The following is a 240573-nucleotide window of genomic DNA, read 5'->3' as shown; positions in this document are numbered from 1 at the left end:
GTCTTCCTCCCTCATCCCTTCTTTCATCCTCTCTATTCCTCACCCCTTCTCTGTCCCATACTTGTTTATCCATGCTGTCTGCCCCTCTGTCTGTCGGCTTCTTTTTCTTATTTGTTACCTACACTCTTGGATTATCCCCATCAACCTCGTTCTGTCTGTAACCTTTAATAAATTACTTAACTCACACAGTTACAGTGGTCGTTGCTTGTTATATTACCTACACTGATATGTAGTCATAGAAGCACATTTGGGATTAATTATAGGCTTTCAGACATTTAACCTGAGATCTCTACCACAAATCTGATGTAGTGTAGGTATGTGTTTTTGTGCTATATTTGAAAACATTGTGGAAATTAACTACACAGTGATAGAAATAAAGCAAAAACTTAAAGATTCGCTACTTTTCTACATTTGCTCAGACTAAGGCCCAGAAGGAAGAACAGCGAGAATCTGAAACAAAAGGAACCAACATAAAAATCTGATGTCAGAAAAAATCTTAGACACCTCCCAGTCTTCAACAACTCTCAATGACACATGGGAAATCAACACAGAAAATCTAAAAATACAAAGTCTATATTTTCCACACCATTTGTCCAAAATACTCAATTTAGGACTAGGATATACAGTAGTATATAGAACAATTGATTTAGTTGAATATGACTTAGTAGCCATGATCTGTCCCAGTATAAGTTATGAATTATTTCTGACCATAAGATGGTACTGTTTCTAGCTACTACCAACAGTGTGTCACTAGTCTAACTTCATCCACCCCTGCCTACCATGTTCCTGCCAAATCTTGTACTTATCTACATTTCAATAATCCTCTTGTATTCATGTCAGAGTGCTGAGAGGTGGGCTTACCTGGTATCGGTGTGGAGGGACTGGGTGTCACAATGGGCCAAAGAGGATGCACCCTCCAGAGCATCAAGGAAGAAAGGTGGAGTGTGGGCTGGAGTGTTGAGAAGTGATGGAGTGGGGCTGACAGGGTTGTAGGCCGTTGTGAAAAGAGGGAGGCTGACTCGTCGCAGAGGGGGGGGACTGTGCATGGGGCGGGGATGGTACTCTGGCAAGCTGCCCTGAGATGAAAACCGATGTTGCCCCATCTCTCTGCCGCTGGACTGACCTTGAATATAAAACTGATTCAAAACTGAGAAAATAGAAATCATTTCTGGTTTATAAATATTTTCATTTCTAACAAGCAGGCTCAACTTAATCTAATCAAATTGATACATTTATATGATATTAAGAAATGTACTTTTTTCCTAATGCACTTAAACAGTTCATAATGCTACAAACTAAGTTATTCAGTTACAAAGCTGCAGATGTCACCCCCAGTAATTAAAAAAAAAACTATAATGCATTATTTAAAAAAATTAGTTGGATGCAAAATTCAAGCTGGATAATCTGCATCTTTTTTTTTTTTTTTGATCAAATTTGCTGTGCAAACAACAGTCTGACAGAAACTACTTCGAAGACTGTTTTTTCAGCAGACAGCCTTAGGCCTTGTGCACAGTAATGTTGCAAAGCCCTCAGCTGTGTTACAAGTACCGCTGCGGTATGGGATTATGCAGACGTAAAAAAAAATTAGTTTATTTAGTTTGAGTCTATCATTAGTCAGACTCTGCGCAAGTCTTCTAAAAAACAACTTTAAAAATATTAATATAGACCTGGGCTGTTCAGACTTGCAAGCAGATTGTTGTAGGAAGGTGGGGTCTGAGTGGGCAGTGTGGGGAAAGAGGCAGCAGTGGCAATCTGAGGTATGGTGGCACCAAAGTGGCAAGAAAAACCAGCTCCTTTTCTAAAGAGAAACAACAATGCAATTAATTACATAAAGTTTTCTCAAGATTGTTTGGATAGGCTTCCCCACGATCCTTAATTGGACAAAGCGGTTAAGAAAATAAATGACTGACTGACTGAATATTCTCCAATGGAAGTAATAGACTGGACCCATACTGATTTACCTGTTGGACGTAAGTGTAGGCAGGGTGAGATTGATTTTTTGATTAGGACTGCTGCTGCTGTATTCAGCTCTGCTCTGTGTAGGTTCTGCTTTTGCTGTGATGGAGTGTACTTTCCTCCACTTAGCCCTGCGGTTCTGAAACCAGACCTGGAATAAAGAAACATCAAGATGGGGAAAAAATGGAAATCAGAAAAAAAAGAAGACTATAAATGGCAGTGTGAAAGCACTAAGATGCTGTGAACAGGATGAGAAAAAGACAGTTAAAGCTAATAGACAGGGAGGGGGAAAAATAATTAATTCTTCCTTTCAAGAACTGGATGGCAAAAAAAACAAAAACAACTTAATTATAATTTCTCAGAAAGCCAACAGAGGACGACAACCATAATTCTCTGAGGAGTGACGCCAACTGATGCTGCAATGACTTTCCTCTTCTCTGCATCAGGATAATGGTCCTCTTGGAACAAGGCCTCTAAATGCTCCAACTGGTCTGCAACCAAGAACACATGCACATCCGGCTACAAGTCAAATTCTTGGAAAGTAGTCTAAATGTGACTACCACACCAAGGAACAGACACACTGCTCACCTGTAGTGTAAAGGGTTCGTGTTTTCTTTTTTGGTGCAGGCGGTGGCAGGCAGCCGTCCACAGTCTCTAACCCTGGCAGCAGAGGGAAGTTGAGGGCTTGACTTTTACTTTTGGTGCTGTAGCGGATGGAGCGCCGAGTTGAGTAGACTTGAGTTATCTCCATCTGTCATGTACCAAACCAACATTACCCCTGTGCTTATTAACCTACTCAAAATGAATTTATCACCATTTACTTCTCTCTATTGCTCCTTTAAAAGTTGATTTTCCTTCTATCAACTGTCAAACATGTTTTCTGGACAACGAAATGCTCCAACCCACTGAAAGTACAGCAAAATGGATTTCCTAAAAATAGACATGGGTTCAGTACCGTAAGGACCTAGCAATTAATTTCCAGTGTTTTCTGTGTACATCTCTTTTGTGCTACTGACATGTCTATCCTCAAGGGCTGCAGCATGCAGGTAATGATTTTCTCATTTTTGTGTTAATTGGTTGCTTTTTTACAAGAAAATATTCACTGCAATTATCCAGACCCCAAGGTGATCTTTAAACTGCATATTCTGTCTGAAACCTAAAGATATCTAATTGAACTCAAATTACATATAAGAAAAAGCTGCAAATGCTCAGATTTGTAAAAGTTGCCACCTTATGGCATTTCTCTAAAGAATTCAATGATTTGTCAGAATAGCTTGTGTTTAATTCTTTAGTAAACAAACTACAAATTCACAGATTGAGTTCTTCTGCATATTTTTTCATGTCAGCATTGTACATGAACCAAAACCGTGCACTCTTTGACAAAGATGTTGCAAAGCGAGACGTGTTTTCTGATACAACTCTATTTTATTGCAAACTGATGAGGCCTGAGATCAGGGAACTAAAAAAATCCTTGCTGCCTGATAAAACCTCTACTTCATCCGTTTGCTTTCAAGTCTGTAGAATGAAGATAAAAAATATGAGAACTGTGATGTTTAATCGAGTGATGAGTGTCTGTCTTACTAAAAAATAACCAAATGTAATCAATGCTCAACTTTTTACCTTAAATAGCTTTAAATATGTAAGTATTTGATAGATTGCAATGCTTCCATGGAGCTCCATCACCTACTAATTTCCCAAAGCAACTCAATATTCAAATGGCCTTTTCAAAGGTGCATCATTAATAAAACAGGATTGTAGGTGTGTATCATTTCATGGCACATTAGGTTGCAATTATAAATGGAAAATTAATCATTAGAAACCTGTTGATTTTACGAAAGCTAATATGAATAATGCACCGCATATTCAGCAACCAAGCTTAAACCCCACAGAACTTTACTTTTATAATAAAAAACACAAACTTTACTACAAATGGATTAGCAGACAGACATCTTCCACACTGGAAAAGCATCTATGTATTTAGTGTAAATGTAAATTAAATCATATAGTCGTAGGAGTGTGGGGTAATCTCAAGCTTGTTACTAACTCTGCAAGAGTAGGTTTGTGTTCACAGTGATTTCCATGACTTTAAAGCTCAAGTGTTGTATGCAGCTTTGCACTTTCTGACCAGCTCGATCAGCTGTTCATTAAAGCTATCTACTGAACCTTGCATCAGCAAAAATGTGGAAGTAACAACTTTCTACTTCATGCTTTTCTGCGCTAACCACGCTCACCTTATATGTCTAACCAATCACACAACACTTCCCTGAGACGCACAAGAAGGAAGCTCTGTTTAGCTGATTCGTCAAGAACTGCTAGGTGGAAAGAAGAAGAAAAAAAAAGCCTGTAGCACTACATGTCAACACCTGCGTCCAACTGGACTCGCAGCAGTCCACTAGCACCTTCCTATGATGTCCTCTAGTTCACTGTTTCTTAAATGGGTAAGCGTACCCTTGGGGGTACTTCAAGGCATTCTAGGAGGTACCTGAAATGTTTTGAAAACATGTTTCTTTAAAACATCCTTTAAAAAAATAATATAAATATAACACTATATAAATATTTCATACATTTCATCCAATGTAAGTACACATTCATAAACTGAATTTACATATAGATTTGCACCATTTCATTCCTCCCAAAATCCTACATTCAGACGTGATTTGTACCCAATCCGTTACGAGCCAAAGCATATTTGTAAGTCATTGTTGCCTTGACAACGCAAACAATGAAGTCCCGGTTGAAGCGTCGTAGAGATTTCCATTGTTTTGAATGTTTAAAAGTTTATAAAACCAAACACAAATGACAAAGTGCTGTATTTCATGTTTTTTTTTTTTTTTAACCAAAAAAAACTTTGCAGTGGTTAGGGGGTACGTGGCTGAAAAAATTATTTTACAAGGGGTACTGTGTTGCAGAAAGGTTTAGAACCGCTGCTCTAATTGCTTGATTTGGTGCTTGTGTTGTTCTCACTCTCATATGTATGTCGCTTTGGATAAAAACGTCTGCTAAATCAGGGGTCCCCAATCCTGGTCCTCGAGGACCGGTCTCCTGCAGGTTTTCCCAAGTGTCCCTGCTGCAAAGAACCTGATTCAAATCAATGTGTATTTAGCAGACATGTCCAGAGCTTGTCTGAGTCAGGTGTGTTCAAGCAGGAACTCTAGGAAAACCTGTAGGACACCGGTCCTTGAGGACCAGGGTTGGGGATCTGTGTGCTAAATGAAATAGAATAGAATAGAATAGAATAGAATAGAATAGAATAAGGTGCGAGATGTCCCCAACCACATTGGTGAGAACAAAGTGACGTCATTTTGTTCTCGTAGCCTTGAGTACAGGAAAAAAGTCCACGCTTCTCAGGAGGTATGTAAGAGGCTTAATTGTGATTAGATAAGTTAATTGTCTCACCTCAAGAGGCTGTAGGCCCTGCTGGGGAAGACTTGGGGGATGAGGGGAGCTGTGGGGTCGTTTTCTCCCATGTGGTTGAGGAGGTGCAGGTAGGACTGGCATTGAGGGCTGTGAGGAGCATAGCAGGGGAACATGGGCTTGAGGACAATAAAGACCTGCCCCCTCAAATTCCAGGTAGACTGGGTCAGATAAATCACTACTGTTCATTAACCCAACAGAGGGCTCAGACAAAGCCAAGCCTTCCTCTGAACTTATCACTGGCACCTCCTGAATCTGACTGTTCTGTTCCTCGTCTAACCTCTCACCAGTATCCTTTGCTCCTCTTCCGTTTCTGACATACTCACTTTTCTTTTTACCTCGCCTCTTTTTGCCTTTCTTCGGCTCATCTTTCTTTACCAAACTTTTTGTTACGCTAATCACTTGCTTATCAGCAAACATTTCCTTGGTGCTCTCAAGCTCTTTGTTTTCCACATGGACATCATGTGCCTCCTCCACTTCCAGCCTACCCTCAGTGTTCTCCTGCTCCTGTTCTTCTCCCTCTCTCACTTCCTTCTCTGATACAACTATATTTTTTCCTTCCTCCTCCCCCTTATTCTTCTCATCATGCAGCATCTCTTCTCCTGCATCCTCATCCTCCCTCTGACTAAACTCTTTGTCATCTTCTTCAGTCCTGCTTCTGGTTGTCTTCTTTTTGGTATCCCTCGTTTCCAAATCTTCCAGTTCTTCACACAGAAGGCTTGGACAGTCTGAAAGATTGGAACAAGAACAGAATTTAACTTTTACCCATGTTTTTTGACACTCATCTGTACGTCACCCAAGAAAGTAGAATTTAAGTGATTCATTAGCTACATTTGCATTGAGCCAAATACAGATTTTGAAAGTTCTATCGAGATGAAAATTAGCCATGTAAACCCCTTTTCATTCGGTTTCATAGGGGAAGAATATTCCTTTTCCCAAACTGAGTGTGGTATTATGTAAACACTTAATTGGAAAGTTGTCGAGTTGCGATCCTAAAGCACATGCTTTGGCTGGACATATACACAGTACCTGTGGCGTTTCCTCACTTGGGGAGATGGTGGCGAACAAACTAGTTTACTGGACAGCAGCATAAAGTTTGTTTTCAATCCATACTCTCTCGCCACACCTTTTCCTCTTTGTTGTTGACAGTAGGAGTGCATGAGAATCAAGCTGCTGTTTTAAAGTACTGCAAAAACCACAACAGTGATGACCAGTTTGTAGACCGCACCATCTGTGATAAATCCGGTGATGTAAACATCTTTCTGCTCATGTCAGACAGGATTATTCTGCTTAAGTGTTAGTATGTGTACACACCATAACAGAATAAATTAGTTTCCATGTAAACAGCTGCCCTGAAATATTAAATCAGAATTATTTAATAATGAATGAGGTGAATGTCTCCATATAATCAGGGTCATTGATAAACAGGTTTTACTTTTAAAAAATTTTTTTCCCCATTTTGTGGCCGTTAAGACAATCAAATTCATATCACTGTAGCCTACTTGCAGTCTTTCAGACATTTCTCCTGGCTCTTTGCCTTTTCCCATAATTAGGGTTTTTGATTTTTTATTTAAATTTTTCTGTACAAATAATTAAAACTTGTGCAGCAATATAAAGGTTATGACCAAAGTTTTGATTAAATAATTCTCTCTCATACTGTAGATGCCAATAGACCAGAAAGCAAATCAGGAAAAAAGCATTAAATACATCAATTCACGATGCTCTTTGCAATGAGTCTGTGCAACTGAACACACCTTTGTTTGTTGCATTACTGATGTGTGGCGCAACAAGTTCACACATTTTACACCTTTTTTGTTCAGCAGAAAAAAAAAAACAGCACAAAAAAAGAAAATGTGTGTTTGGTTCATTTAACTTCATTTAACTCCTTCAATAGTACCAAATATTGTTGAATTATAAAACATCACTGGAAAGCCCGATTAGTCACCTTTACAACAGGGTATAACTTGTAAAAGATGTGTTTTGTGGAATGAGCAACACAGGTGAATTAAAAGTGCTATATAAATACATTTTGATTTGATCTGATTAAATGTGTGGTTAGTAACCAACATCAAAATCTCATCGACTGTATATAAAGAGATGGACGGAGCCTCTGTAACGTCACCCATTGGTTTCTGAAGAGCTGAATTGAAGCTGGGTGGGCGGTTCTTACCGTCGCCATGTTGGCAGCGTCATTCGCCCGGAAAATACAAAAATGGGCAAAGAGGTGGAGCTGAGATGGGAGCCGTGAGTGTCATGGCAGATGATTGACATCGAGCGAACTCGGAGCTAAGAGCTAACCGAGCTAACCCCGAGAGTGCAGGAGCTAACCAGCTAACAGAGGTAAGCGGGCTAAAGCTAAGTCACGTTGTTAACTGGCTAAAAACCACAGTTTTTCTATGTTCTTCTGACTTGAAGCCGAAGATCGGTACCTGTCAATCAAAAGGACATGCCCCTAAATTTGCCGAACTTCGAGATCGAATTACTTTAAAACGGGCAAGTTACAAAAAAATTCACTCCCCCCCACAGTTGTCATGAAGGTAAACCTGACCTATAAACTGAAAATGGATTTTTGAAACAGGCTGTAAACATTTTTATTTCTGCCGTGAATTGACCTTTTTAACATAGGAGTCTATGGGGATTTGCTCTGTTTTGGAGCCAGCCCCTAGTGGATGAAGGGGGAACTGCAGTTTTATGCACTTCCGCATAGGCTTCACTTTTAACCGCCGGAGGTTGCCGATTGATTATGACATATGAGAATGAAAATGGAAGGCCATGAGATAAAGTCTGTCTGATCTTGCTGGGTGTGAGACAGACACTTTGTTGTGCTGTACATGATGCCGCCCACATAGCTGGATTAGGACTGCCCATGTCAGTAGTGATGTTTACCACATGAATTCCTATGGAAGCAGTTCTCTCAATGACATCCAGGCTGACGTTAGTGGAATTGCCAGTAAAATGGCAATTTTACCCCCCACTTTGTACTTTCTGCCAACATAAAAGTACAAAAATGTGTAGCTGCTCCTGTATGCCCAGGCAATGTCACACTGCCAGAAAGCTTCCCTGTTCCTTAGTGCAGCTCCACACTTTGAGTGATTATCATTTAATCAACTTAGTATACATTCCCTCTCGTTCTCTGTGAGAATGTACAATATATATGCATTGTATAAAAATGTTTCATAATACATTTGGTTGAAAGCTGTATTTTTTGTAGATCTGAAAAAATTGTCATTTAATATGATGTAAACCAGGAGATATTTTTAAAAATTCTTTTAATATTTGACAAGTTTTTTTTAATAGAACAAAGATTTACATTTATTCAGTTAATAAAAGAAGTGAAGTATGTTAAATATCGACTGAAAGAAAGAATAATTCAGGTCATAATTCAGTGCTTATTTTTCCTTCAAGTCATTTAAAACTAATGTAAAATCATTTAGATCAGCTTTGCCACTTAGGTTATTGCCAATCCGACAATCAGAGAGATCAGATTGTCTGCAAATCTTCCAGCTGGAGTGTTTGGAACTATAGGAGTAAATCCTGGACAGACAGTAATATCACAAGCTTTGTTGAAGGGTGCAAATTTGAAGCAGGACACTAACTTTTGGCACACTATGGGGGAGGACAAGGTGCAGGACACCCATCCTATCATGCAGAGAAAAATAATGACAGCTTTAAATCATAGTTTTCCCCGTTATGTATGTCAGCCAGAGGTGACAATTCCTGGTCCAGAAAGTAAAAGTCCTGTCCGGCTGCTGTTCCGACCAGTTACCAAACGAGCTGAATTTAATGAGCTGTTTATTTGCCAGGTAAACGAGCCTGATGGTGAAAACACCTGTTCTAAATGTACAGGTAGATCCCACAGACATACATGGCAGGACTTTTACTTTCTGGACCAGGAATTGCCACCTCTGATGTCAACACTTCACTATGCTCGCTTACATTAGTCAGCGTGTTACATCTCATTCATTCATCCCTAATAATTCATAAATGTATTGTGACATGTTTATTTACAGCCTTCCACCATCTATCAGAAATGTAAATCTGTGATAAATGTCGTCTCTCTGCTGTTTCCAAAAATAAAGCTCTGATAAAAGGATAAAACACAGTGCAGTGCTCACTGCACATAGTAGTTTTATATTGCAGGTAAATGACTGATCCGCCTCCCGCCAGAAGTCGCCTTTAAACCGACAAACAGTGCTGAACCTTTGACTGATACATAAACAGCGCAAGGGCCATTTCAAAATGTCCTAACTCTATTAAATGCCATCAGATAAAACCTGATAACTCGTCCCCTGGAGCTGCAGCCTGCATTGGCTTAATTATGTCCCAGCTGCACTGAGCCTCGTGCCTCCACACCTGCCCGTTAATTAACTCCGCAGCTAGCTGCAGCTAAGCTAACTTGTCCCCTTCTCCAAACATCAGGTCGTGAATGTTAATAACTCCTTTAAATGTTCTCTGTGGGTCTTAACATTACAAACAGGAACTATATAAGATTCAAATGAGAGAAGAAGTGAGAAAGTCTTTTAAAGTTTTCGAGGCCACAGAAGAAGTTGGTGGGGAAATGCAGTCAGGCAGGTGAAAATGCTAAAACAAGCCAATAAAACAATTAAGAGCCCTTACCAAAGTCTTCAGCTACATCAGAATCTCCATCCATAGCGACTTGTGGCACGACAAAACCAATAAACTCGTGATAATAATCAATTAAGCCACAAAGGGTTGTGAGCGAAGTAATTCAAGCGAAGAGGTTGATTGATTGGTTTCCTGACGTCCAAGCAGCAGCTGGAGACGCAGAAAATGATCACGTGGAGGGTCTAAGGGAAACAGCCAATCACTGAATCATGAAAACTTGGCCTAAACCTGTTCATGATGTTGCTTACCTGCTCTGGAAATTTTATTTAGAGTCTATGGATATGACTGCCAAAGAATTATCACATTAATCAAAATGTCCTTATTTTTATTAGTATTATTCCTTAAACAATTTACTGTTTGTAAACTAACACAAAGACGTGAGTACACTAAGAAATAAATCTAAATTAAATAAAATAATTTAAACAAGCCACATTTTTAGCTGCTTCATTATCAAAGAAAGACACAAGAATAATATAAAAAAGATGAGTCAAATAAGTTACAATAATGTAGCCTAATACCTATGTAATAGAATGTGTTTTGCAAGAGTGGGTATAAAAACATTTTATTTGGGTCAGCACAGATGAAAAAAGGGTGGCATGTGTAAATGAGCTCTTAAAAGAATTTATATATAGGGAGAAAAATTTGCTTTGAGCCAAATCTACAGGTTGTTTGTATTTTTTATTTTATTTTATTATATTGTTTTAATTATATTTATTATATTATTATTTATTTATTATTTCTCACAGTTTGTGAGACTGAAAGGTTGTGTGTCTGAGATGGAGGTCAGCAGGACTGGTGCACCACAAGGTGCTGAAGGAAGTTGGTGGAGGATTCTTCACACCCTCTCCACAACACAGTGAAGAAACAACAAAGTGTGTTCCGTGAGAGGCTTCTTCAGGTCCGATGTAAGACTGAAAGATACAGAAGATCATTCCTGCCAGCAGCCATCAGCCTCTGGAACAACACCTCCTCAAATTAATTGTATACTACAATATTGAATTTCCCTTTTGGGATTAATAAAGTATTTCTCATGTCATTCATTTTCATTTCATGTATTTATTTTTTTTACGATTCTCCAGCATTGTTGGCTGTTTAACCTTTTACAGTTGCAACATCTGGTGGTTTTTTTTACTTTTACATCCTTTTTCATGAAAAGCAAAGTTTGTGAGATATGAGTATGTGAAACGATTAATGCTGCATTATAAGAACAATGGTATTGTTTATGTAGACAACAAAAGTGCATTGCATGCTGCATTACTCATTTGCTCCTGGACATCTGAGGCTTACTCAATTTAACACTGGATATATATATATATATATATATATATATATATATATATATATATATATATATATATATATATATATATATATATATATATATATATATATATATATATACATATATATATATATATATATATATATATATATACATATATATATATATACATATATATATATACATATATATATATACATATATATATATATATACATATATATATATATACATATATATATATACATATATATATATACATATATATATATATATACATATATATATATATACATATATATATATATACATATATATATATATATATATATATACATATATATATATATATATATATATACATATATATATATATATATATATATACATATATATATATATATATATATATACATATATATATATATATATATACATATACATATATATATATATATATATACATATACATATATATATATATATATATACATATATATATATATATATATATATATATACATATATATATATATATATATACATATATATATATACATATATATATACATATATATATATACATATATATATATACATATATATATATATATATACACATATATATATATATATATACATATATATATATATACATATATATATATACATATATATATATATATATATATATATATATATACATATATACATATATATATATATATATATATATATATATATATATATATATATATATATATATATATATATATATGTGTGTTAGAAATAGCGTCTTCCTGCCCGTTCTCTGAATAGCACCTGGTGGGCAATCCTTAATCTTTCCTCATCACAATAACATTTTTCCATTGAATATTGACACTATTATAAAACAAGACCTTATAAAAATGTTTGTAGTTTAATATAAACATACTTTTTCAAATTATATGTCTGTAACATTCTTATTGGGAATATATTAATATAAATGCAACTTGGATTACTTTAGTTATATCTACATCAATTTATACAACAGATCTTGAATTAGAGTATCAAATCCAGAAACACTGCATACTGGGAAACTGAAACATTTGGACACTAAACATATATTTTAGCAAATCATCTTCTTCAGCTCATAATCTGATGTCTGAAAAAAAAAAAAAAAAACATTATGAAATGCTTTTTGCTCCAGTGAACAATGCTGTGATCTATGAGCTCTATTCCAGGAGTCCTTATAGTGATTCAGATCTCCAGACTGGGAACCAGTGCTATATGTCAAGGATAAACATTGCTGATCCTTTGATCCTCTTATTACAGACAAGTCCTTAGAAAGAGAGAAAGATTGGGGGTGGGTAGTCAAGCAACACGATTAAACAGTGTTGTGTATCCTTATGCATAAATATGAATAAAGCGTGCTGACTTACATCCTGAATATTTCTGTCAAGCATCACAGGAATGTACAAACAGTAGGAAAATGTTCAAAGGTGCATAATGCAAACACTTCAGTCTATGTTCGATTTACTTTTATGCACAATGAGGGGTGCATGTTGAGTCAGCTAGTGTGAGTTATCTACAGGTATACCTCAACAATAATCTGGAGCTTAATTAGGCACGCATGAAGCCAGTTGCCAGCAGGGACTGGAACTTACCGGTATAGAAAGACAAAAAAAAGTGAGATACGAAAATAGGCATCATTTACTTATTCATGCACTTGAGTTGTGATGTAAATTCTCTGTGAATTTCAGCTCTTTATAGATAAAGCTGAAAATGTCAGGTTTTGTTTCTTCAGGGGTGCAGTTGTTCCTCTCTTACCCACCAGATGGGGCACTAGCAGGACCATCAAAACATCTAGCTATTTCTATCTGTTCAGCTTTCTCTTTTAACCCCCCCTCAAAGAAGCTCACCCCAGCAGCCCACCAGCTAAAGCCAGGACAGTTTGTTGGCTTGTGCAGCTCCAGGGGCAGCCATCTGCAAACCCTTTACTCCTCCACATTGGGTGACCTTGGTTTCATCTGTTGTGATGATGGGAATGTAAACTGAGGACTTAGACTGATTTACTTTCCTGTATGTCGGTAAATCCCCACGGATAGTTTAGGAAATTATTTCAGAGCACAGAACATTTTCATCTGAAGACTTGAAAAAATACATCTCTGGAGACTCTCTATAGAGTTGAGGAAGTATAAAGTGGATGTAAAAGCTGTATTCATACATATTCATGTACAGTACATTAGCTCTTGAGAGATGTAGCAATAAGAGGAACATGGTTGTGTTTAATGTCATTGGGTCAGAAATGGTATGTAGGCTAAGCCAATGCTGGTGTGTGATAACACAGAGGGAGACTCTGTGTCTCCACATGGGTCAGTTCGAATGTATGTTACCAAATATATATCTATCTGCTGTTTCCAGTACTCACATTTCAATCCAGTATGACTGGGGGTGTGCTGCTGAAGCCAAAGGATTTAAAGGAGAAGTTCACCAACAATACAACAAGTGCATTTCCTTAGAGACGTTATGAAGCTTCACAGACTAATGTGAAGGCTTTCCAGTGTATCTCTTCAATTTCCTCTGACAGACGGACAAAACTAAATAAAATTTATTTTGTAATGTTCTCAAAATAGAAAGAAATTACTTTTAAATAATTCAGCAGCATGTGTTGCTAGCTTAAATGTTCTGGTGGATAGTCCACAAAGCACAATAACAATAGTCTACATTGGAACAGGAGTAGTTGTAGTGTTCAATGCTTGTTTATTAGATAAAATCAAGACAGAAATGCTCCGTAAAATCTCAGTGAGCACTACATATTGTGTTTTGTTGAAAGTGAAAATGTCAGCCATGGAAATCCAAAAGCATAGTTGTCTGCATGACTTCATGCACTACAGGCTGGTCATGCTTTTTGTCATTTCAGGACCGTTAACAGAAAAAAGCCTATTAAATATTATTCTTCTAGAACAGTTCTTCTCAATCCTGGTCCTGGGGTAACAAACTACATAACTTTAACTACACTGCCCTGAATGTTTTAGTTTTCCCCAACTCCAGCACATGATTTAAATGAACTGAACTGCTCGCCAAGATCTATGCAAACTTGCTAATGTGCCATTTATTTGAGTCAGCTGTGTTCCAGTATGGAAACCTCTAAAACATGCAGGGCAGTCATCCCCAGGACCAGGATTGAGAAACACTGCCTGTAGAATAAGATTGGGTGTCTAAAAAAAAAAGCGCTTCAAGGTTTTTCTGAGTTCATGCAATTTTTTAGCATCATAACCTTTCCTCCAAACATTTTCTGCATCTTGTCATCTTCAACTCAAGGTTGCAATGACTGCAGGTGACACAAAGTAAGAGGTGGCACGAACACCAGACAGATTGTCATTCCGAACTGCAAGCATGCAGGTTCAACTATTCTCATTCATAATTACACCTGCAGGTAATTAAATGTTGTCAGATGCCTTCATTTAAATATAAAAAGAAGGCAAATATTCTCAAACTCCCTGAAAGAGCCCAGGTGACCCATAGTTGATCTGTGTGTTGCATTTTAAAGCCACTGACAGCAATTCTTCAGTGAGTGAAGCCAGAATTACAAACTGAAGAATATGTGTAGTTTTAGCATATACATAAAGGCAATAATAAGCAGGCCTTGCTTATCTTGAAACGGAGAGGCTTCAAAATCCCAAGGTTAATTACAGAGTAATTAGTTCTGGTATTTTGATTAATGGTGCGTTTGCTAGAAAAGTGACACTACTAAATTACAATATTGCTTGTGTCCAAAATTATTATTTTGTTTTTATAGCATTAGTTAGCAAAGATACACTGAACAAAAAATATAGCTGTGTGTGATTTTTTTGGTCTTTTTTTTTTCTGATCAGGAAGAGCATTTAGTGTCTGGATCTCTGGACAGGCTCCAGTTGGTGGAGCAGTGTGTTCAACATTTTGCAAAATCCAATAAACATTCACATTTAGGATTTAATCCTGCCGTTTATCTGGGGCTATAAAATGTCACTTAGCTTTACAACGCACACTGCATGTTTTGTTTTCACTTTAGTACCCAGAAAACAAGAGCTTTTAAATCTTTTAGTATTGTATTATAGGGCTTTAAAGGCTTAATCCGACTACAATACTGAAGAAATGCCATACATACAAGACACATTAATTTGATCATTTATCCACCATGTGATTGTTTTGTGTCCGTTAAGTCAACGCGTACATAATAATTCGTTCATTCCTTTTTTTAAAACAAAAAAACCCCAAAAATCTTAAGCTTAGAGACTTTCATATAAAGCCTAAACCCTCCAACTGAATAACCTCGTCTCCTTTTGTCATGCAGAGACACTCAGGAGACTCCTTGAAATATAGTGAAATTGAAATACAGTGAGGGACAGGGGGACTCTGGACAAACTGCTCTCTATTATGGACAATCCTGCTCATCCACTCCACTGTACTTCGCTGTGGCCTGCTGGGGCAGCAGTACATCCAAAGGGGACATCTCTCGGATTGACAAACTGATCCGCAAAGCTGGACAGGTGGTTGGCTGTCAACTGGAGACATTTGTGACAGTGAGGGACAGGGGGACTCTGGACAAACTGCTCTCTATTATGGACAATCCTGCTCATCCACTCCACCGGACTGTAGAGGGGCAAAGGAGCTCCTTCTCCAATAGACTTTTACAGCTGCGCTGTCACAGTGAGCGCTACAAGAACACATTCTTACCATTCTCTATACAGATGTACAATAACTCCCCACTTTGTGACAGATAACATACATTTCAAAGCCTCTGTGTAAACTGGCACTGCATTTAGTCACATGTTGTATATATTGTAAATTTCTAAATTTCCATATTCTATATTGCCAATTTTACTTGATAGTTTTATTTATCTTTTATCTTTGTAAAAGTGTACATATTCCAGATTGCTTTATGGATAGTACCTATTCTATTTTATTATTATTTACTTTTTTTTTCTCTTACCTACTATTGCTGTTTCTATTTCTTCCTCTATTGCTGTTCTGAGCTACTGTGACATCAGAATTTCCCTTGTGGATGAATAAAGTCTGTCTAAGTCTAAGTCTACAGTTTTCATGAACTCCAAATCTTAAGTGCAGACTCGAAACGTCAGCCATAACTAAAACTGTGGCCTAAATCTGATCAAAACTACTAATTGAAGCATAAAAACAGCCCCATAAGGATGACTCAGTGGCATTGATGTTGAGTCTGTTCTAAAAAAGTCTCAGCCATAAGTTTGCCAGACAACCAGTGCTACATCAGATCTAGTTATAGCAATACTCGATGTCCCATTTAGTCTAAAAGTGCCATACAGAAACTGTCTTACTAGAAGGGAAGTGCTTACTTGAAAATAAAAAAAAATAATAAAAAAAACGACAAAAGATGAAAGGTTTACCCAATCAGGTTTTTATTTGGAACAGAGTGGCAGATTAGTGACAGGGCGGTGGCGTGGAGGATCCGCCTCCTCTCGCTCACTCGGTCAATGACAGAAACTCAGCCTTAAAAAAATGCAAATGTATAAAAACAGGAATGGGAACAGCAAACACAGAGAGGTGTAGCCTCCACTGGGCTTCACACTCACTCGCGCGCACACACTCACGTGCATACCTAGACTCACACACACACATACAAATTTAACCCTCTTTCTCACACACTTGTCGTATTTGGCTACGCAGGCTTAGATGGGTACAAACGCAAAACTTTGACAGTCACTTTAGAAAAGACAGTACGTGTTAAGATCCTTCCTGCCTGTGAGAAAGTGGCGTCTCGTCTGTCTTTCTGTCCTCAGACAGACAGGTAGACAACCCAGACAGACAGTGAGAAGACACAATCAGTGTGTGTGATAGCCACTGTGAGGGACGAGCTGTCCCACATTCAGCAGTGAACAGACAAAACACACACACAAACACACACACTAAGACAGGCTAGTGTAGTGTACACAAGAATCTGCTGTGAAATACCAAGGTGAAGCACTCATGTACTCACACACACACACACACACACACACACACAGACACATACATACAGGTGGCAAGTTTAGATGAGGTGTCGACGCACACACGTTCTCACACTGGTGAGGTGGGGTGGCCGGTGATTTCACACACAGGAGTGGAGGAGGTGTGTTACCCGTCTGTGGAAGAGCGTGAGAACTGCTGGAGAAGGTAAACACACACTCGACCACAGTACATTCCAACTTCAACGAACCCCTCTTTTCTTTAAAATACACTCGCACACAGACAAAAAAACACAGGCATCCATTCACACACACACACACACATCCAGAAGAGTATAATTTTGACTCCCATGCATTTTGTTCTACAGTACTGAGTATAAGAGAAGCTACTAGCCCAGTCACACTGGTGTGGTTATTGTTACAATCTCTTACATAGAAGCACGTTACTTTCCTGTTACCTCTCTCTCCCCTTCACCTTCACTAAAAATGGTCCCAATGCAAGAGAAAGTTGACCCCACACATCACTTTTCTCTCATCGCTTTTTGACTCAGTTAATGCATGTGGGAGCAACTTCCTGCTGTATGCAAGCTTGTTTTTCGTCTAAAAGCCTCTCGTGCCTCCCAGAGGCCCCTCCCATCTCCAAACAGAGAGCCAATCAATGGTGGCGGGGGAAAAAAAAAAGTGAGGCATGCAAAGGAGTCTGTAAGGGAGGGAGGGTAATATCTAATGAAATGATGACTGAACATGTAGTTGTGCTTTTACACAGAACAGACCAAACTCTAAACCACCAGGCAACTGATTAAAAACTAATCAACGACTTACAGAAACCACCTGATCTTGCTCCAACCACAAGTGATGACTATCACAATGATGATGGGTTTGATATGTGTTCTAATGATATGATTTACAGTGGATTTAAAGTCTGTGTGGTGTGTTTCGATGCACAGCAGGTTTTACGTCTGCAGCTGTGTGCGCGTGCGTGCATGTGACAAGAGCACAGCTCATCTAATGTGATGACGGATGTGATGGATAAAAACTCTTCATGATCATGCAGATGGTTAGTGATGCCAGAAAGGATACGCCAATATTTACAAATAAACATTTTTTTTTTAAAAAACTGCTAAATACACATCCTCCTGTTTAAGTGTTATTGTTATTATTATTATCATCATCATCATTAATATGGTTTTATTATTATTACTCACCACCCAGCCCAAAAACATTGATATATTATTGATTATTATTACTATCCATAACTAGTCTTTGTACAGCTTAAAGGAGCCGAAGGGTCGCCAGCTCGCTGTGAGCAAACCTTGTTGCAACCGGTGAGCGTTTCCACAGTGGCTCCTTAACATTGTGAAACACAGCAAGGGTTGAGCACCATTTTCTGGTTGGCCAAGCAGAGCGAGAGGTCTGAGTCACTTTCCAGCAGATGCAAGTGTGTGAGCGTGTAAGTTTGTGTTTATGTGGCTGTCTGCATGTGTGTTTGTGTGTTTTTGAGCACCAGAGGTACGGAAGGCACAAAAGAGACCTTTCCTCTCACCTTTGACCCTGGGCTCTGTGCAGCCAACCAGATGCTCTGAGTTCTTTTTTGTTTTGCTTTTGTTTGTGGGGGATGATAGACAAAGTCAAGCCCAGCATTTGTCTTATTATCTGTGTGCCTCGGCTTGCTCCGCTGCCTCCTCTCCTCTCTCCTTTAAGCCTTTTTATTTGGTCTGTAAAAACAGAAGAGGAACTTTTTCCGTACGTGTTGTAAAACACAGGTTAAGAAGATTTTGTTTTGTTTTGTTTTTTTACAAAATAATCATATTACATACAGAGCAACATAATTTCTAGAATATTAATAACAACATTTACTTTAAAAACATCTTGTGTGTGTGTGTTATTTTTCTGAATACATTTGGATGTTTGTTTGTCCTCTTTTTTTTTCCATTTTCATTGAAAAGAAAGTCCCCAGAGAGAAAGGCGCTCTCAAGTGTTTTGGAGACGAGAGGAGGGGGAGGGATGATAAAAGGCGAGCAAATAGGGGGGAAGCAATGAAGAAGAAGAGGAGAAGGAGGAGGGGAGGACTTTTAGAGTATCTCTCTCTTTTCTCTCGCTCTTGTTTCTCCCCCGGTTTGTGGCGTGTCTCTCTGCCGTACAAGTGTTATGCATAAAACTCCTCCTGCTTGTCTGGTTTCTGGTAGGTGACGGTGGCCTGTTTGGGTTCCTCCAGCGTATAGCTGCCCTCATCCTTCTTCTTCATCCTGTACACCAGCAGCATCACCAGGAAGGCGGCAAACATGGCACCCACCACACCTCCCACTATTACAGCTGGAGCAAAAAATGGAAACAGATCAGTGATTTCAGACTTGCAGTGGATGACATGGTAAAGGTGCTCATAAGTTACAGAAAGTCCTGCCAATCTCTAAACTCTACACACTAATAAACTTCTACTCTGAAAGCATTGCAAATGTATGACAGCATCAGCATCATTTTCATGCTTAGCAAGAAACCTGAAGCGTCCGATGTGCCAACATGTATTTTGTGGAGCTAAAGGGTTGTTCCTAACTTAAAGTCTGAACCGGTAAGTCATTTAAGGTGGTTCATATGATCAGCAGAATTTTCCCCATTTCTGCTAAAATCCAGAAAGAACTCCTGCTGTGAAGTTAGAAAACTTGTGTGTGGCTGTCCAAATGTTCAAAAACTTCAAATTTGGCAGTAATGACAAAAATCTTGCCAAAGCTGTAAAGAAACTATTGTCATTAAGAGAGCGCATGAGCTTGTGCTGCAATGGAAAGTTGTACTTTTTCCTCAGAATTCACTTTAAAAGGTTTTTCACCACACTTTCCCCCATTCTTTTTTTGTTTTGTTTTGTTTTTTTTTGTTTAAAAAGAAACAATTTCTTTTATTAAATTAGATTCCGGTGTGTCAATGGCATGCGGAGCAGCACATATTTACTATTTCTGTTTTTACTGCTAGAGGCAAAAAAGAAACTACAACCCATAATGTAATATTTTCACTAATGTAAGTTGCTTATCACTGATTTTAGTTATAGTTGTGCAGAAGGTCCAAAAGTTTTAGAAATGGCATGTAAACATTTTGTAAAAACAAAGCACATTGATTTTCAAATTATCTAAATCCTTTATTTAGCTGTTTATAAAGAGTTAAAGGGGAGTGCTGCGACCACAATGTTACCTCTTTTATCAGCACTTAAAGCCAAAGTGTTTTACTAATTTGTACTTTATGTAGGATTTCAGTAGTTTTGGGCTTCCTTGGTCATTTTTCTAATTTCATTATGATCCAAAAGTTTTAATAGTCATGGATTTGGACTTGACAAGTGAGACTTTCTAGTTTTATTGTCTTGCTGAATTAAACAAGACCATCTCTTAGGAAAAATAAAAAAATTCCCCCTAAGACAGCAACATATGTTCCCCAAAAAATGTCATTTCATATCATCAATCTCAGGGTTACCACGAGTTACAGCACTTCCATAACATGGATTCCTCAATTTGTTGAATTGAAAGTTATGCTTGTTTTTGTTCTTGTTAATATGTCTCCAACATGCTGAGTTGCTACGTTTTGTTTTTTTTGTGTGTTGCAAGATGCCACCAGCCATACATTCATTGACACAGTGGCTGGGGATTTTTGCTGTGTTTTTGCAGTGCATAAACCGCAGTGTCAGAAAGGTCAGACAGCCTTTATGTTCACTTAGACCAGACGAAGAAGAGCATGTTTGCAGCTGTTCATGGATCGAGACGCTTCCAAGGTCAAATTAGCATATTTATAGATCCTCATTTACTGAGCAAAGATCTGTGGTCACTTGGGATTTTTTAATATTAAAAATTCTAAATGGACAATTCAGAAGAAATAAATTAATTTTTATTTGATTATTAACTTTTGGGACTGGACTTCAAGATTTTAATTCAGCTGGACACGAGGTGCATCAGTCCACCTTAAATCTATCCCAGGCCCAAATAAAGTGGAGGCATCTCTGAACTTGTTTCATACACTGGTTGAGTTTTAATTAGTATTTTGGAAGCATTGAGAAGAAAAAAAAAAAAGAACAGTATTATTGATTTTTAAGTGTTTCTGTACATATGCACATAGTTGATCCAGATTATCTTAACCTTTTATGATATTATGGATTATCAATATTGAAATCTGAAAATTTGCTGCAGTTTTACACTATTTGCGAGTGTGGAAGTCCTATCTTTTACATGTGTGTTGCACACATTGCAACTTTTATAAAGGATGTTCACACTACAGGCCGAAGTGACCCAAATCCGGTGTTTTTGCCCCCATAAGACCTGTGACTGATCTTTTATTAACAGTCTAGACGACACAGATCGGATATTTTCGAATGCGACCCAGGCGGCTTGGATATGTGGTCAGAAATCTGATGCGTATCTGATCTTTTGCCATGTGACTTCAGTCTGAACAATCAGGTCGCATTCAGTGTGACTCTGACATCATTCTGGAGCTATTAAAGATAGATGGATATACTCAGGCATGAGGAAATTAAATGTAATATGAACAGAGAAACAAAAAAAAAAAAAAATGAATTTGACCAGAAAATCGGAATTGTGCATTAGGACCTGCAGTGTGAGCGTAGCTATGTTGCATTAAATAATAATTACAAAAAAAAACAAAAAAACTCTTGATGTAAAAACATTGAATTGCAATAGTTTACAAATAAACACATTGTACAAAAACTGCAGTTATAATATTTGACATATTTACAATGACTACTAAAATGTATCACAGTAACGTTTGGGAAAGAATCTACATGGAAAACTCTCAATCAGCGTGAAAAGTCAAGGATGCTAAATTCCTGCACATTCTACAACACTACTCTAACAGAAAACTACAAATACAGCAGCCCTTTTCACACAGCAGACACACTATATTGGTGCCTTTGTTCAGGCTTTGTTGTACCTCTTTGGTTGTTCATGTTGACAAAACAAAGGTAAATCATCCTTCATACCTGAGGAACAGGATTCCACTTTGAACAGGCAGTGGGAAAAGGGCTATAGACTATGAACATATGACACAACAAAACACTGACATGTGATGAGTCTACCACACAATCTACCCTAAAAATCTGTTGCCTCCTGCTCTTTACCGATGATCAGGAAATCAGAAAACACCACCGCCAGCAGTCCACCAATCAGAATAGCTGAAGAAAAGACAGAGAGCCAGTCAGGTCAGGCAAGTTGGCTGCTCCCTCATTTTCTACAACAGCTCTTTGGGATGAGAAGAAGGGGCACTTGAAAAGGAATTGGATTTGCCCAAAGGGAAAAGGATGAGAAAAAGCAGGAAAAAAGGAGGGGTTGGACAGCCAAAGAGCAGGATTGCTTGTTCTGAGCAGGTCAAATGGGGCTAAGCAGCACATTCATTTATGGTGATGTATCTGCAGTATGTGAACCTAGGATAATGCTGTCCCCAGAAAGGAAAAGAATACAGGAGGCAACGGAAAGGGGGGGGGGGGGGGGTTGATCTAAGGTGACATGGGGTGTTTGACAGAAAGTCGGAATGACAAGGCCGTTAGCAAACAGCTGAAAGTTGGGACAAAAACCCAAATATAATATCACCTATCAAGACTTCTTTTCTCTCCAGGATGTTCCTCTGCGGGAGTTGGGCGGCAGGGCTACCTCTATCCACTGTGTTGCCGACAAAATCGGGATCCACTGGCATTACACCTTGGCCAAGACCATTCCGGCGATCGTCCCGGATCTCGAAATCTCCACTTGGTCCTGCAGCACCTACCTCATTGTTGCCATCCTGAGAAAGAGACAGAAAAGTAAGACTTAGAGGAAATTTACATTTGATGTAATCCCATCTGTTCCACAAAGTTGCTGCACTGAAACTTATCCAAACCAACATAGTGAACTTTCCATGGCATATTTTGGCTTTTAAACAATGAGCCTCTGTATGATCTAACTAGAGGAAAGTTGCTTATTATCCAGCATATATCTATACACAGACACACACACAGACACACACACACAGACACACACACACACACACACACACACACACACACACACACACACACACACACACACACACACACACACACACACACACACACACACACACACACATCATAACCTCTGGCTGTGTAATTACAATGGAGAAAACCAGACAAATTTAAAAGCATCAAGCTTTAATGCAATGCTGCTGCAAGTAAATAGAAACACATGATGGAAATTACTGCGGTCAGTAAATACTTAGGTTGTCGGTATTAAAGAGGCAATCAAGAGTAAAGCCAAGTATCAAAGCTCTTAAAAAATCCACCCGGTAATCCAGTTAATAAAGGTTTTTGTCTACTGCCATTTATTTACAATTTATTTTTGTTTCTTTTGGACAAATTTCATGGGTGGTAAGTTACAACTTCAATTCCAATTAGGTTGGGACGTTGTGTAATCTATAAATAAAAACACAATCAAATGATTTGCAAATCCTTTAACATTTTTAACCTATATTCAAAGACAAAATGTTTAATGTTCAAACTGATACACTTCATTGTTTTCCTGCAAGTATTCACTTATTTTGAATTTTATGCCTGCAACACATACCAGAAAGCTGCGATGGGGCATGTTTACCACTGTGTTACATAAGCTTACCCTTTAACAACACTCAATAAGCATTTAGGAACTGAGGACACCAATTGTTGAAGCTTTGTAGGTGCACTTCTTTCCCATTCTTGCTTGATGTGTATTTTCAGATGCTCAACAGAGCATGATGTGTCGCACGTATTCAATGAGAGACATGTCTGTACTAAGAGCAGGCCAGCCTAGTACTCTTTTACTGCATGTTGTAGCATGTGCAGAATGTGGTTGGGCATTGTCTCGCTGAAAGAAGCAGGGACATCCCTGAAAAGCACGACAGCATATATTGCTCCAAAACCTGTATGTGATTTTTTTTTTTTTTTAGCAATTATGGTAGGTTAAGTTACCTAAACCGCTGATAAGAATTAAAATAGTCCTTTTCCTCTTTGGGCTGGAGGACAGAATGTCCATGAATTCCAAAAACAATATGAAATGTGGACTCATCAGTCCACAGCACACTTTTCCGCTTTACGTCAGTCCATCTTAGATGAGCTCAGGGACACAGAAGCCAGCAGTGTATTGATATTTGGCTTTCACTTTGCATGGTGAAGTTTTAACTTGCTTTTAATAATGGTTTTCTGAAGTGTTCCCATGTCCAGGTGGTAACATCCTTTACACAATGACATTGGCTTTTAATGCAGATCTGACTGAGGAACCCCACATTCAGTTGGGGTTTGATCGTGTCGCTTAGCTGCAGAGATTTTTTCCAGATTCTCTGAATCTTTTGATGATATGATGAACTGCATATGATAAAATCCATACATTCTTTGCAATTGTAAGTTCAGAAATGTTGTTCTGTAACTGTTGGATGCTTTGCTCATGCTGTTGTTCACAAAGTTTGGAACTTCGTCTCATCCTTGATTGTGAACAACTGAGACTTTTGTGGATTTTCTTTTTATATCCAAGCATGGCACTTGTTTCCAATTAGTCCATAAACCCGTGGATTCAAATCCAAACTGAGTGAATATTTGCTACAAAAAAACAATAAGGTCATCAGTTTGAACAATAAATATCTTGATTTTTTAGTGTATTCAGATTAACATATAGGTTGAAAACGAATTGTAAATCATTGTATTCTGTTTTTTATGTACGCGTTACACATCACAACTGCACTGCAACTGGGGTTGTACATAAAATGTTCAAGTTGGCAATATTCTATTTAATCATTGTAAAAACCAAAAAGTGATCAGTTTTACTGTGTGCCAACGGTGTCATCAATACGATTTATCTTGTGACACATATGAATGACTCACATCCTTATCATGATCATGGACACTGCAGCTTGGTTTTTGCATTCATGAGTAATATTGATGGAGGCAACGGGTCTCAAAAAGTTGAAACACAAACTATTTGGCAAAAGTTCAATCGCACAAATGAAACTGTGTAAAAAAAGGAGCACCCCAAAAGAGGTGGAGTTTCCTAGAAGTAAAGAGGTGCAAATGTTCAGCAAGAAACATATTGTAGAGCCGTTTCATCATTTTTCTCAATATAAAATTGTTAAACACCTTGAATTTTTCACCATCTACAGTTCATAATATCTTTTTTTTTTTAAAAATCTTGAGAATATCTGACAATCTCTGTGCTAGAGAAAAATTGTCATTGGAAAATTTTCAAATGTTTCAAGGACAGTTATTGTTATTGCCTTTGCTCCAGTTTCTTTTCATCCAGACACTGCACAATATATTTGTAGCGTAACACTTCTGAAGCAGAGACTAAATTGTTGATGCAAAACATCCACTGACCTTGGTTTGCTTCTATCTATCACATTGTGTTTTTCCTAGCTATCGAGATACAACACTGCCACCGCTGCAGAGCTCTTAGGGGGGGTTTACCAGATGGATAAAAGAAAATTTATAAAGAAAATTGCTTTATGCATGAGCTTAAACACACATGCACACAAAGTTTGTATGACAGGGCAATGAGAGCTAGCATTATCTCTAAAGACGCATAACAAATCTTAGCTTTGTAGTGAAATACAACATCTGAGAAAACCTCTGTTTAGCCATTTTTATCTAAATTAATTCATACTGGTTACTCGTCTGTAAAAAAGATTCTGCAAATGAGAATGCAAGTGATTACATGCTTTGGCATATAATCAGTCTAAAGTCTCCCCTAAAACAAGTGTCCACACCGTTCTCCTGCTCCCTGCCCGTTTTTTTCTGGTATGTTGTTTTCCCAAATGGAGACTGATCCAGATGTGCACGTGGTCAGCCACAGAGGGATCTGATGGACTCATGCAGGCTGATAAGGATGATGTAATTAGCATCATGCAGGCTTGGTGGCAGAGCAGATGTGCAAACCATTAAAAACCTATGAGGACTTCCTCTTGTGTTAATGTAAATGAAGGTTGAGAAAAGGTTCTGGCTGATAAGTATATTTAATGATATAATTATCCATGCATTCATGTGGTGCATCATCATCATCAGAAGTTTTTGTTCAAAAAGTTCACTTTTGGTTGAAACACGGTGAGCCTTATGAAATGTGTACTGTTTGCAGATTTAATGAGGTATGGGAGCTGAAAAAAATATTATAATTACTGTATTTTCTTCTTTAATTTTAAGATCCATAACCAATTCTCCTTGTTTCCTATCTGTGAACTACTGTATATTCTATATTAACATGAATGAAGAACTGTATATTCTATATGAACATGAATGAAGAACTGTATATTCTACATTAACATGAATGAAGAACTGTATATTCTACATTAACATGAATGCAGAACTGTATATTCTACATTAACATGAATGAAGAACTGTATATTCTACATTAACATGAATGAAGAACTGTATATTCTACATTAACATGAATGAAGAACTGTATATTCTACATTAACATGAATGAAGAACTGTATATTCTATATGAACATGAATGAAGAGCACTGAGTCCCACCTGTGCTGTTGTGGGCTGCTGCGGGCTAGTTGTTCTCTCAGTCTTAACTACCTGTGTGGTCGTCGTCATGGGCATCCTGGGCCTGAAGGGCATCCTGGTTTTGACAGTAGTGGCTGCTGTGGTTGTAGTGGGTGCATCTGTTTTAGGCTCAGGGGTGGTCTCTGCTGTTGTGGAGATGTCTTCTTCTGTGGTGGTTTCAAAGTCAAAGCCGGGGTTATATGAAGTGGGTTCAGGTGACAGGTAGACATCCTCCTCTTCTTCTGTGGCACTGAGGTCATCTGAACCAGCAGAGGGTGCTGCACTTTCCACAAGACCTGTTGTTGGGTTGGTGGTGACCTCGGAGAAAGAAAAGGTTGACCGAGGAGCAGCGGTGGTCTGAGCGGCAGCGGCCCGAATTCGCTCCAGCTCTTTCTCCCTTTCAAGCTCACGCTCTCTTTGCCTCTCCTGCTCTCTTTCTTGTTCTCTTTCCCGCTCTCTTTCTCGTTCTCTCTCCTTCTCCCTCTCCCGCTCCCTCTCCATCTCTCTGACACGCTCTCGTTCTCTCTCTCTTTCTCTCTCCCTTTCCAACTGTCTCTCCTTTTCCCTCTCCATCTCTTTCTCTCGTTCCTTTTCCTTCTCCAATTCCTTCTCCCAGAATGACCCACTCTCTCCATCAGCATCGGTGGGCAAAGGGCTGGTGGACGCATCCTCTGGGCTGGGGCTGGGCTCAGCTGCAGGTGAGGCTGAGGGGGCAGGGCTAGTGGCTTGGGTGGTGGAGAGGAGGAGGGGCTCTTCTGTGGTGAAGGACACGCCCACTGATGTTGGCCTCATGCTGATCTCAGGAACTGAAGGAGGAAAGAAAAAAAACAATTTAAACAACTAACAAAGTCAAAGTAAACAACAACCTAAAAACATCAGACACTACTCTCAAAATGAGAGAATAAAAAAAATGTGTCATGAGCTGGAAGTAGAAACCAATCACATCAACTAAAATGTTAAAAAATGAACCAGTGAAGAATTTAAGCTGCTTAATGTGAGAGAAAACATATCTTAAGTGGAACAACAAGACCTTGGTTTCCTTTTTCCTGCCATTTAATGTTTCCCATCACACGTAAACGCTCCTTAATGTAACGCATAGAGCAAATCCATAATCACTATTTGCAGCTGGATTTTAAAACAGCATTTGCAGCTACATTTATGAACACTAATGTGTTTCAATTAAATATGCTAGAGTTTACAGATTCCACTCAAAGCAGGGGTTATAAATCCTGTTCTTACTGGTCACTGTTTAGAAACGCAGTTAGCTGTTGCACAAAGCATGATGATGTGAAAAACATTCATTTGATAGGGGGGAAAAAAGACAAAACTGCAATCAGTTCTTGCTTTTGTAATACTGGACTGTCTCTTTTACCTATAGTCATTTACGGAAATTCAGAGGTTGAGGGTCAAGCATGTATTGGGACAGATGCTGAAAACAAGGAATTGGAGAGGCTCTTTTATGGCTCCCTGGTTGTGGAAAACCAAACCAGTTCTTAGCTGGAATCAACAGAACAGGTTCAAACTTAATCTCTGAACCGAGACACAGAAACTGGTTTGGTAAAAAGGAAAACATTGTGAGCTCGCATTACATGGATTTGGTACTGACAACCTGTCAGCTTACAACTGATTTAAAAGGCTCTGGTAGTGGTTTTTTAAAACTCTTAATGGCCTTTCTCCTGGCAGCCTATCAAATTGGATTTACCGTCGGAAATCTTCAGGCTTTCTGGAAAAGACCTTTTAATGAGACCTATAGTAGAACAATATTGTAAGACCTTATTTTCTTATTATGTGAAACAACCTTATTGAAAGCCTGAAAGCACCTCAGAGCCTGAGAGCATTTTTTGTAATCAGTTAATTCCCGATATATCATTATACTGATAACTGAGTTTTATATTTTTGGTCTTAGAGTACTTAGAGTAGGATTTTGTACTTTCCAACTTTCTTTTGATCCTCCTGCAGATTTTTTTCCTCATACAAACTCATTTTTACCACCTCTGAGGTTATGTTTTATCCTGGCGCTCACCTGTGTGTCTGTTTGTTAGCACCTTTTTGTGCAAAAACAGATTTTCATTATTTTTTATCTTCATCTAACTTAGATTGCAATGCGTTTTGGGAGTGATCCGGATCACCATCAGGATTCAGGAATTTTTGAAGAATCCTTTATCATTGTGAGATTGGACCATTTTCAATATATAACTCCACATTAAATGGTCAGAGTGCTTGGCCAAAAAACACAGGACAAGTTCCAAACAGGCTTTACAAGATATCTGTCATACATAGATCTGGATCTATATTTTACATTAAACTCTGGATAATATCTATAACTGGAAAAAACAGGAACTTTGGAATTTCCAATTCTGCAAAAGACCATGCAACAAGCACAACAATATAGCGAAGTTGACGCGGGTTCATTACCAACAAATTCATGAATCTAATAGCTTATACATATGAAATGAACGTAGGACTATAGCGTCAGCTGGAAATTACAGTATGGGAGGAAATAAGCTGCTTGGTGGATGTCTGTGCTCTCCGAGTGCTTTTCTTGTTTTAGTCTAAATACAAAATGTATTTCCAGCCCAAGCAGTGCATTGATTAATTGATTGATTGATGGAAGGAACTATACTTTTTAAGAACTAATTTTTATCATATTTATTTACTTGTTTCCATTTACACGTTGTAAAGCACTTTGTTTTTCATTTAATTTGCAGTGAATTGTAGTTCAGGCCTTGTGATGTTCACTGGTATGCCTTTTTAAATCCATGATAATCCATAAAGCTAATTACTGGACATGCTATGAACACAATTTGGAACGTCCTTTTTTTTAAAATTGTGCTTGTATGGTAAGTACCAACTTATTATAAAGCATCGTTAATATATTTTAAAAGTAAAGTGTACACGCATACGTATCTCCATGTATCACATTGGGGAAAAAAAAGCTTGGAAAACATATGGTGTGTTTGGGAACAATGCTCTCTGTTGGAAACAATAAATCTTTGAACTTTGTAACTCTGCAGACCCTTTACATGTACAAGAAAAGTCCAAATAGGGTGAGGGGAAGTTTGTTAAATATTCATATACTATAATATGACTCTAAGAAAATTTTTCATTATATAGCACTGCAGCAGTTTATATCATGGCAAACAATACCAAAGCTGTCAGAAGTGATAAGGCTGCAGCAGAAACTACCTTCTGACTTTTAGTACCCAATAGGGAAGCATATTAGATTTTTTCCAGTATGCTCATATTTTCCAAATTCAATTAGTCTAATTGCAGATAGATATGTGCACACTCTTTCCAGTGATTTTAAAAAGGACATGAGGTCTCCTCTGCAACAGAGCTTAAATTATACCTGCTCTTACTGTGATGGCATGCAGGCAGATGCAGAGATTAATTCTAAAGCTTCTATAATACAGTCATCAGGCAAAACCAGAGAACTGCTTCAGTCCAAGTGTAAAATCTGACATTTTTATTTTCAAATTACATTTTTCAAATAAGACTGTAAATCAAAGCTAAAATGAATAGTTTACTGTAATCATCTGAACTTTTAGATACTAAACAAGTGATCAACTGCTTGAGAAAATGCATGACAAAGTTCACCCGTGGGTTTATATGCAGGATGGTGACAGAAGAGAATGAGATTTGTGTGTCATTATCCTTTGAGAAGTTAAGTGTCTGTTGCCTTCAGCTCTCTGTGATCCCACATTTTAAATGCTAGTGCACTGAATGACACAGCCGCCTCGCAACTGTGCTTGTTTTAGTCAAATTGCTTATAAAGTAGAGACTTAGTGATGACTTTGCACAGCAATCAGACCCACAATTAAATCGCTATTTTTTTCTCATTTAGCTGTCTGAAAACAAAAACTGAAAAACAAGTAAATGAGACTGATTACAGTGAAGTGAAAAATTGGGAGCAGAAGCCATCAGAATGGATGTTTTCCCTCCTTACTGGAAGAGAGAGTGATGAGTTTGGTTTAGCTGCTTTTAATTTTCCCTTAGTTTTATTCTTTCAGCATGGATGGAAATCTTTAAAAAGATGGCCTATGTTACATGTCATTTTCATGCATAAAGTGCCCATTTTCAAAAGAACAAATTGGTTGAGAAGGGCTGAGTGGTCCGTTTCCTTTTAAGTCTTATAATACTATTACAGCACCTTTTATTCTGTTATAGCAGTGAAGCTCCTTGGGTTAAAAGAGAAGCAAATTGAATTTATAGACACAAAGAGAAGGAGGCTGTCAGAGGAGCCGGAGATGATATCGAAATATGGACCTCAACAATGCAGCTTCTGTTTAACACGTAAGATGTCTAAAAACGCCTTGTCAGAGGCAGCAGCATAAAATGCACATCTCTGTGGAAAAAAAGAACCCTTTCTTTGGAATATTTGACTCCATATCGTGGTCTGAGATAAAGCAATTTGCCTGGCTGCTGTTTCAACCGCAGGGGGTGCATCTGCCACACTCTCCTGCTCTGAATTGTAATTTATTTTGTGTTCGCCACTAGCGCAGTGCCTGAACCGAGGGCAGCCCTCAATGAGTCACGCTTGATAAGAACGGCCGTGCACAAGCCTCAAGTGCCAGGTCAGAAAATCAGCCTGAATTACACCGGTGTGATTTAGGTTAAGTAGGTAATTCCTACACACGCAAACAACCAGCACACTCAAAAGAGGGCATACACTCGCAGATAGTTGCACCCAGCTACTTGAGCGCGTGTGACTGTCTAATCTGTGTGGACTGTAATCTGATTAGAGCAAAGCAGATCTTGGGGAATCGAGCCTCAGTTAGCATTTGTTTGCAAGGGTGTGTCTGAGGTGTTTTCAGTAAACGAGTGCACAAACTTGGGCTGTCGAGCCAAATGGCATTTTCATCTGGTGTGCTTGCATGTGTATAGCTTCTGTGTGTGTGTGTGTGTGTGTGTGTGTGTGTGTGTGTGTGTGTGTGTGTGTGTGTGTGTGTGTGTGCTAAATAGGACCACCATAACTGAAAGACAGTGAGCTGGGATTGGAAGGAGGCGTGGGGGCTTTAGGGGTCAGCAGATTGAAACAGAGCAGCTGTCGTGTTTCAAAGAGCCAGGGCATGAGAGCATAACCTTGCACACAATGAAATACACACATACACACTTACAGCCAGAGCCAGAGCCCGAGTAGAGGTCCTCGTCGTCGAAAAATTCACCTCTCGCCGACCCATCATCATCGATAGGCGACCACTTCTGACCCTGGTTGAAAAGACAGGGGGAGGAAGGTGCAGATGACAGAGATTAGAATCATTCGCCATGAATGGCTGAGCCATTTGTCATTTCATTCGAAAGAGAAACCACTCTGGCAGATTACATCCACACACAGACACGCACACAGCTGTCTGAGAGGAGATGCAGGCTGCATTATGCTGGACAGTGCAACATCTGTCAGTCTGTGACACTGTGGAGGAGCATAGTTAATGAGTTGATCTAAAGCTGGGATTCTGGCAGAGGAACATCAAAGCCTTTGGTGGGGAAGAGAGGGGGTTACAGCTAGTCTCTGCTTGTGTGTCAATTGTAAGTGATGCTCAGACTGCAAAGCGCAAGACTTCAATTAACTTCTGAACCTGATTATATTTTTAATTACAGATTAATATGATACTGGTTTTTTTTTAGTTGCAGGGATATCTCTTTTAATAAAAGTGTTTAAAGTACTGATAACAGCCACAAAAATGGGGCATATTTTTAGGATTATGATGTAAATCAGGCCATGAATGATATATGAACAAACTCCTCCAGGAAAACCTTCAGAATTTAGATGAGAATATAATTGGAAAGTGTAGAGTATGTAAACTCTACTGAAAAATATATTTATAGCGCTACTATTTTATGTCTAAATATCCCTCCATCTTTGTCATTTATCAAAGACTGACACGTGGGTGCAACAGTTTGATCATGGATCTTCTGACCATCCTTTCCACAGCGATGAGCGCCAATGCGTTCAAAGAGATACAATCTCTGCAGTACGTCCAGGGTTTGCCTTGAGGGCTCCTCCCAATGGAATACAGCCAAAGTGTCCCCCCCTGGGAGGCACCCAGAAGGCACCCTGACCAATGTCTGAAGCCACCTCAACTAGCTCCTTTTAATGCAGTGGAGCAGCAACTCTGCTCTCCAGGGTTCCTCCTGGATAATCAAGCTCTTTATTATGCAACCCCAGACACCATTTGGGGGAAGTTCTTTTTAGGCACTTGTGACTCTGGGAAAGTCTACCGCTAAATGGCAGATTGGCACAAACACCAGATCATTTGAAATCTCTACTGATGACCCACTGTTATGAACTGGCTTTTAGCACAGGTTGATTGATTAAAAAAATATATGTTTCAATTTGCTTTACTGGTTTTAATTTTTTTCTAATCATTTTAATTGATTTTTTTTTAATTGATTGCCATATATTTTATTTAGCTAGTTGTTATTTTAGACTGTAAAGCACTTTGAGCAGCAGAGGCTAAGGGAAATATGCTGTATGAATAAATTTAACCTTGACCTTATTCTGTGTGTCACTAAGAGGAAATGGCCTTGAACACAGATCAACAGCTTAAGACACAAATGAGAAAATATACATTTTTATTGAATTTACAATAACATAAATATTCAATCGGCAAAATTGCAATAAAATAAATGCCAAAATGTCTTAATTTGACATTTTCTAGTCTGGAAGAAGTAAAACAATTCAAAGTTGACACAAATTGTTTTATCTGAAATGCATTTCCTTAAGACTGAGACGAGCTGGATTATGGGAAAGGAGGATGACAAATAGCTTGCTTCAGAGCTGTTTGTCTTCATATACCAAAGTATTTGAAAATTCGTGCACTGAACAAAGTGTGAGGTAAAAAGTAAACTAAAGCTTGATCGTTAATTCTGATGGTCATCACTCATGAGAACCAACTGGAAAGGCAATGCATTTGAAAGTTGTCGCGATGATTGAGCCTGGACTACAAAGAAAGTGTTGACTGACACGAGCTCCAACAGAACCACATCCAGAGTAGAAAAAAATTTCAGAAAAGCACTGGCCCTGCTCATTTGTATCTAACCCGTTGTTAAAAACCAAAGTTTGGCATCTAATTTTTGGAATTTTCCTATTTTTGAAGCCATAAAAACCAATTGTTTTGTTTGAGAAATAGTTTGAATGACTCTTTAATGACTATCCCAAATTTAAAATCTCTTAATTTTACATCTTGAGCAACACTTTCTGTACATTAGAGCTTAGCAGCTTGCACCATGATGATTCCGTTACTGTCTCTTATGGATCATTTTACTACTGGTCTTTGTTCCTCATCACGCCAATATAATCCAGATCTATATCTTGTTTCCCTGTGAGATGAAAGTGTGAGCTAGGCCAGCTTTCAGGGGGTCAGGCAGGGGGTAATTGTGGATCGTTCGGGGGGGCTGAATCTCTGAAGTGAATGACCTCGGCTTCCCGGTCAGTTTGAGGCTGATCCCAGGCCTCGCTTCATTCATTTCTCTTTTTTCTCATGACCTCAATCCCAGATCTCAGTGATATTTAACCCACCCATCTGCACTCAGAGGCTTTCCTCATTACAAAAGGTCAGTTAATACTGTTACTAAATGCATGTGCTTTATCATACAACATTACAGAGATAAACCCCAAGCATCACATTACAGTTTGAGTCAACACAGGTTTTTAAATTGTGCTGTTCTTCATCAAAGACAAACATATTTCAGGCTTATTGATTTACAGACACAATGCACATTGTGTATCAATTTGTAATGTATGCTTTATGCTCTTGCTTCTGTTATATATACAATGGTTATGGTTAAACTACAGGCTTTGAACAAAATAAATGAAGACTGCCAACTTAAAAATTCTTCTAAGCATGTTGTAGTCATGTTTGCAGTGTATTAAAAAAACATTCCAGTTTCCAAAGTGGGCATGTTGGCATTTGAAATCTGAGAGCAGACGGTTTACGAGTCAAAGCTTCATCCTAACAGGTATAACCTGAGTTTCTCACTGGTTTCATAGAAGCAGAGCACATACCACTCATCTATAACATTCCCTGGCACACCTTCCAAATATCCAGTGCTGGAATATGTCCTGTGGACATTTACCATATGAAATTAACTGTGATGTGCATCTTTTGAAACTGTAGACTTCATAAAACAGATGTGGCTACTGGATTTAACATATGACAGATGTGCTGCAGAGTGGAAAGCAATGCCAGGGCAGAGCTGACTTGAAGTGCAATAAGTTATCACTGATGGTTGTTAGGAGGTGGTATGAAAAACAAAGGCTATGGGGGTAACCAACTAGCTGCCTGGGAAGCCTTATCTAAATAAGGCAAGTAGTGGCTCAATAGAGGAAGGCAAATCCAGAATTTAAAGTTTCAAAGCTTTCTACACAGCAGCTGGTGTCAAGGTGGTTTCCATATTTTACATAGTCTGTGTTTGAAAGGGGCTGTTCACAGTGGGTGCTTTAAATTCTGTCAACTGAGCAGCTGAAAGAATCAGCAGCACATTAACACCATTAATTGTGTTCTGGTCATGATAAGATCCACTGCAAGTTCTTCCAGTGTGGTTTTGGTCAACAACAACAAGGGGACAGAAAACAACTCAATGTGTTTAGCCGAGGCAAGCTCCTAAAAAGCAGTGACAAGACTTTACCAATCACCTAAAACAAAAATATCATGTTCATCAAAAGGGCAGCATGTCCACATGGAAATGAAGCTAATGGGAGCAGTGGGAGTAAAACAGAGTGCTGAGAGGTTTTGTATAGCTTCATAACAGATTTATCTGGTTTTCCTAAAGAAGATTTCAAATTGACTTTTGAGGACATTTACTTGTAATACTGTATCCTATGAGCCCTAATCTGGGCCTAAAAGAAGAAAAAGCAGAGGTTTAGTTTTGCTGCAGGTACTGGAAAAGAGTGGCGCTGTAAATCTGACCAAAGCAAACTTATCTCCTTAGCAATCTTAAGTCCATCCTGGGGCCCTGCAGAGCTGTTTTCTCTAGCCTGTGTGATACTAATTGTACACACACAGAGGAGCCGAATCTCCTCCTCGGCTCCAGACACAGGAAACCTGATGCCTTTAAAAGCCAATAAAAGCATAATGGCATCTAGAAACCCGAGCATCTCAGCCCATCACATCACAGCAGGAGGTGGAGCTGAAACGCTATATGTTCCTCCTGAAAATGAAATTGACTTTAAGTTGTTTAGAGTCTGTACAGACCAAGGATATGGGCTTCATAAAGTCTGAGTGTGTGTTTTGTGCTTCGAGTGCAATGTATGTTTGTGAGACAGAAGAGTGTGTGTGATGTCAAACCCTGAAAGTGCTGAAAAAATACTGAAAAGACGCCTCGGTGTGAGCATGGTGCAAATGTGAGAGTGTGTGCTGTATTCCAAGGTTTTACAATGAAGACCGTTGCTATGGGCAACCTTTGCCTTTCACAGAAATTCCCATCTCCCTGTGAGAAGCTATCTGAGACACACACATATATATAAACACATAAATGCGGGTTGCTCAGCACAGACACTCACATGTACCAAAGAACCAACTATATAAGCAAAGTTGTTATGCCACGTCAACCTTAAAAACAACATCACACAGCCTGCTCCTGCGACTACTCCCCACATCCTCGCCCAGGCCTCCCTCCACCTCCACTCTGGATCCACACACACTGTGCCAGCATACCCCTGTCTTCGCCCCAGTTTCCTTTCATCTCAAACTCTATTTCTTATCTCGAGGCTAGCCCACTGAATTCAGCATGACTTCAAAAAAATACACATGCATACTTAAATAAATACAACCCGCCCCCAAGGAGAATCCAGAGCTCACCCCTAGGGCCCCATTTAAGAGTCTCCAACACACCCCAACCTACAGGGCTCTGAGAGCTACTGTCTGTACTCTGTGTTTAAATGTGCCTCATCTATGTTTATAACAAAATTTAATAGAAATATATAATCAGCCTGTGCCTCAGCATGTTTAATTTATGAGTCAATATTATATGTGTGAAATCACAGTATGGTGGGCAGTAGTGCGTCACTGTATGTAATTACAGTGCGTGTGTGTCTGTGTGAGTGTAATCACAGGTTTTGTTTGTGGTGAGTGTATTTACACGCAGACAAGTGCCCCGCAGATCAATCTGTGAGGGTGTGTTTTACGTGAATTTGGGGGAGTCCACTGGGGCCAGCTCTTCATTTTGACCGTTTCTGGAGCTATAAAGAGCTCCTCTTTCAGCCCGTACCACATAGCTAACTAACCTCAACGAGACTCAACAAGCTCCTCGCCACCACACAGATTACCTAGGGCCAAAATCATCCGTATGTTGCCCTCAATTTTCCTCCACCGCTGCATTTTTGTTCTCATTCGTTATAAAAGGAAACCATAAGATGACAACCGTATTCAGCTGGATCTGCAAAGTAAATGAGATCCTGGTTTTTGGCAACGTATGAAGCAGTGCCACTGTAAGACATGCGGTGCCAGTTGGAGTCAGTTTAAAACAATCTGGGATCTTGAAATATATAATTATATATACTTCTCTAAAAAGAAATGCAGGAAACATAAAATTGAGGAAAAAAGAAATGCAGAAAGGATTAGTTTTTCCTGTGTGTGTGAGTGTGTGTGTGTGTGTGTGTGTGTGTGTGTTGGAGGGCTGGGACGGTATTGTTTTGTTTTCCCCAATATGAACCCAGGTATGTCCTCTGAGGGATGTTGTAACATTTACAGTGACTCAGGTAGAAACTTGATCTGTAGCTGACATCAGGTTGTGCGCTATAAATCTGATCCTATAGCTTTCCTGTGAGAGTGTCAGCTCATGTTACAGATGCAGGGCCTGGATTTTATACCTCAGTTTACAATGCTGTAATTTCACAGATATTGTTCAGTTTCACATTTTAATCTGAGCTGCGGTTGGAAAAAAAAAAAAAGATATATGTTTTGCTGCCTGACTGTAAAAAGCAGGAGCAGAGGGAAAGAAATACCAAGGTGTGTTTGCCTTTTCTACAGAAAGCATGGGCGTGGAAGTCGTAACAATAGAACATCCCGACATTAGTAGACCAGCTGGCAGATCAGCTGGCACATGTGTGTGACCTAAAAAATGATTCCCCACCACCACCACCACTTTTGGTTATTTAACTGGTTTGTCAAGTTCTGTTGAGTTAAGAGAGTCCCTTTAGGCTAACTATGTAGATAGAGAGCTTCAGTGTGATCGACTTCAAATGCATTCCTCAGTAACCCGAGAGTCTGCTGCTACACAACGCCTGGCACACAAATACGCAGACTCCACACACACACACACAAGCATATTAGGCTTTTGACACAACACAATTTTGCCCTGCTTAGGAGAAATAATAATTAATTGTGCTTTTTAATACAAGAGATTCCCTTGGAATAAGCACATGACTGCTGTGGCATCTGAGTTTTTGAACAGTGAGTAATTATTTGAAAACTCCTTCTTTTCAGCACCATCTGTGAGTCCTCACTCTTTCCCGTGTCCCTACATTAACTGCAGCCACAGCACTGAGGAGAAACACAGGGAGAGAAACATAACGAAAGGCACTAATCCATGTTGAATTTTTAACATCACACCATTCTTTCAGTTTATCTTAATCCCCGAAATTAAACATTACATACAATCTCAAGTTTACAGCTAACAGAGCCTAGTTTTACTTGCAAAGCATGGCATACCAATTCTTTTTAAGACCTTGTCCTTACAGAATCATTCACTGGACCACTGTAACGCCTTGATTCTTTACTTTTTCATTAATCTGTACATTCATTCTTTGAGTCATGGTCCTGTTACATGACTTGTTCACAACAAGCCCTTAGAGATGGACTTCAAGGCGTCCAGATCCTGTGGTTGCAAAAGCAGCCCAAATAATCACCCCTCCACCACCGTGCTTGACAGGAGATGCGAGGTGTTTGTGCTTCATCTTTATTAAAACATTGAAGTCTTATGTTCAGATGCAACTTGGCAAACCTAAGGCATCATCACACCTGAATGCTCACAACCAGCTGTCAAAACATCTGCTAAAGATTAGTTAATAAAACATTTGATTAGCAGTACCGGATTTCTAATGACCTTACCTTCTAAAAGCAGAGGTTCCTGGTATATAAAACCTAAAATAAGTCTAGTTTATTTTTTACAAGACTATATGAAGAAAGACCTTCCTTTTTAACAAATCTTTTGGAGACAAGTATCTCCTGAGATGGAGTCTGTATGTACAGAGCCCAACTGTCCAGGTTACACTCGTATAGTTATGGGTAGTCTTGCCATCCATTAGTTATGCAGCCATGGGGACGTACCCTGATGGACTGAGCACCTTGGTGCTTTTCCCTAATGTATAAATATATAACAGCATTACCACCATTTAGATATTTCTCCTTTCTGTGCAGGTCTTCCTGTGTTGTGAAGTGGCGTCATATAAATAAAGCTGAATAAAGCTGAACTGAATTCAACTGAATGGAGCTGAACTGAATTGAATTGAATGTTGCTATCATACTGTATTTAAACATCCTGGTATCATGGTGCCTTGTGTTACTACAAGTTGTTATATACACTGTGGAGCACATCATCTAACCATTCATCTCAACATTATCTTTGACACAATGTGACACAAACATCTGCCTCTACATCTTCTAAGGTGTACAACTGCCTGGATTAAGTAATTTTACCTATGCAGCTTTCTCCTATAGTATATAAGCATTTAGATGTATATTACTCTTAATGGTTCTGTGTGTGTGTGTGTGTGTGTGTGTGTGTCTATGTGAGTGTTTGTGTGTGTGTGTATCTTAATTAATAATTTAGGTTCCACTTACTGAAAGTCTGTGTCGAGCTTGCCCATATTTGTTCCAGAGCCATCACGTGAGCAGTGCCGGTCTCTATTATTACTGCAATGAATGTTTTAAACCTCCTTGTGAGTGTCCTGGCTAAACGCAGGCGCTGGATGTCAAACTTCTTCACTCGTCGTTTTCAGACAGTGTGACAGTTCTAGCTTTATAAAAGACAATTATCATCTGGCAGAAGGTTGAGTTAGATAAGCTTGAGAACTGGGTAAAGTTGCAGCTATGTCATTTTTCATGTTTCCCAGCAGTTTAGTTCCCTAAAGGTGGAGATCACATGCATGTCTTTATAGCTGCTGTTCTCCAGAACAGTCTGACCCACACCAATACGAAGTTTAAACCATATTGTTCCCTGATGTCCATCTTTCTGGGAAGATGGGAAAGGTTGCACTTATTGGTACAAGCCCTCCATTACAAGAAACTTATTTACTGCCTGTTCACTGTTTGTGTTGTTTCACGCCCATCTTTTCTTTCCTGAGTAGATCCCCGACCCCATCAGCAGTGACCTCTAATCTCCCTCCATCTCTTGCTTTTCTGCTTCGTCTCACTCTCCACCCTTCTCTCTTCCTCATCTACCAACTGGGCAGGCAGCCAGGCTGGACGGCAGCACATTTACAGTCAGACAAGATGTGAGAGAGATAAAGGACAAGTAGTGCGTGTGTGTGTGTGTGTGTGTGTAGGTTACCAGGTGATGGCCTGGTTAAGACACCTGCCGCCTTGAGCAGAGATTAGCACAGGAAGCCTATGCACAGTCACTCCACTCACACATTCTGTGACACCTTTTAAACACATGCACAAAGGCAGTCAGATGTCGAGACAGTATCTTGTAGCAATGACGTCAGCTGAGCTCCTCTAAATCCTAAAACATCTGAGACCTGAACATTGCAAACAAAGTGATCAAATAAATCCTGTCTCTTTATTTTAGGATTTTCTAACCATAAACCATGCATATTATTCACATGTACACATGACAAAATAGCACAGATTCACATTTTCATCTACGAGTGCTACATTATTACATTTTTTGGAAATTATGATAAAAACTAACGTAAAGCGTTTACTTAATACGTTCGAATGGCATTGACTATTTCTGATGTGCTAATAAGTAGAGGACCACAATGTTTAAAAGTAAGGAAAATGGCTGTTTGTGTGAGTAAAAGTCACCTGAAGTCTAATTTTAACTTAAGTGTAATTGATTTATAAGTGTATATCAAATATACAATAAAGTGACTATCTGCTAGTCTAAACCATGATACAACCTTCCATTGCAAATGTTTGAAGACAATATGGGAAATGTAGGGGAAGATGCAACAAAACAACACAAAAGATGACTCAGTGTGTGTGCTGTGTCATCAGAGGGAAATGCAGTTATTTAAACTACAGAAAACGCACAATAACGTAATCCAAGAGTGTTATGGAGACTACAAAAAGGAGGACAGGAGGAAGTGGCAGTACCATGAGTAAAACTACTATTCATTGGAAGTGACAACAACCACTCAGACATTGCACTTGACAGCTCCACAAGTATAAGACAGGGATCCACAGGATGGTGCCCCAAAAGAAATGGATCTATACACAGTGGTTGGAGAACTTGTGCAAACTAATTAAAACCAGTAACTAAGAATGGCTTATCTTGTGTGAAGCAATATGAGTTAAAAGTTTTGATAAATATGATGGTATGTATTTAGCTCTTATATTCAATGACAGTATTACCATCATCACTTCAAAAACTTCACGAAAACTGCACCCATAGTTTTTTTTAACATTTGCATGTATTTTCTGCATGACGCTATAAGTAAATAGTCATGATATCAACGTACATGTTGTAGAGTACACAATATAAAAATATACAATCTGAAAATAACTTTTTTTGTCTGAACTCACTGATGTACTCTTGTAGATGACAACATGATTGTTTTTTTCCCTTCAAGCACACAATTCAAATTTAAGCAAATTTGAAAAGGTATGTATTAAAGAATTTAGCAATTTTATCTTCAGATAAGTAGAATTAAATGTTTTTTTTGTTTGTTTATGGATTCAAGCCTATATCTGCAGCTGGCAACTCATTCAGCAGCACTAAAAATACATTTCCAAATATATTGCTTAAATATAAAGTTATTGCACTTATTTACTTTCTCCAGGATTTTTGATCCAGCACTAAAGCAAGTAAAACGGCGTCAAATTAAACAGTTGAGCTATCATTTAATGACAGTAGATGCTTTACAGTAACAGTATCAGCAGGGGGTCTTGAGCAGGCAGTCTTTGTTCCCACAGAGCCGTTTTACACTAATTAGAGGTTTAATGATTATGAAGTAGCTCTGAATGTCTATACAATCAACCTGAATAAGATTTACTACTAAATATCTGTCTGATTAAAAAGAGGTATTATCCATTCTGTTGCTCATCATCAACGTACATCTAAGATTTTTAGGCATTTAATAAAAAATTTTTTTTAAATTTAAAAAAAAAACTGCAACCCACTTATAGATGAGAAGCTGTGAGCAGCAACTGAGTGGGAAGGGAGAAACATTTGCCAAGCACCTTCTGATCTTTTCCTACATGTTTGTCTAACTTTTTCACACTTGACTGCACGCTGTGAGCAGTCAATGTGAACCACCGAGTAAAAACCGTAAACACGTTCATGCACGGTAACCAGGAAATGACTGAAAAAACTCCCCACTCCCACTATTTTTAGTCCTTTCTGGCGATCAGATGCCTGATAGCGCTGCAGTGGCTGATCCAAGTCGCGGACACATTAGCTGTATTCATTCCTCGTAGAAAGCCTGTGGGAGGATGGCATTACATTGGCTCTAGTCTGTTATTCCAGCTTGCAGCTTAGTACGGCACCAAACCACTGTGGAAAAAGCATATTGCATTTTTTTCTAATATTATCTCCCTCTACGGACTTATAGGGACAAAGATGATCTAAGTGATGAATGCCCTCTGGAAAGGCATGCATTTGCTAAATATGGTATATGGTACAGTGAACGGCTTGGTCAAAGAGCTGCAGGGACAGAACAGGTGCATGCTGGAGGAACACAATGAATCTGGATCACTCGATGCAAATCTAAATCCATTTTCATGCACAGACTCAGTATTTATCTCACATTACATGAACTGTTCTCAAAAATATAATAATAGATCCAAATCAGCTTATTGCAGTGGTAAGTGTACTTCAGTGTTCAGTAAAATGTTTTAGTGTTGGTTTGGCAGCTACTCTTCATTAGATGCATCTTTTCTAGAATCTGTTATAGCAATCTTTAAATGATGAAACTGGACTTGACTGTATATTAACCTCTCAAAATTGTTCTAATTTTTGCCCAGAACAGTGTTTTTATAGACAAAAGATGTATTGTGTCCTAATTATTTTAATGGACAGCTTTCATCAAACCATTGTTGATGTAAAAGGATGGTTTTTGTTGCAGTATCACCTGATACTGGAGCTCAGTGTGACTTCATACATAAATTGCATAGACTACTGGTCAGGAATAAGGATCAGAATCTACAGGCATGATTTTAGGCTGGAATTATCTGCATCACTCAAATCTCAAGAACCATAGCTTTCCAGTGGTGTGTAGCATTTCATAAACATTTGTTGTTTCATACCAAGTCAATAATCATAAAAATAAAGAAGAAATAAAACTAATGGAACCTGATTTTTTTTTTTTTAATCCTATCTCATAGCTTTACTTCTTTTCCCCTGTAATTATATTTCTATTGTTAATGGTTGGCTGTTATTACTAAAGAGGATTCAGATTTTCTGTCAGAGCAAGGGGGGGATTCGCATGAAACGAAGCATGAATACAATCCATCATTGCGTAACTTTATCTCTCTGATTTAAGCTTCATGATTTGCTGCTGACTCTGGGTTACTCAGTGGAAACCAATCATGAACAGCTTTCAGCTTACAAAGCTCAGGGTGAATTTTATTTAGGGGGAAAATGTTATTCACAAATATTTATCAGTCTGTCAGCTGGATTACAGATATAAGGAGCTGAATTTAACTTTATGGATTAATAGAGCAGTAATTTCTCATTCTAATGCAAATCTGGATCATTTTCTAGAAAACAGCAAAGGATGATGCTCATATAAAATGTAGAGGTAAGAGTTAACATGACTGTCAATACAATGACAGTCCACAAAAGTAAACAGTGATTTTAAGCATTTTTTCATGCAAACAAATGTATGCATGAAAGATGGACGCAGCTACTGTGTCTGCAACTTGTTTGCCTTGAGGTCTAGAGCAGTGGTGAGGAACCTTGGCTCTCTTCCTCTAAGTATTAAATGTTTCCCCGCTCAAACACACCAGACTCAAGTTAATGAGTCACTGAGCAGAACTTGATAAGCTGTTGTATCCATTCGATTTTAATCAGCTGTGTTAAAGCAGGGAAACAAAGCTTGCAGGACTGCAGCGCTTCAGGACCAGCATTCCCCTCCACTAGTTCACACTGTCGTGTTACCTTTAAAAGGAACCAGACATTACAATAACTTGGACAAGTTTGGGCTGGAAACCAATGTGAAAAAATCCAATGTTTGTTTTTGTCTTCTAAAATCTTTGAAATCATGGGCTACGACTACAAGTGACCTTGAGTGATGCTGCACATTGCCTCTGACTTGGTGACTGTCTTCATTTGTAGACTAAAGGTAGGAAAAGGAGCAAGTTGTTGAAAGCAGAGCTGAAGGATGATCAAACTGCTTCACTATGGGCTGCTGCTGTGTGAAAAACTATTAATTCAATTCTTTATTCTCACAGATTGTGTTAGCTTGGCTGCACTACAAACAGGAAGACCAGTTGCTTCTCTGTTGTAGGTTTTTAAAAAGCAACTCTTGGATATGTATAATATTAAAACAACCATGTCAACCAAGCAGGAATGACATCTCAAGGGGAAAGCAAACGCTTTCATTTTGTTTGTGTCATCTTTGAACACAATCAGCCGACTGGGACTGAAAGAGCAGCGACTGTCCTCTGAGACAGAGTGTGTTTGACCTGTAACGTCTGAGACAAAACGAGCAGCTGACACTGAAGCTCGCCACACGCTCAGTAGGGGTCACATGACTGGATAGTGACACATCGGCCGATCTGAAGCTGTGTAATAGAGTGGAGCTGTGAGTCCGTCACACACACTAATGCACAGAGCCGCTCAGGGAGCGGTGTGACAGGAGGAGGGGTGTTACACTCTAAGACACAGAGCAGCAAGATGTATATCCGAGTGTAGGACCCAGCTGTTACACTAATCTGACAATCCAGGGGGATTAAAGACCACATCTCGAGGCCGACACACACACACACAAAATGAGCACACACAAAACCTCTTTACGTAGAATCCTTCTCCATTATATATGACCTTATGAAACATACATCTCTGTGTTAGAGTGTGTGTGTGTGTGTGTGTGTGTGTGTGTGTGTGTGTGTGTGTGTGTGTGTGTGTGTGTCACTGTCCTGCTGACAAAAATGCCTTGAGATCCTGATGCAGCTCCCACACATCACAATACACTGCAGCTTATTTTCTATGTTTATGATGGTGTGTCTCGAGGTTCTGTCGTTCGAGGAGTGCTGGTGTGTGTTGCGAGTGTATTGACGTTTGACTGGAGAAGCAGCACAGTGAATGTGGCTGGTTAACTGGTGGGTCAATTGCTGTGTTTTTGTGGCTGCTTCTATGAAGTGCTGGAGAGGGAGAGGAGAAGGAGCGAGGATGAATGCGGATTTATGTGTGTGTCTGTGTGTGTGTGTGTGTGTGTGTGTGTGTGTGTGTGTGTGTATGTCTGTGTGTGTGTGAGAGAGTGTGATTATAACCCAACTCAATGGGCCCATTTCTGCTGGGCCAGTGGGAGGGCGTGGCGCCTGTGGCTGGAACTTTTCTCGTGTTTCTAAGGAACTTTTCAAAAGGCCTCAGAAATGTGGCTGTGAGCGAGTGAGAGAGCGCCTCACAGACCATGATGCCTTTGTGAAGCAGTGTGTGTGTGATGGGGCACTTAAAGTACACAGAGAAATGGTAATCAATGGTCTCCTCTTAGTCCAAATCGAAAAGACACGCGCGCACATGGACGATGATGAGAATCACATTTCTTCTGATAAACATTGATGCGAATCACAAGGTAACATCTGTGTGTGCGTTCATGTAATTATAGTTTGTGTAATTAGGCTAATGACTGTCATGCAACTGCACAAACACCAGGAAGGGAATGAGATGGAGAAAAATCGATGCATGAGGGGCAAAGTTTTAGAGAGGTGAGGTAGAACTGGAGAATAGGTTACAGAAAAAAACCAGCAGTGGGGACTGATGGGATAGATGGGCCAAAGGTGCAAAGCTGGATGTGTGTGTTTTGTTTTGTTTTGTTTTGTTTGCTTTGTTTATGCATGTAATGCAGGGGAGAAAAATCCAATCAGCCTGGAAAAATTCAATCTGAAATGGATAGACGCACCTTTACAAAACTGTGTAGAAGACCATACCTATTGTTTTCCTTCAAACACACACACACACACACACACACACACACACACACACACACACACACACACACACACACACACAAACACACACTCACACTCACACTCACACTCAGAGAAGGTAAACAAATCACTGTTGCTCTGAAGGCATCCCAAGCAGCTGACCTTGCTACACTCTTTTGGCCCTTTCTCATTGGTTGACTGATTTTGGCGAGCTGAAAGCCAATCCCCAACCTTGGAGTGATGTCCAGCCTGCGGGCCAAGTGTCTGCCATGAGCCAAGTGATTCGACATGTATCATAAACATCCCTCGATACTGAATACTAATCACGCAGTTTGTAATATCTGGTGACAGAACGAGCTCCAGATAAAGGCGACAGTGGCGTATGCTCTGTGTTTTAATGGGTTGCACAGTCTGAATGCTGTATGCTTGTGATCTAATAAGGCATTTATCGTGAGATGCTGATTTAACTCTGATGAACTAATGTCAGAAGACTTGAGGAACTAGCAAAGGAAATAAGACATTTACTTTTTCCTGAATTTTTTTCCCCCCAATGAATGGTTCTTGTGTTGTCTTACATGTCATTCTATATTTGCATCATGTGTCGTGATTGAATTAAACTCTTCACTGCTTCTCACATGATTATCAACCAGTTGGGCTGAAGAAATGTTAAAAACTTTCAGCAAAAACAGGGATAATTTTCACAGTTATTACTAAAGCAGAGATTTCATAGACAACCATGAGCAACACAGCAAAAGGTTTTCTTCACTTGTCTGTAAATTGAGTAATAAACCCATAATTCAATGTATGACTCACATTTCACAGGTAATGAGTCACCACAGTGTTAATCGTGTCAGTAAATCACAGTGAATTACACTGTTTGGTGCTCATTGTTTCCATAAAATAAAATGAACAGTTGCATCCTGGTTTTTGTTGTCATGAAGTCCCCTTTGAAAATGCCGGAGGTGTCCTTGACTGAACCAACGGAAAACCTACCTCTCACTCAGCGGAGACATTTGTTATAAGTTCAGACGTATTCCTTTAAAAGACTAATGTCGCACAGTTAAATAAACAAACAGATAATGGGGTTTATTGGGTAAAATGTGCATTTTGTTGAATCCAGTGTAAAATGGCAGGCTCTAGGTGAGAGCACTCATTTCTAAAAGGTATTTTAAACCTAAAGATAGCTTCATCCCTCAGTAGGCAACATTACTCACCGACTAATTAATTAAGAAGTATATTGAAGCAACTAATGGTTTGTTGAACACATAGATTAGCTCTACAGTGTTATGTATAACCGCTCTGTAAAGCAAGCTCACTCTTCATTAAAATGTGCTTGTGGTAAAGTGGTCGGGATTTGTACACACCAGCGGTGACTTGGGGACAGTGAAATATGTGGGTTATGATACAATCTTGCTCTTCCAGCCGCCCTCTCTCTTCTGCCTTGGTGTAATCCTGTCCAGGTTGTTCCCTCAATTCAATCCGCCTCAGCTGCTTTAAGCTCTTTACAGGCCCGCGTTGACCACCAGTCTTTCTCTCTCCACTGCTACCAGGACACCAATCCACCCCATTCAGACTGCCTTCAATACCTCGTTTTTCTCACTCATCAGCTTCTCTGCTGATTCACCATTGCACCCCATCTCAAGCTCGTCCCTCACCATTCTCCCTCCATTTCATGATGAGCTCCCTCTGCCTTCTTTCTTTTTTTTTTTTTTTAATCCACCATTTTTACCAATCTGCTTCTCTTTTGCTCCAGCTGCACTTCAGCCAGCACCTCATCCTTTGATATCACTGTTGCCTGTGATTGCCTCCGCCCTCGTTCTTCTTTCATTTTCCTCACATCTCTTGTCCTCCGCCTCCACACAATATCTCATTTCTGTCACTGCACCTTGCTGCTTTGTTCAGGTTTATTTGTTGGGGAATTGTCTAGCTGGAAACAGTTTTTGTGTGTTAGTAGATGTAAAGATACAATTTCTGTTTGGCTGTGACTGGGCCACATGTTTTACAGTATGTCACATTGTGTGTTGGGCATAACGGTACAGCCCATATATAAAAAGCAGACTCCGGTGGTCCTGGGATGCATAACACAATATTTTCTGAAGGAAAATCTAAAAGAAACTTTATATTAAAACAATATATCATGTGTCATTATTTATTTAGGAGAATAAGTGACAAGTTTCTTGAGAGATTAGGCACCGGCGCAATGCACATCAACTTTATAGTGTTGTGAGAATGAGTGCATGATAAAAAGGTGATGCTTTCCTCTGAGAGTCCCTCCTCCTCATCATCCTCCTGCTGTGTATTATGTTTCATTGTCGTGTGACCTGCCAGTCTTTGTGGTGTATCTGTCTCACTCATATCATGTCCTGTCATACCAGACATCGCACTCAGTCCAACAAGGGAAACAATTATCACATCCCACACAGCTAAAAAAATAAATAAATAAATAAAAAAAATACAATACACACGCACATTCTCAGTGTCAGTCAGCCTTTCAGGCCTCAGTCTCTGTGGGTAAGATTAGGGCTAATCCACAACTGTTGGAATGAAAGATTAAGAATGAATCACCTGCTGCTGCAAAAGTGTGTATGTGTGTGTCGGCGTGAAGTGTTTTGAGAAAGGCCCTATGGGAAAGAATCCTGCAGCCGCTCAGCACTATCTCGCGCACACAGCTCATTAGCTTCTTCAAACTGCAAACATGTTTGAAAAAGCACTTAAAAAAAACAGGTTCAAAGGTTTACTTCAGAGGGTCCATACACACTAAAACACACACAGCAGGTTTCTGTGTTTGCATTTAATTGGACTGATACTCTTCCCTCATGGCTTACTGATAACTGAAGGGACATGAGCAACATGAGGGAAGTCTTTTGTTACTAACTTCCTGTTTATTGAGACGGGAAGAGTAAATGCCGAGCTCTGCAGCGATGGAGGATGAGGACTGCTGGTGGGCGGAGGGTGTAAAGATGAATGGTTGAAGAGAGCGAAAACGCTGCAGCAATGAGCTCCTGACCTCATTCACTCCTCTGTCGGGACGCGGGGCTAAATTATTTAAACGCACACACACAGTCACGTGCCTTTCGCACTCAGTATTTCTTGCACAGGCGGCCTTCGTGTGCTCCTTTATCGCCCTCTCTGCCTCCGTTTCACATGTAAGCACACACCTGTATGAAGTACCCCTTTGTGCAGCACTCAGGTAGCTTGAAGTGAAGGCTGGATCCATAAATACTTTTCTGCAAGCAAAGTTAAACGCTCGCTTACAGGTTACACACATCCCACAAGTGGATCCTGTTACAATGAATTTGAATTCAGTCAAGGTTATGTTACTGTAAGAAACTGTGCTCCAACTGGCTGACAGACAACGAAAAAACTCACTGTAATCTAATGTTTGGTTTTATTTGAGGGGTGGAGGGGCATTAAAAATGAATCTTTGAAATATTTCTGTTCATAAAATAACTACATGACAAATTAAGTGATGACAAACTGTATGAATCACAGGAATTTAGGAACAATCTTGGCTGTAATTTTATTTTTCTGATCTGATGACTTGCAATCAAAACAACACCAAGGAGCCAGCTGTGCCAACCAGGTAATGTAATGTGCATTTTGCCAAGCATCACCATTCAATAGACAGAACAGCAAGAATAACCTTCACACAACAGTCCTGATATCCAAGATGAATCATTTCCATACATCGCACATAAAATCAATTAGATTATACTGGAGGCCTTTTCCTTTTGACTTAATCTTTCTCGCTTTCTTTAAAGCTTTAAAAGGCATTCTCCTGGGAGGACCCTGCTCTCCATTTCCAGTGCATCATTGTTTCGTGCACTCTTTACCATCATACAATCAAATGTCCTCATTGTGCTTTGAGTGGCTATTTTCAGAGATGGGCTCCCAAAGGAACAGCTGTGGCATTCCCAGGAAGTGCAAGTCAGAAGACTTGCACTGTGCTTGTCACTACACAGTCTCATGGCAATTTATCAAGAATCCTATTGACTAATCTTTAATTTTCTTTCCATCTAGGGCAAAACTCTCATTTTTCAACCATATGGGTGTGCATTTAGAAAACCTTCAAGGATTAACCAGGTTTTTTTTGTTTTTCCTAAATAATAAAAACACATTTGGAGGCTGGTGTCCAGCTTAATACCTTTTATACAATTAAAAATTGGGTTTTCTTTCGGTTACTGTGAGAATTAAACACCTAAACTTCATAATTTTAGCTAAACTTGGTTGAGTTAAGGTACTAAAAACTAATTGGATTAGGATACCATTACAGCCTGCTTTATTAAAACAGACTGCTTCAAAACATCTGCTGCATGTTTGAAATCTTCCTTTTTTTGAGCTGGTAATTCTGTCCCATCTGCACAAGGCAAAAAATGAGGTTACGCATAATTTTCTTCTGGATTTATTTCACAATTCAGCATGAGACTGGTCTGGTGCTAAACATGCAAAGAAAAAGAAAGCAAATCTTATTTCTTTTGCTTTCTTTCTAACAGGCCTTGCAGTGCAGCTGGATTTTAACAAGATACCAATTACCAGAGATCACATCTGGTCAGACTCCGAGCTATGTGCTGGGGCCAACGCACAGTTGTTTCAAGCAATCCGCGTCCTTTACTGGCAGGTTTTACTTGCCATGATGGTCAACAGTAGCAGCTCCCAAAGTGTTTCATGCCAGTGCTAACAGATGCAGTTACCTTCGAGCTGGATGGTATAGTTTTACTGAACGAAAACCGAAGTATCACACAGAGCGCTGCTTCATGATTTAATGATATTCATAGACGTTTGTGAGCCCATGTAAAGAGAACATCTTCACAACAAGCAATCAATAAGCTGAGGAAATATTGCCCTTATTACACTGCTAAAAGGAAAAGGAAAATAAATAACCACTGACATCTGGTTTTGCAGGGAGACTGTCTTTAACTGGAATTCAGTCTGGTCCCAAATGACTCTGCAGTAGTCTCTGGTATTACCGACTAATAGGGCTGTGACGATACACTTTTGTCCCGATTCGATTCAGATTTTTTGGGTCCTGATTAGATTTAAATTGCGATTCTCACAATTCTTCGATATTGCCGATTTTTGTAGATTAAAAACAAAATAAATGTATAAAACTTATTTTTTTGCTCGTGATATCTCTTGATTTCAATTAGAAAAAAATAACAGTAGCCAGATCATCATTCTGCTGCTTTAACGCCCCAGAAGACAAGTAAAAAGACCAATAAAAACAATAAAAAATTATAACATTTTTGTACTGGATTATTTTTATTTGTTTGGAAAAAAAATAGATTTTTTTGTTTAAAAAAATCTATTTAAAATTGTGAAGCAAAAAAATCCTGATTTTCGATTTTTCAATTCGGTTTTCCCACCTCTACCGACTAAAATCGGAATTGATGGTAAAACAGCCCCTTGATGTTCACACAAATTTTCAATGAAGATGCTGCGCTCAGGACTGTAAGGAATGGGCACAGTCTACTTCTTTTTTCTTTTTCTTTTTTTTTTTTTTTTACAACAACCAGTTATCCACTTTTGCTAAGTGTTAAAAGGTCTTTTTGACATTAAATGTAAAATTTAAAACAAAAAGTGACTATTACTCGAACAGACTGACCGACAGAAGGATGGGTGAAGGGAGTTGTGTTTTTCATGAGAGGTCAGACTAAGGTCAACCTCAAAGGGACCTTACTGAGTCTAGTTGAGAGTGTGAAGGCCGACCTTATCCCAGACTCAGACTGCTCTTATCAGCTGCCTGCCAGGAAATGCACATTCCAGCAGCTCCTATGGGCAGCCCTGCATAACCCTACCCATCTGCCCTTCTGTTAATATAATTACTTTGCAGTTATGGAAACATAAGAGGAAGCAGAGTGATCCTAAACAGATGCAAATTCTTCCACGTATGAGTGGAAAATGAATATCGTGGCATATAGTTACAATTACGCTGGAAGACATTTATGATTCTCACTCAGAGACTTACAAAGGTCTGTTAGTGGGAAGGAGGCGCCCTGTTTCTAGGGGTTTTATTTATAGCGAAGGCTGTAACAGAGATCCCAGAATGCTTTGTGGTTTGGGGAGATGGCCTTGTGTTTATGCTCTCTAATTTAGAGTCCTGCAATCGCACAAACACACACACACAAGCATGTGCACGTTCCAATACACCCGTCCCTGTTAAAGGTGACTGCCATTTCTGCATTTCGATTTTCTCATTCATGGTGGAGGGATAGATGGTAAAAGTAAAAGGCGGGAAGAAGAAGAGGAAAAGCAGTCACATGAAGGAAGGCCAAGAAAAAAAGTAAAAGAAAGGATGGACAGAAGATAGGAGTGAGACAGAAAAAGCTGTGAAGGAAAAGGACAAAGAAAAAACAAGAGAATGAAAGAATAAAAAAAAAAAAAAAGGGAGGGGATGGAGAGAAGGGCAATAAAGCTGTGACAGCGGCAGCCATGGTGGTTGTCATGGCGACGGCCATGGAGAGCAGGTAGAGCATGGTCCCCTGGGAATGAGCAGTGCACGCCTCCCTCCCCCACCCTCTCCACATCCTTCCATCCTGGCTCCATCTCCATCTCTCCATCTCCATCCCCTCGCTGTCATCCCCATCATTCAGGCCTCATTTTCTTTCTCTGACTCTCTGCATGTTCCAGTATCGCCCATCTTCTCTCTTTCTCCCCCATTCACTCGCTCGCCCGCTTCCCTTCCACGCTCTCTTCCCACTCCTGGTCTCTTTACTCCAATCATTTTCTCAGTTTCTTTTTTTTTTTTTCTACATTTCACATCACTCCAGTCTTGATTTGTTTCTCTTTTTCTCTAGGAGACTTGCAAACCCATATTACCATCACCTTAACTCTTTCTTCCTCCTCACACCCATCCATCTTAAACCATCCGCTCCTTCACTATTCCTCATTACCCTATGGTCTGTGCACCTCCCATTTTTCCGTGCCTCCCCCCCTTGTCTCACTTCTTGTCTCTATATTCATCTAACCCCCCACTCCAGAGAATATGTGTGAGCATGTCTGTGCAGTGCTGCCCAATTACTGCAAGGGAGACTCTGTGTGTGCGCGTGTGTGTAAGGGTGCGTGTGCGGTTTTTAGTATCTCCACCAACTGTGTTTCTAGCCTGTTTTGACCTACCTAAAACACCTCCAAGCGTTCTCCGTCTCCCTCTGACTCACTGAATCAACAAAAACTACTGCACACCATCACAGCTCTTCACAGACGCTGCACGTGTGTGTGCACAAGACAATCGGGACTTCAGTGTTAATGTGCATTAGTGCACGTATGTAAGCAAGCATGTTTGTACATGTGTATTAGCCGTCGTAAAAAAGATAGCTTGGATCAGTTTAGGCTGTTTTTTTTTTTTTTAATGACCTGAACATGTTCGACTAGGATTCGTCTTGCAAAATGTGGGACTAAAAGTGGGCTGAGGAGCGAAAACAGAACCTTGTTTAAAATAACACATACCCTTTTTTGGAGTGAACATGCAACACTCAACATAGAGATCAAAATAGAAACAACCAACCAAACAGCATTAGAAACCAGTAAACCAGTATGTGACTTACACACTTTTGCTACATTACTCCACATGTGCAGGTTAACCATCTAGTTACTCCTCCAGGAATCTCATGTACTTTGGGCGAAACTCCTGTTTTCTTTTACTTTATAATACTTAACTCACTTGGTGGAATATCAGGGACCAGATTATTAGATCAGAGTTTTTGTTTGTTTATGTTTCAAACTGACAGCCTAGTGGATACATTTTTCCCAAGTAGGAAGTATGTATGTTAGGCTAAAACTGGTAGGATGCTAGCTGTGTAACAAAACTGCAAAACAAAGGTTTTTACAACCCTTTAATTTTTTTTTTTTAACCTTTAACACATGGCAGGACAGTCTGACTCATTACATGCAGACTGATTAAATAAGCCTACCAATTTGTCATTTATTTTGAGACATTTCTGTTTGTTCCTCGTCTGCCCTCAACATGTTCTACTTCACAGCGGAAGCAACCTCATACTTTGCGCATCCTACAAAATGAAGAAAGGCTACTTTAATTGAAGACTTAAAAACATGTAAAAAGGGAAGGTCTACTAGATTCCTTACAATGACTGGTTTTAAAGAGCCACAAATTACATGTTTACTTCATCTACAAGGAACAATAACACATGCTTGCCTGGAAGTTCAATCAAAAACATGTTCCCCCACAACATATGTTAAATTGTAGCTGCATCATAGGAGATGACTATTTCCTAAACAAAATTACAAAGATTTTTTTTTGCCTAAGAATTGATGAGGGGTGAAGTCAACGCTTTCCCCAGCTCTGAAATTAATCCATCTATTAAGCAGTACTCGAAGGTCCTTTCTGATTTCCTATTCTGATACTCTATATTTTATGAGGTTGAATAACAAAACCTGATGAAATTAGTGTGTAATCTTTTCCTTCAGACAAAATGCTTTTTAATCTTTTCAAATATGCTTATGTGTGAACCGGATGACGTTCCCACAAAAACCAGGATGCTGAGGAGGTGAGTGCAGTTTGACGTTTTTAATAGTAACACGTCCTAAGTTTCATGTCAAGACAGCAAACGCTCAGTCCCTCCTTGTGTTAAATGGAGCTCTGAGAGCAACGCCTGTCAGGTCTTAGAGACATGGTGATTCAGAAAGATGCTGCAGGGTTTCGTTTTGTCTTTGTTAGAAGATGATCAGCAATATTTTGAACCTTCTGCAAAACCAGCCATAATATAGCTGATATACAATTCAATGAGAATTACAATGAATTACAATAATCCTGTTGTGAAGCCTGGATTTATTTCTCAGCACTTTTATCTCAAACAGTCATGATGCAAGCATTTTAGCCCGTTGAGACGGAGATAGAGACTTGTCATCTCTGGATAATCAGCACTGACCGCTTATTACAGATGGCTGATGAACAGAAGAATGAATTCAGATCTGTCAGTACAGCATGACACTTTGGAATACTTTGAAATTTATTTAATTAATGCAGAATCCAAAATACATCTATTTAGTTAAATATGCAATGCAGACATACCATAAGTGTCTTAAATGTTCAAATAACTTCTTTTGAAAATGTTTTGCTTTTTTAGCTGAACACACATAAAAGACATGTGCTCTTCACTGGGGTGGGGGGGCACAAGTGCACAAATTTCTCCAAACGAAGCCAGACAGAACTCAGATGTGACATCTAAATTATTAGTATGCAATTTTGACATCGGAGGTTAAAAAAGGTCTGCTGCGAGGTCTTTTGAGCCCTCTCGGGGCCAATTATGACAACCCCATTTAAACAGAGTTTTGTACACAGAACTTTTAATTAACAATTTAAACTGCAGGCTTGGCTGCAGATTTGCAGCCCCAATTTTTTTCACAGCAGCAGACATTTTGACTTGCCACAGCAGCAGAAGCACAGCTGAACTTAACATTAATGATGACTCAGTTCCCTTTAGCTGCCCTGTAAAACGTCAGGTACAACAGCGGGACCTCTTCCATGTGGCGGGATGCAGCCATCATTACTAGACCTGTGCATTTCTTGCTGTGACTTGTAAAACCAGCTGCTGTGTTGTTCTCTGAACTCGCAGGGGAATACATCAAACTAACAGGTTCTAGGAAGCGGCGTTCTCTACCTACACATCTATTTAATGGTAAATGTGAAATTCCTTTCCCTGCCAGAGTTGAATCCAACATGAAAACTCATCGGCTAGAAAGAAAAATAAATTCCAGCTGAACCTCTGTCCAACCCACATGATAAGAAACTGCTCTCTGGTACGGCTGCACAGTCTGGGTACACATCAAAGACCAGACACAAACAGCCAAAGGGCGGAGACTGGGCGGAGGGAAGGTAGATATGTTTTTCCCACTGCGGCTCACCTCCAGACGTCGCCACTGAATTGAGCTCCGGATATGAACCGTGATCCTTTTCATTTCCTCAACCCGCTGGAAAGTGACCCCCATACCATCGTCTGCGTACACCTGAAATACCTCCTCTACCCAAGGAGCATTTCTACCTGCCAGCATGTGTGTGTGTGTGTGTGTGTGTGTGTGTGTGAGGGGACTTTGTCCTCCAGCAGAGTGAGGAGAACCTACTTCCTGTGTCAAATTGCCGCTCACATTCCACACTCTCCTTCAATCCGCCTCTCTCTGGCTATTTTTTTCCTCCTTCTTGATCCTTCCCTCTTTCTTCATCTCTCTATGGGGGGCTTTGTCTGCTATCAGAGGCACAAAACACTGATTCATTCCACGAGTTAAACATGATCCTCAAGAACAACGCTTTTCCGCCCCGTACTTTTCAAGAAGGGAGAGGGCTGGTGAGAACAAGCGCTTGGCAGTGGATATTCACTAGATTTGAGCCCACACACTCAGACAGATGGACAGTCACGGCTCTCATGAAGGCAAATGGATGCACGCACACTCACACACAATTATACTGGCTATCCACAGGACACAGATGTCTGTGGGAAAATCAGTCTCCCATGTAAAATATAGTCTCCCGGATATGATGTCAGTACTTGGATGACAGGAAATGCCCACAGAGACGTGACACTGGAGATCACTCTGAAGATACAAACATGCACACACACACACACCATGTCAGCTGGTTTACAGTCAAGAGGCATTTGAAGAAAAATCTTGTCAGCAAATGCACATGACAATGGGTTGCGTGTGTGAGGTGTGTGTGTGTGTGTATCACTGTTAAGGGGCCTGTGTTGCTTGTGATGAGTCTTGTAATTATTAGCTTGTTGACATGATGTATATGCGTCACCTATAAGAGCAACACCTGCATCTATCTGTGCACTCCTGACAAAGTTAATATTTCAGTGTGCGCGTATGTGTGTCACACCTGTCTCCATCTGTACACTTAAAGACAGATTAGGTCAGCTGGGGGCCAAGGATCTTTGGCAAAGATTACAGCCAGCTGACCTAGAAGTAATGCGAGTGTTGAAAGTCTCTGCCAGAACTGCCACAGCTTCACAGCAGAAACAGCTAAATGGATCTTCAACACATTTCTGTAACTAATATTTTGTTTAAGTAGAGAAATTAAAGTGTGACTGAAGAGAAGAAAGCACCACATTCAACTACCTAGGGACTCCTAAGCCTTAAAAGGCCCAAAAATACCTTCACGTGCTTGCCAGATGATGTTGGCAGTCTCTGCATTTAAAACTGTTTTCAGAGTTTTCACCACTGATATCCACATAAATTTAATCAGCTCTGAGTACAATTAAATTACTTTAAGTTAAAGAGCTTTGCTGCTTGAAATACAGCATATTTTAGACCTGAGAGTGGATTGACGTTGAGTTGTGTCATAAAAATATCTTTATAGTAAGCCATGAAATCACATAATTACAAAGAAGAGATCAATTCATAGACTTCCAAAGCCGATCTGCATCTTGAATATTTTTAGTTGTCGTTTGCTTTTCTCTCAATGATTCAGCGCGCCAGCAAGTCCCACGTCTTCCTCCTGTTTATAGGATAAATCTGGATTCATCGGTGACGGAAGGAGTGGGAATGCTGGGGAGGGGGGTGAAACTCAGCGTGGATGGCTATGGACAGGAGGTGTATGCAGAGAGGTGGTGGATGGGCTCGCGCAATCCCAATCAGTTCCCTTTCTCACAGTTCCCGATGACATCATTCCATCCCAGCTTGCGTTCGCGCACCGCATCGCAGTTAACTTCCCCCGTTACCCCACCCACTTTTTGCCACAAGTACACGCTAATGCGCGCGCGCGCGCACACCCCCACACACACCCCCACACACACGTATATACCTCCTGATACAAGCGGATGGCCCCGGTTGAGCGCTGGCATTCCGACAATGAGGTTATTTGCGTGCATCTCCCAGGCTGAAGATCGGACATCCAATCTCTATCTCACACGCACGCGCGCGCCCAATCCCACACTCTCCATCCGCGCGGCAATCCGGTGATAAAAGTCGTTAGAGCCGCAGTATGACTGGAGCCCCCCCAAAATTAACGACAGGATGTGAGCTGGTAACACAGACACTCCACAACGAGGCACCGCACCAACACCAGTAATCAGACCCAATTAGAGACAGCCCGCTAATTACTGATACATACACACACACACACACACACACACACACACACATCTCCTAAGTCGAGGGAGCACAGGCCACAATAAACCCCGACACTGAGACACAAAGGCTGGAGGATGTGGGAGAGAGAGTGCGTAAAAGAGGGGGGTGGGGTGCCGTGGAGCTGCTGGCCCCCCCTGACGGGAGTCGCGGACTGCCAATAAGCGCTGATATGTAGGTCGAGTGCAGGATTTCCTACCGATCACCGCTGTCTCATTAATTGTAGCCCAACCACACACACACACACACACATCCACACACTCTCAGACAAAATGCACTTCTGAGAGGACGAGAGCTCTCCTGTTAACAAAGGATCTGATGCTCAGGCTTACCGTGGTGGCGTGCGCAAGCAGCGCCGATAGCGCGAACAGCCAGGGCAGCTTCATGGTAAGGGTGTGCGGACACAGCCTCCCGGTGCCGCCACTGCCTTCGAGGGGTTCGGGGAGGTGGAGGGGGAGGGAGCAAAGACTGCTCCTGCTGCTGCCGCTAGTTCTCGGTGTCTCGGTAGTCTGTCCAACTTCACAGCGTGCCGCCTGTCTGCGCGACCATTTATCTGGGCTCTTTAATCCAGGTCTTCACGCGCTGCTGCTCCCAGTCACTAGCAAAGCAAAGCGGTTTCCACGAGGCCTCCTTTCCTTCTTCTTCTCTGTCTGTTTCTCTGAGTTTTTGTGCACTAAACCTTATAATTTGTAACCGGGAACGTCAGACTCCGTCTCGCTCTTCCTCTCTCAGTACACACTTGTGTACCCTCTCTCCTCCCCCTCTCCGTTGAGGGCAGGATGTTCCGTATGGCGACGCTGCCTGGCCTGGGAGTTTGGCAGGAGGAGGGGGTGAGCCCGTGCTTGTGTGTGTGAGAGAGCATGTGTGTGTTCAAGACTGGGGAAGATTAGGGAATCTCCGCGGGCAAGGACGACGATGCCCCCTGCAGCTGGTTTTGGCACTCGCAGCCTAGGTTTACGTAGAAGAGGCTCAACGCTCATGACGCTGCCAGGTTGTAACACACCTTTAACGATCAGCCGTGGCGATCGTCTTCTTTGATTGGCTGAGTCACAGTGATGTCACACCTATGTCAAATATGAGACAACCGCTCTGTAGCCTATTTGTGTCGCCTAGCAACCGTACTGTTTAGCTAACCGTTGCTGCTAATGTTCTGATAAATGGGTGGACAGTGAATAAGTAGCCTGTTTAAAAGTTTAAATTAAATACAAAAAAAAAAAAAAAAAAAAAAAAAAAAGATCTGAACATTTTATTTAATTAAATTTAACCGAAGTAAAATAAAAGAGACACTGTTCGCTTTAGTTGCTCACATGTTCAGGTTGGTTTACAAGTGATACGGGCCCATTTAAAATTGACATTAAACCTTAGCTTCACTTTAAGTAGACTTTAGATATTTTTTGTTTATCAAAGATAGAGACAAATTGCAAAAGAGATGCAGAACAACTTAAAAACGAAGAAAAAAACAGCAAACACTTAGTTATATAAATCCTACAGATAACTCCAAACAGGCAATTAGCTGCAAACCATAGACTGTATGCAAACTGAAAAAGTAATAACCGAAGCAAATGGGCTCAATATGGCTTAGCAGGACTCATAACTAGAAACAGAATAACAAGATAACGTTAATAGTCAGCTGCAGTCTCATAACAAGCTGGACGAACTAACTCGAGACCTGATATGGAGTGATAAGTAAATGGTCGGTAGCCTACAGACTTTAGAGAAGTCAACCATGGTACAGAATCAAAACAACAAAAAAGTTTAGAATAACACAAACGCGTGAAAAACCAACAAGAAAGGGAGATAGAAATAATAGTTAGACTCAAAATAATGAAAAGAGATGGAAAATATGAGTGAGATTTAGTCTTAAAATAAATACTAATAAAGGCACAATTCTAGTTACAAATTTGCGTTGAGGGACCCGTTAGCAGATAAATGTCACCCATAAACAGTCATCCACATAAGTCTACAGTGATTTTTTTCAATATTTGAATATTTTTTACAGAGCAAAACTAGGTGAACTGCTTTAACCGCAATTTTTTGGAATATTGTGTACAATTTTATTAAGTATGGTATATATGAACATATTTTACTGAGAAATTACAACAAAAAGAAGTTATGACTATTGCAGGTGGTTTGTTTATAACGGTGAAGATAATCCCAGCTTTTTCACTTTTTAAAAAAAATATTTTTAAAAAGCCTTTAAGGCCATTCATATTCTGTTTTAGATTTCTTAACTACGAAGTAACAAAATCTCTAAAGATAAAACGGTGAAGAAAAAGTATAACAATTTTTGTTATGGTGGAGGGGGAAGTATAAAATGCATTACATAAATCTAAAATAACTCAAATTCAATTCGGCTGTAAAATTATAAGAATAAAGCACTTTTTATATTAAACACTGTAGAACATTCTTACTTCTGGTGTCTTTGTTAGTGTCTTAAGAAATCAACAAATCCAAAGCATTAAGGCCACAATTGCAGCTGGATTTATTTTCAAAGCTCAACATGCACAGCGTTTCCGCTCAGAGGCAGCCTGTTCAAAACAAACAGGTACGAACTAGTTTATCTTGATTCAGACAAAAGGGAATGATGCGTTTAGATGAATAGATGCTGAAGTCTGCAGTTTAGTTTAAATCTTCTCTCACGCTCAGATATCTTGTGTTGCTTTTCACCTTTGTACTCCCATTGCTCAACTTCATCAGTCAACTTAAATGTCTTTCAATTGATAGACGAGTTAGATGATTGTTTAGAGCATCACTCATTAATTAATGCTACTGCTTGTCAGTGAGGGTCATTTTCAAGTTTTAAGCCTCAACCAAATACATAGAGAAACTACGGAGAAAGCACTATGTCCCTTCCCTGACTCATGTTGTGTACTTGCACTGCAGACTTTAGATGACAGCATAAGAAACTTTCTTCCATTAAAACAAACAAAAAAAAAAAAACTAAAGAACATCTGTTTGAGCTGAAACTTCTGTATATAAAGCACACAAGACTGTAAAATTTTCAAAGTTTTTTTTTGTTCAGTTTGGTTTCAAAATAAAGATCACACAATTGTTTAGAGACAATCTACAACTGGAGTTACAAAAAATAGTTGCCCAGGCAATAAGCATACACAGGTTCTGTTAACTATACACATATGGTTACAGGTGTGCTCGTAGTAAATATACACAAGGCTGCTCCAAATGTACACCGCGCTGTGGCGGGCCGCCTCTCTCACCCAGAAGGACATTGACAGTATGATACAGCACTTACAGCACTAGAGAAATTCCAAAAAACACAAAGAATCTCCTCTGTACAATCGAAGGGTTTACCCCTGAAAACAGTCATGGGTAATTGAGGGGCCAGGGGGCAGCGTACCCATACACAAATATTTCATGGGGTAAAGCATTCCTATAAAAAGATCTTAAAAAAAGAAAAAAAAAAGAAAAGAAAAACCCAAGGGAGGAAAAAAAACAAAAAAACAAACGAGACACCACCAAGTCTAACAGAACGTGTCCAATTGGGAGTCAGTGGGAAGATGAAGTATTAAGTTAAGCAGTGACAAGATCAAGATAAAACCAAGCGTGGCAAATCTTTGTACAAGGACTACGCTGTATAGAAAGGGCTTCTCAAAACAAAAATTTGATATTACAATTTACAATATACAACAACTCGTATGTCACAACCAAGGAGGTGAGAATATACACTGAAATGCACTTTTTTTTTTTTAAATCCTTTTTTCTTTTGTTGTTTTTTTTTTCCAGAGTGAATTTTTCTTTTTCTCTCATACCAAAAAGGGTGGTAAAGCACTTTTACATTACAAGGGTTTACAAATGTACAATTATACAGTCAGAAGTATGTGGTCACTACTAGGATACATTATAGATACAGATTCAACATCAAAAACCAGAAAAACTACAAAGTTTTATATATATATATTTATATATATATGCAAAGGTCTACACCAAGTATACACGTTATATTTATAGAAGCAAGACCAGAAAACGAATCTCCCATGCTAAATGATCTGTCTGCTGGTTAGCTGATGGCATGTGTATTTGTCTATGATTCTGTGACGTCAGACAAATTAAATAGTCGTTCCATCTCATAGTGGTAAATAGCCGTGGATCAGGGACAAAGAGGAAGGGATGCCAGGATTGTGTGCGCAGCAGTAGCAAAAAGTGAAAGTTCATCACAAATAACAAAAGGAAGAGATGAAAGGGAAACAAATCCAGGGGGGAGTGAAGTGATGGGTGGACCAGGTCTCACCTCTCCCTTTCCTCCCCCCATCCCCTAAACTCCTTCCCCCAGTTCAGCGGGGCTGGGGGGATGGTGGGGGAGGGGTAACGAAAACAAAGACACAAAAAAGAAAACTAAGGCTGCCTGTAGCAACAGGCTCCTTCCAAACGGTTGTCATGGAAACAGTGGCACAGGGGTACTCTGCATCCTCAGTGGATAGAGAATTGGGGGTGGGTCGGGGCATGATATTTTCTCAAAGTTCTGACAAGGTCAGTTGGGTCGGGCCAATCGACAACAGAATGGACAAGGTGACCCTGAAGGGTGGTGGAGAGGCTCTCTTCAGGGGATAGACATGATTTCAGGATGGGCAGGTTGGAGTGGGGTCAGTTTACATGATGCCGTTGGGAGGGCCTAAAAGAGGACCCAGGTCAACGCCGTTCTTCATGTAGTACTTCTCTAGCTTGGCCAAGATGTGTTTTCCATACGTGTACTTCCTCAGTGTGGAAATGTGAGGCCGGATCTGTGTGGACACACAAACACTCACATTAGTTACAGTGTTCTTTGTGGTGCTGTCCATTTATGTGGGCACTTCAGGAACACACCCAGTTATACACAGCTGACCCATGCGGTGCACAATTGCAGTTTCAGCAATGCAGAGCCTTTAAAGCTCACAAGATTCACTGATAACTCTGGACAAGGTTTAAATAATCAAGAGAAGAGGAAGCAAATGAAGCTGTTTTAACTCTGGAAAAGTTTGGTCATTTTAATCTAGTGTGTTGGTACAGGGCAACATCTACAGCCGGCAGGACTGCAACTCATGGAAAAAAAATTTGTATACCCGTTTCAAGCGCTTAATAACTACCTATCAAAGACATTTATCAGTGATAAATAACTGTTTAAGGTTCACAGGTTTTGAAATCTAGAGATAACTAAAATTACCCTTATTTATTTAAGAAAATCACAAAAAATGTTTGTATTAACTAGTTATTTTGCTGGATCAGACATTACTTTATACTGGCTTGCTTTAGAGTCATCGTGTAAATGTAAATTATTTTTGAATGAGTTCACTGAAAAAGTCTCGCCAAAACAATGGTTTCTAGACCATCATTCATGCAGATACCATCAAACCGTCTGCATGTCTGAACTTATCCATGAGATGCTGCATTTCGTCAAGACTAAGGACAACTGTCATACAGTATGGCTGCTACCCACCAGTAATTCCAGTCAAAGCTAAAAGAAAGTTTAGAAATTTGTCCACAATCCCAACATTTTGATTCAATACATTTAGTGACCATCCTTCACCAACCTTATGCATTACGATTTTGCGCTGTGTCGGCTCAGCCACGTCGATCATCTTCTGCACCACATAATTGGCATACTGGTCCTTCATCATTGTGTATAAGGCACTGTGGGGGCCCTCAGTCAGGCTGCAAACTTCATCTATCAGCACTGCACGTTCTGCCCGAGATGCGTGGGTCACACACTTCTCTACCACATTGCTGGAAAAAGAAGCAAAAGAGTCATTTTGGTCATTGAGCTCTGAAAAATGTGTTTACAAAATCTAAGTGAAAGGAGTCAGCAGGGGAAAAAAAAAAAAAAAAAAAAGAAATCTTGCATGCTGTGTGCCACATTGAAAAGGTGTGGCTGCAGTTGCAGAGAAATGAAAGTAAAACCATGCTCAATACTGTGTAAACATGAAACCCGTAAAGATGAACTGATATCTTCCAGTGGAATTTACCTGGCAAACTTGTGTTGGCTGAGTCCCAATACATTGCCTCTGATTTCGGCCACTATTTTACTCTTATCCTCAGCTCGCCCATGCTCCAAAACATGCTGGATGACATAGTTCCCATACTGGTCCTAAATAAAACAAACCACAGAGACACAGTAAATAAAACTTGAAGGGACAGCTGGTGCTTCTGACGTCAAGTAAAAGCATGCCAAACTCCAAAATCTGGAGGCTCAGAGAGGAGATTATTTGAACCAATATGAGTTGTCATCCTGAAAATTTATAAAAAGTGGAAAAAGGCACACAGTGATTATTTGTGTGGTTGATTACCTGCACAAGCTGCTCTGTGTGTTGATGGAGCTCCTCTAATATAGGCAGAGTTTGTTCGGGAAGGCAGTGTTCGAGAATGCGCTGGATGACTCGGCAGCCATATGGGTGAGTGGAGAGGGCAAAGACCTGAGACACAAGGAATTATTCATTGTTAGAAATTCCCCTGAGAAACACACCCAAGGTGAGTGAAGTGAACATGACAATGTACTTTTTTCCTCTCTTAAAACCCATTCACTTAGGTGCAGAGAAAACCTTGACAGAGTAGAAAAATAAGTAGGGACGTGCTTTCAGACCAAACCCTCCGCTTCAGGGAAAGTGAAAACAAATTCCTGATCTGCATCCAGCTACACAAACAAATCTGAGCCACCCAGTAGGAAATATGTAGTTACACAACATGCAAATGAATGACAAGACTGTGCTAACGTGACTGAGATTTACTGTAAAAGCCTCCTGAGTGATGTGCCAGAACTGAAACCTTTCATGTCAGCTTAACAAATGGTACATGCATGAACACACAAAAAAACCATAACACTATGTTAATATAACATTAAGATTTTAGGTCAAATGTGGTTGTCACTGAGGTGAGGTTTCTGTTAATAAGGCAACGTAAACTATCCCTGCAAAGGACTGTATGTGTCTGTGTACTTCAATATGCTTGCCGCCTCATGGCGCTAACAAAGTGTGTGTGTGTTTTTGTGGATGTCAGCCAGGCAATAGCAGGCTTCAGTGATTGAATGAGAAAATAGTTTGTGTGTGAGCACAGAAGGGACCCACCTGTCCCTTAAAGGCTTCAATGATGAAGTGCAATGCGTGAGGCTGGACGCATTCGATACACTTCTGCACAACGTGGTTACCGTTCTGATCCTTCACACACTTCAACACATGACCGTCCAGCTCACGCACCATCTCACTCTGCAGGGACGAGGAGGAGGAAGCAGAAAAACAGCAGAGGGAGAAAGGGATGTGTAATTGTTTGTGAGGAATCAAATATTGCCTGAAGACATTTTGCAAACTCTTTTTCACCGTGGCTCACTGCCCAACAAATAACACTGGACTTTGAACAGATACCCTGTTGGGAAATTGACCGGGGTCCATTACGGAAAGATAGGTAACTTTCTCTTTTACTGTAATATGCCAACTGTTTCTACCACTGAATTTAAGCAAATTATTTCTGTCAATATCCATGTAAATTTGCTGTGCTACCTGCAGTTAAACATTTGCATATAAACTGTGGTATCATTAGCCTCATTCAGTGCTGATGACAGAGAGCACGCAAGCAGCCCGCTGTTACACAAAGCAGCTCCAACATAAACCTCACACTGAAAATGAAAAATGTTCTCAGTGCGAACCTCTTCATCTATGCAGCATTCTGCTGTATAAATAGCAATTTGTGATCTATGAGGAACGTTCTCACCTTTACAACTGAATCGTGAGCGCAGGGATAATAAATATTCTTTGAAATTGGGACACTAAAATACAAGCCTTTTTCCCCCTTTCAGCAAAGAAAAACAAAAACACTAAACTACACCAGGGAAAGACAAGTTTAACTAAGGTCACTTGAATCCAAAGACAGTAGGTTTTATTATTTACAATCTCCCGGTCAAACAAGTATGACTGCACTTACAATGACCTGCTGATCCGAGGGGATGAACTCCAGAGCTTTCTGAATGACCCTGCAGCCGTACATCTGCAGAGCCAACGACAGCACATGACCTCGGATCCTCTCAGCCAGGGCCAGTTTCTGGTCCAAGCTGCCAAACTAAAAACACACACAAAACAATCCTGTTACTTCTTAAATCCTTTTAACTTAATACTATGCATACATCACATCTAGACAGCATAAAATGAGAACAAGAAAAGCCAGGTTAATCCTAAGACATTGCAAATTTTCACATGGTAGCTTCAATTTCTCATACACACCTCAAAGAACTTCTGGATAACATAGTTTCCAAACACATCCACCATGAGCTGGTAGGCCGCCTGCAGGATTTCACTGAAGACAAGCTGGCGCTCTGCTGAACTTGCTCTCTCTAATTTCAACTGGATAAACCTTTAAAAGCCAAAGAGAATAAGTATTCACCACAGGTTTAATTGTTTATTCTTAAAAAAATAATTTTCATTTGCTTTGGCAACAAAAGAAAGCCTTGATAGAAAGTAGTCTGTCCTCCTGAAATCCACTTAGTACCTAAAGCAGATTTATAAAGTCTGGATAACATTGAAGACAAACAAACAAGTACAGCAATAAAGTGAGACAGAAAAAAACATCTTTTTCAACCTGAGGGAAAACTCAGACAAAAGGAGATGAATTTCAGACTGGAGAAAGTACAAAGAAGGAACTGAAGGAGCCGAGCAGTCTGTGAGGTGAAGTGATGGATGCCAGGTGAAGATGAAAAGGAAAGTGAAGGAAGAAAACGTCTGGAATGTGCGGACTAGACATCTTGACTTATAAATAGATCATTTCAGTGTAAAAGTTTGCATCACAGGCATAGCAGGTTCCAACCCAATGGACCCTGAAACCAGTACCCCAGAATGGTCTCCAGGGTCCCCTTCTGCCAAATTAGCACATCTCTGTATTACAGAATAGTGCAGAGATTGTAACAGATCATTTGCACCGACAGTACATCAAAAATACTTAACATGTAAAAAATGTAAAATACCACTACTGCTAAAAAATACGGTCACGTATGAAAGACTACCCATTTATGCTCATAGACTCACCTGTTTAAAGTTAGTAACAGTATAAACTGGGAACAATTCTGAAACTCTCAGAGCTTTGAGTATTTTCTTGTCACTAGTGGATATGTGTAAAACATAATCTTCAATGGTCACCAGCAAACACTAACATAAAAAAAAGCAAAAATCATTTCAGCCCAAAACCAGCATCCTGAACAACGTATTATAACGCTGCCCAAAGCCACCGACACAGAAAGCAATACAATCCATCCAAGGAAGGATTGTATTGAGGTGAACTTTGAGAAAACACACGATAATTTAGAGCTGTGTAACATATTACATTCAGATTTCATCTCCAAATGATCACCAAATTCAGTGTTCAACAAAAAAAAAAAACTATAATTATTTAAGTAATGTTCTGAAAGACATGTATTTATACCGCTTCCAAAAGCACATCTAGGCATATACTGGAAGCAGATCCTTCATCATTCTTGTGAACTCTTTTGCCAATTTAGCAACTTTGTCGCAATATTTAGCGAGTGTCCAGAACCCTCCAGCAAGTCTTTCCAAAAAGCGACTAACAACAAATGTAGAAAGCTGTTCATGTGTTACTGGAGACTGACGTCAAAGCTCAATTATCAGTCTTGTGGCTCAGATGGAAGCTTAAAGTTGACAACATGACAGATCACAAGTCAGAATTAGGAGAAAGTAAACAGGAAAAGAAAAGGGTTTGTAAACAGAAATCATAAATTACTAATTTGGCTTCTAGCTTCAGTTCAGTCCAGAAGATTTGTTGCTCATCTTTTTTGGTTAGTCTGAAAATATTTGTTTCCGTGTATTCAGTGATGTTAATACACTGCATATTACTCAGCAACCTTGTGATATGTTAGGTTTTAGGAATCTTCCGCGGATAAAACCGAATGGGCAAACATGTTATTTAGCTGAGAAAGAGCAGTCATAGGGTACTGGTATTTCATAAGTAACATTTAAGGCAGGAGGGATTTGACCGTGTGTACCTGCTGCCGTGCTGGTCTTGGCTGAACTCCATGATGTGACCAGCAATGTCTCTGAGTTGCAGGTTGGGATAGCGGTTGTTTCTGAAGTCCTCAAGTAGGCGGCTTCGGCCCGAAGGCATCACGTCTGACATGCCATAGCGTAGCCGTGATGACGGGAACAGCTGGCTGCTAGGTGAGAAGAGAGAAGAGCCTGAGCTGGCGGCGCTGCGGTACTTGGCCTCGGCCCCTGGAGCTGCAGAGATAAAACGACCACTGCCATTGGTGAGGCCTCCTGTGGGGTCACAGAGAATAAAGATTTGTCAGGTTTGACTCAAGGAAACTAAAAGGTTTTTAAATCAGAAGAAAATGTAAAAGACTTATTCCAAACATTAAAACATAAAACAAACTCCATTTATATTTCCACTGTGGAAAAATTGGATGAAATGCATTTGCTTTCCAATTAGACAATAATATAAACATTAAAGGATTGCACGGATAAATGTGTTCTTACAAAATAATTTTTGTCTTATGAAAATAAACTGCAGTCGAGATTCTTTGCACTGCTCAATATGGCTTTTTATAATCTGTTATAGGATTATGTTGAAATGCCAAATTATAAAAATGACAAGATTAAAATTAAAAGCCTTTATTAAAGGCCTTTTATTTCTAAACATTGAGTGCCTGGACCAAGAATTTTATTTTTAATCAATATTCTCTTCATGCTATAAAATGACTGTTGAGTCTTGCATCACAAATCCAGATTACTCTATGCCAGTACTCAAAATATATGAAAACATTAACCCATAAGATGCCGTTCTCCTTCACCCATTCATTCAAAACACCCAAAACTGTAATCAAATAGATCATAATGAGCCCTTATATATCTGTTTGAAAAAAGATATTGCTATATATTTGCTATTCTCTCTAGAATAGCAGCGGCAAACATGTTTAAACTGATTGTATCACATGTTTACATAAGTATAGTCATGCATAAACGTTACAGAAGATGTCTTCCAAAAACATGTGATCTTTGTGGGAACTAAATCTGTAGTGTTAGGGTTTGGTTGATGTTAGGTAATAAATCAAAACCTACACATGTACAGAAAATAAATAATCGCAATCTGTACACAGTGTAGTGACCATTTTTTTGTTGTTTTTGTTTAAGATTAGACAAGAACAATTTACTCCCATCACAAGATGGTCTTTATCACTGTTTAAACTTGTACAATATGACACAGACAAACTTAAAGGTCTTTACATATTACATACAAAAGAGAACATATTTGGAAGATTAAAATAAAATGAGCATATACATATAAGATTAGTTAACATTTTTGTTCACCACAAATTAAACCCAGTTTTAAATGAGGTATAATACACCCTAAAGACCTGTAACCAAAAATTGAAGAGACTTGCCTAAATTGAGGTTAGATGAAGAGCTGTGATTAGACAGGGAAGGTGGGGGTGTAAGGGAGTGGGAGGGTCCTTGGTTGGGTAGGGGCATGCCCACAGGGCCAGGAGATGGACTGAAGCCCAAGGTGCCATTATAAAAGCCTCCATGGCCAATGGGGGTGAGGCTGGAAGGTGTGCGCTTGTACAATTCACTGTTTCCTGTTAATGAGTCCCGCCTGGAACCGTTGCCGCCACTTGAGTTGGCCACTAGAGGGAGACAAAGACATGATATATTAACAATGGTATCTGTGGTAAGTAAAATATTAACCCTCCCTCTTCTTCCCCCCCCCCCCCCCATCTACTTTCAGCAGTATTATATTCCTGTCCATTTTTTATTCATTTTGAGAAGTTAAAAAATATGAGAAGAGATTCATTCTTACCTGCAGTGCCAAAACCTCCCAAAGTGGCTCCAAGAGTTGCTCCAAGAGAGGACGAGGAAGGCTGGCTGAAACCCAAAGAGGCAGACCCTGGTCCAGGTTGGGCAGAGCCTTGTGAGAAAAGTGAAGAACTCTGGGAGGAGGAGCTGAGGGAGGAGGATCCATAGAAAGAACTTCCTCCCAGAGCACCGCCAGGGCCACCCTGCTGCTGAGGCTGCTGAGATGTCATGGCACGGAATGGACCATTCGCCCCTCCGCCCAAACCACCGTTGGCACCACCTGCAGAGGCTGCTGCTGCTGCAACTGGGGGAGTAAAACAAATCAGTGACTTCCCAGTTTTTGAAGGATTACATACACTGTTCCAAAACACATTTCTACAGTATTAAAGATCATTTTAATTATGTTTTCATTTTCTAACAACAGTTTTCAATAACATACTGATGGAAACAAACCTATGAGAACTTGTGGTACAATTCTAACCATGGACTTAAAACACAGTCTCATAATCTCCTAATTGCATGTTCAGGTTGGACATTCAGAACACATTATTAAAAGCCACAACGTGTAATCTTGTAGTTTAGTCTTCAAAACAATCTTCAGGGTAATGCAGCCTAAAGTTTGGGATATTTATCATATGCTTAAAGTGAATTACTGTGTTACCTGCTTGTGCTGCGGAGGGAGATATAATGACAGAGGCAGGGGCCATAAGGCGGACAGGGCCACTCCTGGCTCCAGTGTTGACCACCAGGGCCCCCGTCTGATCATAGTAAGCTGCAGGCGCCAACACTGGATACCCTGAGAAAGGAAAATAGAAACCGTACATACACAGTGAACATTTTGTTCTTGTGGATAGGAGTGCATAACCATCCATCCATCCATCCATCCATCCATCTTCTGCCGCTTATCCGGGGTCGGGTCGCGGGGGCAGCAGCCTAAGCAGGGAAGCCCAGACTTCCCTCTCCCCAGCCACAATTGCCAACTCTGCGGGGGGGATCCCGAGGCGTTCCCAGGCCAGCCGAGAGATGTAATCCCTCCAGCGTGTCCTGGGTCTTCCCCGGGGTCTTCTCCCAGAAGGACGTGCCTGGAACACCTCATCAGGGAGGCGTCCAGGAGGCATCCTGACCAGATGCCCGAGCCACCTCAACTGGTTCCTCTCGATGCGAAGGAGCAGTGGCTCTACTCTGAGCCCCTCCCGGATGACCGAGCTCCTCACCCTATCTCTAAGGGAGAGCCCGGCCACCCTGCGGAGGAAACTCATTTCAGCCGCCTGTATACGAGATCTCGTTCTTTCGGTCACGACCCACAGCTCATGACCATAGGTGAGGGTAGGAACGTAGATCGACTGATAAATCGAGAGCGTCGCCTTCTGGCTCAGCTCCTTCTTCACCATGACAGACCGGCACAGAGCCCGCATTACTGCAGATGCCGCACCGATCCGTCTGTCGATCTCACGCTCCATCCTTCCCTCACTCGTGAACAAGACCCCGAGATATTTAAACTCCTCCACTTGAGGCAGGACCTGACTCCCGACCCGGAGAGGGCAATCCACCCTATTCCGGCTGAGGACCATGGTCTCAGATTTTGAGGTGCTGATTCTCATCCCAGCCGCTTCACACTCGGCCGCGAATCGCTCAAGCGAGAGCTGGAGATCACGACCAGACGAAGCCAACAGGACCACGTCATCCGCAAAAAGCAGGGACCCAATCCTGAGGCCACCAAGTCGGATCCCCTCAACCCCTTGGCTGCGCCTAGAAATTCTGTCCATATAAGTTATGAACAGAATCGGTGATAAAGGGCAGCCTTGGCGGAGTCCAACCCTCACCGGAAACGAATCCGACTTACTACTGGCAATGCGGACCAAGCTCTGACACCTGTCGTACAGGGACCGGACAGCTCGTACAAGAGGGTCCGGTACCCCATACTCCCGGAGTACCCCCCACAGGAGCCCCCGGGGGACACGGTCGAATGCCTTCTCCAGGTCCACAAAGCACATGTAGACTGGTTGGGCAAACTCCCATGCCCCCTCCAGGACCCCAGAGAGGGTATAAAGCTGGTCCACTGTTCCGCGACCAGGACGAAAACCACACTGCTCCTCCTCAATCCGGGATTCGACTATCCGGCGGACCCTCCTCTCCAGGACCCCTGAATAGACCTTACCAGGGAGGCTGAGGAGTGTGATTCCCCTGTAATTGGAACACACCCTCCGGTCCCCCTTCTTAAAAAGGGGGACCACCACCCCAGTCTGCCAATCCAGCGGTACTGCCCCTGATGTCCACGCGATGCTGCAGAGGCGTGTCAGCCAGGACAGCCCCATAGCATCCAGAGCCTTAAGGAACTCCGGGCGGATCTCATCCACCCCCGGGGCCTTGCCGCCAAGGAGCTTTTTGACCACCTCAGCGACTTCAGCCCCAGAGATAGGAGAGTCCACCCCTGAGTCTACCAGCTCTGCTCCCTCGTGGGAAGACGTGTTGGTAGGATTGAGGAGGTCTTCGAAGTATTCCCTCCACCGACCCACAACGTCCCGAGTTGAGGTCAGCAGCTCCCCACCTCCACTGTACACAGTATTGATGGAGCACTGCTTCCCCCTCCTGAGCCGCCGGATGGTGGACCAGAATCTCCTCGAAGCCGTCCGGAAGTCTTTCTCCATGGCCTCGCCGAACTCCTCCCATGCCCGAGTTTTTGCCTCGGCAACAGCCGAAGCCGCATGCCGCTTAGCCCGTCGGTACCCATCAGCTGCCTCCAGAGTCCCACAGGCCAAGAAGGCCCGATGGGACTCCTTCTTCAGCTTGACGGCATCCCTCACTGCTGGTGTCCACCAACGAGTCCTGGGATTACCGCCACGACAGGCACCAACGACCTTGCAGCCACAGCTCCGGCTGGCCGCCTCAGCAATAGAGGCACGGAACACAGCCCATTCGGATTCAATGTCCCCCGCCTCACTCGGGACATGTTCGAAGCTCTGCTGAAGGTGGGAGTTGAAGCTCGCTCTGACAGGGGACTCAGCCAGACGTTCCCAGCAGACCCTCACAACACGTTTGGGCCTGCCAGATCTGACCGGCTTCCTCCCCCACCATCTGAGCCAACTCACCACCAGGTGGTGATCAGTTGACAGCTCCGCCCCCCTCTTCACCCGAGTGTCCAAGGCATGTGGCCGCAGGTCCGACGATACGACTACAAAGTCAATCATTGAACTGCGGCCCAGGGAATCCTGATGCCAGGTGTACATATGGACACTCTTATGCTGGAACATGGTGTTCGTTATAGACAATCCATGACGAGCACAGAAGTCCAATAACAAAACACCATTTGGGTTCAGAGGGGGGGGACCATGCCTCCCAATCACTCCCCTCCAGGTCTCACTGTCATTGCCCACGTGAGCATTGAAGTCCCCCAGCAGAACAATGGAGTCCCCAGAAGGAGCACCCTCCAGCACTCCCTCCAAGGACCCCAGAAAGGGTGGGTACTCTGAACTGCTGTTCGGTGCATAAGCACAGACAACAGTCAGGACCCGTCCCCCCACCCGGAGGCGGAGGGAAACTACCCTTTCATCCACCGGGGTAAACCCCAACGTGCAGGCACCAAGCTGGGGGCCGATGAGAATGCCCACACCTGCTCGGCGCCTCTCACCATGAGCAACTCCAGAGTGGAAGAAAGTCCAGCCCCTCTCGAGGGTACTGGTTCCAGAGCCCAAGCCATGCGTCGAGGTGAGTCCAACTATATCTAGTCGGAACCGCTCAACCTCGCGCACAAGCTCAGGCTCCTTCCCCACCAGAGAGGTGACGTTCCACGTCCCCAGAGCCAGCTTCTGCAGCCGGGGATCGGACCGCCAGGGTCCCCGCCCCTTGCTGCCGCCCAGCTCACATTGCACCCGACCCCTACGGCTCCTCCCGCAGATGGTGAGCCCACGGGAGGGAGTGCATAACCCTATCTTAATATTTATAACCAATATATGTGCACCAAACTGCTGTGAAAGCAAATGTAAACTGGACTATTTTCAAAGTAATAAAACATATTTGCAAATTGTGGTACTCACCAGGTACACCTGCTGCCAATCCCTGCCCAAAGGCAAGGGCCGAGTTCACTGCTGCAGCTGCAACCAGCTGGTCATTCTGCTGACCCTGTTGACCCTGGCTGGGGGTCAATGGGCGCTGGCTTCCTCCAGCACGCATCACCTTCACAAAATGGAGGAAAAAATACATTTAAAGTGCCATATTCACCAAGTTACACCATGCCTCAAAAATAGCAAATCTCCTTTTAACCAAAAAAAACTGTACTGCAACATACAGTACTGGAAGGTTCCATTATGTTCCTCTCCTGTAGTTAATGTTTGAAAAACATGAAGATACCCCACAAAGCAGAAGGTCATGTTGCTCATTTAAACATATGGGTGAAACAAATGAAAATTGAGCAGTATATTCACATTTTATCAGACAAACACAAAGAAACAGTGTTCATGAACATTTGAATTGACATACAAGAACTGAAAGAAACATCTGTTTAACCATCTTACCTGCTGTTGGTTCTGCTGACCCTGGCCTGCCGCTTGCTGATTGGCCGAATTGTTGGCTGCAGCAGCCTGCTGCTGGAATAGGTTGGCTGGATAGACCCCCCAGGGAGTCACACCGTAGTACTGGGGAGGCATCACTGCTGGGCCTAGAAGAAAAAAGATAAACATATCAGGTGTTAGGTCACTGTGTTTGTGTTTATCTTTATGAAGGAGATCAAAATTGTCAAGGGTTAGGTAGGTGTCAAACACGTGTCTCACCAAGCGTAGCTGCTGCTGCAAGTCCTGCAGCGTAGGGGTCTGTTCCCGGTGGTGCAGCACTGATGATGTAAGGATTGGGCACAAATGCTGGGGCCAGTCCTGGTAAACACATGAAGCAAAAATGCCAACCAGAGTGACATTGATATTTTCATCAGAGGGATATTCACACCAAATACACAAAACTCTTAGAGTGTAAATACATGTAAAAGATATCCATGTTTGTGGTCGAATCAGCCATGAATCATTTATAAAAATAAACTTAATATCAACAGCACATTTACTGATTATCATCGGATTGTAACAGCATGGAGGGTTTTGGAATGATTTGTCATTACTCTGTGTTCACATCACAAGTTTGTTGGATTTTCCTTTATTCACAGTGGGACAGTTTTAGTTAGCTTATGCAGTTAAGAAATTCTCATTTCTATCCTGTTACATGAATTATCTGAGAAGAGAGGCAGAGAGTTAAAAAAATTTGCAGTGAGGTCAAGGTCTAGACAGATGGCTAATCCAAAAATGATGTTCAATGCTCCCTGAGCCACTCTTTCATAATTTCAAGCTGATGAATCCAGAAAGTGTCATCATAGACTACATTTCATTTTTTTTTTTCTTTTTTTTTTTTTTTTCAAAAGAAAAGACGTAAAGACGTAAAGATGGGCAACATAATGTTGCTATAAGTAAGAACTAGGCAAGATGGGTGCAACACTTTCGCCTCCCATCGCCCTAAAACAGGGTAATCAGACATTAAAAACTTGCACTGAATTAAATTGCCCATGCTTGGTGCCTCTGGTCTGAATGGGTTAAAAGACAATGAAAAAGCTTTGGCAGACAATAGCATCTCCAAGTATTGTGCTAAATTCCTGCAAAAATTGCATTGATAGCATTTACTGAATGCTATTGGATTAAGCTCAGGGACTGCCGTTCTGAAAGTGCACATGGAAAGAGGAATAGAAAATATGGCTGCAATTTAAAACAGGATGGACACCATGACAAAGTATTGTTTAAACCCAGCACAGAGGGCACAAGGAGTTGTGACAGATTAAAAAAGAAAGAACAGATAGAATGATCAAAGTAGTTCAGAGGCTTTCCTCTGACTTAAATACTGATAGTAGATCCAACTTAAATTAAGCTTTACAAAGTAGATATTTTTATTTGCATGAGGTATTAAAGATACATTTACACACATGTGCAGAGACTTACCAATATGAGGCTGCTGTGCAGCTGCCAATGCATACTGCTGCTGCTGGGCTGCTGTTAACTGCTGCACGGCCAGGGCATTGTTTCTCTGAAACAGCTGCAAACGACATGGGGGGGAGGAGAATCACGCTTTAAAATGTCAGCCTGGTCTCAAAAGAGGGCTAATAATAAATGAACACATGCTGCTTTCTCTGCCTCCAGCCCTACCTGCTGCTGGTTAGTGTAATCAAATAAGCCCACAGTGGGCGCAGAGTCCATGGGCATCTGAGAGTTGTAATCAAACTGAAGTGGCTCCATCACCGACTCCATGGGGTCCATAGTAACACCACCTTGCTCCACACCAGAGAAATCCTCAGGAGGTTTCGGACCTCCTCCACCCCCTAGGGGTGTCAAGCCTTCAGCCCCTACTCCCCCAGGACCTCCCAGCAGGTCACCCTCAGGGCCAGGGGCGGGCATGTTGCCTGGGGGACGACTGCAACGATGAGAGAGGGGCAGAGGTTTAATCTAAATCTGAGTATTTGTATAACAGCAATTTCTAACAAGGTGTCTCACTGTGTCCTACCCAAACTCCTTGACGTCGACATCGAGGCCATTCTGTACAGGCAGTCCATTAGGGTTGATGACATCACTGATGACATCAGATTCACCTTCCGTTAACTCTTTTAGCTTCTCGCCCTCAAATACTGTCTTTGGCTTCTCCCTCTTCTCTTCTTCCACCTCTCCATCTCTCTGTCCCTGCATCACAGAGAAACACAAAAATACAATCTGTGGAGCGCCATAAAGGAAGAAGATAGACTGACAAAGATGAGGTTAGACAACGAGGTTCTACACTGGATCTATTCATGTCATTACAGGTCCAAGAGTTACTGATAAATATTACATAAAGCCACAATTTTTAGCAATAGACAACAAAGATTGTAAAGAACAATCAAAGTAAACAAGACATGAAACTGCTGATAATGATAGACAGTAAAAACAATAAAAGAAAAAAACTGAAGACTTACATATGGTCCTTTTCTGAGGCAGGAATCTAGTTTATCTGCCGGTGAAGAGGACAGAACATACTCCACCATGCTGACTCCTAACCCTCCACTTTCAGACCGCGGTGACATCACTGAACCCACGCCCACGTCACCTCCACCATGGAAACCTTGGCCAGGTCGACGGGACACCATGATAGGCTGAGACACCGAGTGATCTGCCGCACAGGAACAGGGAATGTTAGTTACAGCTTGGATTGCAAAAGGAAGGAAATTTTCCATTAAATTTCTTGAAACTTTACATGGGAACTTAAGCTGGAAGATTTATGCAAATATATTCAAAATTGGAAACTTTCCATTGGGAATTCATGGGAAGTAACTAGAATTTGGGGATAATTTCAACAAGCAATCATATAAAAACATAAATAACATTATATTTGATATTTTTTACTGTTTTATATTATTTTTAAAAAAAGTATAAAACATGGAACCTAGAAGAACGGAAACTTGAAATGACTTCTGTTATGACTAATAAGTTAATATGGCTTTCCATTTGGGTCTCATGGGGAAACATTAAATGGTAAATTTTCATATTAAAACTAATAGGTACTATTCAAATGAGCTTAAGCAAATCCCTTTCTTGTGTAGTGAAATTAATTCAGAAAAATAAAAAGAAAGAAAAATTAAATCAGGAATATTTTTGTCACATCTCATGTCTGCAGAAATAGCCATACTTTTTATTTGAAGCATCAAAGAGCATCTGGGAGATCATGAGATTTCACTTTGACACCAACTTTTGATTTAGACCAGAACCTAAATATACATTTTCCCCTTACACTCATCAATGTCAGGGAAATATGTATGTTTTAAAAGTATTACATATACAAAAAAGAAAATACCTGAGGCACCCCATGCACTGTCCCTCCACTGGTCCAGAAATATCCCTTTTGGTCCATCCTTCCCAGAGTCATCTGTCTCCCAAAATTTCTTACCAGTTAAGAGCTGCTGCAAGGGCAAAGGGAAAGAGGAAAAAACAGTGAAAAAGGAAGATGATTACACTAGGGCTAAAGTTGATCCAATCCAGGATTGGTATCAACCAACTTAATTCATGGATCGGAAATTTTCAATCCTGTCTACAATCTACAATGTTGCTGAAATGACTGTGTGTGACTCGTGAGAGGTGTATTGTCTGCGTCCCAATGAGATCCGTTTATGAAATCTGTTCTGCAGTTTGAAGCTATGCAGGTATCAGATTAACATTGACCAGCACTCAGATTAGCAAACGTTTCAACACAACATGTCCACAGTGTGGAAATATTTTATGGTCGAAACCCCCCAAAGCAAGACAGACACATGCTGTGTTTGTAAAGCCATTGTTCCAAGAGTGGAAACGCCACTGCAACGCGATGACTTGGACAGAGTTTCTGTAGTCAGTGCTTCAGGTAAAAAAAAATAAATAAATAAATAAATAAAGTACTGGGATTCAAACAACCGAGCAGCAATCGCAGCCCCCATTACCGAGATGCTAAATCCCTGAGAGATCCAACTGGAACAAGCACATGTCATCTATGGATCAACGCCAGTATTATGAAAGCTGCTATGACCTGGCAGTTCCTAGTCTTGGTTGTTCTCCTCACATGCTGCAGCTTGTTGTACACAAAGGACTAATGTCACAACGAAGTGTTACTGATTCATCAGCCGACAGATTGTCATTTAAAGCGTTTACAATTTGCACTGCCCTGCATGGAAGACCTGCAGTGTGAAATGCTTGGTGCAGGGACAACAACCACCCCAGCTAGTCTTTTTCAAGACGTTCAGACAAGATAGAAAAGCTCCTTCTATATGATCAAGGGCCTTCTGAAAGACAAGCGATTCTTTGTGCTTATGCTGCCACCACAACTTACCAGTAACATCAGTCAATGCCTGAGCTTTATTGGAAAAAACAGTGAACCCTTCAAGGACTTAAGAAAAATCTGCTCAGCAACCTCCTCTGCAGCCGACGTAATCCCAGCAGTCACTACTTTAAAATACCTGCTCAACAAGGAGGATAGTGCAGAAAGCGGCATCAAAACAATGAAAAGCATGCTACTCCAAGCTGTCAGCAGGGGATTCAGCAGCATCAAATGTGAATCCCTTTACACTGTTGCTACTTAACTGGACACTCGATACAAGGACAGTTGAGACATATTTTATATCAATGCCCAATATATTAATGCTGTTTAAATTTTAAACTCAAAAGATAAAACCTGTGTGTCTGTCAAGTTCTTGCAGCAGCAACAACTAACGTTGTACTCTAACCATTTCTCTTTGTTTTTTGTCCGATTCATTACAGATGGAGAAACTATCAGGAGGTTGAAGGCTCTCCTGATACAAGAGCTTGAGAAGCACTGCTTGACAAGCACTGCTTCAGGCATCAGCTCATAAAGAAGGGAGAACAGAGCCAGAGCCAGCAGAAAAGGTTGCTTGCATGGAAGCTTGTTCTTCTTCAAGCACAAGTAAGAGCAGCTTCATCAGTCTGTCTGACAGAATTCTAGGGGAACATGATGAACCTGCACAAAGAGCCTAAGCAGCAGTTATCCAAATGCAAATGTATTTAAAAGAACCACTGATGGGTGAGGAAGACAGCCCTTTGCAGTACTGGGCAAACAACTATGCTGGCGTTCCTCTCTTTGCTGCTGTTGCAGCAAAGCTCCTGAGTGCCTCTTCAACCAGTGAGGAGAGTGAAAGAGGATCCAATATCATGGATGAAAAGAGGAATTGTTTGACAGCAGAGAAAGGAGAAATGCTTATATTTATATATATTTTTAAAAACAAAAAAAAAACAAAAACAAAAAAAAAACAACAACAGCCAGCTAATGTTTAATAGTTGAAAATTATGTCACTCCCTCAGTTACTTACTTTCTACGGTTTTGTTTTTAAGAATAGTTACACAGACTTTGGTCTTGGTCACCTTCAGTACCAAGCCTGATTTGTTAGATGCACACTGTTACTTATAGTGTTTACAGTACACTTATTGGACTTTTTTCTTTTTGACCTTTAAATGCCTGATTTTGTTGCAGCTACATGAGCAAGAATTTATCAATAATGTGAATGTTAACTAATCTTCCCCCCCCCCCCAAATATTCGATATTTAGATACCTTGATTTTTTTTATGTTACATTTTGTGCTGATCAAATGAAGCAGCCATTGTATTTTATTTAGAGAAGGGTAGTCTAGAGGTTGACCATTTAACACTTAAAACCTGTGTTGCTGCATAGTGGTGATTATCTTTTTTTGTTCTTGTAAAGTTTATTAAAGCCTCATATAAAAAGACAACAACAACACTAATGACATTCTGGCGTTGGAATAGTATTGCATTGGAAGATTTCCTAATTCAAGTTCAGATTTGTACTGGGAGTCAAAAATGTTGATTGGTACATCCCTACATTACACATTACAGAAACATTAAAATACACGAAAGTGGTGCATTCCTCAAAGCAAACTGAGGCAAAATGTTGAAAAACCTTCCTAAAGTCATAAAAATTAAAACAAGCACTGTCAGTACTTTGACATGCAATAAACAAGTGTAAATCATGTATAATAAACAACTGCAACAAGAGCTAGACATCTAAAAGTGTGTTTTAAATTAAAATGTCAATCGCGGGATAGATTTCCAGAGTTTGGACTCTGGCATCTTATCAGGAGTTTACTTGTTTATCTCTGTATCTAGTCTCACTTTCTGTTACACTTAGCAGTTTTTCTTCCTTCACTATATACAGACTTTTTTTGTTAAAACTTATGTGAGATGTATCTTCAGGCCACAGACAAAAAAAACACTCTGCTGCATCTGGACTTAAACTGAAACTCTAAACTTCTTTCATTTCTAGGAAAACCAAGTTTTGTAGATGTTACTGTAGCCTGTTAATATTCTTCTTCTTCTTGATATTGCAATTAATAGCAGCAAAGCATATTCAAAAAAAAAAAAAAGCATATTATCAGAACTGATCAGAACAAACAAGCTAAAACTAACTAAAGGCCAGAGCACAACATAACAGAATTTCTTAATATTAATGTAATTATCAATTGAGTGTGGGAGAAAAGACAAAAAGCTGCAGAAAGTTTTCATAATCATGACAGCCGTCTCAGGAAAAAAGACTTGCATGTGACAAACACTCCACTGATCAAGCTCTGTTTAATTTGGAACCAGTTGTCAACCAGCATTCAGAAAAGGAATTGACATTGTTTGCTGGAAGGCAAACCATTCTGATGGATCAGACCATCTGGAAAGGGATCTGATTTACAACAACAGCCAGTCCAACCAGCTCAAATTAAAAAGCAGGTCTGCTCAGTCTCTTTGTTTTCAAAGCTCTTCATTCTTGTAAAACAGTGGAAACTCAACATGACTTTAGGCTCAAGCATATGATCCATTTCCTATTAAAGTTTGACATAAAACTACAAAATACACCACAGTCATTTTAATGTTATATGTTTACAAACAACCAGGTTTATATAAAATACAATTGTAGGCTGTGAAACTATAAACTTATGATCAGTTATTAAAACCACATGCATTATCTACCTAAACTACCAAAACTACCTAAACTTGTGGCTCACCTCTCCCATGGCACGTCCCTCCAAAGCCAAAGCCTGGAAGTCATGGTTCAGTTCATCCATGGACCGCACCTGCACATACACAACCCACTTATTCAGAAAAGATAAACATAAACTAAACTTTAATTCACTTTAGTTCGTTTGTAATTAACATAATAAATTTTTCTCCTAAAACATTACCAAAGCCAAGACTGCTTTAATGAGTCAACAGATTGTTCAAATCAGCAATCTAAACTTACAATGTGCCGACGGCATGAAACTAAATCTATAAAACACATGTTTCTGTTAATTACTAACACTGTGTTAACGAATGTTTGCTAGAGAATTTAGCCATTAAAATGCCCATCACGGCTACATGTTGGTATTTGTGCAACATAAGTACATACCTGACAATCATGTATGTTGTCCCCAGTGGGCCAGCGATGTTTGCCAGGCTGTTCGCCATGCTGCCGCTGGAAGAAGTAGTCTACCATGGCATCATCCTGGGAACGTCCTGCGCCCGCCACACCCTTAAATGAGACACAAGAAAGCATGTGCACATGAAATTATCTCAACAGCAACAGGCAAATCTCTGAGAACATAAGTGGAGGAAAATGCCAACATGAACAGGACTTCAATTATTAACCAGCGTTTTATTGAGCTTATAATTACGTTCATGAATAGACTTAAAAAGCAATAAAAAAGTGAACAAATCTATAAGAGTGATGGTTAAAGCAAATAATATTAAATGCAAATACTGAAAACATAAAATCAGCAATTGTTTTCTTAAAAATCTCCCTGCAACAGTCTTTACCAAAATATTTTTAACACCATTTACTTCAGAGCTGAACATATAAATTAATTATTCAGCAGGTAAAAACCGGTATAGACATGCTAAAACCAAATATTAAGCTTTCCCCCCTCTTAATATCACAAGATTAAGTATCACCAACTAGATAACATTGAACTTGAGTTTTTTTGGGCTTCATGTTTTGAGCTGAAAGCTTAAATATATTCATCAAAAGGTTAGTTTGGTCAAATTGTTCACTTATTAAAATTGTCACAAAATGTGACTTGAAACAAAAAGAGTGAATAGACGTCTCTGATGACTACTTCATCTATCTGTGCCATGCTAGACCATGATGCAACTGGATTGAAGGGTCTGTGGTGGCAGTTTGATGTCAGTCTTTAGTCTCTAATTTGTTTTAACTAACAGAAACACATAAATAATTTAAGCTTGTAAGGTTTTTTTCAGCTATCTCTTTAGCATACACTCATTTATGTATGACTGAGTGAAAGGTGGTGTCAGAGTGGTGGACACACCTGCTGGCTGGGGGGTGTGGCTTGAGGGGTCTGTCCAGTTTGAGGGGCATGTCCTCCGCTACTCAGCACCACAGGCATGCTGGGAGATGTACTTCTATGGTGGGGGCTGAATGAATCCTGCCAGAGCACTGCTTTCCTCTTCAACACACACACACTGCTCATTCCACCACAGCCTGTACAAAGACACACACATACAATAGCATAATGTTAAACACGGTGGACAAACAAAATTTGATGAGCTTTGCCAAGTTTAACATGAAATCTATTCATTAAAATGCGATAATCTAGTTTCTATGACTGGATGCTTTCATTTAGCACCAGCATTTCAGAACAAAACAAATAATTGAAGAATTGGGGGGGGGGGGGGGGGATCAGCATTGACATACAAGATCCTGAACAGCGTGCAGGTCAGATAAAAATCACACTGATGTTATCTCACTTTTTGCGGAACAACATTTAAGCCAAAGCATGCAGTTTGTTCTGCAGAAAGTTGCAAGAGACTTGATGCAATTCAGCTGCCAACCCCATCATCTTGAACTTCGCCCAACAATTTCTCCTTCTGCTATTCATAACCTGGATAGCCACTGTAAGCAGAACCTAAAGCAGCAGGAAATGGGTTCATCCGATATTAAACTAAGTTTACAGCAACTACACAAGAGAACAAGGTCTACTTGTTGTCCAAGACAGTGACAAAAGAATACATCTGCTACACAAGACTTGTTAGACAGTTAGCTAAATACACTAATCATTCATCTGTCAAACTCACTGACCATCTTGATTACAAATGAGAATACAACTTTACTGTCATTGTGCCAGCATCCCAGCACAACAAAATTTCCAGTACAACCCAATCCAAGGTTACACAAATACAGACAGGACCATCTAAATATTTGCAAAGCCTGACTTAAATAGTACTTTATCATTAGGTCATTTAAAGAGGAATTTCCTTCAACCATGTGCATGTGACACATGAACCACCCTCCGCCCACCCCAATCCCATCAACTTTGCCACAAATGGAATCAAACATGTGGAAAACACTCCATCACCACCTGAACAATGCAGACGGCACTCAGCCATCTTTTACAAAAACAGTGAGGGAGGTCATGCCATTAACCAGACAGGCAAACAAAACAACACAGAGAAGCTTGGATTACAGCAAACACAGAGGAAGTGTGATTTCTTTCTCTGCTGAGGACAGTAACTTGAAAAGCATACTTCCAGCTACAAGACCTTTTGCCAAGGAACTTGAAGAATCATTCAGACAGAGATTAGTGTCCAAACTTCTGCCTAACACAGTGGGAAGATTAGTCAAAATCTTCCGAGTTGCACATCAGTCTAAGAAGAGAGAAGCATAATGCATAGGCTGCTACGATGGAAAAAAAGGAGATGCTCCCAGATGCTGTCACAAATCCACAAAATAGCCCTTTGTACGAGGGACAAGCAAAAGTGTGTGTGTGAGGTTTTTTTTTTTTTTAACTAATTTTAAAAAAACATTTTTTTTCTGATCGATTGATTTGAACTCATGGTTGCCAGTCCCTCTCCTCATTCATTCTCAAAATAGCTCAGCTACTGCCAACTCAAGCTGTACGCGCTCTCTCCCTGGCTGATCTAACTGTGTAGGAATGGCTAAATCTGAATGTTGTGTTTGCACCATAACAACTGCACACAGCTTTGAATATTATATTTCAAGCTACGATGGAAATCATTCAGCAATCTCATAGTAAGAAATCAAAATAAGAAACTAACAGGATCCTACTATTAGAAAGTCAGAACAATAAACACAACCCAGGAAAACTCCTGCAGGTAACATGACAATTATACCTGCAAGGAGATGTGCAGAGAGAACACCTACAGCTAATTTATATTTAGTCCTGTTAGAGTTTCTGTGTGGCAGACTTCATTTGAGTAGGAAAGCATGTCAACAAAACATCGGCACCATCACAAACTGCAAGTACATGGTCATCTGCAAAGAGCCTTGTAGACAACTTCTGATTGTGACATTATGCAGAGCTTCGTTAACTTTACATACAAGATTGATTTATGTTCCACAACCTTAACAATAACAAGTTGAGAAAGAGCAGAAGAAAGTCAAGTATTTGTTTTCATCTTCCAAATGGTTTACAATCAACGTTCAAAGTTGGAACTGTAGTGTAAACCTTAATGTACTACTCCAACACAAATTACTTTTGTTCTTTCAGATCATTGGAGACTATGGGGACAGTCACACTAGAATAGTCCAGAGAACGGTCAGATTGAGCTATTATTTCTGGGAAGAAAAAAAAATCATACCTTCCTCTTTGTGTTCAAACTGCACTTAAGTTGAACAAACCGCCTGGACAATATCCCTTAGAAGAAACAACTGCTCGCTACAGGGTTTTACTCCTGCAAAAACACAGGTTTACAGGTAAAAATTTTAGATGAAATATCATGCAGGCAGATATTTCTTCTTTCTTGTTTTTGGGGACATTAATGTTTTACTAATCAGGCCCGGGGATCGCTTTTATTATAAAGCCTTGCAGAGTATTTCCAAACCCTGCGCTTATTGTGAGGAAAGTTCTTACCATCGCTTGTTCAGGACACCCAGTGAGATATTTTTCTGCTGCTGGTTCTGTGATTCAGGATCAAAGAATACAGCATAAACCAGGGATGGTGGATATCTGGTTTATGCAGTATTTTCTCAATCAAGTGAAGCCCCCAAGTAACAAAATAATAAACAGAGAGGTGGTCCAGTCCAACAGCCCGCAAATTAAAAAAAATATCTTGTCTTTTTCTTTTTTTTGTAAATAAAAACAATTAAAAAACAGATTAAATCACATTAAATATAAGAACAAATAAAGGAATATAATGAAGTAGGACCAGGGGTGTATTTACAATTATTAATGTGTAATCGTCTGGGTTGGGTTACAGGTGACACATAAACAGGCCAGGTCCAAATTTTAATAGGAGATATCAGCAGGTCGGTTCAGATCGGTAAAACTGGACCATGACTGGTCTTGGAATTTCTCATTTTACTGCAGCATGCAGAACATATGATTTCTGAATACATGTTCTTGGCTTTGTTTCTCCTTCTACCCAAACAATAATCTGCATCAGTTCCTTATTTGTCTTGATGCTTTATTGGGGTTGGCATAGTCACTTTCTTTCTGGCCATTGGATATGTCACTTACAAGTGAACCAAGACCCCCAAGTTTCAGTTGGATTATATTTTGCTTCTTTGGTGTACATTAGAGTGCAGGTGGTGTTCACTGTGCACCAAACAAATCAATGGAAGTGGGTTGTGGTACATTAAAAGTGGACCAAAGAACAGCAGTGTAAACGTGTCCTGTACTTATAGCTATCATAAAAGAAAAAGGGCTGTTTTATTAAACAGAAGAAATGGAAAAAATATCTGTCAAGACTTCACACAACAGAAGTGTGTTTTACAAACCAGACATATACTGAGAAGAGAGTACAGTAATAAATATCGTCATTAAGGATGAAAAGTGTGTGTTATCCTTATATTTTATATCTGAAAGTATGTATTCAATATGACCAAAAAAAAAAAAAAGTTAAACAGTACCACAAAACACTTCAACAAAAATTAATGGTAAATGCTCTATCTGCCAAAATATGTTTTTAACATTGCTCAAGTATGCCTTGGGTGAGATAAGGATAACGATCATTGCTATCTGCCAACACAGAATTTCTGATATAGTACTACCACAAGATTGAACACTTGTGAGTAAATAAAAGTGTCCTGCAATAAATTCATACCTTTGAAAAGATGAAGATATGAATTTGCCTACGTGAATAATTTATTGTAATTAATAAACTCCAGACTCCAAAATGTATACAAATTATAATAAACACATTTAAACAGAATGACTGGAAAATTCTTCACACTGCATTGGTCCTTGTTATGTGTTCCTTAAAAGTATGCAACGTGTATTGCGTAAATTAGAAAAACAACACTATCTAAGTATGTCTGTACAGGGCAGATTAGTGACTTTATTTGCCAGACATGGAGACAAACTTGTGGTCCTCATTTTGAAAAGGGTCAAAGGGGGGCCGTGTTACTTAAAGTAAAAAGTGATGGATAGACTACTAGGTATAAAACTCCAAGGGATACAAAAGGTCAAAGCTCAGCATCGAGCATGGCCAATATTTGCAACAGCTTAAATGGTGTTTAGCCTCAAGAGGGGTATCATTTGTATTTTACAACCTCTCTTTATCCAACAAACTAATCTCTGTTAAAATTTGCACTCAGATTAGTGTTCCCACAGGCCATGAAAAAAATGGCAAGCAGTATCTCTCACACTGAGCCATATACAGTAATTACCTCTCCAAGAGCCTGACACTATGAACCTTCAAACGCATGCAGCTTTCTCTGAGTCTGCTGAAACCAATGTGCAATATCCCAACTTCAAAGACAAAACCATGAACCTGGAAACCGAACACCTTCAAAAAGGCTAAAACAAACCACTTTGCCAAGTGATCATTCACATATGTAGCCCTTCCTTTGTTTTCCTGTCCCACTCTTCGTTCAGCAACAAGGAAATGTTAGCTCTTCATTCCCATGGTTATACTAGAAATCACCCGGAAATCCACCACACAGCACGGTTATTCTCCCCCAAGAGAAGCGCACACGGCTTGATGTGCTACAGGTTTAACTTAGCACCCGGAAACAAGCAGTCTGTTCCATAGTCTAACAGGGTTAATCATTCAATACCCGGGATCAATCCACCGCATACCGGGCAAAGACAGGGGTGTGACAATACGAGCAGAAACCTGCAGCTAGCTGGAGATAATCTAGATAGACAAACATTTCTTTCCACACAGACATGACACAAATAAACAAAAAATAATATGTAGATGCTTAGTGGAAAAGGCTCTGGATAGTTACCGGGGCTTCCTTTTCATGTATATGCTTCCACTCACGCCAGTCTTGGATATGTTATGGAGGGTTCATTGCCCGTGTCTACCTACAATAACACGGCCTCCTGTCACACGCTCGAACCGGTGGCCAAACATGGGTTTCAGCCTATGTTTTCAACAGCCTCGGTAGTCTCCGAACATTTTTTATTTGTTAACTATAAACACCCAAGTGTCTCCACCTGTCTGCCTTGTCTGCAGCCTCGCAGGTCCCGGTGACGCGGATGCTAACAAAGGCCCGAGAGCTGTCTGAAGCGGAAGACCGACACAACGGGAAGAAGGGGGCAGGCAGCTGAAAGGGAGGCAGCCGCTTCAGCCTCACAAAATATTCCGGTTTTGCCCTCCACACAGCCAATAAACCAATAATATCCGCAGCGATGCGTGAACAAATGATATCCACAACAATTCCCGCCACAGAAAAGGTGATACTCACCGGCGGAGAGGGTGGATGGTCACGGATTTCGGCCCCAGTTTCTCTCTGACACCCCAGGCTTTCAGTCCGACAACATGGCGGCTCGACGGAGGAGCAGGCAGCAGCGCTGCATGACGGGAAGGGATGAGAGGGAGCGTACGGTTCATTGCGCCAACCGGGAGGGGAGGGAGGGCTCTAACTGGACCGGTCCCTTTGTTAACTGTTGGGATGTATTGTGTGGTGGATTTGTTATGAGACCATTTAGTCCTTATTTATAGATATTTTAGTAGAGGACAACATTTTTTTCCAGTAAAGTTTAGCAGGAAAGTATTTGGCGTTAGTAGCAACAGCAAAAAAAAAAAAAAAATTAGGGAGCTGCACTAAAAACACTGAAACAAAGCACTTATATATTTTACCCGAGATGTTAGATATAGGGTAGCCTACCTACAATTTAACGTGACGACATTGTTATTTATTCCATGATGATATTTCATGACTTCACTGAGGTGAATTACGGACAAAGCATCGGGGTCTCTACGGTAACCGTGAATGCAGCCATGGCAACGTGCTGCACCCCACGCGTCTACTGGACGCTCCGTTACATCTCCGGAATGTGAACGGACGGTGTGAAAAAGGGGAGTGGGTGGCTCACGAAATAAAAAATATCCCACCCGCCTTATGGGAATGTGTCAACGGCGACCTCGAGGCTGCAGGCGGGAGTGAAGACTGACCTGAACCGGTGTGTGGATGACGTAATGCAGACAGAGAGCGGTTGCCCTTTGAGTAATACCCTTAGGTAATACCTAACTATTTTTTGGGATTGGTTGCTGCAATTATGTGGTTGACATCCCGGATTAAATATTCATGAATATATATTTATTAAAGCTAAATATATACATAAAATGGGTTGGGTAATTGGATTAAAAATAGTCTAAGTGGCGTTATATAATCAGACCACAAAAATTAGTAAAAGATCAGCCCAAATTACCTTTAAAGAAAATGTCTTATTAGATTATAATTACATACATCTTTAGATGATAAAACCTTTATATATAACAAATATGCAAAAGTCTACCACAATAATATGCTCTTTGAAGGATTCACTTTATATTGACTTCATATTTGGTTTTGTTTGCAAATAAGTCAGTACCAAAGATATTAGACAGTGCTGCAAAATCAGCTAAAATAAAACATTAAAAGTTATTCAAATAATCTAAAAATACAAGACCAAATTTAAAATATGTATGGACATACAGTGGGTTTTTTTTTAACTAGAGGAAACCCTTCTGATTTTATGTTAACTATGTATGAATTTCTAAGATATTTACCATTTTGGTGCTGTAAAATGACCCAATGTTTGAGAACTGAAATGACATGTTTGGGTTGTTTTTTAACATCAGTTGTCAGCTCATTCATTTATTTTCTTAACCGCATAGTCCAAATTTGGCAGGGGGGCCCAGCTCCAGTCTTTGAGGACCACAGTCTTGCAAGGTTTTCCATGTATCCCTGTTACAACCCACCTTACTAAAACAAATAACTTATTGTGCAGAACTTCATTGGCTGTTGGATCCATGTAATGAAAGCCAGGTGTATTGGAAGAGGGATACAGTGAAAACATGCAGGGCAGCGGCCCCAAAGGACCGACTTTGTGCACCCCTGAATTATGGGTTGCAGGGAAGCTGGAGCCTATCTCAGCAATCTTTGGGTGTGAGGCAGGGTACACCCTAGATTGCCAGCCCATCACTGGGTCCAGTTTGACAGCTATTAGTTTTATTTGTATATTTTGTGCAATTATCGGTCAAAAACATTTTCAGACAAAAAACTCACGGTCACTTCATTCCAGATGATCAGTTTTATAACAATAATAGTGTTTATCTTACATTTTATTTTATAAATATAATACTATCTTGTTAAATCATGGTTCTTAATACATGTGTTCATTTGATTTGGAAGTCCTGATAAGAAGAATTCAGCTTACAAATAGCATTTTATGAAAGAAACGCAAAACTTGTCATCCAAAAATGTTGTGCCCAGCACTCAGTTTATTCAAACGTTCCATTTTCTTATTGAGACAGTGTGTCTGTGTATAAAAACAGAAGTCACATTTAATGTAGAAAGTGTACTTTTATTATTTCAAACTTAGGTCTGCACCTCATACCTGTCTCCCTCATTCCCTCTTCCTGCTTCCATGATCAACAACAAAAACTACTCAGACTGTATCATTATATAAAATATGATACATTTTCCTTCTAGTCTTATTTGTTGCCATTCTCTGATGGGGATGAGGTCTAGGGATCTACATAACTAGTGAGATAATAAAATAGAATATTAACTGCATATGGACGGGGGAAAAAAGGCAGTGCGAGACTCTGCAAAAAGGGAGAACAAGAGAAACAGGTACAAAGCAAAACTTTGACACATAACCCCTCTGTCTTGGGCGCCCACCCACCCTCCCCTAATGCAACCCTATTTTCTAAATGTAACCAACAAAACAGTCATTGGCTGGTTATTTACATGCACAGTATCCCCACTGCTCCCTCCCCCCAATAGACACACTAATGCCTGATCCCAAAGCCACCTGCATCTCTAATCAACATGTGCAACATGGGCTAAAATAATTTTCCTAGAATAATCTGGTTCTGGTCACATTAACCTGGTTCTGGTTATGAAGTAAACCAAATATAAAGGTAAAGGAAGACTGTATCATGTTGTTTTTTAACTTTAAACTTATTATATGCAGGCATTTTATTGATAACTTTCTACGGGCTATAGCTTTTACATGTGTAGTCCAAAAAAAGAGACACCTGCCAGACAGTATTGCACAGGATTACACCGTCCTGACTGCAGTTTGCCTCACAGATTACTCAAATACTACCGAGCAGCTATTATCAGGCTTAGGGACAAAAGTCAATGAATCAAACTTTGGTGCAGCTCAAATTAATTTTCTGTGAAAATGTAAACTCTAATCATCCTTCATTGAGGTTGCAAGGGGCCCAGTTTATTCTGAAACAGTCCCCACACACACCAGCCTGCTAATGTTAATGCATGCTACAGCACCATATGTCCAGCTCAAAATAGTCCCAACAAATGCGCTATTTACTCCTGTTGGAGTGACCTTCGCTCAAAACTGTGGGGGCCAGCTTGTGTTGGAGGTTATATTAAAAATAAAGCAGAACAAATTGACTAATGCCACATAGAAGCTGGGAAAGCTGGAAATTATCGTAAAATAGACTAAAATCTGGATAGCCTTTTCATTGGATTTTTTTTTTTTTGTGATTAATAAAATATCAAATAATGCCAGATTTATCCTTTAAGGAGTTCACCATTTCAGCTCTCCAGCTTTCTTTAGTTCCCTCGGTAAAACACTTAAATGTCACCAGCAGTTTTAACAGCCTGGGAGGCGGGAAAGATGGCTTTGGGAACAGGAAACTGTAAGACTGCTCTAGTTTGACATCACCACATTCTAAAACGACAACAGGTATGAGCTGTGCCTCTTCATATTATGTGATCCCCACCCCTCCCTGAACACACACACACACACACACAAACACACAGGAGCACCCCTACAAAAATTTCACAGGGGCACAAAGTGGTAAGAGTCCAGGGTGCAACCACAAAGCAGTGGCTTGTCCTGTGGAGTTATACAATCACACACACATACACACACTAGAGGGAGTGTTAAGAGCTGGCAGTTTAGTAAATTGTCTCTTCGGTGATTTGACAGCTCTGGCTCTCTGTATCTCTCCGTTCTTCATCTTGTCACACCACCTGGCATACTGGTCCTTCCCTGAGCTCTGTACATTCTATTCAGGGTTGTACTCCTCTTCCTCAGACACAAGCACACACACACACACACACACACACACACAAATAACTCTCCCTGGGTGGGGTTAAAAGTCCGTTCCTCAGGTAAACTGTGACACAGAGAGTGAGTGTAATCGGGGCGACCCGCCGCTGCTTCCCATCCACAGTGACAACATCAGGGTTTGGCCTTGAGGGGGCGCTACCAACACTTAACCAGCCCTGGAACACACAGAGAATAAGATCAGAGACGTTTTTACAGACAGACATCAACCTGAAAGTAAACTGCACTTAGATATAATCACATGAGAGGAGCACTCCATTAGTGTTGAATTTATTGTAAAGTAACTTCTCAGTCTGTGGAAAGAGCTCTGCTTTATGTGATGCTACTCCATAGAGTTTTATAGAGAGATTTAAAACAAACAAAAAAAGTTATAAAATGGGGGCAGGGTTTGAAATTAAGGGCAAAGATGCTATTGAATTGCTATTAAAGGTGTGTTGGGTCAAGCCTTTCTGGACCATGACTGATGCCAGGAATATGAGCTGCATCCAGGGCAACAACTTTCCCCAAAGAGAAAACATTTGGAGGTATTTCCATCACAGGGAACAAGATCTAAAATAAGATCTAGGGAATTTATTTTAGACCACAAAATTCCCAGTTCTGTGGTTAGTAATTTCTGAAAGTGCAGAAACTGGCTGAAAGACTTGCAGTATCTCGTGCATGTAGCATTTTTATTTCAGCCTGTCCATTGTAGCGTCTAATGTTCAACCCAGAAAGCACTTATAAAGCACTCTGTTATGAAAAGTGCTTTAAAAATAATATTGTATTGGCCATTAATCTCTGACTCAACTGGTACATTCCCAGCAACTTGTTCAGAGGGTGACTGGGAATTGGGAAACTCACATGATGATTGCATACCTTAAAAAAAGTTCCCAAGATAAAAGTTCCAGGTACTTTGAGTGGAAACATGTTAAGAAAATCAAGATATTTTGCCAACTATGACTTGAATTTGACTAAATCTTACAATATGTCTCCTACAAGTCCACAGAATGCAAAGTTAATCAAAAGTGGTCCAAAACAAAAAACGTCCACATTAAGTTTATAAATGGAAGAGGTGAATGTAGCAAATGTTATTTTTATGACTCACGTGTAAAGAGGCTGCAGCTGCAGATGAGAGGACTTCTGAGGAGGCTGGTAGCCGTACGAGTCAAACCCACCGATGAAATCAACTTCAAAACGAGGGAAAGAAAAGAGATAACATCATTCCACACAATCTGTCCAGGTATTAGAATGAAACAACCAGGGCATTTGGCTTTTCATTAAAACATTAAATCTGCTCTGATATCTGAAATACAGATTAAACACTGATAAATCTTCTTTCCCATTTCTTTTGCTGATAGTTTTCTCATCTTTTTTTAATCAATTCAAAACACACGGCTTTGGATGACAAAGAGAGGAATTGCTTCTCAGTTTAATATCTTTTAAAGTTTTGATCTATCATTATCTTTTGGAGACATATTGGTATAATGGGGTAACTTAGGCTAATAAATACCAAGAAATGTGTTCTCAATATTGCAAAAAAATAAAATAGTCCAAATACAAAATCAGAAACCTTAAAACTGACAATCTTTCAATTTTCTTTCAATATTGATGTGCAATATGAGTTTATGGTCATGAATATATTTTAAATGCTTGGGCAATTTTCATTAAAGCTGCTTAAATCTGTTGCTCAACAGTTCATGGTTTCCTTTCCAGGATGTTCTTGTTTCCGTTAATCCTGTTGTTTTCACTAAGGAACAGACCAGTATTGCAAACACACTAGTTTGACTAAAGTAGTATATTAATAAGAAGCCATGCAGCTGCCATGTGTACAGAATATGTTTTGGCATTGTGTTGCTGACAGAATCAATGTTTTCTTTGGCAAAGATACACTGATATTATGGTTCAGATGCTTGTACATATTTTTCAGCTTTAACTCTATAAAGCCAAAATGTAATAAATGGTAAAAATACCATAAAAGATTTCAGTTTAAAATGTTGAACTTTTCATCCCAGTTGGGCTTTAAAGGGTTAATTATTCCTCCACAAACTGGTAAGTTATCTAATGTCAGGCACAAAAGGCTCATTAAGCCATCATGGATGCTGTTTTTTCAGTAACCACATCATCTGGCTTTTTTTGGCTTTAACAAGCTAGATAATAACACCCAGAGAGCTGGATGTCCATAATTTCCAAAATCAGATCAGTCTGACCACATGTCTGCTTCAGTTTTGTCCATCTAACATGAACTCATGCTTCTTTTCCTTTTTTTAACACAAGTTAGAAGTTAAATTAGTCCATTTGTGGATGCCGTAGTGAGTTTGTACTCACTGTCTTTTAAATACTGTACAGCCTGGGTGTCTTAAAATAACAACCATTCATTACTACTGCTTTTTTGTCCTATATGCTGTTTAAGATAAAATACCACAAATCTTTATTCAAATTACCCTAAACTCTTCTTTTGAAATGTTGTATTTATGAACATTATATTAAGATTGTATAAAAATGTACTCATACATTTTCAGTAATCAGTTTGTCCTTCTTGTTGCTGATGCTTCTTTTTAACTTATATATCACTTACAGATAACATAAAATTATTCGCATAAATACTGAAACAGGTCAGAACAATTCCATGTTCATAACAAGCATCACAGTTTCCTCATAATGACAACTGTTATAAATATAACAACATGCTGATAAGACATTAGAGATACACTCTGCACTTCCTCTAACGGGAAATCAAGTATCTGACATCATGCACTGCTTCATTTCTCCCACTCAGGAAAAAATAAAGCGCTGATGAGAGGTACATCGCGGGAAGGACACATCAGACGGACAGATGGCAGACCTGACAGACGGGCACTTGCAAGCAGACAGACATTGTCATGGTGGGAATATTCCAGCACACATAATACTCCCCACAGATGGAGCGCTCAGATCACCCAGAGGGAATCCTCTACACTGATAGCACTAAGCATGACTCATGCAAGAAAAAACAATGAGATAACATCACTCACACCCAAAGCCATATTTCTCTAAAACAAGAGCCCTCTTGACAGAAGGACAAGTAAACTTAATCAAATGAATAAGACGCTGGAAAACCATCAACAAGCTTTTCGAATAAGATAAAAGCACTCACAGCTGTCCTCGTCATCCTGGAAGACTTTGCTTACATAGCAGGCGTACACGAAGCCAAAGAGCTATCAGAGAAAAGATGGTCAGAAATATGGAGCCTTGTTACATAAAGCCGAGTCACTGCAGATGTAGAAGTGTTAATTCAACATTAATCAGAAAATGTGTTCACAAAACGTGAAAAGTCAGCAAAACGCTGCGAATAATAGGTGTAAAGTTTTACAAACACGAAAACAGAAAATTCAAGTTAGCGTTATGTACATACAGCCAGAAGAATCTGAATGGCCGAACTCAACACTTCAATGTACTGGTAGTCAAGGAGACACCCGGATACGGTGATGACGTGGTGGTCGTCAGGGGCCAATCGAGAGTCCAGCACCGGTGTCACTAGGCAACCGGGACCGTGCTCCATCCACCACGAACGATGGAGCGATGTGTTAAAAGTCATGAGGAAGTCCCGGTCCTGAACACACACAAAGCAATGTTTATTTCAACAATCACTATCAACTTAGATTACAACTTTTTCCCTCAAAGTATAGTGTTATTTTCAAGATGCCAATGTGGGATCAACCTTTAGAGGCTGGAACCATATACATGTGGTACTGTATATGATGTTTATCTTAAAAGGGATGCATGTTTGTGGATCAGACTTAAAAGAAAATGTATTTTAGTTACAAGTTTAAGTTTCAAAACTGGGTTGAAATGAGTTAATAAAATGATGGAAGGAAGAATTCACTGCTAGATACTGTAAGCAGCCTGTCATGAGGAGTTACAAGTAAATACACCTATAGGTAAAGTCAAGCCATAAAAGTTGAGAATATGGGATTCATGTGCATAAATGATTATCAAAACAGCTGCAGTACAAAGAAATAGTGTTTCTCATGAGAACAATGGTGTTATTAAGCACTCCTTACCTGAGACAGGTTCCCAACCTCCAGGTAGAAACAAATAATGAAGGAGTTCCATCCTACCCAAAGAACCAGCCATACTGCATACTGCCAAGAAGATAGAAGCATCAGTAGTTGGATGAAAGGAGCTTTAACCATTAACATCAACAAAAGGTGATGAATATGCAGCACTCACAAAGATGAGGTATCGGAAACGAAACTGCACAGTCCCGAACATGCCCAGGATGACGGCCATAATGTGCAGGAAGTTGGCCAGAATGGGAGCCCACTGGTAGCCCAGAAAATCAAACACCTGCCTCTGGAGGGCTGCCACCTGGAGACACAGAGGAGGGAAGGGGAAGAGGGGGACATAAACACAGACACACATACACATGAGCCCATTAGAAAAGAGATTAAACACATGTAATTGGGGACCTACACAAAAACAAACACTCATGCTTAATCAAGGATTCACATACATCAAATACGAACGCACAAACACACAGCGACAAATACACAGGTCTGCCGCAGTTGTTTCCATGGTAACTGCCTGGAGCACCAGCCAGTCCAGAGACTGTAGAAGAGGAGCACCCCCCCCCCCCTCCCAAAAAAAGGCTCTGCCAAACTAATGAGAATCTATGGGCCAAATCCCCCTGCTGCACAACAACTCATCCACCCTGCAAACAAAAGCCTTCATAAGTGGCGCTCACAGTGCTGCTGTACCTCTCTGCATCACCTCAACACTAAACACACATTATACTGATACATATTACATACTTATTACATCTCAGTTGGAAAAGCAACATCCCAGTTTAACTTTGGGGTTGAGACCAAATGCTGGACATGGCCTCCTTGTACCCTGTGCTCAACATTGACAAGGTTTTGCCTGAATGGGACTATCACCCTTCTCTTTACAAACATAGACAGACCACCCTGAGACCAAACACTCCCCCCTCCATTGCCTGTTCACTATCCTTCAAAGAAGCACACACCCTTGCCTTTAATGTGGCATAGTACCCCAGCAGCTGCAGCTCCAAGCTTTTTTTTTAGTCTTTACTGACAAAAATGTCTGATTACAATGTGCGCGTCTGCAGCACGCTGCTCTAATTATATCGCGGTGGAGAGAAGCACCAAACATGCACACTTACCAGCTGCAGTGAGCATATCACCAGCAGCGTGCATCTGCCGTCGCACTTCCCCATTTTGGAGGGCTCAGGACGCGGCTTGGAGCCGCGGAGGCTCCGGGGAAATGATGGGTCCCCGGTCAGATCCAGTCTGCCTGGTCGCCTCAGCTCACACCATTCCCGGATGAACAGACCCGCACAAGGCCGCCGCCTCTTCCAGCAACGCTGGTCTGCCTCTTCTTTTCACAGTGGGTGACCCATCCTGGCCTTTGATTTTTGTCGGTAAATTCCTGTTTTCAGGCAGAAGAGGGGGTGAGGAGGAGTTGGGGGTGGGGGTCCACTTCACACCGGCCTGCTGTAAGGTCCGACAAACACCGAATCACCTCGGCCACACCTTCCGAAGAGGGGACACACAAAGACACAAAGAGAGACGGAAAGCTGTCATGATCTGCCCCAGGCTACAGACAGAAATGAGCGTCATATGATACCGGATCACACGGAGGCGGTGGGGAGGAGCGGACCGACCCCGCAGTGGTACTACGGCTTGGCTACGCGCAATCCGCTACGGACACAACGGGCTTCTTGCCCGTTGTGAATCACGGATTTCTAGGAGCGAAACAGTCCTCGTCCCCCCGCTCACCCCCGCATCTTCCGTTCCTCGAGCTGTTCAGAGAAAGGAACAAAGTTAAAGGTCGGATCTGCTCACCAGTACCTGGATATGGCCTCCTTCGCTCCGACTCGCGCAGCGTCTTTTGTCAACAATCGGTGCCGGGGCGAGCGCAGGAGGAGCCGGCGGGGGAGAGAGAGACGAAGGGGGTGGGGGCTCTCTCACAGTCACCGCGACCCCTCGAGGAGGAGCTGCACGGATTCTGCAGATCCGCGTGCGTCATTGCGCGCGACAGAGTGGCAGCCCCACGAGGCGCTTTAGAAGAATCACAAAAGGGCAGCAGAAAGCATTGAAACAGGGGAAAAGGCAATAAACTGCCTGCTTTCTTATCTGCTGCTGCTCAAGAGCAACTAAACTGCTCAATATAATAAACTTAGTGGCCTATTTGTTTGGCTAGCAAACACCAGTAAAATGGCAAAATAATTACAGAGTTTTTTACAGTGAACAACCCTTTCATAAAACATCGGTTTAGTTTATATGCAAGTTTATTATACTTTTATTAGACATAAAAAATGCATAAACTACGTTAATCTTTAATCTCTCCCCTCTTTAAATTTATTGACCCATGATGCCTTTAAGTCTAACTGGATTGAATTATGCACTCTCAAAAATAGAGGTACAAGATAAGGACATTTCTGTACCTATAGGTACATTTTAAAGAAATGTTCTCTCAAAAGTACAATACTGGTCTTTAAGAGACCAGAAGCACACCTTCAGAGTACGAAAAAGGGTTCAAAGTGACATAAAGTACAAATTTGTACCATTTCGACCATAAGGGTACCTGCAGCATTGAAAAATGTAATGTTAATGGCTGTAATGTTACAAACTAGAGCAGAGTTGAGTGATGACAGTAGTACTACTTAACAGTTATTTACTACACCAGACAATGAAGGTCAGATGCTGCAAACTAAGTGTATAGCCGGTCAGTATTTTGAGTTTTTGAAGATTATTTCTAGATTAAAGATAAGATAATATTGCTAAGTTACATGGACCAGGCCTAATGCTGTGAAAACATAAAAAAAAACATAACTTGATAAGGTGAGGTTGAACTTGATAAGGTACAAAAATAGACTAGAACTGAAGGGTACAGAAATGTTTCTCAAAAGAGTACACCCCCAGTGACAAGCATTTGTACCTTTTTAGGTACAAGCTGGTACCTCTATTTTTGAGTGTGTGTCTGCTGAATTCTTGTTTAGATAGTAGGCTGTTTAGTCGGTTTAATTGGTTTCCCTGTTGTTTTTCTCCTCCTTCTTTTTGAAAACTTTTTCAAAGCCTTTTGAGAGAGGGGCTGCAGTGACCTTGTGGATTTAAGTCCAAAGTGTAATAAGCCTGGAGAAAGATTTTTTTTAAAAATTAATCTGTCATGTCAGAAGAAAACTGACTAAATCAGACAAATCAGACAAAGAATAAACTTTTTAAAAAGTTGTTTTTTGTTTTTTTAACACTCAACACAATAGATTTTCTCCCCAAAGGAATAAAACTGCCGATGTATTGATAATAAATTAAAAATTTTCACTTAAATTATAATTAAGATATAAAAATGGCATGCCCACTTCAATGTTCAATAATAGGGGGTGTCTCTCTTCACAGGAAGAAACAGCTGAAACAGGAAGGAAAACACAAGTAGGAGAGTATTTTGAATCACATCTCTAAAGGATTGTAAAAAAAAAAAAAGTTGATCTTACAATTTAAATCAATGAACAATCAAAGGATATCATTCAGGGTCAGGTTCTGTGTGGAACCTATCAAACAAAGCTGGGACTGCAGTTTTACAACTCAGAGTTCTCACTTCATCCATTGAGTCATTTCTTCACTCAGACATCACAGTAAAAATGGTAGCGAAAATATGGCAGCTTCCTTGTATGTGGACCCATAGCAAGTAGAAATAAATGTCTAATTTTGAGGAAATAAAAAAACATGACACTTATTTTAGTAAAATGATGGAAATAGAAAGTTTTTTTATGATAGCATATATTGTAGCCTATTTTTTGGTCATTGGCCATTGACTGTGTTACACAGTGCACCTTTCAAATCTGCCAATCGGAAGAAAGATTTAGCTCATAAATGTACATAGGAAGATATTTTCAGGGTTTAAACTGTATAAAGTCTTATTGAAAATGTAGAAAAGGATCAAACACTAACATGCTCAAAAATTGTTTATTTCATGACAGTGTAATTCTCATAAATAAAAATAGAAAAAGTTATAAGTCTTTTGGAATTGAAGATACTAATTGTTGCAGCTTTGCAAAATGATTCCATTTCATATGAGTTCATGGTTGTTGTCTGGTTCTCCTTCTCACAATGCTCTCTATATTAAATAGGAGATCAATCTAGTCTACAGACAGGACATTTAAGCACAAACGCTATATCGAAACAAATTTGTGTGATTATGTGTAAGAATTAGGACGGACATCATTTTGCTGAAATAACCACTTACCTACCAAGTAAAGTCATCACCTTCACTGCACGCGTCTCCAAAAATGCTATACATATCTGGACTTACAGCATCATCACACATGCACCACAGCTTTCACATCAGCTGGGCACCAGTATACTGCTGGTTGCTGGTGTGTCAACACTGGATTAATCTCGATATCAGAATTGGATTACTTTTATCAATAAAGTAAAAACAGGGAGAAAAGAAAAATCTGATGCCAGATCCATGCTGCCTGTCAGGTCTCACACATGGCAGCTACAACTGAAGAAGCTAAGCCAGTACCCCTCAAGCTTGGGTCTTCTACTGACGAAGACTGTATGATGACATTTGAAAAAAGATTTACAATTTACATTTCAGGCTGATCAATCACTCAAATTCATTTAGAGTAAAGCCTTCATGTTGCTGGGCTGTTGCCAGGCAACCAATCAGGTAGGTGATTAACATAAGCTCATTCTGATGTCCTCACATCTTATGAACTTAACTGTTTGAATAAATTGTTTATTTTGCAAAACTCTCGGTTATAATGGAGACTGAACTCTCAACCATAAACCTTCAGGAATAAAACTCTTATTACTATTTCTGTTTTGCTTCCATATACTTAACACCCTCCCACTTTGGTTCTGGTTAAACTGATGTGAGCATAGCCTGGTTCACCATAAAACACAGAGGTTCTGAGACTAGAGAATGGAGCTGGTGCCAGAATCAGCACGGAGTTCTGCTACACAGGAAGTCATATCTGTAATTTACTCCCATACTAAATACATAATGCACTTTACTCATTTCTCTGATAACATCCCAGATGGGTCTTTCACATTTCTAAAATAAGAGTGACCGGATCAAATGTAACAGTAAGTTATATATAAATTCTTCACTATTGAAAAGTCAACCAGTTGTAACAGATTTTTCCAATCTGCACCACATTTAACCCCTCGCTTTCAACATGAATTATTAAAACCTCCGGCAGTGGAGCCACAGCTACACCTTTTAGAAAACAGCAAAGTTAAGCAGGTAAAATATAAACTCTCACAGCAAAACATCACAGTGATAAAATGATCCAACAAGCCATTTTTACACAATAAAGAAGTTTATTAGAAAGTAATCAATCAGAGTAAAAAAAAACACTGTGGGGGCTCCTGCGGCTGTCCGCAATAAACTTCGTCCTGAGGTTGTTCTGAGAAGCTGAAGCACGTGAAATTACAGACTCCTAACCCACCTTTACATACTTCCAAGATAGAGCACACACATCCTCACATACAATAAAAAGTACACACACACCCTACTGGATTTCTCCCATGTACAGGCGTTTATCACTGGCGCCAGACAGCACTGTGTGGAGATAAAAGAGAAAAACGACTGAATTAATTTTCTAGGAGAACATTAGGAAATCTTCGACTTATTCTGACTCTGCTTCAAGTCCAGCTCGTGTTAAAGTAAGAAAAAAAACTTCTTCTGGATTTTTCATTTAATTATTGTAATTACAAAATTTATTCTGAGACTGAGGCAGCCGTGTGACCCACCTATAGGCTCCTCTGGGTGGAAGACCACTTCATTAACAGAGCCGGCGTGACCCGGCAGCTTGTACAGGATTCTACGGGATGTGGTGTCCCAAATATACACAAACCTGCAAGTCAAACGCAGTGTTTAGAGGAGTTATTTAAATCTTACCAAACAGCTGTTTGAAAGCCAAAATCAGACTAAAACTGAAATATTATATTTCTGAAATAAAAAGAAAATTCAAAATGACCCGTTTGATCTGACTTTAGTTGATTTGAATTATTCTAACAGTATTTGAAATTTTTAAATTTCTTCTTATGTTATTTATTTTAATAGCGTTGTAGCACGTTGTTTAGCGTTGCTCTGACAAAGTGCATTATACATAAAGCTCAGTTTCCTAATTGTTTTTCAAAAAAACTCATAATAGACATGGCTGAAAGTGGACCATGACCTTTCTGCTTCACTTTATATTAAGTAGCTCATTTAATTTGTTAATGCGGAGATGAATGAGATCTTTTCTATTATCCACTTATGAGCACACTTCTATTCAAACCATTCCTATAAACTAAGTATTATAAGACTTCTTTACCAAACTAACCCAGGACTCTAACTACCTACCAAGGTTTGATCACCTTAGCTCTGTTTTATATAATTTCTTCCTGGGATCTTTTCATTTCATTTCTTACTTCAGTGCATTGGTTCTTCAAACAACTGTAGCGTTAAATCTGTTTATAACTTTTAAAAGATTTTTTTTCTTCAAAAAGAAAAAAAAGATCAGTGAGAAATCTTTCCTATCTTACATTTTCAAATATATTTGCATGTATTCTCTGACCTGCAGACCAGCTGCTGCTTTCAGTCTGATCATCAAAGCTATGAGCCGAAGACGGCCGTCAAGAGGTAAACACAAGCATGCATATCATTACAATAGGATGGGAAGGAATCATTTTGTTTTTCTAGCCAGAGGAGAAACATTTGCTTTTACATTTTTTATAATGCTTTAATTTTCAAACAATACTGAGAATCCTGAGTTCAATGGCAGCAAACTGCAGTTAAACCTGAAAGTTAACCTCCTGGAAAATTTCTAATTTTATGCTTTTAGTTTCTTCAAAGGCTGAGATTTAAACGTTACAATGGAAAGTTTTCTAGAACAAATTGATTATTGAAAGTTTTTTTTTTAAATGACTGAGTACATACGCTGATTACATTTACACTTTCTACTTATCTTGTATTTAAATTTCATCAAGAGCATTTTCATTTTAAAAAAACAAAAAAACAAAAAAAACCCACCATCTTGATTGGTCTGCTGATTTATAACTTTGACTGCAGGTTATTTAAAACATTTTCTTCTTCAACTCCTAATGAAAGTGATTTGGGATTATACTGAGACTAAAGTGATTAGAAACTGTCAAGGTGACTATAATGTTAATTCCTTTTATAAAAAAATATTTAGAAATTTCTAAACTTATCAACCTGAACTTGAGGACACATGTTTGAGTTTGTTCATTATTTGTTCATAAGATTTAGTTTGTATTACAGGCGGACGTGTTTAAACAAAATCCAGATATTTAATTATCCAGTGTTGGAATGAAAAAGGTTGGATCTTGCAAACACTGAACCAAACATATCCAGCCTGATATTTATGTCATCATTGTAACTAAAAAAGCTAACGGACACAATGAAAACACTGTGGTTTTCTGTGAAAAGAAGAAAGGAAAGAAATTAAACTGAGACTGAATGGTTTACAGCCGGATACAGAAAAACTCACTTGACAACCTGTCAGGTATTGCAGGGCACAATGAGGACTGCTGAATGGGATCATGTTTGAGCAGAGGCCCAGTAATCAAGCTGAGGAGACGGCGATCCAGTAGTACAGAGAGTAGGCCAAATCTGACAGCTAACATGAAATACCATCACTGCAAAAAGCACCACTAAACCAAAAAATAAAAAAACTTTTTCCAGGAGAGGACAGTCACTGCTGCAGCTATGACTAAAGGAGCTTTTTCTCCACAAAGAATCAATCAGTTTTGACTCTTTTTCTTTAAATCACAACAAATTCTTTAAAATAATTTGATCATTTTTAATTTCTTTGAAGGAAAATAAAGTTGTTTTTTTTTTTTTACACCAAACGTCAAAATCAATTAAGAATCCTGTGTAACGTCAGTAAAGCTGAAATCTTTCCAGCTCTTTCTATGACTGGTGACTTAAGTTTGTCTCAGATAAACTCCTGGTCAACACTGAAGTCCATCACTTTGTTTTTACATAATAGATTCTAAATCAATTCAACATCGAATGCTACTGTAATAGTCAAAACTGCCTTTAAAAGCTGGAGATAAAATGACTCAAATGATACACAAGTCATTTTGTCTCACAGTAATGAGTGCTGTGAAAACACAACATTCTTCATTTCATCAAAGTATGTGGTAATTTTTCCAAAAAAGTATTTTTTTTTCTTTTTAGATATAAAAGCTTGATTTTATTTGATAATAAAGAAATCCATTGACAATATTTATATTAAATTGAGGATACGGGTGAAAAAGTCATTTGTTTAAATTTCCTGGGGTGTAGATTTACTTTCTAAAAGAAGGTATTAGATAAGCTGGTAAGCAAATAAAATAAATGTATTTTTCCTGTCATTCAGGCCAGTCTCATAGCTGTAACCTCTGAAGGTGTGTTTGAGGTGCTGCATATATAAAATCAGCTCGATTTAATCTCCGTCTATAAATGTGTAACAACTAAACATTCATGTTTTATACATTTGTGTGTTTACTTCTCACCTGTCAGCTGAGCCTGCAGCTATCTTACTGCCATCAGTGGACCAGGAGCACCGCAACAAGTTCTAAATAACACACAAAGATGGTATGGATTGCACCAGAAATAAAACATGGCCATCACCAATCCCAGTAATGAAGTGAAAGCTGAGCGTTTTGTTTAAAGAAAAATCTAAAAAGCTATACCATGCAAAAGTGGCTGCACATGTCATATCATTCACAGCAGAATAACATCTGCTAAAGTACTAATTTATAGGGATATTTTACTGTTAGCGTGGTAAAAAACTCTACCTTTTCAAAGTTGTGAACATTGCCCTGGAATATTTTGACACATCTTTCCTTGGGGGCAAATGGTCTCACATCCCAAATGCGGACTGCAAAGAGACAAAGACATCACTGAAAGGTTTCAACCAGATTTCAATCATGATGTAAACCAAATAAAAAGCTGTCCTACCTGTGTTGTCCATAGAGTTTGACAGAAGGTACGACCCCTCAGAGCTCAGACTCAGGCCGGTAACCGAGTCACCGTGGCCGTGCATGTTGTAAATGAGCTTATTCTGCCTCAGGTCCCACACCTGCAAAACACAAAACAGTTTTCACAAAAACATACACAAATACAGACAGAGAGAGACGTGTATGTAGAGAACTACATATGCTAGATGTGTAGCCACATCCAGAAGCCAAAAAACAATCTGTAATGGTTGAGATCAGAATCCAAACAAGGTTAACTCATGGGTAATATGGATCCCAAAACTGTTCTGATCGAGCCCTGCATGTTTGTCTATTACAATCCTATCAGAGTATTTTGGCTGAAACATTAAGATCATAGAGTAAAAGGCTGAGATTACTCTAAATAAATAACTCATACAATTAAACCAAAACAATTTCACATCATAATTTCTAATTCAAGCAGGACCACCAAAACAAAGAAATGAATTTGTTTAACAAATGCAGAAATGTTCTTACTTTCAGAATTAAACATAGCGCTCAGTTCTACTGTTGTTTTTCTTCAATCTGATTTCACCAAATGTTTAAGAGATGCCATCATTCACCACATTTCTCCCTTAAAGATGATGGGTCCCCACTATCCTTCCAGTTTCAACGATAATAATGCACTGCTCCAGGTGGCAGAAGTGCAATATTAGTTTCAGCATGTGGGTGGTGTCTTGGCGAATTAGCAAACCTAACTTCTAATTTATTATTAATATTTGCAGTCACAACCAAAATGAATTTCTGAACAGAACTTTTAAATAATTTTCAACACATGTAATTCACTAAGAACAATTTGTTTGCTGAACACTCTGTAGTACACTTTAGTACCTTGATGTCATTATCGATGCCTCCAGACAGGATCTGATCACTGGTGTCGTTGAAAGTCACAGCCAGAACCTGGTAGGTGTTCTGGAAAGTGTGAATGGCCCCTTTCTTGCGGACATCCCACAGCTACAGTGCAGATAAACACAAAACAGGATTTAACAAATGTAAATAAATAAATAAGATAAATGCTAAAGAATGTCACAACAATAACATTCAGTATGGTGTATGTAACAGAATATGAACCCATGTTTCAGTGGAAATATTCAAATAAGAACATTTGTCTACATGTGTATCATTTCCAGGCTTGAAAATGGTGAAATGACAACATCCTGGTAGGTAGTTAGTTTTCTGTCCAGTAGTGTTGGATCATGTGACAGCAAGAAAAGTCATTAAGGATTAAACTGTAATCTGTGCCAGTGTATAGTTTCCGAGCCATAATTATGCATATTTAACTTGTATAGTAATACTAAAGAACATGAACCAGCAACCTGTCAGAAGCCCCTTTCACTGGTCATTTCTGTCATGATCAGCTCCTTTCTGAACCACTTCTACTCATTCACAAAATAACCAAAGAGGCCAGTTTAATCATGCACCTATGTGTCCTTTCACAAATTATTACAGAATTGTGGAATCAGAGGAGACATGACGTTAACTCAGCCAGTCTGTTTGATTTATACCCAACGCCACAAAGTTAGTAATAAAGTTATGTAGTGTGTTACAGTAAGATTCAGGTCGTTACCTCAATAAGACTACAACATCAAGGGTTAAAACTCTTTTGTTCCTCATACCATTGCCTTGTATAACCCCTTAAAGTGCTTAAAGACACTGTCACTTTTTTTTTTAAACAACCAAGTGAGTGTAAACAGATAAACCGCCAAGTCAAAGGTCAGCCTGTTGAAAAATCTTGAAGTGTGTGACCTTCTACCACAGATAAGTCATGTAGTGTCAATCAAACAAGACTTCAAAATTCCCAAGGAACAATATTCCAATCAATTCAATGATCTAACAGTGTCTCAACTTAACCCAGCATCAAGATCATGAGTAAAAATCAGTTTAAGAGAGTTGTTGGTGACATAGTGGCAAATTATACCCGACTTGCAGCAGCACTGGAACAACCTTGAGATCAAAAATAGATATGAAACAGTGTCAACAACTGCAAAAGTGTGAAAAATGAATGTGCTGAACATCTCAATAATACAATCTGGAGCAGTGCTTCTCAAACCACAAACCCCAAGATGACAAACATTAGTGTCTGCAACCCTCACCCCAATGATGAGTAACTAATAGTGGGTCATATCAAATGGTTTATTCCACAGTTACCCTCTAAATATAAGGCTGAAAAACTGTCAGAAACTTCATACATAAGGCGAGAAAGTGTTTTTTGTGAATTCAGTTCACTGTTGTGAGACGACACCAACATGCCCCAAATCAGTGTCTTATGCAGAGATGATGCCAAATTCAGATTTTAATATGGTATGTGTATTAACTTTGCTGCTTATGCGTTGATGTTTTTAAAAAATAGGTGCTAATTTAATAGATTTATCTCTGCATTAATAGCTGAATTTCTAAAAGCCCTCGTAAAAATCCCAAATTCAGCAGATAAATGTACGCTATATAATTATCTGACAACCCCTGATATTAACATGTCACTTCTAGTTAAGAACTATTGATCTAAAGGTCCAGAATAATAATATCTAGAGAAGTAAACATTCTCATCATAAGAAATGTCTCACCTTGACCGTCCCATCATCGCTGCCAGTGCAGACCAGCTGTGGTCCGCGTCTAGCCGGATAGCAAGTGTTAACAAAGGAAGTGTGACCCTTGAGACGCTTGATCCTCTCCCCTGTTTCACTGTCCCACACTCCTACGGTTTTGTCTGTGCTTGCTGAGAACAGAACACTGAAAGGCAGAGAAATAAAATCACAACTAGCCATCCACCTCATCAAGCAACAGGATTAAACAGTGAAATAAGATGAGTGGGTTTATTGTTTTTTGGGCAATGATTTCAGACCAGCCGGTAACTTTTAACAAACAGCACATATGGGTTTCTCAGAAAATAAATGTTTGTAAGCAAATATGCTGGTCAAGTTATTACAAATGACAACAAATTCACAGTTCTGACTGAATCTGACTTAGAAATAACCTAAACAGGTTTGAACATTTTTTATGTTGTTCAAATACAGATTTCCAAACTGTGATTACTGAACTTTAGGTGCAATAACTCAGGTGCAAGGTAAAAGTGTAGACGACTCTCTGACCTAGGTCTTAGTTACACTGCATCTGTATATATTGAATAAATGGCCAATTATTCGACTTATATATTCATCCATTTTTTTCTACTCTTTTATTTTTTTTTATAGCTCTACAGTGCCTAACCCAACCGTAACTGTATGTATGTACACTACCAGTCTAAAGTTAATTTTGCCTTTTGTACAATGACAATAAAGTTTTATTCTATTCTATTCTATTATTTAGGAAATCAAGTTAGGTTTACTGTGTAGTAGGTATTCATGGACAACTAAACATTGTATTTATTTGTTTTTTCCCATTTTACTAGCAGCCATTCATACCTGCCATCTGTGTTGTAATGCAGCTCCATCACCGCTCCACTGTGGCCCTTCAGAGTAGCATAATTCTCACAGTCTCCATACACATTCCACATCACTGCAGAAAATAAACATGTTAGAAAAAAGTTTTTCACAGTTACACAAAGTACAAAAAAGTTTGAACAAATCTCTGTCAGCTGTAGATTCATCTGCTGGTTGCTGTGGTTTGTGCTACCCACTTACATATAAGTCTGTCGAATCCTGAAGATGCAAGCGTGGCTCCATTGGGGTGAAACTTGCAGCAGTATACCTCACCCTCATGTCCAGACATCAACATGATGGGAGCCTGCAGGCTGGAGGTCCGTGGAGGGCCCTGAGGGAGACATTTCACAGATTAACACAGTGGCTGACTGACTGGCTTTTCACTTCAGAGATAAGTGCTCATAAAGTACAAAAAAGATACACCTAAGATTGATCATGCTCTAGAAATAGTGTTTACATGGACTACAATAAAACCTAATAAACCTATCAGTATCCAACTTATAAAACTTTATGAAAAGACCAAATAAAAACTTTTCGATGGAAATTTACTGTTTTGATATTTTCCAGTTAGCTGTCAAGCTATCAGCCTGTTTACTTGCCAACAGGAAATAACATTCATTCAATTTATGCAGATAAAATCTGACTGCCGTTAAAAAGCACGATGGTTTCACAGTTATGTGATTAAAAGTTTTTAAATGCTTCTTCATGGGCTCTTAAGTTACAGCAGCTACTGTACTGATGTTCGTACCGCAGCCACGAGTTGCTGAGACTGTGCCGCCGCCACCAGCTCCGTCCGGGGCCGTTTTAGAGCGGAGGGAACCACCGCCATGTCTCCGGCTCTCTTCTTAGGTTCAATCATACTGGATCAGTCGATAAACAGCGGCAAATTTGTCTCACCTCGCTGTTACACTTAACAAAATGAATGGTTGTCTTTCAAGAGAATCGTTGAATGTAGTAGAAACGTCGAAGAACACAGACTGAACTACTTCCTGTAGTTACAAGGCCTGTGATTGGTCGAAGCAAGCCCCGGCTGTGATGATTGGTTGCTTTCTTGACGTCGCACGTATTTACACCGGATGTAAAACAACATCGAGGTAACACAAATGGTAACTATGTTTTATTATTTTGTTGTTTTTGTCTTTTCCAGAATTAATAGAATATAATTAACAGATTGTAATTGAAAGTCTTCACCTTGTTCTATGTCTCTGTCCAACTACTGTGTTTTTAATTTGGTAGTATGATTAACAAAGTATTAGACAGTGTTAGCATGTAGCTAACATTAGCCCAAGTTACGCTATTTCTTTCAGTTTTTCAGTGAAAGATCTGAAATATTTAGTCAGTGTTTAATGCAAGAAAATATCTTCCTGCATACCAACAAGACCAGCAACACAGAAACGTGGGAAGTGTGTCCCAGCAGGCGTATGCCAAACCAATACATACTTTTTTTATGCTAACTGAAAAATAGATCATGTTAATTTTTTTCTTTTTACTTTATTACCGGTGGTTGTCTCAATCAGAGTTGTTGGCACTTTTTTTTTTTTAATTTAATTAAAGAATTTGCTAAACGGAGAGGTGTATGTGATATTTAGTTTTTCTTAATACAAAAAATGGAATATATTATGAAATAAAATAATGACATTCTGCAAATCTTGTTGGTAAGCAAAGTTGTTTTAGTTGTTTCAATGTCTTTTTTTTTTTTTTTAATTAATTCACTAGGACATGCAGAAATACCCATTATGTTTCAGAAATAGGTTTTACATAAAAACAAACATGATTAAAATACAAGTGAGAAAGTAAATGCTTTTCTCTGTTATTTACAATTAATTTGATAGAGAAATATGCAAATATATTTTTTATTTTCTTAAGTTGAATTTCTAGATACATTAAATTTGTAAAATTAATTAACTGACTTAACTGGCTCTGAAATAGATTTTTAGTATTTGTTCACTCAATTATTTTAATTTTCGGATCATGCTTGGGTGCAGTTAATGTTTGACTAGAGTTGGGACTCAAAATATACAATTGAAAACGCAGAAAAACTGCATTATTTTCGAAGAGCACCAAAAAGATCTTATAGTGTCAAACACATTTAAATAGATGGAGGACTTTAACCATGTGTAAATTCTAAAACTGAATTAGTTAAATGTTTAATCATTTTCAAACTGATTAAGCTGGTGATAAAATTTTAATTCCTTAACTAACTTAATAAAATACCACTATCAAAAGGTAAGAAATGAGCTTTTTTTACATTGTAGATCATATTTATATGATAGGAAAATTTTAGTAGATACGCCTTGATAGCCATCGTGATGACACAAAATTAACTAAATCGGGTTAACAATGTTTGGTCAGATTACACATTTCTGTGATATTTAAAAAAAAAAAAAAAAAAAAAAAAAAAAAAAACGGAGACATGTTTTACCTTTTTTTTCAGATCCATTCATTTTTACCTCTGATCTAACATCTCTTGAGACAATGTCTGAACGTGGCAGCTCAGGCCAAGAACCAGCCGGGCTCGATGGTCTTCCACCACTTTACAGCATTGCAAAAGGAGAGGTGGTGTCTGTGCAGACTTACGGAGCCTTTGTTCGACTGCCAGGATACAAAAAGGAGGGTGGGTTGAAAGTTAAAAGCTGTCAGATATTTCTGAGAAAGCAAAAGAACATTAGCCACGTCTAAATTTCTTTTAATTTTCCATGTGTTGGTAAATAACTCTCTGTGCTGAAATTTAAAGCTAGAAAAGGATTTCAGAATTTTTCTTTTGTAATTCAGGAAAATGTTTTGGTAGTTATTTGGATTTTCTATACATCTGTAGTATCATGGTCTCAATTTGGTATGAGGATAAGGTAATGGGGATTGGAAACCGTCAGGGTTTTAGAGTTAGGAGGGCTGGTAAAAAGTGGGACAGATTAAGATGGGATGTCTCACATCTATATTTAAACTTTGTCACCTTTTTGATAATTAAAGATGATTTATTGTAGTTGTGCCAGTCGTCCTTGACCTACATGTAGAGTGAGACATCAGCAACTCATTTTCACCACTAGAGGGCAAACTAATCAAAGTTTGGTTTCTAATGGGAGTTGAAGGCAAGAATGTCTATAAAAAAGAGAGTACATTCAGTACAGTATTATAATTCAAACATTTTGTTTAATGTTTTAAAGCTTTGGAAAAAATAGGAAGAATACAATCTTTAAGTGCTTGTTCTCAGCTAAACAAAGGTACTAAATGTATATGTATGTCTGAAGCCTGCTCAACTGTGAGTTTTTTTTATTGTTTAGTTATTTGGTTTATTTATTTATCTTTTTACATCTGTTTACATCTATATTCTTTTTACATCCAGGTTTGGTACATGTGAGTGAGATGTCCGCCACCAGAGTTGAGAATGCCTCAGAAATTGTGGACGTTGGAGAAAAAGTGTGGATCAAAGTAATTGGGCGAGAGGTAACACCACACAGACAGTACATTCATGCATTGTAATATGTAAAACCGATGTCAGCGCGGGATGATTACATCTCTGTCCTGTGCTGGTCAGATTCATGGTGAAAAGGTGAAGTTATCCTTCTCAATGAAGGCCGTCAATCAGGGAACAGGACGGGATCTGGACCCCAACAATGTTATGGCAGAGTAAGTTTTGATGGTTTTGTGGTTGTACTTGCCTGCTTAGGAAAGTGTTATAATAACCTGTGTTACCTGCGTGTCTGTAGGCAGGATGCAAGGAGACGAAGGATGTTTAAAGATGAAACGCGGAACAGAATCACACTGGAGGCTGTGCTCAACACAACATGTACCAAGTGCGGCTGCAGGGGTACGACACCAGTACTGTACATTAACACAAATAACCTTAGTACCGTATCTTAAGGAAACAAAACACTGCAAGCTTTAATGACTTGTTGGTATTTTTAGGACACTTTACAAAAGACTGCTTCTCCACTCCGGGCTCGCAGTATGCTCTTTTGCCTGAGGAGGACAGTGAAGAGCCACAACAGCAGCAGCAGACTTCCACATTACAGCAAGACTCGGACAAAAAGAAGAAAAAGAAGGTGGAAATGTTACAAACGACAAGACTGTGTTGCTCTTACTTCCTTTTAGTGGAGCTGTTCTCCACTTTCTGTCCTTTAACTGAGTCATGTGACCCCCTGCCCCCATATCTGCAGTTGTTTCTTCAAGAGAACTTTTCATATTTGTGACAAACAAAAATGTGTTTTGTGGTACTAAAACTGTGGTCAGCCTCTTCTGTATGTTTCTTCACCATTATTGTTCAAGTTGTTGTCATGCACTTTTTAAAGCTAGATATTTGACTTCTGTGTGTTTTTTATTCCAGGAAAAGAAAATGAAGAAGAAGAAGAAGAAGAGGGAGAGAAATGAGTCCGAGAGTGACAGCGGCAGCAGCAGTGAATGTAAATTCAAGAAGAGGCGTCATGACAACACTTATAATAGAGAGGAGAAAAAGAAAAAACACAGAAAACATAAATCACACAAACACAGCTGACACAGCTGGACAGTCAAGTCACATGCACACAGCAGCTACCAGACAGACACAGACAGGGGAAGTTGGGGAAAAAAACAACGGTGTCAGACTTTCAGTTACAGCATCATTTAAGGTTAGAGGGTTTTTTTTCTCCACCTTGGTCTCCTCTCTTTGTATCAGAACCATTTCCTGTACAACCCCAAAGGAAGATGTAAAAAACAAAAAAGAAAGAAATCACATGACTTTCTCCTTTTGACCTGAAGTAACCCCTGGTTCTCTCACAGAGGGAATAGTTTACACATCTTGTGTAATCAAATATGTGTAAGCGATATGGCAGCAAGTGGCGACCCCTTTTGAAATCCAGATATTGTTTACAGCTATCCAGTTTCTGACAACTCTGGGAAATCTATTAAGCAGACATGACGAGGTGAAAGCAGACACACACTCACTCACACAAAGGAAATATTCAAAACACAAACAGGAAATGTAAAGGAGAACAAATTGAGCACAAAAGGAACCCCGTAATTTGGCAACATCCTGAGGTTGTGCGCCACTTACTGTGCTTTTATGTGAGCATGTCATTGTCCATGTGTGTATTTGTGTGTCTTACTTCCATGGGGACAACATACAGTGAACACACCCCATCATCCTGCATGTCAACTGTTAACTCTATTAAAGCTGTTTTTATGTTAAGGTAACGAAATGTCTCTTGACTTCTTTGTTCAAGGACCTTGAAGTCATGTTGTTGTTAAAGTGAGTCCTTCAGCAACCAGAACACACAACACACACAGTTCCAACCTGAGGTCATATTAAGTTAATGTTTTAATTATGATGGAATGAGTTTTCCACAGTCCAGCAAACATCTCAGTATTTGTCCTACTATGTCGATGCTACAAGAAAAACTGGGCTTGGTTAGTTTAAGACAAGCTAAACTAGTTGGAGAATTAAAGTAGTCTTTGTCTACTACATTGACCCAGTTTGAAGTTTCTGTGAGATTGTTGACTGTTGATTATTTCCAGATGTCCCAGTACATGCCACAGGCAGGCTTTTCTACTCCAAAAATCCTAATTTCTCTTCACATCCATCTTGCTGTAGTTTGCATCAAGTAAGTGTGTAACAGATTGACCCAAAAGCTTGCACTACCACTTTTTTAAACTGTCATTTGTGAGATTACACATAATTTTAACATGGCTTCGGCAACAGCCAACAGATGTTTTTTTTTTTTTTTTTAAAGTGGAAGTTGTATCTGTATACCAAAAGTCACTTTGTTCAAGCTGACTTTAGCCTGATCTAAAGTGTTTTTTCCTTTGCAGGACAGTCATACCTCTGCTTTGAGATAATCAACTGATCTTCTAAATTATATTAAATGATTTTGGAAAAACACCACAAGGTCTGCAAACAGTTCAAGCCTAAAGTATTATGAAAAGAATTCAAAGAAGGGAACTTCATATAATCATGGTATAAATTTTAATGTTTGACTCAGCTGAGGATGTGTTTTCATGACTTCTTCCAGCTGGTCTGTCAACTCTGAGACATGAATGTCAATGCCAAATTGGCTACCAGATAATTAACAATAATGTAGACACCAAGTTGAGATGACTGGTGTTAAACTTCTCTCATTGTCACAACTTTGTTGATCAAAAAGAGCTTCGGGCGTCTTCAAATGTATTTGTACCTTTCTATCAAGAAAAGGCAGAATTCCCAAAAGTCTCTCCACTGGAGACTGAAAAAGTAAGTCAAAATTTTGTTAAATTATAATTTAGTGAAACGACATTGCTTTTAAATTGTACTGAGTCAAAAAGAATAATATTTTTTAAAAACCACAGAGAAATTAGAGCATTTTGCTGATGAAAAGTGGGCTAAAACTCCTGCCAAGAGGAGCAGAAGGAAGTCGGACTGAGAGTTGCAGAAAATGCTTGATTGCAGTGATCAGTTTGAAGGATTATTTAACACGTTGGCGTAAGAGTTATGTAAACTACAATAATTTATCATGTTTGTTTGCTTGTTTTTAAAAATATTTCTGTTGAGCCACATTAGAAAATCAAGGTCATCATTTTTTTTTATAAAATATTTATTTTATTTTTGTCAATTTCAGCTTATTTAAGTGAGAGCTGTTGTTTCTTTTTTTTAATGGGAATGTATGAATAACTCTGAGGATGACTGTAACTTAACTTTATATACCATTATGATAAAAACTTTTCACATAGCCACATTTTAACCGAGGCATTTGGAGTCCATCTGATAACTAATGTGGGCATTGGTTTGTCCCTCCATATTCAGATTGCTTGGGATTTTTAATTTATACCACATAAATAAACAGAATGGGGGCAGTATTAACTTTCCTTTACTTATTTGGTCATGAATATTCTTGACTTTCCCACTCTTCTGGTGCTTGTTTAGATAATTTCTTTTCTCTTTAGATTTAAAGATAAGAAATGTTTTTTGACATGCAAATGTGCTTTGCTTGTGCAAACATGAGTACTTAGCCCTCAAGATACAGCAGAGGAATTCAGCTGATAAGCAAAAACACAGGGACCACTGACGCTGATGGAAATTCAGTCTCAATAAACATAAATCCTGTTATCCAAGAAAACGCGGCCCTCCACGCTCCAAAACCCAAATTAGAAGCTCAACCTAACCCATAAAGACCCAAGCCATGAAAAAGTGATCAGATAAGTCTAATTCTTTGAATATGAAGTCTTTATTTATCCCTTTAACAAAAGTTTGAATGAAAAAACGCACCACATTTTTAGGGATATTTACCACTTATTATTATGTGAGATGTCAACATTTTTATAGTGTATCTTCTGCTTTCTGGTGTTCTTTGAGACCAAAGAAGTACAAAATCTGATCAAGATTTTGAGGAAAGTTTTTACCATAAAGTGATGCCAAACGTCTCAGAGACTGTATGCATTAGATATGTCACACTGGGTTCTAATGGGTTAAATTTACACGTAAACGCATGGACCTTTAAATAAACAAGCCTTACAGAGGAAAGCTTTGGTAACATTTTGAGCTGTATGGCAGCAATAATTGAGCTGATGTTGGGCAGAATAATGGTGGGGTATTTAGCCACATTTGAAGCTGTTAATCAGGGTGGCAGCCAATTCCTCTGACACTTTTTTGCCTTCAAGGGATGAAGTAGGTTGCACAATTTAGATGCAGTTATGTAAGATGCCTTACATTGACAGCTGAAACTTTGACCATTATATAAGTTGTTTTTGTTTTTTTTTAATGAAAATGTTGTCCAAAAACCCTCACCAACACTAGTTGTGGAACAGATAAAACAGGATGAAAAATAAAGCTAATTGAATAATTTTACAAAACTCTATTAAGAATATCTGGACCTAAATATCCAATCTGTATCAGGAAACCTGCAAATTTAATTAAACCTTACCATTTGACAATTTCCACTCAGGGTAACTTTAGGAGACAGTTGCAGGCAGGAGGAGGATTGTTTCCTCCTAACCTCATTCACCCCACCTCCAGTTGGCAGTGTTGCACTAACCCATGACATGGGAGGGAAGGATCCACATTTAGAACTCACACCTAATTCATAAGTACAGGACATAACATTATCCATGCACCTTAAGCACACTTTAACTGAACTTTCCCCCAAATGTAACCGGAGCAGAGGCTAGACACCAACTTGAATGCACACACAGACAGGATATGTTGAAGAGTTATGTTGCTGTGAATGTGTCGCTATGAATCCTTTTTAAGCCATTTGTGATGGAAACAGGGGTCATGCACACTTAGACATTGTCCTGCGCTACTGGACTGTTTACTTTGATGTGTAACTATGGCTCAAATTGGAGCTTGGTCACAGGGGCGGAGCTAGAGGGGTGGCCAGGATGGATGTGGCCTCTTCTAAAATTTTATTGGACACTTAAAAGCCACCTAAAGGCCCTTTTATACTTAACGCAGACAGCCAGAGATTCACAGACATAAGGACAGCTTAGTCCGTCTCTTGTGTCGTTTATGCATGTAAGGGGCTTTGCTATTTGTTACTTGATGCAGAAAATGGAGCAATACCGCTGAAAATCATGGGGGCAGCGGTGAGTTGTATTGCTGACAGGAAATCAACGAAAAGAACAAACTAGAGAAGAAGAAGAACAGAAATTGTCAAATGAAAACTACCAGAACAAGACGCAGTGAATTACTGTGACAAACCGGTGTCAAAAAACTGAAGTGAACTCTGAACTCAGCACTGCACATGAGCAGATGACCTGACTTATTTATGGCAAAGTAAAACAACAGTGGAAGTGTGAATGCACCGACGTATAACGTTCAAAATGGATATCCCAATTTCCATATGAGAGGATTGGGCCTTTAAGTGATTGAAAAGTTACAGGAGGAAGACAGAAATGTCTTTCCAGACTCAAATTGATTTCCAGTGTCACCACACTGCTTGGAAGTAAAATTTGAAGTTGTTTTGTAATTATTAATCTATTATTAATATCTGGCTGTGAATTTTTAAAAAAGAAATAGTCCCCTGTGCAAGTATGTCTATTGGCTGTGTTCTGGCTATAATACATTCCTGGCATGAGATTTTGTAACGGTGCCAAATTTAATTATATGGTATCTTGAAATAAGTTTAAGGTAATGTGGGGAAACATTGTTTTGAGTGACCGTATTTAGGGACTACACATAATATTAGTTCATCAAGATTTTCATATTAGAGCTGAAAATAAACTAAACAGGAGACTAGCAAAGCTTCTAGTTTACAACAGGAAAACAGTTTAATATAGATTGTAAACAAATATATCTCTTGACCTTTGGAAGACAGAAGATTGAGGAGAAAGGGAAGTATTTCACTTGTTTAAATAGGAATGACCCAGACTTGGCCAAGTCAGCAGCCCTGACAACTCTCAATATACAAGCTATTGAGGTCAGACACGTGAATCCTGTCCAACACCACCTGTCCAACAGTAAAACAGAGCTCTTCAGGAGATGCCACTGATACCCTTTTTGAATTTGTTGAGATTTTCGCTTGATGATCCAGATCATCAAGGACTAGTAGAGAGATTTTATTTCTCATGTCTCTCTAATTGTGACCAAAGTGAGCAGAGGCGCTCACACTCAAATGTCTGCTCTAAATTTATTGGAGGATCAATAACACTGTGCTGAGGCTCCCTTAACGAATCTTTATTCATCTTTTTTCTCATTACAGTTTTAAAAGACTATCTTACATGGCTTAGTTATTTATATCACTAGATAGATGAAAATAATGTAACATTTTATGATACAACAGCTTTGCAGTTAGATGAATTTGCACAGGGAGCTTTAACATAAAAAAAAAAACAAAACAGCAATTGTCTGTTAGGACAAATTTATTTATTTACTTTTTCCCAGATCTCAATCGTGGTTTCACATTTCCAAAATCTTTCTGTGCTGTCTCCTGCACCGTACAAAGATTTTCCATAAACAACACAAACTAGGTTTTCTCAAGGAAAATAATGACTGAAATTTATTCGGCATTTCTTAGAGTAGAAGGATGAACACAAAATGTTGGGCAGATTGGGGAGGTCACAGTCAGCAGTAACATTAATACTGAAAGTACAGTAAGATTGGACACTGAGGAGGAATTAGCAGCCATGCAAAGAACTTTCTTGGCCTGTGGTTAAGTGGTATCAAAGAGTTATGGTACTTAGTAGATGCAAAATGGTCTGAATGTCAGGGCTCGATGCAGGGCTTTACTCTGCCTTCTCGTAGCGACGTGTGCAAACAACATTTCCGAGTGTAAGTGTCTGTGGAGGAAAGAAAAAAGTTAAAATACAATAAGTACATTTTTATTAAAAGTGTGCATCTTGTAACACTTACCAGTGTGAGGTTGTTTCCACTGACTTCCCTGACCAGACTGGTCTCTTTGCCATCCCACCTCTGTATGTGTACCATCTTCCCATTATCTATTGTCACAATGGACTGCAAGTAGAAGACATAAAGTCAACGGTTAGTCTACTTTAATCACATAATTTCCATGTAAATCTCTTCCATAACCAGAAGTTAATAGCAATATCTCTCGGTTAAGTGATTTTGGATATTTGATGGGGATTTGTAACCATATTATATCAGTATGGTAAAATATTTATTTATAGCAGCCTCTAGCTGAATAGCAGCTCATTTTGTTAAGCTAAGTAAATATTTTGTTTAAGATGGTGTTTTATCAATACAAACTTTCTATATCACCAAATTTTGCTTTTATATTCCACTTTTTACTGGACTTTCCTCCCTAGCCCAGCTTAATTTACATCCATGCTTAAAATGACAAGCTGGATGACTTAGTATTCTTGAACTTCAATTCATCAACAGAAAAGGCTCCAAACAGACTCTTCCCAGCTATTTATTTAGTTATTCATCTTACTCGTGACTGTTACCTGAAAAAAGAGCTGGTTTAATAAGAGGTAGCCGGCTGTAGTTATATCACCTGAAGAAAATTTGATATTCATCATATTATTGATAATTTAAAGCTTAATTTTGAAATTCTGAGACTTCATGGAGCTTTGCAAGATTCACATTTTTAAAAAATAAATCCTTAGGTCCTTATTTATTCAACACCATTCTCTGCCAAACATGCTCCCCTGTCTCTGTAAGTGCATCCTCTCTGAAGGAGCTTTCCTCCAATTGCTAAATTCCACATGCACAAGGAGGAGCATCAAGTGCTTGTGAGCTGTGATGTGTGAACTTTGTGGAAATGTGCAGTTATGGAACAATATACTAAACTAATTTAACAAAAGAATTTATTATCGGATAAGAAAAAAAAGGTATAGATTTGAAGTTGCCCTTGAAGTTTACTATTCATCAAGTTTTTTGTCTGTTCATCTTGGCCTTTGACCTCTCACCTTAACCTTCCTGTCATCAGCAGTGGTCTCGTCAAACTCCTCTCCAAGCTTAAAGGAAAGCTCTGTGTTCTTAATGGCGCTCTGGGTTTTCACTGTCACAGTATCACCATCAGCAGAGATGATTGTGGTAGGTTTGGTCATGTTGCCCACCTTACGTGTAGCAAAGCCCACACCTGCCCAAAGCAAACAGAACAATGAACAAGAACATTAATTATTGAGACTTTATTTGTGATAAAATTGCGTTGTCACATAAAAAAATAAGATAAAATGCACTGTTTTTTCTCAGATGTTCCTGGGGCCTGGGGCCATATGTATGGTGGATACTAAAGCTTGTCTGCATGCAACAACAAAAAAGTCATATGGGATCACATAGGTCAAAAGATATTTTTCAGCATTGACACCAGTTAAACACTGATAGAAAATTTTACAAAGAAAGATATGAACGTGTCACAAATTTTGTGATACATGACAGATTCCTATTGATGTTAAAGGTTTTGTTGGATAAAGAAGACAAATTTAACTAATTATGTGCCTGTGGATTAAGCAGATTCTTGTATATTGCAATAAGGTTTTCATAATTGGATGATGAGATGTGGTAAATACAGCGACGTGCTGGCAGACTGGACTATAATCCAAAAACGCAGCAGTAAATGAACACGGTCAAGAGTTCTAAAAGTAGTTTAAACATTTCACTCCTGTTCCTGAAATTCTGTTTGTATTCTTAGTGTACAGATGGTTTACACTTGCATATATGGTGATACAAGGTCAAAGCTGAAGTTATGGATTTGCCCTTTGGGGTCCTTTGGCGGACACGCTTTATCGTCTCTATTTGTCTGCTATCAGGCCTGCAGCATGTTCTTCAAATACTGCACAGTCCCATTGACCTGAGAGCCTGTCTGGACATGTGAGAGTGCAAATGATCACATGGGTGTGTGTGTGTGTGTGTGTGTGTGTGAGAGAGAGAGAGAGAGAGAGAGAGAGAGAGAGAGGGAGAGAGCAAGGGAGTTCGTTTTATTGGGCAACAATGACTCACACCTTTCTCTACCAAAGTAGAGAACCTGTTCTGGTACAAGTTGGCAGTCTGACAATGTGTACACATGTGTGATCGTGAACGCACCCCATTGATAAAAGTATTGGGGTTAGAGGTAAAGAGGCCACTGGATTCCATGGTGACCAGGGCAGATGGGTCAATGATAATATGCCGCTAAGGTCACGGACAATTAATCTCTCTGTCACACACATGCACTTGCAAAGTCAAATAGTTGAGTGCCATTGTTAGCAGCTGTAAAATTCAGTGCACCTGTTCCCACCATGCATGCTAAACTGAGGTGTATGCGAGATATTTTGAAGCCGTTTTCTCATTCCATTAACATCATGGCATCTGGACCATAATAACCCCCTCCCACAGACTCAAACAATGAGAAGCTTTCAACGAATGTCACCCATATTGTACTTGTATGTGTGTGTGTGTGTGTGTGTGTGTGTGTGTACGTGTGTGTGTGTGTCAGACCCTTTGCTCCCCATTCAATATCCTTCACAGTTGGGGTTTTCTTCTCTGCACTAAAGGAGGCCCCTCCCTTGTTTCCAGCACTTAAGCCATGCGGTCTCCCATTTCTTCCACTTCTTGCTCCCCCCTGCTTCTATTTTACCCTCTATCTTTTTTCTCCATTTAGCTTACTTCCTTGTGTACCTTTTATTGTCTTTCCCACACCCCCATCAGCAGTAACCAAAATAGGTTTTTTTTTCACATGTGCTCCCATGCAGCATTGGCAGCGCTGCATCCTCTCCTGTTACACACGCATGCGTACATGCTCCTATGCATTAACTGCACAAAAATAAAACACACTCACCCAGCTCCTTCATGTATTCATCGAATTTATCGCTCTCCTTGAGGTTCCATGTGCCCACAAATGCATCGACCATGTTTGCAGTGGTGCAGAAAAAAGAGGTTGAGAGAAGGTGTGTGAGGGTGTGTGTGTGAGAGAGAGCAGCAAAGCAGAAGAGCGTCAGAATGAGAGAGGAGGCAGACAGACAGAGAGAGGGTAGTCAGCACCACAGGCCTCCCTGTGATCTTACTGGCTGGATTTATACCGGCTGTTCATGATGTCATCAGGCTGTGCAGAGAGCCAGGGGAGGAGGGACGGGGTTGGGGGGGCAGGACCTGAAAGAGGAGGTGACAGCATGAGAACATGTGATATGGCCTACTTGAGTTTTAGTTGAGATGACTTCAATGCAAATGTAGAGTATTTGAACTTAAGGAAGGGTCTATTTACATGAGTTGTAGCGCATCTATATTCATGCTTTATAGCAGTGTAATTACATAGCAGTCCCTCAAACCTGCAGTCCAACACACTTGTACAGTACAAAGAGTATGAGAGGGAGGATCAGAGCTGGCAGAGCCATAAAGAAACCCAAGCTAAAGAAGAAAAAGGAGTAAAGAAAAGAGATGGGGGAGGGTGTAGTGTTTGTGACGAAGGAGGCTTTGCTGTCAGTCACTGAATGAATGAAGGAAGGGGAGGGGCAAGGGTTTTTTTCTGCTGCAAAGAGACGCTGTGGGTTGTAAAGCATTACTGTCTTCTTCAACGCTGCTCTCCTCAGTACTCTGGTCTTCTCTGGTCTTTTTTATTCTGGGGTTTCCATCTGTTTTTCTTGTACTGACCACAGTCTGGCCTACCAGCAGCAACAGAAAGCCGAAAGATCTCAACTTTCAGGTCCAAAGAATTAACTTCTAAGTTTTTCATTGAAACTGAAAACACAGGAATTTAGCAATATTATGGAGCAGATGAATAACTGAACCATGTTTTTGTTAAAATCCCAGACAAATTTCAACTTATCAAATAAACTGAAAGGAACCAGTCTGTGAATTGACCCATTGTTGCTGACTGTCAACACGAATAAAACCCAAAAGGAGCGTTCACAACCATGCACATTTTACCCATCATTAAGCAAACCCCCTTAATGATGACACTGCTTTTAGTTTCAATACTCATTTATTGGAAGTTGATCTAAACTCAGAAGTGAATGACTTTATCAGAGATTACCACTGAAAGGAGTTAAAGTGAAAAACTAAACAGGGTGAAAACACATGGCTTAAAGCTGAGGCAATGTCGTCACAGGATGTTGCAAGTTAAAGTGTTTTTACAGCTTCACTCATCAATGAATCAGTTCTTTGTCCACTGAAATTTCTGTCTTGTTCAACGAACACAAAGCGAAAGAATCTTTTGGACATTTTGTTTCACATATTTTTGACACTGGCACCTTGTTTGCAGCAAGCAATAACAGAAATATGTGTTTCTGCAAAGTTGACTTGCACTTACAAAGGCGATGTAGCAACACATGATGTCCAGCATGTGCAATATGGAAGCCCACATGGCTCTATGTTAGGCCTCCCTTCTATTTCCCCTGTACCTGCAGCTGCCCTTGGTTTAAGAACCACAAGACTTCGTATGAGTACCAAGAGACTCTGGCTGATTGTTAAACCATCCTTTCCCTTTAACGGCGATGCAAAGATGCTTATTCTAGACTTGATCAGTATGTTTCTCTCTGCCAGCTGAACTGGAGCATGACTGTGCCGTTTCAATAGAAATATGATATTATTAACATATTAATACTAGTATTTATTCATTTAAATAAATAAAAAGAAAAGAAGATATAAGAAATAGGACATTCCCATGCTGTCAACAGTCTCTACAGCACATCTGTCTGGTTGAACAATATATGCAATGCAGTGAAAAAGTCTTTCCTTTTTTACGGCCCACTTTTCTTTCAACTTAAAGCAAGTTGTGTTGTTGAGGGAAGGTTTGACCATTTAGGGATTTTGTAAAATAAAAAACTATTGTTATTTAAATTAAAAAATTCTTGGAAACAATTCTTGCTTGAATCTCTTTTTAGTTGTACTTATATACTCTTTTAGTATTTGGGGTTAACTTGGTGTGAGTCTCTAAACTCGTCTTTTCACACTAACTCTCACTTAACAACAGTTAGTTGGAAGACTGTGATGAAACTAATTATGGGTAAGTTGATTGATAATAAATCAGTTACATGTCTTCTCGGAAGTATAAATGTGACATGGTATTAATTGAGAGATTCAGGTCTGACTGGAAATATCGGTGTGCAAGAAAACAAGACTGAAAATGAATGTAAGGTGTCTTCCCATGACTTTACTATAAATCATGGGAAATAAATAGATTAGAATATCTTTTTAATATCACCGATTTGTTACATCTTTCAACATTTGATATATGCCAGTGAAATAATATGTAATTCAACATAATATATATATATATATATATATATATATATATATATATATATATATATATATATATATATATATATATATATATTATGTTGAATTACATATTAGGTAGCCTACATTGTTTGTATATTAACGGAATAACTTTTTATTTACAGTTTAGTTGGGGTCCTGACTGTTTTTGTTTTTACTCAGTTGTGTTCTGATTTTCATGCAATGTTTACATTTTTCATGGTATTTTCATGTTTGTGGGTGTGCATGTTGCTCGATGTGAAGTGCAGCTGCTCTGTTGTACAAGGAGCACACCCTCCAGGCACATTTAAAAAAAAAAAAAAAAAAAAAGCTACTGTAATAACAGCTACACCTTGGCGCTTGTAATTGTTTTCAGTCAGACCTCATCTCAGTGCTACAATCTCTCACTGGCACATTTGGTTTTTACACAACAAGAAGTATCATAGATATTCTCTTCTCCTGTTTAAGTTGAATCTGATAAGGAACAATGCCCAGTTTTCATGGAAAAATGTTTCACCCATATTTAAATCACAACTTATTTCCTATGCAGGGTGTGACATAGTGGAGAAATATGCCAAAGCAGTGTTTCTGTTGTTCTTTTTAAAAGGAATTCAATGGCGCAAAAGATCTACAGATTCTACTGAATGCTCCAGAAACCTCCTAAGAAATCAGACTGAAAACAACATTAGAATCATAATTAAACTTGAGTAGTTTGTTTATATTTTCGGGTTATTGTTAATCGTAGCTGACTCGCCACCCCGACGGGATCTCAATACAGGAGAATGGTTGAGTTTTTAAAGTAAATGCAGAAGTGCATGTCATATGCATATAAATAAAAGTCAGTCACATTCAGCTCTTGCCAAAAAAAAGTTCACACAGTGCTGTTTAAACCTGTCAGCACCAGGTGAATCTGTCTTTGTATTGGCAGTGGATTGGAGTTTTAAAGCAGGCTCTCACAATTATGCAATTAAACTTGCTTCCAGACAGGAGAAACAATTATTCATGCTTTTATCTCCACTCAGTTGGACTGTCATATGTAGCTTTCTGGTCCACTGCAGGTTTGAACTTTAAAACAAAAGGAAACGTTAAAGTTTTTATAACATAATGGAGAAAAATGTATGTTATGTTAAATTAAACTCCATACAGCCTTTCATGTTGTTAGCCTCATAGTGTAATTGCCAAAAATCACATTTTAATGTTTTATGGGCAATGATGCACAATCAAACAGCTATATTAGGAGAGTGCAGTGAGACTGATAACCCAATTCAGCCAAAGTGTAACGTTGGCAATGAGACTAACAATGTGTTGTCTGAAAGACACAAGTTCTAACTGGAGATTTTTTTTATCTGGAAAACTAGTTTAGTATTTTGAGCATGACAGCCAGCCTTCAAATAACTTTGGCCCAACAAAACATGTCCCAAAGTTACAAATGTTGTAAAGTTATACCTTTAAAGTGAAATAATAATAATAATAATAATAATAATAATAATAATAATAATAATAATAATAATAATAATAATAATAATAATAATAATAATAATAAACAGTTTAATTGGTTTATTTGTGCAAATATCTCAGTATATTACTACGAGCTGCAGTTTATTTTGCTAGTTGCAGTGCTTTTTCAGGTTTGTGCTGAGTGTACCTAACCGGCTGCATGCTGAAACGCCAGTACAATGTAGACTACTGTCAGGATACAGGAACACCTGCGTTTTGAGTATTGACTTAAATTATCCTGGTACTTTGTATATCACATGTCAAGACAGGGAGAATTCCACATGGAGACTGGACACAGAAATCTGCATCCCCCCCCAGGGTACCAAAACTGGAATGAGTCTCTGGTCAGTGTCAGGGAGGGAAAATATTCCTGGAGTATAGCTGAAGGAGATGTCAGAGAATGTGAAGAGGACTTTACGGTGGAAAGATGTCAATGCAGACACAGTAATTCTGCGAGCAGGCCTGCATGTTGTTGAGTTTGAATAGACATTCATCAAACAATTTTGAATATTTTCTTCAAGCATCCATAAAATTGTTTTGATGTTTGAAAATCCCTTTCTTCCATTTTGCACAAACCAGTCTCTTTTTATGAAAATAAAAAGCCCTGACCAAGAAGTTAAAAAAGTAGCTTGGTTGGTTCTCTTTGTAGTATTTTTTGTATATTTAGTCCATTCATATTTTGTATTACTGTTATGTCATTACAATTGTTTTGTATTATTGATATGAAGAGCCTGATCGTCCAGTGAAGCAGGGCGACCTTCTAAAATGTGCAAATGCAGAGGCAACTACCACACTGTGAGCTATTTCATAAAGATTCATAGAGATGTGTATAAAAATATATATCTTTTCATAAAATTATAATCAACTGAGACCATTTACTGCATCTTAAAATAGATCTTGATCTGCTATGAGAATCTGTGTATTGCAAACTTTAAATACAAAACCCAGCTCTTGCTCTCAAAGACAGCTCTAGGGACATAAGCACAGACCCTGTTTTTTAGTTACCATAAATCTAAAAGAGGCAGAAATCTGATCCCATCTGGTACTAAGATGGTGATCCGATCACAAGTGACCTCCACCAAGTGGAGTTAACAGAATGAGGATGGACTGAAGACATATCAGCCATTTAAGGTCAGTGTCTACTATTTTGGAGAGATGAATTTGCAGTGACTTTTATGAATTTCTTTTAAAATTGTGAAAATAAACCCGCTTGGGCCATCTCTACCAATTGGTTTAGGTATGGAAAAACCAAACTGAGTGTTTGTTATAAAACTATGTTTCAAATTTCTACTATTTCTCTCATTTCACCTTGTTACATCATTATTAACTTCTTCTTTTTAACATCTCAACCATTTGCTAAAAAACCCCCACTTTATTCTGTTTATTTACAACCAAAACAAACAGAAAAACACAGATAAACATTTTTTCTGGCCTTTTTGTTAGTGTGAAAGTTTAAGGGTTAAGAATCTGCTACATTGCTTTGCTGAAACTGTCGATTTATCAAAATGTTTAAAAGCAGTTTGACAACAGATGTCATTCAACTGAATCTGAAATGTGCCATTGTTTGAGTAATGATCAAGTGTAGTTTATTGAATGTATCCTTAGTTTTTTGGGGTTTTTTTTAGAAATATTGTAATTTCACATTAGAGGGCTGCATTGGGAACTGGAACAAGCACCAGGCATGTGAAAATTCATGAACTTCAACCACAAGTGGACATTTTTTACATGAGGGGACATATTGTAATAGCAGATGTATACATATTGCGGGCCACTTGTGACTGGATCCCCCAGGGCTCATGTATGTACCAAATCTACATGGGCTCTGCAATACAAAGTTCTCAGAAGTAAGAAACAAATTGCTGGCACATATTTGTTCCTATGCACTTGTGAGGACACTGACTGACCTAAAGCATTAACTTAACTTAACTTAACTTAACTTAACTTAACTTAACTTAACTTAACTTAACTTAACTTAACTTAACTTAACTTAACTTAACTTAACTTAACTTAACTTAACTTGTTCAATCACAACTGAATAACTAATTTCAACCTGAACATGATTTTATTCCACAATCCTCCAATCCCAGCCTAACCCGGGAAAGTGGTCTGGATTTATAGGGACTTTAATGTTTGTCCTCATGGTGAAAGGACTTCCACGGGGTAGGTTAAAAAAAAAACCAAACAACTGTTTGGTGTCTTCACTCTGATGGAAAAGCAAACACACACTCACACACAAGACGGGAACTGGGGGGAAGGTCGATAATGAGAACTCTTACATCACGCCATGTTACACACCCTGTCCCACTGCTCTTGTCCTCCACTGGTCTCCCTATGCTTCTGTCTATGCAAATATGTTCAAACTAGCACATGTGTGTGTGATGGAACAAATCTGTAGCGTGCATGAGTTTTAGTCTTGACATAAACAGGTGTCAGAGGGACAGATGGAAAAAGAAGGGAGGGAGGAGGTGAAAGGTTGAAGCCGTTTAGTGCTGGCTTCTCTTCTTACTGTAGTTTTCTTTTTTTTAAAACAAATTGTAAATCTATAGATAGATAGATAGATAGATAGATAGATAGATAGATAGATAGATAGATAGATAGATAGATAGATAGATAGATAGATAGATAGATAGATAGATAGATAGATAGATAGATAGATAGATAGATAGATAGATTTCATCCTTGTTTTGGTTATAAGTGCTAAAAATAGGAATAGCATGAATGGAATGGCAGAATTTGAGCCCACTCTTTCCCACTAAAAGAAAATGGGAACATGTTCCCAGGCTGTCAGTAGCAGCACAAATGTGTTTCAACATGTATGGGTGTGTGTTTGATCTTTTGGCAATCCTAGGATATAGTGCTCTGGGATGCCAGTTCAGTCATAATTCAAATTAAAATGGATTTTCTCTGGATGCCTGCACATGCCCATCTCCATCAAAGTTTAGACAGGCATGGTGTGAGCTTTAGTTTCTTTGTGTGAAACCATGAGTGCTTCATAAACACCATCCAGCCTTGAACAAAGACATTATAGCATAATCTTTGGATAAGCAATCACATGGGCCATAACTTATAAGTGGGTGATAAAATAATTCACCTGTATTTCTGTGTACGTGATCTTGTTTGATATGAGTGTACATGATAAAAAATCAACTTTCTTTCTGGCTGGATTGTTACTGAGGTTATTGACCTTAGATACAGTATGATTATTAGTCCCTATATAGCCCAGGTAAACCTTGCACAGCTTGTTTGGCCATCACACGACAGGACTTTACCCCAGGAGGTGTGTGTGTGTGTGTTGTATGACACTGGTCCAAAGGCTGTAATGTATCAGGGCTGCTGAAGAGGACTGATTCCCACAGGACCCAAAGGAAGAGCAGGAAAGCCATAAACTCAGGAATGTTCATATTTCTTCCAGATTTCTCAGAGCTTTCCTGTGCACCTATGGGCAACTGCATGAGTAATACAAGTGGATAAACATCTGGTTATTGCAACTTCCCTCTCCAACAGTATTTTGTTCATTTTGCAAGCATCTCACCAAGCTCCCCTGGCTGCACTTGTCGCTCTCATTCTCACACTCACTGCCCAATGAAGCTTCAGTAACAACCCAAATTTAATGACATCAAAAAGGGTGTTGATGATTGCACAGCATCATGAGTCCTCCAATTATTGCTACATCTTTAAACATGCATTTATTTTTTGTTTTGTCAGCTACTATCAATGACATAATTTTAGTTCATATGTAAAAGCTGCATAAAATAAGATAAGGATGGTATAGAAAATGGTCAAATTTACAGCATTTAACTGGTCAAGATTTCTGTCCATATTTCTGTGTGCATTGTGTAATTATTACTGATCAAACCAGGTAGAAGCTTGTGCACAGGTGCTTGTGCTGCACTTGTGTGTGTGTGTATGTGTGGGTTTCATGCTACCCCTGCAGATAGGTTTAAGATTTCATTCAAAGATTTGCTCTGCAAATCCTCTAGTGAGCCAGCAACAGGTTTAATATGAGGAAACAGGTTTAATATGAGGAAACCCAGATAGGGTTTCCTCATATTAAACCCTATTAAACCCTATCTGGGTCAGTGTTTTCCTCCCTCTTTGAGATCTGAATTTTATGCATAGTTGAGGCTTTATCACATTTCTATATGACACTAAAATATTTTTAAACTTTCTAGATTGATTCTACCTTCAGGGAACCAAGAGGCCCTTTGCCGAGGTTCAACTACTCACTTCACGCAACATGGTACACATGCCCCCTCTACTGGTCAGAAACAGGTAATGCACGCCACTTGTATTTGCCCCCTACTGGTTGTTAAGGATAAAGCTGTCATAAATCATCATCGCTAGTAGAATCCTTAACCCTTTATAGGACACTCAAAGAAATACCTTGAAATTAGATATTTTAACCTAAAATTGTCCTTCTGGTATGTACCAAGACCTTCATTCTGTTGTTACATTAACAAACAAAACAAAAAAAGTTTCATACTAAATATGTAAGAAAACCAAGTGATCAAAAATAGTCACTTACTGGTTATTGATTAAATTGATCCTATATTTTGATTGAATTATAAATACCAAATTGGTTCTGAAGAAGAAAGGAAAAAAACGGTGTGTGAAATGTAACTAAACATGACCGAACACCTCTTTTTTCAGTTGGAGAAAACACTCTTGTGTAGTGAATCCAGGACAAGGAGCCGGAACAGAAGATTATGCTTTTTGATACAATTTCAACAGTATCCCTAGCGACAAAGCCAAAGGGGATAAGTGTATTAAAAGATCAGCCAGACATGCAATGTGCGATGCTTGTGTGTCTGTTTCTGTGTGTCTCAAAGATTAGATTCCATCAGTGAAACTATGGTAACCAACCCAGAGCCTTGCTGGCCCTCTCCACCACTGTCAGTGTGATTTTTTCACCAATCATTCCTCCATTATTTGAGTTATAAAAGGTTTTTGTGTGAGCAGTTCTTGCCTCCCTTAAGAAACCAGCAACAGTAGAGAAGTTAAGTTCTCAGTACTCTTTCTTTCTTTTAATAAAAGGATTTGAAAAAACCATTTAAAAAAAATCTAATATATATATATATATATATATATATATATATATATATATATATATATATATATATATATATATATATATATATATAATTTAAAAATTCTAAAGCCAAAGTGCATGTGCAAAGTTTCAGACTATATAAAAAATATTAAAGATCAGGGGCTTGGCATTCCTACAATTCACATGCCCTGGTTTTATCCATTTGAAAAACAATACCCAACTATGTTGCATTGTCTATAATTGGCCATTTCTAGATTTGTTCATCTACTTTCGGAAAAAGAATTAGAGATATTTATGGTTTTATGGGAGAATTAATGGTAAATATAAAAAGTTCGCACCAATATTATATCACAATTGTATGCATTTCAGTAGCATTTAGAAGTTTCAAGAGAAACCAAAATAAACTACTGCGTTTTTTCACTGACTATATTATAATTTATTGTTTTTACTAGCTGCTTTTAATCTATCTTGTTTTTAGATGTTTTAGTTCATGTTTTGATTGTTGTCACTAACATGTTCTTTTTCACTTTCAGCAGTTTGATAAAGTGACATGTAAAATAAAGGTCAATATTTTCATAAAATATAAATCTGTGTATCTTGTTTTTCAGGATGATCTATCAAACCATAAAATCCCTCCACCACAGTCCTATGTCCATCCATATTTCATTAATTACTTATACACATACATAACACTGGCTCTTTGGAGTGGAACAAATACCTCCTGTCGTTGTTTTAAAGACAAAATACACAGATGTATGTATAACCACAGCACTGATTCTGGCCTGTTAATAGGATCCAATTACATCTTTAGCCTTGTAGCGGATTCTGGTGACTGTTTTGTTTACACGTTTACACTTGATAGCGGCTTTTGTTCTGTGGACCACCAGATTATTTCTTTCAAGACTAGATCAATGACCGGGCGTCACAAGCTCAGCCCTCCAATGGTTTCAGTCATACTTTTTTGAATGGAGTTTCTGTGCAAGATTGGAATGTTTTACCTCATTCGGTGCCTTCTTTTTTTTGCTTGCTCCCCATGGGCTGTGTGACAGGCTTTGGTGTGGAAATTGATGCTGCGCTAAAGCTAAATAAACGATAAACTCTCCATTGAAATCCTTCCTTTTTCCACGTGTCGAAATAAAACATGTTCTATCCAAGCTTCATGTTGAAACTCAAACAATTCATGGTTTTATTACATTCTGTTTGCAATATAACATCTCACTTTTGGCAGAAGTTTGCCAAAGTAAGACTTCAAATGCTTAAAAAAGCAGCAAACCGGCTTTAACAGGCATAGGCGTGAAGCAAGTGTATATCACATCAGTTCAAATCTCACGTCACTGGTTTCCTGTTAATTTGCTAATTAATTTAATATATTTTTTAAAATATGTTTTAATGTCTACGCTCTTTCTCATTTGTCTGACCCAATGTGGCCTTATCCCTTCTCTTTCCCGAGGCTGATCAGACTGCCTGTAGTGACTCCATGGCAACACAGGAAACTCAAAGGCAATTGTGCTTTTCTTTGTGTGTGTGTGTTACAAACTGTTGAGTGAACTTTCTGCAGCACATTAGACAAGCAACTTCAATTGTTAATTTAAAATCTCGTTTAAAAACGCACTTTTATTCGCTGGGCTTCAACCTGGAGTGATGTTAAGACAGTGACTGTTAGTAGCCTGTTATTTCTTTTATCAGTTTTTTTCTTTCTTTTTTTTTTTTTTTGTAAAGGTGGCATGGGATGGGATGGGATGGGATGGGATTTTTTTCTCCCCATATTTCACACAAAAACTTTAAGTCAACAATGATCCTGCTGGACCTTGTTAGTGATATGATTTTGATCCCCCAACAATAACTTCTTTTTTTTTTTTTTTTTTTTATCCCTGCCACGCCATTAAAGGGTTCCTGGATTCGCCACCGCTTACAGCTGGGTTTGCATCTTTTCACTCGTTCACCTGCAACTTTGTCGTAAAATATTTCCCTCATCGAGGTGGTTAAAATATTTTATTTTGAAAGTAGCCTCACAAAGCTTCCGATCAGTTTCGCTTGAGACGCTTGACCTGTCTCCATGGCAACCGCTGAAACTACATGGCCATCTCAAAGCGCATCTTGTTACTTTCCCTGGAAGCAGAGCCGACGGCGGGTCAGTACCTGCAAATAGCTACATGATTATTTAAATCAGAACAATAGAAATAAAGATACTCATGTTGATGTATTGAGAGTTTTATATAATTTTTAAAGTTATGACGCCATCACAGAAAGTCCGGCACGGATGTGAAGCGGCGCGAAACTCTAAATGGAAACCGGCAGGTGAGTTATCTGTCGGATTTAATGGGGTTTAAGCTGAAGTGTTATTTTTATATCGTCTATGGTTTTAAGGCAGCTGACTATGAAATTACAATTTTCATATTTATAAGGTATTGCAATAAGTTTTGGTATCACAACGTAAATTTGTCTGTTGAGCTGCTGACTTAAAGTAAAAACCTGATTTGAGAATACATTTTAACCCTAAATGAGCACAGGCAAATGTTAAATATTACAAGTTTTTGACATATCCTAATAGTACGGATAGAATCCTGAAACTACATCCATGTCCTAACACACACACACACACACTGAGAAAAGCCTGATTTAATCTTCTTTGGCTGGCCACAGCTGGCTTTTAATGAGATGTTTAAACTGCATGGCAGGGATCTTTTCAACCTTTTGTGTGTGAGTATTGTTGTTCACTCTCAGTGGTTTGGTGGTGTCTTGTTGAAAAGGGGCTCTGATCACAGTAGTGATGGTCTTGTGTTTCTGCTTACGTCTGGAAACAAAACAAAACAACAAACCCCTGCTGAGTGGACAGATAAGGTCTCTGCATCTCCCCTGGTGCCAGAAAGTGAAACGTCAAAGATACGGGGTGTTTCTAATGCTTCATTAATCATGCAGATCCGGCTGAGCGCTAACCAGGTCAAGCAAGCTTTTGTAAGGGTGGGTGTTTGTGCAGGGTTTTCATGACTTAAGGAAGCCTAAATAATTCAGTCTGGGGCCAAGGTGATTGAAGAATCTCAAATAGCCCTTACACTCTATGTGATGGAAAACGCTCAAATCTGATCAGCCGGATTTGCTTTCACACACGCGCACAGTCACACAGGATGAGGGCCTGGTGTTGTGTTACTCATGAGTTTTCCTTTGCACACATGTCTAGAACAAAACCACAACATGGGTTATATCATCATTCTCAACTCTTGCTTTCGGTCTCTCCTTCAGCTGCTCCTGCTCCCTTGGTGAAACATCCTAATGTGGTACCCCAGCCAAGATCCATCAAGCAACACCCTGCTGAACATGTGTACAGGTCCCACTTCCCTTTTCCTCCACCTCCCAATTTCCCCCTCTTTCACACCCGCCATGCAGAAGAAAGTGCAGAGCGGCCTCACCTGGTCACTATTGTACGCCCGTGTCAAACTACACTACGAAAGGTAAATTTGTTGTTTACTATTTTTGCAAAAAGCACCATTTGAATTTGATTTGAATACAATTTATTTTGAACATGTAAAAGGCAAATAACAGTCATACAGTATTAAACAGACAAAACTAGTAATTTATAGATAAAGCAAACATACCAGACAACTACATTTTCTTTTTACAAGGAGTGGGAGGAAGTAAAAACTTGTATTATCCCCCCCCCCCCCCCCCCCTCATGAACCATTAATAATCAATTTCTTATCTTCTTATCAATATCACGATAGTTTCTAATGATATATGTCATTATCTTTAGTAATAACAACAATATTGTAACTAACACATACTTAACTGAAGATAACATAAAAGTACCTTGATAACAAAACTAAATAGTAACACCCAGTAATAATCAAACACCCTCTTCATTTATATACCTCGTAAAAATAATTACTTACATTTTTTTAAACTGAGTTATATTTGGCCATTCCCTGAGCGACCCCTCTAAGCTATTCCACAATTTAACCCTGCAAATTGACATACAAAAAGTTCTCCTTGTTGTACGTACCTGTGGTGTTTTGTAATTAAATTTACCCTTTAAATTAAATCCACCTTCTCTCCTGATTAATATCTTTTGAATGTGTTCTGATAGGAGATTTTTTTTGTTGCTTTAATTAGGGTTTGTCCTGTCAGAAATTGATTTAAGATTTGCAGGTTTAATCTCTTCTTCAGAAGGCCTAATTTTTTCTGCCTCCCATCTTAAATGACATACAATAAATGAAGTATCTTCACAACTTCAAGGACTAAATGCATAATCATAGTGTTTCAGTAGAAAATGTAATCCATCATCTTATCCTAAAAAACACATTCTTTTCAGTGAAAACCAGAGGAAAACAGTCCATTTAATCTAAGAAAGTAATGTCTGGTGAGTCTGGTGAGGAGCTGTCCAAAATCAATAAATATAGAAGTTAGACAAGTAAAATTCAAAGGAAACCATGAGCCATTTTAATAACTGACACGTCTATCACTCATCAGTCAGGAGATTTCACGGGTAGCATCAACTTCACCTTAGAAACACCATTAGGATCACAAAACAAGTGAACCCTAAGATCAGGGTTATTCATTTCAGTCCCATGCAATTTAAATATGTTTCCCTGCACCAACACACCATTCATAGAGTTTTTGGGATGCATAATAAACTTTGAACCACAAAACAGCAAAAGTAAGTGCTTTTTCTTTGTTTTTATGACTTGAAAATGAGACACTTTTTAATCAGAAAAAATAGAAGAGGGTCCAAAGTGGACATTGCTGTTCCCAAATCCAGTTACCAATGCTTGGTAGAACACAGGCAAACTCTATCTTCTCTACTGCATGTATTTCATGCTGCCCCATATACAGGGAGCCCTTGTAAAGGAGAGGTTAACTCAGACAATGGCGCTCGCTTATAATACAGTTAGAGAAGTAAGATTGTTGTTCAGATTTGACTAGTCCATACAAATAAACAAACAAAAAAATCTTATTACTTGCTTATGGTCAACAATTAGCGTACTAGTAACATTAAAGATATTTGCATCTCTCAGTCTGCAATCATGTCTTAAGGGTCAGTTTAAGAGCATAGATCCATTTTCTCCGTATCAGTGTATGGATTTACACTGGATGAATATCATGCCAGAACTTGGATTTTTGTCTCTCCATTTATGTTCACAAGGTGACAGTGCTGTTGAACCGCAGGGGTGTGGTGTCTTTTGAGCAGCTGCTATTTGATATCTCAGAGGCATTGGGGTTTCCTCGCTGGCACAGAGCAAGAGTTACACGGCTGTACACGACGCATGCTCGAGAGGTGAGGCCAAACTACGACTGGATTAAAACAAAGTGGAGGAAATAGAAAAACACCAGAAAATTGGAGAACTCTTGTATTTAGTCATGAATGCAAAACTGCTGCTTTTTGAATAACAACTGTTTGTCTGTGTGACTTAGATTAAGGGTGTGTGTGATTTCTTCCGTGGTGAAGCGGCCCTCCTAGCCCTTGGTAAGGCACGTCCTGAGCTGAGCAGCGTGCAGGAGGCTCTGGAAGAACTGTATCCAGAACATTCACACTACCGTGCTAATGCACTGAGGGCCTGGGAAAAGAAACTCCAGCCACCACCAGACAAAGCAGCCAAAGCTGACAGCGGATACAGTGAGGGGACAGACAGCATTGGGACCGATCAAGATACGCAAAGAAACACACATACACATGTCAAGAATCATATCAATACACTCGTATCTAAAAAAACAGACAAGATCCATCAATCAGAAAATTATAATCCTGACTGTCAGAAGTCATCTAAAAAGAACTGGAGGAAACCTCCTCACCCTCCCAACAACCTACAGAGACTGCATGTGAGGGGTGGAATCAGAGAGAGACAGCCCTCAGTTATTGGTCCATTTACACACGAGGAGGGTCCTATAGATATAGACATGCCCCCTCCCATGCTGTGTGAAAATTGTTTAGTGAGAAAAGTTAAACATAAAGGCCCAGAACTGATAAATTCACTATCAGGGAAGGTCCCACTTCCTCCTGTGTCAAGGAAACAGAAAGGAAGCTCTGACATAGAGCAGGAAGTGAAAAATCTGGATGTTCATATCAACCCGCCATCTCCTCAGCCAATCAAGGAGAGGGGACTTATACAATTACAAGTTCAAAATGCAGCTCCAGAAGTGGGTGCAGCACATACAGACACAGAAAAGAGGGGCACCTCTGGCCTCCAGTCTCACAGCAGTGATGTCACCTTGTCAGACATTGAGCGTTACTATGAATTTGGACGTGTGGTTGGCGATGGGAACTTTGCAGTGGTGCGAGAGTGCCGCCGTCGTGACAATGGCCAAATCCTTGCTGTGAAGATCATTGAGCACTCCAAGCTGATTGGTCGAGAGCACATGATGCAGAATGAGCTGAGCCTTCTGGGTAGTCTGTACCACCCTCGTATAGTACAGCTGTTGACACACCACCATACGCACACCCACTCCTACCTTCTAATGGAGCTGGTGAGTGGAGGAGATCTGTTTGAAGCCATCAGTGAAAGAGGGAAATTTTCAGAGGTGGAAGCTGGACTGATGGTGTCAGATGTGAGTGAAGCTCTGAGTTACATCCACTGCAAGAGCATTGTCCACAGAGACCTAAAACCAGAGAACTTACTGGTGGGTATCATGATAGATAATAGAAGTACATTATATATATATATATATATATATATATATATATATATATATATATATATATATATATATATATGTATATATATATATACATGTATATATATGTATATATATATATATATATATATATGTATATATATATGTATATATATATATATATATATATATATGTATATATACATGTATATATATGTATATATATATATATGTATATATATGTATATATATATATATATACATATATATATATATATATATATATATATATATATATATATATATATATATATATATATATATATATATATATGTATATATATATATCCATATATAAAACTTTCTGCTGCTTGGTATATTAGAGCTATAGGGCTCCAAAGACAGGTGACTATTTCTTTTCAGTGTACATGAAGCATTTTTAATATATGGGGAAAAAAATAGCATGAAAAAGTACTTTTATTATCACCTACTTTTACAGGTTACGTTTAATATCTTGTGTAGTTGTGCCTCACATAAAGCTACACTTACTAACTTGAGATGATCAGGTTGTGTTCGTGTTTAAATTGATTTCAGTTTCTGCGCACTTTCCACACCATTTGGACTTGGATAATACAAGATGTCACCTTGTATCATCATTATACCATGTTAATGTATTTATAGTATTAAAGGTACAACTGTTTTGGTTTTTCTTTCAATAAGACTGATCACTAGCTTGAAAAACCCTCAAATCTTGAAAAGTTTCTCTCTCTGTGTGTGCCAACTATATAAATGCACTTAGAATTGCTTTGATTTTCATAAGTAAAAGCTGAACTCCATGGCTGCCTGTCTTCCTTGTTACTTCTCTCAGATAGAGGAAGTTGCTTCTGGTGTCTCTCGGCTGAAGCTGGCAGACTTTGGTCTTGCCATGGTTGTAACTGAACCAGTCTACACCATATGTGGAACACCCACATATGTTGCCCCAGAGATCCTTTGTGAGACAGGTGAGGTATTTCTTTGATTTCTGTACCAGTAAATAACCAGTACTACACCAGTCTGAAAACATTTGCTCATGGTTTACCAAGCAGGTTATGATGTAGCTGTGGATGTTTGGGCTCTGGGTGTGATTCTTTACATCCTTCTGTGTGGATTTCCTCCATTTCGAAGTCGGGATCGAGACCAGGAAGAGCTCTTCAAGCTCATAAAACAAGCACAGCTTCACTTGCCATCGCCTTACTGGGACTCCATCTCAGATGGTGAGACAAATACACATATGTTCGTTCAGGCACAAATGTCTTTTATACATACATATATATATATATATATATCCACACATATACACCCAATCTGATTTTTCTGTGTGTGTTTATATGCAGAAGCTAAAAACCTTGTCAGATCTCTGCTTCAGCCAGATCCCAGAGTGAGACTAACAGCAGAGCAGACTCTCCTGCATCAGTGGGTGACAACTATGGCTTCAACTTGCAGGCAGAGGGTGCACACAGACAAACCTGGAAGAAGCATGGTGGAAGTGGGAGCAGAACCAGTGAAAGTCCAGAGACCAACACATAAAAATGCAGTAGAATCACTTACAGACAAATCAGTGGAACCCTTTTGCAACAAGGGGGAAATCCCTCTGAAGAGACATGACATGCTCACATCAAGAAGACAACATGAGCACAAACAACCACTGCAGCAGTCAGAGGAAACAAGCATAGTTGATGTAATATCTCAAAAGAAGAAAGAGCAGACATCTTCAGACAGCACACATGGTCAAGAGAATCTAGAATCCAGCTCTGAAGAGCAGCACAGTGTGCGAAAAACACAGGATCCAGGACCCAAGCTGTTAAACTCAGACCACATTGATCTCACTAAACTTGACTCCTCCACAACCCAAACAGAGTCTCCATCTCAGATTAAACTACAATCAAAACATGACAACCAACAGTCACCTCCAAATTCCCCATCTCTCATCAGAAAAACACATCAAACTACAGAGGGACGCTCTGTGCATCTTCAGCATAGCATTTACTCCCCGATAAACAACCCCATAGTGACCACACCCCAAATACACTTGGCTGAAAGCCAAAATAAGGAGAACGATGTTAACACCATCTCCAAGCCATCCACAATGTCTTGACATCACGATGAAATGGACTGTCTGATTATGTGATCAGATTGGGGTTTGTCCCTTTCATTGTTCTGGACAATACAGCTCATTTCTTCGCAGCTGAGTCCTTGAATGACCAGCAGAGTCTGAGTGATGATATGTCTCATAAATGTGAATAATCAATTTGTCTCACAATCAGAAATTAATCATGAGATCATGTGTGATGAGTGAGTTCTCTGTTTTCCAAAGCCTTACACAAGGAGGATGTGTTGGAAAGTACTGAACCACACTTTATTCAAGTATTCAGGTATTCCTGTAGACACGTTTTAGTAAATTTAGGAGTTTTTAGTAATTTACATTTGATTTGTCTCTGCAAACTATATTTTTCTTTTGTAGATGATATATCTGTGGAATAAATGATTGTTTGTTATAGAATTCTGATCTAAAATATCTACATAAATAACTTTTCATTTTACATTTTGTCAATTATTTTACAGCATCCATTATAGTGTTTACTTAATATATTTTGTAACTGGTTATTTTGGCAACTAGCTACTGCTGATTTGAAGTTCCAGTGGTGCTGGCCATCTGTGGCAATGGTTAAGCAAAATAATGTGTTGTAAGAGCTCATGCCTAATACTGGGGATTGCACAACTCTGAAGACAGAGTGTGACCACATGCAACTACTGGGAAAACTATGTGTGCGTATCTAAGGGTGGTATTTCTCTCTTGCCATTCCACACATACCAAATAAGGCATATCTTTTTGTCCAATGGGAGTGGTTAATTCTGTCCCTCCCGATTGAGGACAGCTGACACTGACATCCTGCCCCACCCGCCCCATAGCACACTCTCAACCCCCCCATCCAGTCAACACTTGAACCCTCACAGCCTTTGTGGCTGCTAAGCCACATATCTGGGACAACGATAGGATGACAAAGCCGCTAAATGCTTATGACCTATCAGTTGTACTAACCAAGGGTAATTAAGGCTTGTCTTGATCATCTAAATTTTCTGCCTGAATCATTTACCTATACCTAACCCACCTTAAGAGACTACAGCAACAGACTCAAAATGCGTGGTTAAAATACCAGTGTACCAGAGACAAGGTTGTTTGGAAGTCTTTTTTGCCACATATTAGTGAAAGTGTTGTAATGTATGGATATTACATGTGGGCAATCAAAACAAGCTTTAAAGTTAAAGAAATACAAAAATAGTTACCACACCCATGTAAAATACAAACAGCTCAATTTATGATGTTAATTAAGCGGAAATGAGGAAGTAAAATCAGAAAAAGGTACATTAAGTTCTCTAGAGAAATATGCTCAGTGCATGCAAAAAGATGTAAGATTATTTACACCATTTACATAAATGTAATGAATGAACAATGAGGGTGAACAAGGGACCAGTCGTTTAGAAGATACTGTGTTGTATTAGAATAAAATATTTTATAGTAACTTAAATACAGTACTTTATGAATAAAACTAGAGGGGGTGGGGAGGGGTGAGGAGAGGTGAGGAGGAATAGAAGAGAGTTTCCACAGATGTCAAATAAAAGCTTGAGTATCTCTGAAATGTAGTGACATGTTATGAAGAGAAAATCCTCAAGTCTGACTTGAACTTAATCATTTGACTAAAATACTTTGTTGAATAGCACTTCAGAGAAATATACATCTTTTGGTGAAGCGGCCTAAATTTGTCGCATATCAGATTTTAGTCAGGCACTGCCATTTACGGACCCGCAGGTGCTGAGTGCGCATGCGCGGTTGAAACTCTTTAAATACCCCAAGTCATCTGCCACAACAAAACATTCCGCTGACAGCCAGTCCGCGGCTGCTCTCAAGTAGTTACTGGCGCTTAGTGTCCCTCCCCAGAAACAGGCAAAATATTTACTTTTAAACTTACTGCTTCTATCATAAGCCACAATCTAGAACCTTTTTTTTCTAGTCATAAATTTATCTACAGTTGTAAAACAACTGGAAAAAAACAACAAAAAATAGGGAAAAAAAGATGGCTGTGTAGCCAGAGAGACAAGTCCCAGCAGAACTCTAGCCTTAATCACCGACACGTCCTGTGAGTCTCGTGGACAGTTAACCGGTACCGGAGGAGCAGCCGAGCAGGGGCGCCGCTGTAAACTGCTGTCAGTGCGATTAACGGCATCGAGAGTGCAACAAGAGCTGAGAGAGCCGAGTTGTTTTTGTTCTGCCTGGGCTCAGGGAGAGGACTGCTGTGTTTGTGTCACCGTAGCTAGCCACATAGTCTGCTAGCTTAACTGTAAGTCTACACAATTAGTCAACATTTAACCTACCCGATAGTTATTAAATCTAGCACATGGTTTCGTTATTACACAACAATTGGATTTTTAAAATTCCTGTTCCTATATGTAGGGTTGCGTTAATAGCAAGTTTGCCTGCATTCCTTCCTGACAACCTGCTTCTGAAGTGTTAGCTTAGCTCACGCTAGCTCACTATCAGCTGACCGTTAGCTCGACAGGTCGCGAGCTAGCCCGGAGCTAACAAGCTGATATTTGGATTCAGCCAGGTCGAGGCCAGGGGCATAATATACACTTCTAGACAGCCATCGCCATGTCTTCACTGGAAGAGAGAGACGTAGGCGTTGTGGCCGCCCCTGGCTCCTCCTCGGCCGGCCTGGGGGTCGGGGCCGTGGGGGCAGCGGTGGAGGCTGTCGCCGGGGTAGCAGCTATGCAAGAGGATGTTGCTATACGACGAGAGGGGCCCGAGCCGGACCCAGACGAGCCACCAAAGAAGAGGGTGAAAATACCCGAGGGAGAGTCAGGAAAGCTGGAGGAGAGACTGTACTCAGTGCTGTGCTGCACCGTGTGCCTAGACTTGCCCAAGGCGTCTGTATATCAGGTAAACATGGTGTCAATCACAATGTCCCCCATAAAATCCTTATCTTACTGTCAAACCTCAGCAAAACAGCTGAAACTCATAATAGAAGCTCCACATGTATCCCAACCCCCAAAGACAAGAGACAACCTGTTGAATGTATTGGCCGGCTCCATTTATTTTTAGTGATACCGGATCCAACACAGCTTGCATATGTCCATACAGCATATTTAGGTCTTGAGGCTGAAAGACAAAACCAGACCAGGTGGTCTTCAAGTTTACGGTACTATAGGATAAGTTGTCCTTCACATTGTCCACATAAAAAAATGACAAGCCCAAACCCTACAGGTGAACTTGACCTGAATGAAAATAACTTATCCCTTCTTTCAACCCACTATAACATTTCCTCCAATGTCCTCAAAGCGACCTCTTCAGCATTAAGTAACCATATTATCAGTCATTCACTTAAGTCAGCAGTAATACCCCTCACAAAGAAATGCAGAACACGCCTTCCTATGTTTATGTTAAACACTTAACAGTGTAAATACAATTACTTTTTTTTCTCTCTTTCTATATATATATAATATTCTGTTCATACATGGGTGTGAATTGTTATGACAAGGCACAGAACTTGGCCATTATACATTTGGGGGGGATCACAGTTATGCAATTGTGTATGCAATTTAGTTACATTATGATGTGCTACTAAAAGCCAAATATGCCAAACTTTGTCAGTGGTGCAAGTATAAAAATTTGACTTGTACATTACAAACTACATTTCCAAAGAAGTTTGAAAGATTTTTCAAGTGAAAAACTGAATCATTTATTTATTTATTTAATTGTTTGAAACTCCTACAGTGACCTGTCCAGGCCGTACTGACTCTTGCCTAGTACCAATTGGGATAAGTTCCACCTGTCCTTGACAATTGATTGGATTAAACCAGTAAAAAATATGGGTGACTGTTTAAACCTTTGTTTACACCAAGAGTAATTGGATATGATGGGAACCCTTGTATGTTCTGCCATAATATAATACATTTTATAGACACTATTATAATTTTGGTGGGAAAAAAGTCCTCTTAGTTTGATTTTATTCCATATTCATAGCATATCTAGAGGATGAAAACAAAAAGTTTTTGCTAACAAATTTAAGTTTGCCAGAAAATCTACTTTTTTGTGTTTTTTCTTAACAAGATTCATATTTGAAGACGTGGCTTTAGGAAGGACACATGTAACTCCAATGTGAACCTTTTCTTCCCAGCATGTGAAAGGGTTTCCTCACGTGTGCAAGTCATTTGTGTCAGTCACACTGATGCATTTCTATAACATTACAAAAAGTGCATGATGCACTTTGTTCTGGTAACAGCTTGATGAAACAGGACATTTGTTGTGCCCCCCCCCCCCCCCCCCCCCCCAAAACAAAAACAACAAAAAAAACAACTAGACTTTGCACACATGTGACCCCAGAACACATCCACTCTCTTTCTGTCCATCTGAGATGAGCTGATGCCCAGAAAACTCAATGGTCTCTCTGCAGCGTTGATGTATGACTTCATCCTTACAAAAAGTATCTGGTTAAGTTTCTGCTTAACAGTGGTCTATTTTGAGTAAAAATGCTTTTCCAAATTTCTCCTGAGCCAGTGTGTCTGTGTTGATTATGGTGGCATGACTGTTTCTCATGGAGTGCCACCTAATGGCTCAAAGATCTCACATGTATTCAAAAATCATTTTTCTTTATGAACTGATAAACTACATTGAACTGATTTAGACACAAAGTCATGAGCTGAAATCAATCCTGTCAACCTCAGATGTCATCAGTTATTCTGCTCATTTTAGTGTCTTGTGGTGTGATGCTACTTGTAGTTATTTCAACCATTTGGTCTTTTTTATTTCTGTGTTTTGTATGTGTTGCTGTCAGCAGATTATAGATTTGTTTACATTTTTTAAACACAAATTGCTAAGAACAGACAGTAAAAATAAATAATTTTGTTCTTTGCTCTTAAAGTTAAATCTACTTTTTTGGTTGCAAATTTAATTGCAACTGTTCTTATTTTGCATATCTTTCTTTTCTCACTAAATTTTGTTCAACTAACCTTTCTTTTTTTTCTTGCCACAGTGTACCAACGGGCACTTGATGTGTGCTGGCTGTTTTATTCACCTCCTGGCTGATTCACGTCTCAAAGAAGAACAGGCCACGTGTCCCAACTGCAGGTACACCAAGTCCTCTGTCATCTTCAGGGTGTCACAGATCCCAACTCTAAACTTGTCATACATCTAAAACGTGCTGATGGTGGTCATGTTTGAATTTGGTTTAATGCACACATGTTTTTAAATGTTTCTCTGCTTCAACACACCTGACTCAAATGAAATGGATCCAATGGCCTGTGGCATGCACAATGACTCATTAATTTGAGTCAAGTATTTTGCATTAGGTAAACATTGAAAACCTGCAAAATTGTGGCCCTCAAGAACCAGAACTGGACACCCTGAAGTAAATGTGTATTAAATGTGGGGAAAATTCACAAAATTCCCATTTGAGGTAGTTTTGTTCAGAGTAATCCACTTAATTTTGCTTGGCTTGTGTGCAAGATTATTCATGCTGAAATCCAAATGAAAAAAATCTTAAAAAGTTCGCAAATTTTTGGCATTTCACTTCGTACTAACACCTTTTTTGGTTCTGTTTGGAAAAATGAAATCACAAGCAAAAATAACTTATTGTATTACACTTTTAAAATATCTTCTGAAACTGACACTGAGTAATGAAGGAATACTTCTCTGTCTAAATTAGAAACTGAATTATCTAATTCATTTAGAAAACTACTTGTGCAGCAATCACAAACCAGTTTGAACATACTGTACATTCCAGAGATATTAGACATGCATCTGTACTGAAACATCATCCACAGTTTTCTGGGCTTGTTTAGGTGTGAAATCAGCAAGAACTTGTGCTGCAGGAACCTGGCGGTTGAGAAGGCAGTCAGTGAGCTGCCGACAGACTGCACCTTCTGCCTAAAACAGTTCCCCCGCTCCAGTCTGGAGAGACACCAGAAGGAGGAGTGCCAAGACAGGTTTACATCACACACTTAAATAGCATTAAAACAGTCACCAAAACTGGTCCCAGCCTCTTTCTGTGTAAATGTTTAGTAAAGGTCCACTTAAACCATTACAAACTGTGAAATCCAGGCTCTCTTAAAGACTGAGTAGAAGAGACCAGCATACATATTGTTCCACAGTATCACCGTATTACTTATATCTGTTTATTTTAACTACCAGTTTTAACACACTAACACTAACACACAGAAAAACTACCAGTGTAATTACACACCATGCATTACTCATATGTAATGTTCAAGCCACGAATGAAATCCTACAGGGTTGTTTCTATGGCAACAGATGACCTCGCTTAGGAGAGCAGTGCCTGTGCTGTTGTTGCTATGACAGTAGCCATGGTAGACACCTGGTGTTTCTTGGTCAGGTCAGACAGAAAACATTGCTGGTCTCTGTGAGGAGGTGTTGATGGTTTTTTTTAGGCATGCAGTCATCCATATGGAAAATCACCATCCAAATATAAACCCTGTATTTTATGTGCTGTAATTACATTCGTAATTGCAGGTATTTCTGTTCTGAGTCCTTTTTAAAGATGTAAGATGCTACTGGTGAGTTCTGTACTTTACCACATTATGGCCCCCTTACTTCAGGCTTGCATTTATTCCAGAAAAAGATGGTGTTTTCCAGTTCTCCAGAATTCCTGTGGGTCTTGTCAGGTTTTTTTCTTTGCCTGCTTTTCCATTCATTTTCATTTCAATCTTTGGATGTGGCCAGTGTAAAATAAATGCTTTTGTTAAGCATATAAATCACTCAGTCATAAAAAGGCATCTAATTTTCACAATAAAAAGGATTTTATCCGTACATAACAGAAAATTTTGCAAAGAACCAATGTTTAATAGTATTTCTTACCTGTAGCCATTCACATTGTTTCAAATGTTCAAAAATTACAAAGATAATTTGTTTTTATCGACATAAAAAATGTTTTTGGGGCCCAAGCAGTAATTAGCCATTTGCATGTTGTCCTTAAACATTTTAACCCTTCAAAACCCAACCTCAGAACAACTGGGTAGAAAAAGCCCTTTTTTAAATTTATTTATTTATTTTTATCTGAAGTCCGTATTTGGCCCTTTAATGAAATTTGAAGGAAAAAAAAACAACAATTTTGTTTTTTTGCCATTTAAAATTTAAATGATCAAATAGGGCTTTGGTCAAAATTATTGCAGTGTAATCTTCTGCTTCTTGGTATCCACCAGGGGCCAGGAGACCAGTATCATGTTATGTACAACAGGGTTTTGAGTAAAGTTTAGACAAAGTGATGTAAAATGTCTCATAAACTATTAATGAAATCTGATATGTTTGGTTTTATAGGGTTAAGAAACTGAACATATATATGAAAAAATGAAAAGTGATTGGGTTTAGTAACTAAAAGTGATGCTCAAAGTTTTATTACTGAACGTTGGCAGATTTTCCAGCTGTGGTGTCCCCTTACGAAGGCTGATACAGCAACCATTTTGCATCTTGTCTCTTCTCTGAGCTCTCTCCAGGAATACAAATAATAGAAACTAGTTTACCATCAAAACCAGTCCAAAGCACAGAATTTTAAGGTGAGAAATCCATCAACTGTTTAGTGAAGCCTCATCAGAAATGGAACCATTTCTGATGAGGTAGAGAACTGTTCTTAAAGTGGAACTCTTCTGTGCATTTCAGGCTAATTTATTTTTATTTCTGAGACCAGAAGGGCTGGGATTGATCGAGTTATTGTCACAAATCGCTTTATTTACTTCAGACCGACCCTCTCCATAGGCTGTCAGATCAGCCTGTGGGCAAAACGAGTGGATTGAGACTCTTCCGCATTAAGCCCCGCCTCCCGCCACTGTACTACATCTGAAGCGTGCACCGCACCTGCTTTCGCCGTCATTGTAACATCTCATAAACAGAAGGATTAGGCTCATATGAACTCAATAAAAATAAATAAAAAAATACAATGTTAACACATTGCATACAGTCCTACATGTTGGAACCTGAATCAGACCCTGAAAACAAAGTGGAAAACAGCAACCCACAGCAACAAATGCAGCAGGATGTCTCTCTTTGGTAAACTCACCAGCCATCGTTCAAAATAACTTTATCTGACATTTTCCACCCGCCTGATGTATTTGTACATGCCCTAGTTAACCAGTAGAAGGTAACCAATCACCGAACCTTATTCCCCGGGACGTCACAAGGATTTCCAAGTAGAAAAAACTCTCTGAAACGACGTGTTTTTTGTCGCCATGGAAACCGAACGGAGAGCGTGCTGGAACTCAAACTCAAACATGCGTTTAGGTGATAAAAAACAGTGCCGTTCACGTCTGATAAGGATTCAACACTGTAACACTGTAGAAAGCTCAGAAAACTTGAAATATCATAATAGGACCCCTTTAAAGATTAGTTAAAGAAAGTACAGGACAAGGCAAGTTTAGTTGTATACCATATTTCATGTATAAAACAATTCCACTTCAAACATTAAAAACATTATCGTACATAACATAACAACATAGCACAACACAACACAAACAGATGTATTCGGGGCCTAAACCAATTTGGGATTTGTGAACAATCAGTATGGTTTTAGAAAGCTTGTCTAAATGGGTTTTTTGTATTTATATATTGTATTTCCATTTATTTGGTACATGTTTCAAGAAATTGCTGCACATTTTTCTGGCAGCGTATGTATGTAAAGAAATTAGGAATAGCTCAAAACTTTGTCTTGTAATTGACTTAACCTAATTGCAGAGGCTGTTACTTTTCATATTATTCATCCCTCACTTCACCTTAAGAAAGTAACAAGAATTCAGTGAAAGCACCTCTGTCTAAGATGTAATTGATATGAATTTATGCCATTTTATATGCTGAGGTTGGCCCTCAGTGGGCCCCTATCTCTGTATAGCATTAATTTGTCGCAGCTCACATCCTGGATTAATTAGTACCTTTGATATTAGCTTCCACTCACTGCAAGTATTACATATTCATCACGAAGCACCTCTGTAAGGATTGTAATTTATATGATGCCATGCCTGCGCTTCCTTTTGTCTTTAACTCCCTCCTGTCATTATGTTGCCAGGGTGACACAGTGCAAGTACAAGAGGATCGGCTGCCCCTGGCAAGGTCCGTTTCATGAGCTGCCAGCACATGAGAGTGAGTGCTCTCATCCAACTAAGACTGGTACAGAGCTGATGGGAATACTGGGAGAGATGGACCAGAGCCACCGCAGAGACACACAGCTCTACAACAGCATCTTTAGCTTGCTCTGCTATGAGAAGATTGGGTTTACAGGTACAAATGTCCAGAGAGAGTGTGACTCGCCTGTCTGTACACTTTAGCAGAAATGCCATGATGTAACGCCTTTCTTATACTGGAGAATCTGGTCACTTTACTACATAATTGCCCTTTTCCCCTCTTCTTCAAAGCCTTTCTGCCTCTTTCTAATTTGCCTTCCAATGTGTGTCCATTCAGAGGTGCAGTTCAGACCGTACCGCACTGATGACTTCATCACTCGTCTGTACTATGAAACCCCACGTTTCACTGTTCTCAACCAGACGTGGGTGCTGAAGGCTCGCGTTAATGACTCTGAGCGCAACCCCAATCTCTCCTGCAAGCGCACTCTTTCTTTTCAGCTCATCCTCAAGAGCAAGGTACATTCACTTCTCTATTTGTCCATGTTTATTTCTAAGTTTCCGCATGACTCCTTAAACTTGAGGCTACATAATACTCCACTACTTACCAGGTCTGGTGTTAATGGTAAAGTTTGAAGAGGGAATATGGACTAAAATGGACTCCACAGATATCTGTTGGGTCAGTTCATGGAAAAAAGTTGCTACATATTGTGTACACACATTTGCTGATGAGTTTTGGAAAAACTGAAGGTGTGTGCAGCAAAATAATGGAGGAATAGTAGTACATTGCTGATTTGGAAGATTTTGTTACACAAAGAAAAGCAAGACTGGAGAGGTGGGTGAGTCTATTAATCTGATCCAAGCAGCAGAGTCTCCCTCGGGCTCACACTTGGTTATTTCACACTCCTTGTAGTGTAGGCCACCTGAGACTGAAACAAGAAGTGGCTTGCATGCTTCTTTCTCTGCCAGAACCCCCAGAAGAGCACAGGGGGATAGATCCATCCATTAGTAGTGCTATTTAGAATTGTTGGTGTCTTCCTTCCACATTAAATGATATGCTGAGAAATGGTTAGAAGTTCTGAAATGAGCCCTGAAATGGTCATAATAAAAGATTTTTTTTTTTTCTTTATGGTTTCATCTGGTGTATCTGAGACCTAACTGAGTTCAGCCTTTATATGAATAAACTTTATCTACAGAGCACTTTATCACGCAAAAAATGCAACTCAGAGTGCTTGATCCCCCCCCCCCCCCCCCCCCCCCCCCATCTTTTTCTATCCTTTTCCATCAAATCTACATGATCATAAAGTCACTATTGTTACAAATACCTAAACATGTTTATATTTAACACAAATAAACATGAACATACCCTCATACCTATTAAAAAAATAGAGAGGTTAGATAAAATACAATAGAATAGAATAAGACTATAAAATACCATTGATAGTTCATATACATATATATATATATATATATATATATATATATATATATATATATATAATGTGTGTATTTTTGTTTGCGTGTTGACAGGTGAATTCTGCCCTGGAGTGCTCTTTCCTGCTTTTGAAAGGGCCGTACGATGACGTGCGGATCAAGCCGGTCATCTACCACCACTCCTTCAGCAACGATACCAACGAGACTGACTATGTCCCTCTGCCCATCTCCGACTCGGTGGAGTGCAACAAACTGCTTGCAGCCAAAAACATCAACCTGCGCCTGTTCATCTTCCAGGTCCAAAAATAAAGACTGTGAAACAAGGAAGAGGAGGAGGAGAGGAAGGATGGAAACCGTGAAGAAAAAGACGCTTTGTGATTCAAGGCAAGGGTCAAAGAGAGGATGGGAAGATTAAAGAGAGACACCACTGAACCATTGATACCTCTCAACATCTATACACACACAAACACATGCACGCACACACACACACACACGCCACTAATTACACTTACCTCTTTTTACAAGGTAGTGAAGACCCCTCCCCTGGGAAAGCTGTGAGTTGCTATGGAGTTGTGATCAGGGGGGGTCTTTTATATGGGATGGTGGAGTGGGGTGAAACCTTTGGCAGTGTTGGATTAGGGCGGGTAGGAGTGGGTGGGTGCCAGGTGCCAGATGGCTAGTACGTACCTATGGTTTGTGGATGATGATTTACTTCCTGACACTCTCAGCCAAAGGTAGTGCACGCACACACACACACTTGCCAACCAAAGCAGGGTTTGCTGGGTGTGTCTTTTGTGTGCATGTTTGTGTGTTTTAGAGACAAAGGGGGTTAGTGGCGAAGCCTCACATGACCAAACTCGGCTCGCATGTTCGGACATCCTGAAAACGCGTGATAATGTGAAAATGCTGAGCTGTCTGGTCACGTGGAAGCAGACGAAGGGCTGGAATTTGTGTTTCTCCCTCTTTCTACACACTTGATGCCTGAATTTCCTCGACAGTGTCCTTTTGTTTTTGGGGAAAAGTCTAACATAAAAAACCCAAACATTTAGTTTCAGGGTTTGTTGGGTTTTCTTTTTTTGTTCTTTTTTTTTTTTGCCAGAGCTGATGAAAGGCAGCATCGCACCATGTCTCCACCACTTCTGCTTTTCATCAAGAGGAGAGAAGGCCTGACTGCATGCATATTTTAGTTCTCCACTTTATTCCTCCAGCTGTGGTTACATTTAACTTTCAACACTAATAACATTTTATTTCTCTTTACCCCGATTAATGTTTTGCTTTTTATTTGGCTTTTTAAAGCGCGACTTGCTGCCTGTGTGTTACTGTGAACGTGTGTTAACAGATGAGGTCCTGGAGAACAACAGTGCTGTCATAGAAAACATTACTAGCAAGGCCGGACCCCCTCTAGTCCCTCTGGGACCCCAAAATCTCAGAATTTTTGTTTTGGTAATTGAGTTACTCTAAAATGACTTAATAATTTAAATCACTTGGAAAAAAAATGTTGTGGGATTTGCATTTCTAACACCTTAATTTGAGTATTTTAGCTCACTTTGTTGTCATAGGGCATTGTCCCTTTATTTTAATCTTTGTTTGCTTTGCTATAATTTTTTTAATTGCTTTAATAATTTTCATCAAATCTAGCTTAAATGCTTCTCAAAATAACTGTGATTTTTTTTTTGTAACTTATTCAAATAACCACAAAGTGATTGACCCACACACATGGGGCCACTTAGTATTTTAATATAAGAGTACAGCTTGGATTCAAGGGGCAGTGTTGCCTCTGCGTTTAATGAGAAAAGCAAGCAGCAGCTCTTCTAGCCATTTTCCTGCCCCGGGGACCCCCTTTCATGACTATTTACCAACCCAAACTGTTCAATAACTAATCAATAAAATCAGGCTGACTGGACTTCGACAGCCCTCTCCTGATTACTTCTTTTGAGGATCAGAAATTTGTTGTATGCTTGATGGTGTGTGTGTGTGTGTGTGTGTGTGTGTGTGTGTGTGTGTGTGTGTGTGTGTGTGTGTGTGTGTGTGTGTGTGTGTGTGTGTGTGTGTGTGTGTGTGTGTGTGTGTGTGTGTGTGTGTGTGTGTGTGTGTGTGTGTGTGTGTGTGTAAATGCAGGGATGGCACCAAGGAGGTTTTATCTTACCATAGAGACATATTAGCATTAGACTTACTTGAACGAAAACAAGATGCTACTTACATAGACCCTTCCGTAAGGCAGATAGAGCTCTCTCCTCCTGACCTCTGTGTCCTGTATTTCTGTGTTTAAATGCTTTGTCTCTATGCCAGTGGACTCACTCATCTCACTATGGCTGTACATGTGCCTTTTATTAAAGATCATGGAACCTGTGCTGCTGTTTCTGCCTTTGTGTGAGTGAGTTGAATATGAGAACGGAAATGGGTCTGGCTCCATGAAAGCATTGGCCTGTGTAAATTATGTATTCAGCATTGCAGTTATGAAATCTAAATTAAATTTGAGAAGCCTGTGTGGGTGATGGATATGTTTCATTGAATCTGATGGGAGGAATATGAATCACATGAAGTATAAAATTAATTAAAGCCGCAAGCAGTGAAGAACTTCAGGGGAGCTCAGGCCTGTGTCTCCTTGTTGTTAAATGTGGGAGTTAAACATCAGGTTTCATGATGGAAACATCCAACTCTGATGTGTTGCCACGGCCCTGTCCTACGAGGAAACTCAAGTTACCAATAACTGGAATACACACATCTTAACGAATGGATAAAGTAGTTTTTAAAGCAACATGTAGTGGGCTGTTTCAAAACAAGTGACATTTGCAAATCACCAAAATTGCGTCTTTGAGCCAAAACTACTGACTCAGTTTGAGGTCACAGCTCAATAGGAAGTTTTTTTGGGGGGTTTTACAAGCCAAATTTAAAGACCCCTGAGATGCAGTTATTAGGCTGTGTCAATAGGTGGCGATGTCGAGCCACTTTTCTCCCCTAACGTGCACTGAACCCTGAACTCTTAAAGCCCGACCAAGGATATAATGGGTCACACTTTGGCACTTATTTGGCTTTTTATTGATTTTTAAGTTTATATTTACCGTTATCACCGTGTGATTTGTCAAAGTTATTGCATCTTATCGTGTCCATTAGGTTGCAGAAGACGTATCAGATTATCTGCAACAAGGTTTTCAGTCGAGTTTTTACCATAAAATGATGCAAAAGGTCTCAGAAACTGTGCACCAAAAATGATAAATACAGCCTTATAGATTAAAATATTTTTTCATTCCTTGATATACACACTTTTATACATTTGAGCCAGTTATGAAGCAAAGAAACATTTTGCTGAATATTTACCAGTGAACGCGCAGGTGTAAACCAAATTAAGCCCATCTGATGTTTATTTAGCTGATTCAGTTTTCAGCTAAATGCTGTTCTTGCTTTCCCAGTTATTCTGTGATGACATAATGAACACCTGAATAAAATAGAGCAGGTATGTATAGTTTCACCTGATCATTCAGGTAAATTGTAGTATAAATGGCACAGTAATTTAAATGCCTTAACAAGCTTGTCATAGTTTTAACATGAAAAGTGTTGCAATGTCTGTGGAATGATCTTAAGCAGCACGTCGCGCTGAAGTCCTCAAGTACTGAAACGTGAAATGTTTTGCATTTATATTTATTCCTGAGCAACATTCACATTTACTTTCCTAAAGATTTATCACTTTCTGGTTGATTGAATAAAGTTATTTTTTGTTTTCTAATCATAGCAGTACACAAGTGAAATTTTTGCTTGTTTAGCAGGTCTTCTGGGGTCTGATTTGCCACAAAAGAAAAATCATTACTATTTCTTCAAAAAAAATCTCATCGTTGATATGTGCTGATTTTGCCTGTGTATGAACAGAGATCAACCATGTCACATACATCCTCATACATCTCCTCGCAGATTTATCTCATTCCAGCTCAATTACCAGTGAAATCATCAACATCATCAGAGGAAACAGGCAGAAATGTGACCTCATCAGTCAAGCCACAGCACTTTATTCATTTCACACAGTGCATTTCCTTTTGACACAATATATAATTTAATAACAATATAAAACTCCATTTGTGTATATAAATTATGCATTCAGTACAGCAGCTCTGATATATACTACTAAGCTTTGGTACAGTAGAACATTTATCTCTGTGAATGTGTATGTGCGAGAGGAAAGCATACCCAAAGGGTATCTGAAGGCGAGTGGGTGAGGGTGAGGAGGTTAAAGAAGTGTGAAGCGATGTGTTTGTGATAAAAAACCACTTGTGCACGCATGAGTTCAAGCAGGAACCAAAGTATCTTCACTCCTTCAGTACTGTGAGTTCCAGGCTGGAGCGCTGAGGTTGGCGCAGCTGGGAGGATGGCAGCTGCCATGATGGGAGGGTGGAGGCACCATGCAGCAGTAACCCGCGTCTGCAAATGCTCCTGTCACAACTTTACTCTGGGGATAGGAGACAGAAACACCTCCCTGCTGGAGACAAACGGCAAAGGAAAGAAAAGTTAATGCCAAAAGTTGCATTCACAGGCACTCTTCTGAGGCCGAGCTGTATGGGGCTGAACTGGAACAAGATACTTGGCTGCTTTTGTGTTTACCTGAACCATGCTACACTGGTGGGAGGCAACTGGAGTGTAGGCCCCTAGCACAGTCTGGGGCTGGGTGTTGGAAGACTGCTGCACCCTGACAGCAGGGGTGTAACCTCCTGCACACACATGTATAAGAAGTAATAAATTATATATCACACAAGATACCTTTACAGTTATTTTGGGGGATATTTTAGGACACTTGATGGACAATTTAGTGTTTAGATGCAAATGTATTCCCAGAAACTAACCTCCAACATGTTTATTAATTAATAAAGAAAAAAAATATCCATCATGGATGTGTGGCTTAATTTTAAGTTGAGTAAACACAACCTTGTTGAAGGGAAAAATGTAAAGCAATACTGTGAGTGTGTAAGAACCCTGTAATGCAATGTGACACCGTCTCTATGATGAATAGAAACAGCAGGAAAAGAGACCGGTTCACTGTGAGACCCTCAGACTACATCTCTGACAGTGTAACGGCCCCCTCCTCTACTGCCACAGTTTATTTTCTGTCCGCCTTTCCCACTCGCAAACACAACACATGCTCATGCGTCCAGATCGGATGTACCTGTTGGTTGTACAGCTTGGCTCTGACTGTTCTGGCTAGGTGAGACCGGCCTGCATCCATGCTGAGCTGAGGTAGGGTACTGACCATAGTAATACACAGGCACCTGTTGGATGATATATTATTGCCCTTATATTCTTCCCTAAGATGATTTAGTTTATGCTAATAATCACAAAAATGATACACTTTTTTTCTTAATCTAATAAGAGAGAAAAAGATGTGAATTGGATGGGGTTTTTTTTACCTGAGGTGAGGGCTGGCAGTAGCTGGATGGATTAGGAGGAGTTGCATAGATGTAACCCTGATTGGGAGGGTAGAGGGGTGGAGCCTCTCCTGCTGACTGACAGCTCACTGTCACGTGAGCAAACTGCGAGGAGAGATCTTCAATCTGCCGGTCAAGAGAAAGGAGGTCAGATTGCACACACGGGCGCCGATACATACACGCACATACTGCAAAACAAGCAGCAGGTCACAGAGTGATACATACTGTTGGGTATGGCTGCGTGGGAGTGACAGGCAACATCTGTGGAGCTGCGTATGAGACAGACGAGTACTGAAACACCTGAGAGAGACACACATTTGGAGACGGAAATAAAGGCGCAAACAGTGACAAGAGCATGTCAGTGTGAAGATATCTGGCACGTAAAGCTTATCGTGTGTGTGTGTGTGTGTTTGTGTGTGTTTATTACCTGCTGCTGCTGAGGCGGCTGAGGTGGAGAAGTCTGCAGCTGAGTCTGACTCCTGATTGGCTGCTGACTGTCTGGAGGGTTGTACACAGCAGGGGTTCCATCAGGGTTAAGGAAGGGTTGTCCTAAGAGATCAAAGGTTGAGTGTGATGAATGTGCACAACTTCTCGAAAGACAGGTGCACGTGTAGTATGTACCAGTAAGCGGGTTCACTAATATGCTCCCTGGTGGGATCCCGTTCTCCGTGATGTAGGCAGAGTTCGGAGCTGGCTCCTCTATGATGGGAGGAGGAGAAGAGTGAGGACAAGTGGTTGGCAGTCTGTAAAGAGAGATGGAACCTGGAGGAGATGGAGAGAATGAAATGTAGATGAGGAAGAGCTGAGAAAATAAAGAATAAGAATAGATGTGGAAAGGAGAGAACACACACCTCCCATCTGTGCTAAAAACAAACTACATATCGCCCTTCAGCATAATGACGGTTTTGTTTTGTTTTTTTTCCCTTGAATATGTGAAGAAGACTGGAGGTGTTGTGTGAAAATTTACAGCTATGGTGTGAAGATTCATGGACTGAGTTCAATTTTCACACCAGAACTTCCACTGGCTTTTTTGTTAATTAGATGCTACCGAATAAAGAGCTGATAATTTATAAGCAGTGATTTTTCCAAAGCGTGGTGATGAAGCCTGTCCATAAGTTTGCTTGCACACAGATGTGGAGAAGCAAAGCGTCTCATCCTCGATGACTGAATTTACACCTCGATGGTGTCACATGGTAAGCGTTAAAAAAGTTATTCCATTTTTATCTTTCTGAAGCTGGAAATGGCGCACCTGAACCTCGGGCATCCCAGCTGTTGCTAGCAGGTTGGCGGGCTTTTGATGCAGGACTTGTCCATTGATACGAGGAATCAGAATCTGTGCTGCTCCAGGGTCGGGGGTCGTTGTTATAGCGACAGTCAGTCTCAGTGCTGCTCTGCCTGCTGCTGCCCGTCCAGCTGGAGCCTGAGCTGTCTCGACTCCCCCTGTGAGGCATATCCAGAATCATCCAACAGCCTTATTATTGCATGAGAGACGTTCCATTTGTGAAGAAGGGAACAAAAATAGATCCCACACGTACTTATGTGCAACACATAATGAAGGGCTGAGGTTTTATGCCACATTAATTCACCAAAATCATCTATTAAAGACTTTCTTTCGTGCTAGGAAATGCCACCCCTGACACACAAAGGCATAAAATAAAATCTAGATCTTTTTTTCTGTTTCCACTGCAGACTGTGAAAAGCTCTGCACCAGCCAGGCTGACCAGATTAAGATGATAAATGACTGCGTGTGTGCAGACAGCTCTACCTGAAAAGCTGCCTTCTCCTTTGGGTCTCAGCATATGGATTGTACTCCTCCACATCCCTGCACAGTGCGCACACACACAGACATATATTAATGTTCTCATCTAAATATATGCTGAGAGGCACATGGAAAAAAAACAAAAAAAAACAAAAAAAAAAACACTGCAGGCAAGGTTACCTGGTTTCTGCATGGGTGCTCTCCTGGGTGCAGAGTGGCTGCAAAAGTACAGAGCAGAAATTAGTTTGAATCCTCTCTGCGCCGTGTCTGTCTATTCTGCTCGTCGCGGTCTGTTTCCCTCACCTCTTTGTTGAAGATTCGTTCTCGCGCTCTTAGGTAATCCTCCTCTCTTTCCTCCATCGACTTGTTTTGTTTGTCCCATGAAGGATGAAAGCGACTCTGTTCAGCCGAGAAAAGAAGACAGGTCAAATCACAGATAGGATGCGATCAATGTTAATCACGGAGATAATTCCTGAGAGGATGGACAGACCTGGTCATCTGAACTGTTGTCTCTCTTCAAAATGATTTTCCACTGGTGGATCTCTTCGGTTTTGTCCTTGCACACCTTGTCTAGAAAACGCTGCTCTGGTCTTTTGCAGGCAAACACAGCTGTAATTAGCTCACTTTAATGGGTAGAGAACTACATGGAAAAACACACAGGTGCATTATTCATGCTTACATGCGTGTGCTGCTGGTCCTGTTGATGATGACAGACTTGCCTGTCTGGTCTACATTGTGCTCCATGCCAAAGTAGGCCGCCACCCGATGGACCAGCATACGGTGGTAGGATGACATGTGAGGGAACTTCTTAAAGGGGCTGAGAGGTAGAAACAAAGATGAAAGATGAAGGCAGAATGACAAACAGGCAAGATAAAGAAACGATGAAAGAAACAAAGATAAAAAAGAAAAAAGAAAAAGGGAGAACGATGAGAAACAGAGCCAGAGAAACCCACAGATTGAAGTTAATTGTACTGAGTTACGGTGGTAAAAACATCCCACAGTGACACAACTGACTCAATACAACAAAAAATGCTGTAAAGAACAAAATTATAACACAAAAGCATGCTTAATTTTTAACAGGATCTGACACTCATGCAAGTTTTATGTGGGCACATTAAACAGACAGATAGCTGATGGAAGACTCAAGGTTATGAGCTCTCCTTCACACACATACTACCACACACACACACCTATTGCTGGTGATGAAGTCGATCATGTCCTGCTCCAGTTTAAGCAGCATCATGCGGTCTCTGGGGTTGTTGTTGAGGGTCTCTATGATAAACTGGTGCAGATCTATGCCGGTGGAGTCTTTGTACTCTACACTGGACTCTGAGAAAGACAAAAAGAAGCCTAGTTGTATTATAACACACAAAAATACAAAACCCCATCGCAATATTTAACAACCCAAGAGAGATGCATCAAAAAGTGTCAGAGAATCACATTTTATTACACATTATTTGCTTTATCCTTTCTCTCTTTTATGAGATATCAGCAACACACACATACCTTTGGACAGCAATTTTTTCTTTGGATCTGAGCTCTTCTCCTGATCTTCCTCCTTAGAGGAGGTTTGTTCATTGACCTGGCAGCTAGATAAGATGTTTGCGTCTGGAGATGCCTGAGATGGAAGAAAATAAACAGTACGTGTGAGTGCAGCGATGAGGATGAAGAGGATGTGAAGGTATGTGGCAGTGCTCTACCTGAGTTTCTTCAAATGGGAAGGACTCCTCACAGACCGCCATGCTGCGCGTTAACTTTCCTTTGGCCTGGAATCCACGCACAAGCATTATTAGAAATTCATAGAGTCTAGTGCGATCGATATTTAGCAAGAATGAGTAATGAGAGGCGATGCTATTTTAGCTTACCTTAACTTTTTTCTTTGGTTGCACCTGGTTACACAGTTTCTGCAGGTGAGGGTATAATTCAGTATTAGGATGTGAGCATGCGAGCAGCATGTGAGGATGCATCCTTTTCAAAGCGGTGATAAGCAGTTATCAGTACGTTTAGTGTCGCTTACCTGCTGCTCGAGCTTCTTAATGTCGGTGTGACACTTCTCGTCCTCCCTCTGATTGCAGAGGGGTAGACATGGTGGAGGGGAGGGGCAGCTTATGTCGCATGATGTGGAATCGCAGGGTTTTATGAGGACATCTGCACTTTCTGCTGCTGCTTCTGTCATCCTTCTGAAAAACACGCGATAAACTGTTTGGCTATGCCAAGAGGATGCCTACAATTGCACATCGCCCTTCAGCTTAAAGATATCTTTGCCCAAATTTGCATATATCTGTGTGTGTGTGTGTGTGTGTGTGATTTTCCCTACCTTTGTGAAATTGTTTACTTGAGAGCCTTATATGTGGATGATGGGGTCATATATCCCATGTTCCCAGAGGGCAGGTAGAAATGCAATTATTATCTTCACCTCTGTTCACTTTCTCTGCTGTTCTTCTCTCTACTGGTCTTTTACTGGTCAATGGAAAATCGCTTGAAGAGATAAAAAAAAAAAAACAGGAAAGGAAAAAAAAAAAATTCTTAGCGGCTTTTGTACAACAGGAGCTCCACTGCAATGTTTCACACAAACACACACACTCATATCAAACAGTTGCCAGAGCATAAAAGCAGAGCTGCTGGAAATTACATCAAGAAGCTAAGCTTGTGTGTCTGCTTGTGTGTGTGTGTGTGTCAGCCTCTGTCGACACTTCCCTGAGCAGCTTTGACAGCTAATTGCTGCTGTACAGTAGTCAGCGTATTACAGTAAGTGTGTCCCGTCCATCTGTGACTTTAACATATAAGCCCTGTGCTTGAAAGTAAAATTTGCAGCGTAGCTCACATGAACGCATGTCTGGTATGTGCGTGCGTGTTTAAGCGTGTCCTTTAGCTTTTCTTAGAAACAGCAGCTGTGGAGGAGAGCATCATCCAATCTGGCAGCACTGATATTCCCAGAATGCCGAGCTGAATCTCTGATCCCTGTGGTGAGAATACTGCTGAGCCGAAAGCGATACTAACACACACACACACACACACAAAAGAGGAAGTGGCATTCCACCATCTTTTCCAAAGCGCCAAATGGTTTCAGCAGGGACGCATTCCGCTGTAACACACAGCTCAAGGGGACACTTAGGCCTGTAACACTTGGGACAGAATAACGAGCTCAGAGGATGCTGAGTCTCGTAACGTGGTTATTTAACACCCGGTGGGAGATAACAGCAGTTTTCAGAAAGAAAAAAATCCTGTGTGTGTCCATGTGTAAAGTGGTGTTTACTTCCCACAGGCAGATTAATGAAACAATGCACATGAAAAAATCTTTTAAAAAAAATAATACAGCAAAGTCAATTTTGACCACGTTTACAGTTGGGAAGTAATTTTCAGTAAGTGATGTGTGTGTAGTTAAAAAAATAACTTATCTTCATCAGTTGATTAAAACTCTAATAAAACTTTTTTAAAAAAAAGGTTAATTTAGATATGCAATTAATTATATTAAATATCGTTTCACCTTTGTAGAGATGTAATTTCAGTGTAATTAGTCCTGTTACGTAACAAATTCTTAAGATGAGAGATTAGGAAGTGGCAGAACACCCTGTGTGCTAAAATGATGTCACCCTCTATCGATTCGCTACCATCAATGGGTAAACATGACATTTTGCTGCTTTATGACAGTAGAAAACAATTTCCACAAACTTTTGCCGTTAAAATAAAAATTTTCACAATTTCTTTCTCTTCAAGAACAAGATTATTCAAGAGGAAATTAAGTAAAAGATGTTAAAAAAAAACAAAAACAAAAACAAAAAAAACAAGCCCTCGCTTCCCTGCTGCTTCTTACAGCTGAAGTGTTACAGTTAACAGGATGCTGATAATGATCTGCCTCCGTCTTTGTGTGGTGGTCTACCGCAGTGTGGGGAAAAGGAACTGGTTCAGAGATACATCAATACTCAAAAGGGTATAATAACTTGGGAAGCTGCCTAATATGCAATGGGAAAGCTTTTGTCAAGATTTCTTTTAGCTAAACAGACTGGCTTCATGAGTGCTGAAATGTGGCAGACCCCGACCTTAGACCTCACAGAGGGGAGGGGTATGGTGAAATATAGAGCATCGCCTTCAATGATCAAAGAAAAGCTCGATGTAAAATAAGAGGAGACGCGCTGGGTTTGTATTGTGCCTCTGAATTTGCACCAATAAGAGAAGAAACATGGACAGCACTAGAAGACAAAGAGAGAACATATTGGTACGGAGCAGATTCACTACAAGGAAAACAAGATGAATGAGAGGGGAGGGAAGCAGACGATGAAGAGAGATGAGAAAACAGTCTGTGGGGGCTTTAAAGGTGAAGAGGGGTGAAGAGAGCCGATGGAAAAGAAGAGAAGTGAAGAATTGGTGATAGAGTAGCTCGCAGTCTGTCTCCGGGCTTTTCAGCTAACTGCCAGGGAGAAGGGATTTGAGCGCAGCTACCAGTTTTTGAGCTGAGAGCTGCAGAAGTGGCCGGCCGCCCGGGGAGAAGGTGTGACACGATCATTAGCGTGTGACGGATGGCGACGGGAGGCAGGGAGCACCAGTACCCGCTACATCATCATCCATCTGCTGCTCTCCCTGAAGCCTCCAGCCTCGGAGCCACTTACTCACCAGGACGCCTTTCTTCTTCAGCCAAACGCTGCCTGGCTCGTCTACACTGACACACAGGCAGTCCAGTGGGAAAATATCCAAAAGCCACTTTAGATAGCCATTGTTAGGTATTAAGTCCATAAGCCGGTACAACCCTGCTTGTAATTAAGACCCATTAAAAATCTGTCTTTGAATACCAGAGCTGTAATTATCTGTTGTTCTTATAGTACTTAACACTGAGGTCTACCATAAAATTTTGTGTGTTCAGGTTTATCACCTTGCTCTCTCAATATGTAGACATTTATCTGTACTTTTCACCATCTGCACAATCAACTCTGGGTTATTTTTCACATTAGTGTCCCTCCATCTCAAGAAAACCCATAAAAAAAAATAATAATAACAAAAGAAAATCCTCATTGCCTCTGGTCACAGAAGCTGCTGTTTGTGTTTTGTCTCTGAGGGTGCTGCTGAACCTGAAACGAGATTTCATATCCTCTTTCCTTCAGCTGTGGAGCTCATTAGGAACTGCTTCAGCGCGAGACTACAAATGACAGAGCAGGTCTGCCTGATTTCAAACAATAATCGGGAATTTTGAGACACAAGCAAGTGCTTTATATATATCCATCCATGTTTATCCAAGTGCTTTGTTTATATATAATGCAAACAGACTTTGCCCCCAAGCTGACAACAGGGGTGCTTTTGTTCTTTTTCTCATTATATAACATATCTAGTGTTTTAATTTCAGTTTTAATTCAGATGTAAATGTTGAGGTTTTTAGCTGGTGATGCCCAACCTATTATATTTGATACCAAATGCTCTTTTTGTTGGACAGGATGAATTGTATCTCCTTGCTGCAGCATATTAAAGAAAACCACCACAGAACAGGCATTATGATATCCTCCACGACAAAGACGCATCAGAAAGTAGGCTGCCCATGTGAGATCTAGGTTATACAGTCCTGGCATCAGCACCTGGGCAGCCACAGCAGTCTTATCGGCAAGGTGACTTGTGGTTTCCACAGCTGCATTGCTCTGCAGCTGAACTCAAACGTAAGTCAGGGGAACACAATGACTTTAACAACCCACAACACAGCAAAAGTGGCAAAAAAGAAAAAAGCTGCAAGAGAAGTATTTCACACAGTGAAATGATTTATACAACTCCTCCAGGTTCACACTGATTCTGATGCCATTTTAAATCCATAGACCCCAATGGACAGATTACACACATGTAAAACCATCCAGCCTCTAAAATTTTCTTTCAGAACAAACACAAAGCAACATGCCACGCAGATATGATTTGGGGGTCTTTTATGTACATCTTGCAGATGTTTTGCATCCTTATACGTCTCCTTTGTTTTTCATTTGGAGGTTTAAGTGAAATTTAGGTCAAGTTTGCTCCTTTTTGTGTGATCATACTCATTCTTACCTCTTTTTTTGTTTGTTTGCATTTCTCTCACTTTGAATCTCATTGCGATGCTCAAGTGTAGTTCTTCATCTTTGTTGTCATTTTTCTATCTGTGTTTATTTATAACATGATACAAACTGTATGAAATTATAAATATTCCCACGGGGGGCAGAGTGTTTAGGCCCCTGAGCATCGTTCCGTAATTTGCCCAACATACTGTCAGGAGGGCAGTTCGCTTAAACAAACAGGTGGCATCGTGTTCACAACTTTGTGGCTTCCCGTTGACCCACATAGGGACAAGTGTTTGATCTACTTTCGGGATGCGACTCTCGGTCCTAGAAGGCTCAATGCAGAGACGCTCTTTTGGGGGGGGGGGGGGTAGAAGCGTGTCGCATTACAGTGACCCAAACTAAGCTGACACACCCGGCTATTTTTTACTTTGAACCAGGGAGGGAGTGGACCTCCTGCTCCTGAACTTCCCCGCGCTGTCAGCTGGGTGAGTGTGAGGACGGTGGATACACAGCCGGAGGACCGACATGAACTCGCTAACAGAAGACACGGGGTGTCGGCTAACTTAAATGGCGTTTTAAAAGTCAGACTTATACTCGTACACACGCAAGAAGCAGATTCTCCAATAATCGTTTCTTGCTAACCACTGAGTCCCTTGTCAAAGTAATGAACACTTTGTATGCGGAGATGTTTAAACAGTTAAATGACCGTTAACATCCCGGCTGAGATGCGGCTGACGGCCGCGCAGTTAACTAGTCCCACTTTACAGTTTTAGCTTAATTCTACAAAATTTACATTTTTATCTTAATACTACAAAATCGTTAATTAAGTAATCGAGTATGATTTCCTGGTGTAATTTACACAGCTAATGTGCCATCAAAAAGAAAACAGCTTTGACACAAAACCAATAAACCATCACAAGAAACGTCGATGTCAGCCAGCGGAGTGACCGTTAGTCGCCAGATAACCGTTGTGAGGACGTCTGTTAGCTTACCGTTAGGGTGATGACTTCCTCCCTCCTCGGGCGTCTGCCGGTGCAGCCAACCTGCCGATGGACTGCCGCTGCTGAACACCCTGCGTCTGTTGACTGAGAGGTGCGTTGCTCCTCCTCCGCCTTTTGCCTGTCTCTATCGGAGCAGGGCGGGAGGAGAAGGAGGAGGACCGACAGTTCTGAACCCCGAGCCACGCGCCCACACACACGCGAGGAATGCACGAGAGCCAGCGAGCCTCTCCACCGGGCCAGCCCACTCATCTGTTTCTGTCTCTCTCTCCAGGACTGGCTGTTTTTCCGCGTCTTCATTTCAGCTCCCTTCGTTTATCTCTCTGATCATCGCCTCATTTCATGAATTACCCCTCGCTGCCCAAGTGAAGCTATAAATATTAATTATGTGTCACTTTACTGCTGTAATTATTCACATCATTCAGAACTCCAGGAGGAACACATCCAGTATAGGTAGCGCAAGTCCTACCAGTAAATTATTAAAGGAAAATGAGTGGATTGGAGGCTCTGAATGATGGGTATGACATCAAATTGTGTATTCATACTGAAACATCAGTGTTCACACATCATGTTGTTGCTGCTGGACGAGAAATAGACCGATACTATACAAGCCTACATTTTTATATGTAAGAGCCACACTGAGGGTGGTGTGAGATGATAAATGAGGGCAAAGAAGGAAAAACTGGTTTGAGTCAAACCCGTTTCTGTTTTGATCATTTGCTAGTTTTGTTTTTTTTACCCTTCTCCCATGTAGTTTTTAAATTTAGTCACATATTGAACATTTTAGTGAAATGGAAAATATAAAGGTTGCTCAAAAAATTAATTTTTGTTGTATTTAAAAAAATAAAACCAATCAGACGCAAGTTTCTAGCCACAGAGAATGGAAACCCCCATTGCCACAGTTGAGTTAGATTTTAAAGTTTAAAATGGAAAATAAATCTCTGAGACAAAGGCAGAAGAGTGTAAATATTAACTAGCATGCAAAAACTTTCCACTCCTGAATTATACGAAGCTCCTCTGTTTATTTCTATACACTCCACATTTTACATACACAAACCATGTTCAGCCACAAATGCAAATGGTGATTACACAGGCCCAATAATACACATAACCCCTCATATTTCTGAGAATACCAACCTTTTCTGCACACAGTGCATTTTATTAATGTGTTTTGTTTGTTTTTTTTACATTAAGTGGCTAGAGGATAGGACAATAGGAAATAAATGAGCATTGGAGGAAAATAAGTTCTCACTGCTGTTTCTTTTTTCTTTGTGAAACACAAACCAACACACTACACTTTGAAAGCATGAATGAAGGGTAGATTTGCTGAGGACAATCAGATCTGACAGTCCTTATCTGTTGAATACCAACAATATTCCAAAGGACAGGACATTTTCACTTCAGTATATTTGTATAAAAGCAGCAAACAGAGGGAGGATGCTGCACCAGCACTACTGCAGTGCATAATTAAGGCTGTATCATCTCGATACTGTAATACTTTAAATATTCTGCGAATATGGCTTGTGAATTGCACAATTAATTAAAAATCTGCCACGACACAATGTTCACCCGTCAAAAACAGTATTTAATTACAGAGACAAGAGCAGCATCATACAGACTATTGTATGAGAATGATTAGACAGTCTATTATGTCAATGTTTGGTTATTTTACCTTGATGAATAGCACATAAATTGCTGCCTCCTTGTTAAATTCCTTTTACAGGCAGGAGATGGGAGTATTACCACCATGTCTGTTTGCTCAATTACTGTCTCTAATGTCATTTGTTTTAATAAATGTGTCCACTCTACAATATAAAAATTGTTTACTAGAGAATTTAGAAGTAATTTCAGTTAAAGGAATATTATCCGTGATGTGTCAGAACTCCTATGTTTTTCATATTTATGGATCATTTTAATTGATGCATTTAAACTGACATTATAACAGACAACTAAAAAGTTAGTGCAACAGCACAGTATCTACCTGTGGTGTTTAGAGGAGCAGAATTATGCAATGACATTTGTGACAATGACAATGAAACTTCACTGTATTAAAGAACTGCAGTTACTGTGCAGATATATACTAAATGCACTGAGTTGTACGGCTTTGCTGGTGACAAATAGCTGTCATTTTCTCATACACAGCCAGGCTGATGAAAAAACAGAAGAAGAGAAAGAGTCAGATTTAATTTTATGTCAATTCTAACGCTTGACCATGTGATACAAGTGATTTATAAAAGGTAAAATGCAAGCTTTGTCTTGGGGTATTTATATTAAATTGGTTCAGGTTTCATCAAGTGTTACAGAAGATGAGACCTCAGTGTCCTCGGTAAGAGAAGGCTGGGATCCTTTATCGCTGTCTTGTGCACTTACCGCAAAGCCCCCTTGAATCCAAATCATCCAGGCTACTCTTTCTATGATTTCACCACAGCAGACACAAATAATAAAGGGATCTTTTTACACGGCTGACATCTTGTTGAGTGTTACCAAGCCTCATATTAGTATCGCAGCCAGGTCTGTTTTAGAAAAACTGAGATCAAGTGTCTGCCTGCACCCAACCCTCACTATAATAAAAACACAGAGAGCATGGCTGTGTCTGTAAGGGTCTCTGGACAAAATTGAGTCCAAGTTACCCTGTTAACCTAATTTTCTTTCATCAGTTAAAAGAAATGATCATTTAATTTAACCCATTAATTTAGAAAGTGAGTGCTGGCTACAGACTGTGAAAGCGGTGAAATAGGAAAATGTTGAAATTAGATTGGAAGAGAACCTCTTGGTAATTAAACTGGTTCCTGAAACATTTTGGTCCCACGGGGCAGTTTCAAGTATCCTTGTGTATAATATAATCCAGCCTTCATTTGGGGTCTTCATCATTTTCTGTGTTAGTCTGGCCTCATATATAACCTTTGCCTCTTTTGCTCAGTGGTAAAAGAAGAATGGATTTCCTCCAGGTATGAAAACCATCAAACAGCACCCAGTAAAAGAGAAACTTTGCGCTTAGCCCATGCATTTAATTTCAAAAGGGATTTATCTTCTATTTCTGACACATCTTGCCTCACAGATCCTGTTGAGAAAGCAATTAAAACCAAATGAGAGATCAACTGGAAAACACAGATCTGTGAGGTGATGAGAGCATAAAGTTCCAAGCAGACTCATTCACATTCCATTAATTCTAGTCTCATTCAGTTCAAAGTCATTCACAGACCCCATTATTCAAAGACGAAATTACACAAGAAGATTCTTGTGATAAATGTAGCTTGGAAGAGATGAAGCTACTTCTCGTCCTCGGCCTTTGTCCCAAAATAGCAAATTACTGTGATGAACCTTTTGAACGCTGTGTGATGTTAATATCTATTCTGACCCAGACCCTGTTTTAATAGATTTGGAGATTCTTTGAGCTGAATTTAAGATGTAAGAGGACTAAACAAAAAATTATCTCTTATCATGCACTGCCTGCTTGGGATCTTCTTCCCAGATGGAGGTTTCCAGGGTAAAATGATTTCTCAGTGAATTAATCAACTATCTACTTTGAAAGTATGAGGCTCGTGTCAACAGACATGCAGAGTTTGATCAAATGTGGCAGCCTCTCATCCGTTACCTTAGAGACCTACCTCTAATCCAAGGGATCGAGAGCTGTATATATATATATATAGATTTGACTTTTCAGATATTTGGTATTCGTTATTAGAAAAATGTAGTTTAACCTTTTATCTACCTGCCACTAATATAGTCATATAAAAAGGTAAATCCCCATGAAATTGCTGTTTTCTTGACATGTGTGAGAAGGCTGATCTTTTTTGAAAAAGTAACCACAGATAAAGGTGAAGGAAGATTAATCTTATCATTCATAAATCATATCATTCATCATCAACATCAACATCTGTTACATTTGTCGGATGGAAGGTTTCAGAGGTTGGAAATCTCCCTTTTTTATCAATCATTTTGCCTAGTTTTCATCTTTTCTATAAAAAAATTATGAAGATGTAGAAAGTTTGAGGGTTTTTTTTTTCACACAGCCCATTTAAAATCAAATCCTCCCATTTCAGATGGATTCCAGTTTTACTTTTGACTTGGCTGTTTATTTTTCTGAGCCTCTGTTGTTGAAGGACCAACTTCTGGTTCATCTTTAGTTTTCAAATGGAAGGTCCAACTCTGCCTTCATGTGCTCTTTGATATGATGTTAAATTCATCGCTGAATCAGTAACTGCTCAGCTCATAAGGAAGACAAACAACCACAAACCAGTAGATTTCCATCATCTTGCTTCAGTTGGTTCTATTCCTAAAAGGTTTGGATCTACACCAAACATGTCTGCTGCTACTCTGATTTATCTGTTATTCCAAAAGCCTTGTTTGTTTTCTTGTTATTTTGTTTTTTGTTTATTTCTTCTTATCTACGCTAATGCTCATCCAGCTAATGTTCTTTTGGCAGAGCTCCCATTCAGGTCAAACTGAACAATCTACGTCTCGTTTTACATACTTTTATTACCAAGAGCTGCAAGTTATCTCACAGATCCTGTGATAACGCTCTGGGTTCTTGGAGGCTTTAGCGGCATTTGACCCGTCCTGGGAAACATTCCAGCAGCTTTAAGGAGAGATATTTAAAAAAGGGATATGATGACTCCATTCATCTGATTTGAAAATGTCCAATCATGAAAATGTCTATAAATCATCTATGTTTTGTCTTTTGTTTTGATTAACCAGCTTTACTGATCAACACAGATGAAATGATAGAAAGGTTTGGTTTCTTGTTAAAACGTTTTAATGGACCCAACTTAGTCTTTTACAGAATATAGAGTTAAAATAAATACTTCAAAATGCCATTTGATGTAATATCACTGATTAAATTGGAATAAAATAAGTATTTGTGATAGTTTAGCAGAAACTGTGTGTACAGTGGCTGAGACATTGTTGTGAAAGGTTAAACAACCACACAGACTTAAAGTTACAAACTACAGAGATGACTGAGCAAAGACCCGAGGATGTGCGTCATCCAGAATCCAGCAGACATTTCTGTCTGTGTGCATCACTGGTCTTCCTCCCCCTCCACCCCACACACACATGCATACACAACTACAAAGGTTTGTCACATCTTAATGACACTTTGCTGATGATTTTACGTCATTTTCAGCACATGGGATCACTTTTTGTCTGCTAAAACAATTCATCCACAGACAGCTGGTGTGCATATAATCTAAAATTTGTTCTGAAACTGGCACAGCAGAAACACACACACACACACACACACCTGCTGTTTTGCTGGTTCTGGCAGCACGGCTGGCATGCGTGCTCTCAGGACCGAGACTTAGCGGCGCTCATTTCCTCGTGCACAGAAATATAGCTGTTGGGGCTTGTTAGATAACACACTCATCAGAGGCAGGACAGCTGAGTGCGTGTGTTTGTGTGTGTCTGTGTGTCATACTGTTACATCAGTTCCAGCTCCTCAAAGAGGTGCAGAAATGTCGGGTTAAAGATCTTACTGAAGTGTCAGTACAGGGCCCATGTTCTAAAGAAGGCAGTGAAGGGTAAGCTCACATCTCCTTTGATAGATCCAAAGAGTTACATTATCAGTTATTTGTCTGCAAGTAACCACCACAGAGTACATCAAAAGGGAATCCATGATTAACTTAAAAAGCTTTTAAAACTATGTAATTGGCCATCATGTAGTTATTAGATCATTTTTCTATCTGGCTGTGAGCTGGATGCTGAGCTTTGGTTTACACAGAGGGTGAAAACAGTAGGAAACGCCGAGCATAGCTCTTTCTAAAGGTCACAAAATTAGGATATCTGGGATTGTATTGTTTGCTCCACATTAATTATTAGATTATCCTAATACAAAAAACATTCAAACATAAAACAAAACCAAAAAAACCCCAAAAAAACAAAGCATGAAACCGTCATTATACATGACTTTTACACAGGATTTCTTTTTTGTCTCTTTGTTACTCGCTGCTTGTTGCAAAGATACATCATTAGCTGAAAACTTGCCTCTGCATGGCGTACATTGCATGTGAAGACACTGGATAAATGGAGGACCAAAGACAATGCAGGCCTAAAAAAAACTAACAAGCACAGCTTGTTACTACTCATGCCAGGAATGAGCTTTCAGGCTTATTAGAATTTCACAAATTCAGATTTTTGTCTTGTATGAAGTAATTCCATTTAACTTTTGCTTTTCATTTATTCTGTGTGTCTAAAGACTGCCGGACAACAGTATGTGTTGAAAGAAATAACACAAATGGTGTGAACTAGAGTTTGGACCAGATATGAAGCTACATAAGCTACTGGGTTTTGACCCAGGTCTTAACATTTGGCTGACCTAACCAACTTCTTGAGCTCATTCCTCTAATGTCAGACTCCTCATTTGACCTCATAACCTGGCTTTTATGGCAAGGATGTCTCTGTTTTTATTTACAATGACATCACGGCTCCAGAATACATTACACCACTCGCTATGAATCTGCAGACATAGATATCTTCTTTGATCATTAGCGTGTGTAAAATGTCTGCATGCACATGTGTGTACAAGAGATCAAGTGACACCTCAACAAGGGAGGCTTATAAATATTAATAGTAACCTCATGAATATTCAAAAAGCAGCTTATGAATATTTAAACTATGATGAAGCATGTGGCCGGGTGACTCGACAGTCACAGACAAGAAACAGATAAATAGGCCTCCTCTGCTTCCTAACCTCACTGAGACACAGCAGCATGGCCTTCCTTTAAAGCTACATTCATTCTAATTAACAAAACATCTCTTTCATGATTTGTTTTTATATAAACTATGACACTGGGTAAGAATAATGGTTGTAACAGAATTTTTTGGCACATCACTAGTTTCTCTATTCATATGAGGTAAATTCACTGAGTGCAGGCTTTGTGCATAACATAACTAGCATCAAAATAAAGCTCCCTGGTTCAGTTTGCCGGACAAGGAGCTAAAACATTCACAAGAAAAAAAACTATGTTAATTTACCTAGAATGCAATTAATTCTGGAAAACATCAAAATGAAACTTTATTTCCGAGAGAATTATGGCCTTGTGACTCACAATGGACCTAACATAGTGCTTCATATGAATGTCCGGGTTTACCTGGGTTTAACTACATTTGCAGAGATTATGGGATACAGAGTTTTAAATCAGCGGCCAATTACTGTGGAGTTCAAGTAAAAGTTTGCATTTTTTGTTTGCAATTTTTTTTCTATACATTCTCGAAAAAGAAAGTCAGGCCATCTTGCTTGCACAGCTGCTGAAGTTCACAGTTTCAGACTTCTGATGAAGTGAGGGCAAAGCGAAGGTTCATCTTGCACCTTATTATGCAAATAATTGTGGACTGTGAACCAGTGTTACTCAGTGGCTGCTCCTCAAGAAAATGCACAATGTGTATTGTGGTTAATCAAAACGAAATCCACACAGTCAACAAAACTACAGGAATATTATGGATAACACTCACCATCATGTCTCACTTTGTGCACAAGACGTTTATAGAAACAAGGACAGCGTTGGACAAAGGGAGGAGTGGACAACCAAGAACATCAGTGGAAAACAGATGTAAAGATGTATAAAGAGGAACAAAAAATGACTTAAATATCTGCTCCCACTTATGTAATAATTTTCAAATAATCTCTTCATTTGCTTTTGGAATTTGTTAAATCTTAAAGGGGCTTTATGAACATCCTGCATTTTAGTTTCAAGACTTGACAAGACTTAAAGAAAAATACATCCAGGTTTTGTTATAATATTCATTCACACACTTGTGATGCTGAAATTAGTTGTGATAAAAAAAACAAAGGTTGTTTTTTTTGTGACTCTGCCACTTTGGTCAAATTTCCTCAAATCTTACTGCACAGAACAGAGTACAATCTTATCTTGACCCCTACTTGTCCTGTCACACACACACACACACACACACACACACACACACACACACACACACACACACACACACACACACACACACACAGTTCTAGGAAATGCTTTGCTCTAGTCTTAGTCTTCTTTTGCTTTGTGGGTACTGATTCTTTTAAAGAGTGCAAGCCAGCTGCTGGAGAAAACCACCTAGAACCTAAAAAAAAATAAACTGACAAAAAAGGCTAAATACATTCTTTGCTATTAGTTAAGTTTAACAGCATTCTTGCTTAAATAGCTAAAAAAAAAAAAAATACTTTTATCTTTCCCTTTTATATCTTTTAGAAACCTGTTATCTGAGTTTTTGCAGTAACACCAGTTGTGCTCAGTGATGTTAAAACATTTGCATCCCACTGCTGTAATGAGTTACCCTGAGGATCCTTAATTCAGCCACACACAGGGAGTTCTGGACAAATGACCAGTTTATTGGTGGAGGAGTATGAACAGAAGATCAGTCCGGGGGAATGGTCTGCAGAAGAAACCAGGCAACAGCTGGGAGGTAAACAGGATGGCAAAATACTCGTCCAGGCAACGACAAGGCTCAGAGATCCAAAGACAGGCAGGGTCGGTAACCAGAAGATCCGAAAAGTTGCGGTGTCCGTCGAGGGCAAGGCAAGGAGGGTAATCCAGGGGCATAAAGCAGAAGGTCGGCAACTGAGGATCAATCCGTAGACTGCTGGAACAAAACTAGACATAGGTCTGATTATTATCTGGCAGAAAAGGAGGGATTGGAGGGAGCTTAAGTAGGCAGTGAGAGAAAAGGAAACCAGGTGAACTGAATGAGGTAGCAGAGGCAATTAGGAAGCCCGCAGGTGGATCGAGTAATCAATGATGAGCGCCAGGGGATCAGGGTGGCAAAAACATGACAACTGCAGCATTTTCTTTGAAATCAATATTCATAGAAAAACTCATTCTATATGGTAAAGCAGTCATGAAAGATCCTCTAAGACGATTACTTCTTTAAATAGCCTAAAGTCTACCCAGAGAAGCTATTCTGCATCACAACAGGGTGCACATTAGTAACACAGATATTACTGTTCTCATTGGTAGGATGCAAGCAGATGTCACTGATGTTATGCATCATAAATCAAGAATGATGGCAAATGTATCTGAAGATGCTTTATTTGTCAATAGTCTTGCCAATGTGGAGAACAGGATTTAGGAGTGATCTTTCACACTAAACTTTGGCTCCCAATTTCAGAGCATCAATCGCATTTAAAGAAACTCCTGTGCTGAAACCTTTATGCAACATCCCGTGACCTAAACTGCACCTATATCTGAGGTAAAATAAAAAAATAATAATAATTTTTAAAAAAGCAATAATTTTTTAAAATCCTGCTGTAACCCTCTTGGGGTGAGTGGATGATGAATTTAGATGCAGTGCGTCAGCAGTCAGATTTACAAAACTATGAGCACAGTGAGAAATAATGCGGGTTCAAACGTGGGTTGGGCTGAGAGTGCGCTCACACAAAGTGGCAGTGCAGAGCTGAAACAGACAAGAGGGATGCATCGGTATGAAGACTGTTTTTATTTTCTGATCAATGACGGTGACTCATTGTGGATCACCTTCCGTTACAGAAATAATCCAAGAAGGGTTTGTGCCTAGTGGACAAGGCTCCAACTTGCATAGACATGTCCACCTACACACACACATAGACGAATACATAAATTGTATCAGAGGGTATAAGGTGGTGTTTTGAGGGAGAAGGAAGTGCACCTGTTAAGTGATAGACTCCAGCAGCAGCAGTGCAATGGCTGTGTGGGTTTGTGGTCTATAACGGATGTTTGACAGGCTGATGAGCTCTGGCACTCACACACATCTTCACACACTGCTTCCTCCACACGTTTTCGCCTTCTCTGCCTGTCTTCTCATCTCTTCAGGCGGAGTGGGCGCCCCCCCCCCCCCCCCCCCCCCTTTTTTCCTAAACAATATTTTCCCCATCTCCAGTCTTTTCCCCTCCTGCTCCACCAATTCTATCTATGCATGTTGTTTTCGCTGATTTCAAGTTTGACAGGTCTTCAGAGAGAAGCACGGAGAGAGAGGAATCAAACAATCTCTTCAATTAGACAGCCCACATAAACGTACGTCTGAACTCTGCACCATCTTCATCATCATCAGCTGTCGCAGTTTTCATCTCTCAGTCGCAGACACCTTTGTTCCTGGGCTGAAAACACACTGTTTACAACAAAGACAGAGAAAAACCATTTAGCTTTGAAGAACAGGAAGCTGCGATGAGCTTTTAAGGTTTATTTGCATCGAGAGGAGGGACTCTCTCCACTTTCTCTGCCTTTAATTGACCCATCAGTTTGCCAGAAATGTGCAAAGTCTGCACAGCAGCCACTGATGCGAGGGCATTCAAGATGCAAATGGTTTTGTTTAAAGTTTTAATATAGCATTTAACGGGCTTTATCTCTGCAGTTTAACTGCAGTTAAAGGGGGGGGGGGGGGGGGGGGGGGGCAGGAAGGTGCTGTGCATTAATTATTACTACCAAATGTAAATGAAAAAAAAAAAAATCCAGATAAGATTTCTGATGCTGGGAAAAATAAGTGTGCAGGTTTGAACATAAGCAGGGACACAGTTGACACAGCCTCTCGCTGCTGTTATGTCACTAAGCCTTGGTGACTAAATACTATAGAAACACACTTAGTCTAATGGTGCTGCCACACAGGAAGGAAGAAGAAAAACAGACAGGAAGTGAGACAGAGTCCACACTGAGCCTCCGGACAGTCAACAACAAGATGAGTCAATACTGTAGTAAAACTGAGGCACACTGCAGCATACCTGGAGGGGCTCAGACCTGTTGATGCAATCAAGTGTGGATGTCTTGAGTTTTCATTCTGCTCCCATCTGTCTCCTCTAAACTTCACTGTCAACCTCTCTCACAGCCCCCCTCCCTCCTATTTATCCTCCCACACATCCTGCTCTCCTTTTTTTCTCCTCCTCGCTCATTATGTTTGTTGCAGGGGAAAGAAAACATTTCAGTAAAATCCTCTTCTTGGAGAGAAAACCAACTCATTCTCTTCATTGTGCTGTGCTATTTTTGAATCTTTTTATATCTGTTCTCTCATCTTTTCTTATAGAAAATTTTCATTCAGAGTTTAACTGGACTGGTCTTGCCTGGATTTATTTATCTTTGGGGGACGGTAGTAAAGTTGATTTATATCAAATCTAAAGACAAACAGGCTGACATTTGGGAGATTTTCCACAGATATTGGTGACAGACTTTCTTTCTGGCTCCATTTCTTCCCCCATCCATCTTCCATCTTTCACTATCACACATCTCCCATCATCAAGAATTCAGTCTTTTCCCTTCCTCCTTACAAGCCATCTTCATTTCATCCCTCCCTTCAATCATTTCTATTACCTGCTCTATTGGCGTCTTGATCTCTCACTGTTTGCTGTCTCTCATCCTGCATTGTTGACCTGGAAGCCTCTGAGCCTGTTCGCTCAGCTGTGGGCATCATGACTATAAGCACAGTCGCAAGGCTATTTATATTTGTTCCTAATGAGGTGAGATTTCTCTCCGCCATAGCAACGGTCTCTATGGATACCCTGCACTTGGATACCAGATCCCATCCTGTTTTAAATGTCTTATTATGGGCTGCGCCTTCCCCTGTGTGTCGTAGCCTAATTAATTCTGAATCACCGCCCCTCACTGTATGAACACTGCAGAAACCACCTCGAATTACCAGCATGCTGGTGACATCAACACAAAATTAAATCACAAATGCAGAGTTCAACGGGGCACTTTGCTGCATCAAGTTGATCAATATCATATCACTTAGCTGTGAAAGCTGATGCACAAATCATCAACTCCTGCAACAAGAAGGGTTGAATGGGGACTTCTACAGATGTTCTTATTATTTGATCTGAAACACACACACACACACACAATAGGTAATGTGTGATACCTGTCTCTGCTTCAGATGGGTGTGCTATTGATCAGGTCTGAGCCAAGTGAGGAAGCAGCTGCAGCACAAGACCCAGGCAACAGAGCTCAGATCATTAGAGAGCTCTGGGGCTGGGGTCACACAGGTGTTGAGCTCCACCATCTCATTTCCTGCCACAACATGAGGCATCCAATCAATAAGACGACAGAGCAACTTCTGGAGAGAGCCACAGGAGTGAGAACACATGGACACATACACGCACACACACATACACAGACGGGCACAGACAGTGGATGGTTGGTGTGTCTCTTTACTTACTGTAACACTGAAAATGTTCCCTGCTTTCTCCTGATGACAGACGCTCTGAGACAGCTGCATGCACATGTACTCACACAGGTACACACACAAGCACACACACCCTGACAGGTGCTGCATTGTTATGGCATGTCCAACTCTGGCAGCTTGTTTTCTCTCAGACCTCTCACCCTGTGTGATGACTCAGAGACGGGAAGATGAAAGAAGAGGCAGGGACACAGTGGAGGAGAGGAGACGGGGACTCTGACAGGAGCGAACGAAGGCCCTGAGATAACTTAAGCTTAAGAAGGTTAAGTAAATCATATCATTAATGCTATGTTAAGAGATTGCTTTGACCTCTGCTTGGCTGTCTGCATAGGCAAATGGGTGTGTATGTGTCTGGCCTTTGTCCCACTAAAGCAGGTGGCAGCAATGACGTCCGTCTCCTTCCCAGCAACACACACACTCACTTTCTCTCTGCCATTCTGAGCTCTCCAGTGTCAGTCCCTCTAGATTCTATCGTGTTTGAAATTCACTCATCATATCGGGTGGCCTCACTGTGCTGCTTGCTGACACAAATGTGTGCATGCAAGCAAAGACACCCACACATGCAGAAATACATGCTCGGTGGACTGACTTGATTACACAAGTGGAGCGGCTCAACCTGACAGAGGAACAGGCACCAAAAAGGAAACACGAAAAGAATATAAAAGGCTTATTTTGCCATGTTGTATAAGCATGTTTCATCTTCCCACTCTCGCCTACCCTCACCCACACAGGTTAGATCCAATAGCTGGCGCCAGGCCTCTCTATCTTGCAACACAAACATCTCCATGTGAAGGAATATTGCAGTCGAGTTCTTTTTCATAATCTCTTCCCTCTATACCCACACATGCACATAGTGAGGGGGTGAGAGGGAGAGACGAGGGGTAAAAAGAAGAAGAGCTGGTGAAAGAAAATGAAAAGAGAAGAGGAGGCGGTGGGGGGTGTTGAGAAGGAGAAGTGCTCATGAGAGCTGGGAGGTAGTTGTTATAGTAACTGTGTTTCTATACCTGTCAATCAGAGCTATTTCAGGCATCCTGCATCTATCAAGGGGGGTCAAAATGCACGCTATGCTGCAACCTGTAAACCAATCGATAACCCAAAATAAGCAATTCTTTTATTTTTTAAAAATTCTCACATTCCTCCTACACAGTGCATTTTAAGAAAGGATGGAGAAAAGCTGAATGATAGTGAAGGAATTTTCACATGAATGTAATCAATAACACTGCATGTTGTGCAGAATCATCAAATGAAATGAACTGTCAAATCAGTATCTGTAGCAGCTGTTAATTTTTAGTTGAGTTAAAACTAGATACAATATATCAGGGATAATTGTGTACGTAGTTGGGATTTCACCTGAGTTTATCAAAATAAAGGTGAAATTCCAACCTGGTGGTTTTCTAGGATTCCCCAACAAAGCTTAGTGGACGTTTCAGCTATCTATTGTTGGCCACTATTACCAAAACTCTTGGTCTCCTGCATGAATTTCCCTTGATGCAACTTGGTGGTCTATGTCACATGCTTTGACATCTCCTGTTTAACTTCATGTTGTGGGCTCATGAAAACTGTTTGCTACAAAGACTTATTAATCTGCCAAACCGATGAAGATTTCACACCCTTTTCATTAAATTCACAATTTGGACAAATTTGAACACCCATGTAAAGCAGGTGATGAGATGCTGCTACTATATTATGTACCTAAATATAGCAGTGTTGATGTAAAAAAAACATACTCCATTACATTACATGCTGTATTCACTTGCATGTGGGCATCTAAGGCTTCCCCAGGTAAAAGCCAGTTTAGTTTTAGTTTAGCAGTCATAACTTTCCCACCATTCATATTGTTATATTATTACTTTACTGGTTTATTAATTTCTTATGGCTGATTCAATTTATTCTATTTTAGTGCTCTTCCCAAGTTATCCAAGTCCATTATGAGCATTTATTTGTGGTTTCAGTCGATTCAGCCTTAAGTTGTTTCAACCACAGTCAACCATTATTTTAAAGCCATTCATCCACTGCTAACCCTCCATTCATTTAATTTTAAAAAGTCTGTTTTTTTATGATTTATCCACTGTTTTCAGCTTGCTTTGGCCATAGTGCTTTTCATACCCTGCAATTACAAGTTTTTATCTTTATTTTAGTTGACTCATTTATTTCTGGCTTGCAGCTTTCTTGATGTCTAGTGAAAATGCTCTTCATCACTTAATAAGGTCAAATTTAAAAACCTATTTGTTTTTTTTTTTTATCAAGCTATTAAAAAATCCACTAGCTGCTAACAGAATTTTGAGCTAAAGTTTAATTTAGGCTGTAAAATTCATCCACTCTTATTTACCGGTTTATCATTTTCTCTTAAGATGTTTTATTTGGCGTTAATATCCTAATACCTAAAATTATTGAACAGCTGTTTGAAATATTTATTTACAACACCTAGAAATTAGGTGTGTGAACTTGGTATGTAGCTGCATTAAGTTTTTTCATTTAAATGAACACACACCCACACACACACACAAATGATAAAACCACCTCCACAGTTTCTTAATGGAGTATTTCTATGTAATTAAGAACATCATTGCTGAAGAAACCCTTGATTTAGCCCTATTATGGACAAACACATGGTGAAGAGAGAAAAGCGTTGAGGAAAAAAAGAGCGGGGGAGTAAGAATAGTGTGAGCACCAATATGGCTGAGTGCTGAGTTTGGGAGCCATTAGGCAGAAGGTAATTAATACCTGTCACTGCAGTGCTCTGTTCACTACCTTTTTTCTCTTTCAGACCAATTAAAATATGACAGTCCTTCGGTGGAGAACGCCTTGTTAAAATTAAACGCCTGAGACGCACAGACACCTTGATAAACACACCCAGAGCTACAATTGGCTTTGGCAGCAATGGCATGTTGCACAGATTAAGTGGGAGAGAAAGAGAAACGTGGCAGTGTGTATGTGCCGTCACTTCTGGTAGGAGATGTGAGCTGTTAGATCTGATTAAAAGTGTGTATCTGTGGGAGTTTCACTCTCAAAACACACGAATACAGTACACACTAGAGACTGACGTAATGTTATGAGACTTTTATGAGCCAGAAAGAGACACTGACCACTGTGGATAACTCATTGCCAACTATTTGCAGCTTGGTCAGCAAGGACAGATGAATGGTAAGCAAAAGCAGATGAGCCATGGGAACAGCTGATGATATAAAAAGACAGGTGGCACGCAGACAAAAAAAAAAAAGGCTTAAAAGCAAAGCAAACTATGATAAAGAGTGCGACAGAAAGGAAAACAAAGGATGGGAAGAAAATTAAGTGAAATATAGCACATTTTCTAAAAGAATTGTTATGATAGGAACTGGAGAAGACAGATGAGATGGAGAAAAAGAGAGGAAAAATGGAGAGAGGTGGAGTGATGGATGCAGGCAGGGGACCAGCAGATCTCTGCCAACATCTCCATGCATCCTTCCAGACATCACACTGCGCTGCCATCTGCCTCCCTAACACACACACACACATACAGAACACACACACTGGGAGGAGATATGTGAAATCATTAGCGTCTCCCGACACAGAATAAATATCTAGGGATGAAATCTGTCTGTGGAGAAATCACCTGCGGGGAAAATATGATTGGATGAGATCATGACCTCAGTAGAACGTAATTTGCATGTCATCTAAATGGGATCTGCCCCCAGTGCTGGGGGGAGGTCAAAAGGCGTCGATTAGTTGGATGGGACAACGCAGTCCCCTATTGGCTGAAAGCTGCAACAATGGCAGGTAAAGAGCTGCTCCCTTGGCGAGCAGCAGTACTGCCCTCTTCTGGCTGCTTTGCATGTTTCCACAAATAACACACAGCATTCCCAAACAAACTCTGGCTGTCAGTTGTCTTTTTTTTTTTTTTTAATTTATTACTATTATTTTTTTTTTTAAATCACATTAGAACTGAGGAATAAAAATAACACAAAGCATGAGAGTGCAGCACACAGAGTGTCTTGGTTAACCACATACATAGTCTTATTTATACATATATTTATATAATAGAACCATTTCTCCCATGTGTACAGCCTCTGATTGTAATGCAGAAATAACCCCATATTCCCTCGGTGAAAGAGAGAAAAAAGAAAAAGAAAATGAGACAGAGTAAAACTCTCAACAGTCATCACCTACAATAGAAAACCTACAAGTCATTCATTTTTATAGGTTTATACATGAATGAGGCATCAGTATTCATTACAAAAATAGGATTATAGTTGATACAGAAGCTGTGAAGGTTGATTAAGTTGGTGGGGGAGTGAATAGAAATGACCACTCACTGATCCATCAATCAAAAGCAACCCAGAACAAAAAAATAGCAAGAGCCATTCTGAGAGTGATGTACGGCAGTCAAGCTACATCAGAATCAATTATCAAAGGAGGCAGGTTAGAGTCTTAAATGAAACAAATTAACTAAACCATTAGAAAAGTAGTACAGGAAAACAAACTTGTCGGCTAGGAGATTAGTGCATTGATGGTTTAGGAGAATCCAAAAAAATAGAAAAAAAAGAAAAAAAAAAGCTTTTTCAAAGAAGAAAAAATAGAACAGCAAAAAAGTGCAAAGCAGCTCAGAGGTCTCTTCTTTTGTGGCTGCTGTTAGTGACAGGAAAAGTAGAAGATGAGGAGAAGATGGTAGAGCTGAAGTGTTATTGCTGGGGAAATATCTTATTTGGTGTTAACATGAGAGGAGAAGAATGAGGAGATGAAGAGGAGAGTTATTGAGGGTAGTAGGGCTGTTGCGGGGGTTGCTGTGGGTAGCCTTGGTAGGGCTGTCCTGGTGGAGGTGCTCCTGGGTATCCTCCCTGTCCTGGGGTCGTCTGGTAGGGCATGTAAGGCATGTTGTACTGGCCGTAAGCATACGGGTTGTAGCCCATAGGCATCTGGAAGTATCTGTATAATCAGAACAAGAAACGTCAAATATGCAAGAGGTGTTCCTCAACATCCTAAATATCACATTTTAGGGTGCATTCCCACCAGGATAGTCCAGGGGGACTAGGTTTGGATGGAAGCGGGTTGGGGGAAACTCCCCCTTATTTGATCTGGTTTGCTTTCACATCACACTTTAATTGCTCAATAAAAGCTATATCCCCCCAAACAACTGCTTTTGAAGCCGATAGCACTGAATGAGCACTGAGTCAGGTTGGAACATAGCCAAACAAACCCACTGTTTCCAGCTTAGTCACGCAGGATTAAGTTGTACAAGATAACAGGACAGTACAGTTAATTAGATTTTTATAATATGAAACTCACACATAACAATGCATCTATCAAACAGGATTGGGTCAGTCTTAAAAAGAAGTGATGTACAAGAAGTGATGTAGGGTTCAGAAAACTGGTCAGTTCTAAAAAACACGGCACAAGTGCCAAATAATTAGAATCTATGGAAATTATTGTTGAGGCGTGTAATGATATGCAGAATAGATCCAAACTGCTTCCCTGACACAGATTATTGAGCTGTGCCCAGAGGAAAGTAAGGCAGTGATGCTACAGTGATAGCATTTTATTGATGCTTTAATTCCTGCTTAAGCCATTAGGATTAATCATCGCTTAATGCATTAAGACCATATACGCCATTTATTTGCACTTAAGCATTTTCCTTTCAGTCCTGGAGAGACATTTTCAGGCTTTTAACCAATTTAATGTGAAGGTAGCAGTACATCAGACAATCATTTGGTTATTTATTTCTTTTAATACTAAAACATTCGACTGAAGTAATTAATTTACCAAAGCAGCACAAAGTTTAAGTTCTTTTTCATTCAACAGAATAAAGAGATGTGCAGCGCAGTAGTACCTTGATGTCGATGTACAGAGTTACACTACTAAAGTGTGTTTAGAAACTGGATGTTGGGAATTAATACTCACCCTGGGTAGCCTTGGTAGGTGGGGTAAGGTGGTCCCTGTGCCTGAGAAGGTGGTGCGACAGGTGGTGGATTGCTGGTAGGAGGGCCAGTAGGTGGTGTGTTGGTGGGAGTGGTGGAAGCTGCCTGAGGAGTGATGTTTGGTGGTGGTGGCCTGGGAGGGGGTTGGGGATTTGACTGGGACTGCTGCTGGACTTGAGGCTGCTGGGGCTGGAAGGCAGACAGAGACAACACAGGAGGGTCAGACTGGTGACATTCTAATACAACTTAATAATGCTCAGCTTTGCTTGTTGGCTGCTTACAAAGACGGTTCTGGGGGCAGGGGTTGGGCCGGGGGCAGCGGGGCTGCTCTGGTAGGCAGGAACATTGAAGGATGGGGCGCTGGGTTCACGGGCAATGCTCTGCTGCAGTTCCCTGCAGACAAAAATTAAACCACATGATTATTTCATATGACACTAAGTCCCTAAACTACTAAAGCTGTTCAGGTGGTCTTAATGTACGAAGACACTCTTATTGCAACATCCTGAAATAAAAGCTGGAGTTGCTTCAAGCTTTAAATCTCAGAAATGAACAACTTTCCCTCGTTGTATGGTGAAATTACTGTCACATAAATAAGACCACAGTCATTACGTACTTGAGCAGTTCATCCCGCTCAGTCTTGCGAGCAAAAACAATGTCGCTGCACTTGTTCTGGAACTTAAGCAGGATTTCCGTCAAATCGTTGTAGAACTGAGGAGAAAAAACAAAACACAGGACAGATATTAATCACCTGCTTTCCAAAACATGTTTAAAAAAACATGAAATGTTTCCGACAAGATATGCTGATGTGTGTGTTTGTGTGTATACAATGTGCTGAGTGAGTACCTTGGTGCCTTCGCGCAGGTTGCTGCTTATCTCAACGTAGCTGTCATGAGCTGAAGCCAGTTTCTTTAGAACTTCCTCCCTCTGGTTGGCCTCCGTGTTGGACTGCTTCAGGCTACTGAACTCCTGGTGGGCCGTCTGGATGTCACAGTTTGAATATATATATATATATATATATATATATATATATATATATATATATATATATATATATATATACACACACACACACACACACGAACCAATTACTTTCAGCTTTTTGTAGGATTTCAGGGATACTTCATAAATTCTGGCAAGAAAATCAGCTGAAGCTATTTTATTGCAGAAAATCAACATGGTGTTTAACCAGTGTGGTATTAATGTGTTTGTTTGGCTACCTGAACTTGTCCTAGCAGCTCTTCCTGTGTGCAGAGGCTGGCCTGAACCCTTTGGTTGTAGCTGTTGTACAACTTGTCAAGCTGGGAGAGCGACAGCTGCTCCTCGTTGATGGCACCATCCTGGGCGAGTGCCGTTAGGAAGGTGGTGGACATGTCAAAGGTCACAGCTTTGATTTCCCCCTCCAAGGTCTCTCTCTCCTTCTTCAACTCCTCCAGCTGGGAAAGCAGGGAACGCAGCACATTGACTACCTGGAGAGAGAGAGAGAAAAAAAAAGATAAGCAACTCTCCATCTCTTCACCCTCGTCATCACAACTGCAGTTTAAAGCACATCAACAACTTTTTGTTTGTCCACTTAAGCATGGATACAGTATAGCTGGAGAGACGTGCACTTCTTCCTCGCTCTTTTCCAGTTCTGCTTGCTTAGTTGTTTAAGTTCCCCCGTGACGCACAATGCAAAGTCAGCAAACAAAATGAAAAATGGGACGCTACTGTGGGGAGGAGGGAAAGGGCCATGAAGCACAAAATGTCCTTTGGGTCTTCATGTGACATGCAAAATGCTTAACTCAAAAACCAACTTAGTTGGAATGGAAATATAATCTAAAACAGAAAAATACAGGTGTAAAGATGTCAGACAGACCTCGCTGCCCTGCAGTGTTTTGGTCGGGTTGGCTGAGGGGATGGCAGAGTTGAGCTCATTTTCTGGTTTGCACAGCAGGGCGATCATGTCACAGTGGGAGTTGTAGCGGTCTCTCACCACCTGGTCGGCTTGCACCGCCTTGTCCAGGACGTTGCGGAAGTTTGCACCCTCTTGGAGGAAGAGAGAGGATGGATGGAGGATATAAAATGGAAAATATGAGCAAGTCGAATGTGAGAGGTGAAAAACTAAAAGTAATATGCAAAACAAAAAACCGGAACAAGTGATGAGTTTTCAGAGTACCTGCACGCAGGGGCTTGTACAAGTCTCCAGAGGGAGTTCTGTTCCAGCGCTGGTTGAACTTTGTTCTCAGCTCGCTGTCTGTTGTCTCCTCATCGTCCAGCATTTTCAGAGACTGGTGGATAAAAAAAGAATGTAAGAGTGGGCACAACACATTACTTAGACCTTTTCACTGTGCATTTGTCCAGGTTTATTTATGTAAATTATTAGTTTATTTGATAAGCAGAGTGCATATTAATGAACATCTATGAACAACAGATGCAGGATTATAGTTAACAAGCTAATCTGCATTCGTAGCTTCTGGCAGGAAAAGATAGAATACGCTAAACTGCAAGTCTGGTTGACATCATCTGTAAATGTAGAAAAGAAAAATTCTTAGATCTGACAAATTTGAAAAGCAAGTCTAAATTGTTCCGGACAAAAATTAATTCTATTCTTTGACTTATTTCATTCTCCATCAACTAAGAAATCTCAGATTTACGTTTACATGTTTACACAGGTATAAAGTTAGAGAACTAGAGTTTCAATGAGGGTATAAATCTGCTTTAAGCCAACAGTGTTGCACTTTTTACTTTCAGTTTTGGCTCTTCGTCATACATCCCAACTGACTCCTTTTTGGGGGGCAAAATTAAGGCCTTTTGGTTTGGACTTTTCAACCCTGCCAACAGAAATGGAGGCAGATTGTGTTTTGTGTTTCATGTTTTTTCTCCCATCTGTTTATTTGTTTTTCGGCTAGATGTTTAAAAACGGGTTGGACCAACAATCCCTGGAACAAAGATCAGTGGATTAAATTTCTGTGATGATCCTGATCTGGGATTTCCGCCATTAGTTTTTAGTAATAATGCGCTCTTATAGTATCCCTGGTAGAATATGCCAACATTAAATGAGTCCAACTCAGCTATTAAGCTGCGGTGGATTCAGATGCTGCTTCACCAAGAAAGCAAAGTCAATGACAAAAACTTTTCAAGTTTTTGCTGTGAGACAATAATGAAAGGTAAAGTAAAAGGGTCAAATCACAATGACAAACCTCATCCAATATCTCTCTGTTGCGGGTCAACAGCTCAGGCAGGTCTTTGATTAGCTGCTCGATGCTCTGCAGCCCTCCCTGCTCCACAATGTTTCTGGCCTTTTCAGCAATGGATTGTGGGATCGAGTCTCCTGATAGATCCTCCAAAGCAGCAGGCAGATTTAGGGAAGCCAACACCCTGACAAGAGTTACACATCATCAGCCAGTGATTTCAACTTCACAAAAATGAGCTCCTAACAGGTTCTGAAAATACAAAATAGGCTTATCAGCCACAGCAGCTAAAATCTACGACTAAGTATTTGGTCATATTACTCCAACACTGACATTTGAAAAGTATTTACTTAAATAATCATTTTGGTTTCATGAATAATGAGAAGAGAATCATCTTTTTGTAGGATAAAAGGCTAAGTTGTTCTGTACTTCTCCTTGATGGCTGCTCAAAGCACTGGACTGAAACCAGAAGCACTTATTAAAATGTTAATAGTGCTTGATGCATCATGTCATGAATTTTTTATATGCTTACAAAGGAACAAAGAATGCATGACAACATGCATGAGCAGAACTCAAGACAACACAATGCAGCATACCCGTTGCAGAGATTGGTTGCTTCCCTCATTGTTCCCACCAGCCTGTTTACTGTTTCTGCTTTCCTTTGGTTGTAGACGCTCATGGATTGCTGCACAGCCATGGGAACCATTTTCTCAAACAAATCTGAAGAGAACAAGTCAACAAACAGCTTATTACTGTTAATAAAAACAGTTTGTACAAGACTGTCTGATGTCTGAAATGACCGCTGGCTGAAACATCTTTGCATGGGACAGGTAAGCTTACAGGTGGCTTTAATAATGCTAGAATAAACAGTAAAATATAAATATTAATTCAAATTGTACCATTTTAATTTAAATTGATTTTTGAGAAGAACGTGCTAGGAGCCCCATACACTACTTTTGAAATTATCTTAAGATGATGTTACACCTGTTCCTGAAGTATTACAAACTGGATCCTGTACTTATGATGCAGAATTAAAATGTCTTAAAAACTGCTTTCAGATCATTTTCAGCTCTGGCTAAGAGGACAAATGCATCTAAAGCAAACATTTTTTGCTGTTCATATTCTATCAGTAACTCTGTTGTGTGGTTTAACTAAATATGGATGTGGGTTAGACTGTTTTACCTGTATATTTCTGGCTGAGTGGGGGTGTAATGGCGGTAGCTTTGACCAGTGCTGCCTTGCCGATTTGCTCCAGATCCTTAACTTCGGGTACACGGTCGTGATAAATAAAATCATTGTCTTTTTTGGCTGCAGTCAGAGCTCTGTTGATCTTTTCCGTCAGGTCTTTCACACTCACATACTCATCATAACGAGACGCCACAGTCTTCACCAGCTCTGCTGCATGCTGGGGTGTTTAAAAACATTTGATTCAAGTTTCTTTCTCACAAGTTTGTGTGTTATTTTTAAATTACATATGGCACTATGAGAGGAATTCATTAAAATGTGGGAATTATCTCACAAAATAGCAGATGATTTCTCTGACCATGTGGAACAATAATAAGCTGTGGAAAATCTGTGTACCTGCAGACGAGCAATCTCCTCTCCAAAGCGCTTCTTCTGCTTGGCAAGGATGCTCTGGTGCAGCTCAGCATTGGCTTGCATGATGCAGTGCTTTGCTGCCAGCACTGGCAGCACTTCCTGAAAATAAAAATACTGACCAGGGAGAGGCACCACAGAGCAACAGACATGCACGCACACATATGATGGCAAGGCAAACCAAAAGGAGGGAGACGCATGCCAGCGAGGTCAAAACCACAAATGATATCACGAAAGCCAGTCACAGACAGGCACGGGCAGTCAGGCAAGTACCAACAAAACACCAAGCGTGCACACACAAACAGTGCCACCACCAGGTGGCGAGGGATGCAGGAAGAAAGGAAGACAATGGGAGAGAAAAACAGAAGAGGCCATGAGTGTTTAACCTTTCAGCAAAAGCTGCTACACCTCAAAGAAACATCCCACAACTGTGTGTGTGCTTGTGAGTGTGTTTGATTTGAGGGATTTACACTAAACACAGATGCTGCTTTGCAGATATTTATGTACTTGTGATCAGCGTGAGTATGATTTAAAGCTCTTGGTAACAACACAGTTTGCAAAAAAGGTTCAGCAAAAAATTCTTAAATGCCTCACAATAAAGAAAATATGAAACCAACCTGAAAGTTATTTGCTACGGTAGCTCTGATGTTTTGGGATTTATTTTCCCTCATACTTCTATTAAGGTTACCATGGCTGACTGTTTTCAACTTTTGTCACATTATCGTATTTAATCATCAATTCAATCCATCCATTTTCATAACCGCTTAGTCCAATTAAGGGTCGCGGGGAAGCTGGAGCCTATCCCAGCAGTCTTTGGGCGAAAGGCAGGGTACACCCTGGACAGCTCACCAGTCCATCGCAGGGCCACAGAGACAAACAACCATTCACACTCACTCCTAGGGGCAATTTAGAGTGACCAATTAACCTAACATGCATGTCTTTGGACAGTCGGAGGAAGCCGGAGTACCCAGGGAGAACCCCACACACGGGGACACGGGGAGAACATGCAAACCCCACACAGAAAGGCCACTGTCCAAACCTTGCCCAGACAAGGATCGAACCAGTGACCTTCTTGCTGTGAGGATACAGTGCTAACCATTATTAGTGCAGCCCCAATCACTGATTCTGTTAAAGATTAAATATAAATTATTTTTTAAAAAAAGCAAAAATTCCTCATTTTATTCTGCTCGCTTAAGGTGATAAATTATGAGCAAATATTAATAATGAAGAAATTGCTATACCCATATAAACTTAGCACAAAAAATCTATTTTTTTACCCTTTGATTGTACCAATTGGTGTTGTATTCTGCATGACAGAAAAGATCAATTTGTCACCTTTACAATGAAATATAAATTTGTAAGGGTTGTTCTTTGGTGGAATTAGTATCACGGTTAAATATATGGGTAGTTTCTGCCAAAATATACCAAAAACGCTCTGCAATATTTCCTAGTTGGTATGAAAACTTGTTCTGAGATACAAGACCTGTCAGGTGTGTCAGTCACAGTGGGATTATTGGCACCAAATTGTCTGGCATATCAAAATGAGATTCTGGAGCTGGTGGTGATCCTAAATTTCCAAAATGGAAGTTACTGCCATCCTCTAGGCAACACTCCCCCCCACAGAGCCAGGATCGGCATATTTGCACAATTTGAGGTTGGAGAGGAGAGACCTGCTGTGAGTCTAGACCTCAACTCAACACTTGTGGGATCAGCTTGAATCTGATCTTAGTGCTAAACTGACCAGCACAGCCACACTGGTCAACCTTCAACCACTAGTGGTTATGGGAATAGGATGTCATCTGACAACAAAATATGACCAGAAATAGGAGGAGCTGCCAAGCTGTTGTGGCTGCAAATGGATTTTCTTGACACTTCTGAGGTTCCTGACAGGGTAACATGAATGAAGTGGGAAAATACATCGTTAATGATTAATAGTGAGAGCTAGTGCAGTCATGCCATCCACCAAGCGGCTCAAAATAAGGGTGAAAAACAACAGCAGAATATTTAATGGGATTTTACCATTTTGAGGGGACATTACCCACACATTTAGCTGTATTGCTCGTTCTATAGAAGAACAACTTTTAGAAGTTATACCACGTTGTAAAAGGTGACTAATCAGGCTCTCCAGTGATGTACAACACAATTAAGTTTAATAAAGGGGAAAATAATTAACCACACACAAAATTCTTTGCTTTTTGTGCTAAATTTAGATCATGTGCTTTAGAGTAAGTGGATTGTAAGTTACAGTGAGTCAGAAATATTAGCAACATGCAAGATTTCTAAGGTATCTTTTTAAAGGTAGGGTAGGAGATGTCTTCCAGGAGCATTTTTTTAATATATTGATTAAAAGTCCCTTCACATGCCGATTTCAGCCAATTATTCTAATGTGGAATAGACAGGACTGAAAAAACATCATTTTAATCAACCTGTTCAAAACAATTGAACGATGATATGTGTCTGTTAAGGGTCCTGAGACAACAGTGTTGAGTAGTAGCGCTATACAAATAAAGCTGAATTGAACTGATATTGATCAAACCAGATGCAATTTGTCCCTGCCCCTCTGCAGGTACCCCTCTTCATACATGAATGCTACGCTCTTAGAGGCTCAGAGTCCTTGGGAAGAAAAAAAAAAAAAAAAAGAGAGAGCCAGAGCTTGGCTAGCTCAATTAAAACATGAAAAATATGGTGAACACTCAGGAACAAGCATTGTGCGTTTCTGAGCTTGGAAGTGTGGCTTCGGGTTGGAAGGTAGGGGGGTATTGAAGAAAGGGGTTTGGACTTTTAAATTGTGTCATTTTTTAAAATGTAGCTTGCTCAAGCTGTTTTCCCAGGATCTCCTAGACCTACCTTTAAGTATAACAAACATTTCAAACAACATCCTAACAGCCCACTGAACTGATTAGAAATTTCCAAACAGCTTATTTTAATATAAAATCTGCAGCGGGAGTTTTTGGTAGGATGCGTTTGGACGTTTCAAAGTGTCAGTATGTTATTTAGCTGCCCATGATTAGATGGTGAAAACCCAGACAACTCTAGTAAGAACCAACCAATCACAGTCAAAACAGGAAGAAAATGAACCAGTGAGAACAGAGAGGTTGCGACAGTCCCACAACCTTCCCCGCGTGTAGGAACACACACATTTAAACATACAATACACACCATACACAGTCTAAAGTCTGTATGTCCTCAACACAATGAACACCAGGCTGATTGTGGGTTTCCTCGCTACTGTCTCAGTGTGTAACCACTAGTGTGTTCTTCTCTTACCTTGGGAAGGTTGTCTTTGTACTGGCATTGCTTAAAGGCATCACCATAGAAATCTGCAGCTTGATTGGCCAGCTTTGCAATGACTGCATCTTTCATCCTGTCTGTTGAGTGAAAAAGGTGTATAAAGTCAAGGGTCCACAAAAAAAAGAGATTCATAAAAAAACTTCCAATCTGGGCTATTTAACGTAAGAGCCACTGCCCTGCAGGTTTTGCATGTGTCCCTGACATAACAAACCTGCATCATTGTGCAGAACTTTGTAGGCTTTTGAATCCATATAATTTGAGTTTGGTGTATTGAAGCGAGGGTACATTGAAAACTTGCAGAACTACAGGGAGAGAATTGGATAGCCCTGCTACCGATTATGACAAAATGACATGTGGGCATCTTGTTTTGGTTTTTCTTTGTCCTCAAACAGACTACTACCATTTGGCCATACCTAAACCACATTCAGTTCTGTTTTTTCTACGATAATTTCCAGTCATCATTTAAACCACACTTTTACAAAACCACTGAGGACGTTTTCCCTCAATCAGGGAAAAAGCTGAACTTTACTACTTTAAAAAAGTCAGCAAATTACATTTTTTAAATAAGTATATGTTTTATGAAGCAACCTTTAAAATAGTTTTTTGTAGTCCTTTTCCTTACTTTAAGGAAGTTTAGTTTAAAATGCAACTCAGTGGACAGAACTGGGGCAGAAGCTGTGTGCAGCCTGGATCAAAACAGCTCCTGTCATCCCTGCAAATGAATCTTTGGGGGGTAGGAGGTGTTTTAATTAGAGATGCTATTTATTTAAACTACAACTCTTTTTAAAATGAGCTCATTATAAATTTAAACTTGCAAAGCTAAGCATGTACGATTTACTTTTAAAACTTAAACGGGAGCTAAATTAATATCCATTAAATTGCTGTTTCATTTCTGGAGCATCTATATACATATAAATATGTATACACAAGATTTAAACTGTGTTTATGAACTGTTGCCGCGTCAGTCCTGCAGTACCTGATGTGGCTTTGAGGAAGAAGACTTCCTGGGCCTGAGCCAGCATGATGAGGCTCAGAGTGCCTACAGTCTCAGGGCATATGTCCATGGTAGGCTCTCTGTTCAGGGCAGAGAGTACTGTGTCCTTAATGTGACTGAAGGCTCCACTTGCCAGCTGGTGAAAGTACACACAGAAGAAACATTAGCCAACACTGAAATTCACATATCCAGGTTCTTTTCTTCTCCAAAACCAGCATGTCACTGTCAGAAGTTTAAACATCCACTGACAAGACCCGAAACAACCTAAACCAGATTTCTGCAATATAAAACCTAAAGAAAACACCATTTTAAATCTTTATAAGTTATAAATGATCCAGGTTTTTGTTTCTTTGATGCATTTTTCTTTTGTCTTTGTGTACATAAAGAAGAATAAATAAAGTTTGCTTTGTAATTCTGACTGAGCTCTAAGCAAAGCAGTAGTGTATCATGGTGCACTATACCTACCTGATAGTATTTGGCAGCGGCCTTGAGACACTCATCGTTATCCACGTTTTGCTCTGCAGCGATCTGACTGGCCAGAGCTGCACAGTTGAACAACACGCAGGTTTTCTCGTAGCCCAAACTCGCCAAAGCTGTAATGCAAACTCATGCAAATAAGAGTCAGAGCGAAAGCACATTTTCTTTTCTAAATCTGTTACGTTTATATCAATATGAATTTTCTAGAAAATCAAGACTATTCTATAATATATCATACTATTATATGACTCATTGTATTACACAGTTTTCTACAACAATATTGAATTTCCCATTGGGGATTAATAAAGTATTTTTCATTTCATTCATTCATATCTCTATAACAATTGGGGTTTTTTTTTTTGTTTATTTGCGTGGTGTTTGTATTTTCTCCAACCAGTGGTCCCAGTTCTTTGACCTTCTCTCACCCATAGTTCACTGTAAAGAATCCCACAATCAGAGGCTATCACAGCTCCACAGAGAAGACAAAGACTCAAGTGGTGAGCATGATCAAGAAGAAAATTTAGGGTTTAGCTCACAAGAACCCAGCATGACATATGATACATACAGCTTCTGAGGCATTTAGCATCACTTTATCGTACAAACTTTGCTTAAAACACATTATGATTTATGTCTTTTGTCCCATAAAGGACACCAGAAATCAGAAGACTACATATCACATGGTAATGTATGGTAAAATCCCTAAAAATTGTAGGTACTTTATATTTTGTTGAAGGGACAGAAAAAGCCTTCGTATAAAAAAAGTAGACTCATCTAATCTTCTTTTTTTTTTTTAATGGACTGGGTCTTTATGGGATAAATAAGGGCCAAGCTAAAGAACAAAATATCAACATGTACTACTTATAGCTTTTATCTATTGTGTTTCTGCATATATCTGTTCCTGTCCACAGCTCTATATAAACACAAATCTGTCATATCATCTGTTTCTTATATTTCAGCTCCATATGATAACCCGGCTAGTCCCGTTTCTGGTCACAGAGTAAAAATAGAGACATGTTTAGTTTTAGAAAGTTTGTGTTTCATGGGTGTGTTCTCATATCTGTGTCTGAGAAACAAGAACAGCAGATACAAAAAAAAGACAGAAATATTAACTGACTTCATGACAAATATATACCTGAAGGGAAAAGACTGAAATTGGCTTTAACTCTTGAAATATTATCTCTTCCCTCTGCTACTAACTTGATATTCACACATGGCTTCACACATACATTCTTGCACATTTACAAATAAACTTTATATGATGCTGCACTCACAGAGCTTGACTGAGCCGCCAAACAGGGATCCTTTATCAAAGGCATCCTTCCATGTGAAGGTTAAGCAGAGCTGCAGAAACAGAGACACTTAGTGTTCAAACTTCTCTGTTAATCAACCGAGTCTAATCCTCAAGTCATATGTGCTGCGTAATCAATTACCTGGTTTTCAGAGAAGGGAAACTTGGGCTCCACAGAACAAAGCTGATCGTAGTATCTGTAGGCAAAGAAAATCTGAATTAAAACCATGTTGCTTCTGTGTGAACACACATTTTTATTTGGATTTACTTAACTGGAGCTCAATAAAAAAAAACAAAAAAAAAACTGTTAGCTATATATCTATCTATATATATATATCTATATATATATCTATATATATATATATATATATATAGATATATCTATATATATATATATATAGATATATATATAGTAGGCGTGGGAAAATCAAATCGAAAAATCTGGATTTTTTTTGCTTCACAATTTTAAACTGAATTTTTTGATAAAAAAAAAAGAAGATTTTTTTAAAATAAATAAATATAATCAATTATAAAATTTTATTATTTTGATTGTTTTTATTGATCTTTTTGCTTGTCTTCTTGGGCAGTGTAGCAGCAAAATGATGGTCTGGCTACTGTGCTGTTTTTTCCTAATCAAAATCAAGAACAAGCAAATAAAAAAGTTATATACATTTTTTTTTGCTTTTAATCTACAAAAATCAGCAGTGTGTGTGTATGTGTGTGTGTTGGAGAGAGGGAGAGACGGTTGCGTGAGGGGAAATCTATGATGTAACGGCTGATGTATGGGCTGACGAAACACTGCCTTGTCAGACACATGACAATGACTCAGGAATAAAAAACCAGGTGGACAAGCACACAGCGGTGCATACATGCAGCAGCTTTTCCGCGTTGTATCTTGTCTGAATATATGGCTGTGATGTTAACAGCCTATCTTTAGGTATGACAGCATGAGAGAGGCAAGTGAGGAAAACCTTTTTTTTTTTTTTTTTTTTAAATAATCCATCAACCCTGTTTTTCTTGAGAACAATACAAACAGATTGATAAGCCAGGTTTTATAGTACCACTATGCAGGTGGTATCATATTCACCCAACAAAGACACCTTACATGCATACAGGGGAAAGCGGAGCTGAGGTGTGCCACCTAGATGACTAAAGGGAGAACAAGAAACTGAAGGGGAAAAAAACGTCCTACACAAACAATGGTCACCATAACAACACATAAGCCGTGCTCCTACTGGCCAGTGAAAGACTCGTTGCTCAGGCTACCTGGCATACAGCTAACAGATGACTAGCCAAGGTGCTAAATGCTAACAATCAACATAAGTTGCCCATTCAACACAGTTATGTAAGTCTCCACTACAAAAAATTAAATTAAATAAACTGAAGAGATCATTAATATCATGAAATTAACAGAGAGAACACAAATAATTATTACAGAGTTACATAATTTGCAAAACAATTTAAAAAGAGTCACTTTAAGGCAGGAATGCCCAAATCTGATCAAGATCTACATTTCTGCGATTTTTTAGAAGCAACCTTTCTCCAATGCACCTGAATCAAATGAATGGCTTGTTACCAGACCTCTGCAGAGCTGAATGGCATGTGGATGAGGCAATTTAGCCATTTGATACAAGTTAGAGCTCAGAGCACAACCTTAAACTGTATCAATGCATCTCTAATTTAGACAAACTGAAACTGAAACTGATCGACAGATGTGACCATAAACACACAAGTTACGGTGTCCCAGCCAGTACATCTCAGAGGTCACTATACTGCTCCATTAGCTGGGCAGAAGTGATCGAGAGGGGTGAGGGACAAATTTTCTTCAAATACATGGAAATGCATTTATGAGTGTGATGACATCACTTAAGTAAAGTGATCGGTCAGATAAATCAGAGTTTAATGTTTTATTATTTAAAATAAATTAGAGAGGTAGAGAAAGAGAGAAAAAATAAACTAGCAATCACAGTCATATTAATAGTAGATATATATCACCATTGAAATTGCTGATTGGTAACCAGGCAACTATGCTGTGTCTGTATTAACAATATGACTGAAGTGACCATTTGTACCATTTATCTGAGCAAGATAATAAGTACAGATGTTAGCTGCTCGCTGTTTAAGTTGTATGCAAACACGGTTCTTTCTGGTGGTGTGTAAATTACTTGTTGCATGCTTACATTGGTCATGTAAACCTGTCTGTTAGTAAGAACAAAAAAATTATAGCGGTATTAGCAAGACATGAAAGCAAAACTTCATTAGAGCTGAAAAGAAAGACAAAGGCCAGAACTATGGCATGTAAATACTCTGATATTTGTGGGCAATCCCAAATGTGGGCAATTCCAAAAGTTGAACTTGAAGGGGAAAAAGTTTACACCCGAATGTCATCTAGAAATGGAGCATTATAATTAACAACAGGACAGCTTCCAGATATGACAACATTGGATGGTAACCAAGCTAATCTTACTGTTTCCAACCCTTCATCATACCAAAAGCAAGTTTAAGAAATTACAAAAAAACAAAACAAAAAAAAAAAAAGAGGTGGGGGGGGGGGGGGGGGGAGCAGTCAGCAAGAAGCAGGTGGCACTACTGTGAGGGACACAGGGAAACTAAAAGAAATAAATATATATTTTTAAAAAACAAACACTCAAACAAAAAAACCTTTAATGTTACAGTTCCTCTATGCAAAGTGATTGTGACACTGAGCGTCACGTGTGTGACAACTCTCCGACAGGAGCAATAAACACCGGGTTTTCTTGCTGCTGCTTCATTAATTTACCATAAAGCAGTTTTAAATCTGTCTGCTGACATATATAAAATAATACTTACTTCTGCAGTATATGGATTATTGTTAAACACGAGATGTAGTCACTGGTAATAACTCGTATATCCAAATTGAGTGGTAATGTTGGGGACCAGTATTACTAAGCCATATGGTAGCTGACGTTTCCTTGATACTTTACACTGTATGTGTTATTTTTTAGTAGTTTTATGAGCTGTTATGCTTTTCATATCAAAGTCTCTGTGTGTTGTGTATCACCTCGGCCACAATTTAGTTTAATATGCAAACGGAAGCACTTCTTACTATGTAAAGATTTACTTCAGTCAAATAATAAACTGACAGTAGTCAGAGACCACGGCTTTATTAATTTACATGGTTAATTTAAGCTCAGACGCACAAAACAGCTGGTTTAGAAGAGCTAACATCGTAAAAAGGCCTTCAGGGAAACTTGGCAAGACTGACACATGAGTCAGTTTTCTACCAGCTTAGCTTGATTTAGCTTCAACTTTAGCTCCCACGTTAGCCACTACAAGCTAATCTTTCTAGGCGCGGCAGCAAAGCCAACACGTCGCCACAGAAAACGCTTCCCAGTTTGCTACCATCATCGCAACTGGTTCAGGTGCTGTAGAATAGTTTTTACCTGAGTAAAATCTCCAGGGAGCTCTCGTGTTTGTCAAGCGGCCTTCCCAGCGCGTTCTTGCGGAGCTTATTCAACTCCTCCACGGCTCGGATATACTCTGCCTGCTCCTCGCCAGCTGGGTAGGAGGCTGTGATATATTTCGACAGAGGCTTCACCAGATCCACTTCGGATGACTTTTTTAAAGGGACTGAAATAAACGTTGCCATTTCGGCCTGTAAAAGCGAGATCTTTTCAGAGAAAACAGGCACGAAATAAGAGAGCAACCAACACAAACAACGACGGGCGACCCACTTCCTGGTTTCTGACAAGAAACGTCAATTACGTCATGAGCAACGGAGAGTCGCACGGTTTCAATGAGAAAAGCAGCAGACGGATAACCAGCTTTATTAAACCATCCAATACAATTATCACACAGAGAGCATTGCGTGAAGAGCCATAAGCATGCTTTAAATTACGCGCAAAATAGTTCAGGAATACTTGTAAATGTTTTTAAATGCAAATTCTACACAACTATACACATTTAATGAAGAATTGTATCCATTTGACAAATAATAAAAATCAGTGTGATCAGCTGTCAAAAGAGATATACATTTTTGCATAGATGCTTATTATAATCAGTTGTTGGTCCTCTGCACTGGCTGTTATTTAAAGTTTAATCAGCTTTTAACAGTAAATGATCATCATAAAACCAAGCCTGGATTATCCAATGGGCATTGTGGGCACAGGCCCAGGGGCCCACGCCCACTTGGTGTGTTGCTATTGCTACCACTGGCTGAGATATGTTAGTATTGTAATTTCACAGTGTATCTTTCACAGTTTTCACATGTTGCGGTGGTTGAGGGGGGCCCCTGGAACACTCTGAACCCAGGGGCCTGTGCACTCTTAATCCGGCCCTGCATAAAACCCTTTTGCATTTGTGTTGAACAGCTGATGCTCTGAGGCATCAGTGATTGTTAAAAGGGTCGAAATGACCAGAAAGATGGAATTTTCTTTAAACAATTTCCAGTCAATCGTGTTGCATGAAGTGGAAGGTTGCTTAATGCAAGAAATTACAAGGAAATCTAAAATCTCTTACCAGGCTACTCCCTTAAGACAGCAGCACAAGCTGGCTCTAACGAGTACAGAAAGAGTAGTTCAAGGCCCTCAATGCACAACTGAGCAAGATCAATATTTGCAAATGTGCTATTAAAGACAAAGATGTCTCTTGGGTCCCTAACTGGCAGCTGCAACAAACAGTAGCCATCAAACACCAGTGTCAGTATCAAAAGGTAAGAGGCAACAACAGGATACTGGACTATTGATAGGATTGGAAAGATAAAGCCATATCTCAGACTGGTCAATAAGAAAAGACTAAGATGGGTGAAAAAACCCACTGGACACTAAAACACTGGAAGAAGGTGTTGTGGATATATGAGTTCAAGTTTCAGGTGTTTGGATCAACCAGAATTAAATTTGAGACACAAAACAAAGGAAAAGATACAAGAACAGTCAAACACGCCGGAGGCAGTGTCATGTTCTGGTGGTGCTTTGGAGGTGGTAAAATAGATTTGTATAGAGTGGAAGGGACCTTGAAAAATAAAAGTTACCAAAAGAGTTTGCAGTGCCATGCGATACGCTGTGGACAACTCTTGATTGGGTACAATTTCATCCTGCAGGAACGATGACCCTAAACACACTCAAACATGCATCATCAGCAATAAAAGAATACTCAGACAGCCAGAATTCTGATTGTTATGGAGAGAACAGCACAGTCTCAAGGATCTGAACCCCATTGAGCTGTTGTGGGAGCAACTTGACTGCACGGTACAGAGGAAGACTTCATCAAACCAGGCTGTCTTGTGGGAGATGCTCCAGGACACATGGAGTGAAATTTCCATCAGATTACCTTAAAAAAATAACTGCTAGAATACCAAAGGCCATTTTCAGTATATATAAGTATGACTCTAAAAAATTGTCAGGGTGCTTGACAAAACAAGGTCTGCAGTGCTCGAGTGCTTGTCTAGTATTGATTAAAATCATTATTTCTAACTCAGACAATGTTGGCATCGCACGTTTGTTTACCTATATTTAATGATTAGACTAATGTTTTATGTGTTTCTTTGAAAAGTGGAGGGATTTCTAAGTGATTACTTTCCTGTATTTGTTCCATTTACCTTTACATTTTTATATTACCCCATGCTTAGAAACATGCTAGACTTTATTTTGTTTTACAACAAATGATCTTCAGAGTTCCAATGTATTTAACATCACATAGTGAATTAAAACTATAAAAAACCTGGTAATAAATTACCTGTAAGACCCAGTTATATCGGTTTATGCCAACTTTTAAATACCGTTCAAATGACAAATTAACAGGTGACAGCAGACCTGGGGTTTTAGGTTGTGACTAGCATACTCTGTGAGACATTCCTGCATAAACTACCACAAGCTTGCTCTCAGTGATACCAATAGATTGTTATATTTCTTTCCTGTCCAGAAATTAAGTGCAACATCTAAAGCCTTCATCCCAGATGTTAAGCCAGCTTTTTAAATAAACTTAAAGTGAATATTGGCATGAGTCTGAGTCCTGCACATCTGCTGTAGGGAGTCTCAGGCAGGTGTTCTGTGCTCTCAATCTGTTCAATAAACCAAGTCTGCAGTTTTCTAACTGTTTTGGTTAAAAAAATAAAAAAGCTTTCCTGTTGTTATTCCAGACCCACATAAGGTACTTGTTTACTGAAATCCATTGAGAGTTACAGTCACAAGGATATAGTCATAATTAAACTCAGTTGGCTTTTGAGCAAAAATAATGCCAAAGTGCAGAAATGGTGAGTGAAATGCTAAAAAAGATGCTTATACTCATCAGTTTTCAGAACCACCTAGTAGCAGTATTTTGTTATAACTTTCAATACTGTGGAGGAATTTTGTCCAACTCTTCCCGGCAATGTTGTTTGACCTGATTGAAGTAATTTATTTTTACACAGCACCGTGAAGGTCTGTCAAATCATTTCAACGAGATTGACGTCTAGACTTTGACTAGACTTCTTGATTATTTTCAAATTCATTTATTCTGTGGTAGATTTTCTGCTTTGCCTGGAATCACTGTGTTACATGGCTGTATACCAGCCAAGCATTATCAGGCATTTTTGAGGCAAGAATGCTTTGGTGTGCAGGTCAATTCAGATATTTAATGCAAGGTTCCCCAGCCATGTGGCTGCAGATCAAACCCAAATCGTCAGCACTGTTTGACTCATGGATGCAACATTTTTCATCCAAGCTATGCTACCATGTCCAGAGCAGTGTCCTCAGCACAACCCTGTTAAACAAACCATGCTTGTTCTTTCTAAAAAACATAACCACGATGAACTTAATTTACAACTGCTTTAAATGTTTTTTAATATTAGTTTCTTTTAAGAATAACAGTTCAGATCACACAAGAAAGTTATGAAATCATTTATTCCCAGCACATGTGGTTGTGTACATCTCCAGCATATGATATTGTGCACATGAGAAGCATCATTGACATGACATAAACAGTGGTCACATTTCTGGCTCACGCTCACACACAGACAGGCAGGCAGGCAGGCAGGCAGGCGGCCAGATGGTCGGTCAGGTTTTCAGACTAGAACTGCTCAGAGTTTGCCTTGTTATCACATCCACTCTGTTTTGACTCATTTCTGAGTTGATGACCACATTTTGCTTTACTGTGGTATTCATTTGTAACCGTGTAAACACCACAAGAGCTACAGTACTGGCTCTGGCGCGTGGTGAGACAGAAATAGTTGCTTTTTAGTCTTGACATTCTTTTTAATTTCTCTTATTTTCCTTCTGATTAGGCAGGTAAGAAAGGGGCGGGGTTGTAGGATTACTGACTACACATGAAGCTAGAACTCTAAGTTTTGTCAGTGCAGGCTTGGTCTCTATAATATGGAAAAAAAAAAAAAAAAAAGGAGGGATCACACACAAATTTATCTGTCCCTCTTTTCCCCATTTTTCCACATGCTCTTACTAGGTAGCAAACTAAACAACTTTTTTCATACCAACAGGAAAGAGTGACAATGAAATCTCCGCAATAACACAATGACAAATGATACACATGCACACGTTCCGACACAGACACCTTAAAATGTAAACGTAAGCGCCTCAAAAAATCCAAAACAGGTTAACTAAACTAATGAAGACTCCCAAGAGTTGTAAAGTTCCCGTTCACTTTTCTAAGGTAGGGCACTGGAAACATGACCTGTGCTTTCTGTGTTCAGCTACACAACAAACACAAAATGGACATGTGTCTTCTATGATTTTCTAGTCTGCAGGGTAAGACTTTTGAAACCATGAAATGTTGAGGATTCCTCTCTACTAGCCTGATGCATGATGGGTTGTTTAATACAAAGCAGCTCCGGGAATGGAGGGTTACACACACAAGCAACTCCATCACAATTTATTAAACCTGTGTTTTTATCGTCTCTTTGAACCCAGATGTACCGAGCTAAGAAGACAGCACCCATCGGTCTGTAACCTGTTTGGTCCACTTCATAGTAGGTTGTTGGATAGGCATTACTGCTTTGTTGAACAATATCCCAAAGCGGTTTTATCCTTGCTTGTACGTTTAAGGCCAAAATCCAAGAGACCACACTTTCCTTTAAACTGGTCTTTCAAAGTCAATACACAAAGCAGAGTAGTCAAAGAGAACGTGAATGTGCTCTGTGTGTACGTGTGAGTAAAAGACTGAGCTAAAAAGCCAATATGGCACCAGAGACGAGTACATTTTATGAGAGCAACAAAAATATCTGATCCATAGGCATCAACTAAAATAGTAAAAGAGCAGGCCAAGCGGGATGTATGCTAGATGAGCCGAGCGTGACAACGCCAACACAGAAATATGGCTGAAAGTTTAAATCACTAAGTGATAAAAATTGAATTAGTTCATCTGAAAAAGAAAAAAAAAAAAAAAGTGGTGCCAAAATCCACAAAATGAGGACACTTCCACTCGTTTAGCCTGGATATTTCCAGAGTTATCAAACTCAGCTGATCAGTAAATAGTTAATTAAGACAACCCCACTGAGAATGTTAGATAAACAAAGTTAGGCGGTTTTCTCCTTTAAGAAACTTTGTATGAGATTGCATGCGGTTCTGAAGTACAGGTTATTCAAATACTGGCCTAGTGCTGGTTGTGCGCATCGTTTAGGAAGGGCAACGAGCAATAAGGAAACTCTGCTTTCTTTCTGTCTCTAGCCGGCCAGAGCACCACCCACCCCTCTCTCTTGGAGCCTCCATCCTTCTTTTGCCACACAGAAACCATAAAAGACAATAAAATAAAATCAAAATACATAGAACAATGTCAACTTTCCCCTCATCTCATATCCCCCCAGTCTCTCTTCTTCTAACTAATCTCCTTCTTTAATAATGTTTTCAATATGAAACAGTGGACACACCCATGTCAGATTCTAACATTTACATGGCCTTCGTGCAGTCTCTGTGCTTTCCAACGTGCCATCATTTAGAGAGATGGGGAGGATGTAGACAGAAAGAGTAGAGGCAGGCAGAGAGGGACAGGGGGGAGGCTTCTGCTCCAAAACACAGGGTGGAGTATTTGTGATGCCATTTGTCCTTCTCACTACTTCAGGATTAGATGAAGTCCTTCACTCAACTCATCTGGAAGGGAATACACAACAGGAAAAGCCCATTAAATCCTCATCAAATGAAGACGTGATGTGTTTTAATGCTGGCGCATGAGCTGACCTTTGACAGTGCTGATCAAAAAACAGCTCTCGTCAAGCAAGTTGTAAACCATCTGGAAAAGAAAAAGAAGATGTTAGAGCTCACACAATAGGCCCTTCACGCAGCTCAAGACCTTTTTTCTATATAGTTCTAGTCACCAATGTTGATGGACGAGTCAGAAGTACATGAAGACGGGAACAAAACAGTGCTTGTGACAGTTACAGGCCATGAATTACATGCAAATTAGAGACTGCCGGAGTGGCTCATGGCGAGATAGCATACATGATAGGGACACTGTTCCTCAATCCTAGTTCTGCTATTTACTCTCTCTCTCTCTCTCTCCACAATTTGTATTTATGAACAATCTTGTTACCCGAGTTAGGCTATAGAAGTCTGAATAAAGCAGCAAATGAGACTGAATCATGAAATCTTGCATGTATGTAACAAGGAAAAATGAAGAATGTGGCATTTAAAAAAAAAAAAAAGAAAAAGAAAAAGAAAAAAGTACTTTAAAAATACTTTTTTAATCAAATCAAATGAAACTGCCCACACACTAATGTCATGCTAAAGACTTACATTTTACATATATTAACATTTTAAAAAAATGTAGTGACATTATTTACTGCATAATAACAGTAATTAGACAAAATGAACATGTTTAGCATAAACAGATAAGGCTCAAGAGATTAGACGAGGCAGCCTCTTTCAGCGTGAACACTGCATTTCTTTAAATCCATCGTTCAGTCTGGTGATATTGATTAGCTGCTTTCTACTACCCGTTGGTTGAAGTATATAATTTTTTTATTTTTTAACCTGTTCTTAAAATTTCTGTGTATAAGTGGAGATTCTATATATTTTGATATGCTTCAATATTAATTTTTTTATTTTTTATAATTATTACAAGGCTCTTTGTTGAAAGATTCATTTAAAGCAGAGTGGAGGACAAAGTGAAATAAGACTAGTGATACATCGATTTTTGGGGCCACAAGGCGGACTAGATTACCCGGCGCAGCCTTAAGTACGGAGTCTATTTCTGTGCTTAAGTCCTACATAAGGTGCACTGTGGTATTGCTGAACAAAAGCAAAACAAAGTAATAAAGCAAAACAGTGGGTTTAGTTGAACTTTATTCAACTACGGTACGTATTTAAAACACACACATTATGTCTTGATCAATCTGTTATCACAAACCCATCAAAGTTCTCATGTTCTGAATCTGAACTGAACAGCTGGACAATTTCGCCATCAAGCATACTGGGTTCTCTCTCGTCATTGTCAGTCAGTCTCATTGCTAAGTGGCTGTTCAGTAATGATCCCGGCTTTTGCAAAAGCTCAGACAACAGTTAAATGAGATACCTAAATCTGGGCATCCACAATCCTTTCACATATAACTCGCCTCACGCTGCCTCTCAGTCTTCGCAAAGGTATGTTTGCCGTCTCTCATCCATCGCTACCATGACGCTTGCAAGTTCACATTAAACGCCCTGTTTACACCACTGTCCAGTGGTTGGAGTTCTTTTGTTAAGCCTCCAGGAATGATGGAAAGCTCTCAATTCAATCGCTTGATTTTCCACAGTAGATTTAAAGGGTTTAAAGGTGCGCTGTCAATTTTTGAGAAAATGAAAGGCTTTAAAGGTGCCTTATGGTGCGGAAAATACGGTAATTGCCGATTCTGAGTGCCGATATGAGCACTAATAAATCCCACTGCAGATCACTGGTAAGCACTGTGAACCAGGATGTCAATGTGTGATCAATCAATTGGGTCATCCTACAGCAACACTCAAAATGTCTGCTTGGACAACAGCCTGAACCTTTATAAATAACGAGAATTAAAATGATTGTTCATGGATTCATTTCACTGTGAAAAAGCACCTACAAGCCCAAAATAAGCTTTTCTCACAGAAATAATGCCGTATTCAGATTTTTAATCAGACATAAGTAATAACTTTGTTGTCTATGCATTAATGTGTTTAAACAAATTAGGTAGTTAATTTCACAGATTAATCTCTTTGTATTAAGTGCCAAGTTTGTCAGCACTGGTTTTTCACATTTGTTCTGCTGTTTCTGAAGATCTTTATGAATACAGCATATAATACACGCACTTGGTATCAGACTTTGACTCATTTGAGTCAGCTATGTTGGAGCAGGAATACATGGAAAACCTGCAGGATTGTAGTCCTCAAGGGCCAGACCTAGACACCTCAGTCTAAACCAGGGGTGGGCAACTCCGGTCCTGGAGGGCTGCAACCCTACAAGTGTTGGGAGTTTCCCTGCTGCAACACAGTGACTCACATTAGACTTGATTAGCAGACTGCTGCAGAGCTTGACATCTAACTGCACTAGTCTGCTAATTACCCACTGATTTGCAGCAGCTGAGTTGCAGCAGGGAAACGCCAACACGTGTAGGACTGCGGCCCTCGAGGATCGGAGTTGCCCACCCCTGGTCTAAACCAAGAGTCTGAGACCAAACTGAAATCAAGTACAACAACTTTTCATTTCAAGATGAATTTCTTGAGAAAAAGAAATAAGGTCCATAAATAATACTGTGGGAGAGCAGATGCTCAAACACGGATGTCTGTTTAACTGGGTAATCACTTGATGTTTGATAATAGGCCTCAACAATGTGGAGACAAAATCTCATTTGGATTTTTCTGACCAACACTGCGACTGCCTTTTGGTTGCTATTTAATCTTTTAAATTCCAGCTTTTGCTCATATCTAATACAAAAAAAAAATTTTTTTAATCCCACAACATCTGTGTATGAACTGCTTTATATTCTAACTAGAAAAGCCTCTGCCAAGCACAGTGTTAAAGACGGTGCTCTGGATCACCACCAAAATTAAATCAGTTCTTCCTTTTGTTCACAATGGGCGGGGGAATAAGAGGAAAGAGCTTCACCTGCACTCAATGCAAATTGATTTTAAACACGATTAATCGTTCAGGCCTGACTGATGTAGGGGATCAGTTCAGCAAAGGACCTGAGTGTGTTGGGTACCTGGTCACTTAGCAGGATGTGTATGCCTGTAGGACCCTGTCTGTACACCTGGTTGATCTTTCCCAGTGGAATGCCACACACACATGCCATCTTGCGGATGAGTTCCGCAGCTGTAAGCTCTTCTAAGTACAAAGCATGGTACACTGCACGGAAACAGAGCAGAAAAAATATTTCACACTCATGCTGACATTCACACACTCCAGTATCTCACCACCATTAGTAAAAAGTTTCCCCACCATGTAAACTCGGGGAGACGCTGTGATCTCCATTTTCATTGGTACAGTGCCTCTCCAGCAGGGGGCTCTCCTGAGGAGACTCCTGACAGACGTACAGTGTCAACCTGGGAAGCACCGACCTGCACACAAACAAAACAACTCGCAAAATGAGACGCTTCATGAGTGTGTTGAGGGTGACGTGTTCACTAAGAAAAGAAAGAAACAGGAAATTAACTGGACTTCATTAAGGAAAAAAGAGCCAGGAAAAAAAAAGAAACGTAAAAGAAATACACACCTGGATTTGAGTGCATTGAAGAGTCTGATCCCATCTGCTGCTCCACAAATCTGGACCAGGTCATCCCGGGTTAGCTTCAACAAATCAGAACCTTAAAAACCACAAAACAAAGATTCAGTCACTTGCAGAGCAGGTGTTACTGTATTACATCACACCGCCTGGTAAACCATTACTTCTCTGTTAAATAGCTGCTGCTCACACGCAGTCGTCGAGTAATGACCTCCTAACCCTAACCTGAGCTGATGGCTGTTGCAAATGACCAAAAATGTTTCTTTTCATTTGATGACAGAAAACGGAAGACTCCACTTGACTAAGTGCAAAATACATTGTTTTCCCCTCCTTCCTGAAAATATGTAAACACAGGGAAATAAATGTAGGTGGAGATGCCATGTAAGGCACTCATCTTTAGTTGGAGAAAAAGCATCTTTCCTGAGGTCACATCTGAATTCACTTGTTGGTTCGCCAGCCAGTTTGAGTTTATGTGTATCTGAAAATGCTATTCAATCACCACATTTCTAATTATAATTTATAATGAAGTTCAAAATACTGTTGGTTGTTTGCAAAAGGCCGTTATAACAATGAGGAAGTTGAACCACAAGCAAAAGTCCAATGCTTTATAATTAAGGCAGGAAAAATAAACCCACAGGTATTTTATATGTTATTAATTTGATACACATTTGTATTAAAATTTCACAGTCTAAGACGAAACCAAATATATTTAATTAAAAGATATATTCCCCCTGTTGTAGTTGACAAAAATTTAAGACTGTGTGTGTAAGAAGATAAGCCTTTTTGCACCTGAGAAGTGAGAGAAGAGTCTGGCGTAGGAGCTGAAACGATTTTTCAGCAGCCACTTCTGTGTGTCCTGTATGGAGGCAGTGGGACTCAACTGCTATAAAACAGGACAACATAAAGCACATCAGCAAATTTCAATGGATTTATCTTCCCACTCAGATTGACTGAAGAATAACTCATTAGTAGCAAATATTACACGTATTTATGAGATTTATTGATTTTTTTTTTATCTAATTGAAAAGACAACAGAACTTCCCATTTGTTCCATTTAGTTTCGCAACACCTCAAGTAATGCTGCTCATTTTTAACATACATTTAAATTTACAGAGATAAGGCTGTGCAAAAAACACTATTTGAATACCATTTTAAGACTTGAAATCATTCAACATTTGTTTATTATCACTTCATCAACAAATTGATTCATTCACTGTGTAGATGACCTTATTACTCAGGCGCAACACACATTGGATTTAGTTAAAGTAGCAATAAGGAGAAACTTGTTATTTCTGGACTGAAGGATTAAAATAAAAAATAAAGATATGTGAAGAACTAGAGGTGTAGTTACCTCTGCCAAGGCAGTTATGTTTTTGTCAGAGTTTGTTTGTCTGTCGGCAACATTACTCAAAAAGTTATGGATGGATTTGGATTAAATCTTCGGGATATGTTGGGGGTGTTCACGAGGAACAAATGATGACATTTTGGTGGAGATCCGGAAGAGATCCTGGATTCTGGTTTTTAAATAAAAACTACAAGGCAGATGCCTTGTAGTTTTTCATATGTCATCGTATGCAGTGGGCGTGTACGTAATGATTTGCCAATGATTTGGCAATGATTGGCCGATCGGTCTGACCGACCCCTCTTTCTAATTGTGTGATACGGTACAATGACGCTGATGTCATCATGTTTACATAAATGTGACCAATCCGCACTGGCAAAGCAGGAAATGTTTGTGATGCTGAATGACTGACACCTGTTGTCGTCCAATCAAACTGATTTTACCGGGCCACCTAACTACTCCCGGGTGGGAAACGTAGTTGCTTTACTGAATGCAGTTTTATGTCAGTGGATTAAAGTTTTGGAGGCAAAACAGCAAAGGTAAGACAGAATATGTAATGATGTTTTCCAAACGTGATACATAAATTCAGCCTTCTTTTGACTCTGGTTGAGTAAATCTTGGTCATAGCGACATTAATCTGGTATGTCTGGAATCTGTGGGATGTGTGCTTTCAGTAGGAGGTTATGTTTTCGCTGGAGTTTGTTTGTCTGTTAGAGACATTACTCAAAAACGTATGGATGGATTTTGATGAAATTTTCGGGATATGTTGGAGGTCTCACACGGAACAAATGACATTTTGGTGGAGATCCAGAAGAGATCCTGGATTCTGGATCACTTTGAAGTTATGTTGGGTGTTAATCACAATATGTTGGCGGAGGTCTGTGCTCTCCGAGTGCTTTTCTAGTTTCATCTGGAGTATAGCATAATTTGCACTCTGTATTGTTTACCAGCTGTTCTGTTCATGTGTGTTCATACAAATCGCTGCTTCATTATAAAAGGCTCCAGTTTACCTGAAGACAAAAACCCAACATTACCTCTTAAGACAACTATGGTTGTTGGCGAATACATTATAGGATAAAGAAAGTGACAGCCCCAGATTACCTGTGGCCTTGTATATCTAAAGTAGAGCACTGCAAGAGCTAAAAGGGCTACAGTTTGTCTCGGAGCTAGCTCTTCTTCTACTGTAACAAACAACATAAACATTATAGGTTACTTCTTCCACAAAGTGGCAATATTGTTTTGCTCAGCGTTGTTGCACTTTGGATGTTCGTTTGCAGATGAGGCGATTCGGCGAAAGAGATAGAGGGAGGCGCAGCTCATAGCGCGCTTTCTTTTGGTCTACAAGCAGTGCTCAACAGCAAACCTTGCAGTAAAAGGATAAGCAGCAGTCTGACTAATGAATTCCTATGTAAGGAAATGGAGGTATTAATGGAAGGATTCAGATAAAATAAGATGAGCCAGCTTGCTTTGTCGCTGGACCATGAATGATAATCATCATTTACAGCTGCGTTTTGTTCCTTTAACAGCCTTTCCTATATGACACAAATGTGTAAGTACACACTAACCTCTGAGTTGCTCTGGTTGCCAGGGTCCACCTGGTGATTGGGAGAGGACGAGTCACTAGAAAACAAAGACAAAAATCAAATTTGGTAACATCCATCATATTACTTAAAAGTCCAAACTGGGCATGACAACACAGGTACCTGTCTAGTACTGAGGAGGTTGTGTAGGTGGACAACGGGGTGGAGGTGAAGGAGGGGGTAGCTGCCTGGTTGGTGCTGGTGTAGGCGGCATCTGGCCAAGGGGAGCACTGAGGGGGAAAAAAATGCACATAATTTTATTAACAGCCTCACAAGAAAGGCACAGGCAGCGCCGACTATCCACAAGGGCTTAAAAGATTATGAAAAAGTCAATACGGACTTTAAATTCAGCTTCGCACCATCTCCTCCTAACCTAATGTCTAATGCATGTCACCATAGCAACCACTCCACACCAATTGAAGATTTAGGTGTTTAAGACACAAACAAACAAAAACAGACTGAATGGTGTGATAGGGAGGAGGAGAGAAGAGAGCAAGGTGCTTACACTGCCTCTCTTGGCCAAGGAGTCGCCACAGTCAGCGGGAAGTGTCCGCTTGCTGGACTTTTTCAGCTCATGGTCGCCTGCATCCTCTATGATGGGCTCAAGCCTAGTCTATATGCAGACACACAGCAGAGGTTAGCCAGCCAGCAACAACACACAAACGTTCATATGACAAACACACTAAAATGCAGCTTTTTACAGCTTTGAACAAAATGAATTAAGAAAATGTTCTGACATATATTATGTGTGCATGTATGTGTGCGTTCGTGTTTAATTATACACCTGAGACACTTAAACTAATTTTCTCGCGATTAATCTCAGATTAATGCAGCAAAGATGCACAACAAATGTCAGTTTTTCTATTATTTAGGTTGCTGCTACCAACAGACAGACATGAGACAAAATATAAACAACTTGGGGTGCCATACCACATCTCGCAAACCATTTTCTGAAATAACTTTGTGATTTCAGTTCATATCACTACATTATGAAGCCGTATGCGAAGATACTCAGAAAGTTATCAAGTCTACAAATGTAGAACAAAGGTCTAAATGTTTGTCTTAAAAACATCTTAAAACAATACTTTTCCACACTTTAAGTATTTGCTTGGAGCATGAACAAAAATTTTGTGACCACAATTAAAACAAAGAACACAGTCACATCAAATAAAATGAAGTAAAATTAAATAAATCCAACTGTAGAGCTGAGCTCGCCTCAAAGCTCTAAAGCAGAACATCTGTATAGAAATTAAGCAAAAACATGAAGACACTTTGACTTGTCTGAAGTGAAGTCATGATGTTGCTCAACTGTGTTTCTTTTGCATGTAAGACCGGGCTACAATGAGCTAGGATGATGCAGTTTTGCACACAGATTTGGCTGCTGTTCATTAGCTGTTTAATCAGAAGAATCCTGCTTGGAAAAACAATGCTTGGCAGAGATGTAAATCTTAAATGCCAGTATTGTTCTTCACAAAACATCCTCTTCAGTGAGTTATTTTGCAGAAATGCATTTCATTTAGTGGGATAAGAACATTTTAACATGGAAACTGAACCAGTTTGCGAATGAGCATTTAAGTCTAGATTGTGCTACAGCCACATAAAGCCCGGCGGTCAACAGCAGCTGCAGACTGACCTCCGATAGGACAGTGGTATCATAAGAAGCCTGGTACTTTTCCTTCTCTTGAGCAGTGCGCTTCTCCATCTTTTCTCTGTCAGTCTTTTGTTTACGATCCGCCCCCTTTGGCTAAACAAGAAACAAAGCAGACAATTACTGTGTGAGTTGCTGACCTGCAGGTTGATGATAAAAATGGCCATGATATGCCCTGGAAGAGATTAAAGATATACCTTGAAGACTTTGATTTGGCAGGAGGCAGAGTGGAGGTGCTCCGTGTACTCTCCACCGTCTCCCTGGGCGAACGTGTCGATCTGGATCCTGAAAGGGACGCCCTTCTCTCCACCATGCTTTCTGGGAGTGAACTCTGTGCTGATGCAATGCACCTGCAAACAGCGGAGGAAATAACTTTCTGATGAGCTCAAACTGTGTCTTTGATGTGGAAATCTTGTGGTGTACCTAACAGAAGACACAAAGAAAGCTGATGTGCAAATGAGGATGTTTTTCGTTACCTGCACAAAAACAGAGGCCCTTTTGTTTATGTCCCACAGAAACTCTGCGGCGTTAAGCTGGGAGGGGTGAGTCTTCGGCTCCACAATGCCCACTGACATGGGGATATCTGATTCAGACAAACATACAGATATTTGACCAGCAAATTACACAGATGGAACAGTTTAACGTTTCCAGCCAGGTATCTTTACCGATGTCAAGGAGACGGTCGCCAGGACGATTCCACTTCCAGCCTTCCAGCTGCTGGTGTTCTGTGTACTGCAGCCGACGGTCGTGAAACACGACTCGAATAGTGCTCTACACACAAACACATTAGTTTATTAAATGCACTTGATTTGAGAAGCAATAACTGTGTTAGCTATGAAGGTCCTCTAACCTTCACCATCTTGTTGGTGAGCTCTGGTAACTCGTCCGATCTCCTGTTGTCCAACATACGCACCTCATAAGACTGGCCTGAGCAAGACAGAAAGGAGATGCACATAAAATTGAGATAAAGAAACCTCACTATAGACTCCACAGAGGGAACGTGCTCCTTTTGAAATGTAATTTGGATGAGGTGCAAGACAAAAGTCCATTTTGAGCAGTAAAAAAAAACCCTGCCTTCGTCATTTCTCTTTTAAATGACCAATTGTTGGTCAAATATTAATCTTTTTGTGAACTTTTATTTAAAATTACTTACCTAGACTCAATGACACTGAAGAGTAAAACATGTGGAAACCAGTATGAGACTGTACTGATCAACTAGATATGTTATTGTTGCTTTTTTAGGAAAAAGGAAAATCAATCTTATGAGAAATTAATGCGGCTTTAGTTTCTTTTAAATACATCTATAATCTATAGAAATGTAGACAGTCTGAACACAAGTATAAAAAATTGCAACATTTTTGTTTGCAGCGTCCCGACCACAACACCCTAAAAAACAGTTCAAAATATGATCTGACTGGTCTGGAATAAATTTAACAATCTACCCTTATGTGAACAATAACTTGGCTTATTGTTTTTATATGATGGAGTTATGTTTATGTACTTTAGTTCAGTTAGTGTTTGGGCCCTCTTGCTGCTTAAAAACAAAACAGACAAACAAGCTACATTTCTCCCTGTTTTGGAAACAAAGTTCTTGTGTTTACACGTTGTTAACACAGATTGTACTAGTTATGCTTCTGGCCAATCTTATGTGTTCACAATGGAGACTAAATGGGTGAAAATTAAAATGCAAAAAAAGTTAAAAGTATGTTTATATCGCCTGTGAAATATGTTACTAAAATTGAACAGTTATGCAAAAAAATAGTTTTTGTTTTTTCATCTTCTCCAGTAGTGATGGTGAACCAACAATGTCAAGAGTTTACTGATGCTGCAACATTTGGAAATTAAGACCTTTGCAAGACATAATAATGTCATATATGTAATCTACAATATGCAGATCTTCCACAAGGAATAGTGCAACCCAACCTAATGATGGCCAGTCCACCTTCAAAAGTGTCCACTCAGCAAATAGAAAGCTGAATCAGCAAAAAGATGTCAACTATTTAAGCTGCAGTGATACTTCTGGTCAATTTGCATTTAGAAAATCTATTTTGTGTATGATTTATGATACAATCATTCAGGCTGATTAGCAAGCACCTTCCATTGTGCTGAAAGCATTGAGAAGATGGAATTTCTACTCATCTTTACACATGATATTGTTAGATTCTTCAAATAAATCTCCTTATATACCATTAAATAATGTCGAAGAATGAAGGAAAAATTTATGCAAACTATTATTGTTTTAAAGCCAGAAAGAAGAGTTTCATTGGGAAGGCATCAAACTGATCAGCAATGAATGTATGGGCTTATTATTTAACAATGACAAAGTCAGTGTGTCACTCCTGAACAGAAGGGGTTATGTATGAGTAAAGCACATAAATTAACCAAGCGTCCTCACTCAATTAGTCTAAGCAGAGAATTACTGTACAATAACGTACAACTAAGTCAGAGGCTTATAAGCTGCACTGTTTTTCAAGTTGGTTTAGTTCAGGGATGCCCGAAATTGGCCCTCAAAGGCTGCTATCCTGCAGGTTTTTTATGTTTCCGGCTTCAACACACCTGACTCAAATGAAAAAGATTCAACAGCCTATAAAGTTCTGCACAATGACTCATTTTTAAATAAACTGTGTTAAAGAGGAAAAACAGGGAAACCCGCAGGAATGTGGCCTACAAAGATAGGAGCTGGACACCCCTAGTTTAATTCAGCTTTATTTGTATAGCGCCGCCTCACAACAAAGTCATCTCAGGGTACTTTACAGGCATATCAGTTTGAGCCATTTCATAATAAATAGCTTAGTTCTTGGTGCTCACATAAAAAGGCAGCTGGACTTTCACCTCACATAAAAAAACTTCTTAAGTTTTACCAGACTGATGGACAGTTTCAGACCTTCAGATTATGCTGTACATTTTGAAGACAAATGTCTTAACATAGATGATGAACACAGGTGAGATGTGAGATTATACACACACTCACCAATAGATGGTGTGCAACTGAATTGGGGGCAGCCTGGAAAGTGGTAGCCATGTAGCTACAGTGACAAAGCAGCAGTAGTACTAATACTAAAATAATTTTATTTGTGGCATCTTTTACAGGACTTAAGAGTTATGAGGAAAAAATGTGAAAAGAGAAACAAACGATTTATTACTGGAGCTGTTAAGGGAAGCCAATAACCAGTAATTGGGGAAAATGGAGCTTGTAAATAGTTTGGACCCATAATAGATTACACAAAAAGTGGAGCAATGATCCTGCCTTACTAACTCCTCGAAGTTTTCTTGTCTTGTATGTGGTGTTAGTGACAACACAGTCAGTTTTTGAGAAGTTACAAACCAAATATAAAATATAAATATACAAATATAAAAAAAATGCGCCAACACAGTTGTTTACAGAAATTTAAGTGGAGCCAAACCTGTGTGTCCTTCACTGGTCTTGCAGAGTACTTCACATCTGTTTTCAGATGATTTTAGCTCAGCTAGGTTTCATAAATTAATGTTGAATAAAAAGTTTGTTTTTATGATAAGGAAGGAAAAAAAATAGAGATAAATAAATACTCACACAGCTCTTAGATCAGCATATTTGTTTGACTACATGTAAAAAGCACCATCAAGTCCATCTATCCATCAAAGTTGTGATCGAGCACTATGATTTTTTTAAACAATGTGGACTAATGGTGGATCAACAGGAGCAAAAGTAGTTTCAATTTTATCCAAAGCAATATTAGAAAAACATAATTATTGACAAATATAAATCATGTTTTCCACATCGTTCAATCCTCACAAGAGCAACCCCCTGAAAAGATAGACCTTTCTATATTTTTCCAATTACTGGTACGCTTAAGGGAAGGAAGCCCTGCTTTCATAAGAGTGACATAAGAGCGTCTTATTGGGCATCTTGAATCAAAAGAAATGTGATAAACGAAATAGGCAAATCAGTTAAGTGCACCCAACTTCTACCATAAATTAACAAAATAAGCACCCCCAATCATTATGTGGCTCTTCTCATTAAAACATAGGGAGGTAGCCTAATGTATCAACTATCTAACAACTGCATTGCAGCCAGGACTCTCCTTTCTAGGAGTCACAACAATTTGTACCTTGACACTTGTGACAAAAACATCTCCTGCACGTTTATATCACAAGGAAACGCTAAAAGAGCAGGTTGTAAACCTCTACACAAGTCAAAACAGACCTATCCTTTAAAATGGAGATGAAACATCATCAAGAACAAAAATGAGCCTGGCTGACTTTCATTTCAGCACTGGAAAAACAAAACTTAAATGACCTGTATGACAAAGCATCTAAAGACAAATCACCTTGGTTTAGGTATGTGAGCGTCTCTTCGTGCAGTTTGACAGCAGGCGAGGTGGCAGCACACAGCACATACTGGAATGGAGGATTTTTGGTCTCATTGTCAGGGGAAAGGCTGGAGTCCTCCTGCTTGAAGATGGGCAGAGCCAGCACATCACTGACATAGAGAAAGAGGAGACAGATACAACAAGAAGTATGCATGATTGTAATGCTCATCAGACATGTAAGAAACACCATCATACATGAACAAGTGGAACAACTGGGGGGTGGGTGGCCTAATGCAGAACAGTTGTAGGTATCTTCTTGATTCTTGTCACTCTGTCATTTCATATAGTTTATTTATAAAAAAGTGTTTTCATTGAACATCTTTCACGATATGGGTAAATTTTCATTTTCCAGATTTTACCATGACCTTCTTAGGAATGCTGCATTTACTCTTCAAGATTGACTGCTCCTTATACCCCTAAAGCACTAAATGGTTTGTTAAGGATAGTGTTCACACAACGTTTAGTAGGACAGTAATTCACCCTGTCAAAGTGTGAAACCATTAAATGGATCTACATATTTTAGACTAAGTGACGAAGCCTTTACATTGATCAAACAGCCCTCTCAAGACATATGCATGAAACTGCAGCAGGATAAATTAACAGAAGCACCCAGAGATAGCACGAGCTGCTGATATATATTATCTCTCAAATTTGGCAGGCACTCCAGACAACCAACCTGTCCTCAGCTCACCCTGACAAATGCTGCAGGAGAGTCAAATGGTGCAAATTGTACAGAAGGGTGTGTGCATGTGTGTGTGCATATCACAGTGAATTTGGAAGTAGAAAAATCCTACTGTTGTACAAGAGAGAGAGAAAAAAGGAAAAACAATCATGTCAATTACCTGAAAACTTTTAAACAGTTTCAATTTCAAGGTTTTTCTGCAGCACTTAATTTCAACCATAATCTTTAAAACAACCATCAGCTGAATTATTCAGCTTTAGGTCATATTCTCTGATATTTTTCTGGGGAGTTTTTCCTTTGCATAGTCTCCGTCAGGTATGTCCAACCTGGGTAATGTAGCTCTGCCGTGCCATGTCACTCCCACCCCCTGTCAACTTATGTCTGAGTCCTGAAATCTGAGGAGCGGTTTCACTGCAACACACCGAGACATTCTGTTCCCGCCAGCTGCTGACTTCAAACAGACCCCTCAGCTCACCCCAGCGTCACAGATAGCACAAACTGTGTTTTCACTAATTTACTTACATGCATAGCATGAATTCAGTACAGAGGAACTCGCTTGCACTCATAAGTGACTGGCATATACCTACGTCACACTCATAGGCACACAAAGCAGATGGAAGAAGGGGCTGCTGATAAGACACATGCTTATCCCTTAGGGTCTTGCTCCCCCTCACAGAAATATCGCTACCTCTGAATGACCTCTTACATAACACAATGCACACACAATAATAACCAGTAAGTGAACAGGTGGTGTACAACACCACTTAAAGACTGACTGAGTTATTCTTTAATCATTTAAGAAGCACTGGTACCAGAAGTGTCCATGCATGTACCAGATGATCATAGAGCTGACTCAGCAGTGTTTCCCCAGGATTCAATGGTGATTGGGAACTGGTGTAATTCTTTTAAGAGTGGCACTCTGAGAATGTGAACATGTTACTGAACTTCAAATGAAAAAAAAATGTCTGTCGTAGCTGGAGCTGGATAGTAGCTGAAAATATGTGTTGCAAATGCGATATATTCAAATAAAACTTTTTTTTTTATTCAGTATAGTGAGGAATATATATATATATATACACACATATACACATATATACACACACACACACACATTATATGTATATATATATATATATATATATATATATATATATAAGTTTATGAATCAAAATAGTCTAAACTAATAATCTCAAACAAAGCCCCCTATTCAATGATCTATTAATTTCAGTTAGATGTGATGAAGCAGAGAGACGTCCAATACCAGCAGGACAATGGTCTTTGAGGGACAGTGTTTAAGATCACATGTATTAATATAGTTGTGCATCAGTTTTAAACAGATGCCCTAAAATGTTTGCATCAGTGATCTCCAAAGTCGCTCCTTGATGTCCCGCAGTTTTTTTTAATGTGTTCCTGCTTCAGCACACCTGACTTAAATTAAATTGATCTAACAGCCTATGAATTCAGCACAATGACTCATTAATTTAAGTCAGGCTTCTCTGATCAGGGATGCATAAAAAAAAAGCCTGCAGGATTGTCGCTCTATAGGACCGGAGCTGGACACCCCTGGTTTACATAAAATGGTAAATGAGGAAAAAAATCTTTTCAGTATTTCACACTTGATATTCATTTGTTCAAAAGAATTTCTATTGCTTACCAAAGTCTTGAATACAGTGGTTCAAATGAGGTTTTCTATAAAGTTCTTTATGTTATATAGACAGCAGGAATACCAAAACATGCTAAATATCTAGACTTGGGGAAAAAAAAGGCTTGTGGATCTTGGTAACTTGGGAAATGTTAAAGCTTCCAATTCTTTCTTTTTCTTTCAAAAGATATTAAAACGGGCTCATTAAAACAGACACTAGTGACACTTAAAGGAAAGCAGCATACAGGGACTAGGTAAAATTATTGTAATCCAGAGCACATTGTTCTGTATATTGTTATAAATATTGTTAAACATAATTACAAAATAAAGTTTGAATTTTTAAGTGTGTCCTATACTGAAGAGCAAAGCTGAGCTAAAACTAGACATTTAAACCACCAATTACAAACTACAGATCTTACTAAAATTTAGAATGAGAGCAATAATCTATACAGATTAAAATGTGCTCATCCCTACTATACTATTAGTAGGGATGACACTATTCAGAAACAATGTGAAGGACTTGCTAACGTTCTTAGTTAAACAACATTTAACGAAGAAGTTAGATCCTCCAACTTAATCTGTTGGTTTCCTTATATAGGCTATTATGAATTGGCTTTCATTGTTTTATTTCTGTCTGTAAAGTGTCTTGAGATGGCATTGACGTGATTTGACGCTATATAAATAAAGATGAATTAAATTAGTTTTTGTAACATGTGTTTTCTTAAGCATTAATGTGGATTTACACAATATAATCTTTGTCCCCAATCGTGGCACCCTGCAGTGACTATCCTACTGCAAATCCCAAAACAAAGAAAACCATCACACCTAATACACAGGCAATAACACACCCTGACAAGGAAACTAAGAGCTACTATTTTAACGCTTCGAAACATTGTGTTTTTCCTCCAAACCCTTGGTAATAAAGCTGGGGTTGATGTAGAGTCCATCTCTAACCTCATGCTGTAGGCTCCAGCCCCAAGCTCCTGTCCGATGCCAGACAGACTAGCATCGAAGTCATGCACCAGCCCCGACTCGATGGTGGCATCGTCCATCTTCAGAACCCAGGCCATCGGTCCCAGCTCCTTGTCCTCGGCTTCTACTCGTAGGGCCGCCAGCTTGCTTCAGGTATGAGAGGTCGGCTAACGAGGAAGTGGGCTCTGCAGCTTTTGAGTGATACCGCAAGAGGAAAGTTATGCTGCTAACCCGTTAGCCGCTGCTTGGCAAGCTATGCAGCCGACTTGGTAGCTTTCTCCTGAGATTGAATTTATCGCCATATCTCTGCTTGGCCTTTGAAAGCTTATTTTTCCATGCGACACCGCGTTCCACTAATGACAGACTGGCCGAGAGCAACACTAAGGCAGAACCCACACAGCTAGCAAATGGTTAGTCGTGACAGAAGATGCGGGCTGATAGTCAACATGCTAACGTTAGCTAGCAGCTAGCTTTACAAAGGCAGCTTAACAAGCTAGCGCCAGTTTAGCAGCCCTTTTGTTATTCCAGGCAGTAAAATGCTCTTGATGGTGTTCGCTCAACAGAATGCAACAAACTAAAATATTATATTGTTAGAGTCCACATGCAGCATCCCACGAAGCGTCCGCGCAGCTGTTGCTACCAGACTACCGAGCTAACTAGCATCAACTTCACTTGCTTTGAATCAACAGTCCAGCGACCTAAGAGCAGCTCTCCTCTGGTGCTCCCTTTACACTCCCAGGCCGCTCTCCTCTTCTCATCGCGGTGCTGGATTCACCGCTGAGGCTTCCCGTCTTTAAGACACAGTCCTTTAACCATCCAAAGAGTAGCGTTTGATACAAAACCAGGCATCAACATGGCTCCCTCAGCATACAGACTGTCGGTCTGTGTAGCCTGCAGGGTTGCTACCGCCAGCCTCGGGAATGATGCCAGGAGGGGAAACAGCCAATCAGAGGCCGCCTCCTGCGCCCAGCATAGAAAGATTAGCCAATCAGAGACCTCCGAGCTTCCGTCATTGTCCAGCTGTAGCTGCGCTCTCCCTCCCAGAAACTACGATATATTTACAAAGTAATTCCTGTCAATAAAGGTGAAAGTTGTACACCTACACGATCACACCGTCTATGTTACACACTTTTCTCACGCACACACAGAACAGAAAAAAACAGATCCAGCATTGTTGACTTAAAACATGGTAAAAAAAATAAAATAAATAAAAATAGTGTTGACACTAGCAAGAGTTGCATTTTTAGGTTTAGCATTTCATACCGCGTAAAGCAGCCGCCGCCGTCTATCTGTACAGGGGCTCGAAAGTTTTCAGTGTAGGGCTGCCAGAACAACATCGTGTCTCCCAGTAGCTCCTCACTTCTGTTGTTGACAAACACCGGGACCGTCGAGGTCCAAACGGAACCAAAGTGTTTGATTCATGTCAGTGCTGAACGAGTCTTGGCCTCAGAAAGCTGATTACCTCCGCTGTTCTCTGTACCCTCTCTGTCAATAATTATCCGCCAGACTCTGGATGTGGAGCACGGTTAAATCTGTGAGTAGCAAAGTTTCTCCTAGCAGGGTACACGCGCTATTTTCGCCAAGGAGGAAGACCCGCCTCATGATTTGATTACAACCCCCCTCCTTCTTCTGAAGGTTAGACTGGTGATGAAGAAACCAAGGAACTGAACTTGTGGTTAAGGAAATACATGCAGGAATAATTGAATTTGCACAAAACCTCGAAATTAATTTTCAGACTGCACTGAACAACAAAGTTTCTCAACTTTTTGCCATTATACTTGTATATAATTAAACTTATGTTAATGCTATTTTAATGTTGCAGCTGCAAGTTCTAAGTGGTTGCATACATTTGTGTAGTTCTAATTAGAAGAATGGAAATATCTTATTCTGATAAATTTTAGTGTGCAAAGTGAAATTCAGAATATACCAACATGAGCAAACGTGTAGCGAAGGACGTCCCTGCTCAAAACTGATGTTTGCCTTACTAGGTTGTTGTTTTGATTATGGTATGGAGATGAAGGTCAGCGAGGCCAGATGGGTTGCAGGTTAGACCAATGCTTAACCTGGTATCCTCTTCAGCTGCTCCTAAATATACAGCCCACAGAACAGATGCATACATGAAATTCAGTACCAGTTTCTTAAATAGCAATATTGCATAAGACTTAGATGTTATCTTTTACACCATGTCCAAATTAGACCGCTGTGTAACAAGTGTTGATTTTTCACATTTTCCCACTAACCACAGCTCATTGCATAAGAGTGAGAGGATTTACTGTTTTTTTTAAAAATATCTAAGAAAAGATCTACAATGAGATTTTGTCATTATTCGGGGGTCCATTTGAATAATCTCTGCATTTATCACCATTCCTTAACATTTTCATGAACAAACAAGAAAATTAATAGCTTATTTTGCATACGGTGGTTTGTGACTTTAACCTCATCACAAGCAACATGAAAATAAGTTATCTGCATTAAAAAAAAAAAAAAAAAAACTTCTTTAAGTTTAAATAAATTATTTAGTAGCTCAAAGAGGAGGGATATTGTGACCTAAAACCAAGTTCTCTTGGGATTAGCTACTCAATTAACTGCGAATCGCTAAATAAATGCAAAACATAGCAAGCATTAAGACAAGTAGACAGAAAGTATGGCAGCAAAGAAAATATTTATCCGATGATCCACGGTCCGTTAGTTAAAGTATAAATATTCATGACTGAATAATGAGCTGCATGGGGAAAACTGTAGTGAACTGTCTTTTTTTTATCCGGTCTCCTTGAGACTGATAAAAGTCAGGAGACGTGACTTATGATCTGTACAAGTTTTTTATTTTATTGTAAGCACAGCTTTGTAAATGCACGGAGAAAACACAACAGTGAAAACTAGAATGTTACAACAGGGAGGAAGGAAAGAAAGACACGAACAGGAAAAGAGAAAAGTGAGGACATGACTTTTTCAGAGCTGTAAATAATACATTTCTACAAGTTTCTCAGCAGAGAAAAAAAAAAGTGTGAAAGACTACGACACGCGCAACAGAGAGAGAAAAATAAAAACAAGGATGGATGAAGGTGCGTGCGTGCACCCCCCTGGGGGACTCTCCTAGACAACACCATTATTGGATATTCCATTTTAATATCATATATAGATACATATCCACTATGTGATAATAAGCCATGTCCTGTCATACTTCATGTAGTAAAGCAGCACAACCCATCTCCCTCTGCATGTTGCCCAGCAGTGGGCTGATCCAAGATAAGCTGGAAGAAATGGAGGACATCATGGACTGATCTGAAAGGGGCGGACATTTTCACATTAATTTAAAACCCCAGTCACACTATTCTGTCAAAAGGACCCCAATAAAAAGTTATCTTTCTTTCTTAAATTTAGTCTCATGCATAGCCAAGCACATAACGCCTCCCATAATGTGTTCTGTCTGCACTGTGTTTGCCGTGAGCAGGCATGCCTTGCTGTGACTTGCGTTAGTGCTGTGCAAGGTTGGGTCAGTCCATCGTACCATTTGAGGCTCATCAGCACCTTTTTGGAAGGGGGGGCACGTGTTGATGTGTGAGCAAGAAATAAAACTCCAAGTATTAAAACTACGGCAATAAAACCTAATTGTGTAAAATAAATTTAAACAAGACAATGTAAATTTACATTCCTGTCTACCTGGCCCCTGTTACTCACTCTTCCCCCAAAAAAAACAAAACAAAAAAACAAAACAAAAAAAGGTAATGCACAGTCTTGTTCTTTGAAGTGTCGGATGAATGTTAACCCACAGGAAATGAGAACCATGCAGATACATCACTTCCTACTGACACGAAGACATTTGTTCTGAGCATATACAGGACGGACATTTCATATCTTCATCCTTGAGTGATAAATGACAAATCTGGGTGGAGTACGTTTATGTTTCAGATTTAAGGGTTCAGTTCAGTGGTGGATCCTCGGTAACGATGAGGAGAACTACAACGTTCCTCTCCTCTGCACCAACTCCCATCATGAGGTGAGGCGGGAAACATGAGGATGGTGTATGCCTATGTATGTTTGTGTCTGACACCATGTCTGCTGTGGATGTAAGTAGTTTGCTTTTGTTGAGTCTTAATCTGTGTTGTGTTTTAAGTTCAGGTGGGGGTAGGATCATGAGCAGATGTTTTAGGCTGTGTGCGCCCAGCTGCAGTTCTGCGGTTGCCTGGTGGGATACGAGCATCTCTTCTATAGCCCCTCGGATGGGGGTTCACTGCCGCTGGAGCCGGACTGGGCACGCTTGATGTACAGATTTAACAGCTTCAGCTAAAAACAGAAAAGCAAAAAATAGGTGAAGTGAAGACATCAATGTCTTGTGTTAGTGCGTGTTGCTATGTGGGTAAATGTATGGCAGTTGAATTAGCTGCAAGTTTGAGCAACAGTGACTGTTGTTTAAGTGTGTTGCCAGATTTCTTTACATTGCAAACAAAAAAGGCTTTTAAAGAGACAGAGGTGACTACTAGCTGCCAACCAGGATGTAAAATCTAAAGCTGGAATTATACTCGCACAGCATCTATGTAAAGTTGGTTACAGTGTCAGCTGCACCGACCCAACATACACAGATGCTACGTGAGTATAAATCCAGCTTAAGCCTGCACAAGAAGAAACTCACATATTTTATTCAATAGGATGCAACTGTCTATATAAATTATGTTCAATATGTGTCTTTTAGTGTTTGTCAGTGTTTAATGTCAGTGTGCTGGTCCTCATCAGCTGGTGTGCATTTTCTTCACATGGAGACACTGATCATGAGTACTTTGCTTTCTGTTGCTTCCTCCCCCTGTGCAGTTATCGCTACACTGAACAGCAGAATGAGAACTCTGTCAGTCCTGACACTAATTTAACACACTCCATAAGGTGTGACAAGGTCTGACCGAAACAAGGGTCCATTACATCCTGTAAATACATGACAGCTGAATGTCAGCTTAGTGTATAAGAGACCTGAAACAGTCGCCTATGAAAGAAGGAGCTCTTGATCCAGATGAAACATAGCAAAGGGGGAGGAGGACAGAATATGCATGTCTGGTTTAAAAGCAGCATTTTAAATCACGACTGATTTAATAAAACTAAACAGAGGAAGTAACACTGCAATGAAGAGATGGAAAAACTGCAGCTAAAAAAAAAAGTCTTTACATCACAGGTTTTCTGCTTGAACTCAGCTTGTTACTCACTTCTTTTCAAAGAAAGAGGCAAAAAGACCACACCACTTTCTATAAGTGGAAATTAATGAGGTAACCAGGACAAGATATGCTTGACGCTTCGAGCTTAGCTCACCTTGCTGCTGGAGAGTTGGCCGAGATGTGGTTTGAGGTCCTCTCCTATCACTGCATGGATGGCGACCAGGCAGAACACGCAAGCTTTCCTCACACTGCTCTCAGAGTTGTCATAGCCCTGTTAAACCACACAAAGTGGATGAAGTCGCTAAAAATCACTATTTTAGAAAAGACTGAATAAATCTGGCAGCTATAGTTTTGCTTACAGTTGTGTAAGAGCCAATTAGATAAATTAAGCTGTTTCAGTTTTATGTTTACATCACTAAATACACATTTTCAGCATTGAAATGAATAGATATGTTTTGGATACGAGCCGTGTGTTACCTGTATGAGCCCTGGCACTATCTCAGGCAACATGCTGATCAGACCCTCGCGGGGAATCCTCTCCACCACTTTGGTCTGCATCTTGATGGCAGCCAAGTTGATGGGGTAATCAGCTGACTGGATAATGGGACACAACACTTTGATGCACTGCTCTGGACTGATGGACAGAGCTAACATCGCTGCTGTCTCCTCTGCCGCTCGTACCACCTTCAGAATAAACACGGACATTCAGAAATGAGCGTCGACGGGGCTTCTCTGGTAGAATTTTATTTTATCTTTATGGAGCAAAGACTAGGCTTTGTTTACTTATAGCTTTTATAATCCATAAATAAAATAAACAGATTTACTGCAACCTTTTCATGGTCCGAGATAAAAATTAACCAAATACTGAGCTTATTTGTTTGTCTGAATAACGATACCTCTTTGTGAGGGTCTTTGTGAGCCTCCAGGGCCTTCATGATGGTGAGCTCTGCGTAGTTCTTGAATCTCCAAGGCTGCTTATTGAGAATCTCTCTAAGCACACGCAAAGCCAGCGTTCGGATAACATGCTGGACGGGTAAAAGGGATTTGAGATAAAAGAAAAAAAAAGAAAACATTTAGTTTTGCATTTTTCTTCTCAGCGTTCAAGTTGAAAAAGATTTTTTGGGACTTTACACACCTCCCTGTCGCCCATCGTCTCCAGCAGCAGCAACAGGATGGTCTTGAAGTGTTCGTCCCACACCTGCAGTGTGTTTTCGCGAATCAACTTCAGCAGCTCACACAGCGCTGCCTTCCGTTCCTCGATGCGCTCGTTATGATTGGACAACTCCTTGAGCAGCTCGGCCACCAGCTCCGACTGGTCAATGTTACTATCTGTTAAAGAAGAAAATGTAATAAGTTATGATGAGATTTGTCACCCGTGTGCTCAATAAATTCTTCAGTTGTGAAAAGTTGAAATACCGTCAGTGAGGAGCTCTGCGTCATCTAGGCTGGTGTCTTTGCGGCTGTGTTTGAAAGGGGAGTCAGACAAGTGCTCACGGGCCCCTCGGGGACTGGAGGATAGCAGGGGGGTGTTGAGTAGGGAAGTCTTGTTATCTAGAGCCATGCGACCACCATCCACATAGTCAGACCCTCTGCCGTCTGTCCCACTGCCTCCCTGCAAACAAATGATTAAAATTCATCAAACAAAGATTAAAAAAAAAAAAAAAAAATCTTTGATTTTATATTTTCACACAGGTTTACATCAGCAGTCACTGTGGAGCTTCTTGATTTTATCAAGTCTTCATATCAGCGGATTAGAAAGCACACATTGACTGTGTGGTGCAAGTTCTTGTTGCACAATGTGTCGTGCAGAGTTTCAGTCCTGTGCCCTTTTCTCATGCATGATGTAAACGTCATTGAGGAAGTGGTTTTCAGCAAAACATAGAGCAAAAATATTCTGACATTACACTGGCTGCAAATAATTAAAAACACTGTGCGTTTTCATTGTGATTTTTTTCTTTTTCTCAACATCAGCAACTACATGTGACTGGCTTCAGGTTATAAGAGGGCCACTTTCATGTCCTGAAATCATATGTAGACATAGCTTAATGCTGGAAGCATTGCTATGTGGAAAAAACATACAGTTCATTTCATATCGGTCAGATCAGCTGCACTGGAACCGGATTGCCAGAGTCAATACACACACCTGGCTGCAATGCAACTGTTCAGCAATGCACAAGCAACCGTCAGGCATGTAACATGAAACCCGTCATCACAGGAAAACTAAAACAATGTTGGACGTAGGTGTCTTTATTCTGGAGACTAAAAAAACGTCTTAGCATTAACGTGTGTGTTAACTAGGTTTTCTGGGACACTGGTCTCTGTAAATGATTAACAGAATATTTTCTTAGTAGTTTGCACTGGCTGGTGCTCCGGCAACTACCCAAATACCTCCTAAACACTGACATAAGCAGAAAGAAGATACATTCAGACGGTGGACAAAGTATTTGTCTAAACACCTCTAGATAGTAATGATATGAATTGAAATGCATTACTTCTGTATGTGTCAGTAAGGTGTTACTGGAATTTTAAAGGGATATTCTGCCTAGTCTGCTATTAAAGTATGAAATCAACGTTAAAATCAAACCTGCATTAATACACCTTCTTGGCATCTGCTTTTTAACTTTAACTTCCCTTTCAACTGGACTTCGACCCATTTTAAGGCATTCATTTTGCATTACTTTATGCAGACTAGAACAAAAAGAGACCGTTCACACCTAAAAACTGAGTTTTAGATGTGAAAACAGCGTAAACTATCTGTGATGTTTTAAATCAGAGTGCATGACTTGATACAGAGCAAAAACACTGAAGATATAATTTCCATTCATCTTTCAGGACATTTTAAGGTGAGGTTCCTTTTGTCGACTGCATGTTGTCCTCTAGACGAGCAACAAACAAGAACCTGGTGACTTGTAGAAGGTTGACACACGACCCACCAGGTGAGAAGCAGAGCAGGCTTATGAGGTCTAAAGTGCTCTTCTTTGTGTGTATATTTACCTTTAAAGCACTAAAACTACTATCTGTGTGGTGGTTTGACGAGTCAGGTGTGCTAATAACATGTGGGCAAGCTTGGATTTCAGATGCATCCCATGAGGAAAATGTCAAGAGGTCACATCTCTGTACTAGAGAACAGCATGTCCTTAAAAGGGGCCGAGTTTCCAGGGAGAGACTGTAATATGGTCAGGCATGACGTCTGGAGCCCTGAATTTGTCCTGAGCAAACAAACCAGACAAGCAGCTACAAACATCAAAGGAACAATTTCTGTTGGTTAAAAATCCTCCTCTAAGCAGCTCAGATTGATGACTGAATTAATACAGTTATTATCATTGACTACAGAGGATTAAGTCTGCAGTTATCATAAACACTTCTGAATGCCTGTCAGTTCCCACGCTATGAGGGGAGAGGAGGAGCAGATCACATGTCTGAGTCACATACAGAACATGTGTCTCTACGTGTTTGTCAAATCTTGGAAAGCATGCTGGAAGGCCCAAATAGGATTATGCTTTTTTTTCTTTTCTAAAGACTGAAATGTATTTGTAGCTACCAGTCACGCACTGAAACTCAGCACTAAAAACACCTGCCTAGCTTGTTTACATGTTTTTAAAATCCAAATATTTCTCATTTTACATTAAACGCTTTGGCATTTAAACAAGTGATGCTGGATTAATCCAACAACAACGACTTTAAATAAAGTAAAAGCCATGAATGGAGCATTCAAAGTAAAATCTAATACTGTAGAAAATACAAAAACCATCTTACACCCTCAGAGTTTAGAAAATGCAGAATCTACTCTGAATACAGACACATGGTACTTGATTACTGCAGCATAAGATAGACATATTTTACAGTAATGCAATTAGGGATTTCCCAATGTGCAAGTTTGATTCTTCACTCTAGACTTGACTGGTCATCCAGCTGGCTTTGAACTGGGTGGATGTTATGTGGCCTGAAGAGCTACAGTGCAAAATTCAAAGTTGTTATGATGAGTACGTTTCATATTAAAGAAGCGGACTGTCAATTCACATAACCGCTAATTGCTTGCATGAGAGGTGTTAAAGGAGGATTTGTAAATTGTAGCAACATCACCCTCCACCACAAGTCGAAAAAAAACAGTGAAATCTGGGCATAGTTAAAAGATTGGCTGCCTGTGAAAGGATTAAAGGAACATCAGTCACTGTTTACCTTTGCATCTGAAGCATTAAAAGTCCATCTGAGATTTTGAGCTTAAAAAGCCTCAAAGTGCTCATTTGGAAGACACTGCCTCCCAACGGGCTCTGTGTTAGTATAACAATAATTCTATGTGCTCAGAGTTTGTTGTGTTGCTGCACAACACAGATTCTATTTTCACAGGAAGAGTAAACATTACAACATGAGCTGAAGTGTCTCTTGTCTGAAAACATCCCCCATCTTTATACTTTCTATACAACTGTCCTGACTGTACAGTTGAGCTTTGAGCTTCGCTCATCCACAGCAATTTTTCCGCTTTTTGAATGTTAGATGACAGAAGTGTTTACTTTTTATGCTTCAAACCCTAACCATTGTACCTCACACTACAATCTGAAAACGAATAACAAAGTAAATATCCTGCTTAAAACTACAGATGCTAGTAATATTTACATAAACAACTTTCCAAGAATATTTTACAGCAGAAACTGTTCAGCATTATCATTGTCCATCAGCTATAATAGATTTAATAGAGGAGTTGTCACATACTGATATCACCTCTCTGCTTGTAAAACTCACCTCCTCCCCTTCTCTTCGATGCATCGGATCATTCATGTCTTCTTGGCTGCGAACACTAAAGTTCTGGATCGCCTCGGTAACGCCTTTCAGAGAGCTGTAGATGTCTTCAGAGTTCATGTTTTCTGTGTCGTAGTCAAATGCACTGAAAAGACATGAAACAGCAATATGTAGGCAATGCATTTCTTTGGAAGCATGGGTTGGGCCATTTCACGGTTTTAATCTTGAGACTCAAATTATTAATCTTATGAAGGGTAAATTTGTTTTGTACTAATAAGGTGTTACACTACCTTGGCGATGGGGTGTTCTGGGAGGTGTTAGTGGGTGAAGTGACAGGACTGGACCAGCTTGCTGGAGAGCGGGGGGTGTGGCGGGTCAATGGGCTGCCCACTGGTGCCTGAAAAAGTGAATCAAAGAACAGAAAGATAAACTTTTCACTTTACGGTGTCTCATGCATGTTCAAAATTTTCTCTGCTCTTGTGGATTGACACTTTGAGATGCAGCAAGTTTTACCTGAGCCGCGTTGCCGGTGTTCTTCAGATGGTTTTGAAGCAACTTGGTGGCACCGTCCTGAAAGGTTTTGGGCAGAGCTGCCAGCAGCATGGTGAACTCCGGAGTGTTGAGCTGGAACAATGCGATTAGCACTGCCTGGGCAGCCTGTTAGACAGAATACACAAAACCTCTCTCAATTACAGAGACTACTGGGATGGTCTGCAGGTGATAAAGTTAAGATGGCATGAACTCATTTTTTTGTTTAGTGTGGGATTTCAAACCTGGAAGACAAGTCTAATAAATGAATGGTTTCCTTGTTTGACCTGTGATTCAAACAATAAAACACAGCTGTGGTGACATCCGTGTGTGAGGGCGTCAGTACCTTCCTGACATCTGAACTCTTAGGTTCAGTCGTCCATGTGATGATGCGAGAGACCGCCAGTCGAGTTTCACTGGAGTTCACAAAGTCTGGAGCTTCCATCTGTAGCGTCAGCGTCTCGATGTACTTAAGAATAGCTACCTTCACCTGCAACACAAATACACACACATTAACACATCATTATGAAATGCATGTTCCATAAATGTTCCTCTTGGAATACAGAAACTGTAAAAACACCACAAACACACATGAAAATGACCAGCAATGGTCACAGGAAGTCTGTGGATCTCTTGAAGGACTGAAGAATCAAGTGATTGTATGAATGAGTGCAAGAAGCTTGTCAAAGTGAAGAACATTCATGTCATGCTTTGCAGTGAAAGAAAACAACTTGACCAGTACGAAATTCAGGACAAATGATGAAAGAAAGAAACCATCAAATATAGGCATCCACCGCAGGCTCCGAATGGTCACAACATTTTCCTGCCTTCACTTTCCTCCTCCACCTCTTTCTCGCTACATCTGCACCGCATGGGCCAGAACTTCCTCCACATCACTTAGCAGCATCGTGCGCGCCATATAATTGCTCCCCCCGGAGCGCACTGACCTGGGAGGACTGGCTCCAGGCTGCGGCCTGCTCATCTAGAGAGCAGGCGTGTCGCCGCGCTCTGGGGGGGAACAATTTAACCCCGGACCCTCCCCTGCCTCGCCCTCGCCCGCAACACGAGCTCCGTGCAGGCTTCAGAGAAAAAGAGGAGAAGCACCGCGTCAATCAACGGAGAGAGGGGGAAGAGATGGGTGGGGGTAGATTAGGGAGGGTAGAGGAAGATGAAACGAGCAGAAGGGACGCTAAGTGGAGCGATGAGAAATTAGCAAGATGGTGAAGTAGATGTGGGGGATATAAAAATGTAATCTTTTCGTTTTGCAAACACTTTCTCAAAATTGTCCAAATATTTCCGCCACGCAACGTCTTACAGTGGTCCAGAGCAAAGTTCCTATTAACTAAGCAGTTTATTCACCTGGAGCTTCAGGAAACAGTTTTCCTGTAAGATAATGTTGCTATAATACTTCAATGGCTAAAATGAGGTATTTCGTTACTGTATGTGTTACAATACAGCAGTTAGAATATACACAGTGTTCGTAAAGTCTCTTTATATTTTATCACATTTATTTAAAAAAAGCAAATGAATAGATAATTCTCTGGAAAAGATTAAAAAAGAAGGAGCAGACATTTAAGTGTCCTTTCTGGTCAGACTTTATACATCTCTGTATCTGTTTTCCTCTGATTTGTTGGTCTTCTAATCATCCTTTTATCAGACACCGTCCTCGCCTCCATAAAATTCTTGTGCCGTGCACAAATTGAGGGATGTGATGATGATTGTTATCCAAAAATATTCCAGTGGTTTTGTTGACGGTGTGTATTCAATTTTCATTCAATGAACTACAATAGACAATGTGCATTTCTTGAGGAGCAGATGTTTTTTAGGGTTCTATTAGAGTAATAAAATGTAATTTAAAACTTTGATAACAAATGAGTACATAAAAGAAATTTGATTAATATACATAATCCTTGTCTTTGTACTATTTTAAAAAATGTACAGAGACTTAATGGATACCCTGTATAATGGCAGAGATAATTGAATTTTGTTGGCTTGATTATTTCATTGACCATACCAGGTCTTTAGGGCAAGAAACAGACTACTTTGCTAAATAAAAAGAAGAAGTGTAGAGGGGTTAAATATCACGCAATAGAGTTTGGAGGAAAAAGAGCATCAGGAAAATAAAAAGGTAAGGAGTAAGGAGGGGAGCAGCAGAGAAAGTGAAAAGAAGTTAAAGATGAGTGAGGGTTGTGAGGATGGATAAAGACCTTGAGGAGGAAAGCTTGCAGGTTTTGAGTGGCACGTTCACTTGCTGTCCAGCCAGAGTCGGGGCTTTGTAACGTGCAGCCAGTACTGGGTATAATGTCCAGCAGCAACCATGGTTACAGCATCCCTCAATTTAAAGCTGCATGTCCATGCTTCCTTTCAAGTCAGTCACTCTCACACACAGTCAAAAACATACTGGATAAAGTATTACCTTAAGGTTGGGTGTCTGTGTCTGGTCCACAGTGAACCTCATCAGAATAGTGAACTGGAGATCATTGGGGAAAGACTCTCTGAAAGAACATATGAGGCGCAGTATTTCATACAAATGCATAAATGACAACAGAAATACAAGGCTTTTCCCCAGGTGTTACTTCATGGGTCAAGTTAAGTTTATATTATAACTACAACAGCTGCTCTGCACACTATTTTGGCCCTTCATGGCTCCAAAGAATTACTGCGGATTTCTTTTTAAAGGTCTAATATACAGAAACATAAGTGTCAGCCATAGATGGGGGCATGACATTTTACTATGATTTCATTCAGGCTGATGTTCCCAAGTTATGACCTCAAAGTTTTCAGATAATTACTAATGTTCTTTTACAAAGCCAGTTCCCAAAAAGTTGGGATGCAGTGTAAAATGTAATTAAAAACAGAATGCAATGATTTTGTAATCTCCCCAAACCCTTATTTGATTCAAAATGAAACATAAACAACATATCACATGTTGACACAGAGACATTTGACCACTTCAGGGAAATTATTAGCTTTTTTTAAATTCAACAATCAGCAAAAGATTTCAAAAGACTTGAAACAGGCAAACAAAATGCAGGAAAAGTGATTAACCAAAATAACAAAAATGGAGGAGCATTTGACAACTAATCGGGCTAAGTGGCAACAGGTGAGCAACATGACTGGGTATAAAGGGAAAATTTCAAAGAGGAAGTTTCTCTCAGGAAAGACAGGTGGACGATCACAGACCGTGACAAACTATGTCTAAAATTTCGGAAAATTATTCCTAAAAGTAAAACTGCAAAGACTTAGAGGAACCTGAAGTCATCCAGAGGCTTAGAAGACTTTGAGGAATCTCTGAGCATTGAGGAAAAGCTGAAGGTTAAAATCGAAAGCTCATGATCTTTGGGCCGTCAGGCAGCACTACATTAAAAACGCGCATGAGTCTCCTCTAGAAATCATGCAAAGAGTTCATGAACACTTCTCAAATTAAGTGTTTGTGAACAAATCTAATATTAAGCAAAACAGAAAATCCAAAATATTTTTCCACTGGTCAGATTATTTATTTTCTGATGTTAAACTGTGATGTTTTTTTTTATTTAACTTCTTTCACACACACCTATGTTACACTATCTCCCAAATACCTGGATCAATACACACAGGAAACAAGGCTGCTGGGTGAGTTACTTATTAAACTGAGCAACTTGTGGACTTTTTTTCAGACCCTTTTATCAAAGGATGTGTAAAAGTACAAGTACAAAACAATCCCTTTGTTTCCCGTGTCCCTCTGTGTCAATGTCAAGTTAACACCTACCTTGTGACGTCCAGAGCTCTCTGAACTTTGGCCTGTACGGAGCCCAGCAGGTCTGCTCCCATCTTCTTCAGCAGTTGTGTTAGCAGGACAAATAACCAGTCCAGCAGGTCGTCCTTGTGAACCACAATGAAATCTACCAGAGTCTCCAGGAACATACTGAACACCTAAACACACACATATATTATGTTACACACAGAAACTTGCATCATTAACTTTCATCACGCTTCATACACACACACACACGCACAAATGCATGCATAGAGTATTTGTTTAATTTCCAGTATTACTGGATGAGTTGGAATAAAGTGCAAACAGCATAAGTTCCCAGGATGCAATTAGTTTTATTTATTATCGCAGCAGCCCATCTTCATTCCCAGTCACCAAATAAGTTTAAATCACCCCAAATTACAATAAAGATTAGAAAACAACCACATTAAGGTGCTGACTGGATGAAAATTAGCACCAGTTAGGCTGTGTGGTGACCATCTCTACATGCCACTAGTTGATTTTAGAAGGACAGTGGAGTTCTAGGCAACATTACATGAGGCAGGTTAGTGAGTGTTATGTAGTTGCCTTGGTAACTGATTAGCCAGCCTGATTAATGAAGCAGATTTTCATTCAAACACATAATTTAAACACAACAACACCAACTTACTCTCTACAGAGAGTTCCAGAGTGGGGTGGCATGGGGGAAAAAGAGACACATATCTGTTAGCAAAGCTTGAACTTCCTGTATGACACTTCACCCATAATATTTTCTTGTGACATAATGAACGCAAAACTATTTCAAATCTTCAAAGAAATATTAATCATATCTTGATTGAAATCTGTTAAAAGTGCTTTGTGCAAACAAGGGAAACAACTGAACTGAACATGGGAGATGAAAAAGGAGAAATAAGAGCAGACAGATGGAAGCACGAGAGAGATCCATGGTGGGATGCGGTACCTTGAAGGAGGCTGAGCTTATACCGGATTCTGCCGTGCCGTACACCCTGCCGGAGTCTCGCTGAAATTCATCAAATCGTCAAACGTCAAACGAGTGGAAGGGAAGAGGCTCACACACCTTACACCATGTGCGAGTCAACGGAGCACTCATCACGCCGAAAGAAAAGTGGCGGTGTTAGGAAGGGCGAACCAGAGCTGGTTAGTCAGAGAGAAGAGCTGGCAGCCCAGATGTGTGCTTCTAAGAGCATCAGATTGTGTGTGTGGTCAGTGTTGTCGCTTCAGACTGTAGATAGGGAGGGAAATGGGGAAGGGGGGCAATGAACTTAAAGAGCGCAGCCAGTGGGTTGGCTGCTTAACGGAGAGGAAGAGCCATCGCACAGAAGAGCGAACAGAGTGAGTTCATACACAGTAAAGTGTGGCATGCTGTTAGAAAACAGTGCATTGCACACTTTGCATGCCTGTGTTTATGTTTGAAGGTTTATATCCACGTATGTACATTTAAGAATAGATTTTATTACCCGTTTATCCCATCTTTTTCTTTACATCAATTTAAACAACTCCAAAAAACACTGTGATTGGCAAAGTACACGTGTGTATGTGCGCATTAAAGAGCTACAAAAATGTCCATGTTTTGGCAGAATCCGGTACAGTGAAGGATGGTGGGATAAACAAAGCAAGTGAAACCAAGGTTAAATCAAAAGTGGGTGATTAATGAGCTTTGTGCCATGATATTGTGTGCTGTGTGTGTCTGTGTTGTGCTGCATGCATTCATACCTTACTGTGAGGGTCCGCAAACATTCTGGTGAAGATTTCACACAGTCTCTTTAGCTCTACCCGACTGGAGAGAAAACAGCCAGTTAGATGAAAATCCACCATCAGTCCATCGTTTAAAAACACAATCACATGTTCAGTGACTGACCTGAGGGTGCGCTGGTTCTTGAGAAGTGCCTGTAGGCCCAATAATCCCTCTTTCCTCTCAGACCAGTTTGCACTGGCACAGCGGTTAAGCACCTGAAAATAACCCCCAAATAAAGGCAAGCAACAACATGAAAACGAGTTTTCATGTTAGGTCTTCCGCATGAGCACCAGGGAAGTTAAAAATGTTAATCTTAATAATCATGTCCCACTAACTTGAAAAAATATCAAGCTGCTTAAATGTTCAAGACCAGCTTCCTGCACTAACTACACACATTTCCTGCAGATTGAAGTGTTTATCATGAATTGTAATCCTAATATCACTCAATTGTATCACAATTATGACCTCAAAATGTTGAAATATGAATTTAAAGTCCAACCACTGCATATAAACTTGATATATCAAGCAAATTCTTAAATGTCTGTGAAAAATCGAAAGAATTTAAGACATAAGAAAAAGTTGCCTAAACAAAAGAAAAGATGAAGCACATTTTCTCTAGTATCTTTTACATAAGGTGCTTAAAGAGTAATCTTCTCATGCTGCTAACCTCAGCAACATCTTCTGTTTGCCTCATGTAAGTGGGGATGGCTCCTCCGTTCCTGGAGCTGTAGGATCTCTCTGAACAGGCACTGGATGCATCACTGTTGGCGTCGTCATCGGAATACATGCCGTAGTTCTCATACCGCCGCCGTGCAGGCTTTTTCTGCGGGGTAAAAACAACAGATGCGTCAAACCTGTGAGAAAAGAGACTGGGAAAACAGACCAAAAACAACAGCATGCACTAGCACTACCTAGTAGAACACAAGCACACCTAAACACACACCACACAGGTAAGAGGCAGGAGAAGAAGCTGACCTTGGATCTCATGTCTCCCAACAGCTGACAGCGTTAAACAGAGGTAGAACCAGGGTTTAGTTAACACACAAACACTCTAGTAGATGTGAGCTGCATGTGGTGACAACTCTTCATGTTTTTGTGTCAAGATTTGGAGGCTTTCATACCAGTGCATCTGCGAGAGCCTCCTCCACATCTGAGCCAGTGTTCAGGACCCTCATGGCACTGACAGAAGAAGAGAGACGGCTAGACTGACTGATGCCTAAACTTGATCCTGCAGATTGAGACAGTTGCAAAGAGTGGAAAGGTGGACGGAAGCAAAGCAGAAAAAACATGTTCATAAAAATTCTGCATGAAAGATTCAAACATACAAAAACTCCAAACTCAATAAGTTGACATTCTTCCCACAGTTGACTCATCAGTATCTCATTCTAATCATGACTTTACCATGGTAACCATGATCTAACCATGATCCAATGTCTAACCATATGCAAATCACACACAGACACACACATTTAGTCAAGAAATAATCCTGTAAGTTGATGGGATGACTTGTTAGATGACAATATAGTTGAAACCTTGGGGAAAAAGTAAGACATAAAACACAACATGTTGTTGTCCCTGCAGACAAGATGCAGAGCTAAAACAAAAGAATCCAAACAAAATAAAACCAGCAGAATGGTTATGAACTGGCAGCTGAAGGAAGCATGCGATTCCATCTGAAGGTTCAACATCCTGGCAGAGAGCAATAAAAAAGAAAGAAAACTGAACGAAACTGAGGCTGGTGGACAAGAAAAGAAACAGACTGGCAACATAAAGGAGTGGATGACTTGTTCTGAAAAGAACAAAAACAAAAGTAAGCGGAAAATAAAAACAAAATCGAAGCTAAGTGGGTGGGTGGGTGAGGTACGGAGAAATAGATGTACTCAGCCTTCACCTGCAGCCCCAAAAGCATCAGGTGTGTGAAGAGCTCCGGTGGAGCGAGAGTAACTCCGGGTTGCTGTAATCAAGATTAAAAAACACACACACATTTTAACATTCACACACACACACACATACATACACGCACGCAAGCACAAGACGATGTGTCGAAACCTAAAACTGACTGTTTAGCAAGACGAGAGAAAGAAAGGCTGAAAACATGTAAACCCATGCGAGTGAATATGTTTCTACTTGAGTAATTTACAAGCTATTGTATTAAATGACACCTAAGAAGGAAAAAAAAAAAAAAAACAGTAAAAAGCAGAACGTAACTAAAAGAAAAGCTTCAATACAGACTCTCCTCTGATGTCCTACTCATCCCTCCTCGGTTTCTGTCCACTACGGCTACTCACCAAGAGGTGTGAAGGAGCGTACGGGGCTGGTGTCCCGGCTGCTCTCTCTGCTGGCCTCTCTGCTGCAGCCCTGACTCATACTGGGTCGAGGGATACGACTGCCTCGAGCTAATGCCACCCAGGTAATAACCGCACATCGCAGAACAAGGGAAAAGGGAAAGGAGACCAGGAGAAACAGAGAAAAAGTGGTAGGAAGGAAAGTGGTTGTAAGAATACAAAAGGACATAAGATTACAAAAAACAAAAACCCAAAAGAAAAAAAAAAAAAAAAAGACAAAGGTGAGCAGTGAGAGAGTCCAAAGGAAGAAACACATGGATAAAAACATGAACAACAGGTAAAATGGACAAACTGACAGAAACTGGGGAAAAAAATGTGAGCGCGCAGGTATACTGGCCCTGAGGGAACATCTCAAATCATTTAGTTCACTTCTTCACTTTCAATTAAAGCAAAACACCTGAGAGAACCAAGATCAAGACTGCAACTTTTACCAATCTACTAATTTTGTGTCATCACCCGATTCATATTAACTTGTCTTAAAACATATTGTTGTCCAAATGACAACAAGAGAAATATCCCATTCTTCCTTTTTCAGATCTGCTTCTTTTGTTTGACTAGAGGGCCAAATGAAAAAGCAGTAAATCTTCACATCACCACTGAAATATAATATTTTTGCCTTGGAATAAATTTGGTAATTGTTATACTGTCAGTGTTTATAAGCACATGTTCAATTTTGGACAACTAAAAGCGAGAGGCAGCCAATACCTTTTAATTAACTAAAGATTAATTTAAAATAAAGTTTGCAAAATGGTTGTAATTGTACTTTCTGTTCTGTTGTTGCATAAGCTGAATTGCTGTTTGGGTTAAGATGAGATGCAACCATCAGGATCAGAAGCCTGCAGAACTCAACCATCTGATATTCATAAAAACACACCTGCTCATTGTCTCTCTTTCGCGCATACAAACACAAAGAATAGAAAAGAAAGCCATTCGAGGTCCAATTAGGAGTCAAGATGGAGAGTGAGGGGAGGAGTACTGCAATCAACTCGTGTTCATTGCTTTGTTCAGGATCAGCATATTTTCAGCAATCCAAGGGTTATTCAAGGTCAATCAAAGGGCTACAAAGTGGCGAAGTTTCACTCATCCTGAGAGGGTTTGTTTTTCAACAAACATTAACGAGTTAGTACAGAGAGGGAAACCATATGCCCATAATTTATAGACATCTGCTGATCATTAGCACCCATCACCACAGCAACGCAGCCATCATGTCAGACAATAAGACGGGATCTATGAAGCCAAGGCAGCGAACCTGATGGATGAGCCGGAATGATGGGAGAGACAGATTTTGTTGTAATGGATAAAGATACAGAATGAGGAGCAGAAGGACGATTTTAAGATGGAGAGAGAAAGTGATGATGAGGATCTAAGGACTGAGGTGGTCCGATCAATGCTGGAGCCTTACCTCCTCTGCTTGCACCATTGTAGATGGAACTAATGCTAGAAGGAGCTAGAGGACAGAGGAAGCAGGGGCAGGAGGAAGAGAAGAAACAAGGATCAGGAGAAAAAATGAGCTGAATTGAGATCCGGGCTAATTAAGGATAATAACCATAGACTGTATAAAGAGATGGACGGAGCCTCTGTGATGTCACCCATAGGTTTCTGAAGAGCTGAATTGAACCTCGGTGGGCGGTTCCTACCATCACTATCTTGGTAGGGGCATACATGTCATCTCGCCCGGGAAATACATATATGGGTAAAGAGGTAAAACTGAGAGGGGAGGTGTGTGAGCGTCATGGTGGATGATTGACATCGAGCGAACTCTGAGCTTTCTGTAGCTAACTGAGCTAACCCGGAGATAAGAACAGCTTAACAGCTAACGAAGGTAAGCGGGCTAAAGCTAAATCACACTGTCAACCTGCTAAAAGCCACGGTTGTTCTACGTTCTTCTGACTTGAAGCGGGAGATTGGTACCTGTCAATCAAAAGGACACGCCCCTAAATATGCTGAACTTTGAGATTAAATTATTTTTAAACGGGCAAGTTAGAAAAAAATTCACTCCCCCCACAGCTGTCATGAAGGTAAACCTGACCTATAAACTGAAAATGGATTTTTGAACCAGGCTGTAAACATGTTTATTTCTGTTGTGAAGTTGGCCTTTTTAACATGGGAGTCTATAGGGATTTGCTCTGTTTTGCAGCCAGCCCCTAGTGGATGAAGGGGGAACTGCAGTTTTATGCACTTCTGCATAGGCTTCACTTTTTACTGCCGAAGGCTCCATTCAACTTTCATATACGGTCTATGATAATAACATGTGTGCAATGGGGTGTGGCTGGGAATCTTTAGGCCAATTACAATTCAGATAGCCACCATGTGATTATAAAACAGTTATTGATGCATCATTTTCCCTGTGTGAATACTTTCAGAGTGGAAATGTGCAACTTATTTTTCCACATCAGAGAAAATGATAAAGCTGCATGCGAAACTCATGGTCTTGGGTTGTCTACTTCCTATATTTGCTTCACGAGCTACAACTGAGACAGGGGGAGGTTAATATAATAAACTTACCAACAGACAGGCGAGTAGGTGAAGAGTCTCTGGAGCAACCCTGGCTGCGAGGGATGCGGCTGCGTCTGTGCCCATCCCCAGTGGCTCCAGCAAGCACCCTGTGTGCTCCAGTACTCATGGTGCTCAGAGCTGTTGTTGTCAGCACACGACCAGGGGAGCCGCTTCGACTGCCAGCTTCAAGGGTTCAGAGAAAGAGAAAAATAAAGAGTAAAGAGTCAGAGTCTTCTCAATGAAGCAAAGGGAAGCAATGAAGATGTTACACAAAAGCAGATGTCTTTACACATATATGTGCAATCCAAACACCTATCGCTATCAACATGATATTAAGTATTCTGGCAAATATTGCAGTATTTGGTCTTATTGGAAAGAGGATTCCTGGGGCTGGGAAAGCTAAATCAACAATGAGACAACTTCAGAAGTAATAAATTAGAACAAAACCTTTCACAAAAAATGCAAAAGAAAAGGAAAAACTGGACATCTTTATTTCAAATTAACAAGCAGTTCTGGTGTTTTAAAAACACCTAAATACCATAAATATTTTTTAACCAAACATAAATGTTGCAGATTCTTAATCTTATATTTCTGTCCCTGGGATCCTGTCTCCAAATGCAAAGCACACAGAGTGTCTCTATCCTGAAGACACACAGCTGCTCTGCAGTGCTGGAAATTTGTTGTGAAACAAGATGTTTGGGGAGGGAGTTCCAGTGCGACACATGAAGCTAATACGCATTTCTTCATGACTGACAATCTAATAACAGACTAGACTAAACCTAAGTGATTGACTAAACTTATCTAAATCCACACGATAACACACACACTCATTACACAAGAGACATGTATCTACTAGCGCCTAGCAGCACACGGCTAAATGAAAAACATTAGAATCAGAGAAGAAGTGTTGAGATACTCAAAGGGAATATATTAATGCAATAATACAAATAACGATAAACAGAAGCAAATAAGTTTTTTTTTTCACTAACACCTGCAAATTCTATATTTTTTATTCTTCAATTTATTTGCAGGCAACAATATAAATTCTGAAATTTGAATAAAGCATTTGGACAAACAAAAATGTTTATTTTTCAAATTGCTTGTAAAACATGAAGCAGAATGAAACTTGTGACACCAAGCAAGCTACAACATAGACAGACAACCTTAATTTATACTTTAAGAGCAAAAAAAGACCTTTAAAACTCTGAGCAAAAGCCAGGCAGACAAAGTAGTGGCACTTCCAAAGCAGTGCGCCAGGAGTGTTTTGCGTGATCACTGGGCAGCCATGTAAAGAGTCTGTGATTACAAATCCTAGCATGCCTGGGCCACAGTGGGCGGAGCTTTGAGTGTACCTTCTGCGTGCACGTGAAAAGAGGAAAGTTTGGGGAACAAAAAGGCGGTATGGCTAACAACTAAAGAGAGCTGGAGGGGGTAGAAATAAGTAGCGCTGTAATCTTACCACCAACAGGGTTAGCAGATTGAGATCCTGTGGCAAAAAGCCCATTGGTTGAGAGGAGGGGGGGGGGAAGCAGAGGTGAGGAGGGGGGAAGGAACAGCAGATTAAGATGAATTATGGGTTAGCGCAAGCGTCATGGATGGATGAGTATGATGGGACTGCATCCTGGTGGTTCATATCAAGAATGAAGGCAAAGCTGAAGCACTTAGTTGACAAAAATCAATTATTAAAAGTACACGAAGTAATAGCACCAAGGACACAAACAATGGATCCAACTGGGAAAGCAGTGCATGTTGGGACGACTGGTACAGCATATGTAAAAACCAAAGCCTTTTCACAATGGAGAAAAGAACATCTTAAAAAAAAAAAAAGAATATGTAAAAAAAAATGTCACACACCCTCTCACACATCTGGCAATCTTTCTAATTTTTAATTTCTTGTCATCTGTATAATCTCTTGTCTTGAGATTTGGACTTCCAACCTCTGATCAGAGAACTTGCATGAGCCCTTGAGTATATGTCCAGCACTGACTGGTGCACCGACTTGTGAGCCAAGACTACTTGGTAGTACAGTAAGTAGTCTTGGAGAGCAGTTCCACTCACACTGTGTCATGTGCGCCAACGTTAGAACCAGCTCTGAGGCTTATGTTTTCTTTTTACACTGAGGTAACTTTAAAATCCTGAACAGCAGCCAGAGTTAAGCTGGAGGAGCAGAAAAACTGCCCACCACAACACTCTTAGTGATGAGACACAGCATGCAGAGAAAAAACACACACTCACTTGTTGTTACACAAAACACCTTGATCAGAATGAGAGCAATAGCAGGTGGGTCACTATTCCCACTGTGGTACACAAAACACAAGCACACTCTGACAAAAAGACAGAATACCTGGTGTGCAATCGGATTCGTCGGAACCTGAAGGCACAAAAACATTTACACGGAGCTCATTGTTACCATGACGGCAACAAG

At 39.8% G+C, this 240573-nt stretch overlaps 12 protein-coding genes across 19 annotated transcripts in view; 3 read left to right on the top strand and 9 right to left on the bottom strand.

Moving 5' to 3' along the window:
- Positions 1-16673: 16673 nt before the first annotated feature.
- sdc3 (syndecan 3) lies at positions 16674-58814 on the bottom strand. 2 transcript variants are annotated; one of them, XM_079258611.1, is made up of 5 exons: positions 58390-58814; positions 31841-31931; positions 26706-27529; positions 22794-22983; positions 16674-19533 (listed from the first exon to the last, which is right to left on the bottom strand). In XM_079258611.1, the coding sequence occupies exons 1-5, from the start codon at positions 58441-58443 to the stop codon at positions 19367-19369; spliced, it is 1326 nt and encodes a 441-aa protein (XP_079114737.1). In that variant the 5' UTR covers positions 58444-58814; the 3' UTR covers positions 16674-19366. The 2 variants fall into 2 exon arrangements, with proteins under 2 accessions (XP_079114737.1, XP_079114738.1); XM_079258612.1 differs by having other exon boundaries at positions 26757-27529.
- A 1742-nt stretch (positions 58815-60556) lies between these two features.
- pum1 (pumilio RNA-binding family member 1) lies at positions 60557-88090 on the bottom strand. The gene is made up of 23 exons (XM_079258255.1): positions 88009-88090; positions 82664-82836; positions 81748-81870; positions 81365-81433; positions 77671-77776; positions 76796-76989; positions 76354-76526; positions 75999-76263; positions 75795-75888; positions 74595-74693; positions 74340-74482; positions 73863-74001; positions 70490-70624; positions 69833-70132; positions 69417-69659; positions 68022-68292; positions 66253-66382; positions 65957-66091; positions 65107-65244; positions 64333-64458; positions 64012-64133; positions 63580-63772; positions 60557-62793 (listed from the first exon to the last, which is right to left on the bottom strand). The coding sequence occupies exons 2-23, from the start codon at positions 82823-82825 to the stop codon at positions 62662-62664; spliced, it is 3492 nt and encodes a 1163-aa protein (XP_079114381.1). The 5' UTR covers positions 82826-82836; positions 88009-88090; the 3' UTR covers positions 60557-62661.
- Positions 88091-90457: 2367 nt separating this feature from the next.
- Positions 90458-97755, bottom strand: nkain1 (sodium/potassium transporting ATPase interacting 1; the record flags this gene model as incomplete). 3 transcript variants are annotated; one of them, XM_079258264.1, is made up of 8 exons in its annotated part: positions 97681-97755; positions 96993-97362; positions 96041-96178; positions 95872-95952; positions 95223-95420; positions 94965-95025; positions 92937-93018; positions 90458-92010 (listed from the first exon to the last, which is right to left on the bottom strand). In XM_079258264.1, exons 2-8 carry the CDS (start codon positions 97044-97046, stop codon positions 92001-92003), a joined length of 624 nt encoding a protein of 207 aa, XP_079114390.1. In that variant the 5' UTR covers positions 97047-97362; positions 97681-97755. The 3 variants fall into 3 exon arrangements, with proteins under 3 accessions (XP_079114390.1, XP_079114391.1, XP_079114392.1); XM_079258265.1 differs by having other exon boundaries at positions 97675-97733; XM_079258266.1 differs by lacking the exon at positions 90458-92010 and having other exon boundaries at positions 92933-93018.
- A 3395-nt stretch (positions 97756-101150) lies between these two features.
- On the bottom strand, positions 101151-109189 carry snrnp40 (small nuclear ribonucleoprotein 40 (U5)). Its single transcript, XM_079258343.1, has 10 exons — positions 108988-109189; positions 108441-108570; positions 108222-108315; positions 107385-107550; positions 105655-105777; positions 104789-104909; positions 104626-104708; positions 104341-104402; positions 101590-101693; positions 101151-101398 (listed from the first exon to the last, which is right to left on the bottom strand). The coding sequence occupies exons 1-10, from the start codon at positions 109096-109098 to the stop codon at positions 101349-101351; spliced, it is 1044 nt and encodes a 347-aa protein (XP_079114469.1). The 5' UTR covers positions 109099-109189; the 3' UTR covers positions 101151-101348.
- A 129-nt stretch (positions 109190-109318) lies between these two features.
- Positions 109319-113371, top strand: zcchc17 (zinc finger, CCHC domain containing 17). Its single transcript, XM_079259031.1, has 7 exons — positions 109319-109345; positions 110674-110853; positions 111580-111680; positions 111772-111863; positions 111944-112044; positions 112143-112279; positions 112561-113371. The coding sequence occupies exons 2-7, from the start codon at positions 110715-110717 to the stop codon at positions 112726-112728; spliced, it is 738 nt and encodes a 245-aa protein (XP_079115157.1). The 5' UTR covers positions 109319-109345; positions 110674-110714; the 3' UTR covers positions 112729-113371.
- A 4637-nt stretch (positions 113372-118008) lies between these two features.
- Positions 118009-121610, bottom strand: fabp3 (fatty acid binding protein 3, muscle and heart). The gene is made up of 4 exons (XM_079258867.1): positions 121400-121610; positions 119550-119722; positions 118531-118632; positions 118009-118457 (listed from the first exon to the last, which is right to left on the bottom strand). Exons 1-4 carry the CDS (start codon positions 121470-121472, stop codon positions 118404-118406), a joined length of 402 nt encoding a protein of 133 aa, XP_079114993.1. The 5' UTR covers positions 121473-121610; the 3' UTR covers positions 118009-118403.
- Positions 121611-132594: 10984 nt separating this feature from the next.
- Positions 132595-140915, top strand: dclk3 (doublecortin-like kinase 3; the record flags this gene model as incomplete). Its single annotated transcript, XM_079258735.1, has 8 exons — positions 132595-132661; positions 133604-133812; positions 135501-135632; positions 135770-136972; positions 137835-137967; positions 138052-138219; positions 138340-138491; positions 140814-140915. The coding sequence occupies 8 exons, from the start codon at positions 132595-132597 to the stop codon at positions 140913-140915; spliced, it is 2166 nt and encodes a 721-aa protein (XP_079114861.1).
- A 7-nt stretch (positions 140916-140922) lies between these two features.
- zftraf1 (zinc finger TRAF-type containing 1) lies at positions 140923-151942 on the top strand. Its single transcript, XM_079258866.1, has 6 exons — positions 140923-141941; positions 144034-144128; positions 144842-144985; positions 148069-148280; positions 148461-148639; positions 149651-151942. The coding sequence occupies exons 1-6, from the start codon at positions 141654-141656 to the stop codon at positions 149861-149863; spliced, it is 1131 nt and encodes a 376-aa protein (XP_079114992.1). The 5' UTR covers positions 140923-141653; the 3' UTR covers positions 149864-151942.
- Positions 151943-153535: 1593 nt separating this feature from the next.
- arpp21 (cAMP-regulated phosphoprotein, 21) lies at positions 153536-163875 on the bottom strand. 4 transcript variants are annotated; one of them, XM_079258856.1, is made up of 20 exons: positions 163719-163875; positions 159039-159199; positions 158739-158901; positions 158587-158625; positions 158422-158487; positions 158228-158339; positions 157912-158050; positions 157401-157538; positions 157212-157311; positions 157025-157120; positions 156902-156939; positions 156728-156784; positions 156212-156402; positions 155584-155724; positions 155390-155511; positions 155188-155262; positions 154945-155088; positions 154704-154806; positions 154145-154251; positions 153536-154022 (listed from the first exon to the last, which is right to left on the bottom strand). In XM_079258856.1, the coding sequence occupies exons 3-20, from the start codon at positions 158895-158897 to the stop codon at positions 153861-153863; spliced, it is 1989 nt and encodes a 662-aa protein (XP_079114982.1). In that variant the 5' UTR covers positions 158898-158901; positions 159039-159199; positions 163719-163875; the 3' UTR covers positions 153536-153860. The 4 variants fall into 4 exon arrangements, with proteins under 4 accessions (XP_079114982.1, XP_079114985.1, XP_079114984.1 ...); XM_079258859.1 differs by having other exon boundaries at positions 153536-154019; XM_079258858.1 differs by having other exon boundaries at positions 158739-158898.
- A 15896-nt stretch (positions 163876-179771) lies between these two features.
- On the bottom strand, positions 179772-196276 carry pdcd6ip (programmed cell death 6 interacting protein). 2 transcript variants are annotated; one of them, XM_079258854.1, is made up of 18 exons: positions 195992-196276; positions 192712-192766; positions 192553-192622; positions 191270-191397; positions 190787-190940; positions 189787-189887; positions 186505-186636; positions 186106-186328; positions 185520-185643; positions 184933-185110; positions 183909-184020; positions 183609-183778; positions 182971-183219; positions 182597-182731; positions 182367-182461; positions 182035-182146; positions 181737-181942; positions 179772-180764 (listed from the first exon to the last, which is right to left on the bottom strand). In XM_079258854.1, the coding sequence occupies exons 1-18, from the start codon at positions 196195-196197 to the stop codon at positions 180590-180592; spliced, it is 2625 nt and encodes an 874-aa protein (XP_079114980.1). In that variant the 5' UTR covers positions 196198-196276; the 3' UTR covers positions 179772-180589. The 2 variants fall into 2 exon arrangements, with proteins under 2 accessions (XP_079114980.1, XP_079114981.1); XM_079258855.1 differs by having other exon boundaries at positions 186505-186621.
- Positions 196277-199411: 3135 nt separating this feature from the next.
- ubp1 (upstream binding protein 1) lies at positions 199412-218946 on the bottom strand. The gene is made up of 17 exons (XM_079258861.1): positions 218679-218946; positions 217398-218462; positions 214078-214229; positions 210621-210697; positions 210436-210541; positions 210247-210353; positions 209968-210120; positions 209756-209866; positions 208628-208735; positions 208246-208352; positions 208108-208162; positions 205990-206083; positions 205192-205282; positions 204918-205036; positions 204682-204824; positions 201710-201761; positions 199412-201622 (listed from the first exon to the last, which is right to left on the bottom strand). Exons 2-17 carry the CDS (start codon positions 217511-217513, stop codon positions 201585-201587), a joined length of 1629 nt encoding a protein of 542 aa, XP_079114987.1. The 5' UTR covers positions 217514-218462; positions 218679-218946; the 3' UTR covers positions 199412-201584.
- Positions 218947-220223: 1277 nt separating this feature from the next.
- clasp2 (cytoplasmic linker associated protein 2) overlaps positions 220224-240573 on the bottom strand; it is a 57826-nt gene continuing 37476 nt past the window's right edge. Inside the window, exons 20-42 of the mRNA XM_079258868.1 lie at positions 240493-240519; positions 238158-238331; positions 237055-237099; positions 235596-235703; positions 235199-235261; positions 234429-234535; positions 234283-234306; positions 233975-234130; positions 233431-233522; positions 233286-233349; positions 232513-232572; positions 231567-231730; positions 230235-230313; positions 228165-228308; positions 227804-227947; positions 227581-227687; positions 227294-227435; positions 223970-224165; positions 223689-223882; positions 223450-223578; positions 223031-223237; positions 222708-222824; positions 220224-221699 (exon numbers count right to left, since the gene is read on the bottom strand). Coding sequence (XP_079114994.1) covers positions 221622-221699; positions 222708-222824; positions 223031-223237; positions 223450-223578; positions 223689-223882; positions 223970-224165; positions 227294-227435; positions 227581-227687; positions 227804-227947; positions 228165-228308; positions 230235-230313; positions 231567-231730; positions 232513-232572; positions 233286-233349; positions 233431-233522; positions 233975-234130; positions 234283-234306; positions 234429-234535; positions 235199-235261; positions 235596-235703; positions 237055-237099; positions 238158-238331; positions 240493-240519 — 2621 coding nt within the window. The 3' untranslated portion in view covers positions 220224-221621. The remainder of the gene's footprint in view (positions 221700-222707; positions 222825-223030; positions 223238-223449; positions 223579-223688; positions 223883-223969; positions 224166-227293; positions 227436-227580; positions 227688-227803; positions 227948-228164; positions 228309-230234; positions 230314-231566; positions 231731-232512; positions 232573-233285; positions 233350-233430; positions 233523-233974; positions 234131-234282; positions 234307-234428; positions 234536-235198; positions 235262-235595; positions 235704-237054; positions 237100-238157; positions 238332-240492; positions 240520-240573) is intronic.

Source organism: Telmatherina bonti, assembly GCF_933228915.1.
Source record: "Telmatherina bonti genome assembly, chromosome: 19".
In the NCBI taxonomy this organism is placed as follows: Eukaryota; Metazoa; Chordata; class Actinopteri; order Atheriniformes; family Telmatherinidae; genus Telmatherina; species Telmatherina bonti.
The sequence above is the reverse complement of the archived record's forward strand: the minus strand, read 5'-3'. Positions and strand labels throughout refer to the sequence as shown.

What these genes read in the sequence shown, in the direction of transcription:
- pum1 (XM_079258255.1), bottom strand. Translation starts at nt 82,825, where the DNA reads ATGAGCAGTGTGTGTGTGTTGAAGAGGAAAGCAGTGCTCTGGCAGGAT. An exon ending in ATTGGCAGCAGGTGTACCTG is followed by an intron (nt 70,625 to 73,862) that starts GTGAGTACCACA and finishes TTCCTTTCTCAG; the next exon opens with GGTATCCAGTGTTGGCGCCT. An exon ending in CCTCGGATCAGCAGGTCATT is followed by an intron (nt 65,245 to 65,956) that starts GTAAGTGCAGTC and finishes TCGTCCCTGCAG; the next exon opens with AGTGAGATGGTGCGTGAGCT.
- zftraf1 (XM_079258866.1), top strand. Translation starts at nt 141,654, where the DNA reads ATGTCTTCACTGGAAGAGAGAGACGTAGGCGTTGTGGCCGCCCCTGGC. An exon ending in GCCACGTGTCCCAACTGCAG is followed by an intron (nt 144,129 to 144,841) that starts GTACACCAAGTC and finishes GGGCTTGTTTAG; the next exon opens with GTGTGAAATCAGCAAGAACT. An exon ending in TGAGAAGATTGGGTTTACAG is followed by an intron (nt 148,281 to 148,460) that starts GTACAAATGTCC and finishes GTGTCCATTCAG; the next exon opens with AGGTGCAGTTCAGACCGTAC.
- snrnp40 (XM_079258343.1), bottom strand. Translation starts at nt 109,098, where the DNA reads ATGATTGAACCTAAGAAGAGAGCCGGAGACATGGCGGTGGTTCCCTCC. An exon ending in CATTACAACACAGATGGCAG is followed by an intron (nt 107,551 to 108,221) that starts GTATGAATGGCT and finishes TCTGCCTTTCAG; the next exon opens with TGTTCTGTTCTCAGCAAGCA. An exon ending in ATGTTCACAACTTTGAAAAG is followed by an intron (nt 104,403 to 104,625) that starts GTAGAGTTTTTT and finishes TGTGTTATTTAG; the next exon opens with AACTTGTTGCGGTGCTCCTG.
- ubp1 (XM_079258861.1), bottom strand. Translation starts at nt 217,513, where the DNA reads ATGGCCTGGGTTCTGAAGATGGACGATGCCACCATCGAGTCGGGGCTG. An exon ending in GGGCCTCTGTTTTTGTGCAG is followed by an intron (nt 210,121 to 210,246) that starts GTAACGAAAAAC and finishes CGCTGTTTGCAG; the next exon opens with GTGCATTGCATCAGCACAGA. An exon ending in GCCAAATCAAAGTCTTCAAG is followed by an intron (nt 209,867 to 209,967) that starts GTATATCTTTAA and finishes TTTCTTGTTTAG; the next exon opens with CCAAAGGGGGCGGATCGTAA.
- arpp21 (XM_079258856.1), bottom strand. Translation starts at nt 158,897, where the DNA reads ATGACAGAAGCAGCAGCAGAAAGTGCAGATGTCCTCATAAAACCCTGC. An exon ending in GAAAAAATTGCTGTCCAAAG is followed by an intron (nt 158,051 to 158,227) that starts GTATGTGTGTGT and finishes TGTCTTTCTCAG; the next exon opens with AGTCCAGTGTAGAGTACAAA. An exon ending in ATTAGTGAACCCGCTTACTG is followed by an intron (nt 155,512 to 155,583) that starts GTACATACTACA and finishes TTGATCTCTTAG; the next exon opens with GACAACCCTTCCTTAACCCT.
- pdcd6ip (XM_079258854.1), bottom strand. Translation starts at nt 196,197, where the DNA reads ATGGCAACGTTTATTTCAGTCCCTTTAAAAAAGTCATCCGAAGTGGAT. An exon ending in CTTCCTCAAAGCCACATCAG is followed by an intron (nt 189,888 to 190,786) that starts GTACTGCAGGAC and finishes TTCACTCAACAG; the next exon opens with ACAGGATGAAAGATGCAGTC. An exon ending in AAACACTGCAGGGCAGCGAG is followed by an intron (nt 183,220 to 183,608) that starts GTCTGTCTGACA and finishes CTCTCTCTCCAG; the next exon opens with GTAGTCAATGTGCTGCGTTC.
- fabp3 (XM_079258867.1), bottom strand. Translation starts at nt 121,472, where the DNA reads ATGGTCGATGCATTTGTGGGCACATGGAACCTCAAGGAGAGCGATAAA. An exon ending in TGAATACATGAAGGAGCTGG is followed by an intron (nt 119,723 to 121,399) that starts GTGAGTGTGTTT and finishes TGCTTTGGGCAG; the next exon opens with GTGTGGGCTTTGCTACACGT. An exon ending in GTGGAAACAACCTCACACTG is followed by an intron (nt 118,458 to 118,530) that starts GTAAGTGTTACA and finishes TTTCCTCCACAG; the next exon opens with ACACTTACACTCGGAAATGT.
- zcchc17 (XM_079259031.1), top strand. Translation starts at nt 110,715, where the DNA reads ATGTCTGAACGTGGCAGCTCAGGCCAAGAACCAGCCGGGCTCGATGGT. An exon ending in GCCAGGATACAAAAAGGAGG is followed by an intron (nt 110,854 to 111,579) that starts GTGGGTTGAAAG and finishes TTTTACATCCAG; the next exon opens with GTTTGGTACATGTGAGTGAG. An exon ending in TCAAAGTAATTGGGCGAGAG is followed by an intron (nt 111,681 to 111,771) that starts GTAACACCACAC and finishes TGTGCTGGTCAG; the next exon opens with ATTCATGGTGAAAAGGTGAA.
- sdc3 (XM_079258611.1), bottom strand. Translation starts at nt 58,443, where the DNA reads ATGAAGCTGCCCTGGCTGTTCGCGCTATCGGCGCTGCTTGCGCACGCC. An exon ending in CTCGGGCTCTGGCTCTGGCT is followed by an intron (nt 27,530 to 31,840) that starts GTAAGTGTGTAT and finishes TTCCTCCTTCAG; the next exon opens with TTCCTGAGATCAGCATGAGG. An exon ending in GAGAAAAGAAGTCTTGATAG is followed by an intron (nt 19,534 to 22,793) that starts GTGATATTATAT and finishes TTTTTGCTCCAG; the next exon opens with CTGTAATAGTGGGAGGTGTG.